Raw genomic sequence first — 213,503 nt, forward strand, 5'->3', positions numbered from 1 at the left:
CGACACGACTTTTTTAATTGATGCCTTTGCGTTCCATCCGCATGTACGCATTCTCGTGTACCATGTCGCGAAACCGAGGGAACTCGATAGCGTCATCGAGACGGTCTTACGTGTCGCTTTATGTCGCGTTATTAAACCACCGTACCGTAAATATCAGAATAGTCGTGCTACAAGCTACAAGCAGACGAATCTCGATATCGATAATCTTCCTTCACCTTTAAACATTGCTCAAACGCTAAGAACAGAATTCTAACGATCGATAAATCCAATTGACTTTTAAAGCAGATTTCTGGCTTTCGCTCAAGCCAAGTCCATTTGAAAGAACAACTATCGCTTTCGAAAGTGTTCCCTTTTCGTAGAAATATCGTGATTTGTCTGTAATTAAATAATACCGATAATCTGAAAATATTGTTGCACGAATAGGAAAAATTGAACGAGTTATTCGAGACAATATGCATCGAATCTCGTTCTTCCTTTTCAAAGGAGCGCACAAATATTTCGTAAGACGACGATCTCAAGAGGGTAGCGACTATTTATCCGAAGGATGGGATCCAAGACGTAGACAAGGTAGAAGCGTCGCTTTTGATGGGTAGGAAAAATGCGTCGGTGCGTCTCGACGCGGCTTTATTTCCTACGCGACCGGTGCGCCTTTGGCTTTTCACGTTCACCACCGACTCCTCACCCCTCTCGACTTCCGCTGCCTGTCGTGAAACCGCGTCGATCCGTGAATCTCGAGGCGTCCCGGCTCGAGATTTGGAAAATGACGTATCGGGGCCGCCTAAGCCGCCGGATGAGATCAGGATGATAGATGGTGTCTCCGGTTCACGTGGACGGCTTGACTACATTATACGGTTGCGTACGCCTACATACAGGGTGTTTCTTTCTCATGATGGAATGATGAGAATACATGATGGAATGAGAATGGTGAGAATACACCGGATCGAAGAAGTCGAGGATTCGTGGAGTGAAATTTGATAAATTTAAATAGAAATGCAAAGTCATCGTGTTTTTTAAGCGACCATTTTTTCGATCTATGTATATTCCATGTATGTCGATCGTTTTTTAGAATAATGAAATTCACAATGCGAAACCATGATAAAGTAAAAGTATAATACGCAAAGAAAGATAAATGATCTTCAACCGCCAGGATACCTCCATTTACGAAATTTCCCTCGCGATACCCGAATCGTATTAACCCTCTACCCTCGTACCTTCGTCTTTTTCGACTCGGTGAACCTTCTTATCGCGCATACACCTATTTATATTTTAAACTGACACGCCTTATATATCCACGTTCATCCTTTGTTTTACATATGAACGCGAATATAGCCACCTGTAGGTCCAACCCCTAATCCACCGCGCTACTACTAAATTCTGTTTAGAAACAGTCTATACAATTTAGCGTCACAGTTTATGATCATAAAATTCAATATTTTGTGTAGCAACGCTATGAACGAATCTTCCATTGTATTAAATAATCCACTAACTTTCCTCGACGATCTTTCTTCAACAAGTTTTCCACAAATCGGTCCCGTTCAAGACCACAACCATATTTCTTCCTCTTCTTCCAAATCGCTTCGAAGTATTTTGATGTTCGATACCAAGCGATTTCTGCAATCGATCTCTCCAAGCGGAAAGAAATCAATCACGACGCCGGAGAATACGTTGGAAAAGTTCACGCGTAGACGCACCGAAAGGAGAGAAATCGCGAGAATGGAATCGGGTCGGTTGTCTATCGATTGAAATATCGCACGGTCGTATCTATTCGGGACTTGCCCGTAAATTCGAGCGTGTTTCGCTTCTTTCATCTTCGGCGCCGTTCGCCCGCTAAGAACTTGTAAATTGAAACGACCAATGGAACTTTCTTTTATTTATCGCACGGCCGGAACAGCGGCGACTTCCGGAGCTCCATTTTTCCGCAGGAAACACACAGGATTTACGTCAAAACTAAATTTTAAAGGGTGTCGATCGCGAAAAGTTTCCGCCTGTGAAATATTGCCGTGATTTGTATTTGCAGGAAGAGAATGTGCGAAGACAAGTTTTGCATTGTATTACGGAAACTTGGAGCGACGGTGGAAAAATTTGAAATCGTCCAAAAAGCCTGCTAATCGATTCAACAAATTGAAAAGTAAAGAAAGATGAGATAACACGATTGTTTCTAGAAAGTCGTTTTGGAATTAGAATTCGAAACTATAATTAGTAAGACCAACGATATAATTTAATACTTCCAATATTACAATATTATAACCAGCGATACTTTGGATATTTTAAACAGAATAAAAAAGCACATTTAGCCTCAGAATCAAACGTAAAAACAGTTTTGGTAATGTAGAATTAACGACATGCTAAATCTTAAAACTCTGTAAAACATATATAAAATGTGTTCTACCATGTTCTTCCTTTAGAGTCTCCGATTTGTAATATAAACTTTTCACAGCTCTACTGGAAAAAGGTTACATTCAGAGGTCTGGTATGAACTAAACAAATTCTCAGACGTGTTGAATGGATGATCTATACCCGGCAATAATTCTTACGAGCCGCGGTAAATGTACGAGAGACGCGTCGAACAGCCCGGAAGAATTATACGAGAGTACCGAGGCGAATCGTGCCAGGCGAATTACAGGCGTCACCGTTGCGATCAGGTTAATATAGAGACCACAACGAGCCGTACGCGTTAACGTATCGATATCAATGTCTATCGCGCGTGTTCCTCGCTATTATACGACGCGGCCGCGCGTATTTGTTTCCTGCACGAACGTTCGCGTGGCCAGACGTTAAGTTCTGTACATTTGGTATCGCGCGATCGTGTCGTTCCATAGCTTCGAAACGATAGCCTCTTTCAACGTGCGTGTTCTACAGGCAAAGCGTGATTCTTGGGTAATTAATGGCGCCAAGAGTCAGATGTGTACTATATAATATCTAAATTTGAAATAATTCTATAATACGAAACGAATGGATTCTTACGACGATGGAACTGATCCAACGTTCGTGGTATATTTTACAATATAACAAGTTTTGGCGAGTTTATAACCGTAATTTATTGTACCATATATTTTAAATTATAGGAAGCTTGATACTCGGACTATTCTTTGACGAAAATCTAATAAACGTATATTTCTCGATTCAAAAATTCCTTTTACAAATGCCGGCGACCATTAGAGATCGAACAAGCCGCGGAAATTAGGAGGACTACGAGATCGTCAACTCGGAGGCGAGTTTGTTTTCCAACCGATCATTCTGGCTGAATACACCTTAAGATTCCGAAGGAGTCGTCGGCGTTTCCCTCGTGTTCAGAGGTCGGCAATTACACGGCGGACAGGTTACGGGCAAAGAGTTATGGCGTTCGAACGAGCCACGGTGTCTTATGGCGGAGGTGGGTCGAGTAACTTGACCAAGGCATTAAGTCGATCTCCTGCGGCGGGCGTGCATACATTACGTCGTTTATTCCCCTCATTCTTTCGAACGATACACACGCGTCCCAGAGAGGAACGGCACCAGCTCGATTAGCCATCGATGATCTACGATATTTCCGTTTCTTCGGAAGAAAAGGACACACAGACCTCGTCATTGGTTGAGTCTGAGCCAAGAAGAACCAACGTTTTCGTATTCTTAATGAAAGCAACGGTGTTTTCATGCTAATGCTTCTTGGCTGGGATTCATAGTTAGGTCCTTAAATTTAGCTTTTTAGGACCGCTATTTTGTTGTAAATTTGTTAGTATTTCCTTCGATAATTGAAGTCTGTTGAAATGCCGACGGTGTATTGTTACTCTTCTTGGGGGAAAGTTGTCTAAAGTTCATAAATATCAGTAAATTGGAGAAAAATTCACCGTGAACACTTGTCTTGGTCTCACTTGGACAAATTGTAAGTATTCAGTCAATATTACCTCTTCGTTATTAACTGCTGATAAAAATTAAGTTAAAATTGTAAATGCTAGGCAAATAGAGTGGAAAGGAATTGTCATAAGAGGATTTTTCTCGAGTATTCTAAGATACAAGTATGTATCTGGAGATCGTACTTGTCGTCGATTGATTTCAAAGGAGTTGAACTTCCATCATCAGGGCCCGGTAATTATCAGCCAACCCTCTTTCACCTGACTCTGTAGGTCGTTTTAATCGATCGAGCCGGAGGTTCAGGGCTCTGCGATCAAAGGAAAAAGTGGCGGCCGGGCAGAGTTGTATCGACCGCGAAAAAAGTCGGCGACGACAAAGGTCGGTTCGCCTTCTGGGTGACTGGAAGATCCGTGCTCGCCCGTACATCAGTCGAGTCGTGCTCATAAATCGTGATTAAATCGAGCGGCCATCGTAAATACCTATCAGTTGGGCAAGGACCGAACGAAAGTGAAACGACGAAGTAGCTTAAAAATCGGAGAAATGCTCTTCCGAATCTTCGAATCAATCCGGCGTTCTTCTTACGTGTAAATAACGAATCTCGCATCGTTGGCTTTAAAATATTCCACTTTCCACGCTGACATTGTTCGCGAAGAATGGGAGAAAGGATAAGGGGAATAAAAACTCGAATATATTAACGTCTGGTCTTGTTAAAAGAAAACAGATCACTGGAGATTTCGCTGCACCACGCCACCTTCTCCGGAGCGACAAATTCCTCCGGTTGTCCGATGAAAAACGTTCGCGCGACAAGTTGATTCAGCAATTTCCCCGAGCGTTATTGTTCGCTGTAACCGCGCAAAAGTCGAAGAATGCCGTTCGCGCGAGCGCTAATTCAAAACCAGCCTTGTAACGCAGAACGCCACGCCGCGAATAACAAAGAGACGAGCGTAGAAACAAAAGGTGCGCGGTGCACAGGAAGGGAAGCAGAAAGAGGAGAAGAGGGCAAAAAGGCGTTCGCGCGTCCACGCCGACAGGCTGTCACGTGCAATTATCCCGTCTTGGCGGGTTCAAAGGCAGCGTGAGAGACCCTCCCGGGTATAAAAGTGTTACAAAGGTGGTAAACGCCTATGAGGGAGTTTGACGACCCAGATCGAACGACCACGAAGAACCGCATAGAATCTATCCGCTCGATCAGCGGGATTATTCTTGGAACGGCAGAGCTTTGTGCATGGAAAATTTTTTAATCCTTCTTTTATTCTATTATTTACTCTTGTTCGTCGCTGAAATTTCAAATATCTAAATCGAATGCGAGTGTGTAAATAGGATCGACGAAAATTCCGTCACAAACGACTAAGGCTGTGGTTACAGTTGATGCGCGTTCTGATAAACTGCCGTTCCAACGGATCAAACATTTAAAGATCGAAATGTATACGCTCATAAAAATCTATGTACGGACATGCATATTTGATTGCTCCGATGTTCTGGTTACGATTCGTTAAATATGCAGTAACTATCCGTTTACACAAACTTGCCTAGCGGCGAATAGTTTATATAATTAGAGTCTACTGATTTTTCCCATTACCCGTAATATTTCACACATTTGGATTGTACGTTTTGCAAAGTAGTTTCAACAGACAGGTATTGTCCCACTCGATCAGCCACTGAAATAAATATTTACCGCTAAGATCAGACACGATCTCGAGCGGATCGAACGACGGAAGCGTGTCCGTTGACCCGGGAAATCCACAACGAATAACTGGTGGCAGGTTGTCGATGTCGCGGAGGCTTTTCAGAACAGGCTTTTATTCCGGCGGAGTCGCGGGATATCGAGGGTCGACAGAGATTGCTGGCGCGTCGCGGCCATAGTCTAAGACCTCTGATTGACAGGACCGCTATACACCGATGATACCGACGTGTCTGTGCTCTGACTTCCATTTCACGCCACTCTGCGTCTGCCTGTCGTTCCGCTTTTCCACCGTTTCCTGAATCTCGGATCCATAAGACCTCGTGGATCTATTCTCTCCTCTCGTTCGAATCGCGTAAAAGGCGGCTGCACGTTCGAAGCTCTTCGCTTTGGTATCACGGTGTTAAATGCCGGAATATTCGTTTAATTTAGACTCCGCTTGTAGTTGAAAACTGGCATTGAGGTAGCAGCGGAATGCTTGCAACGCGTTACTAGAAAAAGACGAGAAAGTTGCGGCCAGAGACCACTCTAGAATCTCGAGCTTCGTTACGCCTCTTTTTTTATAATTAAATTCATCAAAAGTTACGCCAGACGAGAGCCCTTGTTTCCAACTTTCCGCCAATTATAAACACCCTGAAGACCGTGTATCGATGTTCATACGAAATGCACGTGAGATCTCATTTAGCGGCCGACCAGCAGCCCGACTCCGTCGTAATACTTCTGCTCCCGGTTTACGCTGGATTAATATCGAATTCAGGGGCCAACTTCAACGTTATTGAGCCTCCACGCAAGAAACTTCCGCTGGCTACAGCTGCATCCCAAAATCCACGGTTCACAGATTCGGAAAGCAACCGATAAAATAATCGTTGGATAATCTGCAGTGTAACGATTTTCATCGCACGAATAAACTTCGATGGTAGCTACCGCTTCTTTCAAAAATTAAGATTTAGATCTGCATAATTAATTTCAAATCACGGATCGAGCAGTCAATTACGTGCATGTGCAAGCATAACGTGGATCGTCAGCTACCAATCCTACGCAAATATCAATTTCCAACTGTCAAATCGACGACAAGCAGTTGCTAATTGCAACAATGCAACCATAACAGATCGCTTCTCGAAATCAGTCGCAAGAACTAGTGGGGATAGCGACGATCTGTTCATCATCACAGACATGCCACTACTGCTGTCAATACGCCAATCTTCACCCTTCGCTCGCCAATTTCTACCGGTAAATTCCCAAACGTGTCACGTTCACGATAAAACTTTCCAACTGCGGTACTCACCGCTGCTGAAAGAATTTAACCCATCGTTTAACCGTCATCCGTTAGTCGAACAAGATTCCTCCAGTTAGATACATCGCAGAAATTGAATCCGAGAAAAGGCAGGATCAAGCGCAGAAGGGTAGGAGGAGGGAGGTCTGCGACGCGCAAAGGGAGCAATTTCTCAAGTGATTACCTTAAAGAAGCTACGAGATATTCGAGGTATCGTGCGGCCTGCGGCACCGGGAACCGTCGGAGTGACATTGAGCCTCGGTTCGCGGGGACGAGGGCCAAAAAGAAGAGCGAGGAAGGAAAAGCGGCCGAACACCGACGGTGGATAAGGCGAGACACGTTGGTCGGAGGAACGGTGACTGAGGGAACGAAAGAAGGAGCGGAGGAGGACGAAGAAGAAGAAACTGCCGGTTCCCGGAGGAAATTGAAAAATCCGAGTTAAAGGATGGGCCGATGCAGCAGCGCGTGTCTGCGCTCGCCACCGACTGCGAAGTATTTAATTTAACTTTTTCCTCTTTTTAGCCGCATTTCCAATTTTCCCTCGGTCCCGTTCCTCGCGACGCCGGGCCACGAGTCACGCCATCAGAGGCCGCGTTCTTCCTTCTTCTGTCCTTAAGACGGCATGCGAGCAACCACCTTGAATCTCTCTACCACCGCGTTAGTACTATCTTTCTATACGCTGAATATCTATTCAACCCAAGTTCAGACGGAGAATCCTGGAAATTGACCGTACAGATATTTTATTCTTCGCTAATGCAATTCCGCCACATTAATTTCTATCTATCTATCGTATTCATCGTAGACATTGAGAATTGTAAAGTTAAATTGATTTTAGTTATTGGAGATGTTGATAAGGTTGAAACCATCCTAGTTGATTCGTAGATTTATAATTTTCTACTTGGTGTTATTTAGTCAAGTGACAATTGGTCCATGACTTTTCTTTAAACTCAAGTTCACGAATAGAGCAAACTTCTCAAAAATAGTTATAAAGGTAAAGTAAGCGAATTTGTATTACACATTGAAAGTGCCATATCTACAGATCACATCGTACAATATTGCGTAGCGAAGAAAAATTAATCCTATCGAAATCAAATGATTGATTGTTCACTTACCAATCTTGATAGAAGTCTTAGTTCTTTACAGCCACCTCAATTCTAATCATCTTGATTACTCTATTTCCTAAATACTCAAAACTCTTCTTTCATCAACTCTCAATTATAGATATCATCTTTTACTCTCGTTTTCTCATCGAAGAAATGGTAGATCATCGGCTGCTATGTCGTTACCTATAATCTGACGTGACTCGAAGACCCCTTACGAATCAGAAGGTAGAACTTCCGGAGAAACCGGCCTAGACAGGTGTGGAGACGGTGCGATCAGAACGGTCTGGCCTCGATAGAGTCATTAGCGAGCAGGTGAATCCGTGCACTGACGGAACTCGCGTAATTTCTCGACCGCAGAAGGAAAGGGCACAGCTGCGCGCGACCAGGTAGACCAAATTGCGTTCCCGCTAATAAGAGAAACAAAATAGGTTTCTCGAAGCAGACCTTCGTGAAACGAGGTTAGAATTCGTCAGGAGAATTCAAGTTTGTTGCGATTCGGCGAGATTTGCAACGTGGCGAATCGATAAACGAGGTCAGAAGATGGATGATGATGTCGGTGGTTTAAGCGTGAAGGTTATGGTCGGGGAACGAAATCTTCTTCAACGCGATGATCTTCGCTGAAAGTGGTATTACACGAATTGTAATCGTGTTTCGAAAGAAGGATTACTGAACTGTTACGTAGCAACCTAGTATCATCGATCGTTGGAATGTTCGCAGGAAGAAATTTCTAGGTACGCTATTTTTAGTGCGACCGTTTTAATTCTACAACTGGATTGTGAATATTTATGCAAATTCATATTTTTACAGACGTCCATAAAGAATTGAGAGTCGGATAAAAGCGTGTCTTATCTACCGTAAAATATATTTCACTTCTAGTAATTTAGTTATTTTTTTGCATTTGCACCCGATCGTCTTAGCTGCAAACGTCGCTTCGTCCAACTACGCCTGAAAAAGATTTATGAAAGTGAGAATAGATGAAACCATTCCCTGATGTACGCGCGAGAAGATTTGGAGCGAGTGATATCGCGGGTGTATCATCCTGCGCGGCTCCCAATTACGTTCAAAGTAAATCTAGCATAATTGACGCGGGCGGGAACGCAGTCGGGAAAAACTGGTTGTTCTTCGTGGCAATACGGTAATTACCGGTGGAAAATAGGAGACCGTGCTTTAATCATCGGGTTCATTACCGGAGCAACCTTTTATTCAACAGGTAACACAGATTTCCACGTTAAAATTAACAACGTTACCGAGCTCATTAACGAGCAACGAAACGAACGAAACGGGCAAATATCCCGAATGGTATTTTTCCTGACTGACGTGGAAAAAGTTTAGCTCCGTTAACGCTTCCAACCAGTCATTAGGCGATTGTTCCTCGGTAAACGTTCGCGATCATCGACGTGCGGTCGACGTTGCGTTCGGTCATTAAAGAAACCTGGGAAAATTAACGAACCGGTTACCTTTTTGTGCCGAGTGTTTTATTCGAGAGGAACGAGTTTGTAGAGCAGGCCATGCATAGATACTCCGACTGGCAAATAAAGCATTATTCCTATTGCAGACAGAGGTATGTTTGCTAAGACGTCGTAAGATTTCCAAACGTGTTGAACATTGGACCGTAATGAGAAAAAGCTGCGTAACGGAAGAGTCTTGAAATAACGTGAAGAAATCGTGCTAGCTGGTTTTGCGTTGACTTTTCTTTTTCCACTTTCTTGTTCTTTCACCGAAAAAGTTTATCTAATGAAACGTATCTAATACGACGTTCCGCTTTGGAAGATCCGGATGCACCTGTCGTAACCTAATTTTTTATCCAAATAAAAGTCAAGGATCGACGATTAGAAGGATCGGTGGTTATAATTTACGGTATCTATCGGGCACGAACGTATAAAGACCGGATCCTACCTGGCGCCACGGTGATTATGGCCTTAACTGTCAGATAATAATGGCATATATCACCTGGCGCGCGGATGTCGAAAAAAAAGAACGCTTTTCCACTACCTGTTCGCCGCCCCAGCCAAAAAGGGACTGGCATCTCGTACGTGGCAATTAACCCCTTTCGTAACCGGCGATAAATCCGTTCGACGAGCAGAACGAACGTGTCTACGCTGCAAGGGAATCGACCGTATCTTTTTTTATCCTGGAACAGAGATAAGGGCAGATAGGGTGTATTTATTCTAGGAGAAGCCAAAGAAAACCATGTTCTCGTATTGTTAGAGAGATTAAAAGAGTCGGTCAAAGGTCCGGTGAATAGATTGGCGTTTAACAGAGTCTCGTTTCTCCGACACCGACGGCAGGTGTATTAATCGTTCGTGAAACTGTCTACGGTTCTCCGGTATATCGTCGACCTTTGAACCGATTCCATTCCCGAATATTTCTCTCCCTTGTGGAAGCTCAATTTTCCCCGCTGCAAACTTTCCACTTGCGGGAATTTCCAAGATCCGGTTCACGTAGTGGCAATTGCTTTTCCATGACCTCGTTTCGGACGATTGTCAGCCAATTTCAGCTGCTCTTCAATCCCTGACGCGATCCTACGTGATTTGTGACTCGAATACTCTACGTTTCCGGCATGTTCCCACGCCTTTCCCTCCTTTACCTTTTCAAAACTTGACCAAATATTTCCATATATATATGTACCAAGATCAATCTGTCACCAGAAAACCCTCTTATGCTATATTCTATATTCGTTCTTACAACTACGGGAGGAAATTCGTTCAAACTTTAAGGTTAAAATATAGTCGTCGAGCAGTCAATGTACACGACATGTTTCACTGTTTATCACGTCACTAATAACGAGTTAAATAGACTGTTTTCAAATATAGCTTAAAAATATTGCTTAAAAATTATTCATAACCCAAGTTGGCGAATTATAGGGTACATTATCTAGCTTGACTCTAGCCGATCGTTCGCCTCGCTATCTGGATCGATCATCGCATTCTGTACGAGACCGGCAAATGTCCTGTTACTTACGAACGGGGGTGCACTATATCTCACCGGTTTCTTTACTTCCCTCCACTCCGTTTCACGGCCAGATCGTCTTATTCGCCGACAGCGGGCATCGTCGCCCATAATAAAGACATTAACGGAGCCGGCCGCGGAACGATGAAGGCCTTCCGTTCCAGGAGGCCAGTTAGTTCGAGCAAAGATCGCGCGGCCTGACGCCACCGCCACTCGTCCCGGCCAGCACGCTTTCGGCGAAGTGATTTACGCGCTGCAAACTATAATTATTGAAGCGCCGCACGAAATTGCTTCCACGTATTTCTCTTGGCCGTTCTGGTCGTGCGACTCGACTTAACAGCTATCGTTCCTCTTATTCTTCGGTCTTTTGACAACCGTCGGGCGACCCGCCGTCCTTTTCCTCGTGAATCGTATATATTTATCTGTAGAAACGAGCGCGATTTCGAATCACGTCGAACAGGGACGGTGTAAAGATTTCAATTCCTCCCTCGAGTCGAGAGGGGAAAGGGGAAATCGATGGGAAGCCGAGGGACGATAAAGTCGAAGAAAAGACGTACTCGCGGTAGCACGCGTCGAATTTCCCTTAGATTATGTCCGTCATAACCTGGATTTAGAAGACACCGGTAACGAACAAACGATACTCCAGAGAAGTTTCCTTCACTGTTCAAAATCTGGTTTATTTTTCGCTTCTTTATTCCGTGCAGTGCTCTCGGGGATCAAACGAATATTGACGCGTTGCACGTGGCGAAAAATGGCAGGTAAACGAGATGAGAATGGTAAAATAATATGGATTAACGTTTCCTATAGTCCGTATCTTCTGATCCGATTTCTTCTATTCCCAAATGTATCGTTTCGAGGTGAAAAAGTCGCCAGAAAAATCCAGTTATCATGAAAGCTGACGTTGAAAGCTGACAAAATACTTGCAAACAAACAAATTTTGTAATAAACATAGAATCTGTTCAAAGGCGCATAGTTCGCTTGCAAGCAGAAAGGTAAAGAAGGAGCTAAAATGCCGGGTCATAGAGGTCTGCGATTAGCGTGTTTCCCTGGCTGGCCCGAAGCTACGATGCTGTGATGGATAAACGAGAGGCTCGTTTGGACTTTTGACGACTTTGTCTGCAACACTAGGAACCTGACCCTCTGGAATACCTCAGGATCCCATCCTCACAGCTGTTCCCTGCCACGAATTTCTCCTCGCTAGTCTTCGCGTCGATTCCTCCCATCGTGGACGCGGTAATTATGCTAATTCCACGAAAACCGGTCGACTACCAACCATATCGCGATTAGGATACTTTCCTAGATACTGCAAGAGATTTTGATTTACAGAAAATCCGTGAAACGTGCCGAGCAAAGACTAATAGCGCTTCGAATTTTTCATTCTTGGGTCGTCCGTGTTTTTACTCGACCGCAAAGTATCGTTGAATTCTCGTTTCTTATAGCTCGACAGCGTCGCAAACTGTGAAACGGATGAAAATCTCGTAAAACGTGTTCTTGTAAGGCGAGCGTGCATTATTAACGCAACACTGCGCAGAGGGGCATCTTATTGTCGAGTAAAAATATGCTCCATTTCCACGAGCAGTTTCTCAAGACGAGGCTATTAATGGCCTGACGCTGTGTTCCAGATAGCGGGACGATTAAGGCAATTACTCCACCAGTCATCCTTTTGCACGGAAAGAAAGAAAAAGAACAAGGGAGCCACCCTTCCGAGGGATCTTTGAAGAATTAGAAAAATTCATTTGCGACCTTCTGCAAGCAGTCTCGAGCTTATAATCGAAAACCTTGTAAAGTAGAATAGTCTGTCTAAATAAATCTTTCTGTTGCGCTTTACATTAAAGATGTAGCAGGGAAACAAATGAATACTTAACAAATGTATGCAAGAAGAAAGACATACTAATTAGAATTTAACTACTTGCGAAGCAGTAATTATACACGAGAATGCATTTCCAGTGCGTGTATTTACCATCTCCCCTCATTTATTTACATTCTCCACTTGTTTATTTATATTACCGGTTGTTTGTTTATGCTCCGTATCTATTTGTCTACTTTTTGTTAATCTTCTTGTACCGTAGATATTAATGGAGTAGCTTCGAGCGAATAATATAAAGCGAACGAAGAGTCATCTAATTGCAGTAATTATCTCGTGATTAATCGAGACGCCGAGACGGTACGTTTCGAGGAAGCGGATTTGTCGCCAGGTACCAATCTGTTAGTTTTCTCGTCGTGCAACTAGTAACGGTGCCTCAAAAGAGACTTGCGAAGGAATGCCATGGAATGGCCATAGGAGTTGTAATTTTCCCATCGTTACGCGGCAAGCGCGCAACTTGCCAAGAGTACAAGGGAAACCAGAGAAATACTTTCCAATAAAGGGTCCCTGGGGATGGCATCCTCCATCTCGCGGTTTTCTATGTTTTTACCGAACTGAGAAGGTACGAAGGAAGCAGGCGAACGTAAAAACGTGCTGACTAGAAGCACGAGGCAGAAATGAGAAGAATATCGCGAGAGTTCCCGAGAGCTATGACCGTTCCAAAGGAAGAACGGGATGGATCGCGACTTAAACCGATCTCTAGGGTGATACGTTCTACCCTGAGTATTGGATGAAGAAGGGCTTGAAATATTTTCCGTCTTATGATCCCTTGTAACCTCGACTCTCTATAGATTCGACTTTCCAAAGATTCCTACATTATTTAAAGACGCGAGAAGAACGAACATTTCCTATTACAACAAGTAAAGAACATCTGTATTGCACTTTATATTCAGCTTAATCTAGCTTTCACGAGCCTGTAAATTCAGCTTCCAACATTCTACTTTCCAAAGACTTGTAAATTATTTACTAACAGAGAAAGCTGGAAGATATTTTTCCTGCAATAACTATGAACAATGCGTCTATTACACCTGATACGGATAGAAGCACCTACCACGAGGCACCCGCTATCCTCCCTCGCTCTACACTCACACGCCGCACTCGAACTTGATCCTGCCGATCAAGAAAGAACATTATTAAATTCCTGCCCTCGATATTTACGATCCTTCGGATCTGCTACCGTTTCATCTCCAGCAGAAAGTTAATATTTAGCATACACGCCGACTAACGCCAGTTATTATACTCAATCTCCGTTCGAAATCTCCGCTCGATAAAGCAATAATCTCGCCGAGAAAACCGATGGATCTACAGACGTAGACTCGCGAGGCTAACTCGAAGTTAGCCCGAAGAGACTCGAGAGTCGTTCCTGAGGCAGCATAGGCAGACGGTTTCCAGCATAGGGCAGCCTCGTAGTATTAAGTCATTACGTTCGGCCCCGGTCCTAATAATACCCTTCGCCTCACTGCGAGTGAGCCGACCGAGCCAAGTCCCGTCCATCCATCCAGTTGTCCGCCACGACGACGTGCCGCATCCTCCGCGTCCTGCAGAGGTTCTCACGCGAGTCCTTCCGCGCCACCCCGATCGACTGTCTTATGCAGATTGTCCAAACGATCCGACGCTGTTACATAGGCTACCGTATTTACGGCGTTGACTCGGGATGATGGGAAAATCGTGACTGACGTTTAAAGGGATCATGGAGTTGCTTGTTGAGAGAAGATACTAGGTATTAATTAGGTTGGTTGACTATCGTAGGTTGACAGTGTGTTTACGTGTTTATTTGATGTACAAGGGGAACGATGAATGATGGTCTTTGAAGTTAGTTCATTCATTCAAATTGGTATTGAATAAAGATAATTGGTTCGCCGCGAGATAATGAGGTTAAACTCAAAATTCTAATATCAAAGTTTCGAATTATTAACAAAGATAAATCAATAGACTCTCGGTATTCAAGATAGACAAAATCGAAACTTTCTCATCTGTCACCACCATCTTCGTTTCCTCCCAAGACCCACGAGTTCATTAACGAATCTGACAAATTACAACAGAACAAGTACTCGTTGTACGAACTTCGCTGAAACTTTGGATGAAACCGGGCTAATTAACCAAGATACTTCGAATAAAGACACCTAACGATTATTAAACAGGATATATAACTCTAGAAGAGACACGAATGTTCGCAAGGTATCGTAGCTATAGATGACAGAAGACAGGCTTTCCACGGGCACGAGAAGCAACGTAGAATCGGCAGAGACCACCAGGCTCGTTCTCCGGTTATGCCCGTCGGCCTCTCGTGGCTTTGCTCTCGTAATATCTTATTACACGATCGCTGCATGCCTCGGCGGTGCACATGCACGCGTGCACCTACACGCGTCAGCCGTGCTCACCCACGTTTACCTGTCACCGATCGGTTGCGATCGTATCTTTTTCCAGGGAAATTTGTGCCGATCGGCCCGAGAAAATTCGAGGCGTGTGATTATTCCGCGAGCCGCCGGGACATTTTTATGTAACGTAATGATCGGCTATCGTAATCTCTCGCGGGCAATCACCTCGCGACTTGGGCGATATTCTGCTCACCCTGAAATCTTCTATTTATAAGTATCATTTCAACGTATCACTACGAAGCTATTGTCATCTTTACTTCCCTGCGTCCAATTTCAAATATTTAGATGTTATTTCGTAACAACCTGTACAATATAACTTCTCTAACGTAGCTAACACTGTTAATCTTAAAAGATAGCTCATCCTTGTTCGTTGTTTCCAATTGTATAGATCACGTGGATGAGAAGATTTCACAAGGCCACGTTTGGGAAGAGGAAGGATAAGTATACGAAAAAGGATATTGAGAAATGCTTCTACGTCGGGTGGATCTTTGATCGACTCGCTGGAACGTGGGTCGTTGATTCGAAGAAATAAAGGGCGAGGCTCTTTCACGCGTGGCCCACTGATTCCGAGAAGAGAAGCAGGAAGATTTTTAGAGGATGGATGGACTACAGATTCGGAGGAATAGGTTATCTTACTGCAAGGTATCGAGGATGTAGAACGGGAATCGGTCGAACCTAAGAGATAAGGAAGATGAACCGTAGTCATATCCAAAAATGAGAAATAGTAGAAACTTCCCATCCTAAAATATCAAATAGATCTCGTAACTATAGAAGCACTCTGAATGTATCTTTAATAAACATCTCGCATCGAGTTCCAAATTCAAAATTCAAACCTAACTCAAAGCCATCGATTTCGATGTGAAATACGCTATTCTCGTCAGTTTCTTTTTGCTCGTTTAGGTGATATAAAATAATTGCTTCGAGTCAGAGTCGTTAATTACAAGGGCAATCAGGTGCCTTGCGATCAGAGGCTGCGTCTCCCTGGCGGACGCTTTGTTCCGTGGCTTTGCTTACGTCGATTTCGCTCTGTTGTACAGCTCGTACGTAGCATGGACCACCAGCGCATCGTATGAAGTTATTATCTCCGGCGGGTTCTCCGACACAACGCTGCATCAGCTCGACACACTGTCAGCTCGCCTCTCCTCGTGGCATCTTACGAGTCAACGAGTCCTCGCGCAACGACGAGCGAGCACACGCATAAGGCGTATCCTTGGGAAAAGAAAGCGAGTGGAAGAGGAAGAGCGTAGACAGCCCTTAAAGTCATGTTCTAGACGAGCATCGCTGGCAATGGTATCTTATTACTGGCTTATCGACGTGTACTATACCGAACCTGAAGCCACGGGAACGCGTACATCGAATCCGGAATCCGTACGAGGGGCTCGCGTCGTTTTCAGAATTGCAACTTTTGCTCCGAGCTATGCAGCCGCTCGCTTATTGAGTACGAAGCCACTGAAAGGTACCGATCGTGTTCGATCGCGCGTACCATAATGAACGGAGTACCGAACGGGTATCCAGTATGGTTCAAAGGTTGCCCGATATTGCTACCTTTGAGAAATCTCTGCCCCTGCTCCAAGAATATTGCTCAACCTCCACAGCTTCTGTAATTTCTTCTCGTTTATGTCTAAAGGTTGTCCCGGCGATTTCGATGACTAAACATCGTATTTGTAATCGAGAAACATAGTTCTATTCCGGCTGTGATCTTTCCTCAATCTTTTTGAGACTAATGGTACAAGGAAACTAACAGTATTGTTACAATCTTTTTAACACCTTTGCTGAGAATATTCTGTACATATTTTCCAACACGAAGGGTTAATATTCTCAAAGGTATAGGAATACACAAAGTATAGGAACAGACGTCTCCAAAGAATCGTTTTCTATTCAAAGGTAAGAGATTCGGATGAGCGATTGGAAAATTCCTAAATTTTCCACTTCAAAGAGAAATCAAGCTGGTCCAGTACGCACAACGGTTCTCTGGATAATTTCGTTGGTACCAAAGAAGATCGAAAGAAGGGAAAAGAGAAAGAGAAAGATGGAGCAAAAGGGAACGTCAGTTGTGGTAACCGCGAGCGAGTCTCAAAGGCAAGCGTGCCGGCCGTAAATCTTGTCGAGTTTGCCGCGGAATCGATACGGCCTGGTTTTCTCGGTCAAAGCTCGTTAGCGATTCTCTCCGCGGTGAAGTTGCTCTAATTGGAGATCCCGCGCGCGCTCGGGATCGTCCTCCGTAAGGAACCGGCCAGCCAGCTGTGTATACACGTTGCATTCGAGAGGCGCTATTATTCGAGTCGAGGGGGATTCCGTGAAGTGCTCATTGTCGCGAAATCTAGTCTACGGGAAAGGCAGCTTGCCGGAACAGCCGTTCGTTTTCCCGTCCTACTTCATTAACTGTGTCTTCCACGAACCACCGGCTTCCTTCGCCTCTCTGCTTCACCTAAGGAATCATCAGCTTTTCGGAATTTCCGTCGCATCTTCCGTCCTTCGTGTATTACCACGCTCCTTCGATCGATCGATGTCCACCAACTGTGGAGAATCGATCGTTTAAAGTCTGATGTACACGGGCTGCCGAAAGTGTTCGAATACTTGTACCCCGCAGCCACGCTCTTTGGTCAAAGCGTACTTGGGAAACTTCAGAGTCTTTGCGAAGCGTAGGACGAGGAAGTAGAAAATAAATTGGAGTGCTTCTTCTGTATAGATATAGCGAGGAGAAGGGACGATACGGTGTAAGGTGTTTATCTCAGCAACCTTGTCGTTAGAAAGTCCACAAAGACTGTAGAGGGTTAACACCGTGTTTCCGAACGTGTGCGCGTTCGAGCGTAAGTTAACTGGAATCAGGGAGGAACGTCAAAGTCACCAATGGAGGAGCACTCGTAAATACCAAGCTAGTGTTGCTTTGATCATCCTGGATTGAACGTTCATCTAGTTAGCTGGAAGACATCTCGACGAGGCCGACTTTGCTGCCAGGGGCTCCCACTTACGAGGCATCTTATTTGTCGGAATTCTTACGAGCGTTTTATTAAGCACCGTTTCATAGCTCGTTTCCCGACCATTTTCTTCCTTGTTCGTCGGCCATAAACAGCCGATACCTCGAAGAATCGAGCTACATTCTGTCCATGCTTTCGGTTTCTAATTAGAAATCCGATGCTCGTGGTAACCTTTCACCAAAGTAACCTAGCCTCTCATTGTGGTTCGTTTTATTCCGAGTCTGACAGGCAGGGAAGAAATACGTACCGTAGTTTCTAACTCCGTAGTTTCCTAACGATATTCGGATCCATTATTAAAACTTTTTTGCTTATTTAGATGAGCGCTACATGCCCCTGAAGTTTGGCATAAACTTTCTCACAGTCTCTATGCTTGCAAACTATCAAATATCAATTCGTTGGAAAACAATCCAGTAGACGAACATCGTTGACGGAATATCGAACGATAGATCTTCATCGAACGACTATCAGACTCAGGGAAAGATCGAAATATTTCATTCGGCAGTTTTGATGCGTCTTTCATAGCACATGGAAGAGACGTTCGAATACGGAGCGAGAACACAGGCCGTAAATGTTCCGGTTAAGAGCAGCTTCGTCCGCGTTAGCCGCGATAAAGTCGAAATCACCGCGCGAAGGAAATAACAATGGAACGCTGACGTTACGGCTTCCATCATCGGGACGGGAGCACGGATCGTTTGAATCTTATTGCGGCCCAGTTGCATTAATATCGCATTGCCTCGAGATCCTTTCCGTATAAGACGCGTATCGATCCCCGTGACGTTTTCCAGTCGTGCCAGAGGAATACCAGGATTGAAATATACACTATAAAATCTCTATCAACGTCAAATTACACTTACTGCAGAAATATGGTGCAAAAACATTTTATGATAAATAACGATTTTATTTGAGTCTCATTTAAGCGACGAAATATTTCATAATTTTAATTCAGTCAACGAATTTCCAAAAGTTCCGATCTTAACAGCAGTCTCAACAGACAATACTTGTTTACTCTTTCCGGAAGTCAAAGATCTGGAACCTTTGTCTTGAGCACCAAAAGGGAAATATATCCTCGAGAATGGATATCAGACGGTGGTAGAATGAAAGGACCGGTAAACAGAGCTCTGTGTCGCTTTCCTGATCCATTTAAGCGTCGAATCCCAGCCCCGTTATGAACGATCGTATCGCTAAGTGGCTGGAGGCTCGTATCCGAGCATCGGGACCCCACCGACGCCCAGACGCCTATAGAAGGCGAGAGTAAAGCGGTCCTGGCATGCATCTTTCATCTTTAGCGAAGCAAAGGGTTTCAACGGGTAGAAGAGACGGAGCTAGTTTCGTCCTAAGGGTTGCACCCGCAGACACTGACTCCTCTCTTCTTTTGTTTGACAGAGACCGTCATGAGAGGCTGCTCATTTGCCTAGTCAAAGGCCGTGCCTTGCTGCACACCCCTTTCGGTTCTCCCTTCTTCCTCTTCCTGGACATCTTCGTTCGCTATTATCTTTCCTTGTGGTCTAGCGCCTCTTGCTCCACGATATTTGCTCTTGTATCTGACATTTTCAAGTAAAGGTAAGTAAATGAAGACAAGTAGGCCTACTTCTCAAGACTAAAGCGATAAAATAGTCGAGATCTTTCTTTTCTCGTAGAATATTCTGATAGTATCGAACAGGGTTTATTAAAAACTCCAAGATTTTCGACTCTGAGTGAAATACGCCAACAAATTTCTGTAAGAATCGAAAGGGGCAGGAAATTGAACGGGTATGCTATTTCAAACTCCTTATGATTCGGATATAACGTTACTCCAAGGTAGTTGAAATTTTCCACTCGTTATCCGAAACTTCGCGTAATGCTATACGAAATATACAGTAGATATCAAAAGTTATTCGGCTCTATATCTATAATTGAGTGCGCGCCGAAGTCGATGAAAGCTACTTCACTTTCTTCTCGTGAGGAAAGGTCTAGCAAAGAAGAGTCAGGCTGGCGTGTAATCACTCGGAACCGCATGCTTCGGTATTCCGCTTTGAGGATGGGATTCGAATGCGACGCCGTCAACGTCGTCGTCTCCGTTGGGCGAGGAGAACCTGCTAAATTAAACGCAGTGAACCGTGATCCTGTAAACAGACCATTTCCATGCCAGGAGGTTCGCCAGGCTGCGCGACTAATGGGCTTGATGATCCACCGGGGGTTGACGTCGTGAATTAACATCAACTACGACGTTTTCCTGTGCAAACGACCTTGGAAGTGGGATACATCCGCCCCTCGACGTGGCCCTGCCGCTATATATACACGGAGTCCTCCCGACGAGAGTTAATGCCAAGGACGAGGGAGGGCCAAGCTTCGATCTCTAACCCTCCTTTCCCAATTGTTTATCTACCTTTCTCCCCACGTTTCGACGAATTTCCTCGTCGCAAGATTTGGAAGACGATTTGTGGAGTGTGTCGGATGACTTTCATTATTCTTTCGTTCATCCCTAGCTTTATGATTCTTCTGGTAGTTACTTAAGTGATCGCTCGCTGTTCACTGCTGCAACGATATTACGTATGACGCAAAATATCGAAGTATTATATGTAATTTGTATTTAGAAATTATATTATGAAATTATATTATTAAATTTATTATGAAGACAATCTGATGTCGATATTTGTCTGTGACAGTATTACAAATACAATAGTACAAATGTAGCAATTGGAAATGTAAAAAAATGTGTAGACAAATATAATTTAATGCTGGGATGTTAAACATCAAAAGATAGAAAAGAATAAAATATCTCGGAAGATAATTTACTCTGGCCTGTAGCAGCGCTAATTTGCATTCCTATAGCCAGCTACTTCATCTTTGAGCTCAGACACTATTCACGATACGTTTGCAAAATTCATTGTGATCTTTACAGACAATACCAATACTATATATACCATGTTTCTTTCATTTAAATACTTAATCATGAAACGATTCGCCAATTAATCGTAACGAAGAGTATTTCGACGAGTACGAACAGTTTGCGTGACAGATCAATGCATAATCGTCCATCGAGTCGGAACAAAGGGGTCCTGAGCCCCTTTGCCGGCCATAAACCGCCTCTAACGTCATTTTTAAAGCGGGCAAGTTAAGCAACAGTCCAGAGTATGGTCGATCCCCGGTTTAATCTCTGCCTTTTTGCCCGCTAAATTCCAACAAACTCTACGCAACACTGTGCTCCTTCCCCTTCTTTCGAAACGAACACGCACCGCCCAGTAGGCATATTTACTAATCCCCCATGGATTTATGATTCCAACCTGCAGCGATGTTCGGCCGTATCGCGCTCGTTATAAGCGCAGCCATTTATTGTTTCCCCCGCCGCGCGGGCGAAACACGGCTGTACCCTCGGCCCTCCATCACCTTTCTCCATCCCTTTTATTTGTTTCCCTGCTTTTTCCGTAATTCCATCGTTTCTTGTTCAACGAAACTTCGTCTGCTGTTTCAACATGGCAGTTCACATTCCTGATCCATTTTATTTAAAGTTGCGCTTCTCATATTTTCGCACACCGTATGTAATCATAAGTTTAGAGAAAAGATCAAGGACTTGATTTTATTTTTATTCAAGGACATTTTGACTTACATCCTTTTATATATTGTATATTATATTAACCTTTGGTACACTAATGGGATTTTACTCCATTTTTTCCCCATTTGCTCTCTGATCCATTCCATTTCGACTTCAAAGAAGTTATCGAGGATCCCGATCTCTGAGTGGCCCACAGTTTTCGAAACGTTCGAATATTGACGCCTAAATCGCTTGCTGTAGGTATATTACCGAAGGATATATGATCGACAGAGGTTCCCCATAAAATCGACGAATGCAGGGAAACACGGCAGAAAGCGGGCGAATATCGATGAACTTCCTGAGAAGCGGTTTCTTCTGACGGAACATACTCCTCCCCCGAAACTTTCAAATTCACGTCGATTACTCGACATCGTGGCTACCACTACTACCGACCAGAAACATCCAGCTCTTTCCTCTGATCCGATCGATTTCCGTGTTTCTCGTTCCTTCTACATTCAGGTCCTCTTCCATTCCAATAACACTATTACATATTGAGTGTCGGTCGATGACGATTGGTAAGATTATCCGATAGAACCATAATGTACGATGATGGCATTCCGCTCATGATCGTGTTATAAGGTTGACGTCGCGTGAAATTAGCATAACATGAACTGGAAAATCTACTAATACTATCAAAGGAACGTCTAACGCTAAGCAGGATCAGACTTCGATTCAAACTCGAAGAATTACCATCGAAAAATAGCTGTGACTTTCTCAAATATTTTTCCCCGTAATCCATTGCTTGTTTGAACATAATACGTATCTTATGCCGATTTAACCTCTCAAGAATCTTCTCTCCACTTAATGCAGGCCGTTCATTCACAAGGAATATATTTTACGTTCTGGCAAATCGTCCCAGAAAAATCGTTTAAGTATGACACGTGACCACAACTCCATTCTCTTCCACCAACAATTCTAATTTACGATGAAAATCGAGTTCACCGATTCTACTTATAGACAATAGACAAGTAGAAGGAGGATTAATTTCCGCAGGTACGTTAAATAAGCCACGGTGCGCACGTTGCTTTCCAAATTGTCTACGGTAATGCGTTCGTAATTTCGGATGCTACCTGGTTCGTGAGAGCTACCTGGACCGAAACTTCACCGTTGCAATAACGGGCGATCCGCCAAACCCCGATGGCTTCAATCCCCGTACTAGCAACAACGAATCCGAGTACCTCCGTTTACCACAGCGTCGAGCGCGTCTGACCAGCTAGGGAACTTTCTACTGGCTCGCTGCGATATTAGCCCAGCCGAAACTGTTTCGCTATGGAATTCATGCAAATGCGAATTCGCGATTCGCATCATCGTGTACAGCTTGCCTCCTTGTCCTGAAGATCCTTAGGGCTTCTGCACACACGATACAACGTGAAGCTGCTTGGATTTTCGCATCTAAGATTTCGTCTTTTGGGAATTTTTCATAAGTATTAGGCAATGAGTAAGTATCTCGATATTTATGGTCGTCGATGCGTACTTAACCGAGAATATCAACGTTAGGAAGAAAAAATAATTAATTCTAGAGAGAGATAGTCGAAAAAGGAAAAAGGAATTGTTTATGTTTAAATATTCGCAGCGAATAATGTGCGATCTGTAGAACGCACGAGATAATCCAAGTAACAAGTAACAACGTGTAGCGCAAGTAACAGAAGAAAAGGAACGAGAAAATAGAGTCTAGGCAGAATGTAAATCGCACGCGGTTATCATTCAGGGTGGAAGATCGTGAAATGCAAATTGACGAGGGTTCGGGCGTAGAAAGCGACTGGTGCATTGCAGTGGCCAGCTAAACGGATAATCGATATATACAAGGCGTCAACTCGCGACTTCCACGTCGAATTTACAACGAACGCCGGGAACCTGGCTGTTTTCACATTATTGACCTCGTTTTTCAGTGATTCGGCCTCAGATCGCTCAAGATGACCACTTGAGCACGTCTCGATCGGAGGATTTACGATAAAGGAAGATCGCGACGCTGTTTTTTCATCACGAGCACTATGGTCGACCCCCGATCGTTCTTCTTTTTCCCTTTTTTACTCTTCTTTTCGAACGACACCACGACTAGCCCGTTGAAAGCTCGTTTTCCGGCTGACTCCACTTCGAGTGTCGTTCATCGAACTTCGACCGGTTTCACCCGTGAAACCAACGAGTTTATTAGGTCGCGTCCAGACGACCTATGGCTCTCCAGCTTCGCGAAATTTCGTGACTAGAAAAGCCTTTCCCCTTCTGTAGAACCTTTTAAAGTCGGTTTCTGAAACTTCGAAACTGACCTTAAAAACCGAAACTACGAGGAATTTCTTCGTGATTGAATTCACTGGAAGCCCTGTTTGAACGAAATCTTAATTAAAGACACGTTAAAACTTTCATCCCATGGTGGTAGAAATGTGGAAATAAAGGTAATTATGAATGTAAAAATTCTAACAAGAAATGCATATATGTTAAGCTCGAACAATATCGACCTCTTGCACAACGATTTACCAATTATAGTAATATCAATGAATTTACAAGTTACAAGTTGTAAGTTATAGACTTCTTCCCCACAATTTTGCAATTTTACGTTAAATATAATAATCAAAAAATTCGTAATTTGTAAAATTTACTACTGAACTTTCATTTTCTTTTTTCTATTTTCTTTTTTTTTTTTTCGTACAACGTGGTACCTAAGGCTATCTAATTTATGACAGCCTTTAAGTACTTTTTTACTGTATCCTTCTAAAAGAACAGATTCCCGAACAATCGCTCCCAAAGTTCGTAACTTCACTTACATACATAATACTTACGCGGTTCTCTCTATCCGAGATAACTCGGCTTATTTACTTTGAAATTCCGTTGAATAGACGCGCGAAATTCGCGAGCTTACTCGGTCGATTCAAACAGAGCAAGTTGGTAGAAAAGGAAAGTCCGAAGCAAATATACAGTTAAACCAAACGAACGATAAAGTTTCGCTGTTTACGCACGCGATGCAAAAGGAGCAGGGTAAAATTACATTTAATTCGTGAGATCGCGTGTACGTGCAAGATATATAAACCGAACCGTCTTTTCATCCACTGAATTACTAGCAGGCATTCGAAACTATCAGCTACCTCCTCGAGTACGCTTGTGCAAACTAGTCAAAACTATCAACGTTCATCAATTAGACCACTAGGAACTCGTGGCGAAATTACCGGACTTCTAAATTGCTATTTAATTACGATAAAACGTCCGTCTATATTTATTCCTTCTTTGATATTCCTCTGCTAGAACCGGATAACGTTGCTCAAAAACTAATAGCTCGTTTTGTTTAACAAAATTATTCTACGCAGCTTTAAGTCACTGATATCGCCATGACAAATTCGCGGACACGCTATACTTACAAAAAATTTATTCCGCGGTTCGTGTCACTGAAATTGTGTCCCGTCAAACGACGACACGTTTGAAGATCAAATAACGCGTGTCTCGTTAGCAAAAGCGAATCGAACTCGCGGCCACACCTATTTCCCTTCCACGTGCTTCCTGTACTGGTATAGGCTGGTAGGTTCATTCACCGTCCATAGAAATTTCAGAGAACTCGAAACGGCTGCAGATATTTTCATGCAAATACGGTTACCTTTTTTCCAGCTCGTACGGCGGTTGGGGATCCAGGGAACGGCAACAATACCGGCCACATTCGCTTTCGCCGGAATCGCACGTCGAAATTGCGTGAGTTAACGCACACGAGCCACCGGTGGAGATCCGCCTTGGTTGAGAGGCAAATTCCTGGAAAGCAAAACGTTTTTCCATGCGAGGCAAAGGGGACGCATAAGAAGAAAAGTAGGTGAGAAGACGGCTCGAAACAGACAGAGGGCAGCCAGGTGAAAGGGACGTAAGGGTGAAACGAAGAGAGTTGAAACGAAGAGGATATTCGTCCGTGAACTCAGTTGGTTTCTTCGCTCGAAGCAAGCAGGATTTCCGCGTAATTTTACCGGGTAATAAGATTATACCAGTCTCGAGCTCGAGGCTGCCTATTGTTTTCCTATTCGCGGCCACCAGGATATTGTATTCTACGTTTCATCCCGGTCGTCTCGGATTTCCTGCTAATTTTTCCATGCCTACGACCATCGCCACCGCCGACTTCACCCTTCCTTCCCTTTGCACCCGTTCCTCTTCGTCTCTCCGCTAGAGGGGAATATAGTTAACATTGTAGGAGGAAGATGGCCACCTCCGAAGTTTAGTCGTCGTCTGTGATGGTCCATAAAGAGCCGGCTGAAATTGCGTCTCGTACCGCCTCGAAAGCTGTACGTGCCCGCCTCGCAGACTACCACACCAGAGCCACCCTTTCCATCCTCCCGTTTCAACCCCTTTCTCCTTTCGCTGCTGTTGCCGTTGCTCGAAGCGGCCACCAGCCTCTGCCGCCTTCACCCTTCGGCTGTAATAGCGCAGCCGAGCGTATACAACACGGCGTGGCATAAACTTTACGATGATGAGGAAGAACCGAGGCGAAGGAGTCTCGAAAGTCATCTGGCGAACCTTCGCAGTACACCGGCTCCTTCCTTCCCCCCGTGATACCGGAATTAGATACCCGTGCGCTTCATCTAGTCAGCCTTTGTACCTTCTTACCCTCGAGAGATCGTTTTTGCGGGCCACGCGTTCTCGCTTGCGTTCTCCCCTTGGAAGTTTGGGGCGTCGCTCCCTCCGTTGCGTTGCCACGGGTCAGCCTCTTCACCCTCCGATCCGCGAATCTTATTTATCTATTTGTTTGATGAGAAAACCGTGGTTTCGTCCGCCTGCTCGAAATGTAAGCAATGATTTTGATCGACCTTCCTAGATAAATAAGGGAAGGTGTAAAAGGTAACGCGGGAAGTTCCTGAAATTTCCTTTGCTTTTTCGGGTGATATCGACGGGGAGAGAATTGATTTAGAATACCTATAATAGCGAGAAGATCGTAGATAGTGGAGGAAGAATATTTTGATAATGGAATGTCTAGCAAGAGAATTTTCACCAAGTGCTACGCATCGATTTTCGAAGAAGCATACTATCCTATGAATACCAAATATGCTGCAATGTGTAAATTATAAATGCTTAGCATATTAATCTGTTATCAATCTATCATTCCTACAGAACATTCTTCGTTAAAAAAATTGTCTTTTCAATTATTCTCGCATTGATAAAGACAGGTCCGATGAATAAAAATTGACCTTCAAAAGAATAAAACGGGATTTTTATAAACGAAGGAACCTCTCATCAAGTATTCTCTGTCATTCCAAAATCTAAGGTCGCCTAATCTAATTAGAAAGCCGAGCAATCACGATTGCGGAACCCAAATCCATCATAATTCAGAGTTATCTCAACCACGAATCTTATTAACCCAAAGACGACATAGGCCAAGCAGACTGGGTATCTCGGGTCCGGTGTAATCCACGAACGCCACAATCCCCCTGTGTCAATATCTCAACCACCGTTTGAAAACCGTCAAATCGAATCAGGATCGTTTACCGCGAGTAAGTAATTAAACCGACATCGAAGGATTCTATCCCGTGAACTATTAATTTCTTGGGATCGTCCCGGTTAGCCGGAGGAGTCATGGCTTGGCCGATAAACGTTACAACCGACGACCATCACGGAAGTGTGTCCCTGGCAGGATGAAACGGTCGTAAAAGCGAATGGCGGACCGCGGCTAAGTTATCGTTTCGTTTCGCCAATTGATTACATGAATTATAGATAGCCAGTACCGGTATCTTGTATCACGTACCGTTGCTACGTGGTTATCCTTTCAGGGCTGTTAACGTCCGCCCAGGAAGAATTAGAGTCCGCCGCCTTTAACCACTGTTTCGCGGCCGAGCCTCGTAACTCACGTGACCCGGAAAAAATACGAGGAGACTCGTGACGAGGCTGGACGCTTCGGCTAACCTTCTGTCGCGAACCTGAACCCATTGTGAACTGAAAAATGATATAAAAAAGAAGAAAAAATAAACACATACACGAGCTGGCAGATAGAGGGTATAAAACCAGAGCTGCGAGGGGGTTGGACGAGGGAAAAAGGCAGAAATGTCACCGATCCAACGGTCGTTATTGCTATTTCCAGTTCAGTGGTATCTACATAATACGCAAGGGGGCATCGCGTATGCGCGACGCGTCGCAATATTTCAGCCGAGGGAACACTTGGAAACGACGCTTTACGTCCTAACGCGAATATTGTATCGGCCCCCGGGCCCCGGCACGCCGCACCGCGCCGGCCAATTTTGTTTCCATCAAAAGTGGGATTAGCGACAGAGATGGTATCCGATTGAATACCGCCGGATCGAATCCGGGGATCATCGTTTTTCAAGAAGCCATCCTGGCTATACCGGTACCCGGATGGGTTTTTTTCATTCTCATCCACGTAGCGACGCGACGTCGCTACAAATTTGTCACGAATCCGCCACGTGGAAACGAAACTTCGTATTTTGTTCGAACATACGTGCTCATTTTGATAAACTATTGTAGGAATAGGAATTTCCTGTGATTGTTTATAGCAAATGGTTGACACAAAGTTCAAATATCATAATCAGGACCATTAGGATTTCGAAATGCAGGGGTATGAAATAAAGACAAATGGGAAAATGAACTTTCTAATGTGGAAAAATATGGAACATTACATATGTCCGGTTAACGCCAGCGTTACAAGTTATTGAGTTATCTTATCCTGTATCGTGCTACCATGTACTATACTTTTATGCTTCGGAACTATTTTAATACATCCAACTATAGTTTTATTTAGCGTCGAAATTATACTGCAACTTTTTTAAACTAAAGTTGAAATTGGGGAATTAAAAGAAAATACTGTTTTTCCAAGAAAAACAAGACGCGTTAAAAGAAAGCTTAGGCGAAATTGTAAGGTTCTATGGTTGCTAGAACGAACAGCCGTCACGTGCAAGGTCCATTCTCTCGAGACGGACCTTCGAGTAGGCTCGATCGTATTTAACTTACGATCTCCGCACTCTATTTACGTCAACGACGCTCTAAGCATGCAACAGTATCGACAACCTATAGATACTGTGTTATACGCGCACTTCCTACCCCTTTTTTCACTTCCCTTTTTATATTCTTCGTTCGGACGATGAACGGACCGAGTTTCTATTAAAAGTGAAACGGCTACGAGACGCCCTGGTTTTATTTTCTCAATGTGGCCGAGGCGGAAGGGTTGCCCGTAAAAGCGAGAACGTAAGCTACCGCCGCACCGATTTCGCTAATGACCGGGTGTAAAACGCTCCGTAAAATTTCGACCTTTATGAGCAAGAAAATAGCACGGCCCGTTTTCAGCCTGCGAGGGAAAACCGAGCCCATCGGCGCAATTATTCAGGCCACGTTCCTTGATAGATCAAGCCCGGGTCTACCACGCGCCAACTTCTTCAATTTCCCACGAATATTCCTCCGTAATCAACGCTCTTTCACCTTCGTTTCGTTCAAATATCAAAAAATCAACGTCACTTTGCTTCTTCGAATCCATCATATATTCCTTTTTCAATTCTTCCATAATGTTTCTCTCTCTTTATTTAGAAAGTTGTAATATTGTAGGTTTATATTCGTTGGTCATTATTCGTACCCTGTTTCTTCTCAATACCTAACACGTTGATGTTAGCTTTTCATTACCTAATATTACCGTATGCCGCATGCTAATAAATAATTTTTATAGTTTCGTAACCATATTCGTCGACTCCAATACGTTTATAACCCTCCTAACCAGTTTAGCCAATCTTCAACCCATATTCTATCCCTGGAAACGTTCTTACATATTGCCAACCATAACCGATATAAAAATTCTGGGCTGTACATCAAAGAACCGTAACATAGGCCGTTAGAAGCGGAGACACGTTGCTCCGGGAAGATTCCGCCCCAATATCCAGGCTTACAGCGGTCCGATGGAATTAACCAGACGCAGTTTAGGGATGAGGATAGCCAGATTGAGAGATTTACCGGCTGGGGGTAGCCAGGTGGGCGGTTATTTATGAAAAAATCGATGCTCCATGCTCGAAAGTATATTTTAGGGGGATGACGATGGCTTGTGGAATATACGTGAGTGTATACGTTTGGGAATGAGAGGAAAGGCGGCTCGACACGGAAGGAGGAACCAGGTAGAGTGGGTGGTAGAAGGGAGATGGAGAAGGGTCCATAAAATAGTTCGCGTTACGATATAGCGCGGCGGTTCTCTGAGCGAGTAGAGCGGACTCCGCGTTAACTTAGTCCTATGATTGACGGTTTCCGGTTCCGGCTTGCCTCGGCCGGACTGATATATCGCGACTCGCCGGAAGTCTGTGCAAAAGCATCGCCGCAGAATTATTGGCCGGTCAGGCGGGCTGCCCTTATCGAATTTCCACGCTCGAAACCGAGCCTAATGTTTCCCTGAAACGCGAAAACGTTCGTCTTCTTCTTCTTCTTCTGCCATCGGAGTAATGAAAAAGGTGCATTTTGTATTTTAACTTCGTACGTATTAACTACTTTGGCAATTTTACTGATATTTCGTTCACTTTACTATAATACCATTAAATTCCACTCAGGTAAAAGGCAGAAAGACTCTAAGCGTAAACCAAACCAGGTATTTCATATCGATAAAACAACGCCTCAAATGTTGTTTGTCTTTCGGAAAACTGTTTTTGAACGAAAAACAAATCTGGTCGATCATTTCGGATAGATTCAATGCAATCATGGAAATTGGTACATGAATTAGACAAAAGTCTTACACCTACAGCTAGCATCGTATAGCGGCTCAAACTATATAACAAAGGAATTTCCTCTCAAAGGACTCACAAACAAAAATCAGTCTCTATGAACCTTGACAAAGACTTTTTATACTGTCAATGTCAGTGCAAAGTTCAAGAAGTTTACAAATTCACCGCTTTCTACAATTTGCTTCCAAAGAAAGTCTACAAGCTTGTTAGTACATAGGAAAGTAGGCATAGCACACTTTCTTCAGAAATCTCCTTGTAAAAGCGATGGTAGACATCGAGCAGGTGCGAGTATCGTCGCGTTTAGCGTGGCTGAGCGAATAGCGCGAGACAGAAGCCACGAACAACAATGTCGACCGGCGCGTTTCCTCCTCGGCGAAGTATTCAATTACTAACGAGTGCTGGGCCATAAAACAGCCTCTCCGGCTACAGCACGCGACCAAGTCGCGCCGTGTAAAGGATCTTGTCACGCGTGTATTTTTAACGAGACTTCGCTTACCCCCTCCGTACGAGGTTTCTTCCACCCTCGAGCTTAACGTCGTGCCCGCTCCCATCCGCCTGTAACCACCGTCCTCGTCCTTGCTCGCAGACTGCACCTGCGACGCGTTTCCCATTCCCTATACCATCTCCTCGTTCCTGATCCTCCACCGAAGGAACCGAGTCGTTTGTTTAAATTGCGTAGCTTCTAAGTGTCGTTACATGGTCGTGAATCGAATTGTTGGAATATTAGGATTTGCAGACTCAGGAATACCTTAGATATTTGTACCCAGAGTGGCTTTGGCTTAAATCTGAAAGCCAATGTCCAACTTTCGTGGAAACATAATCTAATTCGTTCTAGACAAATGATTTGGTTTAATGGAATTGTGTTAAGAAGCAAATTTCTTGATTTCATTTCACTATTCGATCGTTCTTTGACGTCGATGTTAAGCACTTTTTTTTAAATATAACGTAGTCCACGTGAAATTAGGAAAGGTTTAAGTCATCATTTTGCTGATTTCAAATTTTTTCAACAATTTTTCTTCATTTATATAAAAACTTACGTGTTAAGATGTTATCAAAGAAATTACGAGCGTATTACCTCTATTATGGAATTCTACGCTTGTTTCGTACACTTTGCTATCTGTATTTAATCTGTATTAATCCAACTGTTGTTGAAGGTTATTAAAAAACACGAACAAAGTTTCTACGTTAACGTTAAACGCTACTCGCTTGGCAAACTAAACGGATAACAAGCAAATGGTAAACAACATTCGTATTCCCTATTATCTACTCCAATAAATCCCTCCAACCCGGTCTGAAAGATTTACCCCCTGTACCACGTTTCCAAACCAGTCTAGTATCCACAATAGCATCGTCAAGTTAAGGAAGGAACGTTCCCCGCGAAAACTCGCTGACATTTTTTTTGCTCAGAGTTCGTTATTACCAGCGCGGCATTGAGAATGGCAGACTACGCGACGGGGATTGCAGCCTACCTACCCTCTTACCTACCCTCCGCAGTCGCGGCCGAGTGGTAGGTGCTCCAGAACGTCTGAGCGTCGCGTTGCACCTGGTTACGCGTGGTACAGTCGACGAAACTAGTCGTTGAACCGCGGCGAAGTTCAATGTCCGTGTTGTTCGATTCGCGTCAACCCCGGGAAAAATAGGAACGCAAGGGGTTGGAAGGGTCGAGTTCTAAATTTCCCGGGAGATCCGTCGTCGCTATTTTATCCGACACGCAGCCGCTGTTTCGCTAAATTGATTTCGCGGCTCGCTTTCCCGACATCGTGAAATTTTCGCTAGAATTCGTCAGAGCTCCGGTCCCTTCGATTATCCGCGCGCAATTTGCGATACGCGACGACACAGACACGGCCGAATTTGTAAATCGCTTCACAGCTGAATTTTCAGTACACTGGTTTCAGCATATAAAAAAGAAACAAGTAACTTGTACAGAAAGCAAGAGAACTTCGAAATGCAAATGTGGAATAGCAGATGTCGATTCCTGCAAATTATTCCTTAGTTGAAGATCGAAGCAAGTTAAATTGCTCAATTTCATTGTGTAGACGTAAATCTTCAATTTAAGTTCCTAACTCAAGTGCAGTGATTTCATCCTCCAAGCGATAAATACTCAAATTGGATACTTCAATATTTTCTGAAATATATATTTCCGTATCTGACGCAAGAAGTTCTAGACATATCGCCAGAGTGAAAGTGGAAGTGGAAGGAACTCTTCAGCCGACTGTACGCAAAGCGGTCGCTATCTCAATCGCGAACACAGGGCGCGCACGACGTGGAGTCTCGAGGAGTCGTGTCGTTTGATCGAGCTTCCATCCAATCAACACGCCGATTCCGCTCGAGACCACTTCGATAACCGTTCATAAAGATAGTCAAGCATCATCCTTCCTCCTGCTCTACCACTGAATTCGCACCGCATTAATTTACAACTCCAACTCCATGCTCACCTTGAAATTTTAATTTCCCAGCGTCCGAGGTCAGTCACGTCTGAACCAACCACTTCATCTTCCATTCGCGGTTATCGAATAAAAAAATTCACTTTCTCCGTGTTTCTACTTTTTATTGCATCGAATCTACGTAGAGGCCAAGGTTGACACGATACGAGCCGGCCGACTTGAAATTTACGACATCATACTTGGGTAGCAGTTTTATTAGCTCTGGAATGGCTTGGTTGACGCTTTTCCCTTGTCTGATCAGTGTCTCAAACTCTTGAGTCAGCTTCGTGTACAAACTCATTAGAGACGTCATGGTGCGATGCAGCGAGTCCTGGCCACCGAATTTGTTCATCAAATCCACATTTTGCAATTAGGGAACTGCTTCGGTCTGTTAAGAAGGGAGCCAAGTTTCTATACGCTAAAAATGTCTTCAGTTCTTATAGAACGATAACAAACAAATGTTGCATTCACGTTCGCGTAGAACGTTATCATATCTCTATGGTACCTACGTGAACACGCTGGAAATGTACTTTTATTACAATTGGACTCCGTGGATGTACATCGTACGATATCTAAATCTACGATAACTAGCATTTTCGTGTATTTGTTGGAAATTTAAAAATGCAAAGATATACATAAATCACGTAACACCCAAACATATATAAGATATATAAGGTATAGTACTCGTTACAATATTAACTGGGCGAGACTGATAAATTCACTAGTCTTTTTCTTAAAATATTTTCTTCTCTTATCATCTTCAAAAATAAAGACACTAATCATAGAACTACGAGAATTGCTATATTCTTACCTGAACAATGAGAAAGGCTAGGCAGAAGATGACAATGGAGACAATTACGAGGGTCCTCATAATGCGAAGATTCGAAAGATTCAAGAAAAAAATCGCAAATATTGGAAATTCGTAGGTGAACCAACGTTTGGCGAACATTAATCACCGACTGACCAGGTATCCGTATTTATTGTGCGGATCAGTCGGTCGCCGGATGCTGCCGCGATTATCAGCCGTCGGAATTACCTGCCATCAGCAGTAAATTGCAGCGAGCGGGGCCGACATTGTGTTGGCCAGTTCCGGGTCGCGGCAGCACGACAGCTCGTTGCAAGTTACAACGACAGCGAGCAGGGACGAACGAACGCCCGGCCAAATCCTGAGACGAGATATGACTCGATGAAGGTTTAACCTCTCCCGATCAGCGAATAGTAAATTTCGTCGACCGACGTGTCGGCCGTGTTGCGATCCCAACGATCGATCTGGATCGCTGGAACGGGATTCAGTTTGGTTCACAAGGTTTGCTTTGGTTTTCGGAAACCTCAATCTCCGTCCAGTTGACACGTGTCCCGTTCAATCTAACTCGTCGGAATATTAACAGAAATTTGAGCTGTTGAAAGATTCTCAACAAGATCATAATTTTATTATCTGGAGTATGAAAGATAGTATGACGTATATATGATTAGAATTACTAATTTAAGAAAGCTGTCTGGAAGAGATTTAATTACAAAAAGTTGTAAAAACGAAGCTGCATAGCAAACCATCTTCCAAGGAAACTACTTCTATCTAAAATGTAATATTTATTTTGAATAATCCTGTATACATCGTCGCCACGGCGCCAGTGTTATTGCAAATGCTCGTGAATTTGCATAATTCATCGCGTGATCGCTTTGACACGTCTACGAGCGAGATAATCGTGAATCTCAGATTTGCAAAAGAAATCCTGCTCTTTTCAAAATATTTGCGCGGAATATTGATGTTTCATCGTGGCTTTGTGCGATTCATCATTTAACGACACTCTAATCGGCCGATAATTATCCACCAACACGAAACTTCAACGTGATTTCGTGCTGGAAAGCAAACAACACACTCGGTATATAAATCAACGTTTTCAAGTAGACCAACTTCGGTGTTTCGATCAGTTCGAAATGTACGAGTATCTGTTCTTCTAATTTTTTGGTTTTCTGCTCGAGAGAAAACATATTTAGGTCGAGAATTCTGTAGAAAATTTCACGATATTCTACTATTGAAGTTTCGTTTACCTACCTAAGTTATATTTTGTTGGTTGTCAACGAGAAAATTAAACGTCACTGGGAACATTTTACGACAGTGTGGCGCGATATCGAGCCATCAACGCGTCATTACGCAGAGAAATAGAGCGAACAGATGGGCTTCCGGTTGTCTTCGTTCTCAGGTCGCTTCCGTGGCAAGCGCCATCTTCCACAGATCTCGTCGCTTCGCACATTATTTGTTCGCGTCTTCGACGTTTCGAAGCCGTTAAAAAGCGATTTCCCTTTGCGAACGATCCATTTCTGACGTTCCTGGTCCGTTGCATCGCAAACACGTGTCCCTATCCAAAAGGAGTTGGTCCTTCCTTTCATTCCTAATCTACTATATATTCTCTTTGTACAACTGTTCTTGCTTCAATATCTCGAGGAAAAATATCTTCTCTAGTTTGTTAATAATTCATACTTTACGTGTCGTTTAACCAGAGCTGCGGTTCATTCGTTAAAATTTAATTGCAAAACCAATTTGGACGTCAAATATCACCAAGTATTACAAGAGAAATATTTGAATTTCGCTCTCCAGTCGATACGAATAATCAGAATATTCAGCCGATTTTTCTACTAAAGATTAAATTCAAACAAAATCGCCAGAAGCCGTTGAAAAAATAAAATTGAAACTAATTAAACGACGGGATGAATGCATGAAATTCCCTCTATAAAATTAATTTTCGTTAAATACATGAAGTTTTGAAGAAAGTACGTGTGGTTGAAGTTTTATTTAAAAGAACGTCATTTTATAACATTAAAAATGGTAGAAACGAATTCTAAAGAGTATAATGGTAACAATGGCCACCTTTAATGCTTAACCCAAACGTTCTACATATTTTAATCGTATAAAATTCTCTTCCACGAGAACTCTTATGCGCTCTTATGCGCTCTTATGCGCTCTTCTGCCGTTTCTTTCGCCGATTCAACGCAAAAATTATGCAAAGGATTCACGTGTTCTAAACGTCTTTTCATTCTGGCTCTCGAAATGTTAATTCACAATTGAACGTCATCGTGCAGACTGCGAGAAACAAGCAGGCATAAAACGAACCCGATGCAGAGGCGGACGCGTTTATTTCGTCACGTAGCGAACGGGGAACGAGTCGCGAATTTCCCCGATCCGTCTGCTCGCATGTGGCTCGAGCTGCGTCTTTTGTCGTCGCGAAGAGCACCGGCGTTTCCCCGAGATTGAATCGTAATAAACCGGAACGTGACGAATTTTATGAAAGGGACGCACGCCGCGGCGTGCACTGGCGACGAACGCGCGCACAATGAGCCCAGCTCACGTACAAGTTCAAAGGAATTCTCCAACGAGCAATTAAGTCTTCGACAACGTTAACAACGTCCCAATTCGCGACACCAAAAAAAAAAGAAAAAGAAAGACAAATCCAACCTGATGTTCGTCTCTCGTTGAACCTCGATCATGGTTTCCGATTATTTTAATTCGTCGGTTCGATATTTTTCAGTTTCAGAATTATATGTATACGTGATAATGAGAAATTGTTGCTCTTAATTGGAGTTTATACAAGGCAGTTATAATGGTTATAGAATAGATGATAGAACTCAGATGTTATTTGAGACATGTGCTATGGAAGCGAAATTGAGAGATTTTATTGATTAATCCTTTCATGCTTTACGTAACTAAATTCGTTAAACGATAAATGTACATATGAAAAAGTACTGGCACGTAACCTCATTTGCCAATGAAACGTTTTTCAAACGAATATCATGTTTTTAAAATCGTATAAAAGTACTACTGTATGATACGAGATTTAATCTACTTCGACCTAATTAGTTAATACGTACATGCTGTAACTGATGTGGCAATCGTTATCGTAGCCATAGTATTCATCGTCGATGAAATTCTGATCTGAATTTTTACAAAAGAAGACTCAAAAAGGATGTGTTTCTGCGATCAAAAACCGATAAAAATTGTCCTACATAACTTGAAAAAATTCAATCTTCAAAAGGCTAATCATTTGGTTTCTAAAAAAATATATTAATTACATCGATGTCATCAGGTGTTTAATCGAGTCGTCAAAACGGTCAGAGCTATGAAAGTCTATATTAACCGCTAACCATCCCGCCAGGATTAAAGCGGTACATTTGTCAAGCTTTAAATATTCCTCTGACCCCATCAGCATTCCCGTCAGACAAACAGGTTACTGTGCTCATCCGAGAACCGCTCCTCCTTCTTCCTCCCTTTCCAGCCAACGAGCGGAACGATTCCGAAAAACAAATAGCCGCGTTGGCTCGTTTGATTTACTCGCGTCAATTTGTTCCCGGCCTTATTAAACACGTGCACCCGCGTCCATCCTCTGGGAACGAGAACCGAAAAACCGGCCACCGAAACGACCAGGCAAATGGTCCAGATGCAACAGAGAAAAGACACCGTCGCGTCGTCGTCGTCGTCAGACAGGATCTACGAACCGCTTTGATCGTGCCGCGAAACAGACGTTGCCATCCCCGACGTTAATCGAACGAATCAGCCAGTGAACGCCGCTGACACGACGATGCCGCACCGATCCTCGAACGCAGACAGAACATTTAACATGCGAGTAACCAGCACCGTGGCCAGAAATAAACGAGCTTAGAGAGGGCCCTGTCGACGGCTCGTCGTGTAACGCCGCCTCGCAATTAAATCGCCACGCGATTCCTCCCTCGGATCACGTGTTTACGAGGCTTCGCGGAAAATCGTCCATGCAACGGTGAAAGATTTATGGAGAGCCTCGACAGGGTTGACGACGTATCGGGAGCGTTATTAGCCGTTTAATGGAGATAGGTGCGATGTCGGTGAAACGCTGAATTACATTTCCCAGAACACAATGTCTGAATACTTATACGTACACATGTATGTGTAACGATCTTTTTGTTCGTTGAACTATAAATTTCGAGCATAAGTGTTTCGCGACCGTTTGTGCTTTCATTCTAATACTTGTCTTTTTTCTTTTAATAATAGTTGCCGTTTCTCTCTAATTTTAATACTATATCTAACAATTTCAACTGCTAGTGCATCATCCTCTCGCGGTGCGGTATTTTGCTCTGTTCAAACTCTGACGGAACAGTGAACCGTGGATCGAAGCAAAAGGGAAAGAAAGAAAAGCTATAGAGAAAGCTGGGTAAGACGCATTAGCTGGGAAACAGTGGCGACGCTCTATCGTCTGGCACGGCGCAGTTAAATAAACCCCGAGAAAATGCATTTCTCCGTGTGTCCCGGATAGTACCGGATGCGGCTGTCATCCCCGCAAGCTCGTGCATCATCTTCCAGAGACTCTGGATCACGCCTTCTCCTTTCCTCACCATCCTTACCACTCCACCAGACTTTCTCCTTCCTTCTTCATCTTCTCCTCATTTTCTACTTTCTTCTTATTCTTAAATTTTCTTCTATCTTTTCCCTTCTTACTCTCCTACGTCCCTCTTTCCGGTAGAACGACAGGATTATTAATCCTCTGTTTCGAAGCAGATATTTTCGTTCTTCTGCGCAACATTAATTTATTTATTTCAACCGGTATACTACCCTTGCATGTTGACTTATTGCTGAATCTGCTCGTCTTTCACACGTGGTCGCCATTAAAAATGTTTCCGTCTCGTTCCTCTGATATTATACGATTCGCGTTTTCGATTTCAAAGTTGACTTTTTCTTTTAGAGAAAAGGAAAAAGGAAAAAGGTTGATGGTTAACAGGACACGGGTTAAAAATATTTCCAGCAGGTGTTAAATAATATTTTTAACAGGAAAGAGCGTGCCGTGTGCGAGGATCTAGCTGGTTGTTCGCTAGGTGGACGACTTTATCTACGCGTGACATTTATTAATAGCCTTTCTATCTTTAAAAGGAAAGATGACACGTCGTCGTGTCACCTCGACGCGCGAACTAACGAGACTAAAAGCTCGTAATTGATTCTCTTCCGGCGGGCGCGCGCTCGCGCACGACACCCATCCTCGGCCGCGACACGGTCCCGGCAAAAAAGAAACTACCTATTAGCGACGTTCATCGGCTGCCATTAAATTATGGCCCGCTACTGTCCGGATAACGATGGCGTCGCTTCAAAGCCATCGCGCAATTTTTTCCGTCGCCATGACCAGCCTGTCTGGCCATTTCCTTCACGCTTTTTTCGACCATGCTCTTGCACTTTACGCACAATGAAAGTTCGTTCCACGAATCGAGACTGCGTGCAGAAATTCAAACAAATTTTGTTTTCGTTAGAGGGAGCTTGGATATTAATTTGCTAGAACTAAATTTTTCTTAATCTGTTATATCTGTTATATTGCTATCGATATGTAGATATCGTCAATATTTCAAGGATAGATATGTACTGTCAATACGATATGGCCAATATTTATTCACAAACCGCATTTTCGTTGAGAACCTTGAAATATTGACGATATTACTGATCTTCCGAAAGCAGCCGTAACAAACAATTCGTTTACTAATATTTTAATGACAGAGATATAAAACCCTACAAAATCATAAATAATATCCGCCTTTAGCGATCTCCGAAGTAAATGCTTACAAAAAAACCTCATCAAATAAAGTACATTCCGATAAATCTTTTCCTTGCAAGTCTTCGCTTCCCAAGTTTACCTGAAACCATCTAAAAATTCCACATACATATTTATAACACGATAATCTTCCTTCCGAAACCAAAATCCCAAAACAATATCCCACGATGATCAATCCTGCGCGTCGAAAACTTCCTTCCGTCATCGATTTCGCATTACAAGCACAGCAGTTCTCCTTCCAAGAGGGAGTTGCAGCGTCTCAGGCGTCGCGTACGCGACTCCGTGATTAAATCTCATTCAATAACAGAAACTCATGGTAGAACTCGACGAAAGTTTCGCGCTTCCTCGCAAGATCTAGCAGAGAGGAAGTAAGAGGAGTAGAAGAGGTGTCGTTGATCGCGCTCGCAAAATCGACGCGTCACCGTCCCTCCGCCGGAAGCAGCAGACGTAACTGTCCCTTCGGGGACGTTAATGTCATCTCCATAATCACCGTAGAGCCGAGTGACAGGAACGTGATGCGGAAGCTCGAAAGCCGGTCGCTCAGCCGACCCATTACTAGTCGCGCCATCAATCCCTGCGATTAGGCTAATAATTTCTCTCGGTCGCTACCCCTCTCGATGGTAGGAGAACACGTCCCGTTTCCGGGCCAGACCGCGGTGTTAACCACGGAAAGGACACCGTGAATTATAACGCGTCCGTGTTCCGTCGTGTTCGATCCCCCGGCGAATTATCTGCGTATTAAGGACGCCTAAACGATCCTCGATCGTCTGCTTGTTCTTCGTGTAAGCCTTCTGTTTGCAGAAGGAAGAGTTGGTATCCCTGGATGTAAGTGGAAACGGATTGCTCTTAAATATCTATAAGTTGATTTCTATGGATGGCGCTGGAAGTAAGTGAAGTTAGTTCTTCGAGTTTCTTCGCGATTTACTTTTATCCCACATACAATATAGAAACTGGGAGAAATTTGTAGCGTGAATCAAATCGTATGGATATCTACGCTGTGATTATTGCATTGTAATTACGTCACGTTCCTGAGAAACGTTCATCCCTGAGAAAACAGAAAATATCTCATAGAATAATTTCTAAAGTAACTAGGAGAAATTACCGAATTCGACTCTTTGAATAACAGAAGCATTTTCTCGTGAAATCGTTCACAAGAGGATTTTGTCCGTAAACGAAAGAAACGGGAAGTCTAATTAAGGCGGAGGTCAAGATTCACGTTGACTAATAGCGCGATTAGCGTTCGCGAACGTCGTCAACTGCCCGGTAGCGAGGAGATTCCACGACGTATCGTTGAGCTGGACGCAATTCCTCGTTAATGATAATACCTTCTGGGCCGACAATTGCGCTCGCACGAAGACGTAAGAACGGATTGTGAAACTGGCATTCCTCTTAATTAGGATCGCGGCTGGTGCCGGCCTGCAAACGGTGAGATACAGTTCTCGCGGACTGGTTTCTTAAATAATCACCCAACCACTCGTAAACGTGTCGCTCAAGGCTGTTCACCATCGTTTCGCTATCCCCTTCGAGTTTTCCATGTAATCGACTTTCACACTAATCCACTGCAAAATCTTGATAAAATTGAAGTTGTATAAGAATAGAACTTATATAAGTTAAAACTGGTATAAGATAAGACTGATAAATTTCGATAAAACTGTTTTCAGTGATCCACGATGTTCCTGCGATTGTACGTTATATTTTATATGTACTTTGTACGATGTTTACACATTAACAACCCCAATTGTGGTTATGTATTGTTTATTCGCTTTTAAAATCAAAGGTAATTTTATTCTTCGTCTTATTTTACTTATATTGTCTATGAATATCTTTCTTTGGGATAAAGCAATAGTTAGAGTTACAATTTTCGTAAATCTCTCACCGTGAAATTCTTTCGTAAGAGGATTTGTTTATTGATTTGTCGTGTCGCGCGAGTACTCGAAGGAAGTAGCTGGAGCTCGATCGAAACAGTCGCCAGAAACGTACACGTGCGATGTCCTTCGGCTCTCGTAACCATCCACTTTGCAACTCTCGAGAGTGTCGACCGAGATTGGATGGCTATCGTTGCCATTTGCAAGGTCGATTGCACCAGTCATTTGGAAAGTCGAATGGTTCTTCCGATGTATGCCGCCCAACATTCGGTGCCCCTCAAACCGAACATCGGATCGACGTTTCTCTCCAACATTTCTGCATATTTCAGTATCACGACATCTCCGGACTTGTCGCGCGGATCTGTTGAATTATTATCAACCATAGCGTCACTCATGAAACTAGGCAAACGTTCTCTACCTTCTCCGATGGAGAACAGTTACAATACTAGTTATAAAATGATACTCCTGTTTTACTAGTTTGGACGCAGTTCAGGTATAGTTCTGTATTTTTCATTTAGTTTTTCGTTCGCCTATTCACGTTTGATTCATTCATTCGTTGTATAACACGGACCGTGTTAAATCTTTTGGGAATAGTACAATTTTTGTATTGTTACTACTTCAGAATTATTGTACTGTGCTATGAAAACCGTATTACCATTGTGAATATTGTAAATGTAAATATTCCTATGAAAAAGTAGTGAAGCTATTCTTCTAATTATTAAAAATGCGAAATATACAAGATACAAAAGGGAAAGACCGAATATAATTATTTCTAGAGCCAGTAATATTAAAACCTGTTCTCTATAGTAGAAGAGATAATGTTAAAGGTATTTTCGTTCCATTAAATTCTTCTCGAAATTATTCATCTAAGGTACCATGGTCAACGAGGCCACTCGCAATATCTTAGCATTCGTCTTTCTAAATATTCCAGGATATCCCTTGAAAAACCAAAGCTTGCTCTCTCGAGTCGCAGCTTTTCTTCTTACACACAGCGTGGCAACAAAGGGATCGTAAGAACAAACGAATGTAGGTCGAGCGGAGACCAAAGAGGCCGTCTTCGGAAATTCGAAATACCTTTTTCGAGATATCGATCGGCCGTTTCAGCCGTTCAAGTAGACGTTTTTCCGGTCGCGTTTCGTCGCCTGAGTCGTTTCAAACCGAGCGTGATTGTTTTCTGCGAATCGTACGACCTCGATCGCGGACAGACACACCTGGCCGCGTGGATTGCTCAAAGCAAGTGGTAACAGCACCGCTCATTAACGAATGCCAGCCGGTCTTTGGACCAACGACGTTTTGTCACAGTGTTTTCCTACCACGTTCCTTCTGTCATATACGACTTATAAACAGGACTGCATCGATCATCCAGTCCAACAACCCTGCATTCTGGTATTATTACCTAGACAGTTGTGGATTCCCAAGCTTTCATAAGCTATATATGGAAAAAGTATTTCGATATTCGGAAGCACAGAGATTTCTCTATTAAAGTTTAGCTTTATCCACAATCTTCTCCAATCGAAGGTTTTATCGCTGGTATTACCTTTCTTCTGAGTTCCTCATAATATATCCTAATCGCTAAAAACTGCGCACTATGCGAATGTCCACGCAACTTTTCAATCTTCAGGAGGTTCCCACCATTTAATAAAGCATTTCGCTCGATAAAGTATCAACTGTAATTATATCTGTAATTATATCTATCAACAGAATCCCATGGTGAAATAGAATTCAACCGATTAATATATTTTCTCAGAGATATGAAAGAATTATTTAGGTTGAAGGAATCACGAAAAAAGTTCTGCGGAAGTAAACGAGCGAAACGATTTACCATCCAAACAGGACACCTGCAAGCAGTTAAAACCACCGGCTATCCGTCTCTTGACGAGCCACCATCGAACCAGGCCATTTGTATCGGTGTTGTTGACATAGAATAGCGACAACAACGACGTCGACAACGATGATGACGAGGGAACGAGATCCGACGACACGTAACCAACGGCCACTGTGGCCGCGGAAACCAGGATGGCCATGGTGGAATGCTAACGTCCGCATTAATACAAATTCCGCGTAATTAGTAGCAGCTTGGGTACAGGGGACGTTATTCTAATGTGCTCGCCGGAGTCACGTCGCGAATCCCGTCGTTTACTTTCGACACCCTCGTCAGCTTCGTCACACGTGCCTTGCCTGTTCCCTCCACTGACACGTCACGTTTTCCAAATATTTTACGGCTTATAAAAATTCCCTGCTACTGGAAATTATTGTGAGAAAGTAGAAGAATCTGCTGAGTTCTACTTAAATAGAAAAATTCTGATCGAAAAAGTATTAGGTGCTTTTATTAATACGTTAACCCATTATAACCAGTAAAGTGAAAATTTAATTTTCAAACTTTCAAATCCTCATTTCTGAAATATTTTGTCCGTCATTGTTTCGTCCACGGTGATCTCAAAATTTTATAGGATCTGAAAAATGTTACACGCTACATAAATTCGTACTGGTGAAGTCTCTTCTAATAATACGTACGTGCAAAAAAGAAACACAGCACTACGGTAACACACACCCTAAAAACAATCTTCGGGTCTACAAGCATCCGTTTTTAAAAACGTCCATCTTAATCTCTAAATCGAGAGGAAGGATGAAAAGCGAGCTCCTGGAAAAGATGAGTGAAACTCGTGCACGGAGTGTATCACAAGTCGAGGTCAGTTTCGAAAGACACGGTTCCTCAAAGGTGTTTCATTTCTCTACGTTCGAGATCCGCGATGTAACAAGAAGAAATAGGAAGGATGAAAGGATGTTCGAGGGAAAGTTTTGATTGAAAGACTGGGTCACCGAAGGGACAAGACTGACAAGGGCAGACTTTTGTCAACGAGTATCTCAGAAAATTGAACGAGTCGTAAAAAAGCTTGCTCGATGGAACTGCATCGTCCGCGACTTACATTTTCCGAATATGATACCCGGTTTGTTTTTTTCCTCCTCGGCTGTCATACGACCCGTTTCCTCGAGATTTTCGTCGTGGAGAACAGAAAAGCTAACTCGGATATGTGTGTGTATGTAAGTTTTCAAGCAAAGAGAAAAGAATAGACAAAAAGTAACAACGACGAGAGGAGAATCTTTCTCTTGATTCTTCGCGTTTCGCGTTTCGCGTTTTTCCCCACGGTGCGGTGCCCGTTTCCTCTTCGAGGAACTCGACGCGATCTCGTGTTCGTTCTTTTGGCGCCAGACTGGAATAAATGAATGATATGTGAGACGATTGCGAGCGGCGGTCTCGAGGATACCAGCCAACCCGTTTAACAAGCCCCGGATGCCTGGACTTTTCTTTCGCGAGGCAAGTTCGTTGCCTGGTGTATAGTCGCTGTGTATAATAACTTCTGCTTAAGATCGCTGGATCCAACATTGAAAATTCGTTCAGTGACCAACCGTGACTGCTTGAAATATAATTCTTATAAAGATAATGTAAACGGTGCTACGGAAAGCGATTGAATTGTTCGGAAATAGTTCATTAGTTTGTGAAAGATTGTGATTCGACACAGAGAGGGACAAGCGCTCGAAGGAAGAGAGAAATTCGTGCAACGAGAGGCTAGAAAACGGTGATCTCGACGAAAGCAATTTCCAGGAGGCATTAATACGTTGCAGATAAGATTGGCAATTCCTTGGATCTTGGTGGTGGTGGCGGCCATTACGCCCGGCGCGATATCATAAAACAGAAGCGATTTTCAATAACGACCGGCGATAATATTGGTAGACAACGAGTGTCTCGTCTTGTTCCCTTCCAGCCTTTTCCTTCCTCTTCCTTTTCTTTTCTCCGTTCTTTTTCTCCTGCTTCTTCCTCTCTACCGCTAATTTTCAGCAGCCTCTTTTTTCGATTAAGCGTCGCCTTTTCTCGAACAAACGTTCGAGATTTCTCAAAGAGATCAGGCCAGAATCGAGAGTAAATAATGTCGTATAAATGCAAATTGGTAGCCATCGAGTCGTGCTAACGAGGAAATATAATCGCCCTGTTCTCCCGTCGTTTAATTGTTCCGTACGATCCGTAGACATCGTTGTCCATCAGCCTCTTCTTCTTTGAGAAAGTGTTTCCTCTTTGTTCGATGCTGGCCGTCGACCTTGAGACAAGTCAGCTCTCGCGTAATTAGGAAAGATCGATAGGGGACCATTCGAAAATTTAATCTCGAGCGAGTTGATCAATGCCTGGCCAACGTTGAAAGAACTTACTAATTATGCCGCGCCTAAAGCCTGGCTGACTCCCTCTGAAACCGAGGATAAATGAAGATTTAGAGCGGACGGGGCGAGCGAAAACAAACTGGCACCAGCTCTTCCTTCCCCGTTACAAATTGCGCTTCATTTGACGGACTTAGCGCCAGTGAATTGCGATCCCTCGCCTAAGATTCTTTTCAACGAAGTCAAGACAGAGTTTTTTTCCTGAGATTCTCCTAGAAACGGATATGAAAAATTTTTAGCATCCGCAGTAAGGATATGGTTACAAGTTGAAAAGTGGCGATATACTTTGTACGAATGTGAAGAATTTAGCTTAGCAGAAAGCTTGCTCGAAGAGATGTAAAGGTAGACAACAGTAACAGGAAACTTGTTTGAAAAGATGAAATAGAAATTGGAGATGGCTGCTGTAAAAAATCGCGCATTCAATTTCTGATGTTTAACAGTTCTGCCTTTTAATGACCTCTTTGTATTTAAATGTTAGGAAATTATAACTGAAATAGGAATCGCGAAACATCTGAAAGATACTAAAATAGTAAAGAGCAAGTCTTTGAACCAAGGTGCAAAAACAATGTAGCTCCAGACAATCTCACCACCATTTTCGAGAGCAAGAAATACCACTTCCCCGACCCAAGGAAATTAATTTTACGGATAAAGGAGTTGCAGGGACCAACTACAATAAACAAAAAAGAATTGGATGAGGAAAGGTAAAAAACCACATCTTTATGACTAAAAAGATATACAAAGGGAGTGCAAAAGTATCAAAAGAAGGACAAACGAAGAACCGTAACAGCCGCTTAGATTGAAAGACAAAAAAAAGTTCGACAAAACGAACGGCTAACGACGATGTTCATCCGAAAGGACGAAGAAAAAACGGTGGATGGAGAAGTGGAGAAAATTCCAGCGGCGATCAATGAGAACGCATTGAATTCACGGGAAAAGAGAACGAACAATATACATTACGGAAGAATGGTTCCGCAAGGGGTGTGTACTGCGAAGAATCGTAAAGATAAATACCAATTTGATAATGTACAGCGAGGGGAAAAAACGCGTAAAAAACATTCCCGTTGTACGTCTCACACACACACGCGTGCGCGCGCAAACTAGGCAGTGGAACACGGAGGATGGAAAAACCGAGAGAAATGCGAATGGCGGGCGAACTGGTGGAAAAAACGCGCGTACCTTATCTGCCGGCCGCGCCGCTACCGTTACGAGCATTGTTTCAACGCGGGAGAAGGTGAAAGAGGCTGATAACGCGAAGGCTGGCCGTGTACGTGTGCTTTTAACGAGCAAACTTTCCAACAAATAAATTTCGCAAATCAGCGAGCCGCTCGACTCCTGAGAAGGAACCGACTCTCTCGTACCCGAGGGCACGAGTCGGACATCGTATCTCCCAGCTAGCTGTAATTCGGAGGAATAAAGCGAATAAACTGTTTCAGAGGACGGAGTGCTCGACGCGTGCCACGACTCTCAGCAAATATTCCGCCTCCAATCTGGAATGAACCGCGTGCGCATTTCCTCCTTTTTCTCCCCTTTTTCACTGTGGGACGCCGATTGGATTTGTGAAAGGATGAAAATAATTTCCACCAGTTACTGTTGGATAGGTTGCAGGTTACTTGATGCTTGGGTGGCTCAGAATTTTGTAATGATGTATGGAGCACCGCGCGATGGTAAATTACGAGTTTAACTCTTTCGCAGCCTTCTCGCTAATTAAAGGGATTTACATGGATAATGTGATATATAGTGCTGGAGTGCACTACTGTTACTGATTGCATGTATTATTATAATCGTAAAAAATAGAAGATTAAGTTTTGTTTCTAGAGAAATTATTAACACAGTAAGAAAACTTCGTGCAATTCCCATAGAACGAATGAGAGATCCCTGTTCGCAGATTAACCGAATAAATGGCACTTCACGACACGGTTCATTCCTTTTTCTGGCAAAATTTCTCTTGGTGAAATTGATGCTATCGAGCTTTAAGGGTCGCTGATTGTTTCCAGAGCGGTGAAAAGGCACGGTCCGCTGCTCGTAACCTATTTCGAAATTAAGGTTGAACGGCTGGAACAGAGGGGTGGTGGTAGCGGTTTAATTAACGAAAGTACAAAGGTAAAGCGACTCCCTTCTTGTAGCTCTCTGCCATTCCACGCCGAAATCTCTTTCCAGGTCTGGGTTAGGTCTAGGTTAGGGTCTCCGTGATCCAACCAACTTTCTCTCTACGATTCTTCTTCCCTTTCTTCGACCTTTTCCCTATTGCTTCGAGAAAGTTTCCCCGATTTGACATTCCGGTAACCGTTTTATCGAACGCTCCTTAACGTCCTATTAATTAAAGAACTTTCGAACAATGGCTTTATTTAACCTTCGATCTTGGTTGTTCAATTTCAGGACGCTACGTCACCCGCTCGCGGTGTATTTCCATTAACTTTAATGCTCAAATGATTCAGACAGATCGACGAGTGCTACGTAATTCGTTGTTCAAAACGATAGATCCAGTAAGCTGGAGAAAACACGAGGCTGCGCGTTAATTATCGTGCTTTTAAGAGGAGCAGGGCTTCGTTCGACGAAATCTGTCCCTTTCCACCGGGATTTATTTGCTCCTCGTTAATTCCACGGGGATGCAAGCGGCTTAAAAACTAATAAGTAACTTCCACGGGGCCCTTTCGTACTTCTTTTTCTTCTTACCGCCTCGTCCTGCGTTGAACCGAGCTATAGCCGTACTTGAATAGATCTTTGTTTAAATCTCCGACGAAGAGATATGTTCGTACTCTTTTTATGCAGGGTCGTTCAACCAGAACATTTCTATGAACATTTATACGAGATCCTTGATATATACTTTCTTAGTCTTCACCAGGAGACGCCGTAGTGAACGATGCTTTTTTTCTAGACTTCTTAAAAGGTCAGAGCCTCGATGTACAGATCGATTAATCTGCACCGGTTGATCCACCCTTGTAAACGTTCTTTTTGTCCCAACGCTTTCCTCGCCCCTTTTTACTCTCGCCTTATACTCCCTTTACGTAGAATGTTTCTGAAGTAAATGACTAAATTTCGGCGGAATATTCTGTTCAGGGGATGAAAAAAGTCTTATGGACTTGGCGACTCGAGAAGACGCCACCCAAACCAAGTTATTTGCGACAAAGTTTCGCTACAACGTCTGACAAGTTCGCTTGGAAAACCTTTCTCTGATGTGGCTTAGGCTTGCTAGAACTCGAGGACGTTTAACGACCTCTGTCTGAAAGCCTTCGATCAGTCAATCGCCGAACAAAGACCAATTACGTACCTGTCTTATAGAGAATTGACTTTCGTCTACTTATTCTCTTATCTATCGATTTTCAGGAATTTTTTTACAGCTTCCCAACTACTTCGGTAAATCTTCGTTAAACCAAAGAACGAGACATTGCAACGCTGATTTCGATACGAACGAAGGTCTTCCACCTCTCCGCCAAGATAAATAGGGTACATTTCCCAAAGGTTTGGCCAGCGATTTTAGAAACACCCAGTACATCACCGGCATACAGACGGACATAGAGGCGGGGTTAGCTAATTGCTGGGAATGTGTCTTCCCTTGGTCACAAAGCCCGCTCGCGGTCGACAAAATGGCTCGACAAAGTTAATCCCTTCGCCGAGCTCCAACCCCCTTCCCCTTCCATTCCATCGACCTCTTTCCCCTCGGACTAGCCGCGCTTCGAAACCCGAAATCTCATAAATTCGACGAACTTCTCGATCCGGCTCGCAAGATTTAGCTGAAAAAGGAACGAGGAGGGGTGACAGATCTTTCTTCGCCCTCGTTACGCCCGGCCCCACCCCCCTGCGTCCAAGCTGGATTATCCAGCGGAATTAACTTTCATCTTGGAAAACTCTGGCCCTGCACCGCTCTCGAAAATCCTTCCCCTACCGACAACCGTTTCCCTCCGACTAATTCCGAAAAATTCACCGACGATTCGTCGATACCTGTTTCGTAGCGCTCTAATCGCCTTGTTTTACTGTCTGCCCATGGTAACTTTTATTAATCTCTCTTTTTACTCTTGCTTCTCTCTTTCCTAGTTCCTCTTTCTTTCGTATTTCACGATAACGACTTCGAAATTTCGACACGATTAGTCTGAAATTAAAATTCTTTTTTAAACCAGAATAATACGATCGAAGAAGGGCTCGAGCCTTTTCAAGTAACAACGACGTATACTAGTGGCCAGACGTGATAGGAGTCGATATGAAACTTAATTTCCATTTTGACTGATTGCAGAATGGAGATTCGCGAGTTTTATAAAAACAATATCGGTCATGAAGTATACGATTTAATTAGATACAGTCCATCCGCGATATGTTGGCAGCGATTGTGAAAAATTAAAATGTATTGAAGAGACATTAAAAATACTATCAGTATTATTTTACTTTCCTAAAAGGAGACGGCATGTATCATTTTTATCATGAACGCTTCGATTCTCTAGAGTATGACTGGTACCTTAAACCAATCGCGATCATCATAAAAATCCTTTTTTTCTCCCAAAAGAAACAAAAAAACTTCCGGTTACACTGCATGAAGCGCAAAAAAGAGGTGCTAGTACTCGATTGGGGACGCCATGGCCACAAAACACGGGTATGTACGAGGGGGGACGAACGCAAGGGTAGCGAATAAATAGCAAAAAAGTTGGTCCTCTCGGTGCACCGCGAAAAGAGGGGTCGACTGCGCGGGTTGCTGGCCCTCGCATTGGTTTTTATTCGGTGTTTGTTATACACTGAGAAGACATAAGAGTAGGTAGGCTACCGGTAACCGTAGTCAGACCGCCTACCTACAAGCCAGAGCAATAAAATGGATTTATCGATGCCACAAAATGGCGGCTCCTTGCCCGCTCTCCGTCGTGCTCGTACTTCATTTTGCCGATATTAAATGCTGTAAATTCAGGTCGCCGCCACTTTCACTATCTCTTTCTCCCTTGCCCACGACCCTTTTCTCTCTTTCTCATTTTCGTTTCATTCGTAGCTTCTCCCCTCCTCGGCGTTGAAAAAACTGGAAAAAAGAGGGCGAGCAACGAATGGGCGTGGGTGGGTTAGAAAAAAAATTCGGCGAAACTTTGCCCGTGCTTAATCCGTGCTGCCCCGCTCGATGTAAATTCAATCTTGGTCGGAAGGTGCCAGACTGAACCAAGAAATGGAGAAAGTTGCGCTTGGTCAATGCTTTAAGGTTCACGGACGGAGCAGCAGCAAAAGGATAAGAATTGGTGTCAGTAGAATCGCGTGATTGAACTTCTTCAACTCCCTTGGAAAGGTAGTTGTATTTGTAGAATATAGATTTATGAGTTGAAAATATTGTTTACCTGGGAGGGATTGAACCAACGTGAAAGACGAGAGTATAAGTTTCGCCAAGGCTGTTGGATGGTCTGTAGATGTCTCGAGTTATAAACTATCACGGTAACTCTGTTGCGATATTGGCTAGCTGGAAGTATGTTTAGTGTCCATAAGGGAAGCGTAGAGTCGAGCGTCTGACAGGCAACTTCAACTTCCACTTTCAAGTAGTTTATACCGCCTTAGAACTGTTCTTTCTCCACTATCCTCACTCTTTACATATATGTGTATTTCTTATTTCAACATTAACCTGAAACAAAAACAAAAGTAGTTAGCATCAAATGTATGTATGTCATTAATCTAGTTGAAAAATTTACTAATCAAAGTAATGAGTTCGCTGGCGAATTCAAAAAATTCGCATCTCTTCATTTCCTTTCCAACAATCTCACAATGCTTCAGTAGCCACGAAACCAGCATTCCCGGTAGCACAATGATGTTCCAGTTTTCCCCTTTTTCCTTTCTTTCTCTTTTTCCACAATCTGAAACGAGATGCGCGAAAAGATGAAGAAAAAAAGCGGATCCGCGGATCTTTCATTGCCGGCGAAGGCTGTTCGCTACTTTCCTCTTTGGCTGGTTCACATATCATAACTCATCCGGAGCAGTCCGATATTAGAAAGGTGACACATCGTCGTGTATTGTCAACCGTCATTGAAAAGAAGCTTCAGAAGGGGAAAAGAAGTCGAGTCTTTTGAAACCAGACACGGGAATACCTCCAGTGTAACGCGTGCGATATATTATTCGAGCGTGTAACGCGACGAAACCGAGCAGTCGCCCCGGCGTAAAGATGCATTAATCCCCTGACAGCCGCGTGCCTCATGGAAATGCTTCCAGCAGAAACGCGAAAACACGCGGTTCGCACGAAATTTATTTTGCCAGTCTGCCCCGACTCATTTTTTATTCGACACGACCGCGTTGAAATTGACCCGACTTCCAGAAAAAATATTAACATTCCCTCCCTGTAAGAAGAAGAATGGTGTAATATCGTTAGAGTACAGTAATATTTATTGCAATATTGTGAATATTTTATCAAAAATTCGTCCCTCTTTTTGCTGCTTAAAATTGACTCGACTGGCTGAAAAATGTTAAGATCGTCATAAATTATCTTAACATCTTTTTTCTTCGAAAAATTCATCTTTCTGCTTCTTAAAATTGACCCGATTCGGCGGAAAATATTAACATTCCCATCTTTAAGCAGCAGAGTACCGTAATATCATCAGAGTAGAGTAATATTATCGTGACATCGTGAACTTCCTTCGAAGAATTCATTCTCCCTTCTCTCGTGAACAGACTGAAATTGACTTAGGATAAGAAGAAATAATGAAATTGGTTGCTTTAAGAGAAAGTCGGAGCTTGTAAGCTTGAGAGACAAGAATTCCAAGCGAGTCATCGTTAGGAAACGGAATACAACTTTATTTAAAGGTGGAAATGTGTATATTCAGTCGATAAAAGACAGTGGTTGTATAATCCCTGGTTCAAGCTACATTACGATCAATATACCGGAGTCCAAAAAGTTATCTGCAAATGTCTGAAACAAACTTATTGGAAATTTACTTGTAAATTGTTCATCGTTCACTTTTAATAAAAGCTAAAAGTTAAAGCTCAATTATCGCGAGTAATATTCACATTTACGGAACAGTAATCTGATTTATACGCATTTTTCAACGAAGCGTGTGTGAAAAACTTTGCATACAGGAATATTTCATTTTCTATTTGGCTTCGAAGATAATGAATACGTAATTTACGCAATTTATTATTAATCATAGTAATACACCATGTAGTATTTCGAATATTATATTTTTTATAGTACAAATGATCTTCTCAACCACCATCTCCATCCAATTTTTGCACTCCACATCCCTTACGATTAGAATAATGCGCAGTTCGTCGAAAACGAGCAGCTGCAAGTTGTCAAACAGCCAGTCATCTCGCAATAAGGGGTTGCGTCGTTATTGAGCTCGTAAACGAACGCTTTACGATCCTCTTACGCAAAAATCCAATCGTATCCGTACGGTGGCGGTAGCAACACGTATCCCCGACATAAAACGCGACGAAAGCAGCGTATGAGCAGAAGGGTGAAATTTTGTTCCTTTTGATCACTTCTCTCTCTCTCTCTCTCAAACCAACGCAAAAGCATCGCAACAGTAATAAATTTCGCAAGTGTACGTTTACGCCTCAGTGTGACGCGTGTTGCGTAGACGCTGCTCTCAAATTTCGAGCCATCGAACCACCCTTCTTCAGATGCAAATTACGCAGAGGGGTTGCTCGTTTGTAACGCGAGCAGCTCGCTTTTTGGAGCAACCATAGCTGTCGTGTCTTTATAGATGCGTAGAAACTTCCCTCGCAGTCAGGAATATGGACAATAATTCGAGCGTACAATGGAAATCGATGCGGAACGTTCGCGGTTTCCTCTGTTTCGTGACCAGGACCTAGTTCAGTATGACATATACAAGGATTCGAACTGTATCTGAACTACAAACAATGAGATAGTTACTTCGATATTCCTATAAATAGTACGTCTCTCTGTTCAATAAAAAAAAAAGATTATTTCGCTCACAGAAATTAAGAAGCTTTTACCGGTATTAAGTAATACTCAAAATCGTGTCGAATCCTTTTCCTTGGCGTCATTCGACGATAGCAGAAAGTTCGAATTTAGAACGACATGTTACATGCTCACAGGTAAGTTCAGAGCGGACATGTCACTAGTGCCGAACACAACCCGCTGATAATTTTGATGCAACATGTTCTTCAATTGTTCCGCGTGATCCCGGTCTCTAGTCTCGCAGACCACTTTCACGTCCACGCTGAAGATGTCCGACATAATCCAAGCCCGCTCGTGCATGATGTCCTTTATCGAGACACCGATGCTGGCCAGCATTCTACAGAGCTCTGCGATTCCGCCCGGTCGATCGGACACAGTCACTGTAAACTTCAAAAGCCGGCCTTCCGCTGCTAGTCCACGCTCCAAACACCTACCTAGGATCGTTGTGTCGATATTTCCTCCGCATAGAAGCAACACCACTCTAGAAAAGAAAAGCAAAGTGAATGTTACGGTTATTGTTAGAATTATCGAATTTGCGAGAGATTTTTTTTTTTTTAATTTAATCAATTAACTTTTTCACTGATAAATTGAGAAGAAATGTTAAAGAATTATAGCTTGAAATTAAATTGAAGGAAGGAAATCGAAGAGATATAGGAAACGCGACAGAAAGGTGCAAACGCTGCCGTTCTTGAATTAACTGTGTGCAACATCAAACGACCTTTTGCCTTTCAGTTCTTCCAGGTGACCAGCCAAAATAGCGGCGAGGCCGGTCGCTCCAGCACCCTCGACGATACATTTCTCGTTCTCGACCAGCTTCAGGATCGCGATTGCTATCCACTCTTCCTTCACCACGACTAATTTGTCGATCAACGGATTCGCGGTGGCAAAAGCATTGTATCCAACCTTAGGAACAGCAAGGCCATCGGCCAAAGTTGAATCTATACGAGTGTAGGTAGGTCGATCTGCCTTTCGGGCCTTATAGAAACTAGGACATCTTTCCGACTCAACGCCCTGGAACCCGACAGAAAAACGATATTGGTTTACATCGAAAATACGTTTCATACTCGTCGATGTGGAAAAAGAAGTGTTAAAAAGAGGATGAACGAGCTTGAACGTTCGTTTAATTCCCATGATAACTCACGATGATCTGTACATTTGGTTGGAGGGTTTTCACGGCCAGAGCTACCCCCGCGATCAAACCACCTCCTCCGATGGGAACGACCACTGCATCTATATCTGGTACCTGCTCCACGATCTCAAGACCTAGAGTTCCTTGTCCTGCCATAATATCTGGGTGATCGTACCTGAAATAATATAAACGAGACACTCTTGTATTCCCTATTGCATGGGAAGCTCTTGTAATAGACGATTTTCTTATTTTCAAAATTTAGATACATGGTCGCTAACAAATAAAAATCTCTGAATTCATGTTAATCTCGCAAAATAGTTTTTTTTAATATCGTAAGAAAAAGATGTTAGACGTCGCTTTCGCGTAAAAATGAAACAAGCAAAAGACATTTTCCATTCACTATAGGTTCATCAATAACACGTGTCGAATATTCTTTTTATTTTACATTATCCGCGAATGAAACCAGCAGCAAACTGCTATCATCGCAAGTAGAATATGCCTTTACCCATTTATATACGTCAGCCCATTCTCTTTCGCCTGTCGCAGCGCGATACCCTTTGCCTCACCCATATCCAGACCATCGACGATTACATTCGCACCATATTGACGGCAAGCGGCGATCTTCATGATCGGTGCCAGCACCGGCATCACTACGGTCACTGGTATATTAAGCTTGTACCCGTGATAAGAGAGAGCGAGTGCATGATTTCCCAACGAAGCCGAGATCACGCCGATCTTCTTCTGTTCCTCGGTCAGCATCACCAAAGCATACCTCGCGCCACGTTCTTTGAAACTTCCAGTTGTTTGGAGGAAGTCTTTCTTCAAATACAAATCGATACCCATCGCATCTGACAGACGCGATTTCTGATAACAAATAGGAAATATTTTAATTTTTTCCTTTTTCGTGTTAAACTTTCTAGCAAAGTATCTATGAGACGAAATGATGAATTGAACAAATTGGAATTGGAAAATTTGCTTCCACTTTCTTAATATTAGCTACGTTTCGATTGATAATTTTAATAGTTCTGAAAGGTAATTTATAATAATTATAAATAATCTATAAATAATTTGTAAATAATCTATAGAGAATTCATAATTATTATATAGAAATAAAAGCCCTTTTCCAGAAAGTTTCTCAATTGTCATTATACTGAAAATTGAATATAATTTCAGTTGAAGCTATTTGTCATGTGAGTATGAATTACGAAATAGTAGGAAAAAAAGAATTCATTTGAGTTTGTGACATAATCATTCGAGTATGGTGGTAGGACTAATAAACATTTTATATGGAAATAAGACATTTTCAAATTTCAGATCATACCACGCAAGGAGTGTTGACGATTCCACATTTGATTTTGAACGCAGCGGAAGTGATGTCCTCGAAAGTAATCTTTTGGGGATTTTCCTCGACGCAGTATGGATCGAGAATTTCCTCGTTGTTCTGTAGACAGAAACGCACACGATTCGAGACTTTTCGGTTCTTTTTGGAACTAACCCGTTCGAATCGATTGAAACCGTGCACCAAAAGAATAGATATCGCGGGCAAACGCGATCTTGCCTTGTCTTTTAAAGACAAGATCACCGAGATGATCGTTTGGTGACATCACGTTTTCATTCCGATGGTATCCGAATTCCATCTCGTGTTCCGAGCAGTGTCAACTCGAATAACGTTAATATGGCATTCGACGATTCTTATCACGATTATTGCCAAATGATCATGATATTATAACGATAATTACGTAAAGCGTTGATGAGTCGATATCGTTGTTTCTACTTTCCGCGATCAAATCGAAATCTTGACCGTTGCTATGGTCCTCTCCGTTAGACTTTCGGTTCAAATCCCTCATGATCGTCAGATTGAAAGCGGACTGACATGTGCCAAAAATCGACTGCACGTTCGCCGATCGTTCGAGTTATTTATTCGATCGGGAAGCGTCGTGTAATCACGGTAATGTGCTTTATCGTCGTAACCTTCGACCTCTTTTCCACGAGAAGAGAACTGAAAGTCTCGTGATTGTCATAATTCCGCGATGATTTCCCTTTCCTTTTTTGTCGATAACACAGCTCGTTATTAATATTCCACTCGCGATACCACCACGATCAAACGCCAACCAATCGATCGTTTGTTGTCGTTTCGAAGAAATAAATTGCACGAGTCGCGTAATGAAACGTGTGAGAACAAATGTGCACGGATAAATCGACGAACTTTGACTCCGGTTTCTGGTGAAAAAATAATAACGAACCATGGTTAACGTTTCGAAACTCTTGTTGCAATTTTTGTTAAGTTCAGGGAGAAACGTACTCCTCGACGTACCAAAATCAACTGGTGATCATCATGAATCATGATGGTAAATAGCCCTCAGTTTACAGATAACCCCGAATGAACCGGTAATACTCAAAGAGACTGATAACGAACGAAATTATTTCGTCTTCGAATTTTCTTTATTGAATATCTCATCTATTTCCCGCGATACTCTTCTCAAGATAACGTTAAAATTTCTACAAAAGGTACTCTGCTTATCTTTTTAGTTAATGTTATAATTTATATGTATAACAATACGACGAATAATTTACTTCAGAAAAAAGAAATCAGACTGTTTATAAAATGTAACATTTCCATAATTGTCAAAGGTAACGAATTAAGTGATTATGCAAAACAAATGGAATTTGGCTATGTATATAATGTTTATCATAGATGATTCTTACAGACGGCAGCCTTATGGCTTCTCTCGAATCTCGTCACGTGTTGAAACGAACTCGGCTGCGCTCACTGATACGTCGCTATCTATTGTCTAATCGTGAAACCTTTTACGCGATAATTTCAGTTTACAAACATTAGTAAACCGAGCAAAGTCTTTGCGAGTTAGCACTGCAATAACGGAGCCTCTTTCGTTTCACGATGATCACATCAGCCTAATAACTTTGGATCGCTAGAATGCGACACCGTTTGCAAAACGGTGGTTGGATATTGAAATTCTAGCGACCTAGAAGAGCTCAGATAACAGAGTCACCACCTCTTTGCGACATGCACTCAAACTGTTACTAGAATTGATACACTAACCTAATTTCCCTTATCTGCACTAATAATTGTATCTACCGGTGGTGGGTATATAACTCGCGTGTATCGTGTTACATTCTCACATCGGTAAATTTGTAGTTCAACTCCACATCATTTAAATGTATTATTTTCAGAATTCTAACAGCATTCGCCTTATAAATGTTCCAAGAAATTCCTAATGAATATGAAATTCGCTTCCGCTGGAGGACATTTTAGAACAAGTTCATCGTATCTGATAAAATATCACGACAGTTGTTCAACGCCCGTTCAACGAGGGTTAATATCTTAATTCCGAATTGCTGAATTACATCATGAAGAGTAGAATATGTATAGCAATAATCGTTCAAAGAATTAATCAACGATCCACAAACAAATTACCCCCTTTCACCTCTAGTTAATATTGCCTTTCCTGCTTCTTTTCCCTGTCTGAAACGGTGTATACAGAAGCATCGAACAAGAAAAAGAGTGAAAATTGGCACGTGTTCCGCGTTTGGTGCGTCGTATTTCTCTACAGTGCTGATGCAAGCGTAACGATGCCTGTTTGCGAACATACACGAGAGGATATTCGACAAAAAGGCACGGCCCCGGTGTAACTGCATCAAAATTCTATCCTCGTCGATTCTTATAAGTTTACGTTTTCTTTTCTCGCCTATTGTAGCTTCGACAGCGAAAATCGTACCGTGCGTCAATCTTGTAACAATACCGAAGAAAAAAATGCAAAATTTGTCGTCGATGCTGGTATTTCTCGATAGAAAAGCGCGATCATTACTGTCGCTATTATGCCATCGATATCCGTTTCCATGTTCCTTGGGATCGAGGCGATACGTGCGTCAGCTCTTTGACCAAACAAAGCGCGAAACACAGTTTGTGTCAGCTGTAATTCACTCACAGCTCGTGTCGCGAACCTTCTGGACCGCGAAATCGTCGTTAAAACGTTGACGAACGCGCGTCGATTTCTGCCAGGTTGATCGGTGAAACGAAAATAAAAATATTGTTGTTCTGTGATTCAACATGGAAAAAGAAAAAAGGAAGGATATTAAGATAAAATAATGGATTCATTTGAAAACTTTGTTCGATTATCGCAAAGTTCACGAGTTTCAGAGTAATTATCCCCTAATTTCGAGTTCCACACGTATCAGCATTTAATCGCATCAGTATTTCGTAATACCCTCGAATTATGTTAGAAGCTAAAGGGAACGTTTCCAGAGAGATTATTCCTTAACACCCCATCTTAACCAAAATTCGTGAACTCTGCCACATATAGAAAGTGTAGGATCATAATGGCTGTAAATCAGTTCACTACGTAACTGTCTAGTATAATACTATCGTCATAAAAAATTTATTTTATCTTTTCAAATTATAAGAACGTATCGCGGCATAGAATCGGATTGTAACTTGATAAATTATAAATCTGAAGAAATTAAATTGAGATTCTTGAAATCTTGATTTACGCCACTATGATTTTCATACATATGAACCTGTCATGCACGTATGAATCACTATCTTAATCTTTGGCTTACCACAGGAGAATAGAAGAAGAATCATAAAGAAAGTAATTTAATATTACGAACAGGGGCGAATTACACGATCTTAATAGAATACTCAGAAGATAAATAAGTTAAATTTCGTCGTGGGTGCGATGACAAACGTTACAAAAGGTTCTGAAATCTATTATTTACAAAGAGGACGTCGTCGTCGACATTGTGACGACGCGTTACAATAGAAAAATACATTTTACAGTTGAAAAGGGACGACTAGGGAAGGCACGTTCAAGAGGCACTCGTGCCACGGCTGCACTCGACTATTCGCCGCCTCTCCCGAAGAAGCTCCAGAAATCTTGCCCTGGGACTTCCGGGATATTTCAATTTATCCCTGAGATGCATGATTTCGCCGGGCGTACTCTCGATATCCGAGTGATCTTTCGAACACGCGCACACCCTGCAACATCCGTCCCTGGTTCTTCGCGAATAATCGTCCGTTTCTTGAAATCTTTTCCGCGCGCTGTCGGTCAACACTCGTTGCTTGGGGAAGCTTCCCCTTATATTGTACATTTTCCCCAAAGAGTCAGTGGTATCAGAGGTCCTTGAATCGTTTACTTTGTATTTCGAAAGAAAACTGTACTTGCTCGAGTCGTCCTGTCTATCTGTCCTAAATGTTGGACGATCTAAATCAGTTAACCAAGAGGAACGATTAAATCTTCTCAGAGATAAGAAATCTTCTTCCATAATAGAGTCCAAGTCATCGTTCTTCTGTTCGGCGGGACAAGTCTTTTCAACGGATAGATTCCCTGTTATTTCGTACGTGGTGAGATCTTTGCGATCGTCCGAAGTCTCTTCCAAACTGAAATTTCCTTTAACATCCCCGCAGAATGGTTCTTTCATAGCGTAACGATATTTCTCACGAAATTTCGAGCCACAGCTGGGACTCCTCGAGTTAGATTCGGATGAAGCGAGTAAACGAGATTGAAGTTTATTAGAATTTCCGTAACGGATGGAATTGGCGACATTCATCAACTGATTGAAGATTTTCTTCTCCAAATCGTCTTCTTCTTTCTGTTCTACAACACTGGAACCCCTTCCCAAGGGACTTTCCGTTTCACGAAGAATCTCGAAGTCATCGTTCGTCTTCGACGCGCGAGGCTCTGTGCTAGGACTCGCTAGATCCAGTCTAGCGCCAGCAGATTCGCAATTAATGCCATATTTTTTCCTAAGCAGCTCGTTGTGCTTGTCAACTCTCCGAATGCAGTCCTCCAACCTCTGGATGCCCTTCATACACCTCTCGTAAGAATCCGTGCACATCATTGTATCATCGTCGTTCTTTGGATTGACCTTACGACCTACGAATTCCGAGTAATCGCGATTCCAGGAGGAGAGACAGCTACGTCGGCGACCACCTCGTTGTCCACCTCGCCCACAACCCACAGATGTCCATGACAAGGGATTTCTTGAAAAAGAATTGATCGATTTATTTATTTAGAATATTTCCATTAACTTTAGACTGTATAATATAACATTGAAATATCATGTATAATTTGTATTAATGATACTTCCATATTTCCATAATTAAATAATATTTCCATTAATGTCAAATTATACAATAATATTGAAATATGATACATAATTTGCATTTTATAATATCCCATCTAAAGAACTGAAACTAAACAGAATTCGATCTAAATGTAGATAAAGATACAATGTTTCTTTATTAAATCAGAGCTCTATCACCGGTATCTAATTAATAAACCTAATGAAATAAAAATATATTTTATAAATAATCCACCCACGCAATCCTATAAAAACAATCGCTGCAGGTTCTTTAATCTAAAAATCGAAACCAGCAGAATCAAGAGAGGATCTAAAGCACCGTCAGAAGTTCTCGAGAAGACTCTCGACCTATCAAAGACTCGGGGCCGAGAATGTTTCCCTTCGCGATTGTTCCTCACCTCTCGAGCATGCTCGTCCCGTTCACGTACTCGCTGATAGAGTTCAGATTTCGCATGAAGGTCACCGCCTCGCTCAGATACTCTTCGAGAACGTTCCTGCCCGCACGATCGAGCATGATCTTTTCTGTCTCGTCGTTGTCGTCGTCGTCATCGTCCTCCTCCTCATCCTCCTCATCCTCCTCCACATTCTCGTAGCTGTCCGACTCACTGCACGTGTTCTCCGATGATTCTTCCACGGAGAACTTGACCTTCTTGCGATTCTGCTTCGAATTTCCCTCGAATTTCACCGAATCCTGATCTTCTTTGTCTTCTTCTGAACTCGCAGACTCACCTTTCCGTTCGCTTTCCAAGGTTAAATTGATCCTTTCCTCTTGTTGAGAATCGTCAGTTTCATCGTTGGAAGAATGTACCGAGTTTAGAACTTCGGACATGTTTTTCTTCATCCTCTTTTTAATGATAGACTTCAAGGTTCCTGATGGTTCACAAGTTAACTTCTTTTCGAGGACGTTGGGGTTGGAAAAGGATACTTTCTTCTTCCCCGAACTTTTCGCATGATTCAAGTAAATATTAGATTCGTCATTGGTTTCTTCATAGTTATAACAAGGCCTGCCCAAGATCAAAAATTTGTAATCGTGTATATTAATAGCTTCTGTTGACTCTGTAAGATTCTTCTTAGGGAATTCCACTTGATTGTCTTCGAAATCGTTAATAGATTCGTTCTTCTCTTCGATAGATTTTGAACAATCTTTTTTAGTATGCGCTACTACGTCAGGTGGACAAAAATTCTCACGCTGTTCAAGCATCTGTTCGCCTTTCAGTATCATCGACTCGCTACATACGTTACTCTCGTTATAGTCCAAACTATCATCTGAAAAACCATGTTCATGATCCATATTATTATTTAATTTAATATTACAAGAAGAAGGCTTCATCTTCGAGATCTCTTCGATGTTATCCATCTCAAAATCCACCTGTGATTCTTCAACGTAGTTTCTATGCGACAAACTTTGTTCGACCAGTGGAATTTCGCTGACTTCCGGTTGCCAAGAAGATGGGATAACTCCCAAACCCTTCGAAGAATCTATCGGATGGATCGTGTTAACCAAGGACATAGGAACTTGCCAGTTCCTCCAAGGATCCTGGTAAACGGCCGAACTAGGTGTTCTTTCCAAATTAAAACTGCGCTTCCGGTTGATAAACGCCTCCGTGATTAATCCATCCCTGATAAATCCTTCAGCCTGAACTTCTCTCGGAGAGGGCTCGTGCTTCTTCGATTGGGGCACGTACGATGTCCCTAGGGAATTCCTGAAAGTAATGGAATTCCTTATCCTCGTCCCCTGCATTCGATTCGGATCTGTTCTCGAATACTTGGCCGCGTTGTTAGGGTCCTGAAAGATGTTCTCGATTCGGAATACCCTGCTATCGGCTTGGCTAGGCGTCGATGTGGTCTGATCCTTCGAACAGAAGATCTCGTTACGAAGATCGTTCCATTCGTTGGTTTGAGCTTCCTCATCCTTCGTAGAACGTTTCTCATTTTGTTGCGATGCCTCGTTGTCCGGTACAGCGATCCTAGAATCTACGGTATTCATGGTTTCGATGGTAATGTTGATGGTATCCGGTAGTGAAATAGAAATTACACTTTTTTCAGAATTATTAATCGATGAATGACTTTGAGAATCTTTGATGGAGTTGCAACATCGTCTTGCGCAGGCAGGAGCTTTGTTCTGTGGTAATGATTGACCAAAGACTTCCGATCGCGGTGTCTGTACCGCAAAGCTACGACAAGAAGAGAACATACTCGTATTCGTCGAACTTTCTGCGTATGCCACTCTTCTGTCAGCTTCTTGACATAGATCAGACACCTCTGTGCTACTTAAATTGCTCTCCGCGTAATTTTGAGTGTCGTCCGAAAGAATTCCAGAGTCATTGCGCGGGGAGTGAATTTCGTAATCGTATTCTTCGAGATCGTTCGCCAAACTTCCCACGTCTTTACATCTAACAATGTTCGTCTTAGGTTTCTCCGTCGAAGTAGCAGTCTCTTTCACTCTCAAAACAGGTGTCTTTTGACTCAAAACGTATTCGCAGTCTTGGTGATCATCTGTTAGAACTGCAACATCCTGGTAGACTATCCGTGGCGTTTCTGTAAGAGACGCAGTGTCCTTCATACGAATAGTCCTCGAGCAGTCCGTCTGAGTGTCAACGCAGACTCGTCTACGTTTACCCAGCATCTTCCTCGAGATCTCCTGCAGCTTCAACTTGGCCATAGACTTTACCTCGCCTGTGTCTGGAGGAGATCGCATCCCTGGAACATCCTCCACGTTTTTTCTACTCGAGTACAGTCTCTCCGTAACTGCCGCCACGATTTCAGCGCGTTTGACTCTTTGAATAGGCGTGTGGTTCCTGATGGAAGGCTCTTGGTCTAACGAATTCTTTCTACGCAATAGTTTATCTCGAGCCAGACTCGAAATCAGAATCTGTTCGTCTTTCGAACTACTCGAACTGCTATCCTTGCTAGTCTTTCTCTTCAGGTTCTCCAAACTAGGCTTCCTCGCGTAGTTTTTTATCTTCGATCCAGGTTGGTTGTTGGATTCTTTTAGACTCTTATCCGAATCGTTGCTACCTTTTCGTTGAAGCTGTTCTTTGGACCAGTTACCTCTATTCGATATCTTCTGATCATCGATCTCCCGGATATTGTTTAACTTCTTCACCCTATCAGGAACCGTACAACGTTTCTCTAAATTTGTATGAGATCTTTCCAACGAGAATACAGGATCTCTATTCTTCTGGATCGCCTCCACCGAACCAAATTTCTTCAACGTGTGTAGATTGGAAAGAACAGAGGTTGGAAACACGTGCACCGAATCCTGCTTACGAAACTTCGGCCTTTGCTTAGGTTTGGAAGCTGATTTTACTTGATGACTTTCGGAATTTTGATAAGCCTCCGCTTCGATGTCCCCAAAAGTGTGACACGAGTTCACAGAGCTGCTTCTATCATCGTGATCGATACTGTCCAGTTTTTCAAACTCGCCGAACGCTTCGTGATCGTCGTTAGCCGCCTCGAAATCCACATCGATCGATTCTTCTTCCACAACCTCGTCCGAACAAATCTCCTCGATCTGAACCGAGGATTCTTGCAGATTGTTATCCGGCTTGATCAAAACCGCAACCAATGTGGGGATGTCGACGAACACGGACTCGTGGATCTCGCTCACTTCGTCTTCTTCGTCGTTCAACTCCGTCACCTTTGCTCGGTTGAAGCGATCGCTCGTCGCCAAAAATTCTAGTGAACCGAATTTCTTTTTGGACGAACCGACCTCGTACGTGGTAACGCTGTCGCTGGAATTGGATCTTCGAACTGAAACGACGCTCTTCGGTCTTTTTTCTTCTTCTATCCTCGATCCAGCTACTATTGCTTCCTCCTCTTGGGATTTTTCTCCCGAATTTCGCCGGGTGGATCGTTCAGTTGATTCTGCCTCGGCTTCTTTTGATGATCGATCTGTATTCGTATTGCAGTTTGGTCGATTCTTCTGGCAACAACACAACGCGTTCGTAGCTGCTTCTGCGTTCTGTAAAATATGATTTTTTACGACGAAAATATAACGTTGGAATATTAGGCAATGACGTTCATCCAAATCTTTCAGTGCCCATGCGCTTCTCTCTTTTATATTCAAGCACTCATACTTACACTCAAGTGCGTAAACACATAAATCCCTGGAATTTGAAACTCAATTACTCGCAATAAGCAAGCAGACAGAAAATTCTTGCGTTCGTAACAATGAACAACGTGCATTGAAAACCCACAATTGCCAAATACCTTTCATTCGCATATTCTATTCTTAAGCACTCGGTTCTTCCACATACATAGGTATAATTCAATAAATCGCAATCACTCTCAATCAGATCCAATAAACAATCAGAGGAAATTCCTGTCCCCAGAATAATATATGATTGGCAGGTGTCATTTTGAAACTGTTACCACGAAAGCACGCGCGAGGGATTGATTAAGATAATTACGTGTCCGAAACGAATCGGGGAAAATCGATGACTGGCAGGAATAACGGCGATCATAACGACCGAGGGAAATTCGATGAGGCTAATTAATGACCGATTACATAACGCATAGCATGATCGAAGGATATTGTAAAATCTACTCATGCCGGATAGGCGAAATGGAAATGCGGATCACTCGTTAAACGCACGCACCTGCGAACTGTATTTTATCAGCAATCGTTCGACCAATCCACAGGAAGGATCGGGCGACCGGTCAATGAGTATCAAATAAACGATTCATGCATTTCATTTGCGTAATGACGATTCGACGATACGAGTTTATGTTCGCTTTGGGGCTCGATAATAAACTTGGTCGATTTATCCTCATTGCTTCGTGAACCAGATCCTGGACTCCTGGGCAACGCGAGATTTCCCGTAATGGCGAATCGATTTCGGTTATAAATAAAACCCCGATCCCCTCGCCCCCTCCACTGATTTTATCCCCTTCCTCTCCTCGTCTTCGGTAACTGTGAATTTATTTTTCTATTTGTTCCGGTTCCTATTAATATTCATGCCACGAAAAATACTGTTATTGCCGTTTGTTTATGAACACACATACCGGTATAATGTGGAGAAACGGCATCGTCGATCTACCGAGAAACGATTGAATTCCGAAGTCAATTTGGGGAAAATTGTTCGCTCGTATGATCGATGGAAATGGAAATTTCTTTCATACAGTTCGCATTTATCTCTATTATCTCATCTACATATATAACGTGGACAAATGTCATCAAAATAGAAAATCAGTTCCGATGAATTTTCAGATGTACGATCAACTACGAGATGCGTGAGAGTGCTTTGAAAAATTCACCGTCAGGATGTCCAAGCTTTCCTCCATCAAACTTTTCTCAAAATATTCTATGGCTATAAACAAAATGATTCCAAGAAAAATGCGTCTCCAATATGTATTCGAATCTTTCAAATCACCTCGCAATTTTTCATTTATCGTACGTTATAAATTCGACTTGCCTTTTCTAACAATAAAGACTTTAATCGGGCCACCTCAGCTCTCAACTCGCGGATGATTCTCGCCACGGGATCCTCGTTGACCACCGGCCGATTGACCACGCTTTGAGCTCTCTGCGCGAATCGCAGCGTGTGCGCGGTCTCGTTGTAACTTCCGCTTGCTGGCGAGATCGCTAAAAACCAAGCACAGAAGATAAAGCTCGCTGTAATCAACACCTGTACACCATCGCGTACGTGTTCATTCATCTACCGTCGACTTTTTGATTTGCCACCGTATAATCCCTCGCTATTTTTCCCTTATAATTAATCGCAGCGACTAGTCCCACGAGGTAAAATTTCATCAAAAATTGTTTTCCCTTATCTTCCAATCCGTTGCAACAACGATTAATCGAATTTCAGGGTGGAATCGATCGAATAAATTTGTTTTAGCCGTTGGTCTGAAACGCAAAGCGACGCCCTCGAAAAAAGAGGCAGGCAAATTTTCCTCCGTTTTCCATCGTTCGAGGCAGGTCTTGCGCGAAATGAAAAACGTCACGTTTCAACGGAATTTTAAATTCGATCAGGTGTCATGGGAGAAAAAGGGCCCGTTCGAACGTCTATCGTATACTATATCCGCGGTCAACCATTAATGCAGACACTGAATATTAAACGTCCTTCTCCCCTCCACCATCGACACGATAATAAGCCCCGAATGCTATTAGCAATTCAATTGGACGTCGATGATCATCGGTTTGGAATATTTCGCCACGATTAATTATACGCATCGCGGCCGGCCTACGAATATTTGCCGATTCTTCCGTTTAGGTGGTATCGAGCCGACCGTGCTAATTAGTCGATCGTTTTTCCATCTGGATTCCAGCGATTATATACCACGTTGGATGCATTAGATGAATTTCCAGTCATCCGGAAATATTGGAATAATTCGAAGAAGAGGTGATCACCGTTATTGTTTCACCAGATAAATTCTCATTTGCCCGTTTAACCGAAAAGAGAAAGAGTAAAATGTTGCTTTAGCGGAGGGCGGGTCGAAAATCGTGGTAGAGCGAAACAATGACCGGACAAGCAGGGGGATCGGTATTTTTCAGGTTCAACCGTCAGTGCACTTGTCATGTATGAATATCAAAAAAAAAAAAAAGAAATTTTTCCATGTCGATAAACTGGAAATTGCGAAACAAAAATATTTTTCAATTGGGTGGAACCGAATCTCGAAACTGTTTGACGAGATAAAGAGTTGATCCATGACAAGGCAATAGTCGCGCTCTTCCGATTCCATTCGATCAGTAAAGTATTTTGTTATAAAATAAATCAAGAGATCTGCGCTCTTTTTCCAGGCTGCACGCGGTCAACGAATATTTTATTCTACGTTCCAGATCTGTGGTCAGATTTACGAAGGACTCGGTCTGTCCTAATGTACAACTCACCCTTTGTACGGATGGCCACGCAAAAAAGAGTTTCCCATTCTGTACCGTAATTTCTCTACATGCCACATTTAACTACAAGACTCAAATTCTACAAGACTTACGGTCGACCTATTTACAAGAGTTACTATCGAAACTTCGTTTTTCAACAAAAATACCGACTTTCGTTGCTACCAGCCACTACCGAAAAAGACTTATCGCTGACTTTCTTTTAAACAAAAAACTGATCGTAACTGGTGAAAGTGTGCCGTGATAATATGTATGCAAGTATTAGGTTGTCCCAAACGTTTCTTTCGTTTTATAATATAAAGAAATAATAGGTGCACAATATATTTTATTTTATATTAATTTATTGAATTATGCATGATCCATTTTGTTCTATTACTACGAGTAGAAATATATATAATATATAATAATTCGATAGAATGATATAAAACAAAAAATGTTATACATTTATTATTTCCTCGTAAAACGATAGAAACTTTTGGGACAGCTTAATAGTATAGGTCTATCTACGAGTAATCTACGCGCTAGAATTGTTGCATTTCGTTCCATCGAGTGGACATTTCAACGTCAGCCAACAGGAGTGAAACGTTCAAAGAGCAGTGCGGAACTGCGACTTTGACAAGCTTAAAGGATTTCGTATTTACCGATTCCCGTCAGTACGCTTTCGCGCCGGTTATCGAATTTTAATCTCCGCGCCTTAGCTCGCCTGGAAAAGCATTTAAACCAATTACCATCCGGGCCGAGTCCGGACTCCGGTATCGCCGGGATAATTTCATGAATCAGAGGCTCGCGATAATAATTCTCCTCTGGCAATTAACTGGAATTTATGGAAAGCTGGAGTTAAGTAGTGACAAGGGTGGGAAAGGACTGGGTGAGTGGGTGGTAACGGAGACTGAGAAGATAAGGAGAGGATGGAGAGCGTCGGCCAATTTTTTTTTTTTTTTTTTTTTTTTTTTTGTCGCGTCCTGGAAGCTGAGTCGTCTTCCCAAATTAAATATCGCGATCCTGGTACGACCGGGCCTCGGGAACAGGAGTGAAATGGAGCAGTAACTGCGTTTCGAATAGAACGGGACGAAATCTGGAGGAGCGAATCTGGAACGAACGGTATAAACGGATTAGCGACGAATCAAAGTGGAAAGAAAGCTGTTCGTTCAACGTGTAAATCATCGTTTAACTGGATACACAACGGAAGAGGCGTCTAATAAAAATAAATACGAACGAACGAGGGGAAGAATGAAGCAGAAGTAAGAGGAAAAGAGATATAAGGAGGGACACCTCGAAGGCTATGGATATCGGGAGGGTGAGGAAAAGTGAGAGCAGAAGAAGGGAAGATCAAAGGGAAGACACTTACTGGCGAGCATAATGGTAGTGGCATTTCCGCCAAGTGCGTCCTTCAACAGCCAAGTAAGCGAAGAATCTCTATAAGGGATGAACCTCCTGCCCGAACCACTTCCGGTCGTGCCTCTCTCCGCAAGGGCTGATATTACGTTCCCTAGAGCCACTAGACTCTTGTTTATATTCGCGCCCTCCTGCAAAGACACGTGTCACGCACTGCTTTTTTATTTCGTTCTTGTTCATACGATCAGTCGGATGAAACCACTAGAACTGTATCTTGATTACGTAAAGCTTCGTTCAGATTGATCACTTATTGGACTTATGTACTTAAACTCACACGACTTGATTAATGAGGATGAGCATAGGAATTCGGGAGTATATTTCAAGTAAAGTAAATAACAGATTTACGCTGGTAAAGTGATTTTAAATTGCCTGAATCCATCTGAACAAAAAATAGATTATTTCAACGATTCGATTCTTTTTCCACATTTCAATTCATCGAATTCCGATTCGTCGAAGATAAAAGCATCCTATACGATCGAATCATCCGAAAGGGAAATCCCGATCATGTAGCTTTCCGATTTCTACCTGCTCAAAAAGCTCTATCGATCGGTTCGTTCGTTCGCGCCAACGATATTATTTTTAGGAAGTGACTCACTTTCAGTCGATGTACGCCGCTGCACGTGGCCGCGCTCTCGCTGCCCGCCAGATCGACCAACCGTAATTTGCTACCACCGCGTGGCGAGATCTCTTTCTTCCTCGAACAGACGCTGTTACCGACACACTGCGATTCCTCTGCAACGGCGATCGTCAACAGAGCGTGGCTGCGACTGCTACTAGGATTTTGCAACGTCGATGCTGTCTTCCGGGCTTTCGTTCCCTCCTCCACATAGGACATCAACGACCCCAGCGTGCGAACCGCGTGATGGGTCAGTCCTGTTACGGAAAACATTGAGAAGAATTACAAATTTGGAAACTTGAAAGACGAAAGAATGGATAGATGAGCAGGTGATAAGGAGTTTCATACATTTGAAGAGAAAAATGTTAGAAATTGAAAACTTGAATTATATAAAATTGACAGTAATAAATATCCTTAGAAAAGGTTATTGTCAAATGCTGAAGAAACGAGTCAAGTGGCAGGAAATCTCCGTGACAACAATTATTTTAGATAACAATCATCGAAGTTGTAGGATTTCGAAGCGAACTGAATGTTCGATTGGCGGTACCTTGAACATAAGGGCCGAGTCGAGGATGCTCGCGAACTCTCAATCCGCTCGTGCTTGAGGACGGCTTCAAAAGATCCCTCACCTTCTCGTTATATATCTCCAAGTAACTGAAACAGAATTCAGCCAGCGTTACGCTCCAACTATCGCGTTTGATTGATTGCATTCATTTCAGGACGCCGCTGATGGATTCGCCCTCGACGTTGAATCCGATCGATTTGCGACGATTTTACACATTCATCCTTCCAAATCAACATTCCAGTCTGAAACATCTCTAAAATACCAACTGCAACGCCATCTTTAAAAGATATCTATATCGTAAACCTAAGCCTACCAGCTATATATATTTTAAACGTATAGACAATAGGATAATAGCTTCTAAACTCTCTACCAAAACAATTCACACCAAGAGAATTTTCCAAAGTCCTCGTCCAACAATCCCCTCCATACAAATAGCTCTTCTGACCTAACCTTTACTACCCGACGTTTAAGAGCCTGGTGTGCTACTTTATTGATGAGTCCACTAGCAGCTCTAGCACGAAACACATCTTCTTTTTCTTCTCCTTCATTCATACATCCTCATCTCTCCTTCTTTCTCCCCTTCTTTCTCCTCTTCATTCAGAACCACAATAGCAAATTGATGGAGTCTACTTTGTCGTCTATCAGCAGAATATATAATAACAATTCCAGTGATGTATAGCAAACAACGTGTCACGTTTACCTTGCTCCGTCCAACACGAAAATCCATGAAAAGAGCTGTCGCGGTTAACCAATAAATAATTCCATATCGTCGACAACAGCGTATCGCATTAGCCATAGATATTCAACAAGTAACCAGTGGCTGGTGTAATCGGGAGTGACCCGCACGCGACACACGCCGAATATCAAAGAGATAAACTCCACGTAACACGCTTGATAATACGATTCACTAAACTGGACACGTGAATATTCAACGACCATCTAAACAGTACGATTTCGAATTGTAGGCGCGCAAGAAAATCCGCTGGGGACCCCGGCAAGGTCGGGCAAATTTATCGGATGCACAGCCAGCACGACGCATACTTTTCGTCCGAACGGTGCTCGCAGCCAGGCCACCGCAAGCTCCCGGATCCTCTTAACGTCATTATCTGCTCCACTGTGCTCGTGAAACGTCCGCACGTGCCATCGTAAATCCGCTTAACAGCGATCGGAGTTTCAGAAACACTTTCCACTCATGGATCTCGTCCCACACATTTTGTATCTTTTCACTCTTGCTTAGTTTTTCGACAGGATACTTTGTACACATGTGTGTATTTTCTGATTTTCTTAATTTCTCAAGATTTGAATGATAGAGGAAGAATTGAAGTATTTCAGGATTAAAGTAATACGGTGTTGGACTATTTCACTTAAACTCTCGCGTCAAGCAATCCAACCTCCGAAATTCGACAGCTCTACGTGATCTCGAATCGCTAAAGTTATCCTCGGATATCTGCATTTTAATTGGCCACATGCAGTTTAATTGTATTTGTAACAAATCGTTGGACAGCAGAAAAGTGTGCATCTATTTCCCACGGCTCTTGAAAATATCTGCATCATGATTAACACATCGAATAAACGTAAAATGTCGATACGAAAGTTCCACGTGTAAAGCGGTCACTGTTCAAAGAGCAAGAACAAGCACCGATGAAAATATTTCTGTTAGAAAGAGTTGAAACACGATTTCACAGGATCCCGACATCGTTCGTCGACTAATCAAAGCTTGCAGGTCGGAAAATCAGCGGAACAGGCGTTGAAAAATTGAAACTGTTTCGAATTTCCTGCGGAACCGTCTGAAATTCTCATCGTTGAGCTGACCTAAAGGATTCGGCTCTTTTGACGTCACGTATCCCATCCGTAGACCACGGACCGGGCGTGGAATTGGACTCCAAGTAAATAGGGTCATCGGTGGTCTGACTTCTAGCCGCTGCAAGTATTCAGGAATGCTTGGAATACCCGTGAATAACCGTGGCCCATCGTTCACCGTATGAATGAGTTCACGAGCCGCCATGGCGTGGCTGACCAACACGCTTCCGGAAATTAGAAAATCGAACGGACTCCTAGAATCAGCCTGTTCACGCTGCTTTCCTTGACCTCAAAAACCGTTCCACCTAAGCCTTTTGCGCTGGTTCGCACGCGTGCAAGATGAGAAACGACGAGGAGCAACAAGAACGAAGAGGTGCATCTAAATTTACCGGGATCTTCTCCTAACTTTCACGGTTCACACGATCGTGCTTGGGTCACACGGACCGTTTACTCGTGTAGTTATCTATTTAGTTTCGTTTCTTGGTTCCAATAGATACAACCTTAGAGTGTTTTTGGGTAGAAATATTTCATCTTTAAGGATGAATATGATATAATCATTTTTATTGAAGGACTACTCGATTAACAAGTAATTTTTCCACGACAATTATTCGTTCTGTGTTTCGTAGTCGGAATAACAGAGTAATTTTCTTGTTCGTGATCCTTTATTTCATGCTTCGAAAGAAAGTTTTGTAGAATAAGATTATCGTAGCGAAGGAACACAGCTGTAAATTCGATTTTCGAATAACGATCGAATGCTCCGATTGTAAGTTATTTGCATTTACGATCTCGAAATTCGCAGGGGCGAGCCAATAAGAAGAAAACTGGCTCGGCCCTTAAAAGAGTAAACCAGTAGCTTCGCGAAACTCGGTTGTTTTTATCGGCGTCGTCGACTCCCGCGGAGCCGAGCGAAAAAGCTATTTAAAGTTTCGCCAAGATAACCGGCTACCTTTGTCCGTTCAACGTTTAACCCGTGATCTGTTGCATTCTGTTTTTCTCCAGACACGTTTATCTACGAAATAATTCTAGTTAAACACACTGTTGACGAGTCAATATGTTTAACAGAAAATCAGAAAAAAAGAAAGAAAGAGAAGAGAAACGTGTAAATTGAGTCGAAGGAAAGATCGACAGAGATAAATAAAGAAAAGCGGTAAGTACATTTTACGAGAATTTGGGGATTTTTCTATCGAAAAGTTTGTGCCATTTTTTGGCCTTCCGGAAACATTAGAAACTTTCGTCCAGGTACAATAGGTCAAATCGTGCATCAGCTTTTCTGTTTTAGAATTACGCACGGATGACTCAGATCTAGTCGTACTAAATTTACTCGTGTCCGAGAGTATTCTAATCTCCACTGAGAAAAAGCGAAATCAAAGAGCGAAGCTGATTCAAAAAACAATTCGCTGAGAAGCTTATCCTTTTTCATTCTTTCAGAGTAATTAAAATACCAATGAACGATATTAACGTATGTACAAACAACACGTACGCTTTTAATCTAATAAATTATATAAATTAACGACAATTCATATCATCCAATTATGTTTACTAAAAGAAATCGATTCTGATAATTGTAAATCTTGAAGCAAACAGAAAGGATCAATTGATTTGTGTTAATTAACGAAATTCAGGTGAAAACCTGAGAAAGTCGTTCGTCAGAGGCTTTAAAGTTGTCGAGTGGCTCTCGTTTTCACCGGTGTCGGCGGGTGCAGAGGAAACGAAAGCTAGCTCTCGTGTTTGCCGGATATTACGCTGGCAAATGATGTCGAAATAAGAATCGATCCATCTTTTATCTATTCGTGCAATGTCAAGAATATAGCAAGATTTCTCTCCAGACTATGACTATCTCTAGACTCTAAGATTTTAATAAAACAATGAATATGTTGATTAGTCGTAATGTAAAACAAAGTCCCGTCTAATTGAGGAAATGCTCCTTTCTTCGATGCCGACTCGATGCAAAGACCGAGCTCTGACTTTTAAATATCATACATAGCCATACTGGACTCGATCTTTTGGCACTCCTTGCTCAACGAGTTCTTTTTTGAATTTCAAATTCGAATAATTCGGAAGAATCCAGTCGGTCGAAGGAATTCCCCTGGATAACATTTCTTTAAATTCAACCGACTGATTGCTTCATCGGCCGGGATCCACAGATTCTTCGTAATCACGCGACGTTTAACGAGTCGTCGACCCACACCACCCTCGGTTGCGCGAAAGCCTCCAATTCGAACGGAGACACACGCGGCGGCGTTCACGCGATTCCTTGTAACATTAGACACCGTTAGACACCCGCTCCGGTGAATATCGACCCTCGATTACTGGGTCACTGGGAGCACGACCGCGAATCAGCGTGAGAGCTCAGAAATCCGCGAGCTGTTGCAATTTTCCATCCCAACGAGGATAAGAAGGTTCGCCGAGCACCGTTCCCTGGGAACTTGATATTTTTCTAAATATTTTCCAAGACTGGTAGTAAACTTTTGCAATACCACGATTATGCACAATCTTGAGATTCTACTGAATCAATCGAAGAATTTTACTTTCAAAAATAGTGTAATTTTCGAGCGATTCGGTAATACTTTCATACGATTACCAAAATTTGATACTACGAGAATAAAATGTGGAGCCTGATAAAAAGACGCTCAAATACATTTTATAGCCTCTGTACATCGTATCTTAAAATCAAATCTTCTAAGAACGAGATTAGGTACGTCTCAACAACTTTGCTACAGTCCAAGGGAAAAATGTTACAGTGCAGAATGTTTTAGTACAGCTCCTCCGCCAAAGTCCTAGTTTACTCTGCTCCAGCCACTCGGTGTTACGACAATTCAGAGCTAAGAAGATTCCATGTGTACACGGTTTACGATAGCTTTTAAACCGGACATAACTAACACTCTGCAGCAGGTGGGCGTAAAACGGCGAAACGACGCAACCGGTCGACAAACAGAAACTGCGAAATGCAGGTCGAATTGAATTTGCGATCCAGACCGAGATCGTAATGACTGGGAATCGAGAGTGTGGTCGTAGTCGAATTAAAGCTTTTGCGAGGCTTGCAGGGGGCACGGGAAACGGGGAAGAGTAAGGAACAGACGACGTAGATATGAGAAAGAGAGAGAAGCGGTAGCGAGCGGCGGGGTGAAACAGAGAGGAGGGAGAGTGTTCTATCGATCAATCAGCCATAAGTAATGCGGAGCTTTTGATCGGTTACCGTTTCATTGCGGATGGGAAGAGCGGCACGGCATGCTATCGCGTACGAATTCGGCGACTTAATCACGTTAAACGCCCGATGCCTAATGACGATGGTTCCTGATCAATTGACGGCCAACGAATCATCCAGCACACCGGCCGTCGGAACATTTCTGTACGGCCGTATCGCCATGGGGCCGGCGAACGAACGTTCACCGTGCAAATTGATTGCCCGGCCGCCTGATAATTGGCGAAAATGAAAATGTCGCGTAAACGGCGATGTAGCCGATACTTTGATTTCCGACCCCCAGCTTCTCTTTGACTCGGCCCTATGAACTTTATGTATATGTTACACCTCTACTTTTTCGTCCAATATTTTAACGTTCGAACGTGAATGAAATCTATTTGGAGAAGTGCAACGATTTCTTCTCATAATGAAATTAAACGATTAAAGACCAAACGATAGTTTATGTTAATAAATGTTTATATCGTATAAACATTTCAAGTTCTTTAAATTTTATATTTCTATAAGTGAAACACTCATCTCTCCTGATTTTATTATAAATCTATCGTTAGTTCATATCGGAGAAGAACATAAGTGACACACTTAGTGTGTCGTCGGTTTCAAATTAACCTTAACCCGTTCCTCGACATTTTGAAAATCGTTCCAAAAGAAGAAGTTGATACACGGAGCAAAAAGAAGCATATTATGGACACGGACCGACCGAATTTCCCCTTATCGCGAATTCACCCTGAGTCGAGGAAATCACGCGTGAATTAACGATTGTGCGTGAAAGTGCGACAATTTTCGCGCGACATTAACCGGTACCGCGTTTATTACCGGAACGTGTCAATTGTAACAGGGTGGGATCGTTGTTAGATCGTAAATTAAATTATGCCCGGGATCGTGCTGGCGCGTTTATTGACGAGAGTACGATTCGCTAATAGGTATAATTAATTGCACAACAAAACCTGAATATCGATCCGGGGGCGCGTGCATATTCCCTGCGTGTTTATTAGACGCGCAACGTGGAAGCCGATCGCACGAAACAATCGTGGAAATATTCGCAGAGATATTCGCGGAGATATTCGCGGAGATATTCGCGGAGATATTCACGGAGATATCCACAGAAATATTCGCGGAAATATTCGCGAAAAATCGGTTGATCAGCCGACGCGTTCCTTTTCGCCGACTGGCTTTTGCCCGCTGATTAATGAATAAATGTTTCGTGCTTTCCTCTTTATCCCGACTGCCAGAAGGCTGATGTTCTTTAAGCCCATTGTTATAGCCAACTTTCCTCTATCAGCCATTTTTTTACCAGTCAATAGACCAAATAACTGTTATGCAAGCTGAGATTTATGGAACTTGAGGAGTTTCTTTCGTTTCTTTCCTTCTGCGTTGAGTAACGGTGTAAGGTAATGCTCAAAGTCACTTCCTCTGCTTTAGAGAAACTTTACAAGTTTTCTACTTTTCCGGGATTTTCCTATATTCTCTATAGAAACAGAACACGTGAATAGAAACACGCGAAACTTCATGTTCGCATTATGAATATTCGAACTTGCGTACGTCTCTTTCTTGATTCTACCCGGTAACAATCTGATCTCTGCTAATTCTGCTTACTGTGATTCCCCTTTTAGTTTTTCTGCCAATGCAGTTTATTTTCCTATCGTCCTGCACTTCCCGTGCTTGTGATTCATTTTAGTTCCCTGGTTCACCAGGCTATCGACAAACTTCCTTTTCTCCATCGTTCTGTTCCTTTCTCTCTTCCTCCATCGTCTCTATTTTCTCCCCATTTCTTCCTAATTTTTCTTACTTGTTCTCTACTCCCCTACACTTTGAACTTCTTTCTCATAAACTTTTTCCTATATTATTTTCATTTTTATCTCTTTACCGATATAAACTTTTACGTTCTGCTTCATCATGGTCGTCACCTTTTGAAAAATATTTCCAAAACTTGGTCATACCGTCGTTATCGGCGACACTTATTCTTTTCCTTGTAGCTTTTACAGCCGTCATTGCGATAGTCCGTGTAAACGTTACCGTAACGCACAAAGTCTCGTTCTTTTGTGTTTCAGATGCATAAGAGAGAATTAAGACAGCCACAGGAAGCTCGTAAATTCGTTTATACACCGTTCTCGACGTTCACGGTGTAATTCGCGACACGCAGCAGCGTGCAATCGTAAAAAGCCCGTTTTCCAAGTGCAGCACAGTTGAAAATGATTCACTGGGCGAGAAGTTAGTCACGTAAGGAGCCAAGGAAGCTCGCAGAACGACTGTCCTTCCCAGGCGAATGGCTCAGTTTCGAGCGTAAAAGCGGCAACATTCTATTATTCGCGTTATTAAGCAACGCGAGATTGGCTTTAATTGCGTCAGAGAAGCTCGCGTTTTAATGGACAGTCGCGACTCGAAAACGGCAACCGCTTTGACCGGGAAGTCGCCCATCCTCTTGCGAAAAGCGACGACGAAAAAAGAGGAAACTTTTATGAGACAAAGTGATGGTACTTTGAACTGAAAGCGATGAACTTGGGTATATTGAATCTTGAACGTTAAATGGATCAAAAGAGGGTGGAGTTTAGCAGAAAACGTATTAATATCGCCAACAATGGAAAGCGCGGAAACGTTTCTCCGATTTGAATATCGTAAATTAGAGATTAATTTTTGGTTTATCGTTTGGCCGGCCAAGTTACATGGCAAAATTCAGCCATTTTGTTATACGCGTTGCGTACAACGCGAACTTTCGAGTCTGATGCACGAATAGGAACGAATAGAAGATAGAATGTCATCGCGTTTTATCGTTCGAGTTCACGAGATTACGAAGCCGTGATATACCAAGACATCGTTGCTAATATTCGATGATACGGGCAGCCTTGAATTCGACACGAATCCTCTCTTTACTTCCAACTTCCTATTTCTTACTACTTTATCTCACGAGAACGAAATAAATGTAGAAAATCAAGACCGAAGCCCCATAAAGATTAAAAGCTTGAAAGAAAATATTTATATGTATACGAATCTTTCACGGCTCGGTCTATCAAATTCTTCACGTACAGACCCATCGCCATAGCCAAATGTAAATCCTTTAATCGTAAAGAACCCTAAAACCACAGAACGTTCGAAAACTCTCCCGTAAAAATGTATATTTTATGAGTCAGTCCATTAGCGCGAATTTTTTACGCGAACGCAGCCCTTGCGAGCTTTTAGATGCGCTTTAATTTAAAGGGTGCGCGAAATATTTTTCAGAAGGCGCCACCATTAGCACTACCAGGATAAACACAAAGAATGAGAATGGCGGATCGGTGAGTGTGTTAACGTTTTGAAAAATTCCCATCCCTAAATCCGTCATGACGAGGCTGTATTTTCGGTTCGACTCACGGCAAGGAAACATGAATGGACGATGTCGGTAGCTTTATCGTACCAAATCGTAACAACCGGAACAGTCGCGACACAACGCATATTTTTGCCTAGGCGAGCAACGAATTTCCGTGGCACTTTTAATAACTGCCGGTGATCGTATAAACGCGGATTTATAGTATTCGGTCGCGGGGATGCCGGCCGATTCTACTGGACGTGCGTAAATCTGTCGTTTCTTTTTCCCGACCGGTCAATACGGAACAAAGAATGATTCACGATGCCAGTTATAGATGATGAACAGCTTAAAGACACTCCTCAATGATAAAAAATGTTGTTTCTTTGGAATGCTTCCGGGGACGGCACTTCCTTTTTAGCTTGCGCTGCGCGGGAAAGAATCGGTCGTCGATGTTGATCGACGTAGGATCTCTCGAAGGAAAATATTTATTTAATTTGAAAATAAAATGGTGTCAGTGTTAGAATATTGTTCAAAGTAACGAAAAATCGATGAATTGTCATCAACTTTTTAGGGATGGAAATTTTAATAGTTACGTAACAACGTAATTATGTAGCTGTGTGCAGTAGTAGCCCACGATACAATAACTCGTAAATATACAGTAGTTAAAACGTTTGGTGGAAATATAAAAACGACATAGCTCGGAATATGTAATTCAAAAGATTTTAGGGACGTAGAATTATCCTTCAATGGTCGGCACACAGAGTTGTCACGAATTTCATTCACGGTTCAAAAGGGAACACGTAGATACGGAACTTTCTTCGTCGACCCACTTAACGATTTTACGTCGCGAACTGACAGAGAGGCGGCCCAAAAGAGGAAACGCCGCTCGAGCTGACCGATTCGCTTATCCGGCAATACATCAAGCGAACTTTCTCGCGATTCTTCGTGCACGTGAGCGAAAAAATCCATGCAGAGAAATACAACGAACAGATACGTTGCTGTCGTGGAGCTTTCCTTCGTCGTTCTCTATTCCCCCGGAAAGACGATTTTCCCCTGAAAAGTGCTCGAGTTACAAATGCAGATCTATTCGAACACGACGTTGTCCTCGGAGAATGTCAGAACCGTCTGACGACAGCTATTTGTCAATAATTTCAAAGATTTCCATTATACAACAATTACTTTATATCACGGTAATTCGTTTATTATTTTTATTTATTACTTCGTAATAAATAATATTATCGACAAGATTCGGTATCAAGCAAGAAATGGGACAACGACAAAGTGATTTACGAAGACACGTTAAATTCGGAGCAACGTGTTTCCAAGGGGAATTTTATGGTGGTCTTGCAGTTGGTTTTACACGGTCCAAAAAACCACGAGCAATGGAACAATTTTCCGCGGATCCATCCTCGTTTCGGTTACACGTACGAATTTCAAAGTGCCGATAAAACTTGCGTGGAACGACTGGTACGCGGCAACCGTGCGTTTTCCTTCGTTCACCGATGAAACGACCAAAAAGAGATAGAGGGGAGGAAAAACAGAACGAAAAGAGAAACAAAAAAAAGAAACACAGAGGAAATGGCAATCGATATTTCTCGTGAACGGTAAATACAATTTTTACGAGTGTTCCAGCGCAACGAAGCTCCTCTGCTTTTTATTTTTACACCAAGCTCAAGGCAATCCGGCGAACGTTTAATACAGGAATAAAGCGGTGTTTACGAGGGAAAGTGTGAATCGAAGATCGGGGGTGGATCTGTAACGAGGGAAAATTTGTACACATGGAACGTGTCTATTTCTTTAGAAGTCTTCTGCTTCTTACTTTAAGGTATCTTAAATTAATGCAAGTATATTTAAATAACATATTATAAATAGTATATAGTTAATGTAAAAAGAAAGTTAATAAAATGATGGAAATAGAACTTTAGAGGATAGTAATTTGAATATTGTCGAAAGAATCCTTCTAAAAATTTCAATAACCAAAACACTATTGAATTCCTACGTTCTTCCCCTATTTATCGTACGATACTTGGGCAAAACTGAAGAAGTTAAATTGATCAGCGAGCGAAATGTTGTCATGGGATGAAAGTGCGAACGAATATTGGAACGGTGCTCTGCAAAGGAAAAGATTCTTACCCAGGTAGAGCAATGCTTATACGTCCGCCTACGATTGCGAGTCACGGGGCACTGAGCTTACAAGACACATCCAGGCCAACACGGCGCTCGCGAACCTCACGACTCCTAAACTCGACTTACACGTTTACCTGCCCCCTTCCAACGGCGTCAAACCACCCCTAGCCATCCCGTCGACGTATTTTCACAGCTACTGGACGCGACCTCTTTACTTCGATGTCTGTTAACTGATTAAAGACAATTTTGTCTAGCGACACCTAAATTTCCAGTTATTCGATGACTTTTTCATTTTTACAATATAAAACCGTCGAGAAGGATTCCTTTAACAGTTCGATGTTTCATACCAAAATCTATCTTGTAAAGCGAAAAGGAAATTAACAGATAGTGACAACATTGATAATGACGCATTAAAATACATTGCAAGATAACAGTTACAATCTAACAAAAAGGTCAAAAGGAGAATCAATTGCATAAGGTGGAAGCTATTATCTCCAGAACAGATTCTATTAAGAGTTTCCTCAGAACTAGAACTTATCCTGTTGCAACAGTGTTCGAAGAAAACGATTCCACAGTTCAAGATAAAGTCAGATCTCGGCTAGTGTTATTTAAAATCAAAGATTCCTCTTCCCAACTTTACCTCTTCCTAAACGTAAAGACCTGCGATTACCATTTTCAATTAACCAACGCCGGTTGCTTCGGCAAACTGGAGGCCAAGGAAAAAAAGTATAACGAAGGGGACGATAAACTTTTCACTCCAGTATAGTACGACATAGCACGACAGAAGCGCTCGTCGATAATGATTTAGGAATGGATTCTTGAAACCCTATAATCGCTGGAATGCGAACGCACAACAGAGGGATTACATTTTCAACTTGTCAATCCATCTAATCATTGATTTGACTGGGAAGAGGCGAATGGAAATTAAGACGATCATCGATACGAAACAACTTTATCGTGCGAAAATGACGAAGAAAATTGACCCGACAGCTGGACCTTGACCGACAACCGCCAATGTCTTGATCGTCTATTGGCGTATAGCTCGTCGATGCGCCTCGTTTCGCGAAAAGACGCCGCGAATGGCAAGATTCCCACACTTATCAATCCGGATGCGCGTTATCGCCACGCTGCTTCGCATCTACGTTCAGTTGGCTTCGAGTAAAATTCACGTGTTTGCTCCGTAAGCCGAGTAATTGGATCGTAGAATATTTAACGTGATACAAACGAATATGTGAATGTGAATATTTATAGGATTTATCGCTTTCAACAAGAGATTAAATATTATAAAATTGTTTTCTTTCAAATTGGCAGATGAAATAAGATCCTTTGTCAACCTACCAGCCATTTTTAGAAGATGACTCTTTTACATCTTCGAATCTGACAAATTTAATCATAAAGTGATATTAAAAACAAAAAATCAACATAAATGTACTTATCGTGTTTTCCTCCTATCACTCGGAAGAGATAAAACGAGTTATCTTCCATTCTGGTTACCTGACAGAAACACCATAGTTCCTCTCGTTTTTCCTTTCCTCCTCGATCCTAGCGAAAATTCCTTCGCAGAGACGCGGCGTGAGTCCAGGATCTTCCTACGGACGAAAAAATGGAAACGTCGTTAACCGTTGTGCTCTTTGTTCCGTTTCTCAAAAACGAATGCACAGAAATCGCACGGAAAAATTACGTATCGTTAACTCTATCGGTCATCGAAATGTCCCGGAGCGATCGAACGACTCCGTTCCCATAATTGAAACTGAACGTGCTCGACGTATAACCGCAACACGTGCTTCGCTTTTAAAAAAATCGCTCGGTCGTTGTCCCTCTCCTCGTCCCTCCTATAATGTAGCCGCGATCGGCTACGGAGCCACAGGGCAATTTAATTAAGCGCCGTCCGAGCAAAAACAGTTTCAATTTACCGGTCGAAATTTGCCGGAGAAACCGGAAAAAAGAACGCCTCTCTCCGTTTCCCGCCAATTAGAGGCTGACCTACCACGGAAATCGTTACCTCGTTCCGAATTATGCGCGTTACCCTTTGATCGTTTGCCGATTTGTCGTTTCCTCTTGGATTCTAAGCGAGTAAACGTGCCGTGACGCGAGATATCCCAAAAATAATTCAATTGAACTATATTATAGGAGGGGGAATTTTTGTGGATAATGAATAATTGAGGACTTTGAGATTTGGCATACATGATATCACACAAAGATTTGCAAAAGAATCATAGGATAGATACATAATGTAACACATTCAGAAGTCATGAAGTTCAAAAATTTTCATGCTATAATTCTTCGCGGATGAAATCCTTTAAAAACCAAGAAATAGTAGGATACCTTGGTCCCCATCACGGTGTAGGTTTTTCCTGACGCGCTTTGTCCGTACGCCACCAGACAGGAATTATAGCCAGTGAAAAGAGCGTCCAAGACGGTTTGGCCAAGCGTCTGGTAAATCCTTGCCTGGTCCGCGAAACCCTGTGCCTCTGGATTCGACGAATCGAAGCAGTAATCGAAACCATATTTCCGTGTTCTTTCGCGACTATCTCCAGCTTTGCTCGAAGATACCTTCACGTTTGTTAAGGAAATCCCGTTCGACTCCGTATGAACAACCACCTCTGATCCAGTTAAATTCAGCTCTCTGTATGAAAGAAAAAATGTCACGTTTTACTTCGCTTGCTACGAAAAACAGAAATGAAAAACGACAAAGAACTCGTAGGCTTCTGTACAAAAGCCACAAATTCATTTTTTATTCATTTTATCGAACAGAGAGGCACAAAGATTCTTTCTCCTGCGTGCTTCGTAAAAACATTTTTCCACGTTCCCTGAGTCGAAATCGACTCATCGATGCATATACCATTTACACGAATCGCTTTTGTATTCGAACGTGTTCCAAAATTCTCTCGTATTCCTATCGGTGGTCCGATCCTTCCGCTATTTTCCATTAGCGTTTCCGGTTTCCTTGAGGCGCTCGATTTTGTCATCGATCGATCAAAGCACGGTCCATTAACGAATCGTTCAGCCTGTCTTACCAACATCGGGCAATTCCTGCAATTTAATCCTCGCCACGAAACAACGATTCTCGTCCGATTATACCACGAATGGTTTTTCGATTCGGCGACGTAGTTCCATTCGAATCGCTCGGCAGGTCGAGCAGATGGGATTGCTAATTCGTGGAAAAAGATCTTGGAAGGGGAAACCGATAACACCAAGTTAACTGTCACAAACTTCCGTTCTTCCAGGCCAGATTCGGAATTTCCAGAGACATTCGAGCAACTTCCTCGCGGGATTATCAGATCCTACTGCGGAAGATCTATCGGAAAAACGCGTCTGGTAATGTTATCGATGATTTTCGTTCGTGGATTTCCAACCAGACCAAAGGTATACTGGATACGAGGGCAACCGATTCGAACCACGTTCAAATGAGTTTTTGGTTTCCCTTCTGTCCTGTGGTGTAACGTTTAACGTAACGCCAGATAAGCAGTAACAGTAGCCTCCATGATAGTTATATTAATAACTTTGGTGTTCTTGCAGTACCGTTTTTATTCCTGGAACACACCATTTTTAGACCTTTTTACGTTACTTCCTTTTATTTCTGAAATGATTTTTTGAGAGTTTCTGCACTACCTTTTTTAATTTCACAGACTCTATTTTAACGTTTCTACATTGCCTTTTTCATTCCAAGAGTTGATTTTTCGAAAACCTTCCGTTCTTTCATTTATTACTGCAACTATATTTTTAGTCTTTCTTCTTTTCTTTTACTTATTTTTATTTTTTCTTTAGATTTCTTTATTAGAGTAGAACCTTCCTTAATATACACACCTTGTTATCTTTTCCTGGTTGAGATTTTTTTTTATGACTTTGTGGCCTCTGAACTTTCCTCGTAATAATCAATCAATGTGAAAATTGTCGAAAAAGTTATTTAACAACGTGGAATACAGTATGCAGTCCTGTGTATCACTGGATTAATCAGTGTAACACTGTTTTAATTTTGAATCTACTGGAAGAGCGACGATTGTACACACGTGGATATCTCGCGTGCGTGTGACGCATTCGAGCAGAGAAAGCAGTAAAGTTAAAGGTACTTTAACCCCGGTCCTTGCGTGATCCTATCATGGCCCTGTTTGCTCTCTAATCGTCACGATTTCGTGCCCCGTATCCGCGTTTTTGCGAAATTAATACCTACTACCTGTTCCGTAAAACGCTTTAGCTCGTACGAGTTATTCGTGAAGATCAGAAATGATTTCCAGCTTTGTTCCGCCGAAATTGATCTATCTAGATCCTGTGCGATCTTTGTAGCTACGAATGAAGTAGGTACGAACTGTTGCCGTGATTTTTCAGTAAGTCTCTACGTGACTTAAATTATCTACACATTTTAAATTATCATCAAATTAAACAAATAAAAACATAACGTGAATAAATTTTACAAAAATATTGAAAATTAGTGAACTAACTCCTTCATCAAATGCTTTTGCACAGTTCTATAAGAAACCTCCGCAGAATTCTGCTTCTGTTTCACTACTTTCACCTTACAATTAAAATGAACCTAATCGTATGTTTTTCCTACACAAACTCAATAAACAAATCAATTCCGAACAAATAAAAAATATTCGATCCTCGACAATCGTATGATCGATCCAGTCAATAATTCCGGAACTCTATTCAACTCGGTTCAATACAGGGCCACTTCACATTCGCATCGATCAAGTCCATCAATCGTCGATTCGCAGGAAGCTCGTGACAGAGATCCAACCCGCCGATCCATCCGTTCGTGGATAGCCCTTTCATCGTCGAACAAAATGGCCGACCAAACAGCTCTGAATGAAGCGTACAAGCGTACACGTTCAAGGGAGGACCGTTACTCGTTCTGATCAACGCAAAAAGCGTCCAAGAACACATATGGCTCGGTCCAAGGAAACCTCGATGTAGAGAGGAGATCTTGAATGAACCAAGGCAGCGTACGCGAATAGCAGCAGTTCGCTTGTTATTATCCTCTTGGTCCTCTTCCGTTGCGAGAAGGCGCCGCTTCAAGTGTTATTCTCGAACGGATGCTCCTCTCTTCCTCTCTCGCTATTCCTGTTTCAAGTCGTTAAACTGTCTGGCCGTGTGTCATCGGCGTATCGTGCTGCTCGTACGTCACTCCACGGATCAGTCGATCCTTTATCGCGAGAACATCCCCCGGATCGGCAAAGGCTTCCTTAGAAAATTTGCTGCTTTAAATAAACCCAGCGACGACACTCTTTGCAGTGGTCTTACTCGTTGCAAAGGTGGAAGCTTTATTATACTTTATTCGGTTCTATGTTGAATTATCGAGGAGCTTCTTTTTAATCTACATTCTTCATACTTTTTAAACTACGTCTTCTCGATCATTTTCGACCTAATCATGTTTTAAATAAATTTGAGGAGAATACATAAGAGCCATTGTTAACGTGTACAATTCGTCGCTTTTTCTTATAAAACATTAAAAATGTTTAATTCGATAACAGAATTGGGACATAAAAATTCGAAGACTATGATAGAGTTAATCATAATATCGTTAACTTTACATCTCTGCCATTATAATAGCATGTTAATTTATTTATTTATTCTGGATGGTCGAAAAATAAATAAATTCAGAAGCTTTTAAAAATATATTTACAATAGTTTGTTAATGACCCTAATTTCATTCTCTTCGGCCAAGCTTATTACGTTTCCTAGCCGAGAGCAATTGTTAGTTTGTCTTACTTTCGCGTTCTGGCCTCGTCTTCTAAGTATAGAAACGAGTTCATAAGTAGCGACTCAAAGGCGCACCGCGTATCCCTATAAATCTGCCTCCAGATTTCTGTCCCCGTTCGTTTCTCGCTACGGCCGTCTCGAAATATGTAATTATTGCCGAGACGCGTGTTTCTGTTTTCCTTCCAAACAGACGCCTGTCCATTACCAAACGCTCCTCGTAAAACCGTGGAACGAAAGAAAATTGAATTTACAAAAATGAAATTGCGGTGTATAAGAAAGCAGTAAACCTTGACCTTAAGTTCCAAAGAAACATGTGCATATCGGGAACATGGGAAAAGAGAGAACGTGGCTTCCGTCGATTTTTTCGCCTATTCCTTAAAATACATTTACAACTTACCAACAGAAATGAGTTTAGTGGCAAAAGCAACTCGCAACGTAGAATTTTCAGCTAATATTTTTCATTAGTCAAAGCACCTTCCTACCTTACAGTTTCGTTCGATTTTCAAAAACGCTTCACTCTGTCGCATGCAGATCCAGTCTGTTCGAATCTGTGATTAACTTCAATTACAGTTACAAATATTTTCTAATATTTCTTCTCATCATGCGATTAATCCGATCTAATACTCACCTGGCAGAGATCGGTCTTACACGAACTGCCACCTTGATGTTCGCCATATTACCATCGCGTGGACAACAATAATTAGCATCAGCTGGCTCTCATCGTAGTTAAGTGACTTGTATCCGTGGTACGTCCAAGCAAGAGCGATCGAGCGAAACCGTCCAACAGACGACGCAACGTCGAAAGATCGGCCACGTTACATTTTGTACCGTCACGTTAAACGACCGAATGACGATGCACACGGAGAAGAGAAGTCGAAAGGAGCTGTACGTGCACTGGCCGGGTGCACGTGTTGTACTGTTGCGATGAAAATACCCTCGAGTCGCTTCCAAGACCATACGCCGCCGATGGTTTACCCCACCCAGAGAGAGAACTCGGCCGAACTCGTAACATTTTGCCTAAACTCCTGCGGACACTCCGCTGCTGTGGTTTAAGAGATGCCGCATTTTCTTGTCGTATCCTTGCTCGCAAATTATTGCGAGTTATTGAAAGTAACGAAGGATTACTGCCCTCTATAGTAGATACCCTGGATTAATGCTTATTTTGATTATAATCCTATTGTTCTCTCCTGAAATAACTTGATTATTTGATCGTAATCTTCGGTGTTTGTAAACTTCTCGAGATAGATCGGTACTATTTGAGATAATTAAGGAACCACACGTGGTCTAGTAAATGTAGCGTGTCTCGCGATACGTACATATATACTCATAATAAGCCGGATGTTTGGTAAACACGCTTAAGTAAATATCGTGTTAGATTATAAGCATGAGTAGTAGGCGCGTCTAATTTGTTTAATCTGTGCGCGTTGTACTACACCCTCTGATCTTATGAGAAAAATGAAATAGGTCTCCTTCTTGAAGAAAGATGTAATAAATAAGAAAAGAGGTTTTCAGCAGTGATCATGAAAGGAAATATTCCATCGATTAGTATTAAATCAGTTATCGTTAAAAATCCTCTGTTTCCTAGTTTATTGTAAGAGTTTCTATCTCGATTCCAATTGTCTTTGGATGCGATCTACACCAGAAGATATCCATCGATCTTAAGAACGAGAAAGAAAACACGAACTTTCCGTCGACACTTTGTTTTACACGGATATTTTTAGGCTAGTGGAGCGACTAAAGTACTTATATTCTCTGTAAGTTGAGTCATCATGGGATGCCGTCTACAATCGTAAAGCTTGTCGTACAAACATCTACGTTCATTGGTGAGACCATTAATCGCCTTCGGTGGCTGTAAGGACCGTGAAGTATGAGAACGACGTACTCAGAACCTGCAAAACAGGCAAGATTCCATAAGAAAAAGCTTCAGGTGCTCGACCATCTCTTTCTCATAATAAATAACACGGATCCTTCAAAAAATTTTTATTCACCGCTGAGAAGCTCTCCAAGGACATGGCATAGAACTTTGCCGCGGTGATTTTGCTGGGACTCCTCGCGCGCATCATCATGATCTGAAGATTCTGGCTGAATCTGCTGCCGATCCATCCACTGCCATAAGCGGAGTCACCCACTGCTCCGCTCTATATTATCATTGGTCAGTGATCATTTCAATACGACTTTATAATTTAAATTCTTGAAATTCTTCTGAATTTTCAATAAATTTTTTCAAACAGCTTCTTTTATGAAAGCGACTGTAATTTTTAAAATCACCTCGTCGATCAAGCCATTTCCACTGAAGCTGAACATGAACAGCTCAAGAATGGCCGAATTCAAGAAGGTCGAATATTTCATCAGGCGACCCTTGTCCTTCATCATCTAGAAAGGTCACTTTTTATCGACGATGCCTTGACTCGTGAGCATCGAACGGACGCACCGAGGTAATCTGGAATCCCGCGAAGCAGATCAGACCGGTGCTAGTGACGAATTGCCCCAAAGCCAGAACATTTATGATCCTTTCCAGTGCATCTGCGTACCTGCGAACAGATTATTCCACGCGAACGTAGAGCAGTATATCTTACTGGTAATTGATCGTCTAGAAAAATGTCTGCGACAGAATTACTAAAAAAAACTCAATAGGTATTATTACAACGACGATTATAAATAGATATATAAACTGAAAATGTTTACGCATTTACGAGAAATTGAAATACGCATAATATGCAAATTTATACAAAATATAGAGAATAAATGTTAATATATGAAACAAATCTTTATTTAGATTTCATTTCATTAATTATATTCATAAAGATGGGCATTTGCATAAACATTCGTAATCTAGTATAAATTGTAATTTAATATAGTTCAGAATAATAGCAACTGATATTGCTCTATCTACCGTGCAACAACATCATACATCCAACAAATTAAAGTGCAAATTCGTGATAGGACAAGTGACGCCCACTCTATCGCTTTCTGGTGACGAATCACGTAATTGTTCATGATAGCGGTAGAATTAGGATCTTCTCCACTGAGAGCCTCCAGCCTTTTCCGCAAAACTGCAAACTTGCCCGAACCGTGCATTATTACCACCAGATTGAAACTGGTAGCACCGGCAATCATACTTCCGCCAAAGCCACCCGCTGTTACGTTAAAGAAATAAAGGCACTCAAACACCGGTGATATGGTATGATTGATAAAAAAATAGCCTCGAAACGGAAGTACCCTTTCGTTGTTACCAAACACGTAAATCTGCAACAGAATTGTGCTTATTATTAATATTTAATGTAAATCTAATGTATTTTTAGGTTGAACGAGAGTGTGAACAATCTATCTATGTAAATCAATCTCATTTCGTAGCCGGCAGACAGAAATTAATAATATATACAGTACACGTTATAATATTCAGCAAGTGAAACAAATTTGTGCTCAAGTTCCATTTCCTTAATTATATTCATAAAAATATGAATTTGCATAAGCATACAATTTATCCACGAGCAGTTTAAGTGAAACATTTTCAAGCTTTAAAATTCTGTCATTGAGTTCAGACATTTTCAAACCAAAATTCTCCAATTGAATTCAAACGCATACCTCTAAAAACGGGATACACATGAACAGCACAATCGTCATAGCCACGGTACTGATAAAATATTTCGCGAGACGAAAGGCAAACATCGTTTTCTTCGCTAAAATTTTTCGATCTTCATGAGAGGACAAGATCCAATCCTCTTTCATCGTCTTCACCACGTAGAACATGTCCTTCTGATGGAGCGAATACACTAGCAAACGGACTACACAAAGGTAAAATGCTGTACAAATCAGTGCGCATTCGGTCGCTTCATTCAAGTCATCTATATTGTGAACTACGTCGGCTGTCACCGCGAAGGACATCACTACCGTCTGAAAATTCAATCTCTCAATACCATTCTCTTAATTCTGGTGAAGTATTGGGTTATTCGGAAAGTTCGTAGCGTTTTGAAGATTAAAAGTAAAGATTAATCGATAATTCTACTTGAACGTCAGATACAGTAATGAACGGGAAGAATTCGAGATTAGTCAATATGGTAGATATTTAACGTTCATCGACGTTAACTCGCAAAAAGCTCTTTTTTCCAATAAGAAGAAATAAAATACTACAGAATCTATAGAAACCACTTGAAACCATTTACCGTTGAAAGATTGTTTGGAAAAGCAATCTTACAAAAGAAACAGGCTAGATATAAATTATTTAATAAAATTCTAATTTTATAAAAAAAACATTATTTTTAAACATTTTTCTAAATTTCGCTACGAACATACCGAACAAATTAATAAATTATCAACTAACCAATCCTCAACTTTAAATCTCGGGAATATAAATAGCGCCGAGACTTCCATTTAACTCGAAGTTAATTCTACTTGATCAGGGCTTACATTTACTGTTTGATTTTATTACATCCTAATACCTTTGTTAAATAATACATCAATGTATTGCAACACTTACCAGGAAAAACATACAGAACAAGTGGAATCTCCTAAATAATATTGTTCCCTTGCTACTGTCCTCCTCCAATGGCCAGATGGAAATTATTTTCGCGGTTATCATGATTGGTTTAATCAATTCATCGTACTCTTTACCAGAGAATTGTTGATCACTCATTTCCATGGCTCGATGCGAATTTCAAACGAACTTGTTTCTTTGCCAAATCGTATGACTTACGATAAAACAGATTTGTTCTAGCACGAGTTCTAGCACGACTTCTAGCACGAGTCGCTTGGACAAATGCGACGACAAAAAATCGCAAAAAATGTCGCTACAGTCTAACGGAAAATCGATCGAAAACATAAATGATAGTTATCCTACCGCAGTGGGAGGATCGTGACAATTCACAGTGATTGAAACTTTATGATAGTTAGGTACTTCGTGTAACTTCTTTTCACTGGGAGTAGCGAAATAGCTTACCGCGTGGAGAGATAACTGTAGTTACGAAAATATGCAACTTTGTTAAAACTACTGTATATGATTTTCCTTCTATATTCGATGTAATGTTCTTCCTTTTCTTTTTTCTCTCCCTTCTTTTACAAGTCAAATTGCGGTCTTCGCAAAAGTTTCAGTACACATCTATAATTTCGATGAAATAATACAAAGGACGACACATAATCGTAATTATGATATGCAGAATGTAACTGAGAATGCCGAGTATATTTTTCTTATACCTCGTGATATAATTTAAAATTAAAATCTGCAATTTGTATTCCCGGTTTTAAAATACGAATATCACGCCATCTTACACAGAAAGTTAGAAATTTCTGAATATAAAACATCATAAACTTCTATTGATAACCATGAAAGTACCACGGATAATATATAAACGCGCATATATATATGCATCGATAAGATACAGAATAGATGTGACGTTTAATGCTTTTTCGTGTCTCATGTTTTGGGAATCACCTATCACGTTTTCCTATACCATTTTCGTATCGCATGCGACGTTATCGATCGAGTATAATAGTGATATGTATACCACCATTGACTAAAAACAACATAAACGCGATATTAAATGAGTCTTCGCGTTTCGCGTTCTGAAATACCGACTTCGGAAAGAATCAGAGTATTTTTCACGCCCTCTGCAATGTATAACGTCGCGTCACGACGATTATAATTATGTCAGAGTAGGAATTTGTTTGCTTATAGGGTGAAATTTTTGCATCATATAATTCAAACATATTGATATATCAACTCTCATTTTTCTTGATATACAATATATATATAATTATGAAATAAGATTATTTATAATAATTTTAAATAAATGCAACAACAAAAGTATTCATCGATATCAAACAGATATATTGTTCAACAGTATTTCCATTAACGAACGCCCAGAGGGATGCTGAAAAAGAAATAAATCCAATAGCCAGAAGGGCGATCCACTCGATAGAATCCCGAACATACCGCGAGTGGAAAATATTTTTCTATTTCGCAACACTAATTTACTAAATCCATAATCATAAAATAGAAATTTTTCGAAATAAATCGCGAGGAGTGCTTTATCATATTTGCAATGCTATTTAATTTGTTAGTGACAAAAAAAAGAATAAAAAAAGAAAGAAACATGAAAAATCGCGGGAGCATACACCGCAGTAGCGTGTTTTAATCATTTACGCAACACTAATAAATACTAACGTATGCACTCATACTTCAACATACGCAACGCTAATATCGAAATGTCGAAGCGCAGTTACATTCGAAACTGCCGATGCTTAACCACCTTTTTGCAACTGTCTTCGTTGCGTCAGGTGATTCAGGAACAGGAACAGGTTTCCACAATCTCAGTGGAAGAAGTTTGGGCATTTCATAGACGCAACACTACGCATAGAAACGCGATCATTCATCAACGCAACACTAATCGAAAAAGCTATTAAAACCATCTCGATGAAATATATCGCAACGCTAATTCTTAAAATGTATCTAATGTAAAGTTACTATTTATAAATGAAAAAAAGCTACTTGAACTATGCGCGATGATCAGAAATCGCAACGCTACGAAATTAATTCAAAATTAACGTCATTTGAATTCAACTTAAAATAAAAGAAAACGCGACAAATTTAAATTCTATTCTTTAATAAATTCTAATAATTATTCACAATAGAAAATACTGAATACAATCGCGACATCTTATAACTCGCAACACTATAACAAACGCGGTCGTCTTTTCATCGCAACGCTAATCCAAACCGAAGTGAGTATTTTCTCGCAACTCTAATTGTTAACGCGAAATTTGAATTCGTAACTCTAATTCAAACCTTAATTACTCACTCGCAACGCTAATTGAAAAACCGCGATTAGCCCAATATGACGATGGGCCGACATATACGTCGGCAAACAAACAAATCACAACTAATACTACTACAAATACTAAAAGCGAGTACAGTGACAAAGTAGTAACGAGAATGACTTTCCATCCTCTGGATGATTCAGAAGATGAAAAGCCATTAGTAGTTGCCCTCTTGCATGACAATTTGCCGGGCCTCTTCGGCTCATAGCCTCTTCTTTCTTCGGGCGCGATGCCCGCTGAAACTTACATCTAAGCTCGAGACTTTCTAAATCGCAAACCAAAAGATAACGTACAAAGGTGAAATAAAAACATAAATCGCGAAAGCTGATCCAAATACACATGGATGAACAACGATCATATAGAGATCGCTGTCCGTTCGCATGTGCATGCTCGAGCAATATTAACGTTCGTGTCGAAACCCAATCGCGACCACGACCGCGGAATTCAAAAAATCGATGGGCAAAGCCAAAGACGATGGCATGTTCCATTCGTGCCAGCTTCACCGTCGATTTTTCGAATGAAATTTCCTGAAACAGGTTGGACACGCGAAAACGCGCCTACCCGACCAGAGACTGTGCCAACCTGCCCGGCCCTACCTACTTATAGTTAACAATCATACCAGAAAATATGCTACCTATCCTACCCGGAAACCTATATTTAAAATTTAAAAAATAGCAAAACATGCACACCAACACATTCACTCCACGGTTCTCACACATAACCCGGGCGCAAGGACCTACACTAGAGAGAACGTCCCGGGACGCCTCCGACACCCGAGTTTGGCACACAACATGCACACTCTAATGTTACGTACCATTTTCCTGAAATCGACTGACGAAGGCTAGCGACCATTGCGTACAACGCAATAAAAGTTAATCTCAATTTTAATTACAAATATTCCTAATTCAGAGAGTGTGTTTATTTTTCAAAGAAATTGTAGATGACACGAAATATGGTACCATTTATTATAATTTAACAATAAAATTAATGATACCAATATCTCTGATTCGATAAAGAATCTTTGTTTTTACAGGTTGTGATTTTTTATTATTTAGATTTATAGTAAATGGGAGAAGTACCAAAACGACGCAATTCCACAGCCTAACCACACACACTATGCAGAAAGTACGTCGTGTACGATACGCTAACTCATCGTCAGTCGCTTACAAATCATTATAAAATCAATGGTCATCGTACTCGTTGCCTTTCTCTCACCCAAGTAGCACCTGGGCACGTGAGTGAGATCCTGGCATTGAATACGGAAGAGGAAAACCTGAAAATCCTAACTAAAAAACGTATTAGTGTATCTAATCTGTATTTAACGGGCTAATCTTTCTTTATTTTGCATTTTCGAACTTTATCTCTATTATTATCACTATATAGTCTAGATTATTAATTTAATAATTTAACAAAATACTAATATTGAATTTATTTATAGAAAATAGCATAAATAAGATCAATGCAATATGATTCATTAAAATAATTGACGCTATGAATTATTGAAGTTACATTACAAAAGAAACAAACTGATACTGAGTAAGAAATTTATTTAATAATTGACTCAAAATTAAATTAATTAATGCAAACACCCTCAGGCAATCCCTTCGTCAAAGCACATATTCGAAAGTATGAAAGCAATGTTCAAAACTTGTTGCTTTGATTCCAAAATTTGCCTGTCGCGAAATTTCTTCTTGCACATAAAATTCAATACATTTTTGACGGCAGGATTGAGCTTTAATATCTCTATATTTATATTTTAAATCAATACCCAAACTCAAAAATGAAGGGCAAACAATTAAATCCTTTGAAATAATGTCATCAGAAAACAGAAGGTGAAATAAAAATGACTTATTATTATCATTATCGTTAGATATGCAATAATTGCAATTTTTGATGCAACGAAGTCGAAGAGTATGCGACTTTATTACTACGAAATATTTAATTAAGTCATTGCAATTCTCAGTAAATAGATATTCCGACTTTAAAAATAATTATAGTGAATATATCTTCAATCACAAATATTTAAATTAATTATTAATATAATATCGTTTATATCAGTTAGTACTATTATCGATATTATTAATATAAAATTTGTCAGTATCATGTAACTAATATAAAAAAAAACGCGATGTGCAAGAAGACCTATCCTGAACTAATAAATAATACATAGAAGAAATGTTACTACTCACGGATATAACAAATATCCGCGGTCACTGTACGCGCAAAATATTCTACGTAAATTACAACCAATCACCCGTGTTGATTCGGACCTTTCGTCCTACGACATGATTGAGTGACCGGAGGAAGGAAAAATGCATGCGACTTACGATATGATGCGAAGAACGTAATCATCGATGGTAGATCATGGTGTAGGGAAGGTCATGGCGTAGATCGTCATCAAAGAGGAGCCATGTAATGCCGTAGAAGAAAACTGTAACAAAACGTGGAATATTATAATTTGTTCTGAAGAAAAATGTTAAATAAATTAAATATAATGATAAATTAAACTTTCTTAACTAAACATGACTGAAGTGATTATAGTGTATATTGTGTATATAATATTATATATATATATATAATATATATATATAATATATATATATAATATAATATATATATATATATATATATATATTATATTATATATAATATAGTGTATATAATATTATATATATATAATCTTGCACCGAACGTGCCTGAGCAAGTTTTATTCGGTCTCTTCCGAGAAAATAATAAACTGATTTTCTCGTACAAATATATAAAAACATAATGACATCACGATAGACTATCTTCTAATAATAATTAAATGATTCATATAATTTGCCATACATTGATATAAAAACATTAATTACTTAATGATATATCCGATTATTAATGATGATCTATATACCCGAAATATTTTTAAGAGATCATTTCTATAATCTCTTTTTCTTTTGTTTTAATATTTTCAACAAATTATACAATTATTTATAAAATAATGTCATTATATATCAATTGTAAGTTATATAGCAATTATGTAGCAAATATCGATTACCTTTGATCCAATAAAAGGAAAAAATAAACGTTTACATACGTTTGGCTTATTGTAATAGCTCAATCATTATCAAGTTTGCATGAGAAATCGACGAATTATTAATTAATTAATATCTGTGGCGTCCATTATCTCTTCCGTATCTCTTTGTCATTTACTAGTAATCTGTAACCATCTGTAACCAGTAAAGAAAACCAACAATTTCAAATAAATGTATGATGAAACTAAAAATTTATAATAATAGAACAAATTATAATAAAATAAAGCAATAATAGAACCCAAATTTTATTTCAAAGGCCGGTAATATGAACTATCGATGTCTCTAATCTTCAGATATGTAGTCAACGATAAAAGTACAGGGTACGTTTTGCAAAACCACTTAATTTTATTCAAATGATAATTAATAATTAATTAAATAAGTACGTACTATTTAAATGAAGCAGGTGGGAGTGTAAAAATGATGATAAAGTCGAAATGAGAGTACTAATAATGACGGGTACTGCCGCAATCTTTATTCCACAAATTTCAACAATAGAATGTCACCTCGCACCACACGTCTCCTATGAATTGCGAGTGACGCAACATTTTATGCCAATAGAAATGCTCAATTTGAGTTTGCAATATTCTGCGTCAATCGGAACGCTCGATTTGAATTTGCAATATTTTGCACGAATAGGAGCGCCCGATTTTTCTATATAGAAGCGCGCACAAATGTTATCTATTCAAATAGTCTAATTGAATTGCTAAATAGAAAACATATTTAAGATAATATTCGTTAATAATTATAAATAAAATTATATTCTTAGCGAAAAGTTTTTATGTGTTATACGACTAAAGCTACTATTATTAAATAAAATATCGTATTAGTAAAAATACCATTACGATACATTATTTCATTATTCATAATATCATTAATAACTATATTTCAATAATTCAAATAGTTTAACAAAAAAAGTACAAAATGAAAGATTTGTTCTATCTTGTTTTATGAATGTCTTAATTAAAAATAAATTTCACTTTTAAAATTATTTAAAATATAATTATAAATTATAATAATTATAAATCAATTAAATGTTTCTAATTGAGAACAATTTATTATCACTGTTTATTTTGCTATTAATTGATGTATAAATTATAAAATTTTTATTTTGTAACACATGCTAAGGTTATTTTATGTTACAGTGATTTTAATTTAAACCAATACCACACACGCACATCTGTATGTGTAGATAGGTACCTCTCTGTGCTGATATGGGTTTCATTAAAGCGACACTCACTGTACAACTGTGGAGTTAACCAGAAGTTGAAGTTATTCTCTTGTTCATAACCTATCGAAAGTAGAATATAATTCTTTTTTCGTTTTAGAAATATTAAAATAAGACATGCAACATCAAAATAAAAGTTTGAATCATTTATAATGATGGCTGTACCACCTTCTTTTGGACTTAGTGATATTGTACATTTGAACGTTGGTGGAACAAGGTACAAACAAAAGCGTTTACTTACTTTCAGGCATAGTATGATAAATATATAATCTTTTTTAATTGTTAATCGACAACCAAATGCTATTATGAAATTTAAAAAGTGATAATTTTTAAGCTATTTTTGTAACTATCTGAAATTATTCATTATCTAGGTTTTCAACATCAAAGCAGACGCTAACATGGATTCCAGATTCATTTTTTACAGCTTTATTAAGTAACAGAATTGCCAGTCACAGAGATGAAATTGGTGCATTATTTATAGATAGAGATCCAAAATTATTTTCTATTATATTAAATTATCTTCGTACAAAGGATATTGATTTAAAGAATGTAGATCTTCGAACATTGAGACACGAAGCTGAATATTATGGTATTACTCCATTGGTTAAGAGATTAATGCTATGCGAAGATTTAACTCAGTCTTCATGTGGAGATGTTTTGTTTTATGGTTATTTACCACCACCAAGTAAGATTAATCAATCTTCTTTAATTAAGAAAAATATATATAAATTGCAATTGTACTTAGATTTTATATATTATAATTGGAAAGGTATACCATTGCAAGAACCTACCACTGTTGCATCAAATGTAGGAGATGTGTCTGTTCATGGCAGAAGTCCTGCCAATAATACAAATTCCAGAGCGGATGTACCATCTACCTCCCAAATTACAACTCCTGGAACTTCTAATAGCCACAATAATAATGGTACAAAATATATATTTATTAATTTTATTTATTTACTAATTACTGCAAACATCTAATACACATTTACTTTAGGACAACAAAACCATAAAGGAGTACTTAATAGTCATATGCGAAATTCTTCATTAGATTATAGAATCCAACAAAAAGGCTTACCACATTCACGTACATCATCTCTAGATTTAAGACATGTTAGGAATAATTCAGCAGATTTAAATAAATTGTATAAAAATGATATAAATTTAGTATTTGGGCCTCAACAAGGTAAACATATAATTATTTTATTTATGATTCTAGTAAAAAAAATAGTATTAAAACATATTTTTTCATATAGTTTCATCATGGGTTGATCCCTTAAGAGTTCAGATCATAAAAGCACATCATAATTGGATTGTAATTGCTTATGCTCATTTTATAACATGTTATCGACTTAAAGACTCATCTGGTTGGCAACATGCATTTACTAGTCCTCACATTGAATCAGTAATTGAAAGAGTGGCAATAACATCAAAATTAAGTACCAGTGGCGATGTTAAAATGGTTGCAATTTCTTATGGGAATCAGGTCAGGTTATGGAGTATTTCAGCAAATGGAATGAAGAATATTGGTACATTTAATCTAAATGTTCGTGTGGAATATTTATTTTTTATTGGGAGCCAGTTAGTTGCTCTATCTCCTACTGACAAAATCGGTGTATGGCATGCTATGACACATCATTGGCAAATACAAGATGTAGTACCTATTTTGTCATTTGACACAGCTGGTTCGTTTCTTCTATTAGGTTGCAACAATGGATCTATTTATTATATCGGTAATAAAAAGTCATAATACTTCTAAAATAAAATAGATTTTATAATTATGACTGAATACACAATTAATTTTCAGACATGGAAAAGTTTCCTTTAAGAATGAAGGACAATGACTTACTTGTAACTGAATTATACCGCGATCCAAACTATGATCCCATTACCGCCATATCTGTATATTTAACACCAAAAACATGTAAGTTTTAATATTCATTTTTCATATTGCAATATGGTAAATAGTTAAATATAAAAGTTGTAGGTAAATGATAATTAATTTATGGTTCATAACATTGAATATTACAGTATCTCTATTCCAGAAATATCTTTTCCAGTGACGTATAAATAAGTGGACTAAAATTTAATTATTAAATCTGCTTGTGTATTGAGGAATGTAATAACAAACGTCACTTTCATAATATATATTTTTTACATTCTTTAATGATTGTACGACTTTTTTTATTATTTATATATCATTAATTAATTCTAATCACAAATTTCATTATGTATTTGTTCTTTGTAATAGAAAGTCTAATTTTTTTTTACTTACATCAATAAGTGTCATATTTATTCAAGTACAAGTATTGTATTTTTTACTATAAAGTTCAATGCTGTATTTAAATATTAATAAGAGTTTATTATTACATTCTTTGCTTCATGATTTCGTACAACTGGATAAATAGCACAAGGCAAGTATGGGTCGATATGACAATGTTCTACAATATTTTCACATTCAAGTCATAGTTCAAATTGACATATACATATTTCTCTACATTTTATATTGCATTGAACAGAACACATTACTTTGAGTACTAGTATTCATACCCTTCCTCTCCAGATATAGTATATCATTTTGTATCAAATCAATGCACAAGTTCATATTCATATATTGCTTTTAATAGCACCTTTAATTAAAATCCTTTATGCATATATTTACATACATCAAAGAAATAGCTTTTATTTATATTACTTTAAATTAGAACATACAAAAAAATAATAATATATATCCAATCAACTACTGTCAAAAATACATTTAAAGCACTAATAATTATTTTTGTCTTAGACTACACACCCCGCTATCCTTATGCATCCAGTTGTACTTATTAACACTTTTATCTTTTTTTTACTTTATTACGTATGTCAAGTGACGTAGTATATTTATAGCAGCATCTGAGAGGGGAAGGAAAGGGAATAAACAACATATACCTCTGCTTGCATAGTTATCCTTTGTTTTAAACAATTCCAAATGCATATCAATATTATTTTATTTATTACATACATCATAATTATAATTTCGTTGTATGCATTGTAAATATTTGTATACTTACCGTTTTTTCTAGTATATATACATACAATTTTATTAAAACATAAATAATATACACTTTCTCCTAGTTAAAAAACATTCAAAATGACTGTCTATGAACATTTATTATTTCTTAATCGTCATATTATAACGCATGTAATATGTACATAGGTCAATTATTAACGAAAATGAACATATTAATTAACGAGTATAACGAATATATTATAAATGTATCTTCTTTCATTACTACAGTTTTCAATATATGTAATGTCGATATCATGTTATTTACATTTTATATTAAGACATGTAGTTACGTTAAAAATTTTAATATTTTAAAGAGAAATAGTGTAGAATAGTGTAGAATACTGTAATTTTATAATTTTTTTATGCAGCTGTCTGTGGTAATTGGATTGAAATTGCATATGGTACAAAATCTGGCAGTGTTCGAGTTATTGTCCAACATCCTGAAACTGTAGGACATGGCCCACAACTGTTTCAAACATTTACTGTACATCAAAGTAGTGTAACGAAAGTATGTATCGTATTTACTTCTATTAAAATGAATTTATAAATTGTCTACATATATAATAAATTATATTGTAGGTAACATTGTCAGAAAAATATTTAGTATCCGTTTGTTCAGAATATAACCATGTTAGAAGTTGGGCGGTAACAAGGTTCCGAGGAATGATTTCCACTCAACCTGGTTCAACACCAGAAGCTAGTTTTAAAATTGTATCTTTAGAAGCAATTGAATCTTGCATTAGTTATAATGCTGGAAATGACTTTGGTATGTTATTATATGAAAAATTATTGTGATGTTATTAATAAGCAAAAGTTAATTACTTCACCTCAAAACTTAGGACCATTTGGTGAACAAGATGATGAACAAGTCTTTGTTCAAAAAGTTGTACCTGAGACAGATCAATTGTTTGTACGCTTAGCATCAAATGGAAAGAGAGTCTGTGTAATCAAATCAGTGGATGGTAGTATTATAAGCTCTTTTTATGTGCATGAATGTGAAGGATCCAGTCGTATGGGTTCAAGACCCAGGCGTTTTATATTCACTGGTCATTCCAATGGTACCATTCAAATGTGGGACCTTACAACAGCTTTAGAACCATCTTTCTCTTCTACTCAAAGTAATATCCTTATTTTTTTTTTTTTTTTTTTTTTTAATGAATATAATAATATCAATTATAATACCAAACATGTTAATTGTAGATGTCTCTGGTGGCCCCACGCCAGAAGAACTTTGGAAATTATTAGATCAATGTGATTTAAGTAACAGCCATTCCTCAACGCCATGTATTAGTCCATGTCCATCACTTATATCTACAGGCCCAAGTATAAAAACTAGCAATGTACTATTTCTTAATCAATCACAAAGTACTGATGCAACACCTGGACCTAGTCAAGTATGAAGGTAATACAGAAAAATGTATTTTATAGAAACTTTAAGAACTGATTTTTTATATTTAGAAATGATTTTCTTTATTTCGAATCATTAACAAAAGAATATTTACAGTTATAGTTCCTAATATAACAACTTTAATAGTTATAAATAAATATATTAGTTAAAATAAGGAACAATAATATGCATTTTCTTTGCATCACTTGAAATTTTACATTACATATTGTTCTTCAATAAATGATCTAATATTATACAAGATACAATTTATAATTTTGTTCTAAAGTAATTTAAGAGTTTTACCATTATATATTCTATGTTACTATGTTATAAAAAGAATGAATTCATTCATGTTATAAATTCAGTTCTTTAAATATATTCAAAGTATATCAAATATCAAATTTTATCAACAATAAATTATGATTAAAATGTATGCATCAAAATGTACAAGATCAAATACACATCTGTTTTTGATCACATTTATGACATACACATGAGTTCTAAAATGGTTTTTCCGAATAAAAGAATGTTATCTGAATATATAAACTTTTATATATTTCCTTGCATTTCTTTACTATATAAATACTTATACACATTTATGGCAAATATTGTAATACTGTTATCTGTTATTTCTGTGATTTAAATAAACAGTAAATGTATGTATTGCTAGTTCTTATATTAATGTAAATATGTTTCTGTATATGTAAGTAGAAAACAGTTAAGTAAATTTAAAATAAAAACTTTCACACTTGTACATTATATCAGAAAACATTTCCAAAAAGATATATTTTTATGGAAATAACAATTTTTTTATCAGTTCAAAATAACACACTGTTTATTGTAACAATGTCATATCTTTTTAACTATACAATATTTTATTAACATCTTTATTTTAAGAACTTTGTCTAAAGTTCTATTGGCATTCATGATTATACCTATGTAAATTGAATTAAATTTGAGGCACTACGGTGATTTTATATTAGTTCTATATTGCATGATTAAGTTGCCTATGGTAACTTTTTTGCATAATAATTACATTATACAAAACATGTTCACAAAAATTAGAACTAAAGAATCTTGTATTACACGAATTTGATTAGCTTCTAACTTATAAAAGTACGTCTGTGTTTGATAAAATTGCACTTATATGTAATTATATCTATTATATAATTTGCAAAACAGTCTCGTCAACTTGTATGACATACATTTTGTTAAGTAACAAATACTTCTTAAAAAATATCATGCAATATAAATTCTTAAAACGATATCAGTTCAAGTTAGACTAGTTTTTTTTATAAAAAATTTACATAACATTAGTGACATTGTTGCAAATAAATCACACTCATATAAAATTTTTATGCCAAAATAAATTATTATAAAATAATCTTGGATTTGTCATTGGTGTCAATAAAAAGCACCAGGCTACTAATCCAATTACAAACAAAGAAAACAATCCAGCTCTTTTTAAAGGATCTTTAACTGCAACAACTTCAGAAAGATCAGGACATCCCATATGATTACAAAAAGAATGTGCCGTAAACGGCGCTGCTAGATGTCCTATAAAGTTATAAATTGTATTTAAATAAAAAGACATATAAAATTAAATAAAAAATAGTTGGTTAAAATACTACACCTGTTTTAGCAAAAAGGAAGGCAGCATATGCACCAAACAGTGTCGTAAACGCAAATTGGAAACCTACATCAAAAATATATTATGACAAATTTAATACTATACTTGAGTTAAATTGAAATTAAACAAAAGTACTTACAAGATATAAAAAGGGCATGTTTCAGATTCATGCCTGCTTTCACCCTGTCTACTACATGATGAAAATGAGCGACACCAAAAAATAAAGGACATACAAATATGGCAGTAGTTGGTGTAAAACATTGCAAAAGCAATGGTAACATACATGCTCTAAATGTCCATTCTTCAGCTAAAGGAGCAACTACTAGATTTCTCCACCATATTATTGTTCGTACACTCCCAAGCCAATACATAGGCTCTAAAATCATTAAATATATATTTATAAAGTAATCTTTCATAATTATCGAGTTATTTGATTTAAATATTTAGGCTCTTATATAATCATTCCAAGATACTAACCAGTATATAGTCTCCAAAGTCCATTGAAACCTTGTACACATATTGGCCCTAGAAATAGTATCATTGTTAATAATAATGGTATCACAATTGCTTGAATTAAACCAGGCCATCGTAGACCCAATAACTCCCAAATTGTTGCCTAAAAGTTGTAAATTACAATATGGACTTTACTATATAATTAATTATATCATTGTATGTAATTACCTTTTGAAATACTTTTTCATTGATTCCAAAATACAATAAAGCAGGAGATATAAGGGACATAATAAAAACGCTAAAAAATCTTTTTTTTATTACAGTAGGATGTTCCCTGCAATAAAAAAAGTTTCACTAGTGTTTTATTGATTTTGCGCTTTTTCTTAAAGTATTACTTTTTAATTAAAACTTTCGACTAACAGTAAATTCTCCGAAAAGAATTAGGATTTTAATGTCAAACGAAACTATAATAAAATTTCCAATGTTTGAAAAATATATAGTTAAACATTTAAAATCAATATTATTGGCAGTAAATAGTTATCGATATAGTGATTTGACACAGTCGATTTGAAATGACGCGCCAATTATAGAAGAAATCGAAAGAAAAAGTTGGCCAATAGAGGCGCTGTAGATTCGATTCTTGTCCAGAAAAGCGACTGCGTGAATGGGAGAATCAAAGAGTAGACATATTCATGTTCTCGGCCGACGTGAATACAGTTACACTTTGTTCGTGGTTTCCTGTGGTTCACTGCTAAAGGACCGATAGAGAGAGCATACACGGTTCAACAAAATGGACATTTAAAGATTAACGTTTATCCGGTTGTTAATCGGCATACATACCTACTGTACGGAGAATTCCATACATAGAGACTCGCGACATACATCACCGATAAAACGAAACATGATAGAATTGCGGTTATGCAGGATAAATCGGTATTTCGGCCCATGGTCTCCATAACTCCATACTGATGTTGGTTGCTTGTGTCGCGATCCATTGCAGAAGAGGGAATCGGTAAGGGGTAGAAGGCAAGAGAGAAGGATTGCTTTGGAAGGAGGGAGGTCGGCGAGGAAAGAGGGGAGAACAGAAATTCATCCGATTGGCGGTCTGGCACCAGTCGGCAGTCCTACCGTCAATGAGAAGATGGCCGCTGGGCTCGGTGGAAGTGTCGCCATTGTTTAGTGTTTAGTTGTTTTACCGTTTCTCGCATAATTTTCCGGGAAGCACGATAAAAATGCCAAGTGCGTCGTTCACATCATCGCGCAATTACGTGCGAAGATCCCGAAGAAAAGGTGCAAACAGAATTCCTCTGCCTTCGAGAACCACCTCGGGTAAGAGAACTCTGCATCCGGAGCTCGGTTCACTGCTCACCTGTCTCAACGAAAGACTTCTTTGCCTTCACCTACTTCGATATTCCCTGGTTAATCATCCAAACGATTCTGCAAGCTACGAATTCAAACTTCAATCCTTCTCATCAATTCTATTCCCACTTTAGAGATTAGAACGAACGACAACTCCGTCAAACCCACTGCCCACACGTCTTTTCACAGGATTTTCTCAGGCTCGGGATGGCCGAAAAACGTAGAACCGATACCTCATTGACGTTTATCCAAAATCAACATACGCTCGCCAGTTTTATCACCACCCTTCTTTTTACTAACATCGATCATGATATCGCGTACTTCACGATCGTCAATTTTTACTCTGGAATGTCGGCTCAAAGTCTATTCCTCTCACCCCACTCCCCTTTTTTTTATAATTCTCATTTATTAAACGTTCAGCTGTACAAAACTTACAACCGATACTTCTGTGATTTCGATAATCTCTCTGTAATATCAAGGCATAAGATCAGGCATCTTTCAATCTGATATTATACTAACCATAGATTTTCTGTTAAATTAGTATAATGTTCTACTTTCCCAAACCACATTGTGTACTCCTAATACATAATTGCAGATGTTGCTATTGTTTTCTGAATATAATAATAATACTTCTGTCCTAAAATATGGTTGATTAATTAGTTATATATAGTGCCAATAGGCAAGGACTATATATAGTAAATAATAAATAAAATTAGTTACATGCATACATTGAACATAGGAAAGACTTGATATATGTTCCAAGATTTACAATAATGTCTTTCATAAATTGTTTCTGACTTCATCTCCTACATATCATTCTTTAAATTTATGCTTTGTAATCAATCTTGTCAATTAAATAGTAATTCATATATTAGTGTCACTCTATGATTATGATTTTAATATAAATTTGTCAATGTGTATGCATGTCAAAACATGTTTAAATCAATTATGATTAAAAGACTCAAAATAAATATGCATCCATAAAGCAGAACAAATTAATATGACTGTGATTATTATTTGTGTAATATAAAATATGCAGTTATTCTTTCATTTATTTTAAATTAATTATAAATTTGATAAATACTTGGTATTTAATATATGTATTAAAATATTAAATATAACAATATTAGTAGTTGTAACATTGTTGGTTTCCAGCCGAGCCATGCGACTTGCCATGTTCAGCATCAAATCAGATACCTCCTGGGGGTGGAGTTGGTGGTGGAGGGGGAGGAGGAGGAGGTGGAGGTGGGGGTGGAAGTGGTGGAAGAGGATCGTCACCCAGTGTTTCTGGTGTTGCAGCACCATCACCTTCCCCGTCACACTCTCACTCATCTCCATATGATCTAAGACGTAAAAGTCCACCACATCCAGATCCTGCTCCTGGTACCAGTTCTGCCCTACCTCCTTCAGGTGGCAGTAGTATAGGAGCCACTCTTGGTTCTTCCTCTCTACCAGCAAGAAAACGACCTAGGCGGACTTGTTCATTATCCACAGATGGTATGTTTTCTAATAATTAAATGTCATCTTAGATGTTACTTTAATGAAAGAATCTTTTAAAATCTTTCATTATTTTACAGGTACAAATACAAATACTGCAGCACATTATCTTCAGTATGAGTTACCGGATGAAGTGCTGCTTACTATATTTAATTATCTAATGGAACAAGATCTATGTAGAGTTTCCCAGGTTTGCAAACGTTTTCAAACAATTGCAAATGACACTGAACTATGGAAGTCCCTCTACCAGCAAGTCTATGAATATGATTTACCACTATTTAATCCTGCACCTTGTAAATTTGAATTTGTTTCCCCGGATGAATCAGACTATCCAAATCCATGGAAAGAAAGCTTTAGACAACTATATAGAGGAGTACATGTTAGGCCAGGATTTCAGGATTTGAAGTTTAAAGGTCGGAATTTGCCATACTTTAATACAGTTCAGGGAGCATTAGATTATGTAGATGAATATAGAAGCAATAGTGGCCCATCGTCAAATAATAGCACAACTACAAGTGGTCAAGGGAATTGTTGTGGAAACAATTCCCAGGTAACAGAAGAAGCACCCCAACATCTAGTTTTCTTACATGCTGGAATATATAGAGGCGAATTTCTTGTAATCGACAGCGACGTTGCATTAATCGGAGCAGCACCCGGAAATGTGGCAGAATCTGTTATATTAGAACGAGAAAGTGAATCTACAGTTATGTTTGTAGAAGGAGCAAAACGAGCTTATGCCGGTCACCTCACATTAAAGTTTACTCCAGACGTTACTAGCACAGTGCCGCATCATAAACATTATTGTTTAGAAGTTGGTGAAAATTGCAGTCCCACGGTTGATCATTGTATTATTAGGAGTTCGAGTGTTGGTAAGTAACACGTCTAGATTGTAAAATAATTTTTTTATTGAATTCTAGATTTATTTATTTTTAAATTTACTATTGGTCCTCCGATGTTTTAGTTGGAGCAGCTGTTTGCGTGTCTGGGGTAGGGGCGAATCCTGTAGTGAAAAATTGTGACATATCGGATTGTGAAAATGTTGGACTCTATGTCACTGATTATGCACAAGGAACTTACGAGGACAATGAAATTTCCAGAAATGCATTAGCAGGAATCTGGGTGAAGAATTATGCAAATCCAATCATGCGAAGAAATCATATTCATCACGGAAGGGATGTCGGAATCTTTACGTTTGATAATGGTCTCGGGTATTTCGAGGCTAACGATATCCATAATAATCGAATAGCAGGTTTTGAAGTAAAAGCTGGTGCTAACCCTACGGTTGTGCATTGTGAAATACACCATGGTCAGACAGGTGGAATTTATGTTCATGAGAATGGTTTAGGGCAATTTATCGATAACAAAATTCACTCAAATAATTTCGCCGGTGTTTGGATTACCTCCAATTCGAATCCCACTATTCGTAGAAATGAAATTTATAATGGTCATCAAGGGGGAGTATATATATTTGGAGAAGGAAGAGGCTTGATCGAACACAATAATATATATGGTAACGCGCTGGCGGGTATACAAATCAGAACGAATTCGGATCCTATTGTTAGACATAATAAAATACATCATGGTCAACATGGTGGTATATACGTGCATGAAAAGGGACAAGGATTAATCGAAGAGAATGAAGTATATGCAAATACATTAGCAGGTGTTTGGATAACTACAGGATCGACACCGGTATTAAGAAGAAATCGTATTCATAGCGGAAAACAAGTTGGAGTTTATTTTTATGATAATGGACATGGAAAACTAGAAGACAATGATATTTTCAATCATTTGTATTCAGGAGTACAAATAAGGTAAGATATTGTATCAAGAAATAAATATTATGTTTTCTTATTTCTCTTTATTAATTGTCTTGTAATTAGAACTGGAAGTAATCCAGTAATACGCGGGAATAAAATATGGGGTGGACAAAATGGTGGCGTTCTTGTGTATAATAGCGGATTAGGTTTACTCGAACAAAATGAAATTTTTGATAATGCAATGGCTGGAGTTTGGATTAAAACAGATAGTAATCCTACGTTAAAAAGAAACAAAATATTCGATGGGCGAGATGGTGGAATTTGTATATTTAATGGTGGCAAAGGTAAATTTTATATTTATTTTTAATTTTAGTAAATTTCTCTAATTAAAATAATCATGTATTTCATTTTGTGACGCAGGTGTCCTCGAAGAAAATGATATATTTCGTAACGCTCAAGCAGGAGTGCTTATTTCTACACAATCCCATCCTGTCTTAAGGAGAAACCGAATTTTCGATGGATTGGCAGCCGGTGTCGAAATAACGAACAATGCAACTGCTACGTTGGAATTTAATCAAATTTTCAATAACAGATTCGGCGGTCTATGTTTAGCGAGTGGAGTACAACCAACAACTAGAGGTTAACATATTTCTCTTTACATGTATAGTATTAAATCATATGAAAAGAATAGATGGTCATTGATTTTTATTTTTGCAGGCAATAAAATATTTAATAATCAAGATGCAGTTGAAAAAGCGGTCGGAAACGGCCAATGTTTATACAAAATTTCGTCATATACCTCTTTCCCTATGCATGATTTCTATCGTTGCCAAACATGCAATACAACAGATCGTAATGCAATTTGTGTAAACTGCATAAAAACCTGTCATGCTGGGCACGACGTAGAATTCATTAGACATGACCGGTAAGTATCATTGATAATATTAATATCCACCAAAAGAAATTTATAATGTTAAATATGTTGCAGTACCATAAAGTTTTTGCATGTAACAGATTGGTAATTGACTTATGTTTTCAGATTCTTCTGTGACTGTGGTGCTGGAACATTGAGTAATCAATGTCAACTTCAGGGTGAACCTACACAAGATACAGACACGTTATACGATAGTGCGGCACCAATGGAATCACATACACTTATGGTCAACTAGGAACTAACATAAACTAAATAAAGCAATCAACACTGAGTCTGTAAGTCCCATGCATTGCAAACAAGGAGTAGTTTGTTGCAGAGTTCTTTATTATGACACTTGTTCCTTCGCGTCCCTCATTGTGATTGTTATTTTGTAAAGCTACCGTTATTGTTAACGTATTCCAATTAATGATAATTTCATTATCATCATTATTATTATTATTGTCATTGTCATTGTCGTTATTCGCTTCATTTTCGCCATCATCGCGGTGATTAAAATTACTACATCCATTTTCATTATTTTGTAATATTATATTCGCGAGTATATAAGTAAAAGTTCGTTGGACCATACTGTTATCATTATTGTCATCGTCTTTATTATGGAAAGTATATTTTTTATTACAGAATTAGTACTCTTCGTTCCGATGTATATCTTAATATAAACAGATATACGTTAATTGATATTTATAATTGATCAGATATAGAGGAACAACTTTATCTGATGCAACACAAGTTTTATTTGGAGGAAGGAAGACTGTTAGGAACTGATTTCTTCTCTTTTGCTTTTTTCATTGCTCTTTGTTAAAAGCAATTTCACAAGATAAAAATAATATTTCTTGTGATTATGTAATAAAGAACTCCGCAACGAAAAAGAAAAAAGACGTCAAATAATCAAGAAAAATAAGTGACGATGAATTTCTTATGTAAGCAAATCTATTAATTAGATAACATGAAATTTATTTAAACGTGTAACAAAAAAAAAGTACTGTGGTTAAACGTTAATCAACCGAAGACATGCTACAAACTTTTGATGTGACTTTCCATTAAGTTTCATTAATTCTTAACTTCGTATATAAAGCAAAGAAAGTGCAGTGGATTTGTGTAAAAAGATGGAATTAAGAAAAAACGTATGTGTATACGCCGTTAGGAAAAAGACACGTGACAATCGTGACGATATTTAAAAAAAACTGTTTAAACAATGAAAAAGTTCGTGCAATGCAACAGCATTGATAAAAAGGAATAATTCTCTAAGCTTACGATAAAACACAGTGTCGCGGATGTAAATTGTGTATAATCGTATCGTTAATAAACGCGAATAGACAGTAGCATTAAACAAATGATTTGCTACTTGAACAAAAACACTTTGACCTCGTATAAGTTGTGAGGAAGGCCCACTACAAGATTTCTCATTCACGATTGAACGAAACTTAACACACTAGTGCATTAAAACAGAGGAAAGGACGAAGAAGTGCATATTGTGTATTCATAATGATGGAATTGTTGGTCATGCTGAATGAAGTCAGCTAGCTTGAAGATAAAAATTGGAAGAACAATTAGAAGCAGTTACAATAATTAAATGATAGGGCAAGTGCGGCTTTGATAAATCTGTGGTACAAATTTTGAAGCACGGCAGGCTAGTGCAAGCAGAGTGAAGATCAATGATGACATACTGAAACAGATGTCTAAAAAATGTGATATGTAAAATTCACAACTGGAATAATCAAAATGAAACTGAAAGACCTGTACAATTCTAAGAATCTTTTTTGCAATGTAAGTGTACCTCATAATACACATATACAGTTCTTCAATTCTACTATCCATATTGTGAATAGTGATGGCTCTAAATTGCCCGATGGGAAAAGTGCATAATAAAACGATACTATATTTAAAAAGTAAATTTAAAAGAAATTTACGTAATGTGCATTGATGTATACCAGTGAAAAAAAAAGAAAGGAAAAGTTTACGGAGAAAAGTAAAGAAAAGCGATATACTGTCCAAGGAACAGTTTTAAAAAAAAAGTAATCTCGAATTTTTAAAGTAATCCAATTTTTTTAATATTATGTTAGCTGTAAAATCTAATCATATTATTATAATTGTATTTCAAGAGCTATTGGCTCTTGTATGAAGGAAATGAACAAAAAGCGCCTATTAGCGATAATTTTAGACGCAACCACATCCATTTATTCAAATGATACTATATTAAAATAAGTAGGCAAAATATTCGAAACCATTGTGGTAAAATTTTGTTGCGGAAACAAAATTTTACAAGTCAATCTTACGTAGTACTTTTGTATATCATTTGGTAGAAAATGCATAATGGTACATGAGAATTGCCTTTGAACTTACTGACCTAAGGTCTGTAGTATTATACACCTCAGTGTCATACTATACATAGTATAACTATATATAATATCTAATATGATATGTTCACTGAAAATATTAAGGGCGTATGTCAAAGGCATTTTTCATATGTGCACATTAGAACGCAAACTTTATACGGTTTTTTTTCTTTTTTTCTTTTTGAGTGATAGTCTTTATGCTCAGTTGTTTTGTTTAAAAAAAACATTTATTTGGAAGATATGAATTCTTTTTGTAATGATATTTGAAACTTGGAGAGGAACTACAGAAAAAAGAAAATTTCCTTACAAAACAAAGACAAAGAATACAAAAGAAAAAAAGTAAAAAATCTATAACACTTGAACACCATCAAACGGAAATCGAAATTTTCTTGTACGCTCTCTATGCTGTAATATATTTATCAAAATTTATTTGTCGATTGTTTTTTAGTACTATCTCGTGTATTATTTACGAAATGTTAAATATGTGTTTATGTATTTACGAGAAATGAATATTGGATTATAAAAGTAGAACTGGCGACCTCTTTATGTATGTGCCCTTTTTGTGCGTTTCATAACACTGACTCTCATGGATATTATTATTATTGATTATTCAAGGGGGAACGAGCGTTTTTCTGTGATTTTTCTATCCTCTCACAGTTTCAAAGTATGTTGAATTATAATATTCTTATTCTGAACATTGATTTGCGCAGCAGCCGTTTGGAACGCGTTTTTGAATGTGCAACGAACTATTTTACTTTCCTAAATGCTAATCTTATGGAATGATTCTATGGCTTCCATACCGGCTATTTTTGGAATCTCACAGGCACGTCCAAAGTTACACGAGAGATTATATCTATAAAGAAAAATTAAAAAAAGAGAGGGAAAGAAACGAATATTACACAATGTCTTTGTACAAATATGAAACTTCCAAAACAAAGGGGGAAAATACAAAAAGAGCGAAAAAGAATCATCGAACGATTCACTGCTCGGCTGCAGCACGATTCAAATGTTTCTTCTGTTTCTTGTTGTTGGATGTTTAGAATATAAGATTTGAGATCAGCAATAGAAATCTGTTATGTTTGAACTTTTTGTTCCATGATATAAAAACAGGCGGTCTTCATTTAAATCCAAAAAGAAGAATTTATTTATTCTGTTGTCTGAGAATATCATTGAAGTACTGTAAAACTTTGGTATTAAAAAAGGGATAAAAGAGGGGAAAGGAAAAAAGAGTAATGAAATTTAACGTTGAATGTGTACACATATATGCATTCGGTAAAGCATTTAGAGCTTTAAAAAAAATTGGAACGCATACAAAATTCTACCTATGAATATTCATAAAAAGAGAATCTGCGATAGTTTTATTTTATTACTTTTTAGTTTCGCTCATTATTGTATATTATGCGATATGTTTGTTTGTCGAATTATTGTGAATGTAAAGTGTTTTTAACTCGTTTATTTTCTTTATTATTAAGTCGTTTTACGTTAATGCGCATTTTATTTATCAATTCTTGTTTTCCTTGTTTTTTTTATTTTGCCTCTTTTGTTCATTTTGCATTATGTCGTACTATCTCTATTTCTTTTCTCGTCGTTTCATTCCATGTGTACACTATCCACCGAAACGTTTTACTCTGATCTTTCGAATAGCAAAAAACTTGCCATTAATTACGTTAGTTGCCATAGTTCTCTCGGTTTCGTTTTTGCGGCAGGGAGAAAAGCTATATGTAGAGATATATAGATATAAATAAATGAAACTGTGCAAAGCAGAAGGGAAGAAAGAATGAAAAGAAAAGAGAACCAGAGTGGAACATGAACCCGCAAAAGCTAATGCTACAACGTATTCTGTAAATATTAATTTGCCCATTATATATATAAATATAATTATATATATATATATATATATAAATATATAAACACCATTGATTATACTATTATAAAAAAATATATTATTACCAATTGTAATTTTTATTTTATTTTTTTTCGTATCCTTATTATGATCGATGCTGATAATTATTGTTGGCTTTTTTTGTTTTGTTGTACTTGCAGCAATATCATGTAAAAGCGCAAATGAAACCTTTCGAGGAGAATGCAAATTTTCAATAGCCTCAAACTTACGAAATCGAACAGATCCAATAATATCCCAACCGTTTTCGTATTTTATTTTTCTTTTTCCTTAGAATTTCCAATGAATCATATAAGAATGACATATTATATTACGTACAACATAAATTATATCCGTTAACTTTTTGTGCAATTTCGTTCACGGACTATGAAAAGAGGGAAGGAAATTGTTAAACTGTGTATTGTTCGTAGGTATACGATTGCGTAATGCTATGCTTGTTCACGGAAGGAAACGGTTATGATTAAGACTATACATTAGAATTGTAAGTACATAAGTGACAGAGACAGACAATTTTGCGAAACTAAAATAATCCCGAACTTTTTTGAAAATAGTTCTCACTTTTACGTAATACAAAGGAAGATTTACAGATGCCATGGCCTTAAAGAAACGTACACCTAAAAAAGCTCTTATAGTATACATACAGCGGTATCTAACAGATATATGCCCTTAGCAAATATTACGTATAATCGATACCGATATCTTACAACGGAAAGTTGTGCCGGGGTGAATTTTTCATGCAGCTCAAATATCATTCAGAGAAGTTTCGGTGAAAACACGCAGTTTTATTAACAGATGTGTATCGTTTATTGCATTAAACCTCCATCGGATCCAATGTATCTCTTCTTTTTTCGTTTCCCTATGTCAGTTATATCTTATTTCGATCAAACGCTGCGATCCTCTGTAAAAAAAAAAAAACAGAATATATAATGGAACAAGAATATTTTTGAAATTTGATCTCTGTAAAAAGAACAAAATAAGAAATACAATAGAAGTGCACGATAATTTAAACGATATTGTTAATATCATTATCGCTGTTATTCGGTACATTGAAATCGATGAAGGTTTAAGAAGCGGCAAACAGGAGATTAAGTTGCGATTTCGCGGATGAAACGCATAAGCGCAGCCTTATATTGTATTTTCATATAGTACAACACGCCGATACGTGGAAATGATAATTGATAAGTTAATCGTTTTTGTATTCTCGGGTCTACTTGTTATCGATCGCGGTCGAAATGGATCGCCGCGTTCTCGATGCATAGAGCGTTCAGTGCTTCCGAACCGAACGAACTGTATATTCCTTGATTCGATGATCACGTTCGCTGTATATCGATACATGGTAGGGCTGGTATTATAATAATAGTGTCTTATAGACGAGAGCGTCTTACGACTTGCACGATTCGTATTGAAACGACGATGAGGCTAAATCTAGGCAACAGAAAGTAATGCGCGAGAAAGAAGAGAAACGGCAAACGCCCAGAGTTGCATCGCATGCAAGTTAGGGAAGAAAGACAAACTGTCAGGATAGGAAGAAGAAAGGATTTTATAAGCGAAGAAGAAGAGAACATCTATTTTTCACGAGACGTCGATCGTGAAAATGTACAATAAGTTCAATTTGTAAATACGTCACGCGTAATTATCTTACTTAAGTATATATAATATCGTTGGAAAAAAGCGGCGAATAACAATTATTATTATTATTATTATCATTATCATTATTATTATTATTATCATTATTATTATTATTATTATTATTATATCGATATACAAGCCGTAAGACGAGGAACTTTGCTCCTTAAAGATACTTTTCTAAATAGACAAGAGAGAGGAAGAGACGCGCGTTCAAACGATTCGTTGTTTCTTAGCTAAGTAAGCTCGATTTCCACGCTTTAATGTTGCATAAGAGAAATACCGCGAAGAAAAAGTAAATGTGGCAACAATACTGGTAGAAGGGATAAGATGTTAAATGAGTATTCAATGAGACTTTTTTGTATGAACAAATAAACCAAACTAATTTTTTTCACATAATTCGCGTTTACTAGTTGTAAGATCGTCAAATGTAATACGTTGCCGCGACACACAAAATGATCAAAGGATATAGCAAAAGGAGGGAAGAAGAGGTAATTTAAGTCGATGTATCTAGAAACGACTCTATGCTGAAGATATTAATCGAAATTAAATTAAAGCGACACGATTCCGCGCGTAGTGCCAATGCATTGGAGCGGAGGAAGCAATACGACGTTATGCGTATTGTAAAAGTATTAAACGTGTGTGGATTTGTCTTGACTATTTTCCGTTTCACACGATAAAAGATTAAAGAAAGAAAGTAAGGACCGGTGCTAAACGATGTATTTGTACGTTCAATGTACGTTCATACATGCACAGGAATGCGGAAATTCATAAGAGAAACGTCTGCACAGGAATTGAAAGAATGAATTTTGTTTTGGGATACATGAAGAAGGTATACAATGATATTATTTAATTATTAATTTGAACAAAAAGAACACAGAAAAGCAAGCAATGGCCTATAGATATAGAAGAGAATCGTTCTTTCTTTTTCTTCTAGGCGAAACCGACGGACTGTATAGCATGTAGACGTAATAAATTTAGTGATCGAAATGTCGACTCGAATTCTAGAAGCGAGGAGAGAGGAAGACAGCGTACGCACGATCATTTCCTTTTCAAATATAAAAACTCGCACCCGCACTCGATCTTTTCCTGCGTTCTATAATGTTCGCGCGGCGACAACAACTGTATTATTCAACTGTATAATAGATCCCTTAGCCCGTAAGCAGATATAAAAGATATTAATTCGATAATTGAATTCGATCGACTCTCTTGTCCAAGGCGATGCAGCCAAGGTATTTTTACCAAATCAAAAACGTCTGTGCGTTGCGACGCTAAATCTATTCTTGATCTATTCTTTCTTCCAATCATTGTTTTCAATTTCTCATTGAAAGAAACGGAAGAAATGGAAACTTAAACAATAGTTTGAAATAATAAGTGTTAAAGATAAGATTTATAAAGATTAAAAAAACTTTGTAGTAAAAAGTGTCTGATTAAAAAGGAAAATCGCAAAGTAAATTGACTGTATCGCCTTGCGCACGCCTGTATCATAATGAAACGCACGAATTATCATGTGTCATATAAATATATATATATATAAATATAAAAATTATATATATATAAATACAAATATATATAAATAACTAACAATAATGATAATAATTAAGTACCTTACACGTATAAGCAGTATCCAAGAAATCCGAACTAGTTGCACCAAGTGCCATAGTCCATAGGTCACAGTACGTTTAATATAGCGAGAGAGAGACTACTCGTAGTCGTTGCTAGGGGCAAGAGGAAAGAAAAAGCGTAATAAAAAAGGGAAAAATCGAAAAAAACACACGCATATAGAGTGAATATAAAAGAAAAAGGGAAAGGGAAAGGCAGATCGAACACGTGGCGTTTGACGACTGGCTAAGTCCTGTTCTTATTGCTTATTGTTAAGGTGAACGAGCGTGAAGTGGCAGCTAGCAATCAGCTAAAAACACGCGAGAGAGAAAAAAAGGAGAGTTATGTAGTCCGTGTGACCCAAGATTTCCGATGGGCCGGTTTCGCCCATCTTCTGGAGAACGTTTTAGAACATAAAGCAGACACCAATATGACAATATACTAATGAAATTAATTTCCGGTCCTGTTGCTCGGTTACTATTGTCCATTGCCTCCACCTCCTACCCCTTCGAAGGAAACTTGGAAAAACGAAAAAAAAAAAAAAATGAAAGAAAAAGGAAACACCGAACATCCATTTACTGTACAATTTCGCCGTTTATTTTTCGACACGTTAGTACATGCGATTAGACGTGGATCCCGGCTCGCAAAATCCGTGCATTCCCCGACGAAAGAGTTGAAGGATGCGAGAGAGAGAGAGAGAGAGAGAGAGAAAGGGCGAACGAGTGCGAGAGAGGGAGCGAAAGGAAAAGAATAGACGCAATTGTAAAACACGTTACGACCGTGAATGAATCGTGAGACGAAATGCGTGTGACCGTTCTTTTTTTTTTTCTTTTTGCGAGAACATTATCAATTATCTTAAAGGAAGAAAAAGAAAATGACAAAAAAATACTGTAGTAACGTCGCAATTGTATGTTGTAAACATTACTATTTCAAATATAATGTCATTATTAACAGGAGAGAGTTTCTCACTTCCCACCACCCGTGGAGTTCCTCGAACACGGGGCGAAATCTTTTATATTTCAGAACATAGTAGATATCAGGTAAAGAGCACGAAGATAGGTGGATATCCAAAGAAGGTAAAATACTTTATTTCTAAATTTATCGATCTATTTCATCGTCTGACTAAACAGAGCTATATCTACTTAAATCTATCCAATACATCGAAATGTTTCTAAACGAAAATTGTCAAAATGTCTGTAAACTCTCATGTATCTCATCGAAAAGTATCAAAAATATATCGATCATTCAACATATCCTTAACAACCATATTGTTTGGGTTCACACACAAAAACGCTAAATCAACAATAAAAAAAAACCCTTGGTTTTCTGAAGATCGTCGTGATGATCAAAGGGTCTTCCCGATCACGTGATGGTCCGACTGTTATCCGAACTCGATGAACATCCCTGAACGTAGCTGTCGTATCGTTTTCTACGTAGAAAGAAGGGGTTGCGACTCGTCGTGAAGGTTCGTTGCTATTCGCAGGCTGTCGCGTGTGTGCGTTGCGCGGAACAGGCTACACACAGGGGTTATATATCGTGCGGGAATCGAGAGCGTCGAAACACGAAGCGAGATCAGACTGACTTTACGAAAATCGATCGGCGCTCATCGTCGTCGGGTTAGCGACGCCTGCAAAGCGTGTCCATTGCAACGACGCGGTTACGAGGAAGCACCGCTGGCCGACTCTCTCTTTCTCTCTCTCTCTCTCTCTTTCTCTCGTCTTGCTCCCTATCTTACTGTCTCTTTCCTTGTCAGAGAACAACCCTCCAAATGTCGAGAAAGCTTTCGCGTTATTCGAAACGGACAAACGTTTCTTCCAGTCAGTTCGCGAAACAGTGCAAGAGAATGGTGCTCGCGTAAAAGTTCGCGAAAGGTGATTCGTCGAATATCCTCCTCGTGTGTTCGTTTTTTCCTTGACGAAAATCGGGAAACTAATGATCGAAACTCCAACAAGGTGCTCTGCACGGAGGAAGAATGTAGAACGAGTACGAATTCCTTCTCGAAGTGCGGCCAAAGGCTTCCATCGTGAAATCTTAACGAGTCTGCAAGATATATTATACCCACTGTTCACTCTTGAAAGAGGTGGTTTCTGTGGGAGCATACGAGGGTGTAAGAGAAGCATAAAAGTGTCCTCCTAATCATTATCGCCATTGTCGAAGCTCATCGATGGTTTAATAAGAGCCGGCGCTTCTACGCTCGTGAATCGACAATAATTTCAAATACATTTATATTACGACCTACTAAACTGCCACCCATCGAGATCCATCGGGGTTTTGAATCGCAGCATTCTCACGCTCTCCAACCTCCTGAGAATCGATGTAAGCAAATGAATCGGGCTAACTCAAAACGAAGACCATATCTTATATTCCGATTGACTTGATTCGACAACAAAAAAAGAATGCGATCAAGACGACGAGACTAACGCGAAAGTATCTCCATATCGCTGGTCAATACGGAATTCATTGGAATTACGAACAATCCGTTCTCGATGTACGCTTTAAGCAGAGAACGGGCAGAGGAAAATCGGCCGAAAAGTTCCTACGGCGGCAGAATTAATCGGTGAGCGTGTCCTGCGCCCTGTCCCTTTGTCATTACTCCAGAAAGAGAGAGATAGCGTGAAAAAGGAGGAGGGAGAGAAGAAGAGAGTCGAGACATCGTACGTTCGTCGAGGGCATCGCACACGAAACGGAGGAGGTGGGAGGAGGCCGTCTACCTCTCGACGTGGAATGATAATAAAGGAGAACCACAGGACAGGCCGGTACGGGGCGACATTATGCAAAAAGCGGATCTGAATGTACCGAACTCACCCCTTAAACCGTTCCCTCTTGGGATGGCGATAGGGGCGCTCGCTGATATCGCGATCAAGCTCATCATCAGCTACATACTTGCTGTAGTCGTGTACGTGAACGCCACCGGGAACTGGGATAAGGACGATGATTTAGGTACGTTGTTAATGTTATAGTTAAAGTTATACTGTGCAGTGGAATAATAGAATGGGTAATACTCATGAAGAAGAATAGAAAATTCTAAGACAGAATTTATAAGTTTGAAGAAACAGATGAATGATCCTATGGTATTATTACGTTTTTATTATTTTTAGAATAGAAAAAAGAGAAAACATTTTTATGTAAGTTGTTGATGTATGCAATATTGGTCGGAAGTATATGTCTGGCCAACTAACTATAGGTCGCATCTACTTAAGTCGATCTCCAGCAATATGAAATAGCTTAGAACGTAGAGACGCTAGGTATTTGTCCCAAATACTTAAGATTGCCGTGCCTTCAGTAGATTTCGTGTACATTGATCAGCCACATGTCTGACATATTTACTTGTACTACTTGCTACATAATAATAATGTACATAGATATTCTGGAATCGTTAATTCATAAGTGATTGCAACCGTTTACATTAAATTTCAGTAAATTTACGATTATTCAACAAACAATTAACGAGGTACCACCGAAAAATTCAATCTATATATTTGCTATATATTCTCGAGAAACCAAATAAAAATATAATTCTATATTTATATTCTTTTCAGTCGCAACTTTTGAAGTTAGTGCCGTTCTTGGACGCACCGCTAGATTGCCTTGTGACATTGAACCGTCCACGCGTGAAGATCGCGTATACATGGTGCTTTGGTTTCGCGATGACGCCGTGAAACCGATTTACAGGTGTCATTTCTGTTAAAAGACGATTTAGTTAGAAAATTCATTTGAAATGAATGATGAACTTCATTTAATTCGAAAGGTATATTGAAACGGTTGACTGTTTTAGTTTCGACGTGCGAGGAAGAGCATTTAACAAAGCTCTGAATTGGTCGGACAGCACCGTGGTTGGCCCGAGAGCTTACTTCGTTACCGTGACGAAACCGGCTACTCTTTCTCTGGAAGCGGTTCAACTGGACGATGAAGGGATCTACCGGTGTAGAGTAGATTTCAAAAATTCGCCCACGAAGAATTTTCAAGTGAACCTCACCGTAATAGGTAAGAATTCGTGTGTATAACATAGAAAAAGCGTTTAACGTTCGTGAGGATATCTTCAAAGTTCTTGGCATTATTTCGAAATTATTTTCAGTTCCACCTTATCAGCTTTTAATTTACGACAGCTCTGGTGTAGTTGTGGGTAATACCGCAGGTCCACTTCAAGTAGGCGTCGAGTTTGGTCTATCTTGCGAAGTAAGAGGAGGTAATTCTTTTTTGTTTGATTATTTAGTACTAAAAGTATTAAATTTGTTGAAGATCAACTCTAATTCGTTTTCTAAACATAGGCAAACCGACACCGGTGGTTAGTTGGTTGGTCAACGAGAAAGAAGTGGACAGTAAGTTGGAGGAAATTGGAAAGAACTTAGTCGTCAGTAAATTAACAGTACCTCAATTGAGAAGAGAACATCGTAACACAACTTACAAATGTCGAGCCTGGAGCACAAACCTCATACCTCCGTTAGAAAAGACTATTCTCCTAGATGTTTATCGTAGGTATTCAAAATTCGTATCATAAAAAGTATTAATTTTACATAGTATATTGATATTTTATTGTTTCAGTAAAACCACTGTCGGTGAAAATTTTATTAAAACCGACAATGCTAGAAACGGAGAAAGACTACTCCATCACGTGTGAGACGACAGGGTCGCATCCTCGAGCACGAATTACCTGGATGGAAGGAAACGCCATTTATCACAATGGCAAAGTATATGTCGATGATTTTGCTACAAATTTGTAATTAATGTCATGATATTTTTATTTATGAAAGTTTTAATCATTCAGGTAATCGATGGTGGTAATACTTCCGTGGTCTTAAGTACGCTCATATTTTCACCGATTCCCGACGATCACGGGAAAATCCTCAAGTGTCGAGGAGAGAACCCATCACTGCCAGACGCGTATCTAGAAGATTTCTTTCAATTAAACGTAGTTTGTGAGTACTCCGAAATTTGTGGTAATTATGTTCAGATAAGAATTTCATGTTTATTTCACAGTTCCACCTAAAGTACAATTACACTTGGGTAGTACCCTAAATGCAGAAAAAATAAAGGAGGGTGACGATGTATATTTCGAGTGCAAAGTTCGGGCTAACCCAGAACACCATAAAATTACATGGAGGCACAACGTAAGTATCTTACTTGTTATATTACCTACTTACTTGTTGTAACAACAGTTATTAATAAAAATTTATTTTAAGCAGTTATTGTAAGAATAATTAATAATATTATTAAATAATCATAGGATGCGGTGTTAACGCAAAATTATTCAGCTGGAATAATCATGAGTACTCAGAGTCTCGTACTGCAAAAGATAGGTCGAGACAACGCCGGAAATTACACGTGTCTTGCTAGTAATGACCGAGGTGAAACTACCAGTCCAGTAGTAACTTTGCGAGTACAATGTAAGTTTTAAAAATACTATATGTTCAAACTATAAATATTATAAAAGATAATTGTTAAATGATTTCACTACAATTGATCTCCTTTTCAATCTTTTCGACTCTAATGTTTAGTCGCACCAGTGTGCAAAGCGAAAGAGGTATCCATCATCGGAGCATCGTTAGAAGAATCGGTAAAAGTTCGATGCGAGGTGGACGCTGATCCCAACGAGGTAGAATTCGTCTGGGAGTTCAACAATAGCGGCGAGAATTTCGAAGTTGCACCAGCGAAATTCGATGGTAATAACGGAACAATGAGCGAACTTGTTTACACGCCAGTGTCTGAAAGAGATTACGGAGCTCTAACGTGTTGGGGTAGAAACATAATAGGAAAGCAGGAAGCGCCTTGTATCTATCAAATCATTCCAGCAGGTAACTTCTATGTATAAATAACTCATAACAGATGTCTGTATCGTACAGACAAGAAACCAATTTGATTTACATTCCCAGTGAAACCAAATCCTCTGAACAATTGTACGATAAAAGCATCCTTAAATCAAAGTTCCGAGATCCTGGAAGTGGAATGTGTGCCGGGATACGATGGTGGATTAAGGCAAGAGTTTCGATTAGAGGCGTACGAAGTTCTTACTGGTAATTTAAGAGTGAATGCATCCAGTGTGTCCGCAGACGTACCAGTATTTAGGATTGCTGTAGCGGATCTTCTACCGGCGACACATTTTTATCTCGTTACTTATGCCGTAAACGCGAAAGGAAGAAGCGAAGTGAGTCTGTTAGAGGATATAATGCTAAGGGACTCCGATAAGCACACGGGTAAGAAATTGTTCTTGTAAAGATTATCAGATAATTTCAGCGTTTCCTAGAAATTCAAAAGGATAAAGAAATATCATATATCGAATGTATCAAGTGTTATTGGTAATTCGTTGTTTTAGATAGCGGAGTAAACGTGGTTCCATTTATTCTACTTCTTATCGGTCTCTTAATGGTGTTAGGCATTATTGCTCTTGTAATAATGTTGATAATATACCGACGCAGAGGTACCACTTCTCCGGTTCATATTGAGCCTTACATGAAACAACCGATAATTACTCCTCCAGATTCGAGAAATAATTCGATGCTTGATGTTACACACGGGGATCATACTTATTTTGTCGAGTACACGTTGAAACAGGTCACTGACTACGCACTCAACAATCAGCCAGATATCATACAGTCGCCACAAGGTACAAGGTGTATGCATAATATGCATAATGTATGAATAGGATAATGTAGTGAGTTTGATTTTAGACCAGGAAAAGATAAAACGCGAACCACAATTATTTTTACCTGTACGACCAGATACGCTGTTTGCACCGTACGATATTCATAAGCAAGGACTTCAAAGTAACAGATGCAGCGTGAGTAGTACTATATAATGGTATTGGTAATAATTAATAATTTTAATGTAATTTCTAAATCTTTTCCCCTTCTTTTTTCATTTCTTTTTTTCTCTTTTTTTTATAGTTGAATCCATTCTCTACAAAGTCTTGGGAACCTATTAGTTTTAAAGCTGATCGTAATTTAATGAAAGAGATCATTATCGCCAACTCTATACCCGGTCCAGAAAGTTGTGTATAAAAAGTATCTGAGAGAACGAATGAGCGAAACATATCAAGAGGACCGATATTTCGAAGCCTAAAAAACAATCGTACCGTATAATTGTTATGTTGGGTACCGAGGATGAACGTCGAACGAACTGCAACTAGTCTGCTCGTCGAGTTGGTGTACATTGCACGAGGGAATGGCATAATACGAACATGACGGCGTATTACACTGCTTACAAGTCAAATGTCTCATCATTGAAAAATCTATGGAACTGAAAAAAAATCTAGAAATCGTCAAGACTAGTTGCATACTAACTAAACGCTACACATGGTGTATTATTCCAAGTTTAATATATTTTGTGTCAAGTCTTAGATGGTTTGCTTATTTTGTTGAGAAATTTACCCACAATCGCAACAATATCCATTATCTTCTCCAACGATTTATCTTAATCTCTTGTGTTTGTCGTGCATATTTAAAATAATGCATGTTTAACGTGAGTATACTGAAGGGATGTGATGCAAGATTTCCCATTATTGCAAAGATAAGCGCGGAAATAAATGCCGTAAAGCACTGCAATCAGTATGATGATTCCAGCAATTAAAACTGTCATACAAATTTTTTTTCGAATTTTTCCCAAGGTACGCAGACACAATGCTTGACCATCTGACATTGTACTCTTTCTCGATACATCAGTTGCTTCTTTATTTGTATCTTCTGTTATATTCACTTCGCGCTTTATTGTATATGACATATTTGGCGATTCTTGCATATATCTTGTTTGCCATCCATTTGATATTGAAGATGTTTTGTACTGAGAAAAAAAATCATACTATTCGTCTAAGATACACGAGCGTAAATCACAAATTAAATATTTTCATTGATATTTAGTTACTTGAGTATCATAAAATTTACGCATTTGTCGACGAACTAACTGAATTACTTTGCACTTTTCGTGTTTCAAATTTTTTATAAATTCATCTTTGTCAGAATCATAGGTACCCTGTCCGAAAAATTTTTCATCTACGTATTTCTCAGGACACGTATTTCCATCACATATCATTTTTTACCTTACGTGCCATTCTTCTTCGTAATAGAAAATTACAAATGAAACTCTAAAAAATAGTTGAAACACTAGTATATTTTATTAATATCACTTTGAGATCCTAAAATATTTTCATAACCATTTCTTTAACTGAAAATTTAACGTAATGCATCATATTAAATCGATTATACAAATTAATATGAAAGTTTGTAACAAAATACTTCTCAATTTCATTCAATAGTTATAACAACACAATGTAATTTTATAGATCAGATCAATTGCTACATCAAGATATTTTTGGTTAATGCAAGCATATAAACATCAAGGATTTTTCCGTCATCCATCATCCAAGAAAGAAACAATTAAATGTCCAGATTCTACCTTTTGTCGTAAATTGAATAAAAAAGGGAAGATTAAAAAGAAAGAGACTCCACGGATGAAAATAAATGTAGAAGAAGAAATGGATAATCCAGATTGTCCATGGTGCAGGAAAAAATAAAATACTACAAAGTGACAAATATTTTCTATTTTTTATTTTTAATTTCGTACAAATTCAGTAGTTTGCCAAAATATATTCGCATGTACACCAGTTCATCACTCTTCTTACTTAATGAAAAAGATATAATTAATAATGCTAAATACCTATTTCATAAAATAAAAATTGAGATAAAATACAATATATACATAGAACATTATTGGTCTTATATTCTCATTAAACCATTATAAACCCTTATTAATTAACTTTTGGTTTCTTTTCTGGTGGTGGTTTCATGTCCTTCTTTTCTGTTTTCACTTCTTGTTTAATTTCCATTGCTAAAAGATTAACAAATTAATTTTACTTTGATGCTTAAAATACTTCAAAAGAAACTACCAAAATAAGTATTTACAAGGTTCTATAGCTTGGTGCACTGGCTTTGGAACAGGCAATGGGAATTTCCGCGTAAGTTCAGCAAGTAACATATCCACCCTTTGTCGCTGAAATAAAGAACTTGGTTCTTCACGAACAGGTGTTTCTTTCTTTGCTGCCATAGCTTTCCCATTTTTGAAATCCCAGTAGTAGCCCTTACTAGGATGATATCTTGAACATGAACTAGCTTCTTCAAAAGCAGATTGTAAGTGATGTACTGTAGATAACTATAAAACAAAGTTCCATAAATTAACAATACGTCTTGATAATACTTATTTTTAACCAATTTTAAGTACCAATCTGGAGCTCACAACCGATGCCAAATCAGGAGCTTGGTACACAACACCTGCAATGATATAATAGTCTGCAAGTGGTGCTGCTAAAGTAGGAGTATGGCGGTGTTGCTTCCTGATCACATATAAAATAGGTGCTTGAACATGTAAAAGAATATATTCAAGGCCAGTCATATTTCTAAAAATAAATATTTAATTATTGATATTTTACATTTAAACATGCTTTTACTCATATTACTTACTGTAACTGATCGGGACTTAAACGCTGCATTTTGACAATTTCATTATTACATGTTCTGTCATAAAATGGATTACTCCTTTCAGAAAAGTAATCCATTATATTGTTTGGATTTAATACAGGAATCCATGCACTATCATGCCAAGAAAGTCCCAAAGGATTTTCTATTAATTGTATGAAATAAAAACTATGAGGTTAGGAAGAACTTAAACAAGTTTATTATATTAACTATTAATTTATGTATTAATAAACTTTATTTCCGTATGTTATTACCTATTACAGCAGGTCTTGCAGACAACATTTTTATGTTATGAATTATATGTTTGTTAATTATTTAAAATAGTTGTTTCATACACACAACGGATATAATGTACTATTGCTTGTACGTCTCGTTTCCGTTAATGGAGTTTATGTGCAATATTATTACTTGTAATTCTAAATATTTCTAAATAATCTGTATGAATACCATTATTTATTTGACTTAAATACTAAAAATAAGATATTAGAAACACAGGAATGATACAAGTAAACAATTAACGAGATCAACAATGGTTCTCAAATCTCATTAATCCTTAGATTTAAAATTCAAAATAATGACAAGTAAAAAATGAGAAATACACACATAGTGATTTCCATAAACACTTATTTTATTTCTTTTCGTAAGTGATAAATGCAAAAGAATTACTTTTTCTGTAATTCCTTAAAATCGTATCATTCAGAAACAATTATTGACCATCACTGTCGAAATAAAGAATGCAGGACATTGTTCACATATATATGTAGAACAGAGGCTATTTAAAAAAATGGGTCAAATGCAAAAAAGGACTCGCGTTCGAAAGAGAATGGGTCATGGACATGTCCCAGTGAGATACTTTATACAGAGAAATAAAATAAATAAGCAAAATAAATAAAGTAAAAAAACAAATGAAAAATGAAATTGTTCTTATCTAACATTCCAATAATGTATCACATTACAATTTACAAAATAAAAAATAGACTACAAAACTTTTTATAAAAAAATAAAACATGTAGTTGGAAATTTAAAATAGTACAGGTATTTCCCAGATATTTTATGTATAGTATAAAATTCCTTTCTATTAAGATTAACAAATGAAAATATGATTATTAGATAAAAGACATATTAGTGGAAGAATGACTTGAAATGAGGTGATGTACTCTATAATACCACTGGGTGCTACGAAAATTTTATATAACAGTGGGGATATGTTCAACAGAAGTATCATTCTTGGCTCAAGATGATATTAATCTCAAAGCTATTTCCACACGGGATACATATAGGTGAAGCACAGTGACCTTTAAACTTGTGTGTCAAGTTCTCATCATCCAGTTAGAAAAATACGGTAAGGACATCTGCACCAAGCTATTTATTATACTTGTTCGCATATGTTACCTTCTATTTTTCGATACCTGTCAATCACAGGTTGTTGCACGCTTTTCCCTCTAAAGGAGTCAATCAGTCAGATAGATCCCAATCTCCGACCATCCGTCCGTTTTACTCGAACAAATTTTGTCTCATATATTAATATGAAATATGTATTATTTAACCTTCCTAGTTGCTTAATGGATTCTTCTTCGATATCTTCACGTCATAATTTATATAAAAATAGAACAATAATTCTTATTGTAACGTTACTTCTTCTATAATATGAAGAAATTTTATCTTTGATATTTTATGACAAGTTATTTTTAATTCCTTTTCCCGAAAATATGAAAATTATTGTCCTGATTATAGCTATAAAAATAGATACTTTACGTAATATTATCGCGAAATCTATTTCTGTATGCTTTTCATTACCATTATCTTATGACAATCTTTTAATTTTTTTAATTCCTTTTAATATTTCTATTAATAACTGTTATCACAAAAATAATGCAAAACTTCTACTATTCTACTTTTTGAAATATTTCGAACCTAAGAAAGTTAAATTAAATTGCACAAAAATTATGTTATCATAATTCGTTATTACAGAAAAGATATGACTGCTATTGAAAAGGAATATAGAATAGTACCACTTCATAAAAGACCAGATCTAATTCCAGACTGTTGTACATTACTGAATTCTGAATGGCCAAGAAGTGAAACTGCACGGTATATCATAATACTTAATTTAAACAAAGTCCTATTTAACAATTAAATGAACTTCAATGTAAAATAGGTTAAAATTTCTGAATGTATCATGCGATGAATTTCCCATATGTCTTATACTAATAGACAAAGAGGACAGAGTCCTTGGTCATTGTAAAATATCTTTAATACCTCGATTACGTCATAGTTGTTTTATACAATCAGGTAAGTATAATTAATTTAACAAAGAGAAAAATATGAAAGTGTACAAACAAGAACCAAATTTAATTTTCTATTTCATGTCTTAGTGATAATTGACTACCAGCGTAGATCTCAGGGTTTAGGATCTAGACTACTACGTGGAGCTGAGGAACATGTAGCAAAGAAAGGAATTAAAAATGTATATTTAATAACTAAAGGCCAAGAACTTTTTTACCTAAAAAATGGATATAAAACCTGTGATCCATTTAAAGCATCAGGCATCAATGATGTTGTATATTCTAGTGCAGCATTTACTAAAGCAAAGCTTAAAGAGAAAAGTACACAATATTGTGGTCCACCACCACCTCCAATGCCAAACTTTCAGATGCCAAAGTTCTATGATTTAGGTATTTTAACACAAAGAACACATATGGTAAAAAGATTATCATCACAGTAACAGTTTTATTTTTTTCAAGATTCTTTTATATTCTACAAATGTATATTATTTATTTATTTATCTAAAAAATTATTTTTTTAATTGCTTTTAAATACAGAAACACTTCTCATGCACACATCCTCATATTTTACAAGAAATTATAACCATTCCAATAGATATTTAAAATCACAAATATTTTTCAATAGCTGCATACTTTCAATGTAATACATTTTGTACAAATTAGAAGGTGCCTTTTCATATTATCTATTTATTTTTTTATATGACTAAAAGCTGAAAATATTCTCCAAAATATTTTTTAATTCCGACCACATTACAAAATGTACTTCTTGTTATATTATGCAATATTAGCAATACCACAAACTTTTTGATAATGTTCTGGTTGTTGAAGACTTTCAATAAGAAAATCTCCTAAATCATGTATGGAAATATTTCGACCAGGAGACTCATCATGTTTTACTACATATTTTGATCTTTGTACATCTGCAAATAGACAAAATATATATACAAATGATTGTCTGTAATTGTGAAATATATATAAATAATTTCTTTAAAATTACAAATAATGACATACTTGTAAAATGGGGTGGTAATATTGCAATCCATTTTAATTTACTTTCTTTAAGAAGGTCGAACATTCGCTGGTGATCTGCATTTACATCTTTAAATATATTAGGCACTGCTTCAGGTTTGTAAAACAAAAATGCTGCAAGAAACAAAATATTAATTAACAATACATGAAAATTATCAATATGTGTTGTAAGTAAGAAGATTAGGCAAAATTTACCAGATAAACAAACAGATACTATTTCTACATTGTGCACTTTCATGGCATCTATTATATTTTTCATACCATTGGACAATACTGTAGTTGGACCTAAATGAAAATTTGCAATGGATATTAAACTCATATTGTAGGCTGAAAAATTAATATTTCATATAAAATTGAATATTTACCTAAATCATTCCGTGTGCCAAGCACAACAACCACTGCGTCCCTATTAGATATTGCATTTGAAACTTGTTCTGCATTGGTAACATCTCCAACAACTATTTCAATTTTATCTTTTAAATTTGTTGGTACTTTGCTTTCATCTCTTACAAATGCTCTTATATTTAATCCTAAATTTTTTAAGATAATCAAAATAAAATTAGTTTTGCGCATAACTTGCATTTTTCAAATATTATATGCTTGTACTTTGTGTAAGATTTTTACAAAAATCTTTCTGGCTATTTTATATTTTTTATTAAAGTCATCATATAATAGAACGAGAGTATAAACAAAACCAAATACAGTGATTGATCATAACGACATTACCTGTCTATAAAATATTTTATATCTTTATTACATTTTCGATAATTAAAATCTTTTTCTAATATATATAAAAGAATAGATTACAAAGTTAAATGGTAAATAGTAGATAAGACTTACCCTTATTTACAGCGCTATTTAAAGCACATAGTCCGGTATTTCCTGTAGCTCCAAATATCACTATTCGATTCATGGCGATACAACTGCTATCAGATAGCTACTGAAAATTCGTTATCCACTTCAAGTACTTAGAAGCGATTGTCTAATCAGAAATGCTATGTCATGTCTAGAAAAAATTTATAATTGCAATTTCAAGAAAGTTGCAAACAAAAATATGACGTATATTTTTTCTGATTTATCTATTACGTATAAATGAATCGAATTAAAAGAATAAGTTACTAGATTTCTAAATGAGTTTTATTGTATCATATATACATACTCGAATTTTCCATAAAGCCTCAAGCCTATTTTAGTAGTTTAACCTATTCTCTAGAAAAACTTTATATTTAGCATAAATATTTTTTAGACTTAAGGAACATATAATCATTATTACATGATATAACATTTATTCTTTTGTTTCATATATATATAAAAATAAAAATATTAATTAAGGTATAAACATAAAATAGTTCACAAATATTTAATTTGAGAGGTAGTCAGTAATAATTTCAAGAAGTTAAACTTTTTAAATTATAGTGGCATTTACCATTTATTGCATGAAACTTCGTAAATTATCATTTATTTAATATCTAGCTTAATTAAAATATTCAAATTTGTTGTTTTAGCAGAAACATGTATACCTTATGTATAATAATTCATATTAAAGCTGTATTGACATTTAGACAGTCTTAAATAAACAAATATAGCTTTTTTTGTATATTTTATATTATATCTTGTATATTTTCACAGCGAAATACCAATACATTTTTTTGTTAAATATCATGTACACGACTTTTATTTAATTATTACTAAAAAATTCTTTACTATATAATAAAAATGTTAATTTTCTGTTAGGCATAATAGGATGGTGGCATTATTAAATCTTGCAATATGGATAATTGTTCCTCTGTGAAATGTTGCATATACTCCTGCACACCCCTCCAGCCATTATGAGTTCTTTTAAAATCATCCAAAGTCTCTTTAATTGTCATCTGTAATTCAGAGGAATTTTATTATTTAATGAATTATTGTATCATGTTTCAAATTTATTTTGGATACTAACTGGTATAGGTTGTGGATCATTCATATGAGCACGAAGATGTTCAAAAATTGGAGGAACATATTTTGGTATATCATATGGATGAGCTTGTACAAATGCACACATTCCTATTATAGCTGCATGACGAATACGTAAAGCATCAGCTTTTAGATTCTTTTTTGTTTCTTCCTTATTACTATTCATAGCTTCTTTTTCACATAATTTAATGTTTGCTTTTTTCTTAAATTCATCCTGAAAAATTAGAAAAAATCTATAAAAATAACTACTGGTAATAATTATCATAAAAATATTTCAAATGTATTTACCAATAAAGATTCTAATTCGGGTATAAACATACAATGCACTAATCCGCTAAGTAATTCACCAGCAGTTTTTCTTACTTCAACTCGTTCATCTTCTAATAAACGTAAAACTATATCTTTAATGGAATTAACCCATGATGGATTACTTAAAAATGTACACATGTTGTAAAGTACCCAAGCTTGAAGGAATTCCAAACAAGCAGATCTTGTCCACCAAGATACATGCTTGGACATTTTCTCTACTGCTTCTAAAGCTACTGGCATATTACATGGCAATGTGAATGCTTGTGCATATATTGTTAAAGCAGATGTACACGACTGTTTCAATTCTATGTCTATTTCGCAATTTTCCATTTGATAGATGATCGGAAATATTTGATACAATTCTGGCGGTAAACCATACCATGGACGATTCATATCTACAATCCATTTACAAATTGTCTTAAGTAATCGAATCGCTCTTTCTTTCTCTTCTTCATTTATTCCTATTTCTTTTAGATCGTTCGATTTAACAATAGATACATGTGCAGGCAGATTTTTTACATCATTGTTGAATTTCGTTGCATTTTCATCTACAAGAGGTTGTAATTTTGGCATTATTTTATTTAAGAAATCTTGTAATTGCGGTACCGACTGATTGTTTGAAGTTCTTAAACTTGTGAACACCGTTACTAAAACAGAACTTAACCGTTCTCTCACGTTTTCAAATGGATTTGCTAATAATCTATCTTCTACCCGTTTCAACAAACGTTGTAGTAATTCCAAAACCCGCCATAGTTGTTCAGTAAGGGTTGTTTGTAAAATAAGCAATCGTCCCGATTCAATAAAAGACGATTCTGATTCACTAACAAAAACTTCTTCCATCAAATGCTCCAGTAACCAATGTTGTCTATTTGGATCTCTACATTGTTGAGCTGTGGAAAAACAAGTGACCCAGTCCTCAAGAGTTTCTGGTGTCATATTAATTAAGGCAAGTTTTATGACTGGTAATAAAGAATCCCACATTTCACAAACCATATTAAATGGCCAATGTTTTGAACCCTTAATGATTCCCGCAATAATCTCGGCTGCACACCTTTGACTACTTTCTTGTTTATCCTTTACTAACTCATGTAAATGTGGCAAAAAATTTTTTAGGAATACTATTCCATGATTACGAAAAAGGGCTTTAAAAAGACGATATTTATAATAACTGAATTTGTCATTGTCCTTTTTTGTTTCAAGACTATAAAATTTTATGAGTTTTTTGATATTTTGCAAATCGTTAAAAAAGAGATCAATTTCTTTTTCATGATCTGTTAATTTTCGTACATTTGGATCTAGACATGGTTGTTGAGGTGTCGGCGCATACATTTCAATTTTTTTTGGCCATATGTAATATCCTAGATATGTCTTATGAATAAATCTGGGTTCATCCCATTGCTCAGCAGTCAAGGGCCGAGTTTCGAAATTATATTGAAGCCAAACATTATCTGGTCTTTGCCTTCCTTCGAAGTTCACAGATTGATTTTCTGACGATTCATTTTGTTCTGGCGATGTTGGTGGATCAATAGTTATCTTGAAATTAAAAAATTTGTGTTTAAGTTATACCAAAATTATTTGCAAAATAAATTTTTTCAGTACTTTACCTTTGGATGTTCTCTTTTTTGTTGTTGCAGCATACATATAACTATACGAAGAGCAATATTTCTTTCACTTAATGAATCGTGTATTAATGCTCCTACAAAGTAACGAACTACTTTTGGTGGATAAATTTGTTCTGGGTGAATTAAATGTCGAATAAAGTCTATTGCCATTAAACGATGTCGCCAATGTAAATTTTTTTCCAAAAGGGCATTTAAGAGATCATTTATTAAATCATTATAAGATGCCAAATTACTTTCATTAAATGCTTGTGCAATTTTTGAACCTTCCACAATTTCATCCTCTGTGGGCTGAGATAAAGTAGGTTGAGGATTAGTCTTCCATAAAGCTGTTGCAATTTCCAAACATGTATTCGGTATTTCAAACGTAATAGCGATCGTTGTAAATTGTTTACATATATATTTCACAACATCTTCTTTCAAACGAATTATAGATAATTTCTCACATGGTTTAGAAAGTACCAAAGTTGTCCATAAATCTCTCAATTTATTCCAATCATGTTCGATAACTGTTTCTTGAGAATCAATTAAAATATTCAGAGCTCCCTATGTAAGATAAAATGAAGTATTAAAAAAAATTGTATTAAACGTTGTTTGTCATGATTGTTGTCGTTTTTACCTTATACGCATCAGGATCTGCTTCCGGATCCGCCCTCAATATATCAAGTAATTTTGGAATAATGATTCTAGATGACAACGTCAAATGATGGAAAGCCCGAAAGAGGACGCGTTGAGCTTGACATCGCACGTTAGAGTACCTACTAGTAGCCAATCTAAATAATTTTAACATTATTTTTTTATGAGCTTCAGTTGAATTAAAAAATTGTAAATATAAACGAGTTTTGTGTTGAATTTCTGCACATAGCAATACAAAGGATCCCATTATTCCCTTTTTTCTTACTAACACATCCTTCATCATTCTGTGTGCTCTTTTTATATTTCTATAATTTACAATATTACTTGAAATAGATGCAGGTCCTAATAAGAGATAGCCCCAAATCTAGAATAAAAGAATTTTATAGTGTGTTTAATATTCTTTATTAACTTATTATTCTAAATAGTATATTTAAACAGATACCTTTATCAAAACAAATAAACTTTTTGTATCACCCTCTGTATTTTCAAGAATTATACCTTGCAATTTACTCATAAGTGTTCCAATGTAACGTTTAACGTTACTACCATTAGGCATTAATATTTCATGTTTCATACCAAGTGTTGGCCTGAAAGGTTGCCATTTTAAAGACGATTTCACTAAATCTATTGGTTTTCCTTCATATATAGGTAAAACAGATTCACAACCTTCAATAATGGTGCTTATAATATTTAAGCTATTCAGTAACTCTTCTCTAAAATCATATAATAATTTTATTTCACCTATTCTTAATGAATATTATCATTAAATATTATATAGAAGTGATCAATAGTTAACCTCCTTAATGTGACCAAGCGTTTACAATATGTCTTTAATTTACTTGTTTCAGGAATAAGATATCTTAAAAATATTCGATTTATTGCAGCCATTTCTTTCTTATCAGGAATGTACCATTTGACATCTAAGCTATCAATATCCAGAACTTGACCCCAGTACTTTATTTCATCGGTAGATGTAAAGTGATATGGTACCATAGTTGATAATGAATGAAGGACTGATCTTAATAATATACAAGCTAAATTGTTTCCTTCTCTAGAATTTAAAATCACTACACGGTCAAGAACTGTTGTGAGTGTATCCATATAAGGTAGTAAATTGTTCCCTGTTGTAGTAACAGTTGCAGATAAAAGCAACATTGCATATAAAAGACGATCATCCACATGTTCTTCCTTAATAATATCATTACTTTCGTCCGTGATATCTAAGATAGTTTGTGAAAGTACAGGCAATAATGTTCTCAAAGTTTCCTTGCCATTAACTTGGGCAAATACTCGACACAAACCAGCTGCCAACTGCCCAGCAACTTTAATTTCGAGTGTACGTTCAGTTATAAATGTGCATAATTTATCTAAAGCCTTTTTAAATATTGCATCATTAATATACATTAGCAGAATCATGCACACATTATACAGAACGGTTTCTGTGACCTTTTCTAATTTACTTTTCTCGCCACCAGCAGAATTTTCTAATCTAACCAATTCTAGAGAACTGTGATGTATGAAAGAAAATATCTTGTCCAAAAATTGTAAAACAAAATCTTCAAATCCAGACGCTGTTTCATAATCTAATTTATCTTCTTCATTTATTGTTGTGATTGGTTTAGAAGTATCCACAATAGGTATGAAACAGGCATAAACTGAGATAAGACGGAAAGCTAAAAAGCACTTTTCTGGATTATTTGGATCAATGCTAGATAGAAGCAGAGAAAGTAATGGTAAAATATGTCTTGGTCCTTCTGGGTATGTATAATCTGCAAAAGAAATTTATAATTCATAAAAATGTAAAATAGTAAATCATGTCAAAAAATAGCCAGGAAAGCATAATCCACACCTGTATTTACATTTTTAGACCCTTCTGCCATTGGCCTAGCTATAGCTTCCATACAATTCAATGTAGCAATAAATTTATATGATTCTACTGTAAGAGAATCCAATGTAGAAGACACTCTATCCAAAACATATGGGATAACCAAATTGGGCCTCATAGTAGCAAGATATTGTAAAGCTTGTGACGCATGATTAACACTTAATTTATTAAACATTGATGCCATAGTTACTGGTAACATACTTTTAACAAATGCATCAACATGACTATCAGTTAATTTATACTCTTCGGGAATGGGTGTTTCCCAAGTTGGCTCAGCATACCTTTCTCTATAATATAAATAAGACATACATTATAAATTTATAAATACTTATAAAAATTAATTATAAAACTTGTTATTGATTCTCACTTGTGCAAACGCGAAATAAAATAAAATGAAAGCTTCATAAGAATCTCTTTTAATATATTCAACCAGTAACCATTATTAGCAGGATGAAAATATGTTTCTATCATTTTCAAAAACTTATCAAGATATGTTTGAGCACTTGAACCATTTCCCTAAAAACATTATACAATATATGAAATGATATTTTATTTAAATATACTCTTTAATTTTCAATAAAATTTTACCAGAACTGCTACTATCCATATTGTTATACAATTTGCATCTATTTCATGATTTCTTTGTATTTTATTATATGATACTGGTAATTTTAAGCACCGTATAAATCTAGTGAACATCAATGGTATATAAGGTTCCCAATTAATGTATCCAATGTTATAATTAGCTACTGCTGCCATTAAATCCATCATTTTATTTTCCCATGCTGGTGCATTGTAACATATTTCCCATAATTTCATAAATTCTTCAAACCATAGTTGATATCCAATTGAATGGTATTTTGGAGGCAATTGTACTGGTAAAAACCACCGTAATAGTTGCATACTATCAGACATTGTTATGACATCAGGGAGGCATAAAGTTGGTCTTAATTCATCTAATATCTCCTGTGTTGCGCTTAACTATTATAAAGGATTAATTTTCATTGTTTTGTTAATTTACTTAAGAAAAATAATCACTTACAGGAAAATAAACTTTTGCATATACAATAAGTGATTCTGTTGTATTCTCATAAAGATGACAGATATTGTACATTTCAGGACGATTTTCTTTTGCTTTTATTATACGAAGAATCATATTATAAAGAGGTCGCCATGGCAGTTCCATTTCATCAGGAGATATAAATTTCTTCTTTCTGTAAATATATATTAAAACATGTGAAATTCATTTCCTATAACAAATGATAATCCTATATAATGTTATGAATAAAAGTTAAATCATCTTACTTTAATAACATTAGTAATGCAACAAGACACTGAAATGTAGAAGCTGTAGGTATTTCTGAAACTGTAACCAGTTCATATAATAACTTTATAAGCAAGATATGATCTTCTTTGCTGAAGTTAAATCCATACATGTTTATGTAACTAGAAAAAATATTCATGAATCCAGATTACAAATATATTTTCTAAAATAAGCAGTATAATTAAAATGTAATTATTGCCTTTCTTTCAAATAATGTAATAATATAAATGAATATACTCACTGGCCTAATTTATTAACCCATACATAGCAGCCTGGCCATATTTCATTAAACATAACAGCACGTCCTAAATTTGCTTTAATTTCGGCTAATAAAGCCTGCGCTTCTGTCTCTATTTCATCTACATAAGGCAACAACTTATTGTATATAAATTTCTGAGATTGAACATCTTCTATACTTTTGTAAATAGAAATATCTGTGAGATTCTTGTTCATTGTCACTTAAACTGTCTTGCTATTACGAACACAAGAAGCACAAATAGATGCAGCCTACGAAAGAGCGCACTGTACAATGCAAAATCATGTATATTATTAAGTCAGTAACAACTTGCTTATTCTGCTTCGATTTTATTGAGTCATGTTTTGCATTTTAGGATGCCATATTTGATGAATAAAAAGAAGCATGAATTACTATAAATCTAGAGAAACATCAGCCTTCTTATTCAATATATCGATATTCAATATGCTTATTAATATTATCGATAACAAATTCGATTTTTCATTTTGAATACTTTTCGTAATATCTCATTTATAATTAAATAATTACCTTTTTTTATGCTTTCCCAACAAAAGAATATAAGAAAGTTAAATCAGGAATGATTGATAAACGGTAAGTGGTAAAAGTACATTTAAGTATGCTTTGAATATGAAAAACTGAAACTAAGAGAAATTTAAATACACATCTACTATATATAGCTTATTAGCATACGTATAATGTAAACATATATTATCCTATATGTACTACATGTACTCTTTATACTTTATCTTAAGCCTTAGACCGTATATGGTCTAACCTTTTTTCATATGTGTATACTTGACTACATACAAACATATGGCCACAGTGGTAGTTGCAAGAGGTCACATACAGACCATACAGTATAATCTTGAAGAAATGTAATATTAATAGTTAATGTAATGTCGATGTGTTATTTTATATGAATGAACAGAATTTTATATTTCTTCAATTTTTTTCTTTTTAAATAAATATATCTAGTTTCTTAATGAAAAAAATAAATATGTAATTTTTGAAATAAACATACATATAAGGTTAAGATCCAGTTTTTGTACTAAAAAAAGTTATATTTCTTTTCGAAATCAGGAAGATTTAATCTTTAAATGTTATTGATAGCTTAGTTCATCTGAGAACAACGGTATATTTAAATAAATAAATGTGTCAAAATGAGGACTAGGAAAACATTAGCTATCATCAGTGCAGGCTTAATTCTTGCCTGCTGTGTTATGATATATTTAATAATGGATTTAACACTTTTTCCACCTGGACAAGGATCTAAACTTTCTGTTAATGATGTAAGTTATTCAATAAATATCCATAGATTATAATTTATATATAATAAATAAAAATAACTTATTGTTTTATATTCTCAGAATCAATGGCTACACTTTGAGAATAGATTAGCAAAGTTAGAAAAAGATTTCAATAAGCATCATGAAGTTATGAATGCTTTAAGGGAAGTGGCTGAAGCAAAACATTTTGTACCTATAGACCATTCTATAAATCGTCCTGATCAACCTATGCCATCTAGTTCTTCCCATTTAGGAAAAGTACTTAAATGCAATTTTAACATACAGAAAATTCCTGAAGTTGACATTCAAATGTTAGAGATGTATAGACAATTAGAGTTTGATAATGTGGATGGTGGAGTTTGGAAACAAGGATGGGATATCACATATGATGAGAAACAATGGCATCCAAATAGAAAGCTGAAAGTATTTGTTGTTCCACATTCTCATAATGATCCTGGTTGGCTTAGTACCTTTGAGAAATATTATACTTTTCAAACACAAAATATATTAAATAATATGGTAACAAAATTGGCAGAAGACAGAAGACGTAAATTTATTTGGGCAGAGATATCATTCTTTCAACTTTGGTGGGAAAGTCAGTCTAAGATTACTCATAATTTAGTTAAACGTTTAATTCATGATGGTCAATTAGAAATTGTATCAGGAGGTTGGGTTATGCCAGATGAATCTGTTTCTCATTGGATGTCTCAGCTTACACAACTTACAGAGGGTCATCAGTGGTTAAAATATAATTTAGATTATATACCAAATTCAGGTTGGGCTATTGATCCATTTGGTCTTTCTCCAACTATGCCATATCTGTTGAAAAAGGCAGGATTGGAAAATGTACTGATACAAAGAGTTCATTATTCAGTTAAAAAAAGATTAGCTAAACGAAAACAATTAGAATTTCGTTGGAGACAATTATGGGATAATGATGGATCAACAGAAATCTTTACACATGTAATGCCATTTTATAGTTATGATGTGCCACACACTTGTGGCCCAGATCCAAAAATATGTTGTCAATTTGACTTTTATAGACTACAAAATTTTGGACTAAGTTGTCCATGGAAAATAGCTCCAAGAGCCATAACTAAATCAAATATTGCAGAAAGAGCTACTCTCTTACTGGATCAGTACCGTAAAAAATCTCAGCTTTTTAAAACTGACGTGGTATTAGTACCATTAGGAGATGATTTTAGGTATACTCATTTTACTGAGTGGGATGCTCAGTTTAATAATTATCAAAAACTTTTTGATTATATGAATCAAAACTCACAAATGAACGTTCAAATTAAATTTGGAACATTAAGCGACTACTTTGATGCGATCAGGGAAAAACACACTTTAAACGAATTTCCTACTTTATCTGGCGATTTCTTCACATATTCCGACAGAGATGATCATTATTGGAGTGGATATTATACATCAAGGTACACTCAAATTAAAATTAATCATAATAAACTATCAACAACATGTTTATTAAAAATACATTTTAGGCCTTTTCACAAAAGATTAGATCGTGTATTATTGAGTTTACTAAGGGCATCGGAAATATTAACTACTACAGCTTGGACTAAAGGTAATGACAATTTAGTAGAAGGTACTCTTGCACAACGTTTAAGCAAGGCAAGAATGTGGCATTCTTTGTTTCAACATCATGATGGTATTACTGGAACTGCCAGAGATGAAGTTGTTATAGATTATGCTAAGAAGATGATAATGGCCTTGAATAATTCTGCGCATGTATTACAACAATCAGTGGTTCATTTACTAAAAACTCCACAAGAATCTCCTGTTAATGTAGATGCTGTATATATTTCACTTGATGAATCTAGGTTTGAGAAAAATTTATGAATATTTTATGAAAAGTAATAATTTTCAAAAATAAATAAAATAATAATTGTAAAAAAACTCATGTTTTAATGCTTTAGATTGCGCCATACCAGTGTAGGAGACAAACATGTTCTAATATTAAGGGAGGAAAATCCTTTAAAAAAGGTTATTCTTTATAATTCTATTCCAAGACAAAGAACAAAAGTACAGACATTGGTCGTATCCACTCCGTTTGTTAAAGTTACCGATCGTATGGGTCAACCAGTACAATGTCAAATTTCTCCAATTTGGATTGGACCAGCTGCATTAACTGTTGCTAGATATGAGTTATCATTCTTGGTTACTGTACCTGGATTTGGTATTACAACATACGTAATTCACGCTTTGTCGAAATCATCGTTTCCACCGTACGTAATTTCATTTTTTAAATTATTAAATATTTATTTTTACAATTCAACCTTTTACTATTTATTGTATGCAGGGAAGTGCATGTTGCAAACATAACTGTTTTTAATACAGATATAAACCTTCCAAAAATACCAGGTTTTAATCAAATTCAAGTAATACCAAATGCACAAGAATTTTCAATTACACAACGACCAGAATTATCTGCATCTTTTGGAAAATCAGGTCTTCTGAAAGCTTTAAGAGTCAGTAACACAACAGTACCTGTTCATTTAGAATTTGTTAAATATGGTACCAGAGGTTCTGGTAAAGATAAAAGTGGAGCTTATTTATTCTTACCTGATAAATCAGAACCAGATTTAGTATATATGGACAATAAATGTATTATACACTTAATAACTGGACCCATTGTATCTAAAGTATTTGTAGAATTTGCACATGTACGTCATACTTGTATATTATACAACTCTCCTGGTACTGATGGACTTGGTTTACGTGTTCATAATGAAATTAACATATCAGAAACGCAAAATTATGAACTTGCTATGAGACTAAGTACAGATATAGCTTCAGGAGACCAATTCTATACAGATCTAAATGGCCTTAATGTAAGTAAAAATATCTAAAATATTCCATCATCACTAGTAAATATGTTTAAGAGGATGATTATTATTATTTAGATGATTAAGCGTCAAAGATTTCCAAAGCTTCCTACACAAGGAAACTATTACCCAATGGCGTCAAGTACATATATAGAAGATAAGAAGCTTCGACTAACAGTTGTAACAGCACAACCATTAGGTGTAAGTTCTATGGCACCTGGGCAAATTGAAGTATGTATCTAATATATCGTTCACTCGTGTAAGAATATATAATATATACGCACTGTACATATATAATATTTTTATGCAGATTATGCAAGATAGACGATTACTTCAAGATGATAACAGAGGACTTGGACAAGGTATAACTGATAACTTGTTAACAAATCATATATTCACGTTTGTTCTTGAAAAAAAGAAGTCTTTTTGTATATCTTCGACACCACCAACAAATCACCCATCAGGTGTACTCTCATTATATGGCCATTTAGCATCGGAAGAACTATTACATCCTATAATTGCAATGCATCCGCATAATTCTTTACCTTTTAATTTAAATGCGTATTTCTCGCCACTTCGTTACGATTTTCCTGCGGATCTAAGCGTTGTTAACTTTCGAGTATTTCCTATCCCAGAAGGAGCTGGTAAAGGTATTGGGATGGTTTTACATCAAGCAGCTTTAGACATGTGTTGGAATGATAATTCTTATTTGCGTTATTTTAATGTTTCCGAATCCGTAGAAGTTGATTTAACAAAGTTTCTTAATTATATAGATGATTGGGTTATTAGTAAAGCTCCACTTACATTCCATAATGTAGGACCATCGTTGAAATCGCCTATTGTTAATTTATGTCCACACCAAATATTACCAATCTTATTTCACAAGACACAATCTTAAACGTAAAATTTAATGATCACTTAGACTCATTGAAAAGAATTAAGATTTCTGCTCATTGTTCCACTATCAACGGCCTTACTCAAAATGATATAGTCCAATTGATCAGATGCTGGTGGACTGGTTTTATCCATCTTGTAGCTGTAACAATATCAGTTGGAAAAAATGATTTATAATTACAATTTAGTGGATACTGTTATTTTTATATGCTTTTAATTCCGTATTGTTATGAAATTTTTCATACATACATAAGATATTTACATAAGATTTTACATAAGATATTTTTTCTTACTGTGATCTACTTTTTATCAAGAAAAATATTTAATTATAATATTCAACAGAAAAAAATATAAAACATTTTTTGTAATTTTGTTCATTATCGTAGATATTTAATTGATATCATTATTGATTATCATTATCATTATTATTATTATTCATATTGTTATAAATATGAATACAAAAATACAGAAACATATTCTTGCAGTTATACTGAAAAATAAAATGTGGGTTTTTACTTATAAAATAATATCTTAATATTACATCTCCATGCTAGTCGTACTATTACTTTAGAAAATGTAATTTTATACATCTGTATGTATATACATCCTAAGTATTAAAAATTCTGTAATAAAGTTAATGGTGTAAAAATCTATTTTCCTTATATTAATTTTTTGTTGTATAGTTATTAATTTATATATCTCAATAAAATTATATCTATATATTTATAAATTATATCTTACTTACCCGAGGGAATAGAAAAACTGCATAGCTGATGGGTTAAGTTTAAGTACAGTCAGAACTACTTTACGCATCTTGTTTTCTGATGCCATAGCTTCAAGAGCAGACATCATAAAATGGCCAAGTCCTTTTCGTCGTATTGTAGATTCCAACTGCATTTCATAACTGAAATCCAATTATAAAAAAAAATTATAAAATAAAACTTGTCATCTTCTGTAAATTATAAATATATGTATAAGATCTACATACCAATACAGTACTTCTTCCCTATAATCTATATCAAAACGAAAATGGGAAAATCCTACAAATTTCTCATCGGAAGTTGCTACTAAATACCAAGCTGTTGGCTCTGTTAATTGTTTTTGTTTGGCGACTGAATCCCAACCCCAATCACTTTGTTCATACAGAGATTTCATATTACGTTCCATAATATCAAAAATCCAAAGAATACATTTAGGTTGTGCATCTATGGCTTTCATGCAAGAGAGTTCAATAGTTTGATTATCCTTTGTCATATATTTATGAAAGAAATTTAAGGGCTCTAAGGGATTTTTCACAGAGTTTGCTTTATCAACTAAGCTTTTAGCAATAGCTTCTTTTTCAGCCAGAAGTTGACGTCTTGTTTTCCTTTTCTGTAAAAAAAAATAACCTAATAAATAATTGTGTATACATGTCGTATATAATGTTTTTTAAGATTAAAATAAAATTGAAAGTAAAACAGATATTATATTGAGTGTTATTATGATAGATTAATATTCCAATAATAAATTATTTTACTACTTTACATCGTTAAACAATAATAAAAATGTTTCATAAGATAGTTACCTTCATGATAATTATATTTCCCGCGTATATTGAGTAATATGATTTTAGGCTATATTCTTTCTTGTAACAATTATGATATGAAATTAACCAATTCAGTTTATATAAGGTGAAAGTATTGGAATTATTCTATAATTTCAATGTACTATATAAATAATATATCATTTATATAAATAGTAAATCTTAAATTACGATCTTTTAACGGGAATTGATGTCTTTACTTTTTTATAAAAAGTTAAATATATTGTATTTAATAAGTATTATATATATAATAAAATGAATTATAGAACAGTCTCTTGGGAAGATTGACACATATAGTGCTTTGTTACAGTAACAGCTTGTAGGATTCGACAGTACTAAAAGCCTATGTGTTTGATTAAATCAACTTATTGAAAGAATCGGTTGTGTGGTATAGCGTGCAAGATAACATTGTGTATCATTATATGATCAAGTGCCGTGCATGTGTAATGCTTTTATAATAGTTCCAAAAAATATTTAGCAAGAAGAAAGCACTACGAATTTATTGATAAAATATCTTTATATGTATACATATATATAGTCATATATCTCAAATGATCATATACATCATTTATAAGAATACGAATTTTGACATCTCAGATTAATTGAAAGCAGTTTTAACTGGTTGGCAACAAATGCATATTGTATCTTGTTGTTAGTATCTAAAAAAATATCTATATTATAATATTTAGTATAAATTCATGATTATATATTTCATTTATTTATCAAATTGCTATGGTTAAGTAATTTAATCATCTATCATATATACATTGTTTTCTTTGTATCATTATTTGAATAATAACTAAATGTAATAAAATTTGATAAATATTGTCACCTTTTTGAATTCTTTATGTTTATACTGATATATTTTTCACAATGAACAATATATATTTTCAATAATTATTATTATTATTTTTTATTTCAGATATTGCAGTTAAATATTGAGGAATGGCTGAAAATACTACTGCATCAAATGCAGAGGAAAAAGCTATTTCCTCAGCTATGACACAATGTTATGAGAATTATATCATAGTTGATGTTGGTGCCAATCTTACTAATAAGAAATATAGCAGAGATTTAGATAGCGTAATTCAAAGAGCAAAGGATGCAGGGGTACAGAAGATTATGGTAACAGGTGCAAGTATTCGTTCTAGTAAAGAGGCACTAAGATTAACTAGGATATATCCTGGTACTCTTTATTCTACTGCTGGTGTGCACCCTCATGATGCAAAATCATGGGAAAATCCTGATACTTTGCAAGAACTTGAAAGCATAGCTAATAATCCTGAATGTGTAGCAGTAGGAGAATGTGGCTTAGATTATAGTCGTGATTTTTCTGATCCTGAAACACAACGTGCTGTATTTCATAAACAAGTAGAACTTGCATGTCAATTAACCAAGCCACTTGTAATACATGAAAGAGGTGCTCAGACAGATGTTCTAGAAGTTTTGAATCACTATAAAAATTGTTTACCACCAGTTTTAATCCATTCATTTATCGGAACTGCAAAGGAAGCACAAATTTATTTAGACCATGGTTTTTATCTAGGAATTACAGGATATTTATGCAAAGACAAATCTGATAGTGGAATAAGACAACTATTGGAAAAAAGACTTGCACCTCTAGACAGAATATTAGTAGAAACAGATGCTCCATTCATGTATCCTAATACTAGAGCCAGCAAATTACCTGTACATGTTAAAGATGCTCTAACTGAACGATCCATGACATTTCTTCATCGTTACTGTACTTTTCAACGTAACGAACCATGTGCCTTACCAGCAATAGTGGAAATGGTAGCAGCATTTATGCAAATTGCTCCAGAAGAGGTTGCCTTAGCTACTGCTTTCAATGCTTTGAAATTATTTGGTCTAAATCAGTGATATTAATAATTGTTTTTTATTCAGTAAATGGTGCTACTGGGTGCTATTTTACATTTTAATTATTCTGTTATCAATATATTGTCTATGTTTAAAAGCATTACTTGTGTGTTTATCAAAATATGTCTTTCATAATAACAATACCAACTTACATTTATATAACTTATCAACAATTATAGGAGAGAAACATGTCATGAAATACATTATTTATACATTAATAACTATTATCTTCGATATATATGTTACTTATATTTACATTATTCCTATGCAAAAATATTCATCTATACAAAAGTTCATCAATAAATTAAAATTAGTACTATATAAATTATTTGATTTATAATACAAATTTTGTAGAAATATATTATGAAATATATAATTCTGAAATTATACATTTTAATTGTTGATGTTATAAATATTTTCATATAAATAAATTGTTACATAAATGAAGAGTTCATTGTAAATATTTCTTTAAACTTTTGGAAAGTCCTAGTTTTAATAATATTAATATCTTTGAATATGTCTACTTTTATTAATGATAGAAAAAAATATGTCACATCAAACTTGCATGGTGTTGAGAGACACATAATTTGATGTAAATAGTTCTTTGATAGGTAGACCCGTAGAGGTCATACGAAGGTCAATTCCGTTTTTTTTAGTGGAACTATATGCTTTTTTACGTGCCATCTAGTAGAATGTTTTAAGACGCGCACAATGATGGCGCACTACAATTTGAAGTAATTAAGGATCAATTGCAAGAGAAAATAATTTATTTTACGTAATGGTGATTTTTTACTGTACCAGTACATTGCTAGTTTAAATGTTAAAAATAGTGATCTTGACCATCGATGCTCATGTTAATACATTCTTTTTCTGGTTATTGATATTTGCTGCTGTACATTTGCTGCTTTAATTTTCCCCTTAAATAAAAATTCGCGATTAATCCGGACGAAGTTCGATATCCCGTGATTGATTTCTCGCAACGTTTTAGAGCATGTATTAATGGTTAAGGTCACCACTTTAAGTATTTAAAGTAACAGTGTACTGGTATATTAATAAATTACCATTACATAAAGTAAATTATTCAACCGTTCCCATAAAGTAAATTATTTTCTCATGCAATTGATTTTAAATGACTCTGATTTTGTCTGGTCATTGTACACATCTTAAAACACTTTACTGGATGGCATATAAAAAAGACATCATTCAATTAAAAAAAACTACTTATCAAAGATCTACCATGCAAGTTTGGTCAGACATACTTTTTTCTGTCATTAATAACAGCCGAGATATTCAAGCAGCCTGTTTTAGGTGCCTCACCCTGTATATTAAAATATGTTAAATATATTATTAAAACAAATATATTTATCTTAATTTTATAACAAAAATACCATAATACATGGAGTATGAAAAATTATTTTGTTTATTTTTATAATTTTTTATAAACAATTTATGAATTACTATCATTTTGAATTGTATTGTTTCAATTGTATGACTTTCTGAAGATGTAACACCTTTTCTTTATCAGAGAACTTCTCCCAGAGGTAAGGGTTTATAACAAAGGAGTGGAAACCTGGTAATGTTTCTATTATTTTTAATTGTATCTTCACTGTAGATAATAAATTTCCTTTATTAATAGAATATGCCTCTATTGGGAAAGCGAAAAAGAGAATTCTGTAAATTTAAATAAACATTATTTTTGGATTAATGGAATAATTATTAAACTACTTCAAAATTATTTCTTACTTGCTACATTCTGTTAGTGATGCTAGTTCTTCAACAAATGTAATATTATCATAATAATTAGTATTCATAAAAGAGCCATCTGGTTGTATGACAACAACATAATCTAAAATAATAAAAATCAAAGATTTGAAGCTGCAAATCATTACAGTTAATGTTTGGTTATGAATATTCACAAATATGTTTACCAACAAATTCGCCGAATTTAGTTCTTAAACCACTTTTTATGTATTCAGTACCTCCAACAGCTTCTTTTAGACTATCTATTAAATAAGGTATTTCACTACTGTCACGTTCAATTTTAGTTTCATTTAATTTGCTTTCATCTGGCACAAACCCATTATATTCAGGATAAAGCTGTTTTACACACCAATATAATTTTAACACGGATAATGTAATATCTTTTACAAAAAGAACTGAATTTTTTTCACAGAGAGAATTATATAATATGAAAGACTTTTCTATTAATTCCGGACAATAAAAATTTAGTGAAACTAAATGGAAAGCAGCAGACACTGTGTTAGGTATTGAACAATCTATAGCGATAGCATGATTTTGTAATTTTCTGCCTATAGTTTCCCAATTATGTGGTATATAATCAGCAATAATAAAGCCTTTGATAAATGTATTGATACAATATCTTTCTAAAATATTTGTATTTTTAAGACATTTTTCCACCAGACAATTTAAGAAAGGAATATTACTAAAGCGTATATTATTTAAATGCTTTAAGATGATTAAGTTTTGTTGGAAAGTAGTATTGCTAATTAACACAGTAGAACATAATTTATCTATTAATGCTTCATTATAGAACTTCTTTTCTCTAGAAAAAGAATTACAAATAATATAAATATTTGTACGATATAAGTAATTTTAATTATATAACACTTACGAATTTAGAACTTTTTCAGAAATGCAATGAAGTAAATGCTGGATTTCATTGAAATTAAATCTATTACAATTATTCAATATCATATATTGTACATAATGCAGAAGTCGTGTAGAAGATGGACACAACTTTGGTAAACTATATATTGCATTAAAAACTGGTATTACATTGTCTAAATTTATTCTGTTTGTATTTTTCTGTAAAATTTGAAGAATATGCCTTTTTATAGGTAAATTATTTATCATAGAACAGAATTTAAGGACTTGAAACAAATTAGTACTATCTGAATTAAGTTCAATTTGAGCTTGCTCTTCTAAAGCATAAGGCAATGCACGAAGTAAAGATTCAGACAGAAATGATTTTTCCATATTGTATAACATACTATATAGAATCATTATCTGTCCAACTGTGAAATCATTCAAGAAAACACGTATCATTTGAAGCAATGTTTGAATTAATAGACTGTTAGCCGAAACATTAAAAAATAGTAAACATCGTAAAATGTTTATAGTATCATATCTGCTTAAAGATCTAACATCTTTCAATATCACTTTACAAATATTTTCAAATCCTTTGGAATTTGTGAAGTCCATCTGATCTAATCTTTTATTTCTATTGAACTTTTGATATAAAATATTTATAGTTCTAACAGCAGTTTTTGCATCCATATTTTTAACATTTTCTTCAATATATTCCATAGTGTTCTCATTGTTCAATATCTCATTATTTGTCACTAATTTTTCAACAACTGAAACATCTATAAAACATATGATATGTATACATAATATATAAAGATTGTAAAAAGAAGACTAAAAACTTCATTACCGTGGCTTGATATTGTACTAAAATTTGATAAGATAGTCCATTTATGGAGTATCATTGGATCTTTCACTAATGTTCTAATAATCTTATTCATTGTATATACTCTTTTTATTCATTACAAGAAAATCACCCAAAAAAGAATATTAACCATTAATTTAAAGTATCGTAAAAACATACAAGTGTAGCATAAATCATATAATCTGGAGCACGATCTTATAAACAGCTCGCGACACTTGCCAGGAAAATCCGCTCGCAGATTGAGTTGTATCTAGTCCATGATCATATTAAAAATTGAATAGTCTAGTTGTGAAAAATCAACATGAAAGGTCAACATTCTTTAAAGGTCCGAATTTTTGCCTGACAGACGGAGATGAGTACAGTATCTGTAATTGTATCTTATTTGTCTAAGCATTCTAGCATGTCATGCATACGTAAAATGAGAACCCTTTGTCTTCCATGTTGATTTTTCACGATTCAATTTTTGAACGGTTTTCTCTAGTAAGTGTCGATACCTGTTTATATGATCATGATTCAGCCTCGTACAAACTAATTTTCGGTGAAATTCAGTTCAATGCTCATATGTGTGAACAGTCATATAATGTTTATTTAATATAAATTATATAATATAATGTCATATATTGTTTATTTATATGATTGGTGCAGACCAATTAGATGATGGATAGGAGCAATATGGCGTCAAATAATACGTAAAATACCTTAAAAATGCTCAGTTTGACAACTTAATCATAACCTTTGGATTATTGGAGTCCTCGCTGTAAAACTTGTTTTTTGGGATTCTATACATCAAAAATTATAAGCTTGCAAAAGAAAAGTCAGTAATTTTTGAGCCTTTAAAGTAAAGTTTAATTGTATTGTCAATATGTGATGTATAACTGAAATACTTTGTGCACTGTGCTTATTTTTTATAGTAAGTAAATTTTAAAAATATGTCAAGAGAAACAAGGACATTGGAGATAAATAAATACATTTTATCAAAATTATGGTATACGTCTCTTATTATTTACCGGAGAAATAATAACAAATTTTTTTTTTCACAATGTGACAATGATATTGAAGATTTTGTAGAATCAAAAACTCTGATTACAAATTTAATGTAAGTATACATAATGAAATTTTATATATTAAAAATGTTTCATTTATCATATACAATATATGTATATACGTAAAACTATCTACAATATCTTCTTAAACCATTTAAAATAAATAATAACTTTTGTATCATATACTTTTACAGTCATTCTCAAAATGAAAATCAATATCAATGGATAACTTATATATTATTGCATAAACTTCTTAACAATATAGCTTTAGATATTAAATATGTAGAAAAACCACAAAGTTATGTTCAAATGATATATGCTTTGCAATTGTACAAAAATTTGACAATATATTTACAACAGGTATTTTAAAATTAAAATAATTTATACAAATTTATTTATATATTTTATTTCAATTATATTCATAATTTATTTTATATTATGCATTTTATAGGAATTATTAGCATTCTATAAAAATAGTTTAGAACAAAGAAGTTCAGAAGATTTTGAGAAAATACAGAGTGGATATTTTATACTTTTGAAACAAAATGTTTGTGATAATCCATTTATTACATGTTGGATTCTTAACGAATTATTGTTAATTTATCCTAAGTCATCAGTTAATATTATTTATAATTTACAAAATTTTTATTTTTTGCTGATAAAAGAATTGATGGAATTTGAATTATCTAAACAGAAATCAGACAATGACAATTATTTTGGATGTATATTATGTATTATTTCAAAAATGAATATTGTTGAATTTAATGATCCTACATTATCAAAATGGCTTTTTCCTATTATGTTGAAAACTAAAAATATTCAAGATATTGAATTTGCATTGTATTCAAGAACAGATCATCACTTTTTAAAAAAATGGTGTACTTTTCTCAGTGAATTTTATATGCATTCCAAACCTAATAACAATTTGAATCATGTATTGAAAATTCAGAAAATATTGTTTCATTTTCCTTCTGCTTCTGCCCCTATTCTAAATAAGAATAATCTTATAGAAAGAATAAGTAATAATAAATTACATTGGATCATAGACATTTTGGTAAGTAACAGGATATAAATTGCTATATAAGATATAAAATATTTGTATGTAATATTAATATTTTTTTAGGACATGTGTTATATTTTAATGATAAATGGACGATATAATGATGTTTCATTAATACTATCCTGTACATTATTAAAAGCATTTTGGCCAGTTTTGTTATTTAAAGTTTTGCATGAGTATTCGCAAGAAGAAATATTTTTAAATAATGCTAAGAAAGATTATGATTTCATATGTAATTCAATTGAATTTTTAATACCTAAATGTAATTTTGATGTATTATGTGATCCCACATTGAATGAATTACAAAATGTACTGTGGAAAAATGTAAAAATTTTGAAATATATCCTAAACTGCAGAAGAGAAGATATTAAAACAGATAACATATATCATGATGAGATAACAGAGACAACTGACTTTCAGCAAAAGCTTTCTATACAGCAGATATTCACTCTTTTACAACATTTTGATAGTCTTTTAGTATTAAAAATGACAACAGATATATATGAACAAAACTATGAAAAAGTAAAAAATTTATTAAAAGATGTTTGTGAATCTGAAAATGTTTTCATAGCATATTGTAGCATTTTAAGTGCTTTGAAAGGTATCTTATTGTGTAATAGTTATGATGCAAATCAATCTATTATATCAAAGTACTTTTTTGATATGAATCATTATATAAAAATATTATTTCCGCTTAATCTACGAATACAAGTAATAGAAAATATATTTTGTTTACTTTTTTTGCGATATGAAGACTTTGGTCATACACAAAAAAATTATGACAAAAGCTATATAAATAAATCCCATGAGCAATTAAAATTCGAAAGTAAGTGGATGAAACAACATCTAGAAGGTTTTATTTGTAACAAATATGCTGTGAGAGATATATTATTCCACTTAGAGGATATTATCTCAATAACAGAAACTGCATGCACAGAAGAATCTGTAGAAGAAAAAGAACAAATTCAAAACAATATTGCTTCTATCAATGCAGCAATAACAAATGCTAAATGGAGATTTGAACTTTATACAACTTCGGAATTTGCTAAAAATATTAATATGAAATATGAAAATAAAAGTTACTTATCTAAATTTATACCTAAATCTTTATTAAGTGGAAAGTTACCTTCCGATTGTTCCAAAGAAAAGATATTTTTTTATCAAGAAAGTAATATTTCTGATGGAACAGAGACAAGATCTAGTAATAGTTCTGAATCAGAACTAGTACATAATACTAAATGGCGAAAACGTTCTAATAGTTTAGTATTAACAACAGATGATATAACAACTAAAGACATCATCCATAAACCATTATTTGTGAACTTTATGTTAGCAACAAAAGAAAGTTTAATTATTAGATGTTTATGGAAAAATGATTATGCAAAAGCACAAGATATCATAGAGGTAACTTTATTAATATAATTTATTTATATGTTTTTTATTGCACTTTCTAATTTTTTATACATGTCTTCTTCAAACTCAGTAGGCTCGTATTTAGTCGGTCCTTTTTCTTCTTCTTCTTTTCTTTGAATTTGTCTGAATATACCAGGAGGATTACTTGCATAATATTGCTTTGCAAATAATATTCTTTTTTTTGGAAAACAAAATTTAAAATGGAAACACCAACAACACCATCCTATAGATCAATGCACTGGCATGTATTTAAAGCTATTCTTATTTTATGAAATCTTTAATAATATAATTTACCTCTATGGCACCAACAAGGAACTGCAACACATACATAAATCAAAAACCAAACTTTAATAGTTAGAACTATTTTGTGTAACGTTCTTTTAACAATACGTTTATCTTTTTGTTGTTCATAATTGTACATTAAACAATTTAGTGATTTAATATGAAATGTTCCAGTTAGGTTTGTACAATTTTTGAAATCAACTAATTTTTGTAATATCTCTTTAGGATGTTCTTCTAGTTTTCCCTCATCGGTAAAGTTCAAAGTTTCGTTAGAATTTATATATTTTTCAATTTGCCCTTCATATTCTTTTTTGAACTGATCATAGTCATAGGCTTCTTCTCCTGGTTCTGTACTATCAGCATATCTAAGATCTTCTTCAAATATGTTTGCAGAAATTGATCTTTTATTCTTATTGATATTAGCAGCAACATTAGTTATCTTTGAAAAAGAAGAATTATTTTGCAAATTTTGAATGCCTGTCTTTTATAATCTGAAAGTAAATATTAATAAAGCTACATTTTTATAATTATCTAATGATAAACTAGTAGTAATTACTTTATCAAGATTTTCCTTAAAACCAGCAATAAATGGTGCATCATCTTCCCCTATATTAGAGTTCTCCCATATTTTTGATTTTAAATGATAATGCATATTTGTATGCTGTATTTTATTTATGGTTTCATGTTTGTTATAACTGTCTACATATGAATGTAGTGGTCTGTATCTATTTTCATCTTCTATATAAAGGTTTAAATTTCTTAATTCTTTAGGCTGTATCATTTCATTTGCACTTTGTTCATCGTAATCTTTATTATCAGATGCAATCTCGAATACTTTTTTATCTCGTAAATTGATCTGCATATAAAAAGATTAGTAAAATGGATTGTAACAATAGCAATAAATAAAGTATTAATACTCAACTTTATGCAATGGTAATGATAAAACAGAAACATTCAGTAACAACCATATAGAAAATACGTTTTGAAATAACATATTTAATTAATGCCTATATTAATATGTTCTGATTTTTAAGACATGCAATATGAAAAATACCCAGCTAACTGGAGAAGTGCAGTTTTCCAAAGCATTACGTACACTTAAGGAAAATGTATGTAAACAAGCAAATACATTGAAAAATAATGATCAATCTCCAGAGAACTCACAATTTTCTACACTAGAGGTACACAGTAATAATTAATTAATATAATCTATAAGAATAATAATTAATAGTAATTAATCTTACAATAATATTTTTGTAGAATATAAGGCTAGTTACACAAGAGGGTATAAAATCCTCTAGACAAACTAGTCAATTTGAAACTTTTTTGGTATCTCAAGAAATGAATTTGCGATTATTATCTATGGAAATTCTCACCAATAATGAAATATTAGCAATATGCGCTTTAGATTTGGCTTTAACAATGAGTCAAACTTACCCAATTTCACAGAATCTTTGTGAAATTGCAGTGAAATACTTAAAATTGTGTAAAACATTCGATAATACTGAATATGTATACTTCTTTCATAAATTTTGTCAATTGTTATATGAAAAGAAAGATGTGGCTTCTGTAGAAGATATACTCTGTGATGCAAGAATTCCATTATGCATAAAGGAATGTAAAGAAAAGGAAAACTTTTGGACTGATATTATGATTAATCATCATGAATTTAAAGAATCGCAGACTGATAAAGATACAATTAATCAAATATTAAAAAATAGTAATTATTTGCCTGGTTTAAAAATACTTAGCAAAGTAGTAACAGTTGCTTGCGGATCTCGGAAATATATGCAAAATATGTGCTCTCACTTACAACTTTTACATTCAATTATTCCAACTGAACATACAATGTCTACAGTTTCTGATTTATTAAAGATTCCATTACATTATTATTTTGGTTACCAAATATTTGAACTTAAAATTGAGCCACAAAAACTTGAAGCAATTGCACGTGATTTACAAGTTAATTTGTCGTATAGTATCCTTACAAATACTTGCCCTAAACTTTCTTATCGAGAAGATACAAGTTATACTATTATTAGTAAGGAAAATGGATGTATTGTTTTGAACAAAGCTTCATCTAAGTCGGTGTGTATAAAAAATTTTCAGAGAATTGTATAACAAATTTAAATAACCAAATAATAATAATATCTTAATTTATAGGATTTAAATTACAAGCTTCAAAGACCAAATCAATGTGTTTCAGAGATATTAACAGAATTGTTGCAAATTTTGCATAATTTAAACGTGAATCAATCCCGTCTGGATCCTGATGTTTGTAAAACTATTTTAAACTACTCTGAAATTCAAACTGTATTAAAGAAAACGTCTCGTCTTGCAAGTTTAGATTTGAGCGAATTATCTGTGGGTAATGAAACATTAGCATTTCTTTTGAATACATGGAATCTGATGTTTCTACATACTGCTTTAACTATTTGGGGAAATCGTCCTCCTTTTAACAACTTACAGCATGCAATTTCATTAATGTCAGTTGGTTATTTAATTGGTGATTTGGGTTTAGTAACAATTGCTGCACTTAGATCAAAATTATTAAATAACATAATGTTAGATAATAAATTTTTTATACAAGTTGAAGAACTTAATGAACCAGCTTGGCAAGATTTGGACATTACCCATGATCCAAGGGTAATTTTTGTAATGGCAAATGAATTTTTAGGGTCACCTCGTATACAAGTAAGCTATTTTTTCTGTATGACTTATTAAAAATACTTATATGTTTATACAATTTTTTATTAATGTTTATATTTTTAGGTCTATAACCCAGACTCATTGGATGAAGATTTATCTAATGCTTTTCATGAATATCTAAATTATTACTCATGTGAGAAGTCTACTCAAAGTATAGAAAAACAAAAGATAATGTTACTTCCAAAAATTGTAGAACAATATCAAGCTTTCATTTCTCAGAATTCGAAAAATGATTTACAGATAAGTAATAACAGTAACAAATTCTTTTCAATAAATGATTATTTTAAATCTTTTAATGAAGATATAGTTATACAGTATATGCCACTTTCCTACTCATACAATGTAATATTGAAATATTCAAATTATTCTAATTCATATAATCATAAACAGATTAATCAGTATAACACTACCTGGAAAAATCATAATATAAGACCAAGTTTATTACAATACTTAGAAGGCCAATATTGGGTCGTTTCGTATCTTTTACAAAGGATAAATAATGAAAATCCTACTATTTTAAGAAACAGTTGTGATAACTTGAAACGCATTGCATGTCTTGAAAATCTTTTAACGTCATATTGGACGAAGGAATTGAAATTATTATTTGAAAATAATCAAACTCTTGCAGCCATATCCGAGGCGATATCAATACAAAAATTGTGGTCTCATTTTGAACTTATGTTAAAGGAAGGTGAATTGGATGCTTGTTTGAGACTTATAAATGCTTTACCAACTCATATTGCTTTAAGCAGTGAATTGCAATGTTTCCGAGATAAAATTCTCAGTCACATAATTTCGAAAGAAAAAGATACATTCAACATGGTGATATTGCAATATTTATATCAAATTAAAGATATATATATATTAAGCCAGACAGTATTGTATAATGTTAACAAGTGGCATATAAATATTTGTGAAAATGCATTACTTCATACAGTATATCATGTAGATAACTACAAATTACCTATACATTGTAAGTTACAATTGAACGAAATTTTGCACAGAGTGCTAATTTTTCATAAAATGCTTCCATATTGTATAATTAAATCCAACGAAATTTCGTATAATATTGCTTATTGTACAGAAAAAGTTGACCCATTACAAATTATCAAATCACTAATCAATGCAGATAAATTTGAATTGTGTTTGGAATGGATGGAATGTCAAGCATTTTCTTTAGAAATACATCCTTCTGTAACACAAGATTTTTTAATTGGTTTTTTAAAAAATGAATCTCAAAATTTTAAACAAACTTTAAAGGTATATTAGAAGATACTCTAAAATTAATATTATAAATAATAATTTTCAGCTTTTAATAAAGTATATTGTTCTTTCTAGTTTTTTCAGGCATTACCTTTGGATCAGTCAATTAAACTTTGCAAGGTTGTCTTAAAAAAATTAGAGTCTATTGACTCATTAAGATTTATTTGCAATTATTTATTAAAGTATTGTAAAGCAACAGAAACTATAAAATATAGACGAACTCTATTAGGAATTGACATTTTAAGTATGTTAAATGTTCAAGAGAGACCATTATATATTCATCTTATCAACGAACCGTTATTAATGTTAGAACAATTGCTGATGAATTGTAAATTTGAAAGTATTCAAAGGATATTAAGTAGAATTCAAAACAAATTAAATCAAACGAATATCCCAAGAAGTAGCTTTGACAAAATTATAAGATTCTATGCTCGAAAGTCATTGGATTGCCGTGTATCTCTACAATGTGATTCTATTGAAAACAAGCCAAAAAATGTACAATATTCTGCTTTAGAAGTAGAAAACATTGAGTTTGTTATGCCTATAGTAGTTCCTACCAAAGAAGAATGGATACCTAATGATAAGGTATTTAAAATCGCATGCATTTCTTTTTTAACATTACTATCTTTATTAGTTTGTAACATTTGAGATTGTTCTAAATGTTTTTTGTTTAATAGGCCAGGAAATGTAGTTGCTGCAAAAATGTTATATTTTCAATGTTTAATAGACGACATCATTGTCGTAGATGTGGCCGGGTTATTTGTGCAACATGTTCTCAACATCGCATGCACGTATCTGGTTATCCACCCTCTGTACTTGTTCGCGTATGCAACGACTGCAAACGGCAGACCGCATTACAAATGCACACTTTTCAAGGAACAGAGTCCACTCCAAGTAGTGAAATATTTGATTATTGGCGATTAACAAGAGACCAGAAACACAATGATACTATCAGAGAAGAATTTTCATTTGAATATGCTCCAAACATTTCTTTATGTTTAGCTATTCTGAATTTGCATTCCGAACATCAAACATATGCTAGGTAATAATAACTTTTAAATATTATTTCATTTATTTCATAAGGCTTTCTTGTAAGGATATGTAACAAAATGGATATTTATAGTTTTCTATTAGATTGTTGTGACGAAATGAAACGTCTTCTACAACCTGTTAGTGGTGGTAAAGTAAATCCTGAAGTTGATCACACAGTTATTATTAAAATGATACGTTCCTTATTAGTAGCTGCAAAAGTTAAATGTGCCAAGCTTGGTCTTAATACGGGACTAGCTCATTGTGATCGTTTTCTATCACAAGTAGATCTTATTGCAAGTCTTATTCAATTTGATTGTTTACATTTAATACCTTCTGATAGTCTACATGATCACACCTTAAGAAAGTTGAGAGATCTTTTAATTAAAAAAGAACAGTGGACTCTTGCTTTAGATGTAAGCACTAAAGCAGGTTTAGAATGTTTAGATACACAAGGAGTTTGGGCAACTTGGGGTAAAGCATGTTTAAAAATGGGATATTTTAATCAAGCACGGGACAAATTTTTCCACTGTCTTGATAAAGTACAGTCTGAGAATTTTGATGATTGGGTAATTCTGTCATATCCAGAAGAATCAGAAATTTTGAGCAAAGATGGAACTCAGAAGCTAATAAATGAAACTAATAAAAACAAAGAAATTAAAGTGGATGAATTAAGCACAAAGAAGATAGAATTTTCAAAAAATCGTCCATTAAAAGATCCGCCATTACTTATAGAAATCCTACAAATATTGGATAATTTAAGCATATACAAGCAATATGTACAGCATCCTCAACAATACAAGTTCAATACCTCGCAAGAAATGCTAAATAATTTTGGAAGCTTTAAAATCGCTAATCAAAGACAGCTTGATATTAAAAATACATTTGTAACGGTACAAAATATTTGTTATCATGAAAGCATTTATTATTTATTAACTTATGGAAGTTATAATTCAATTTTAGAGTTCTTTTTAAAACACGAGGAATTTGATAAATGTCTCATTTTTACTTTAGAAAACAATTTGGAACCCGATTTATTTTTCAATGCAATTTACTTATATTGTTTAAGAAATGGAAGTATTGACAAACTTCATGAAGCAATGATGAACAAGGATTCAAATTTATTAATTTGGAAGAAATATTTAATATATATTTGTCATAGTTTAGAAAAAAGGCAATACTTGAATATTTTATATCATTTGCAACTTTTTATGAAAGATTTTATACGTGCTGCAATGACTTGTATCCGCTTTTATCTTAACGATGTAAGCAACTATTCAGATTTAAATGCTAAAATTAATTTCTTATTCGACGCCCAAAAACATTTGGAATCTGAGTTGCAAATTGAAATTTTAAGTCGTAAAAGAAAACGAAGTACGAGCTCCATGCATAGCAATCAAGGAATTCTAACAATGGAAATGGAACCATCAGAAATAGATAAACATATAAATTCAATTTCCAGACAAATGGAAATTACAAAGTTTCTAGCAAATTGTGAAAAAGAGGGAAGAGCTCCTATTCACTTTTTAAGCATGTTTCCAAAAAAAGACTCTAATAATTCTTCTAATCTAGAAATTCCAACATTATTTGGTGATCAACAACAAAAGATTGACTTGGCTGTTTTAGCCATTCTTTGTGGACGGAATATTGAAGAAGGATTTGGCATAGCATTTAGAATAATCCAAGGTCTCTTTTTGATTTATATATAGTCTAAATACTTTGCAACTTTACTTTCTTATCTAAATGATACTATTATTTTAGATTACAATTTACCACAGCAGAAAGTGTATTCTCTAACTGGACACATTTTGGGAATGAAGAACAATATTTCCGCAATAGAACAATTAATTAAATGTTGCCATACGTCTGGGATTGCAAATTCATATATTATATCAGATTATGTACTGACTCACTGTGTGAAGTTGTTATTAACTCATCAACATGGTGAAACTAACTCACTTTTAAAAAATGATATTTATAATCTTATTAAATTAATAACTGACATAGAACTTAAAGTAAGACGAAAAATTGCATACACAAATGGATTTCCGATCATTTGCAACAAAGTTTTTTCATCCTTCTGTTTTCAGATAAATGCATATATTGAATGCAAGCAATTAAAAGCAGCCTACCTATTAGCTGTGAAACATTCAAGAGCACAAGATATAAGAAAAATTTTGAAGGAATCCGATAGGCTTGGTCGAAATGCTATTAAAGCAATATGTATAAAATGGCTCCAGCAAGAACCAAAATTATAATTTTAGGGTAATCTATAAGAGCGAGTAAAGGTGCAATATTTCTCCATTTCGTTTTTTTATTAAAATAAGATATTTTATGTACCTTTCCTATTAAATATTTAAAAAATAAAACTTTTATAAATCCTTTTAAATGATTATGTCTAAGTATTAAATACAAAAGTTGAGATTCTAAGTACTACATAAATGTTTTTAAAATAATATACAAAAACATTTATATTTTGAATGATCTTTTCATTTTTTATTTTGCAATTAAAACATAAGATATATGTATTTAATTTTCAATAACTTAATCATGATTATATTAAGTAAATGTATAATATAATCGTAAAAGAGAATATAATAATAAAGTTAAAAGAAGTTATTATTAAATACATTACTAATAATAAATAATATTTGACAAATTGACATCTCTTATTATAAGAATAAAATATTATACACTTCCAAAATAATACTTTTTATAGCTTTTTTCATATATTTTTATAAATTCATTTTATTATTTATAAATATTACATTTGTATATCATTATAAAAAAAATTATATGCTTGTAAATAAAGAAAAGAAAAAATATGTTCAGAAAATAGATATTTCAAAACAATTATGGAATGTATATATGAATCTCAAATTCTATAGTATAAACTATTATAAACCTATTACAAAATATTAAAAATATTTCAATTTATATATAATAATGCATTCATTATGCACTATACCAAAATGTACATCAAATATAAATATCAAACTGTATTGTACTGTATTTTAATCATATATTTTTTCATTGTTTCCTATTCTTAGACATTATAGAAGTATAAACCTCTTCTACATTATATGCTCCAAGGTGTTTGTTTATGTTTCCATCCTGCCATATTCTTTTTCGTGTTCATCATGTATTAATGTTAATAGCTTTTCATCATATTTTTGTGCAAATGCAGCATCAGCGCTTTTGATTGATAAAAGCAAAAAATCTTTTTCCTGCCGAGACCAATTATAACTCCATTCTCGAAAAAGTTTTACACGACATCGAAACAGAGTTGGTCTGTCATATTCAAAGTCCTCGTCATTTCCTAAATTTTCCATCTTAGATATCAATCTATGAACAAGACCCACAGGTCCACATTCTTCGATAAGTATATCCAGAAAGTCATTTCTTTGCATTTCAGACCATTCTTGAAACCATTCTATTACATAGCGTAGTTTTGCTTCATTTGTGAGTATGGTAGTCATGTTCTACCTATAATAAAATTCCAGTTAATTAACATAATTAAAGATGGGAAAGTTATAATTACTTTGTAACTATATAAAAATATATTTTTTTACCACTCTTTATTAACAATGTTTTCTTTAGTTATTTTCAGATTATTGTTCCTAACCATTACAAGTTTTTATTTGTGAGCACACATAATGTTGTGACGATACATTATAGGGTAACGATTAATGCAAAAAATATAACATTTAAATGCTATATAAATTTTACAATATCAAAGAACCCTTACAAAATTATTAATCCGTTAGTTTAGATTTTTTAGGGTTAACTTCAACTGCGTCTTCGAAATCCGAATCGCTTTCTGACGCTAGCCGATCTAAAACTGACAAGAATAAGACTATTAGTTTCTACAGGCTTTCAACTAAAAAATTTTTTATTCTTATTGACTTTTCCATTTACTTCCTGTATCAATAAAACTGTCTTGTTTCTCAACGAGGCTAGTTAAAAAATCATTGATTTCAATTTGCGTGGCATTCAAACAAGAAATTAAGTGATTCAAATTACTCGTATCTACACTATTATTCTTTTCATAAATACATTTGTCGCTTTTATAAATTTGTACATGTATACTGGTATTATTCATTTTGCTGGAATATTTCTAACAATTTTCATTCACGTAAAAACAAATTTTTATAAATACCAAAGACTTGACTCAAGAAAAGTTCAATTTCTACAAATTAAAGGTGTGTTACATTTCATTACGACATTTCTTTTACTATATAAATTTTTAAAAGGGAGTATTTAATACCGATATAATGAATTAATTACAATATATAGAATTAATCTTCCTATTCTGAAAGCATTTATAAAAATATATAAAACGTTACAAATTTTCAATAACAGACCATACATTTAATTGTGCAAAATTAGGGGCATTTCGTCGTTAACATGTAAATTCTCCATTATATTAAGTTTGTTATATCATTGTCGTTGTCGTTTAGACAGACCGAATGATCGAATACTGACAGCGTAAACGTGTTACATTACTACATTTGACAAATCTTAAAAACATATGTTGAAATTACCAAAATGGTTCTACTAGAAAATGATACGGTAATTTTTTATCTATAAAACATTATATATATTACTTCGAAAGGGTTTTATATTAACTTTAATTTTAGTTTTTAGTGGAATTAACACGACTTTTCGATAAATCTCGACTTTCTGGTTCTGTAGTACTTACTATTAAAAGATGTAAGTATTTATATTGTTATTTTATAAACATAATTGGAAAGCAAAATTTTTATTTGTAAAATGCTGTCAGTTAATGGACACAACAAACCAGTGCCAAGAGAAGGCAGGCCTGCGTTACCAACACCAACTGAATTTCTTTGTTTAGTAAGAGCTACATTAAGATCCAAAAAGATTTCTACTGTTGTATGTATTGTGTACTTTATAATGTAATATTTACTATTTTAATTGTCATTAATGAAACCTATCAGCATTAATGAAATATATTTTACATTTCAGATACATTCTAAGGACGTAAATAAGTTCCAACAGGCATATTGGAATTTGTTAAAGTCAAATATCAATGGCCTTAAGAAACTAAAAAAGGTTAAATCTGCAAAACCTAAAGTTCATTAATATTGTGACAATTCAGTGTTTGACATTTACTTATTATATATGCTATTAAAATTTTTTGTATAACACAAAATATATTTTCCCTAATGTATAATGCAATACTGCCTAAGAAATAAATCACAATGTAATAATTTACAACATAAAAATACATGTCAATACAAATACATTGTTAAATTTTTGTACGTAAATATATATAAAATATAATTATTATCAATGCGAGTAAGACTCAATTCTATGATTTCTCGACGTACGCGATTTGTTACCATAGAAAAAAAAATATTTAAATTCACCAATCATCAATCGACAACGAATAAGTATCACCTCTGGCATCACGATACTAAATTTAAGAAGTTATGTCAAGTAGATAATAAGTAGATAAGTCACTACACATATATATATAAAATTTGTACGTATATTTTATTTAATCGACATTTAATTTAATAATTATTCTACTTTCAATAACGTTAACCGCATCGGGTATTTGATAATTATCTATCTTTAAATATTATGCAGTAATTATTCTCTTTTCATTTTCGTTAAATAAATAATAAATTAATTTCACTTTCAGAGAAATATAATTATATGTTAAAACTACGGTTAATTTGATTTACGAATAACTATAGAAAGTATGTTAATTAAAAATATACACTGTGTGCCCCTTGACATAGGCCATTTTGATGTGCGTTTGGGCTTAAAGGGATTATTTCTTCAGGGGCAGGTAGAAGTGACTAAGAAGCTTGTAGTGTAAAAGTAATTGAAAGATTGTCAACAATTTCGATTGTATTTTTCTGCTCCTTCTCAATAATTTTTAATCAAAATTACTACTGTTAAATTAATGTGAATACAAGTGCTAGAGAAATACTGTAATTTATATATTCAGTTCTTAATCGTGAGCTACAATTGCAGAAAAATATTTAATTTACAAATAACGCAAACAATTGCCTTGTGGTCCAATTATCAAGAATAAAAGTGATGGAAGAAATAATGGGTAGGTATCCGTAGTTCTCCAATGAAAATAATGTACTTCGTATGTTAGTTAGTACGTAGCATATGATACGCGTCATTTCTGTTATAGAAATCGTGAAAGTTGAGAATGCAGTGTTCTTAGAAGATACAGCGCTAGAAAATTTATTTGGTAATTGTAATATATAGTCTATGATGTACAGAAATTTTTAATAGTTACTATAACATTGATGTGTGATTTTTATAGATTCAGAAAACGTACAAGAAACTATTATAATGTCTGCTGAACAAGGAGAATCCACTGACACAACAGGTATACAAAGTAGAGATAATTTTTTACTTTCTGATTTCATATGTTATTTATACATGGCTTTTGTTCATTTTGTAATGGATTTGTTGTTTTTGCATTACATTCTTTTTTTTTTATTTATTATAGCCTTTTTTTTATTATGCTTTCCAGTTATTGCTCATGACGGTCAAATTATACAAATTATAACAGATTATGAATGTGTTACATGTCATCGTATCTTTCAATCACAAGATGTAAGATTTTAACTTTATTTTGACATTATTATTAATAGTAGAAATATTAAAAATTACTTAATTGTAAAATGTAATTTGCAATATGTTTTGACAAAATTACTTATTTCGATAGATGCTAAAGGAACATTTAGACATATGTAGAGAAGAAGACGATTCCAACATTTTACAGTTAAGGAGTCTTGAGAATTATGAGTCAGATGATGAAGAGAAAGATAATAATCCAGACTATATTAATAATTCCAATATGGAAGGTATATATTATATAGAATTTTGTCAAAAATATTTCGAAGAAAAAGCTTTAGATAAGGAAAATGATCATTTCAGATGACAGTTCCAATAATAAAAAAAATTATAATGATAAGCCAATAATTATACCTGTACCTGATACACAATGTCATTGCTGTGCTGAAGATTTAAGCACTGCACACAGTGGTGGTGAATTTAAATGTCAACACTGTAACCTATCATTTAAAAAGAAATCATCCTTAGAAAGACACATTGTGGTAATTCATTGGCAGTGTGATTCATGTACCTGCAAAGATTGTGGACAATCATTTCGTGATAAGAAGTCACTAAACAAACATCGTTATACTACTCATGCTGACAAAAAAATTTTCAGGTAACTGTACATTTACTATTAGGACGAATATTTCATTAAATAGTATAATTTAAAATGTTTTAGATGTGAGCCTTGCGATACTTATTTTTCACGAATGTATCATTTAAATCGCCATATAATGCAATCTGGATGTCATGGAAATATTCTTAATACATATAGTTGTCAAGTAAGTTTTATATATAATATTTAATTAGCAAAACAAAGTTCGAGACTAATTGTATATGTTAATAGGTTTGCCAAAAAATTTTCACTCGGAAGGATAATTTACGTGAACATTTACGAACTCACGCTGGAACTCCTCAAAGACAAAAGAAACCTTGTAGATATTGTCCTAAGGAATTTTTTACTAACCAACAATTGTTAATTCACGAACGTGTACACACAGGAGAACGACCAGTTCAATGCGATTTATGCCCAAAGTCTTTTCTATCTTCTCTTGCATTAAAGAAACATAGACGTGTACATACAGGAGAAAAACCATTTGAATGCCAATATGTAAGTTTTGAATGAGATTCAATTTTAACAAGTTACATTTCTTTTGTGATTAATATTATTTTATTATACAGAGTAGGGCATTTAAAACAGGTCACCTGAATAACTTGCTTGTTTACAAAGATAGAAGAAAATGCATTAGGCTGAACTTGGTATCAAGAGGCCTATAATTTGATAGTACTAATTTTTCTATAGGTGGAGGCATCAAGGAGATATGAAGATCAACTCTGTTTTTTTAAATGCAATGGTATGGTTTCTTATTTATAATTTGGTAGAGTATCATGAAGGTCATTCAAGGTTACCCAAAGTCAATTGCAATAGAAAATAGATTGTCTCAGATCACTTTTCGAATACTTCAATGATTTATATGTAACATGTTATATACATACTTAATGCTAGTACAAGTGTTTAAAATGATAACCTTGAACATGGATACATAGTCTAAAACATTGTAATACTGATGGCACTGCCTGACAAATTTCATTTGTATCTGTTATAGAGCAAATTCTTTTTATATCTTCTTGCATCAAGTTTGATTGTTGGTTTTTTCTTCCTTTAATTCTCTTTCTTCTTTAATTCTAACTTCTTCCTTTAATTTTCTCCAGTAATAAAGATCTAGAAGTCAGGTCTTGCCAGCCATTTGTTACTTTCTGATTGACTAATCCAACGATCTCCAAATTTTCTGTTCGGAAATTCTATAACATTTCATGCTGAGTAAACAAAACATCTGCCTTATTGGAACTACATGAAATGTCTTTTAACAATTCTGACAAAACGTTTTCTGAAATTCTCTTGTATTTGCGACTATTTAGCGTGTCATCGATAAAATATGAACCAATTATTTTACTATGAAAAAGATCGCACCAGATGTTTATAGATCAAGATCTCTGTTTGTCCACTTTTTTCAGTCATCGTGAATTATCTATGACCTATCTATTACCTATTATTGACCTATTATTATAGTGAATTATCTATCTATCTATGACCAGTAGTGCATGTTGTAATAATTAACTGCTTCGTAGTTTGTAAATGTAGTCTCATCTGTAAACAAAATTTTGCTCAAGAACATTTCATTACCTTGCACTTTTCGTAAGCCTCATTCACAAAATTTTAAACGTTTTTGAAAATCATTTTCACTTAATCTTTAATCAAGTAAAATGTGGAACAGGTGAAATTTGTTAACGTAAAGTATTCGCAAAATATACAAAGATATAAGAAGGATACGAGAAGTATTTGTTGACAGATGCCACTCTTGCGTAAATAAGAAACCATACTATTCCATCTAAAAAATCGGAGTTGATCTTTGTATCTCCTTGATGCCTCCATTTATAAAAAGATTAGTAATATCAGATTATAAGTCGCTCCATATCAAGTAAGTCTGGCCTAATGCATTTTCTTCTATCTTCAAAAACAAGCAAGTTATTCAGGTGACCTGTTCTGAATGCCTTACTTCGTATAAATTTCAGTAGATTTGTAATGTTAATCTCTTCATATAATTTTTCTATTACAAGCAAGCACTATATACAGGAAAATTAGTGTAAGTTTTTATTACAGATTATGTACAATTTACAAAGTTGTACTTTGTATAATTAAAACTTTAATTTATATTGTAGGTACTATATTAATTAATTTTACAAATATATACGATATATTAATTGATTTTCGAATTATTTTAGTGTCAAAAAAAGTTTGCTGCTCGGGAAACTTTAAATCGTCACCAAAGAACTCATACTGGTGAAAAACCTCATGTTTGTCAATATTGCTCTAAATCATTTATTCAGGCTGCTCAATTGAGAGCACATATATTTCATCATACTGGTGAAAATGGTTTTTACTGTGAGGTATGTGGGAAAGCATTTAGTAGAAAAGCTCGGTTAAATGTTCACAAAAAATTTGTTCATGAAGGAGCCACCCCATTTGCATGTCAAATGTGTGAAAAAAAATTTATAAGAAAAGAAGATCTGGTTAAACATGTAATACTTCATACAGGAGTGAAAGGTAACGGAATCATTATAATTTTTGTGAACTTTAATTAAACAATATTCTCTTTGTTACAGCATATAAATGTGATAAATGTACAAAAGCTTTTTCTACAAAATCTTCCTTACAAGCTCACTTAAATACTCATAGACGAGAACCACCACAATCTTGTGTTGAATGTAATAGAGTTTTCATACGTCAAGATTGTTTAATGAGGCACATTAAAGCAAAACACCGTGATCTATTAGAAGAAGTAATGGATGAAGTCGAAAAAAAGAATTTACAAATACAATTATATAACATTGCAACAGTTGCTGCAGAGAAAACAAAGAAAGGAGAGTCTACTCAATTTTCCACTGAAGAATTGTTAAAAGCCATAGCTGATCTTTTGAAAATATTAATTGATGATGATACTCTTCAGGTATAAATCGCGATAATAGTATTTGTAACTATAACAATTGTATTACATCAAATATTATTTAATACATGTTTATATGTATGTATTTTACAGCTCTTTGGTTGGCCTGATGCCCCTATTGAAGATATTGTACAAGCTGTAATTAGACGATGTGGGCATGAACCATTAACATCAGAATGTAGATTACCTTTTGATGAAAGATTAAGGGAAAACATAAAGTGTTTATTTATGGTTGTTATAGAAGATAATATGGTAAAATCTCTTTTAACAAGAAAGACAATAGATGACGTAATTGTACATATTTTGAAACTTTCAAAGGAAGCAAATTTATAGTTATGAAGAAGAAATAATTATTAACCAAGTTTTTATTTACATATGAAGTGTTCATTTTTTTCTCCTAATATTAACAAAATTTAGTCAAGTTGCGTTTTTTCTTTTCAAATTATGAAAAAGATAATTAATATCTTTTTTATATATTTACTTTTTTATGTGCATAAAAAATGCAAACATTTTGTTTAGGTTTAATCTTTTTGATTCTTTAATAATATATATCTATTAATAATTGTTGTCATACATTAATATGTAGTTGAATTTATCAATGCATTTTATTTTAAAGCAATTATTTTTTGTATAATATACATTATTTACAAAATATAGCTATGTATTGCTCTAGATACCTATCTTATAAGAATTTATTTATCAAAAATATTGTTACTAAATACTGAATGGGCCGGCTAAATGGGATCACCTACATATTTGTCAACCTGTATACATAAAAGTCAAGTAAAAAAATAGAGGTTAATTTATCATATTACATTATTTGTACATTAAAAAAACAAGCAATTATGAATTAGTTATTATTCTAAATCACTTTTACAAATATAAAGTTATGTGTAATGTATATATATATATATATACAGATATAGTTGTATATTAATATAATAATAAATAATGTATATTGTTACATAATATTATAATGTTTAATGTATAATTTATTTTTAATTAATTTAATGTAATTCATTTATTTATTAATGAGTCATTAGAATTACAATTTATCGCGTATTTCGATCTGTCAATCAGATTAAATATCACAGAACTGTTACTACTACAGTTATAAGTTATAAATAAATTTAAAAATCGTTCAGTCTGTGGACCATATATCACTGTAATCACCTAGCGGTGATATGGTGGAACTAATCTTTCATGAAAAAATTTAAAAATAAAATTTTTCGGACTATAAGGTGAATTCTTGAAGTGATCAGGAATATATACTTATATTCTTAAGTTCATATAAGCAATGGGTAGTCATCATGTTAATTATATTTCGTGAAAAATAATATTATTTTATTTAATGCATTTCTCGTTGTTAGTCACCATAATGTTTACTTTCTCATATACATATATTATTCAGAAAAGAACGCTTCGGATATTTTTAGTCGATTATACATATTTATTTTGTCATGCAGAATATTATAAAAAATAATTTTCTTTCCATTAATATCATTTTGTCGTAAAGTACAAGAAAGGTGTCGGATAAGAATATTTCTTTTAAATACTACAGAAAAAGATGCATTAAACGCGGTGGCAGTGCTAACAAAGAACATTATTTAATTTCTCGAAATATTACTATTTCTTATGTTACACCGTCAAATTACTTAAATATGATCTACTAAAAAATTTATTTAAATACTTTCTCTTTTTAAAAATATAACATACTTATATTATTGTTCGATTGCACATAATGATATTACATTTATATTAAAATCTGTAATTTTTACCAAAAGCACATATTGCACAAGTGAATAATAAGTGAAACGTCGAAACGTGTATAAAATGATTCAATATTATACATTTTTCTAGGTATATATGTTTCATTGTTACATATCTCACGCTTGCTTTTCATGGAACTTTGTATTTACACTATAGAATAGTACTTGAGTTTGTGTTTGATTAAAGATTAACATGTTTGTTAAATAAATATTGCGTTTGCTTTATCGCGTACTTCTTGTACTCGTAGCTATATGATTAGGAAATACATAATCTGTATTCTTATACATTTTTCCTGTTCTATATATATTTAGAAAATTAAAGTTGATTATTTATATATTATATATAATATATGTTATATGTAATATATATATATATTATATATATATATAGCGGCAATGAACTTAAGCACTTCTTTTTTAAAGACAATGATAATAGCAATAGTAATAATAACAATAACAATAATATTGTTATCAACAACTGTATTCGAACAGGAGACAAATATATTACACACGCGTGTACAAATACACATTCATTCATTCATTCGTTCGTTCGTTCACTCATTGAGTGTTTATATGTAGTTTGTTGAATATATCCAAATTATTGTAACGTTTTATTGCACAGTAACCTAACGTTAATTTTTGACGTGACATTAAAGGAGCTAAAAGAAGAATATAAATATAATTTAGATTTGAAAGATTATTAAAACTCCAAATGTTTTAAACATAGAAAGCTTAGCTCGAAAGGGTACGTAGTATACTTTGAGAATACCGAATAGGCAATTTGTGAAAGATAACTTGTATTATAAATTAAAGAAAACCGATTTGTTATATTGCTTTTCCCTTTTTATAATAAAAACTGTCGGTATCTTTTTTATTTTGTCTCTGACATTTTCATATTTTAATTAGACAAAGTCATGGATACCCGAATGTGATATAAAGATATCTATTGAAATAAAATACGTGAATATCGCGTACTCTTTCGAATATTTAAGAAATATATTATAGCAACATTGATTGATGTGTTTGGCGATGCTGTGTTAGCGAATTAATAAATATAGTCGTATAATGTGCGCATCAAATATGTACCAAACATATGTACATCAAACATATTAGTAAACTGACACAAAATATGAATACAATACTGAAGCTAAATTATGTATCTCGCTTCGATGGTGGTACCAAATGATCTGGTAATTCTGCAGGTAGGTCGTAACCTTCGAGTTTTACATGAATCAAATGCATTGCTAAAGCAAATTCTTCGGAGTCCAAAAATCCATCTTTGTCAATATCAGATAACTTCCAAATTCTGCCAAGTACATTGTTTGGTAATTTTGATTTTACCATTTCCGATTTTGCCGCTGAAAATGTGATTCCAAATGGATATTATTAATAATAGAAAATAAGAAAAAGATAATAATATTATATAATACGAAAATAATTTATATTGCTTCAAGCTTCAACTATTTTGCTTAAAACAAAAGCGTCATATAATCAGAAGAAAGTCTAGTTGAGTTTTAAGCATAAGAGTTAATACATTACATGTAATAAGAACTTACCTGCTCCTGTGATTTTTCCATCACATGGACCAAGTTTTTCAAACATTAAATTGTATTTATATCTTTCCTTATTGACAATCCATTCTGGTTCACCTGCGCCAGCATCGATACCCTCACCTCGTTTATATCCGAATGGACTCACTTGATCTTCCACGCCTTCGAATGCACCGCCTATCATACAAAATATCATGCAATTTCGTAAAATTTGTATCATATTATTTGAATATCAAAAAAGACAATGAAAGGAAGGAAAATTTGATTTTCATAGAATCTTATTTTCTTCTAAAGTAGTATGTGGAAGATAAAAAAAAATATGATGAATAAATATAAAAAGTCAACGTTTAGTCATACTGAATGGAATGGTTTCAGAGAACCGTTTATTTACTGAAAAATAATTAGATCATACGATCTTAAAAAATTAATAAATAGATTATAAACGTTTATGTATTTGTCTCCTAGTCTGGTATATATTTTTGTGAGTCATATACCTGTAACAAAGACAAAAAACATAAATATGGAAAGATACCTTTAACGAGTGAATCTGATGTTGTGCCAATTTCTTCATGAGGGATCATACTCATGAGTTGGGCAATATCTTTAACCAGCATATTATCAACCACTTCTAAGAGTTTAGGCTTCAAAGTGTTAAATTTACTAAAATCATGGTGAGCTAAGGACTCTTGCATCTTTTTCAAATCTGGAAAGTCACCAGGTGAAATTTGTTGTTCCCTTTGTATTTGATCATAAATTTGGCCCAAATTTTTGATAAGTTCTTTCTTTTTGGTATCTTTACCGAACACACTAGGCATATCTTTTCTTAAAGCACTGATTATATAAGCATGCACCTATAAGTCAACATATCGTTAGATTTTATCGTTTGTTGAAATAGTACAGCCGATATCGATCGATTAGTAATAGGGTGCGGTAATCAATAGGCTGTAATTTTTGTTTCCTTACCTTTGCTAACCGTGCACGTTTAATCAAGTCGTTGAGCTTTCTAAGTGCCGCGTTTCTAGGTAACGATTGCATATCTTTGAATAAATCTTGTTCCTCGTCTTCGAATAGCCTAAAAAGAAAGGAAAGAAAAAAATGTGAAATGATAAAAGATACAGAGCTATACAAGTTTTTATAATACAAAGTGTAAACCATATAATAGCTTTGTATAATAAGTAAAAAATGCTTCTATTGCAATAACATAACAGATAATGTAGTATTTGTATAAAGTAAAAACATGAGAAAATAAAGACAACTCACCGTTTATTTACATCATATCTTAAAGGCTGATCCCAAAATGAACCAATATATACCCTAGCTACTTCAGGAGTTTGTAAAACTTTTCCCAAGGACCACATCAATGCTCCATATACTCTCATGAGTTGTTGATGATCGATCATATCAGCTTTATTGAGTACAATTCTAATTTTATCATCATGACCGCGTAATGCCTCGATTAATCTTCTGAATTCATCAGAGATGTCAAGCTTATGTGCGTCAAACAGTAGAATGATCCTGTCTACTCGTTCAGCAAACCATTCCATAACACCAGTAAAATCATAACCTCTATCAACCTAACATGAGAAAAACTGGTTTTTTAATTAAATATACAAGCTTGATTTGCAAATAAAAGTTTGCAGAGATCCATACCCTTTGCTTCTCGCCTGATAGGATACCAGGTGTATCGACTATAGATATGCCTTTTAAAACAGGAGACGCAACAGTAGAACATTGAAATCTATTAAGAAAAGCATTCCCAAATTTGGAAAGAGGACGAAATTGCTTGTTTGGATCAACAACTAAAGCATTTCCAGGGATCACACGCTCATTCTCATTGTACATAACTGCAATGAAGCGATCTGTTGTTGGTTCAGGTCCGATTCTTATTCCAGGAAAGTCTCGTTCTAGCAAATACTTGATGAAAGTAGTTTTTCCAGTAGAGTATTGACCCACCAAAAGGATCATGGGTTTTGCATCAAAATCCGGATCATCAAGTTGAGGCGAATGAAAATCTTGAAATTGGTAATGTTGCTCAAGTGGCAATAATTTAGATTTGTATATTTTTTTAAGGCCATCAGCAACATTTTCAAAGAGATCCTGTTTTCCGCTTTCTACTCGGCTTAACCAGCTAAACATTTCGTATATTAGTCAAAAGATGGTTCTGCAAATATAACAATATATTATAATCATTATTGCAAAAAGTCACGTATGACTAAAAAATGTTATGTTCATATGACTTCGATTGTTTTTTCTTTGCCAAAAAAAATCATAATCTTAATACAGATTTGATGTTGATTCACAACTTTAACACAACAATTACAAATATCCTTCTTCTTCTCCCCTATTTTGAATAATTTAAGTAGATATTATATGTATCGTATATATACTTATAATGAAAATAAGTAAGGAAAGGTGAAAGAATGATGAAAATTTGAGAAAATAACATGAAATAAATCTAACCTCCTGTTCTGATTTCAATAAAACACACAAGTAATGACAGGCGCGCTCAACACTGACACTATCATACGGCACGACAGCACGACGTTTACCAGCCCATATGTAATTTATACGTATGTGTTGGAACGTAACTAGAATACTGCTTGTTAACGTATTAAGTATTCTACAAAAAATTTGATCTCGAAAATCTTGACAATTTAATTCTATTTCTGAAGCACGAAATGATCGATCGAAACAGGAAATGTGTATCGCTCGAACACGTTAATTGTAAGAAAACAACCGGCGATTACGCGCGACTACTCAACAGACCACGTCGCGAACAATTCTATATCGATACCGCGACTGCGCATCTCATAATCACTATATACCTCCTTCCATTCTCTAGTACTCTAGTTTATTATCCCTCTCTTTTTTCTGCGTTCCTTTCTATTCTTTCATCCTTTTTTCTTTCTTACATATTTCTATCTTTCCCTCTTTCTCCATTTCCTATTTCTTATATATGGCACCTTTGTTCTTTTCTTTTGGTAAATGTTTCTTTTTCGACAGAGTATTGTCAATAAATACATAGATTTGATAAATGGGAAAAAGGTTATACAAATATTTACAATGATTATTGTATATAATTAAATCTACTGAAATTAGATTTTTTTTAGAAGTTAAATCTACTGAAATCTACTGAATTATATATATAATTGAGAGTAGTCAATTTCAACAGATGAAATTATCCTGAATCGTTCGAAATTAATTAAATTGAAAATATATTATATAAATGAAGATAAGCAAATAATATGGAGACTATCAATCGAAAATTTCAAATATAATTGAAAAAATAATTTATATTTAAAATAGATACTTATTAAAATATAGGTATAAATATATATAGGCATTTATTAAAATATTTCAAGTAGGTATCAATCAATGAATTTAAAAGTGTATGATATTTGGTGCCTTTCTCTTTTATAGAAGTAAGGAATCCTTTTCTTGGCAATTAGTGATTTACGTATGTATTTCTGTAAAGTTGCGTACTAAGTAAAAGATACGCATACTGTCTACATTAAGAGTCACGCATGTGTTTAGCTTTATCTCGAAATGAGCGCACTGTTACGCGTCACTGTTAGTCGAGGTCGGTCATATTCCATCTATGATACATTACATACATACATACATACATACGTGTATATCTATTCGATTACTTATCCACTTACTTATCTATCCATAAAAAAAGAAAACAATTATAGATAAAAAAGAAAAAAGCTAATGTAATTTCAAATAATTAATAATAATTTATTTTCCGAATCATTTTGTTCAAATAATTGTTAACATTTCATTGTTGTAAATTATTTTTCGATTTAATATAATAACAATAGCGATATTTGGTAAAAAATAATATTGTGTCACATACATATATATAAATAGAACAATGGGATTATATACAAATTGAATATTAATATAAAAATATTGCGTGTCCATTTATTTATTTGTAAAATAGTATGTAGACGTACATATGCGAAATAATTGTGATTAGTAACCAGTAGGTGGGAAAAATTCGACCGTTCAATAATACGTATGCATATGTGCATGAAATAAAAAAGTAATTACTTACATACTAGGGTTACTAGGTATATCGGTCGATACGGTACGATCTCGATGCCATTTAATTGACGCATTCACGCATATCTTCCATTTGAGTATTTGAATTCAACGGAAAGAGTGCTTGAAATAATCGTTCTCGTATTGCGCAACGAGACATGCAAAACATTCAGTGTCACTCGTTGCATAAGCAACGCGGACACATCCTGGTTAAACGATTTTATGCCAATTTAGTAATCTTAACCAGCTTCGCTCGAATTAGAATTGATTCGTATGATACAGTATACTTTGTTTTACGGCTATACGCGTTATCACTATCACGGACGTATATGAGAAACGAGAATTTTGGTTTCTTTCTTGCAAGATAAATTGTCGAGTATAATCAATTGTAGATAGATAGATATATATTTTGTGTATTAATGGGGGAGACTCATAAGAGTAGACATTCATCGTCCCAGTTCTCAGGAAGCACGTCCTTCCATAATTTAGTTAAGGTTTTTAGTCGACAAGGGATGCCACACTTTGGTATATTCATATGATACAATGTCATTTTTTCTGTATCATTTAGATACATTAACTATAAAAAAATAAAAAAGAGGAAGGAAGAAAATATGAAAATAGATTAGACGAAACAAATATTAACTGGATTAGAAATGATTCTTTTCAGTAGGAAATATATAATACCTTCAGTTCTGTGTCCGCAGAATTGGATGCAACGTGCAGTTCAAAAATAAGCGTCGAGCCGTAATCAGGCTTAAAGTATTCATCCGTGAATCCCATGGTCCTTAATAAATTAACGAGAGTTATGTCATGAGCAGAATAAAGATATGTTCGTCTTGTATCTTGACCATCATTAAAAGCGTGTAAACGCTCCAAAATTTCTTTCAATAACGGGCCTAAAAAATATTATTTATATAGGCGAATAACTACAATAAGATAAGAATGGTTTCTTGATCATAATTGTTATAAGATATAGATATTCATATATGTGTACCTCCTCGAAGTCGTTGTTGTAATGTATTGCTTGTAAATATAGCTAAGCTACGGGCTGCAATTTCACGCATATGCTGATTGTAGTATTTGTTTGTCCATTCGGGTAATTTTAAGCCATTACGTTCCTCGATTTCTAAAGTATTGTACAAAAATTCAACGTCGGTGATTGTCGAGATATTTTTTGCGGTATAATTGGAAAGTTCTTGAAAATATTCGGCTGATGGAGATTCTGGACGTTTAGATTCATTTGCGTACGCTTCTTTCAAAGCTTCCTCTAATCGTGGACAGGGAGCCTTAACTACGATCGTCTGAAAATTGTGATCGTTGTTTTATCTTTCTTCCTCTCTCTATCTGTTTTAATATCGAAAGCATTTTGCTGGCGTACGATACGTATACCTTATCCAAATGTCTAGGAGTGGAATGAACAGGAACAGGATGCCACATTAATCCTGGCACAAATATTTCCTCTGAGTTTGGTGGATATAAAGCAGCTAGTAAAACTTGAGCAGACATTATGCACCGATCCGCGTAAGTACTTTGCGTCAAAGATAAACCACTCTCATACTTGTTGCCAATTATTGAGCCATATTCATTACGAATCCACTGACCAATATTGTACATTCGTATCATACCTTCCTGTGCATGAGATAGAATAATTGTATGATTATGTATAATGTTTGTATACATTGAAAACTTATCTATGTGATATAGATGCATTGGGGCATGCTTTTTTAATAACATTCCACTTATGATAATAAATAATAATAAACGGTTATCGATTTATAAAAAACAGATTTGGAATTTGTTAAACCTTGGTTAAAGCTCCCCAGCCCCCTTGCCATTTATAATCCCGATACGGATCGTTTGGGTAACTTTCGGTAGGAGTACGATCTCCATGTCGAAAAACCTGCAAAATCATTAACAAATTAATAATCGTAAGAGGAAGGTATGTCGATTACTGTATTATAAAAAGTGTATATTAGAAAACAAAACATATACTTACAAATATCACCTGTCGTGCGGAATTTTGTGGAGCTAACAGTATAAAACTGATAGCGAGAGTGAGTATCAAAATAAAAATCGATACGCGAACACTCATCTTATTTCGTTGACATTTGTCCCGTTTGTTGTTATCATTAGCTCTGTATATATCTATGATATGTAAGGAAAAAATGATACGTGTATCATATGATACGTAAAAGATACGTGTGCGTGCAGTGTGCAGTATAGAAGAACGAAGAAAGGAAAACAACGTTATTGAAAGACACGAGTGATATACAAAGATGAAATATAGGAATCAACTGCTCGGCAGAAACGCACGCGATGTCTTCCAATTAGTAAATACATAATTACGTACATAAGTAAAGAGTTTCTTGTAACAGCGCACAGTTTTTTAAAATGCGTGTATGGGTACAAGTAGAAATATCAGCAGTATCAGTACTTCGTTCTGATTTCTATGTATTCCATCATAAAGATCACATGACATATAAACACTAGAGCGCGCTCGTATCGTTGATACATCATATGAGTCGTTTTTTGACATTTTAGACCACGATTATATAATCCGGTATCGTGATTTATTGTAAAGTCCCTGAAGCCTTGTCTTTCTTTATTTCTTTTTAGAAATAAAGAAAAATTTTCTGGTTACTACAGCTTGTTTTTTGTAGTTGATCCAATTTATTACCAAGAGCGTGTGTCTATTTTTTAAAGGATGCTTTTCTCTTCCTGACCTCTCTGCTGCATTTAGAGTTCCACCATTTGACAGAATTCCTGGTCTTTGTGGGATTTTTTTCTGGAGTTATTTCCTGCAATAGTTGTAGTCATGAGATGATGGTAGTCATAAGATATTCATATTTATCTATAAGTGACAACTCAATCATATTCTTTGCCCATTAATAGGTGATAGTGTGACTCCATTTCTAATCTATATTTTGTTCATTCAGTACTGATGGAGGAAATTCTGTGTGATTTTATGATACGTACATATTTTTGCATATTTGCAAGGCATGCTCTGGAGGAATGATTTGAGCCTATAATGTCATCTAATTGGTGCGTTGATAAAATTACATTCTGTAACAACTATATCAGAACATCAACCTACAAATCAAAAGGCATAGGTTAGGGTAAATAGAAAATACTGGCTTGGGTAAATAGAGCTAGATTATATCATTACAATCTGACAGCCTCCTTGACAAAGATTGACATATTACAAGACCCAACATGTGACTATACTCACATCGAAGAGATAATTTGTGTTTTGTGGACCTGCTTCCTACACAGGTATGAAAGATAAAAATTTATACAAAATTACAGAAAGAACAGATGGAATCTGCTCTGCAGAATTCACATATTTCTTAAAGAACCCAAGATACAGGGCATCAAACATATAGATAAATTTGTAGAAGCTTCATATATCACCATGTAACGAGAATAATTATGTTAAAATTCAAAGACAACAAAGATTACTAAGCTTTAAACTGAAACCTTACCATCGTACTGATATTTTCTAATACATAAGTCTGAAGCTAGATGTACATTAAAAAGACTAAAGAGAGAACGCTAGATTAAAGATTAGGACTGAGTACTAGATTAAGATTAAATATTACAGATTGTGCAATTATTTTTATACCTTGATATTGCTGTTATATTGTTAATATTCAACACTCTTGATGTAACATGAAGCTAGATTTAAAACTAAGACTGAGCACTAGGTTAAGGTTTGGTATTACAAATTGTGCAATCACTCGGATTTTTAGTTCTAAGCTCACTATTTTTACTTGATATTGTTATTATATTATTGATATAGTGATAATGTGGCTTATAGACCCTTAAAAGCTTGTATTCATTAAAAAAAGATCTTGATATTCTCAGTCATGGTGTAATATACTTATGTTCTCAACACGTATACCGAAATGGCGGGAAATGCGCTATCAGGGAGGGGGATGTTTTGGATAAAATGGGTGAAAGGCAACTACTATAGCAATGTTTCAAGATCCTAGTAAATACTTTATTTGTCTACTTTCTGCACTAGTTTTTCCGGTTGAATTAAGAGAATCCTTACATTCTTTTGTTTATGATAAAAGAAAGAAGGGAAAAGAGAGAAGAGGAAGGATAAGGAAAAGATAATAGCAAAGGTAATGTAGAAACGAAAGGTATATGTATTGGATTTATTTTCGTTAATTTTACATAAAACAGCGTATTGATACGCTAATAGTCGAATAGCATTCGTTCGAAAATACAATATGATGTATGTAATTAGTTGGAAACAAAATAGACGTACAAGTATTTAAGCTGCATGTACGACAGGTATCGATATCAGTTTACGGATGCAAAATAGATGCACGATCGGCTACAATTTAACGGATGAAACTGTCGTTACATAGATATCAAATTTTAATGACGACAGATGTCGGTTTAAGCGAATCTATAAGTGGCACGATCGAAAATTAATAGATTGAAAGATAAATTAAAGAATTCATAGTTGACCACTTAAACTTGTGCGTTTCCAATAATTATTGTTGGTTTCTATTTTAACGTTTGATTGTGTTATATGTATATCGTATCGCCAATGGGTAGGTTTGTATTATTTTAGTAGGTATTATTTTACTATTCTTTCCACATGTTCGTATATATGCTTGTAAACGCAGGAATACGCACTCTGACAGATAAATATGAGTGAAATAACTTTATGACTAGAACAATGACTAGAATGTAACTGACATTTAACTGTCTCGATCTTTTAAATTTTAAAGAAGAAAGAGGAGAAAGAAGCAACAATATGTTTTATGAACAAAAATTTTCAGTATACCGCGTATATGCGAGAGATCTGAGATAGAAATAATCGATTACACGCACGAACGATAATTTAAAAGAGAAATCGATTTGACTCAAGATTGATTTATTAATTGATAAGGGCTAAAGCAGCCAAAATTTGTCGGGTTGCAGTATCGGTAAGAAAAGAAACGAAAGAACGAACGAACGAACGAGCCCGTGCAAGTAAACATTTATGACATTAGAGCTTAAAGTCGAAATGAGATTGATCAAGCGAACCAGTACGTTTTTGAATCTAGGGTTGTTCGGAACGACGTCGTCGGCCAGGTCCTCCGGCGTAATTCGCCGCTGCTAATCCCATCAAATGTTTTGCAGCTTGAGACCCGCTGAATCCGCGGCTCAAACCTAAGTCCAGTCCCCGTTTGTTACTGTAAAAAGAAGCCAGGGATGGTGATTAGAGCGTGAAACTTTTACAATAAATGCCAAATATTTATGTACTGCACTGGTATTAACTTTGCAAAAATGGTTACTTTTCACTCACTTTTCAAGCTCCGGATTACGTATCATGGTGTGACCAAGCCGACTAATTATTTCCATTAGAGCTTCCGGATCTTCCTCCCAGTAACCTTGTTGTCTATAATGTAAAAGCGTCAATGTATATTAACAAAAGCATTTGCGCCTAGTTGTGAAACATTGAGAGCTTTACTTTACATAATGCTAACAATGATTTTCATTGGGTACACGGCCAAGTTTTTTTCGCTGAAATTATTCGCGGCATTCTCATTTCATTTAACGACGTTTAACTATCGAATTTATAACTTTTCCATTCTGGGTTATACACGCGTACGCGATACTCTATAACAGTGGAACAGAAAGACATAACAATGGCAGTCTCTTTACTTCTAGATAGACGGAACAACCGTTTCCTCTCATTAAACGACACCTCGTCAAATGAAACTGGGTTAAACTTTCTGACACTGCCAGATGCGTCTTTCGTTCACCTTGTGTATGCGTATCTCTTTTTCTCTGTTTCTTAGACACATAATACGACTGTGCTTATTCATGTTTCTATCTATATTGTCCTGCTATGAATCGCGCGTTTTGCAGTATCTCTTGTTTCATCTCGTTTCATCTTGTCTAGTTCTGTGCCGTATCATACATCCGTTTACATCCGTTTTCGATATATTTCAACTAGCGATACTACGAAAGATCGATCGACCAAACAAATTCGTAGGAAAAGATGAATAAATTGATTGCCAGAAATGAGAGACTTACGGCGCGGCATTCGTCGAGAGGTTCGAAGATACGAAAAGAACCGCAACCACCAACAGTATGTAGAACGATACCATCCTTTGATGCATCCTCGAAATTTTTTCAAATCTGAAAGTGAAGTGGTTTCATTGTAATATTAATTGATTCATTCAACGCGCCGTTGCATATATGTGCATGTTAAGAAACGATCAGGATGAAATTGATCTAAATATACGTTTTTCGAGTTGGAACTCCAATGGAACGTCGATACGTGCCGATGAATATAAACTAAAGGAAAAATAAGGAAAAGAAAGAAGGAAGATAGAGAGAAGAGAAAGCGCAAAGTCTTTAGTCTTTACTATTTTTCTTTTTCCAAACTACCGGATAGGGAAAGGTAGGCGTACTCCGCGACTATAGCGACTAACAAACTATTCAAGCCACAATCTAAGAAGGAATTCTAGGAAGGAAAGAGATAAACTTTTCGAGCAGGTCTCTGCATTGTGTTCTTACGATTCTCAACAGACAGCTCCATACGGTAGCATACTATCGTAAGAGTAAAAAGGTTCATTTGCGGAACGTTACATTTACATATATGCACATATGCATATATATGTATATATATGTATGTCTTTTGTCCTTAAAATGTTGTCGTAAGCAGTGATTGGGATTATTCGAAGCTTGTAAGGTCCAAGGAAATTGTATTCTCATTGAAACGAATACCCGAAAGTTTATGTCACGCTTCAGATTACAGCGACGCTTTCCAATTTCTCTTAGTATCGATGTTCGTTCAATTAGTATTTTATTGGAACGCAATCACGAGTTGCTTTCAGCGTGCCGAATGGCCGTAACACAGGATAATTGGATTCAGCGCTTCCGATAATTGATGTTGACGATACATTTTCACGCGTGTACTTACATTCGTTAAGAACAACTCGATACTCGAATACGCAAACATTTTCAAATGTTTAAATATCGCAATACTCTGTGGGATTCTAAAAGAACTATCCCATCCACCGTATTGGAACTCGTTTAAGCCGGGAAAAATCGAAACAAAATATTGGATTTCGAGAAAAATGAAAATCGAAAAAGAAGCGAGACAAAGGGATGTGCAGATAACGAGAAATTAAAAGAATTGTAGCAATTACTTTCGTCTCTTTCGTTTTTTCTATTTTTTTTTTTGCCACCTTTCGTGCCCCGTATTTCGCAATTCTGTTTTTTATACCCCGTATTTCGATTTCCGCTTTTCATTTTCCGCTTTCCGCTTTCCTCTTTCCGTTTTCCGTTCTCCGACGACTAAGCAGCGCGGTACTCCCGCAACAGGGTGAATCGCGTTCGATCGGCCATGAAAATTCAACCACGAAGAACAGCTGCGCGTATCGTTTTTCTTATCCAACTAAGATTCGAGAAGTGGAAATATCGTATAAATTGCTATTTGAAAGTAAGTGACAAATCGAACAGCTGTGAATTGGAGAAAATATCGCGATACCTATGTTTGCCATAAACTCGATTGTTTTTTGTTCAGTCTATTAATTTCTTTATGAAGAAGGAGAGACGTTTATCGCGAATGCAATGGCTCGATCTCACGAAAAGAATGTAGCAACAAGTCAAATTAGCTGTCGGCGTACCGCTTAATTTTTGCATCGTGAAACGAATGGATCGGACGTGTCGCGAATTACTTTCATTCGAACATCGAAAGAATTTATTATGTGAAACTGGATATTTCTCCGTGCGTTTATTTCGATAATCATTGCAACGTGGAGGTTTCGTTTTAGCGAATTCGCTCACGTACTTATTCTAATTTCGAGTTCGGTTCGAAGCGTGCATAAAAATCGAACAGTAGGAAAACTCGAGAAATGACAGAGAAGAGGAGAAACAGTGGTTGGAGAGTGGTCGGAGACAGTGAAGGTACAAGAAGGAAAATAGATGAAGCAGAAAAAGAAGAGTAGGAATTATAAATGCGAAAGATTTGTTAAACGGAGATGACAAAAGGAGGAAACCGTATTCTATTTAAACTCAACGGAGTTGGCAGTTTTTTCAGTTTAGAAACGCGTCGTTTTCACAATGCAATGATTACGAGATTTATATGGATAGAAAATATTCATAGAGTGAATGATCATCAGAATTGTAGTTCCTGATGAAATTCGTTATTCGTACGTTTATTTTCCCTATAATATGTCTGATATTATGTACCGATACCGATCGATTCGATTTCGTTATTTACACGCGTAAAAAGACTCGATTCGGACACTCGTTCGTTCTTCTCTTTTGTTGAAAACTTCAAAAATTCTCGTATACTTTGCGATTCGTTTACGCCGCGTACAAGTGTAAGAAAGGCCAAAGGGAAGTACGCAGAGTCAGTTGATAAAACGGATACGCGTATTTAATCTCGTGTTAATATAAACGAACGATGGAAGAAAAGAAGGAAGAAGCTAATGTTGCACTAGGTAATTGCACTTACCTTATCGGGGTACGATAAACGAACGAACACCGGTAGAGTTGTTCTTAAATCGTTAGCTAGATTGTTTCTTCGACGACGGAGAATCCCGCTCTGCGAATACGACTCTGCTCTTCACGGTTTATATAAGTCCGCGGCTTTACGGCGCTTGTTTCATCCCCCATTTCCATCCCCATCCCCACCCCCATATTACCCCTAAAGACTTTCCTCGACCAATCAAACGGATCCGTGTACTACCCCGTCCGAGCTTTCTACCCTCGATTCTCGTATATCGTTCCGGTAACCACCAACGAGCGTAACGCGAATTCAACCGCGCGCACTACTATCGCCGAATCAACCATTCTTCTTCGTTCTCTTTCTTTCTTCCTGTTTCTCCTTTTTCCATTCTTCCTTTGGTTTTTTTTTCTCCCCTTTGTTTTCAGAGCAAGCAGAACAAGTAAAAGTCACAAGTAGAATCGCCTCGTGTACCAAACTCGCAGAAGTTTCATATCGTTCGAAGAATATTGCGATAAGCGTTTTGTACATGTAACCGTATTACGCTATATAAAAAGTTAAATAAATGTAAAAGGTTCAATGAATCGATTCGAGTCTTTTTGAAAGAAAACAGGAAAATCAGGGAAGAAAATACCATCTGGTTGGTCGTTAGTCACGTTTGATTCATCGATAACAACTCCTTGGACGTAGAGGAATACACAACTGGAGCGAGTTTCGTCCATTAAGCTTACCATTTTATTGCCGCTACTGTTTACTACCCTATGAAAGTCTCGCTATGATAACAATCGTTCGGATCGGTTCTTAGTTTCAAGTCGCGCGCCTACGATGATATTAATTGTCCGATTCTGTAATTAGTCTTTCATGGAAAAGAAGAAATCTGAATGTGAAGCAGTAGTGACAGATGCTAAATCGGTGCCGATTTATCGAAAAATATGCTTACCGAGAATCTCATTCGTACAGTCATATTCAGAATCTATGGTAAACGCGATCCTTTTCCCTTCTGCGCCTGATCGATTCGATTAATCTTAAGATTAAGTTTGAAATGACAGTCGAAGGAGGAGGAAGGGAACGAGTATCAAAGCGCAACTATTATTCTCTGATCGTTTTTCTCGACTAGGTCAACCTGCGAGAACCTTTCCTTTTTGATCGCAATAATATATGTCCATAAATATACCCTTACTTACTCTTATCCTTTTTGCCCATCCTTTAAAACAGAATAACTTTTTCAGAATTGCACCGAATGACGAGCTTTTTCGAGAAACTAAAACTATCACTTTACTAGATGAAGAAAAATTTGGAGAAAACTGCAATTGGGATGGCGGAGAAAATGGTAAAGGTCGATTTTTACAGCTTTCTTCTCTGAGCCTGTCATGAATATTTCAGAAATATGTTTCTCAGATTTATATACCTATATCAGTTACCTCCTATATACATGCTGAAAATTTCATCGAAATCATTGTGAAACATTGATGATACAGTAAAAAGCGACAAGCATCGGAAGATGTAAGAATCTTTAGATGTATAAGCCGAAGGTCGTGACAAACTGACCATTTTTACCATTTTTAACCGTTCGCAACTCATAGCAACGTCGACCGATTTCGACGAAATTTTCAGCAGATGTACGGTACACATATACAGTATATTTAACATGTATAGGTAACTGAAACAAATCCACAAAACGTATTTCGCAAATTTTTATTATTGGCTCGAATAATCAGTCAGTGGGGATTTTTACGAAACCATTTTTTAATCATATCTAACAAACTAATGCAAATCGTTTGGTCCAATGCGAAAAGAAGTTATTCTGCTTTAAAGGATAGACGAATATGAATAAACTGTATATTGTCATATGTTAAACTCCATTTCGAAACTGAAATCTTTGTGAAAGAAAGAACGACCGCGCGATTCGACTCTCGGACCTCCAAACGGATGAAGCGGCTGTTGCTGTTGTCCACTCTGCTTTGATCAATTTCTTTCGCATCGCGAGGATCCAAAGATACGGAAATCCTTTCATATTGATTCGTCTTTTCGCGTTTGTTTCTTTTTCATTCTTTTTCCCTCCTTCGCTTTTTCCATCCAACATACATATTTACAGGAATTCAAGAATCACCTTATTACCGTTTATTGCGGCGTCTATACATAATTCGTCCCTTTCGTAGGGCGCCGTCTACCATTGTCGGTCGGCATGCAAATCACCCAATATGTAGTCCATTTTAATAATATCTCTGAAATGGTGGTGCTTACTTTAAATAAATGATCGTTACGAACCTCGTGCGTTATAAAAGAGCGAATAAATTAATCATCAATTGCGTGTACCGTTTGCATTCCTATACAGGATAAGTCCGGCAGTTAAGTATAATCGATCGCGAGGTGATTCCTTGTGAAAAAATAGAAAGAAAGTATAGAATATAATTTTGTCATACAACGTTTCGTTTTCGAGAAAATCCAATTTGAAACTTCGTCAAAGCGAAGTGTCTATGGAAAAATTTTATTCCATATTTTCTTCGTATCTTTTTATCAGGAATCACCCAGTGCTCCGCTTCTGTATAACGAGAGGACTCACCCTCTGCTATAGCGAGGACGCGATGGATAGTCCAGAATATTGCAACATCGAGAATTCTTTATTTTCGCGAAACTGCAAACTAATGAGAGGTAAGAGTAGACGAGCTGTGGAAATAATGGAAATAGAATATACGAGAGAGAAAGAGAAGGAGAGGAAAGGAGAAATCTTATTCATTCGCTAAAGTAACCTTTTAATCACTTCCGATTACGTAAATCAATTTCAGTGGCGCGCGCGACTATGTTTCCTTTTGGAGATTGATTTATTGGTTATCAATTTGTTAGTTGGAAGCACGACGAGAAGAATTCAGATAAAACGAAAGATCGAGTAATACCAATAGAGGTAAACCAAAGAGAAACAGCAAGTAAACTAAGAAAGAAGAGAGGGAAAAACAAGGAGATAAGAAATTGGAAAAAAATCAATCTTTTTCGTTTACTCGTCGCTTTTTCCTATAATTCCGAACGCTATTCTTCTTCCCTCTCTTTCTCTCCCTCTATCTCATTCTCCTTTTATTGGACGCGTTTGGTTCAAGAATTTGCACTTCTCGTGCGAATCGAAATATCGTAGGAAACGATATAGTTAGACGTTAAAACGAAATAACCCTGCCGGTTTTATGGAATATTTGTCGAGACATAAACTAGAAATCAATCGGCCAGTGTGCTCGCTCGATTCATTTCAACGTTCGAAATCGTGCTTTCAGAGAAGTTGAAGTTAAGTTGAAATATATCGCAAAAATTATTTCGTTCAAACGTGCGATGTAAAAATTTTGTAAGTTAAAATTTCTTTCTCTCCCCGCCGCATCTCTCTTTGTCTCTCTCATTGTGAAGAGAAGAGAGATTTCTTCCATGGTTCTCTTCAATTCAGTACAGTTTCCTCGATAGAATTGCCTCGGCTGATTGTTTCCCGGTTTGCCCGATGTATCACGTTCTTTATGTGGTTTCGAACGTTTCATCGGGATAGAGACGATTTGGCGCCTGGAGAAGTATACATGTATGTACATCTGTTTAGCAAGATGACGGAAAGCCTGTAGGCTGTTGCACTGCAGTAAGAATGGTAGTGGTATTACAGGCGTATCCCGTACGGTATTATTCGCTCGCGTCTTCGCGTTATCTTTGGGACAGGCGATTCGTGGATTCCTTAGTTTCCTGTAAAATCAAGTAGTCGCAAAATCAGGTACTCCACGAAGCAACTTCCAATTCCGAAATGGTAACTTCTGTCCCCCGGTCTCTCACTGTTCGTCATTCTCTCTCTCTCTCTCTCTCTCTCTCTCCAGGGAACGAAGAGTCGATCTAACGATTTTCCAAGGATCAAACCCTATCGAGAGGAAACCAGTCGATGGCGAAGTTAGGAGAGTTACTCGCAAGCAAACGGTCGTCGATTAGTTGATCGTACATACTTGGTTCTAAACTTCATCCCCAATCTACGTTATACCCATCGCATATTATAAGTTGGGTTAGCTTCTTTCTCAAGAGACCTGATATTTCTCGCGTGTTCATGCTGGTGTATTCGTGCTGTATTTCTGTCGTATTGCTGTCTCGTTATAATTAAAATTTATTGTTTTTGTACTCGACCAAGCGTACGTGATCGCGCACGCGGTCGAAAAGAAAGGCGGATAGGGAAGGGAAGGAAAAGAAAAGGGAAGAAAAGAAGTAGAGGTATATATGTATATGAGTTGCAGAGACAAACGACAAAGATCAGTAATTACAGGTGACACTGTTTGTTAAATCGTATTAATTCGAGAAGCGTACTAGTCGATCTTAAGGTAAAAGAAAAGGAAGATTCGTATGTATCGTGAACTACGTATTACGTGGTGTTCCACGTGTGCACATGCGATGACGCTCGCACCCAACGACCTGTACACCTTTTAAAAATTACGATACTCTCGCCTCGAAGAGCGTTAACGTTCTAACAGAATTTCAACTTGGTCTATTCCGCTCCAAAGAAAATCGATTATACGTTATTCGTTATCCGTTATCTGCTCTGAAGAGGAAAATTAATGTTTCGTTAGAGGAAGATTCAGTGAAATTTAAAACAGTTAAAACACCTTCCCCGTTTAATAGAATTTTACGCTTAAGTAGTAAGGAAGTGGTTTACTGATATATATAGTATCAATGCGTTGTATATTCCGTACTATGGTGTCGGTTGATTCGTAAACGATTTTGAATCGGTCGATTTGCAAATCTGAAGACAATGCACGACGTAAACGAAAAAAGGGTTTGAAAAAAGAGTAGCATGACTTTTATCGCTTCTATTTCTGTCGGCCTATTTTCAAATGAACCGCGCTGGATGAAACACGCGAGGGAAAGATAACGGTGATGTTCTGTTTAGCCGACTGCGACCGTCCCGAAGTATTCTACTTTATCGATCGTAGAAAAACGTATGTAATTGTAATCACAGATGTTTCGACTTATCGTTACTAGATATTGCTGATTAAGAAGAAAATTGGCTAAAAAATCGCGCAGATAGTTTCAGATACGTGTATATTCTCTAAAACGTAATATGTATATACGTATTTTATATACGTACATACCTATGTATAGTTAAAAAAGTGCACACGCTTGAGAGAAAGGATATAGGATTTTATTCATCCGGGTACCCGCAGCCACATCCATGGCCACTTTTACAATCGCCGTGAATAAGCGTATCGATATCGTATCGCAACGCATCATCGAAAAGTGCTATCGCACAACCGGTGTTTACGGTTTTGTCATAGAAAAACGCTCGTATGAGACAAAAGAGGTGCGTCACGTATCAAATGCATCGACATGTCGCGGTCGTTGTGGTAGTCGTCGTCCTCGACGACAAACGTGGAGTAAATGTGCAAAGATGCGAACTTTACTATTTCCTCCATTTTTTTTTCTTCGTCTCGAATTGCATGAATAAATAATGCATTAGATTAATAAAACATATGTGTTTGCGTCGAAAACAGGAGAATCCTCGACACAAGGTATAACAGTAGAACCGATGTACGGTTATTCGCGCAGGTGTAGCATCGTTGTTTCACACCTGTTCTTTCGATCTTTCGAACGAACCGATAACGCAAACTTTCCCATCAGGTAAGGCTCGTATCGCACACTCGTTAGTCGCGGGGAAATTCATCTCATTGCTGCGAGTCATCCATGTACTTTTATCCTTTGGCCGATTAGTTTCAAGAAAGGAAAAGGTAAGGACGATAAAGATAAATACCACGCGGTAACGCAAGGCAGGTGCATGGTTTGAGAATCGAGGCGCGACTCTCCACTTCTCTTTTGCTTCGATATCGTTTGTCGTGTCATGTATCCACAGTAGCGCCTAGTATTCCATCATTTTCTTTCTTTCTGCTTATGTTTGTTTACCTACGTGACAACTTACCTACCTACGAACCTACGTACCTACCTACCTACTTATCTATCTACCTACCTACCTATTTACTTACCTACTCGCTTGCCCGTGCGTCTGTCCATCTAGTCACCGACCGATTCAACGATCCTCTTCTTTGTGTTCGTACTTGCCTATCGAAGTTATTTTGCAACCTTGACGAGAAATGGAAAATACATTGGTAGAGAAAAGGCTGTCGCGTTTCGATTAATGGTACGACCTCGTTCGAATATCCATGGAAAAGTTAAACGAAGCTAGTTGATAGAGAGAGAGAGGGAGAGGGAGAGAGAAGGAAAGGAAGAACTCTTCCTTTGAAAATCATTCTGTTTTTAATTTCTTTTCATTTTTTGATAGCACTCGACGAATAAAGATGAAGTATGACGGTTTTGAGTTTAGGAATCCATTTGGAAAACAGCAGTCATGCGTTTTTAATAATTTGCAACTCTTCATCCACTTACCTTATGACTTACCTTAACGTGATAATTCAGACGATATTTAAACGATAAATTTTATTATTTATCTAACACGTATCGTGTTCAAAGCAGCTGAATATCTCTTTATTATCAATATATGAATCGATTTGTCAAATAACATTTTCGATAAGGATTACCGGCCGCCCTCCGGCTGCCAGAAAAATATTTGTACACACAACCTAAGTAATACCACTCCTCCCCTAACTAATACTTCTCCATTCCCACGAAACAATATCCAGTTACGTTCGTAGTATCAACAAAAACGGGCAATCTATCTAGCACGCATAAGGCAGGAAGAAGGCCATACGGGATCTTGCAATCTTTTTCGAATAATAACTTTTCAACAGGAAGATTCCTATATTTAATTAACTTGGTATCGTTGATCTCTGCTCGATAAGTACGTTCGGTAAATATAAGTTTCGATCAAAAAAGATGGATTCCCAGAGCAAAGTTCGCATGAAGGGTGTATTACGATGGTTGAAACAACCGGAAACGTAACCATGTAAAATCGTTGTCTCTCGACCCGTCTCATGTACCGTGAACCGTGCCTTAAAACGCGTTTCTCCGTGACCGGTGTAATTTGTCTGGAAATCACCTTCCGATGTTCTCTCAACAGCAAGGAGGAGGAAGAAAAGAGAAGTAAAATAGGTTATGTGGAGTACTGGCGTAAGCAACAACGCCTCTTTCCGTTGATCCCGAAATACGTATCCAGTTAAGGGAAACGCGTAAATTTACAAAGTCGAATCCTCGATAAGTGATTCGAGTTGGACGTGTTAAACTGGTGCACGGCCGAATAGTCCGCAGCACGCACAGTGCACGCGTACAGTTCAGACAGCTACAAACGGGGCAGGTGAAGTGCACAGCTGCTGGACAGCTGGACAGCTGGACCGATATTCGTTTCCAGGTAGAGTCGGTTCAGTCGCAAACAGTCGCAGAGCAAAACGGTCGGTCGAAGTATTCGCGACCAAAGGGAAAACTCACACCCTTATCGTACGTTTGTCTTATAGAGTATAGAATGTACATAAGTGAAAAAAGGAACGGCACGGAACGAAGGAAAAGCAGCTGGTTTGGTTGTTTCGTTCGACCGGATCCGCCGTTTCCTCCGAGCAAAGCGTCGTCGAATGTTTAAGACGAGACGCGAAGTGTTGACCAGCGCCTCGATGCACGCGTGTATGCTTACACATCTCGGCGTCTACTCGCCTAACCTTTACCATGTATTTTGAAACCATTCGGATGCGCGCACGTATATACGCATACATATATACGCGTATGTATGTGGGTCATTGGAACCCTTCGAAGACGGATCGTTTTTCCTAAGGTTCTCACGAAAGACGGGTGCGGGCGATGCGACGTATCGGTCGATAAGGAGCGTAGATTTCCAACGATCTTGCAATATACATATGTATAGAGATATACGCGTAGAAACGCTGTTTCGCACCCTTACTAGCGATAATTCTCCATCGTCCCAAACAGCACTGCAAGCAGGAGAATTGCGCAACGTGTCGCGCGCTACGCTGACTCAGACGGGTGAAATGCAGAGCGCGGGTGTTCCGTACGATAGTCGTACATCGTACAGTTTCGCAAGGCATAACTCGCGGTCGAGTAGGCGGCCGCTACTTTCCTCTTTGAATCCCAGTTCGAAAGCGTCCAGTTGACTCGACTTGGCTTGGTTAGTCGCGTACGAATGGCAGATATCGGTATCGTTTATCGGCATCGACACCGGTAATCGATAAACGGAGAAGAGCGAGGCAGAAAAACGGAAACGAAATAGCCGTCGTTGCGATTACGGCCTATGGGTTTCGTGTTGTCCCGTCTATTTGTCTTTTTCTAAATACATACATCGAGAGTACGTACATACATCGAGAAGAAACAATTAGTATTCTCGAGCTGCGACTAGCATCCGGTTAAGTGGCGACAGCCGCTCCCATCGATCGCGTGCGCGCACGATTCCAAGCTTGTTTCTTCGGCTCTCTGGCTCGATTCCATTTTCCGCTTCTTCGTTCTGGTCCTTGACGAGAGAGGATGATGGGTCAACGGTTTCACCGCGACTCACGATCCTAGCGATCGGACCGAGGCGACGCAGCGTGGCGCGACATGGCGGTCTCAGCGATCGCAAATATACGCGCCGTATCTTACTTAAGGTACGCGTCCATTTGAGAGCAAAACTATCGCGAGTTATACCGTCGAGTTACTTTGAGAATGACTACCCAATCTGAAGTGACTCGGATAGTCGCTCTCAAAGTAGCGTCCACTTGTGAGAAATAAAAGTCGAGAACAAGTCGCGATAGTTTTACTCTTAAGTGTGTATGTACTTACCTTTACTTTTGATCCGAGTATTTTTCATCGTAAAGACCCCTACCGTATGTCGTATGTTCGATCGGTTTTATTCCTCCTCATTCAACGTAAACAACGTGTTTCTTCGATAACGAGCGACAAGATCGAAGATGAAAATTAATCGATCGTCGTGCAGACGATGGTAATCGCGATAAGACGCGTCGAAAGTCGGACGGGTCAAAACGATTGAGACGATATCGCGACATTTCGCGATACATAGGATACCGGAGAACGGCAGATAGCGGCGACGGAGACGCGTTTAGAAGAAACTCGAATATCTAGCGATACGATAGCGGTCAACGATCGAGCGTGTATTAAACGATCGCGGATCTTGTATTTTGTACCAAGATTGGGGCTGATAAACGCAAGGTAGAGAACGGGAAAGACAATTAACAAGGAACAGAAATAACTCTAATACAATCAACCCGATGGATGTTTTGATGATCGAAGGAGTCAAAAAATAGTAGGAGGTTAATAAATGGATAAGGAAGAAGTAAAGATCTATGTCTGGTGCAGCTACGTCGTACGAGTACGTAAACAAGCGCGCGCGTTACATGTACGTACATATAAACGCTTAGGAGTGTGTAGTATGGTTAGTGTAGTATATGCTTAAATGGTTGGAGGAGGAAGGATAGAGATGGGAAAGGAAGAAAGAAGAAAGAGAAAAGGGAGCAACGTACAGGGTTTCAGGGTTAAAGAGGGAGAAAAGAGCGGCTGCATCGCGACTGGCTGGAAGTGGAAAGGCAGCGTGTTTACGCGAGTTAGTGGAGGGAGGTGGTACGTCTCAGCTGAGCGTAGTATAGAGGTAGAACGCTGACGCGAGGGCGAGTTAGTTGCGAATGAGCGCTCGTCGGGCGAGCGTCGTTGCGACGTCGGTCGATAATGTCATCTCGTGATCGACGAGCAGCCATCGGATCTTGAAGATCATCGTATATGTGCGCATGAACGTGATCATTCTACGCATACACAGAAAACGCGTGATCGAGAGCATACTGCTTGCTACGCGTAGTGTTTTGATACGTGTTTTGTAGAGTGTGCAGTGCGTTGAATAGTAGTACATAACTGTTTTCTTGTTGTTGTCGCGCCGCATCGTGTAGCGCGTAGACGCGCATCGCATCGAAATCCTATCGTATTTCTCGAATACGGCCGACGCGCAGACACACGGGCTCCGACGATCAAGAAGAAAGGAAACGCGTACCCGCGGCCCGTGCGTGCGAACGTCACGGAAAACCGCTGCTACGCTTACGTTTGCGATTCTACCTGAAAGAGTGGTCGCTATCGTACGTCGCAAATTCGCGGTTTGCCGCCAATCTCGCGCAATCATCTGTCTACTGCCTCTCTGCTAAAATCCAAAACTATCTCTCGCGTATTTACGCCAAAGCAGGCGTATTGTCGCGCACAGTGCCGTTGCTGCCAGTGATCGCAACAACGGTAAGAGAAGCACAGATACACACGGTAGTGGTAAAAGAAAAAGGAGAGAAAAAAGAGGGGAAAAGCAGAAGCAAGAGGAGAGAGGAGAGGAGAGGAGAGAAGAAAAGAAAGAGCTGGTCGAACGAGGTACAGAAGAAGGATACAATCGTAAACACGGGGAAAGATTCAAGGTCGAGGAGACGCGAGACGCAAAATACTCTTGGCGCGGGAGGCTCGATTTTCTACGAATCGATATCGCAATTTTTCCAAGTGTAGTGTATCGTTCTGAGCATCGGAGACCGAAAGTGAAGTGATAAACGAAATTTTCTGTAAATCTCGGCACAAAAATGGTGCCGCAACAGCAAGATAGTCCCTCTAGTTCCGGGATTCCTATGTTTGGTTCGTTGCTTGTGGATAAAAATTCAACGACACCGTATTCGGATGCCACACAGGTATGTAATCGTCGTTTTAAACTTCGATATCTCGAAGAACGCGTACGAACACGACGTTTTTATTTGTCTCGTCGTCCCGTACGTGTTAATGTCTTCTGTAGATGGATATTATCAATAACAAAACGATAGTCGAAACACTGTTTCCTGGTGATATACCAACGAATATATATACATATACGATAGTATTTGTAATTGCTGATTTTATACCAATAAGCACAGTAGAAACAACGTGCCAGAGTGAGAGAAAGGGAAAAAGGAAAAGGAAAAAGTAACGCGTATCTTGTTTCGTTAATTTCCAATTCGTGGAATTGAGATCCGACTTTACATGTTACGCGTCGTCGACAGATGGGAGGAAAAACGTTCGTTATAGATATAAAAAATAAGGTAGTAAAAAGTCGTCGCGAATCGTGGATTACAGCTAGCGTCTTCTATAAATTACAAAAAGGCGATGTGTTTTTTTTTTTTTTTTTTTTTTTTTTCATTTTTCTTTAATTCTTTTTTTCTTTTCCTCGACGAGGGGAGAGGCAAAATGTTTGCATGCGCGTGGCTAGTTTGATCGTTGCACGGTTATTCCGTCTAAATGTTTTCACACAAAAAAGTAGGTATGCTTATTTATTTCTGTAGCGTTAAAATACTAACAAAACACCGTCGTCGAGCGGGAGAATAGATTATATATTTTTCTCCCTCTCGTTTATTATTCCTGATGACTTTGGATTTCGTTTCAATTTTTCTTGGCGGTACTTGTTGAATTTTTCCAGCTTCTTTCATCATCCTTATTTATCTGTGCTCTTTAATATCTTTTTCTTCCTTTTCATTCGTCACGATCGCTTTTCGATAAATTCGCTAAGTTATTTCCATCGAAAATATTTTCGAAAATATTTTGCGCTCTTCGCTTCGCAGAATCTAAGAAAGCGTATATGTATATATTTTGGGACGTCGCTTAAAGTGTTTGCTAAAGGTGAGAACGATAAAGGTTAAGCGAATACAGATGCTTTTACAGAAACGGTAGAAGTAAAGAAATATCTATGTGAAATTTGCTTTTGAATAGGCAGGGTCTATTTCTTGATTTTGCGGCCGTGAATCGAGACACGATCGATCATTTGTGATTCGCGACGTAAAAGCGCCAATAAACGCGATTGACGCGCAAATACATGCACCCATATTATAAATAGGTGAGGAGCTGGACTATTAGTCGAAAGCTCGGTTCAAACGATCGTAAACGTGTGTACAAGTATCGACGCGTTAACGAACATCTTTTGAAATATAAATATATCCGATTACGGTAATAGTTTAACTTTAAGGAAAAGGAAAAAAATGAAGAGACATCGAGGAACGGTTGGGTTCCTATGATGTGTATCACGTGATCCTTATACCGCGAGTAGAGTCGTTGTACTCGCGCACATCACCTTCGTAACCTACATTCTGCCCTTTCGATTTCCACTCTAGTGCGTGTCGAGTAATCGACGCAATATCTAAAAGTATAATGGGCAAGAGATTGCTCGCGCACGCTACGTGTTATCTACTTCTCGACGCTTAGCTTACCATTTAATGAGGTATGTAAATTGGTATCGCTGCGCCAGTGTATAGAACGCACATGGACTTGCTACACGCTACACGGATGCGATCGTTGCTCTCTCTCTCTTTCACTCTCTCTCTTTCTCTACGATGCGCATACGCGAACGCGACTACGTCTTCGTTTATACGTTTATATACGAATTTACGAGCATCGTCCACTCGAAATACACGGCTTGGTGCGCGAGACAGTCAACGCCTGGCGTAAAGCGAATACATACCTAGGGAAATTTTCCCAGGATCTTTTGATCATTTTCTTTTCTCCTTCTTCTGTTTCAGACGAAGAAGAACAATCCTAATCATATTAAGAGACCGATGAACGCGTTTATGGTCTGGTCACAGATCGAGCGAAGAAAAATATGCGAGATTCAGCCCGACATGCACAACGCGGAGATTAGTAAACGGCTAGGAAGACGTTGGAAGACGTTGGACGAAGCGGAGAGAAGGCCTTTTATCGAGGAGGCGGAAAGACTTCGACAGTTGCACATGGTGGAATATCCGGATTACAAGTACAGACCGAGGAAAAAAGCATCAAAACCAACGGGAGGCGGCGGTGGTTCTATAAGTGCGAAAGTAAAAGAAGGCAGCAAAAAGCCGCGAAAGTCGGCGGGAGGTGGTATTTCCTCGTCGTCGTCGATGGGAGGAACGATACTGGGCAAGAATCACACGCGTAACGATAACAACAACAATACGCATACGACGAGCGGTAGCGCGAACGCAGGTGTGGTTGGTACAATGGTGAAGAGGTTGCAAGCTCACTCTAGCAGTACCAAACCTGTATCGCGTTTGAAGGTCAGACTGGCGCTTGACAAAAGACCTTCTCTTGATTATACTCCTACCCCTCCGATCGTTACAGCCAAAATACCGAGCAGTCCATCGTGCGTTACGCCAGATTCTCCAGAATCGGCAAGTTTTTACGAAGACAATTTTCTCGAGTGCGGTTCCACCGCCTCCCGACTTGCCGCCATATCCTCTGCTCCGGCCTCGGTGGAAAATACCGAGCGCCGTACTACGATCAGACACAGTACTACTGCTGCTGTTGGGAAAATCAAACGGGAACCTAGTTTCGAGATGGATTATGAAACGACGTTCGAGCCAAAAGATCGATTGCTGTCGTCGGTCGGTCCAGGTGCCTCGAATCCAGCTAACGTTACCTTTTCCACATCCGTCGATGACATGAGTCTACTTTCGGAAAAAAGTTTTCGTACTCGAACACCTTGCCACGACAATCATCATCGCCACCAACATCATCAGCAGCAACAGCAGCACAAGCACGACCTTCGTCATCACTCACACCTCGAACGTCGATCCAACTCTTTGGTCAAAGAGGAATTGGACACGACGACAGCGGCTCCGACGCCGACAACCGCTACCACCCTCGTCAAGAACAAATCGATCGAGGATATGGATATAGGAATGGAAATGGACATGGATATAGAAATCAAAATGGAAATGGAAACCAATTCGCCGACGTCTGTCACTGGTATCGGTGGCGGTATTGCCAGCGGTAGCACGAGTAACATCGGCAAAACGACAGCGATGCTGAATGAGCGCACTCAACGTACGTCGTCGAAATGTTCTTCGACCATAGTTACCAGAACCGCTACCATTCCTACCGTCGCACCTTCTGCGATTCAAACTTCGGATCTAGTGTCGACGAACCCAATGGTCAGCGACGCGATGTCGAACGATGACTCGCTGGATGCTAACAGTAACAACATTATCGTCAACTCAGGGGATGCGACTATTGCCGCGACGGTCGTCAAACTCGAGGAACCTGCCAACAATCCGAGCTTGGCGGATCTTTACTCGCTAACGGATCTATTGCAGATACAACCATCGGATTTTAAGATAGATCTTGATATGGAAACAATAACCACTGATTTGGATACTTTCGAAACGGCCAGTTCCAGTAGCGGATCACACTTTGAGTTTTCTTGTACACCGGATGTTACAGATATGTTGTCTACTATCGGTGTAGGCAGTGACTGGGTCACGTTTTGAGAGAACGAGAATGGGGAAGCTATCGCTCAGCGGTGCAAAGTCCCGAAATCTCTTCATCTCACGCGCACTGTCCGCATACTCTGCACAGTCCTTCTATCTATCGTTTCTACTTTCTCGTCTATACTACGAACGTTTCAGACGAGGTGGCTGACTGCGGCTAATCCGACGATTTCGAGAATGTGCCGCGACACGATATAGATGCAGCACTCGTCTTCTTTGTATATCTCTTGTGTAGTATATTAGATTTAAGAACTATATTTTCATCTCAACGGCATTACTATAAACGAATGGTAGAACAGGGTCTTTTCCCACATCCCTGCGTATGAAGCGAAAACGGAAGAGAGGGAACAGAGAGCATGTGGAGAGTGTTCGCGAGTGTACAGTTAACGACAAATACAAAGTGAGACGCGTGCAATTTTTCCAACTAAATATTTAAATATTCGTCATCTTCTCGTCTTATTTTCCTTTCTCATCGCTTTATATTTTCGTTTCTTGTATTCGCGTTTGTTACCTGTGCCGTCTTCTTCGTATTTTCGGTTCCCTGTTTCATCAATGGTACCACACATGGTATACATCATAACGCTACCCGTTAGAACGAACGTAAATCCTCGATACGCGTAAAACGTTTGATCTCATATTTTCTATTTACCTCTAGAGATACGCAACGCGGCGGTATACGCTTTCAACGAGTAATTTGATTGTCGATATAAACGCAATCGTTAGATCTCTTGTATCTACGTCAAATCTTTTCAACGGGCCAACGCATACCGAATAGCCAATGTATCAAGACTAGTTGATGACTACACTGCCGATTAAAATATCTTTTTCACGCCGAGTCTGGATCGGTTTGCTCAGCAACGCGCATCAAATAATTACCAAACGAATAAATTTACACACGATATCTTGTGTCTTTGTCTTTATATCTTCGATTCTTCGATCGATTATATTACTAATAATAAGTTGTGATATCGATGCGTATTTTCTTAACACTGCCAATCATTGCCGCGATAACATTGTCTTCGCCATTGGGCAATATCCAGGTTCGCTACATCGTTTGAAATGTTGATGACATCAAGAAGGGATGTTGATAGTACTGTGCATATTTTCGAAGTCGAAAACATTGGGGGGGGGAGGGTCAGGGAAGGGGAAGTGGGGGAGGATTAAGAAAGAGCGAGGCGAGTTACTTTTTACACATTGAGCCCGACGACTAATAGGATAAACGCGCGTATAATACGAAGGACCAAAGTATAACGTATAACGACCGCTTTTGCCCATTTTCTACTCGTTTGTTTTATCCTATCCTGTTTCCTTGTCCGTCGTGCCTTGTCCGATCTGTAATTCAATAGGCTGTGAGAATATTTTTCGATATAAAGATATGTCCTGTAACTGATCAGTTTTCAAAAGTTGAGGGAGCGAGCCAAACGCGAACCACGAGAATCGCAGGAAGAGAGAAAAGGTTTGCTGAGTCGCAACGGCTGGATCGTGCCTCGTGTCGCATGTTGCGCGATGGTAAGATTTTGTTCGTAAAGCGTGCGTAAATACGCCTAAAATGGCTGACTGATCGAACTCAGCCTACGTGTATATCTCGGTTCGTTACGTCTACGTGCCGTTTCACACGTTCCCGACATTCGATCAAATTGGTTTTCTTTTCTGTTCTTGTACCCGTAATGAAATAGCGCGAGCACGCGCATCTGCCAACAAATTTTCTCGAATATTCGCGTTGCTGAATGACCAGCGTTACGCGACCGGCGACATTGCGTTCTGTGACTTGATCGCGTACACCGAAAAAATCGTTAACAGTGAACTGTATCGCAACGATAGAAAGAAAAAGATCATCCCTGCTTGTTACGAACGGCGAAAGTCACAACCGTGTACGAGTCGTCGACGAGCGTTTGTAATTTATTCCCGTAGATATATAGAAATAAACGAAAACACACCAAAGTGCAATATTACGCGTATGTGGCTCTGTAAATGTGCAAACGAGAAAAACAAAAGAATAAATTGTTAACGAAATACGCGCGCAGCAAACAACGGCACGAACGACTGAAAGACCATAACGATCGTGGTCGAGAGTAAATTTATTTTTTGCTGTCGTCGTCGTCGTCGTCGTTGTCGTCGTCGTTCTTGCTGTTATTGTTATTGTTGTTGGGAAGTGATGTTGTATCCTTGTATGTATACACACGTATATATACATAATGCGAAAGAAACTTGAGAAAATGACAGCGAGAAAGCATGGCCGATATTTTTACACGAGATTAAATGTTATACGAAGGTTTATAGCGATCGCATTTAATCGGAAATTCGTTTGAAATCGACGAGTAATGATGAGAGACGCGGAGTCAATGATAACGATAACAATCATTTTATTATATTAATTCACGAGTATCAAGCATTAGTTGCTATTATCTTTTTCATTCTCTTTTCCTTTTAACAGTTCGATAATTAATTTCATTGTTTCTATTTTTTTTTTTTTTTTTTTTTTTTTTTCTATCGTTTTCGCAGTTTCTTTAGTGTATCGAATATTTTGTACTATCTATTACGTATGTAGTTCGTAAGAAAGTAATCACTGTCTCAACCGCTCGTGCATTTTCGTCGATTTCAGTAAACGAAGGACAAACGATATACCATGTATTTTGCGCGGATACCGAGGAGAGAAACGTGGGGCGTTCAACGCCTCTAAGAACAAACTATCAACTGTATGTCGTAGATTTAAGTTTTCATCATACACGATAGTGAACTTAGTTGAGTTAATGACTAACTTTATACATATATAACAACTGTACATTTGTATTTAGCGCTTTGTTTATAATACCTTTCACCTTGTTATTAAGTATCCGATTTATATAATTTTTTTATCAAACTTATTAAAAAAATATTTAAAAACAAAATAAGACGTGGTGTTTTCGATTTAACCAAACGCGAAGACCTGTTTCCTCCGATCAACATCGCGTCGTCGCTTCATCGTTCTCCTTCTCCATTTCCTCGTATGTTCTAGATGCGTTCTTTCGTACGATACACTGCGACGAATCGAGTCGGCCACGATGCACATACATATGCATGCCGAATTGACACGCGTTCCGAGTCGCGTGTACAATCCAGTCGACGACGACTTCTCTCTACGTAGATCTACGTGCGTATAATCGAGTTTTCGTTTCGACGAAATCATGCTCGTCGCATTATGCCGTGCATACAAATCCGTAGATAATAACGCGCAGTAAAATTATTAATAGTTGTTTGTCGGTGGATGAAGAACGTCGTAATGTAGCAACCATTAACATTGCACGGTTGCATTAGCATCGAACGCCTTTCTATTTCGTTGATATCGTGCTAGTCGACTTGATAATGATTCGTCCAGGTCTTCGAAGAATCTCGCCGTTTCGTATTCCAGTCCGCGATTGCTTTTTTTCCGCTCGTTGCAAATCCCCTCCAACTTGGATCGAAAACTAGATTATTAGATAGATGGTCGTTCACAAGTATGCTGTGACATACATATTTATTTGTGTTTTATATTTCTCGAGGTAACGCGTATGCTTCGACGCTGTTTAACGTACAGCGACACGGTATCGTATAGAACCAAAACGAAATGCGCGACGATCTGTCTCTCTCCTTCTCTCTCTCTCTCTTCCCTCAACTCTCGCATATGGAAAGAAGAAAGAGGGAAAGAGAGAGGGAGCCAAACGAATCGACCGAACCGAGTTGCGAGTGGTAAAATAATCGCTCAAGGTCTGTGGTGGCGTTGCACCCACTCGTGCGAACAGGCTTGCCAACAGCCATATTCTACTGTTTACATCGCGCAAATCGTACTCATGGTGTGTTGCATCGGCGTCGGCAACCATTATCTATCAGTTTTTCACGCTTTTCTTCCTATCGTATATGACTGGAAGAAGAGAGAAAAGACGAGGAGCCGCGTCTGATCTTGGGAACAAATAAAACGTCGCATGCGAAATCATCGTTACGTGTACGTAACTAGTTGCGTTTCACCTTCGACTCAACTTACATCCTGCTGCTGCTTTTCCTTCGTCACGTTGTAACGGGAATTCGAACCACGATAAAATAGAATCGTCTCGATCGGTGCACATATTATGTACTATGTACACAGGTAAGAAATATCGGCCCGAGATAAGACAGGTGATTTACGACGTAATCGGTTCGATCAACGAACTGAAATCGTTGCTCCCGTTTCTTTTTCCTGGATTACGATCGCGATTGGACTTGGCGTAAACGTAGCGCGGGTCAGTTTGCGAGGATCGACCGATGAGACCGATGATACGTACACGGTTATCGACGACGACGAGGAGAAAGAGGATGAGGAGGAGGAGGAGGAGGAGGTGGAGAAGGCGGACGGTTCTTTGAAAGAGAAGAATCGTTTACTTTTGTTGCAGAAATAAAATCGATAGATGGAAGATGGCAGAAAAGAAAGAAATGAAATAAAAAGAAGAAAGAAATAATATGGGGGAGAGGCGAAAGGAGAGAAGGATAGATCGAACGCGAACGAATCGCGCTGCGGGTAGAGGATGCTGCTGGCTGCTGGCTGCATACCGCGAGGTAGCGTATAGCTATCGAGGTCAATGGTTAGTCCAAGGTCCTGAGTTCGAATCTCGCGGTTGAGTTGAACGCGACTCGGCATTTCCTCTCGCGAACAACGATCCCCGTTCGTGGAACGCTCTCGAGGTCGTGATTCGCGTGCGCAACTCGCACAACACCGACAACCATGAGTTTTCGTTTTCTCGCTAGCCGGTTTGGCTGTCGCTTTGTTCGCGACTCAAGATGCGAGTCGCTAAACACCAAATACATATCAGCCCGAGCCAACGGTCCAGCGAAGGATAACGCGACACGAGGACTTCCTGGTGCTGTGTTTTCGCTGTGCAAAAAAAGCGCTACTTTGCGCTCGTTCGAGTCGGAAACGAAGCAACGGCGATCAACGATCAAGGATAACGTTATCGGAAAAGGGAATGGCGAGAACGAAAAGCGATTGACGTAGGAAAGATCAGCCGGATAGCGAGCAGGGCGATCACGGAGATGACAACAACGATGACGACGACGACGACAACGACGACGACCACGACGACGGCGAGGTCGAATCGACGCGCGTAAACATCATAATCTCGCGATAAAGTCGCGACTGATTTATTCGTCGATAAAAGCTTATTGGAAACACGTGTATCGTAGACTGCTGCCAAAACCGGTCGCCCAATGGGAAACGATCTCGTTGAAGCGACGCGGTACGCGGTGAACGCTATGAATCACTCGGACGGTTTTAAGTCGGACGTCGTAAACCCGACTTGGCTCGTTCTTCGTTCTCGTTCCCATCCTTGCCGTTCGATCTTTTCTTTGTTTTCCGCCTTTCGTTAGGTGATTGCACTGTGCACATCGTGCTACGTTTCGTCTCGTCTCGCTTTCCTCGTCGTTTCGATCGGACGCTTTCACATCGTGTTTCTCTGATATTCTCCCATCGGATCTTGAAGCGCGACGAGCAGAGTAGCGACGCGTGTCGCTACGTTGCTAATTTTCTTAACGTTAGCGAAACGGAACCAAGCCGAAGCAAATTGCATCGCGTCGCATCGGATTGGGTCGCGTGACGACGAGTCGGTTCGAACCAAAGCGTGGGTGTACCCGGTGTTGCAACGTATCACGTTGATAACCGAGTGCCGATAGAGCGACTAGTTTCGCGAAGAAAAATCGCGTCGGTTAGTCAGAGCTTGCGACATTAACTCGCGCGGCGTGATGCATGAGCGACTCCGGGCCGGAGTTTGCATGGTGCGACCCACTTATTCTAGTCTCGGCGAATAAAAGATCGGACGTTCGACCGCGTGCATCGTACACGTATCTACTGTTGTATTAAATATAAAGATACGTTCCTCGTACGCGAACTATGCTCAAATTCTGCCGGATTAGCTAAGATTACATAGGAGAGGGAAGAATCGCATGGGTCGCGAGATTCGCAATTATTATACTTTCGATTGGCGCAACGACGATCGCGCGAACGCGAGAAAGGAAAGCGCAGCTCGCGCCGAGCCGACAACAACTTCCTCTCGGCTGTTGGATATCGCGAACCAACGACGAGCTCCCTGACGAGAGTATTTTATCGTCGATTTGTTCGACATGCTCTTATTGCGCCATTAGTAATCGCGAAACAAGAAAGTAATGTAAACACTCGGATAACTTTGATTTATAGAAACACGCTATATACCGACTGTCGAAGGAGAATAATTGATGGATAGTAGGCGTTCGTGCACGCTCGCGGTATATGTACCTAACTTTTTCGGTCGTAACGTCGCGTCCGTTCTAATACGTCAAATCGATTCCGGGACGCGAGTAACGTTCTTCGGTTCGAGATCGTTCGAAGCTATGTAAACGTAAACCAACCAACGAGTCGGAAGCCTGATCGATCGTTTGGAAGAAAGAATTACTCGGTCGCTTTCGATCGGATAACGATCGCTATCGGATACGTATAGATGTAGTAGAACGAATCGATCGATTTTCCAGGATTTTTTTCGAGACGCGAGAAACCGTTTCTCTGTGGACGTATTTTGAGGAAAAGTAACGACCACACGCGTTGTCCGAGCAGCAGGCAGGCACCCACGAAACCGAGCGCGTCTTGCCTTTGAGCGGAAACGATTCGAAGGTCTCTGAAGAGAGAAGTCGAGGCCATGCCACCCGGCTAGCCTCGAGGCTTTTTCGCGCTGCTTTCCCCTCCGCCGTGTCCCGCCATCCATCCACCCCACATGCCCCTCCGTAGCACCGTGCCGCCGCGCGCCATCCTTCCTGCACCGATAGCAGGAAGCTGGCACCGTTGCCGTGGTGGTGGTGGTGGAGGCGGCGGCGGCGGTGGCGGCGGCAGCGGCGGCGGCCCCTTCACTCGTTCCACCTCTAGCGGTTTCCCTTTTGCATGCGAAACCACGTGACACTGCCATTGCACGCGAATCTTCGTCTATGTAAAATCTTATCTTTCTTCTTTTTTTTCTTGTCGTTCTCTCTTTTCTTCGATTCGTCGATCACGTCGAAGCGATCCGAACGAAACTTTGGAAGAAAAATTAGTTTCAATCGCCTCGAATGCGATGGGATGCGCTGGACCGGGTGCGGTTTGGGGATGCGAGCGTGGGTGTCGGACGAAACGATCGTTCATCGGCCGAGGCTAAGGTTGCGGCTGCGGCTGCGGCTAATGGCTGTTAACGTGAAAGAGAAACGAGATCCGTGGGGTTAGCAGACGGCGAGCGGAGCGAACAGCAGACGGCAAACGGCAGACCGGAACCGATAGCTTTCGCCGGAGGACGCTTGGAGAGCGCGTTGATCGGCAGCCGGTGCTCGCGACACACGATCAAACTTGGCTATCAAGAACGAACGAGTAATGCATACGTATAACGAACTGGGACTGGAACGTACGGTAACTCGCGCTCGAGGAAAGCGAGAGCGACGCAACGGAAACGAAAACAAGTAGTCGGAGGACGAAAGCGATTTGCACAAGCGTTATTGGAAGAAGGTACGAGCATTCACGCTAGCCGCATACGGTCGGATTCTTCCTTTCGATCGGTCGAACCATGACCGCGTGGAACACGGCGAGTACAGTTTCTTTCCCTTTCGCTTTCGATTCGCGCGACTAACCGAATCGGCGCGTTACGCGACCATGTTCCAAGGTTTTCCACGAAACGAAAATCAATGATCGCGCTGGGAGTCGAAGCGCGCACGATTTCCACGATACTCGAGGCGTTCGTCGCGGCACGGTGGCACACGCAATGACTCACGTACGGTGATTCACGATCGCGCCGCGCGCCACTGCGCTGCTGCGCTGCGACGTAGTCACTCGAGAAAGCCTTATACGCGATGAGACCTCGACGAGATCGTACGTATGATCCGTACTTCCAACGCGATCGTCACGAACGCGTGAACGAGTCGAAGGAATCCTCGAGGCTCTTTCGACGTTCTCGACGCTGCGTCGTCGACAGGCAATATGCAATTGGAATCGAAGCCGAAGGAACGGTAACGGCATTCGTTTCCGTTTGTCGCTCCGCGAGCGAGCAAGTAGCGAAAGCGAATAGCGAATAGGAATTACGAAAGCACGAGTAATTTTAATAGAAAACTCGTTGGACTCTGATGTCGAAATCGACTTTGCGAATCCGTAGACATCTTTCAATGCCGATCTCTTTCGTTCGATTTCTCGCCAGTATCGGCAATAGCACCACCACCACCACTACCTGTTCTTACGATTGCTTTCGTCGATGAAGAACTTCAACCCCTGAACGATAGCTGTCGTTATCGTGGTTACGCAACGACAAACATCGGCCGGACGTCTGCGGACCGATTTTGTTATGTATCTCGTTTCGTGGCTATCTTGCTCCCTGGATCGCGATCGGGCGATAACGAAGTAGCGAAGAAAGTACGAAAACAGGATGGGCACGAATAACGGAATCGTGACAACTTGGAAAGCGTCGACGAAACGGGCCTCGGTTCACACGGTTTTTCGAACGAAAATGTTCCCTTTTCCGTCGCGTATTTGTTTATCGAGGTTTCCGATAGAAAAAAGGAAAGAAAAAGAAAACAGGAAAGGAAAAGAACGGAGGAAAGTATGTACATATTCGAAGCGAGTAGCGTGCGGGCGCGTGTAGACGCGCCGTGTAAATTGTAGAGAACGATGAGAAAGCAGGGAACGAGAGTGCTTCGTCGTTGCAATGACGTTTGCTTTTGACGGCAAGGGCAAAGTACAAGACGCAGTTACGGTGTTCGTCCGACTTTATCGCGACTACCGTGAATCATTTCGATCGTTATTGTCTTCTTGAACGCGGACGTTGTACGCATTATCTGGGTTTTTAGGTCTTTCGCCTGGTGTGCCGCGATACGAACACGAGTAGAGCTTATGTTTTCTTTTTCGTTCGGAAGAATAGGACATGCCGTCCGTTCGTTTCGTTGCAGCCAAGGATAAGCCAGTGTCTAACGTTAATCAACGCGCGTTCCCCGTCCATCGCTGCGTCACGCTAAATTCCTACTTCTCGTTTGTCTCGGATTTCAATCGCTGTGCCGTTTCCTTTGATCTATGAATTTTCATCGTTTTTCTGCGTAGCACGACCTGCAGACTAAGAACGAGGAATCGAAATCATTCGATGAATAACCGCGGGTCATGCATCGTCGGAACGCGTGCGTCCGAGATAATCTCCTCGGAAGGTCTTATCTGCGATTCGCGTGGATCGTGTTACGCGTTGCGTCGCAACGGGAAGCTAAACAACTTCATCGGGAACGAGACGCGAAGAGGAGAAGGGTAACGATCGAGACGCAAGCAACGTTTCCACGCTATCGGCGATTCGGATTGCCGGTCGTCGAACAACTGCTACGCTCGTGCTACAGTGTATTGGTAAAGTAAAGTGTACGGCGCAATTAGGTTAGGTCGTTTAACAGCGAGGCTGATTGCAAAATATCGCATCAGCAGCGAGGCTGGCTTGCGTCGTGTCTAAACGCAGAAGGTTCGACCGTTCACGTTAGACGCTGTGCCGTCGATCGAATTATCGTCGAGAGATAAATTAAATAATACGCATATACATATGCGGCGGAAAATGGCGGACGGTGGCGCAGTGATAGCACGACGATAAGAAAAATTGATTCGATCTTGCGAAACTGTGGAGAACGTGGCGAGGTTCTGCGCGGAACGATCCATCGCGTGACGACATCTCCTTCTCTCGATGTAGTAGAGAACGTAGTAGAGAAACACGTGCACGCATCGGACGGCAGTTGCGAGTAGTCACACCGAAAGCAAACTCCGATCTTCCGCTACGGCGCAATCAAGGCCGTACTACTGACTCAGCTCGACCAGCTGTTCGTTACAAAGAAAGAGCGCGCGAACGATATCGGAGTCTCGCAACCGCGTGTGCCTTAGATAGCGGCTTCCTGGTGACCTCGGTGCATTAGCACTTCGCAATGCCACGTGTATGCCGTGACAGCGTTCATTTGCCAGCTGCGTTTGCTTCGTTTGTTTGCCGTTTGCACGCACGGCCGACCGCGTGTCGATCGTGTAAGATCGCGTTCGGCTCGTTGGCCGCTGCATTCAGCCTCCGTCTTTACGGAAAAATATTTCGAATCCCGATGCATACTGTCGTTGGCGCTTTGGTTCGTAGGTTTCTTCCTCGGCGATCGAAGACTCGATCTCTTCGCTTTCTCTTGCCAGAACCTACAGTGAGGAAAACCAGACGACCACTTCAACGTTCCGAGCCTTGCGTTTTCTTATGTACACAAAATACGTGTGTAAATAGTGGATATATGTATATATCTGTTTATATCTGTACATACACACGTATGTATGTATCTGGTTATGGCAAAGTGGCCAGATTTCCGAAAGCTAACGGACAAGTGGACGGTTGCCACAGATATTTCGACAGAGATATGGTCGAATATAACCGCCGGTATTACGCGCAATTGCAATCGCGAATCGATCGGCGAATCAACGACGGCGAGCCCTGGCGATTTCGCGAGCCTTTCGTTCGTATCTTATCGGCGGTTGAGCGAGAGAGCAGACGCGTCGTCTCCGTCTACCATCGCACGATGTTCTAGGATCGTTAAGAAGCTCGTGACTACTCGAGCACGGGGAAAACCTGTTCGTTCGCCAAAATCGTTTATTCTTGGAAGAATCGTTGTAACCGACGAGACTTGGCTGCTATGATCGCGATTACGTATTTAATTTCGACAACTTATACCGTATCCGTGGCTGTTCTGCGCATTTCGTTCGTAAAAAGGGAACGTAAAACGCAGAGAGAACAGGATAACCGCTGTAGCTATAGTACGCGTGGCCGTGCGAAAGGTGTATGAGATGAAAGGAGAGAAAGGAGAGGAGGATTGGCGAGGAGTCGAGCAGGCGGAAGAGCGAAGAAGAGTAGGAGGGAAAGGTGGTGCAAAGGCCCAGGGCTCGCGTATACGTACAAGCGCATAAATTACGATGTAATTACAAGCCTGGCGATCGGAATCGCCGGTCGAGAGGAGCAGAGCGCATAGATCGGATCTCCGAGGAGAAGAGAAGATCGTATGGCGAGAGACCGTCCGTGATCGGTTGCGGCAAGCAGAGGTTAGTTGTCCGAACGGAGGAAAACCATGACGAAGGGTTCGTCACGGGTACCAAGCAAACGGTATATAGGCGACACGAGTCGGAAGCTACGGTGAAACAACACGCGTGAAAAAGAATCGGCTTACAGGTGTATGCGAACGCATCCTGACTCGTGTAACTCCGGTAAAATCATGGCGTGTAACCACAAATCGGAAACAGTCGGCCGAGCTGCCCTGTTTTCGCTGCGAATCGAATGCGTTCGAATTATGTAATATAGGAATTACTACGGAGCAGACCGGAAGCGTATCGAACGGCACAGCTAGAAGAAAATGAAAAGGGCAAGTATACAGACTCGAGGTATAGAGCGGAGGGTGAAGCGCGTATAGCGTGTATCGGACGCAACAAAGGTGGACGAGGCGAGGTGTCGCGTGACCGCACGGTACGCTCACGCGCGGCCAACCATCCCAAAGCCCTGCGCCTCGCACCGTGCATTGCCTAGCCGATCGTGAAGCGTGATACGTTCTACGCGGAGAATCGAGCAGAGTTTCGAGCTCGCTAAAATATTGTCGTCGTGGTAGGATCGTCGCGTCACGTCAGTCCGATCGATCGGAATCGCGACGGACGCGCGTACATTCCATCGAACCGAATTTTGTCGTCGAACGTGATATATATATTTTTACCGAGATCGAATCTGTGTTTAGCGTGCGAGTGCGCGTGGAAAAGCGTGGTAACGCGGAAAGTAAGTACACGGTCCACTGAACCAGACCAGACTGTGACCCAGACGCGCGTTGTACTAGGGTCACTGGAAAAACGCTCGATGCATAAAACACGTTCGCAAAACTGTGGCGGAGATTCGCTGTATTTACATACTGTATTTATATACCGTATTTATATACCGTATTTCGAACGTGAAACGGCGACGGCGACGATCGTGGGTGGTAGCGGGCGGCGGTAGCAGCCGCGATGCCGATAGAATCGCTACACAGACATTCGCACACATAAAAGAGAGACAAAGTTGCACGAAGCTCGGTGTTGTCAATGGCCTTGCCCCCCTCGAGCGCAAGGCCAAAGTTCACGAGCGATCAGTCCTCTTTGCACGGTAGTTGGCAGTTTGCGACGCGTTCCAACCCCACCGAATCACCTTTACCTCGCCTCTCTTCCTCTCTATATTCCGCCTCCGTTCGGTCGTTGTTCTTTCGTTGCCCATCGCCACTTTGGAAATTTTATTGTTCGAATAATCATTGAAAACATTGTCGGTGCTACGTGCGACTGAGAACCAACGTGCGCGCTTCGAAAGTTTCTACCTAGAACCGGTTTCTTTCCCCTTGTTTTGCTCTTCTTTCTCTTCTACCTTCCTTCCTTCCTTTCTTCCTTCCTTTCTTCCTTCCTTTCTTCCTTCCTTTCTTCCTTCCTTCCTTCCTTGCTTCCTTTCTTCCTTCTTACTAATCAAGTTTCTTTCTTTTCGCTTCGTCCGTCGTCGTTATTTGCATAGATGTACTACCCGCCTGTCCTCGATCTGCGAAGCGACCAACGTTCGAGCGCGTATGATTCCGATAATATTTCGCAAATTGCAAGGAAAAGGAAGGCTGCGGACGCGAGGAGCGAAAGCAAAGAATGAAATGTGTATAGCCGAACACGGTAAACGCTTACGTGCTATCTAAACTGGAATCGAGTTGCATCAGTTAATGAACACCGATGAGCGAAAAAGAACCGTTCACTCGCATGCGTTTGGCTTGGACAAATATCGCGTCAGTGTTCGACTTTGCCTGCTATGTAACAGCGAACGAAATTCTCGCGTGTTTGATCATGATCCAGCTACGCCAACGAGTCGTGCTACATAGAATTGGTACATAGAATCGGTTCGGCGCATCCGTGTAATCTTGAGAGTACGCGGTGCACAGCCGACCGACACGATCGAAGGTTCGGTTCGCTTTTGATGTTTCCGCGGATGCAATCGCTGACGCGGAATATCGCGGTGTACGCGCAACGCTACGCTGTGTGCGTGCGTACGCGCGCGCGTACGGAGAGACGATAGGATAATCGCAGATCGGTCCGCTCGCTCTCATCGGCAGCTTCCCTCGCTTCCTTTGCCGAACACGCTTTACCGAGTTTGTCCCTCTTTGCTCCGCTAGCCTGCATTTCGTCGACCCATTCTCCAGGCGAATCTCCTGCCCCTACCTCCGCTTCGTCCTGCGCCGTGTTTCGCAGCGATTCGTCTCGACTCCCTTGGCCTCGCTCTATCCCGAGTCCGGGCTCTGCTCGTAACGCGGCCTCTGCTTACCTCGGTTCGTTCGCTCGTCTCGTTTCGTCTCGTTCCGTCCCAACCCATCTTGTCCTACGCTCTTCCCTCTTCTCCACCCGTCTGCCGCGCTTCGTTTCCTCTCATTCCACCCTATTTTCGTTCGCCTGTCTCTCTTTCTGTGGCGCATCGTGACCAACCGTGCCTCACCAAAGGCGCCCCCCGTCGGCCTTTGCCACGGCTACGTTTACCGCGTAACGAACGTGTAGCTTTTCGCATGCACCCAGTTTTCCATCGATCCTGCTGCACCGATCTTTCTCAGTTACTCGCCATCTTCGTCTTCGTTTTGCGTTATCCCGAACGTTTCGTTTTGCCGTGAGACGGTCTGCGCGCGTATCGAACAGGAAAAGAGCAGCGTTCGACGATGGTCGAGTCCTTGAACATATCGATCCAGGAGACGCGACGCGACGAAATGACTCGACCTTTACCAGAGAGAGCCCCGCCGTCGCCACTGCCACCGCCACTGCAACCCGCTGTTCGATTCTTTCTACTACCCTGCTTGTCTGTCTGGCTACCTACCTACCTACCTACCTACCTACCTACCTACCTACCTACCTACCAAGCTACCTAGCTACCTACCTACCTACCCATCTATCTATCTACCTATCTACCTATCTGCCTATCTTCTATCTATCTACTCATCGATCTAGCGACGTAGCTGGTTCTGTTTTCTCTAGGTGTCTTCGTTGATTTTACATCTTGACAAGGAAAAGTCGTGTCGCAAACACGCGATGCAACACATCTTCCCTCGAAAGACAAAACGGAAGAGAACACGTACGTAGCGTATGTTTGGTTCGCGATGAAAATGATATCGCGGTGGAGGAAAAGGTTTTTGCGCGATGGTACGGATAAATGGAACCAACTTGTGGAAAATTGGCGAGAGGAGTTAGGATGTCGAGTCGCGAACAGATGGTAAGAATCATCGACGAGGTGGACGCCGAAGAGTAGGCGAAGGAGGAAGAGGAGGAGGAAGAGGAGAGAGGTTGAGCGAAGACGGGTGGGAAGTGCGAGACGCGCAGGAGGGTGACGGTCACGGTGGTAATGGTAGGGTAGACGGTTGATAGTGGTAGTGGTGCGGAAGGCAGAGAGGCAGGGACGTAGAGCGATATACAACTCTGGCGGAGGTTAATGCCGCGATCCGGTTCAGGGGGCAGCCTCGGTGCCTTGCCTGAAAACAACGCTTGGCTGGTTGGCTGGCTGGCTGGCTGGCTGGTTGGCTAACTGGTTGGTCGGTCGGTCGGTCGGTCGATCGGTTGGTTGGTTAGCTAGTCAGCTAGCCGACTGACTAGGACTAGGTTATGGCTGACTGACTGAGTGACTGACTGACTGACTGGTATCTGGTTTAATCGCCCACACCTTGGTCGTCTCGCGTGTTCCTACGTGATGGTCCGGTTGCGAATTAAATTCGAGCCGCGGGGCGATGCGTCGATAGAGCACGACCGAGGCGAGCGATCGAGTCGTTGCGAATCCCTGGCACGATATCAAACACGGAACCGTTTACAGGGTCGAACGAGAAGCGAAAAGAGAACGAGGAAGTACTTACACATACGTAGGTTTGTGTAATTGCGATTCTATTCTAGAAAGAGAGAATCCAGGCGCGAGCTCGATCGAAGGTAAATCGCTGGGTCCTTGCAGATAGTAGCGAGCGCGTGGCATCGTGTTTACACGGGAAACGCGTCGAGCGCGTAATTTCGAAACCGAGTCGAGGGGAACGACGTATGGTATTTGAAACGCGTAGCGCTGGTAATGCGTTTAAACACGGAAATTACTGCGTCGACGGAGTATCGCGAGGAGACGTGACGCGTCGTAAATGAAAAAAGAAAGAAAAAATTCGAAGCGTGTAGTAGGTGAGATAGCGAGGGAAGAAACGCTAAGCGCGGTGCGGCGAGGTGAGACGAGTCGAGGCAAGCCGGGGCGAGGCGAACCGAGGCGAAGCAAGACGCGGCGATCGC

The 213,503-nt window shown here is 37.7% G+C and overlaps 23 protein-coding genes and 1 long non-coding RNA gene across 44 annotated transcripts; 10 read left to right on the plus strand and 14 right to left on the minus strand.

Moving 5' to 3' along the window:
* Nucleotides 1–32,812: 32,812 nt before the first annotated feature.
* LOC126922003 (uncharacterized) lies at nucleotides 32,813–33,827 on the minus strand. Its single transcript, XR_007712623.1, has 2 exons — nucleotides 33,520–33,827; nucleotides 32,813–33,096 (listed from the first exon to the last, which is right to left on the minus strand). It is a non-coding gene; the product is annotated as an uncharacterized LOC126922003 (long non-coding RNA).
* Nucleotides 33,828–52,382: 18,555 nt separating this feature from the next.
* Nucleotides 52,383–56,680, minus strand: LOC126921974 (L-threonine ammonia-lyase). Of its 2 annotated transcripts, none has more exons than XM_050734098.1 (6): nucleotides 56,579–56,680; nucleotides 55,657–55,776; nucleotides 54,841–55,199; nucleotides 54,348–54,510; nucleotides 53,925–54,217; nucleotides 52,383–53,687 (listed from the first exon to the last, which is right to left on the minus strand). In XM_050734098.1, the coding sequence occupies exons 1-6, from the start codon at nucleotides 56,579–56,581 to the stop codon at nucleotides 53,330–53,332; spliced, it is 1,296 nt and encodes a 431-aa protein (XP_050590055.1). In that variant the 5' UTR covers nucleotides 56,582–56,680; the 3' UTR covers nucleotides 52,383–53,329. The 2 variants fall into 2 exon arrangements, with proteins under 2 accessions (XP_050590055.1, XP_050590054.1); XM_050734097.1 differs by lacking the exon at nucleotides 56,579–56,680 and adding an exon at nucleotides 56,075–56,532.
* A 2,256-nt stretch (nucleotides 56,681–58,936) lies between these two features.
* Nucleotides 58,937–87,389, minus strand: LOC126921951 (kinesin-related protein 4-like). Of its 3 annotated transcripts, XM_050734040.1 has the most exons (9): nucleotides 86,592–87,389; nucleotides 82,589–82,889; nucleotides 81,758–81,852; nucleotides 69,837–69,943; nucleotides 69,269–69,546; nucleotides 68,627–68,804; nucleotides 65,855–66,024; nucleotides 60,836–64,401; nucleotides 58,937–60,336 (listed from the first exon to the last, which is right to left on the minus strand). In XM_050734040.1, exons 1-9 carry the CDS (start codon nucleotides 86,636–86,638, stop codon nucleotides 59,163–59,165), a joined length of 5,916 nt encoding a protein of 1,971 aa, XP_050589997.1. In that variant the 5' UTR covers nucleotides 86,639–87,389; the 3' UTR covers nucleotides 58,937–59,162. The 3 variants fall into 3 exon arrangements, with proteins under 3 accessions (XP_050589997.1, XP_050589998.1, XP_050589999.1); XM_050734041.1 differs by lacking the exons at nucleotides 81,758–81,852; nucleotides 82,589–82,889; nucleotides 86,592–87,389 and adding an exon at nucleotides 80,270–80,575; XM_050734042.1 differs by lacking the exons at nucleotides 69,837–69,943; nucleotides 81,758–81,852; nucleotides 82,589–82,889; nucleotides 86,592–87,389 and adding an exon at nucleotides 80,270–81,519.
* Nucleotides 87,390–87,526: 137 nt separating this feature from the next.
* LOC126921977 (odorant receptor 13a-like) lies at nucleotides 87,527–93,476 on the minus strand. Of its 2 annotated transcripts, none has more exons than XM_050734100.1 (7): nucleotides 90,441–93,476; nucleotides 89,549–89,857; nucleotides 88,857–89,209; nucleotides 88,395–88,494; nucleotides 88,232–88,336; nucleotides 87,952–88,101; nucleotides 87,527–87,852 (listed from the first exon to the last, which is right to left on the minus strand). In XM_050734100.1, exons 1-7 carry the CDS (start codon nucleotides 90,600–90,602, stop codon nucleotides 87,796–87,798), a joined length of 1,236 nt encoding a protein of 411 aa, XP_050590057.1. In that variant the 5' UTR covers nucleotides 90,603–93,476; the 3' UTR covers nucleotides 87,527–87,795. The 2 variants fall into 2 exon arrangements, with proteins under 2 accessions (XP_050590057.1, XP_050590058.1); XM_050734101.1 differs by having other exon boundaries at nucleotides 88,923–89,209; nucleotides 90,441–93,473.
* Nucleotides 93,477–97,053: 3,577 nt separating this feature from the next.
* LOC126921962 (SH3KBP1-binding protein 1) lies at nucleotides 97,054–103,549 on the plus strand. 2 transcript variants are annotated; one of them, XM_050734060.1, is made up of 11 exons: nucleotides 97,054–97,289; nucleotides 97,444–97,757; nucleotides 97,842–97,997; nucleotides 98,070–98,258; nucleotides 98,329–98,805; nucleotides 98,880–98,996; nucleotides 100,493–100,632; nucleotides 100,704–100,890; nucleotides 100,964–101,242; nucleotides 101,325–101,526; nucleotides 103,306–103,549. In XM_050734060.1, exons 1-10 carry the CDS (start codon nucleotides 97,225–97,227, stop codon nucleotides 101,522–101,524), a joined length of 2,124 nt encoding a protein of 707 aa, XP_050590017.1. In that variant the 5' UTR covers nucleotides 97,054–97,224; the 3' UTR covers nucleotides 101,525–101,526; nucleotides 103,306–103,549. The 2 variants fall into 2 exon arrangements, with proteins under 2 accessions (XP_050590017.1, XP_050590018.1); XM_050734061.1 differs by lacking the exon at nucleotides 103,306–103,549 and adding an exon at nucleotides 101,629–102,174.
* Nucleotides 102,329–104,589, minus strand: LOC126921987 (CAAX prenyl protease 2). Its single transcript, XM_050734120.1, has 6 exons — nucleotides 104,435–104,589; nucleotides 103,823–103,928; nucleotides 103,619–103,757; nucleotides 103,281–103,517; nucleotides 103,145–103,207; nucleotides 102,329–103,068 (listed from the first exon to the last, which is right to left on the minus strand). The coding sequence occupies exons 1-6, from the start codon at nucleotides 104,587–104,589 to the stop codon at nucleotides 102,854–102,856; spliced, it is 915 nt and encodes a 304-aa protein (XP_050590077.1). The 3' UTR covers nucleotides 102,329–102,853.
* Nucleotides 104,590–104,773: 184 nt separating this feature from the next.
* LOC126921955 (F-box only protein 11) lies at nucleotides 104,774–117,564 on the plus strand. Of its 3 annotated transcripts, none has more exons than XR_007712604.1 (9): nucleotides 104,774–104,923; nucleotides 106,109–106,450; nucleotides 106,531–107,319; nucleotides 107,412–108,264; nucleotides 108,334–108,554; nucleotides 108,631–108,849; nucleotides 108,928–109,135; nucleotides 109,250–115,838; nucleotides 115,944–117,564. XR_007712604.1 is itself a non-coding variant. In XM_050734049.1 (9 exons), exons 1-8 carry the CDS (start codon nucleotides 104,827–104,829, stop codon nucleotides 109,377–109,379), a joined length of 2,859 nt encoding a protein of 952 aa, XP_050590006.1. In that variant the 5' UTR covers nucleotides 104,774–104,826; the 3' UTR covers nucleotides 109,380–109,419; nucleotides 109,766–117,564. The 3 variants fall into 3 exon arrangements, 2 of the variants coding, with proteins under 2 accessions (XP_050590006.1, XP_050590005.1); XM_050734049.1 differs by having other exon boundaries at nucleotides 109,250–109,419; nucleotides 109,766–117,564; XM_050734048.1 differs by having other exon boundaries at nucleotides 109,250–117,564.
* A 137-nt stretch (nucleotides 117,565–117,701) lies between these two features.
* LOC126921956 (hemicentin-2-like) lies at nucleotides 117,702–123,941 on the plus strand. Its single transcript, XM_050734050.1, has 14 exons — nucleotides 117,702–119,548; nucleotides 120,148–120,280; nucleotides 120,384–120,592; nucleotides 120,684–120,794; nucleotides 120,877–121,080; nucleotides 121,151–121,296; nucleotides 121,374–121,524; nucleotides 121,586–121,716; nucleotides 121,833–121,992; nucleotides 122,104–122,400; nucleotides 122,479–122,799; nucleotides 122,919–123,209; nucleotides 123,274–123,383; nucleotides 123,490–123,941. The coding sequence occupies exons 1-14, from the start codon at nucleotides 119,380–119,382 to the stop codon at nucleotides 123,601–123,603; spliced, it is 2,547 nt and encodes an 848-aa protein (XP_050590007.1). The 5' UTR covers nucleotides 117,702–119,379; the 3' UTR covers nucleotides 123,604–123,941.
* Nucleotides 123,942–125,123: 1,182 nt separating this feature from the next.
* LOC126921992 (mediator of RNA polymerase II transcription subunit 6) lies at nucleotides 125,124–127,757 on the minus strand. Of its 3 annotated transcripts, none has more exons than XM_050734127.1 (5): nucleotides 127,479–127,757; nucleotides 126,055–126,214; nucleotides 125,816–125,990; nucleotides 125,500–125,746; nucleotides 125,124–125,425 (listed from the first exon to the last, which is right to left on the minus strand). In XM_050734127.1, exons 2-5 carry the CDS (start codon nucleotides 126,147–126,149, stop codon nucleotides 125,346–125,348), a joined length of 597 nt encoding a protein of 198 aa, XP_050590084.1. In that variant the 5' UTR covers nucleotides 126,150–126,214; nucleotides 127,479–127,757; the 3' UTR covers nucleotides 125,124–125,345. The 3 variants fall into 3 exon arrangements, with proteins under 3 accessions (XP_050590084.1, XP_050590083.1, XP_050590082.1); XM_050734126.1 differs by having other exon boundaries at nucleotides 127,462–127,757; XM_050734125.1 differs by lacking the exon at nucleotides 127,479–127,757 and adding an exon at nucleotides 126,324–126,668.
* LOC126921995 (N-alpha-acetyltransferase 80) lies at nucleotides 126,975–131,554 on the plus strand. 2 transcript variants are annotated; one of them, XM_050734131.1, is made up of 5 exons: nucleotides 126,975–127,104; nucleotides 127,180–127,411; nucleotides 128,041–128,160; nucleotides 128,228–128,361; nucleotides 128,445–131,554. In XM_050734131.1, exons 3-5 carry the CDS (start codon nucleotides 128,048–128,050, stop codon nucleotides 128,792–128,794), a joined length of 597 nt encoding a protein of 198 aa, XP_050590088.1. In that variant the 5' UTR covers nucleotides 126,975–127,104; nucleotides 127,180–127,411; nucleotides 128,041–128,047; the 3' UTR covers nucleotides 128,795–131,554. The 2 variants fall into 2 exon arrangements, with proteins under 2 accessions (XP_050590088.1, XP_050590089.1); XM_050734132.1 differs by lacking the exon at nucleotides 126,975–127,104 and having other exon boundaries at nucleotides 127,167–127,359.
* On the minus strand, nucleotides 128,780–130,443 carry LOC126921994 (flavin reductase (NADPH)). The gene is made up of 5 exons (XM_050734130.1): nucleotides 130,224–130,443; nucleotides 129,749–129,913; nucleotides 129,579–129,668; nucleotides 129,366–129,497; nucleotides 128,780–129,274 (listed from the first exon to the last, which is right to left on the minus strand). The coding sequence occupies exons 1-5, from the start codon at nucleotides 130,294–130,296 to the stop codon at nucleotides 129,129–129,131; spliced, it is 606 nt and encodes a 201-aa protein (XP_050590087.1). The 5' UTR covers nucleotides 130,297–130,443; the 3' UTR covers nucleotides 128,780–129,128.
* LOC126921952 (proteasome activator complex subunit 4-like) lies at nucleotides 130,952–138,031 on the minus strand. 2 transcript variants are annotated; one of them, XM_050734043.1, is made up of 14 exons: nucleotides 137,897–138,031; nucleotides 137,354–137,634; nucleotides 137,094–137,234; nucleotides 136,831–137,002; nucleotides 136,377–136,769; nucleotides 136,156–136,304; nucleotides 135,753–136,075; nucleotides 134,700–135,672; nucleotides 134,346–134,616; nucleotides 133,887–134,267; nucleotides 133,253–133,813; nucleotides 131,628–133,181; nucleotides 131,326–131,553; nucleotides 130,952–131,254 (listed from the first exon to the last, which is right to left on the minus strand). In XM_050734043.1, the coding sequence occupies exons 2-14, from the start codon at nucleotides 137,563–137,565 to the stop codon at nucleotides 131,114–131,116; spliced, it is 5,499 nt and encodes a 1,832-aa protein (XP_050590000.1). In that variant the 5' UTR covers nucleotides 137,566–137,634; nucleotides 137,897–138,031; the 3' UTR covers nucleotides 130,952–131,113. The 2 variants fall into 2 exon arrangements, with proteins under 2 accessions (XP_050590000.1, XP_050590001.1); XM_050734044.1 differs by lacking the exon at nucleotides 137,897–138,031 and having other exon boundaries at nucleotides 137,094–137,275; nucleotides 137,354–137,497.
* A 177-nt stretch (nucleotides 138,032–138,208) lies between these two features.
* LOC126921954 (alpha-mannosidase 2) lies at nucleotides 138,209–143,047 on the plus strand. Its single transcript, XM_050734047.1, has 7 exons — nucleotides 138,209–138,657; nucleotides 138,736–140,090; nucleotides 140,157–140,495; nucleotides 140,592–140,900; nucleotides 140,975–141,506; nucleotides 141,579–141,731; nucleotides 141,811–143,047. The coding sequence occupies exons 1-7, from the start codon at nucleotides 138,529–138,531 to the stop codon at nucleotides 142,396–142,398; spliced, it is 3,405 nt and encodes a 1,134-aa protein (XP_050590004.1). The 5' UTR covers nucleotides 138,209–138,528; the 3' UTR covers nucleotides 142,399–143,047.
* Nucleotides 142,187–144,121, minus strand: LOC126921993 (N-alpha-acetyltransferase 40). 2 transcript variants are annotated; one of them, XM_050734129.1, is made up of 5 exons: nucleotides 143,959–144,102; nucleotides 143,383–143,765; nucleotides 143,140–143,298; nucleotides 142,478–142,536; nucleotides 142,187–142,393 (listed from the first exon to the last, which is right to left on the minus strand). In XM_050734129.1, the coding sequence occupies exons 1-5, from the start codon at nucleotides 143,962–143,964 to the stop codon at nucleotides 142,380–142,382; spliced, it is 621 nt and encodes a 206-aa protein (XP_050590086.1). In that variant the 5' UTR covers nucleotides 143,965–144,102; the 3' UTR covers nucleotides 142,187–142,379. The 2 variants fall into 2 exon arrangements, with proteins under 2 accessions (XP_050590086.1, XP_050590085.1); XM_050734128.1 differs by having other exon boundaries at nucleotides 142,187–142,536; nucleotides 143,959–144,121.
* Nucleotides 144,047–146,114, plus strand: LOC126921986 (3'-5' ssDNA/RNA exonuclease TatD). Of its 2 annotated transcripts, none has more exons than XM_050734119.1 (2): nucleotides 144,047–144,064; nucleotides 144,899–146,114. In XM_050734119.1, exon 2 carries the CDS (start codon nucleotides 144,922–144,924, stop codon nucleotides 145,855–145,857), a length of 936 nt encoding a protein of 311 aa, XP_050590076.1. In that variant the 5' UTR covers nucleotides 144,047–144,064; nucleotides 144,899–144,921; the 3' UTR covers nucleotides 145,858–146,114. The 2 variants fall into 2 exon arrangements, with proteins under 2 accessions (XP_050590076.1, XP_050590075.1); XM_050734118.1 differs by lacking the exon at nucleotides 144,047–144,064 and adding an exon at nucleotides 144,482–144,627.
* Nucleotides 146,115–147,251: 1,137 nt separating this feature from the next.
* Nucleotides 147,252–149,403, minus strand: LOC126921969 (uncharacterized). The gene is made up of 5 exons (XM_050734078.1): nucleotides 149,309–149,403; nucleotides 148,487–149,240; nucleotides 147,783–148,417; nucleotides 147,598–147,700; nucleotides 147,252–147,525 (listed from the first exon to the last, which is right to left on the minus strand). The coding sequence occupies exons 1-5, from the start codon at nucleotides 149,397–149,399 to the stop codon at nucleotides 147,315–147,317; spliced, it is 1,794 nt and encodes a 597-aa protein (XP_050590035.1). The 5' UTR covers nucleotides 149,400–149,403; the 3' UTR covers nucleotides 147,252–147,314.
* Nucleotides 149,404–149,667: 264 nt separating this feature from the next.
* On the plus strand, nucleotides 149,668–160,511 carry LOC126921948 (uncharacterized). Of its 3 annotated transcripts, none has more exons than XM_050734030.1 (14): nucleotides 149,668–149,803; nucleotides 149,978–150,419; nucleotides 150,561–150,726; nucleotides 150,818–151,420; nucleotides 151,490–152,830; nucleotides 154,156–154,302; nucleotides 154,382–155,209; nucleotides 155,285–155,815; nucleotides 155,894–157,090; nucleotides 157,169–157,678; nucleotides 157,771–158,135; nucleotides 158,217–159,808; nucleotides 159,884–160,137; nucleotides 160,213–160,511. In XM_050734030.1, exons 2-14 carry the CDS (start codon nucleotides 150,253–150,255, stop codon nucleotides 160,378–160,380), a joined length of 7,869 nt encoding a protein of 2,622 aa, XP_050589987.1. In that variant the 5' UTR covers nucleotides 149,668–149,803; nucleotides 149,978–150,252; the 3' UTR covers nucleotides 160,381–160,511. The 3 variants fall into 3 exon arrangements, with proteins under 3 accessions (XP_050589987.1, XP_050589988.1, XP_050589989.1); XM_050734031.1 differs by having other exon boundaries at nucleotides 149,779–150,137; nucleotides 150,235–150,419; XM_050734032.1 differs by having other exon boundaries at nucleotides 149,779–150,419; nucleotides 159,884–160,066; nucleotides 160,213–160,426.
* Nucleotides 160,512–161,223: 712 nt separating this feature from the next.
* On the minus strand, nucleotides 161,224–161,601 carry LOC126922321 (uncharacterized protein C14orf119). The gene has a single exon (XM_050734802.1). It carries the CDS (start codon nucleotides 161,599–161,601, stop codon nucleotides 161,224–161,226), a length of 378 nt encoding a protein of 125 aa, XP_050590759.1.
* Nucleotides 161,602–162,184: 583 nt separating this feature from the next.
* On the plus strand, nucleotides 162,185–163,389 carry LOC126922001 (signal recognition particle 14 kDa protein). Its single transcript, XM_050734142.1, has 5 exons — nucleotides 162,185–162,324; nucleotides 162,583–162,694; nucleotides 162,763–162,835; nucleotides 162,906–163,018; nucleotides 163,112–163,389. Exons 2-5 carry the CDS (start codon nucleotides 162,671–162,673, stop codon nucleotides 163,226–163,228), a joined length of 327 nt encoding a protein of 108 aa, XP_050590099.1. The 5' UTR covers nucleotides 162,185–162,324; nucleotides 162,583–162,670; the 3' UTR covers nucleotides 163,229–163,389.
* A 132-nt stretch (nucleotides 163,390–163,521) lies between these two features.
* Nucleotides 163,522–168,612, plus strand: LOC126921964 (zinc finger protein 25-like). 2 transcript variants are annotated; one of them, XM_050734065.1, is made up of 12 exons: nucleotides 163,522–163,631; nucleotides 163,794–164,213; nucleotides 164,301–164,360; nucleotides 164,436–164,501; nucleotides 164,649–164,731; nucleotides 164,844–164,982; nucleotides 165,056–165,350; nucleotides 165,414–165,516; nucleotides 165,582–165,845; nucleotides 167,519–167,840; nucleotides 167,900–168,243; nucleotides 168,334–168,612. In XM_050734065.1, exons 2-12 carry the CDS (start codon nucleotides 164,198–164,200, stop codon nucleotides 168,571–168,573), a joined length of 1,932 nt encoding a protein of 643 aa, XP_050590022.1. In that variant the 5' UTR covers nucleotides 163,522–163,631; nucleotides 163,794–164,197; the 3' UTR covers nucleotides 168,574–168,612. The 2 variants fall into 2 exon arrangements, with proteins under 2 accessions (XP_050590022.1, XP_050590023.1); XM_050734066.1 differs by lacking the exons at nucleotides 163,522–163,631; nucleotides 163,794–164,213; nucleotides 164,649–164,731.
* A 1,055-nt stretch (nucleotides 168,613–169,667) lies between these two features.
* Nucleotides 169,668–175,755, minus strand: LOC126921972 (EH domain-containing protein 3). Of its 3 annotated transcripts, none has more exons than XM_050734089.1 (7): nucleotides 175,620–175,755; nucleotides 173,210–173,720; nucleotides 172,820–173,133; nucleotides 172,523–172,631; nucleotides 172,092–172,410; nucleotides 171,566–171,736; nucleotides 169,668–171,367 (listed from the first exon to the last, which is right to left on the minus strand). In XM_050734089.1, exons 2-7 carry the CDS (start codon nucleotides 173,693–173,695, stop codon nucleotides 171,162–171,164), a joined length of 1,605 nt encoding a protein of 534 aa, XP_050590046.1. In that variant the 5' UTR covers nucleotides 173,696–173,720; nucleotides 175,620–175,755; the 3' UTR covers nucleotides 169,668–171,161. The 3 variants fall into 3 exon arrangements, with proteins under 3 accessions (XP_050590046.1, XP_050590045.1, XP_050590047.1); XM_050734088.1 differs by lacking the exon at nucleotides 175,620–175,755 and adding an exon at nucleotides 174,020–174,370; XM_050734090.1 differs by lacking the exon at nucleotides 175,620–175,755 and having other exon boundaries at nucleotides 172,820–173,148; nucleotides 173,210–173,345.
* LOC126921978 (lysosomal acid phosphatase-like) lies at nucleotides 175,475–179,461 on the minus strand. Of its 3 annotated transcripts, XM_050734102.1 has the most exons (10): nucleotides 179,229–179,461; nucleotides 178,836–178,871; nucleotides 178,583–178,696; nucleotides 178,315–178,404; nucleotides 177,603–177,751; nucleotides 177,411–177,506; nucleotides 176,996–177,235; nucleotides 176,601–176,907; nucleotides 176,291–176,502; nucleotides 175,475–176,183 (listed from the first exon to the last, which is right to left on the minus strand). In XM_050734102.1, the coding sequence occupies exons 4-10, from the start codon at nucleotides 178,340–178,342 to the stop codon at nucleotides 176,037–176,039; spliced, it is 1,179 nt and encodes a 392-aa protein (XP_050590059.1). In that variant the 5' UTR covers nucleotides 178,343–178,404; nucleotides 178,583–178,696; nucleotides 178,836–178,871; nucleotides 179,229–179,461; the 3' UTR covers nucleotides 175,475–176,036. The 3 variants fall into 3 exon arrangements, with proteins under 3 accessions (XP_050590059.1, XP_050590061.1, XP_050590060.1); XM_050734104.1 differs by lacking the exons at nucleotides 178,583–178,696; nucleotides 178,836–178,871; nucleotides 179,229–179,461 and having other exon boundaries at nucleotides 177,603–177,741; nucleotides 178,315–178,403; XM_050734103.1 differs by lacking the exons at nucleotides 178,315–178,404; nucleotides 178,583–178,696; nucleotides 178,836–178,871; nucleotides 179,229–179,461 and adding an exon at nucleotides 177,957–178,112.
* A 291-nt stretch (nucleotides 179,462–179,752) lies between these two features.
* LOC126922352 (diuretic hormone class 2) lies at nucleotides 179,753–184,217 on the minus strand. The gene is made up of 4 exons (XM_050734845.1): nucleotides 184,080–184,217; nucleotides 181,646–181,750; nucleotides 180,912–181,004; nucleotides 179,753–180,798 (listed from the first exon to the last, which is right to left on the minus strand). Exons 2-4 carry the CDS (start codon nucleotides 181,729–181,731, stop codon nucleotides 180,666–180,668), a joined length of 312 nt encoding a protein of 103 aa, XP_050590802.1. The 5' UTR covers nucleotides 181,732–181,750; nucleotides 184,080–184,217; the 3' UTR covers nucleotides 179,753–180,665.
* A 9,366-nt stretch (nucleotides 184,218–193,583) lies between these two features.
* LOC126921822 (uncharacterized) lies at nucleotides 193,584–201,123 on the plus strand. The gene is made up of 2 exons (XM_050733714.1): nucleotides 193,584–194,656; nucleotides 196,508–201,123. Exons 1-2 carry the CDS (start codon nucleotides 194,552–194,554, stop codon nucleotides 198,230–198,232), a joined length of 1,830 nt encoding a protein of 609 aa, XP_050589671.1. The 5' UTR covers nucleotides 193,584–194,551; the 3' UTR covers nucleotides 198,233–201,123.
* Nucleotides 201,124–213,503: the final 12,380 nt, after the last annotated feature.

This window comes from Bombus affinis, chromosome 11 (assembly GCF_024516045.1).
Source record: "Bombus affinis isolate iyBomAffi1 chromosome 11, iyBomAffi1.2, whole genome shotgun sequence".
NCBI lineage: Eukaryota > Metazoa > Arthropoda > Insecta > Hymenoptera > Apidae > Bombus > Bombus affinis.

Excerpts from the sequence above, each read along its gene's own strand:
- LOC126921951 (XM_050734040.1), bottom strand. The coding sequence starts at position 86,638 with ATGGCGAACATCAAGGTGGCAGTTCGTGTAAGACCGATCTCTGCCAG. Across the intron at positions 69,944-81,757 it reads AACTATGGTGTTTCTGTCAG|TTACTTGGAGATATATAACG; the intron begins GTAACCAGAATG and ends ATTCTGTTTCAG. Across the intron at positions 68,805-69,268 it reads GCGGCGTACATCGACTGAAA|GAGGGCGCGAATATAAACAA; the intron begins GTGAGTCACTTC and ends GTGTCTTTGCAG.
- LOC126921956 (XM_050734050.1), top strand. The coding sequence starts at position 119,380 with ATGCAAAAAGCGGATCTGAATGTACCGAACTCACCCCTTAAACCGTTC. Across the intron at positions 120,795-120,876 it reads ATCTTGCGAAGTAAGAGGAG|GCAAACCGACACCGGTGGTT; the intron begins GTAATTCTTTTT and ends TTCTAAACATAG. Across the intron at positions 123,384-123,489 it reads TTCAAAGTAACAGATGCAGC|TTGAATCCATTCTCTACAAA; the intron begins GTGAGTAGTACT and ends TTTTTTTTATAG.
- LOC126921977 (XM_050734100.1), bottom strand. The coding sequence starts at position 90,602 with ATGGAAATGAGTGATCAACAATTCTCTGGTAAAGAGTACGATGAATTG. Across the intron at positions 88,495-88,856 it reads ATGTATGATGTTGTTGCACG|GTACGCAGATGCACTGGAAA; the intron begins GTAGATAGAGCA and ends ATCTGTTCGCAG. Across the intron at positions 88,102-88,231 it reads GAAATGGCTTGATCGACGAG|AGCGGAGCAGTGGGTGACTC; the intron begins GTGATTTTAAAA and ends ATGATAATATAG.
- LOC126921954 (XM_050734047.1), top strand. The coding sequence starts at position 138,529 with ATGAGGACTAGGAAAACATTAGCTATCATCAGTGCAGGCTTAATTCTT. Across the intron at positions 140,091-140,156 it reads AGTGGATATTATACATCAAG|GCCTTTTCACAAAAGATTAG; the intron begins GTACACTCAAAT and ends AATACATTTTAG. Across the intron at positions 140,496-140,591 it reads ATTTCACTTGATGAATCTAG|ATTGCGCCATACCAGTGTAG; the intron begins GTTTGAGAAAAA and ends TTAATGCTTTAG.
- LOC126921822 (XM_050733714.1), top strand. The coding sequence starts at position 194,552 with ATGGTGCCGCAACAGCAAGATAGTCCCTCTAGTTCCGGGATTCCTATG. Across the intron at positions 194,657-196,507 it reads CGTATTCGGATGCCACACAG|ACGAAGAAGAACAATCCTAA; the intron begins GTATGTAATCGT and ends CTTCTGTTTCAG.
- LOC126921986 (XM_050734119.1), top strand. The coding sequence starts at position 144,922 with ATGGCTGAAAATACTACTGCATCAAATGCAGAGGAAAAAGCTATTTCC.
- LOC126921992 (XM_050734125.1), bottom strand. The coding sequence starts at position 126,351 with ATGTTGTCTGCAAGACCTGCTGTAATAG. Across the intron at positions 125,747-125,815 it reads CGGTTGTGAGCTCCAGATTG|TTATCTACAGTACATCACTT; the intron begins GTACTTAAAATT and ends TTTGTTTTATAG. Across the intron at positions 125,426-125,499 it reads GCACCAAGCTATAGAACCTT|CAATGGAAATTAAACAAGAA; the intron begins GTAAATACTTAT and ends TTAATCTTTTAG.
- LOC126921948 (XM_050734030.1), top strand. The coding sequence starts at position 150,253 with ATGTCAAGAGAAACAAGGACATTGGAGATAAATAAATACATTTTATCA. Across the intron at positions 152,831-154,155 it reads AAGCACAAGATATCATAGAG|ACATGCAATATGAAAAATAC; the intron begins GTAACTTTATTA and ends CTGATTTTTAAG. Across the intron at positions 159,809-159,883 it reads AGCATTTAGAATAATCCAAG|ATTACAATTTACCACAGCAG; the intron begins GTCTCTTTTTGA and ends CTATTATTTTAG.
- LOC126921978 (XM_050734102.1), bottom strand. The coding sequence starts at position 178,342 with ATGCAGCAGAGAGGTCAGGAAGAGAAAA. Across the intron at positions 177,752-178,314 it reads GAGAGGTCAGGAAGAGAAAA|ATATATACAGAGCTAATGAT; the intron begins GCATCCTTTAAA and ends TACATATCATAG. Across the intron at positions 176,184-176,290 it reads CTGCGGACACAGAACTGAAG|TTAATGTATCTAAATGATAC; the intron begins GTATTATATATT and ends ATTTTTTTATAG.
- LOC126922352 (XM_050734845.1), bottom strand. The coding sequence starts at position 181,731 with ATGCATCAAAGGATGGTATCGTTCTACATACTGTTGGTGGTTGCGGTT. Across the intron at positions 181,005-181,645 it reads CTCTCGACGAATGCCGCGCC|ACAACAAGGTTACTGGGAGG; the intron begins GTAAGTCTCTCA and ends TTTACATTATAG. Across the intron at positions 180,799-180,911 it reads CGTAATCCGGAGCTTGAAAA|TAACAAACGGGGACTGGACT; the intron begins GTGAGTGAAAAG and ends TTCTTTTTACAG.
- LOC126921993 (XM_050734128.1), bottom strand. Across the intron at positions 143,299-143,382 it reads AGGGAAGAAGTACTGTATTG|TTATGAAATGCAGTTGGAAT; the intron begins GTATGTAGATCT and ends ATTGGATTTCAG. Across the intron at positions 142,537-143,139 it reads CAGTTTTTCTATTCCCTCGG|CTACAAGATGGATAAAACCA; the intron begins GTAAGTAAGATA and ends ATATTGTTACAG.
- LOC126922321 (XM_050734802.1), bottom strand. The coding sequence starts at position 161,601 with ATGACTACCATACTCACAAATGAAGCAAAACTACGCTATGTAATAGAA.
- LOC126921994 (XM_050734130.1), bottom strand. The coding sequence starts at position 130,296 with ATGAATCGAATAGTGATATTTGGAGCTACAGGAAATACCGGACTATGT. Across the intron at positions 129,914-130,223 it reads AAATAGCGCTGTAAATAAGG|GATTAAATATAAGAGCATTT; the intron begins GTAAGTCTTATC and ends TAAAAAATTTAG. Across the intron at positions 129,275-129,365 it reads ATTACCACCCCATTTTACAA|ATGTACAAAGATCAAAATAT; the intron begins GTATGTCATTAT and ends GTCTATTTGCAG.
- LOC126921964 (XM_050734065.1), top strand. Across the intron at positions 165,351-165,413 it reads GCTGACAAAAAAATTTTCAG|ATGTGAGCCTTGCGATACTT; the intron begins GTAACTGTACAT and ends AAAATGTTTTAG. Across the intron at positions 167,841-167,899 it reads ACTTCATACAGGAGTGAAAG|CATATAAATGTGATAAATGT; the intron begins GTAACGGAATCA and ends TCTTTGTTACAG.
- LOC126921962 (XM_050734060.1), top strand. The coding sequence starts at position 97,225 with ATGATGGCTGTACCACCTTCTTTTGGACTTAGTGATATTGTACATTTG. Across the intron at positions 97,290-97,443 it reads TTGAACGTTGGTGGAACAAG|GTTTTCAACATCAAAGCAGA; the intron begins GTACAAACAAAA and ends TTCATTATCTAG. Across the intron at positions 100,633-100,703 it reads ATCAAAGTAGTGTAACGAAA|GTAACATTGTCAGAAAAATA; the intron begins GTATGTATCGTA and ends ATTATATTGTAG.
- LOC126921987 (XM_050734120.1), bottom strand. The coding sequence starts at position 104,589 with ATGGATCGCGACACAAGCAACCAACATCAGTATGGAGTTATGGAGACC. Across the intron at positions 103,758-103,822 it reads ATGAAAAAGTATTTCAAAAG|GCAACAATTTGGGAGTTATT; the intron begins GTAATTACATAC and ends TACAACTTTTAG. Across the intron at positions 103,069-103,144 it reads CTTCCTTTTTGCTAAAACAG|GACATCTAGCAGCGCCGTTT; the intron begins GTGTAGTATTTT and ends ATAACTTTATAG.
- LOC126921969 (XM_050734078.1), bottom strand. The coding sequence starts at position 149,399 with ATGAATAAGATTATTAGAACATTAGTGAAAGATCCAATGATACTCCAT. Across the intron at positions 148,418-148,486 it reads TCTGAAAAAGTTCTAAATTC|AGAAAAGAAGTTCTATAATG; the intron begins GTAAGTGTTATA and ends TTCTTTTTCTAG. Across the intron at positions 147,526-147,597 it reads TCACTAACAGAATGTAGCAA|AATTCTCTTTTTCGCTTTCC; the intron begins GTAAGAAATAAT and ends TTAAATTTACAG.
- LOC126922001 (XM_050734142.1), top strand. The coding sequence starts at position 162,671 with ATGGTTCTACTAGAAAATGATACG. Across the intron at positions 162,695-162,762 it reads TTCTACTAGAAAATGATACG|TTTTTAGTGGAATTAACACG; the intron begins GTAATTTTTTAT and ends CTTTAATTTTAG. Across the intron at positions 162,836-162,905 it reads AGTACTTACTATTAAAAGAT|TTAATGGACACAACAAACCA; the intron begins GTAAGTATTTAT and ends AAATGCTGTCAG.
- LOC126921972 (XM_050734089.1), bottom strand. The coding sequence starts at position 173,695 with ATGTTTAGCTGGTTAAGCCGAGTAGAAAGCGGAAAACAGGATCTCTTT. Across the intron at positions 173,134-173,209 it reads TATCAGGCGAGAAGCAAAGG|GTTGATAGAGGTTATGATTT; the intron begins GTATGGATCTCT and ends TTCTCATGTTAG. Across the intron at positions 172,411-172,522 it reads AACGTGCACGGTTAGCAAAG|GTGCATGCTTATATAATCAG; the intron begins GTAAGGAAACAA and ends GTTGACTTATAG.
- LOC126921955 (XM_050734048.1), top strand. The coding sequence starts at position 104,827 with ATGCCAAGTGCGTCGTTCACATCATCGCGCAATTACGTGCGAAGATCC. Across the intron at positions 106,451-106,530 it reads TTGTTCATTATCCACAGATG|GTACAAATACAAATACTGCA; the intron begins GTATGTTTTCTA and ends ATTATTTTACAG. Across the intron at positions 108,265-108,333 it reads TATTCAGGAGTACAAATAAG|AACTGGAAGTAATCCAGTAA; the intron begins GTAAGATATTGT and ends TCTTGTAATTAG.
- LOC126921952 (XM_050734043.1), bottom strand. The coding sequence starts at position 137,565 with ATGAACAAGAATCTCACAGATATTTCTATTTACAAAAGTATAGAAGAT. Across the intron at positions 137,235-137,353 it reads TGGGTTAATAAATTAGGCCA|TTACATAAACATGTATGGAT; the intron begins GTGAGTATATTC and ends TATTTTTTCTAG. Across the intron at positions 131,255-131,325 it reads ATGATCCACAACCTATACCA|ATGACAATTAAAGAGACTTT; the intron begins GTTAGTATCCAA and ends TCTGAATTACAG.
- LOC126921974 (XM_050734097.1), bottom strand. The coding sequence starts at position 56,182 with ATGAGGGATTTGAACCGAAAGTCTAACGGAGAGGACCATAGCAACGGT. Across the intron at positions 54,218-54,347 it reads AACCAAATGTACAGATCATC|GGCGTTGAGTCGGAAAGATG; the intron begins GTGAGTTATCAT and ends GTCGGGTTCCAG. Across the intron at positions 53,688-53,924 it reads GAAGAACTGAAAGGCAAAAG|AGTGGTGTTGCTTCTATGCG; the intron begins GTCGTTTGATGT and ends TTTCTTTTCTAG.
- LOC126921995 (XM_050734132.1), top strand. The coding sequence starts at position 127,307 with ATGATATTAATCTCAAAGCTATTTCCACACGGGATACATATAGGTGAA. Across the intron at positions 128,161-128,227 it reads CCAAGAAGTGAAACTGCACG|GTTAAAATTTCTGAATGTAT; the intron begins GTATATCATAAT and ends AATGTAAAATAG. Across the intron at positions 128,362-128,444 it reads TAGTTGTTTTATACAATCAG|TGATAATTGACTACCAGCGT; the intron begins GTAAGTATAATT and ends TTCATGTCTTAG.